At 41.4% G+C, this 288,358-nt stretch overlaps 1 protein-coding gene, 1 long non-coding RNA gene and 1 pseudogene across 6 annotated transcripts; all 3 read left to right on the forward strand.

Annotated features, from left to right (window-relative positions):
• Nucleotides 1–4,956: 4,956 nt before the first annotated feature.
• On the forward strand, nt 4,957–24,735 carry MACIR (macrophage immunometabolism regulator). 3 transcript variants are annotated; one of them, XM_061152111.1, is made up of 3 exons: nt 4,957–5,089; nt 11,677–11,763; nt 22,259–24,735. In XM_061152111.1, the coding sequence occupies exon 3, from the start codon at nt 22,282–22,284 to the stop codon at nt 22,903–22,905; it is 624 nt and encodes a 207-aa protein (XP_061008094.1). In that variant the 5' UTR covers nt 4,957–5,089; nt 11,677–11,763; nt 22,259–22,281; the 3' UTR covers nt 22,906–24,735. The 3 variants fall into 3 exon arrangements, with proteins under 3 accessions (XP_061008094.1, XP_061008097.1, XP_061008096.1); XM_061152114.1 differs by lacking the exon at nt 4,957–5,089 and adding an exon at nt 5,801–6,079; XM_061152113.1 differs by lacking the exon at nt 4,957–5,089 and adding an exon at nt 6,089–6,328.
• A 31,829-nt stretch (nt 24,736–56,564) lies between these two features.
• On the forward strand, nt 56,565–62,148 carry LOC133062920 (mitochondrial import inner membrane translocase subunit Tim17-B-like; annotated as a pseudogene).
• Nucleotides 62,149–69,446: 7,298 nt separating this feature from the next.
• LOC133061507 (uncharacterized) lies at nt 69,447–230,475 on the forward strand. Of its 3 annotated transcripts, none has more exons than XR_009694004.1 (4): nt 69,447–69,812; nt 113,161–113,260; nt 153,462–153,646; nt 230,380–230,475. It is a non-coding gene; the product is annotated as an uncharacterized LOC133061507 (long non-coding RNA). The 3 variants fall into 3 exon arrangements; XR_009694002.1 differs by lacking the exon at nt 230,380–230,475 and adding an exon at nt 184,402–184,581; XR_009694003.1 differs by lacking the exons at nt 69,447–69,812; nt 230,380–230,475 and adding exons at nt 99,002–99,035; nt 184,402–184,581.
• Nucleotides 230,476–288,358: the final 57,883 nt, after the last annotated feature.

The raw sequence follows: 288,358 nt of genomic DNA on the forward strand, positions 1-288,358 counted from the left end.
ACCTGCTACTTCCTTATTGAAGGAGACCCTCACCCCCAATATTGTTCTTGGAGAAGCTGAATATGACAAAGACGTAGATAATGAAGCCTCTGATAGGAAAGACTTCTAAGCTCCTGCTAACTTTTAAGCTTCCACAAGTTTGGCTTACTCTTTGTTTCCTGCCCTTATCTTCTGAGATATGTGTCCATAAAATGTTCCCACCCTTAGCTATCTTGATGGGCCTCTGTTTTTTTTGCAACTAAGCTTTTTGCTTTCAGTAATTGTAGCTCTGAGTCACTAACCTGTATTTAGGTACTGTATATAGGTTATATGAATACTCAAAGCAATCTAGAAAAAATGGATATTATTATGCTTGTTTTCTAGCTGAGGGAACAAATACAGGTTAAATAATTTTAACAAGGTCACATGACTAGAAATCCTGGACTATATGATTTCAAACTCCAGGCTATCTTGATTTTATCACATTTCTTGTAAAGTCATTTGTTGACAAGGTAGCATGTCAACTGACCCATAAATGTAAAAATAGTCCACAGCTGTTGTAACAAATAGGAAAAAAGATTTTTCCATAAACTCTTTTTATTCTGGAAAAGATTGCATATACAAAAGTGAATCTTGGTAATTAAAAAAGAAGGATTTTGGCTATTTTGGAATAATGAGAAATTGCAGTAATATACTAGGCTTTTTTTCTTTTTTTTTTTTACCTTTTTATTTTGCATTGGGATATAACCAGTTTACAATGTTGCAATAGTCCCAGGTGAACAGTGAAGGGACTTAGTCATATATACACATATATCCATCCTCCCCTAAACTCCCCTCCCATCCAGGCTACCACATAACACTGATCAGAGTTCCATGTGTTATATAGTAGGTCCTTGAATGCTATAGTAGGTTAATGATTAGAAAGGTTTAAAAAAAGCCTCTTTATGTAATTTCTGAATAGAAAGTAACAGTGTAATGTCTGTTAACGATTCAAAAGCATCAAGTTTTGACGGAGGAATTTAAAAACTGATATCTAAAATTTCATTTTTTGACTAGGCATTCATTTTGCATGGTTCAAAATTCAAAATATACAAAAAATAAATATAGTAAAAAGCTGACTTCCTACCTCTGTTCCCCAGCCATCAGCTTTTCCTTCCTAGGGGCAACTAACGTTTTTCACTTCCTGGCTATGCTTCTAGAGGTATGTTCTAAATATGCAGATGTGTTGCTTTTAAACTCCTTTAGGTTTTAAAAACATATTCTTTTGAGATGATTATGTGTTCACATGCAGTTATAGGAGAGGATACAGAGAGATCCATATGCCCCTTACCCAGTTTTCCCCATTGGTAATCAATCTATATAGTACTATATAGTACTATACTATGGCTCAACAGCACAACCAGGATATAGAACATTTACTGTCCCCCAGGGTGGCCTCTGGGCTCCAGAAACCCTGCCTTCTCCCTTTGTTTCTCCAGTTAAGCTGTAGTTGCTAATTTCTGGACTACCTCATTAACCACCTTTAGTGTCTTGAGTTCTTCTTGCATCAATGGTCTTTGTTTGTAAAAATCTGAAGTAGTCTCTGTTTTCCAGGCTAGCCTCTGCCTGAAACAAGGTGGTGACGTGGCATTTCTTGCACACCTGGCTTTGTAGTTTCTGCTTTATATCCACTGTGCGGTTATCAAATAGATCACGTAGCTCTCCTGATCTCTCAAACTGACTGTTTGCTAGGCAATGCTATTTACACCAATGTATGCTCCTTCCCAGATAACCATCATTTTTTTTTCCCCTGGTCTCACCCTGCACCTTGTTGAATCTAAGTTCCTGGACCAGGGATCGAACCCTGGGAGTCCTAACCACTGGACAAGGCAGGGAATTCCTGACAACCATCATTTTAAAGTAATTTTTGGGGAAGGAGCATTGAGGCAAAGATACAACTTACAAAAGGGGCATTCGAGATGGAGTGTCTGACCCCGAAGGTTCAGAAGGCCTTTCAGAACACAAGGTCAATCTTCATGTGCACCCAATTTTTTATTAGCATCTCATTTTTCTTTATAGATTGAACAGATCATCACAGAACATAGGAAATCTCTGTTTTGAGCCTTACCCCCCACCCCATACCCCCTTCAGTCACAGCCCTCACAAGCCACTATTGATCTGAATTAAGACAGTACCCAGTCACAGGCTTAGGTGCCCCAGACACATCAACGAGTGCATGCGTGTGTGTCCAGTTCTATCTGACTCTGCGACCCTATGGACTGTAGCCTGCCAGACTCCTTTGTCCGTGGAATTTTCCAGGGAATACTGGAGAGGATCTTCCCAACTCAGGGATCCTGTGTGTCCTGCATTGGCAGGCGGATTCTTTACCACTGCACCACCTGGGACGCCCACATCAACAAGCACCCACACATAAAGCTATGATCAGCCTTTAACTGCCTGGTGAATTGGTTTACTGGGTGTGTGACACTCAAGAGACCACGGAAGTTTCGACTGAGTGGAGTCAGGGCTAGGGTGGGAGAATGAAGTGCCGCCACGGAGGGAGGCAATTTGGACACAACGCCCTCTCAAGCCGGCTAGCCTTGAGCCTAATAAAATTAAGGGCAAATCAGAACTTTACCGCTCTGGCCAAAGAACACTGCCAACCTTCCAGAGCAAAGGGCAAGAACAAGGCATTCTTCTGAAAAGGTTACAAGATTTTCAGACAGAACAAAATGAAAGTAAGTTTCTGAATATAAAATATACTATGTCTTGTAGGTGATTTTATGAGAATGATCATGGGAACAATACACTACTGTGTCAAATATTATAATCTGAGATAGTTTTTGGTGTTCTCCTAAAGTACTGATGAAAGAAATGTCCATCCATTTATTTGTTTATTCAATGCACATTATGTCATGCCAGGTTCTGTATTTGAGAAATTATACATAATTTGTGCCAGAAAGAAAGTAATTTATGTTTTCCTAAAATTGTTCTATGATCTTCCCATAGGTATTTTAGGGCACATAATCTAGTGTAAGGGCTTCCCAGGTGGCGCTAGTGATTAAGACCCTACCTCCCAATGCAGGAGATGAAAGAGGTCAGGGTTCGGTCCCGGGTCCAGAAGATCCCCTGGAGGAGAGCATGGCAACCCTTCCAGTATTCTTGCCTGGAGAATCTCATGGACAGAGGAGCCTGGCAATTCACCGTCCATAGGGTCGCACAGAGTCGGACCCAACTGAAGTGACAGTCTCAGCACAGGCAAGGTAGTATAAAATGTCTTCTAGCTGAGGAGCCAGCTAGAGCTGGCGGGCTCTAGCTGCAGACATCACTGTTGAAATAAGGGTTTTCAGATTTGTCTTTATCATTCCAGGGGCACATATAGATTTTGGAACAAGTTTGAATCAACATTTGTTTAAATTTGTATTAATTTACACCAAGATTATGCTTTTTATGTGCAGATATTTTGTTAAAAAAAAAAAAAGGAAGAAAACAAAAAACAACAACAAGCTCTCTTGGATTGAGACCGAAACGCAAATTAGCAACACTTACAAACAATTCTGGGGTTCCAGGCTTGGGTTCAAACCCGGCTCTGCAACGAGCTCTTGTGTGTGTGACCTTGAGAAAATTACTCACATTTTCTGCATCTTTAAAATGCAGCTCATAATTAATCGGTCACTTCTCTTACAGAATTGTTGTGGACTCTCAGTCAAAAAATGCATGCAAAAAGGCCTGGCACGTAGTGAGAGCCAAATGAATGTCTGCAACTACTCTTATCTCTGAGTCTACTAACCAGTTTGACAGAGGAGATGCACATGCCTTGGGAACAGGGAAGAAAGATCACAGGAGAGCATTTATTACAAGCATGGAGCACATCAAGTCTGAAGATGCGAAGAGCGGCTCATCAAATGAGAATCTGAATTTGCCCCTCGTCCCCACATTCACCAGATAGTCAGCAATTTTCCCAGGTTGACCCTACAGTCTGTCGTTCCACGGCTTTCTCCTAGTTCTTCTCTAGTTCTGCTCAGCGCCGCATCCTCAAAGCGGAGGCTCAGGACGAACACCGCCTAAAGTGGGGCGACTTGCGCCTCGCCAGGCCTGCGAGGGGGGAGCTCTTGCATCCTCGTGCCGGGCCAGGACCGGGCAGGGGGGTGTGAGGACGCCCCCTCAGCCGCCCCCCTCCCCCCTCAGCCCCCCTCGGCCGCCCCAGCCCGCCCCTCCCCCTCTCAGACCCCCTCGGCCGCCCCCCTGAGCCCCCCTCCCCCTCTCAGACCCCCTCGGCCGCCCCCCTGAGCCCCCCTCCCCCTCTCAGACCCCCTCGGCCGCCCCCCTGAGCCCCCCTCCCCCTCTCAGACCCCCTCGGCCGCCCCCCTGAGCCCCCCTCCCCCTCTCAGACCCCCTCGGCCGCCCCCCTGAGCCCCCCTCCCCCTCTCAGACCCCCTCGGCCGCCCCCCTGAGCCCCCCTCCCCCTCTCAGACCCCCTCGGCCGCCCCCCTGAGCCCCCCTCCCCCTCTCAGACCCCCTCGGCCGCCCCCCTGAGCCCCCCTCCCCCTCTCAGACCCCCTCGGCCGCCCCCCTGAGCCCCCCTCCCCCTCTCAGACCCCCTCGGCCGCCCCCCTGAGCCCCCCTCCCCCCTCAGCCGCCCCCCTGAGCCCCCCTCCCCCTCTCAGACCCCGTCAGCCGCCCCCCTCCCCCTGAGCCGCCCCCTCAACCCCCGCCTCAGGCCCCCCAGCCCTCCCCCCTCAGCGCCCCCCGCCCCTCTTAGCCCCCCTCAGCCGCCCCCACTCAGTCCCCAGCGTCCCTCGGCCGCCCCCCCACGAGCGCCTGAGCGCCTTTCCCGCCCGGGTCCGCCCTTCCTCAGGGCGTGTGAGCCGGGCGCGGGAGGCGGGCTCGGCGCTGACGGGGCTGCGCCTCTGCGGCCCGAGGGAGGAGGGCGGGAAGGCGGCGGCGGCGGCGGCGGGGAGGAGGCGGGGACTGCGCCGGGCGGCAGCTGGCGCCGAGCGCGCCGGGAGCGCGGAGAGGCACCGGCAGGCTCGAACCGGCCGCCTCAGCGCCGCAGCCCCGCGCCTCTGCCGCCCGCCTCGCGGTCTCCGCGGCCCCGGGCACAACGGAGACGGCGGAGCTGGGGCCGCTGGTAGGTCGCGCGGGGCCGGCGCCTCCTCCTGCAGCCTTTTGTGCTGCGGCAAAGGGAGCGGTGGGGACGGGCGGGCGGCGGGGCGGGGGACGGCGGGGGAGGCTGCCTCAGCCCTGGCTGCTCAGCGCCCGGCGGCGGCGCCGCCCCCTTCCTTCCGCCTCGTGCCCGGGGCCGGGCGGCCTCCGCGGTGGGCGCCGCCCTGGCCTCGGCGGTCGGGCCCCCACCCCGCTCCCCGGCGCCCGAGCAGGGGGCTGGGGGCTGCTGTGCGGGGCGCGGGGCCCCGGCGGGGTGCCGGGAGCCCGCCGTTCCTGGGCCCCGGGGTGGGGTCGGCGACGCGGCGAGGGGCCGCGCGTGTGAGGAGGGCGCGGCGGCGGCGGCGTGCGCCCGGGTGCGCGCGGCGTGCGCCCGGCGGGGAGGTGCGGGGCGCCGGTGGGCGCCGCCGCCGTGCGGGCCCCGGGGGTCGGCGGGCTCCCGGGCCCCGGGGAGAAGCAGCGCCCTTCCCGGGCCTGCCGCGCCTCTGGCCGCTCGCCCGGGCCGCGCGCCGGGTGCGACTGCCCGGGCCAGATAGCGCCTCGGGGCGAGCCCGGGGCCCTTATCTCGCCTGCCCGCCTCGCCCGCTCGCCCGCTCTGCGGTCTGAGGGGGGCTCGGGGGTGGCGGGGCCGCCCGGGAGCCGGGGCGGCGCGGGGCTCGCGTGGGGACCGGGAGCGCACGCGGCAGACGGCGCTGGGCATCGCTGCCCTCGCCCCACCTGTCGCCTTTGGGCCCGGCGGGAAGCGGAGGGAAGGGTTTCCCGGTCGGGCGGCGGTCAGACCTTGAGGAGGCGGGCCCCATTGTGAAGCTGCCAAACTCTCTAGTGGTGGAATCTGCGCATCTCTGCCAGGGAGGAGATGGGGAGCGCGGCAGGGACGAGGGCCGCGGCCCCGGCCCCTTGCAGGTGTTCACATCCTTAGGGTCTCGGTGCTGCTCCGGCCGCGCCGGTTGGCACGCGGGTAGGTTACCGATTGATTTCTGTCGAGCCGAGATGCTCGAGTTGTGTCTGTGGTCCGACTGGGGCGCTCAGGTAGAACTGGGGCTAGGAACTTTCTCATCATTCGAGGAAAGAGGAAGAATGCAGGCATTTTATCGTGTGCTTGCTACTCCTAGCCGAAAGAGCAGTGTCTTGCACAACGATTCTGACGCTTCTAGACTCTTCATTTTGCATTGTTTTTCTCAGAGAAGCCACACTGCAGTTGAGAGTTGTAAGTTGCTTATTATTACTATTATTTTTTAAAACCCTGTGGAGCAGATTGGACGCTAGGGAGATAGAAATGACCTCTTCCCCAAGTTTATTTTCGCAGTCGTTTCAAAATACAGTGTTGGTTATTATGGTGAAGCTTTTTGGTACTTTCTTAATTCAAGATCGTGATTTATGCTTACGCAATTACACTTCATGAATATTTGACAGATTTCTCAGTGTTTTCATTATGTAACTGTACATGCATTATAGACTTAATAAAATGACCAGGGTGAAATACAAGGATTAACAAGCCCAAAGACCTCTTGATTTGATGAGAACTGTTTAGAATATGCTTCTGCCTTCGTTATTTAAGTGTAAATGAGACTGTTTAGTAGTAACTCTTCCAGGATGCAAGATAGAAGGTGTTTATTGACCTTATATAATGGTCAGTGATTTTGTTTACTTTCTGTGTATCATTTTGTATACTTTGGAGAGCTAGTGGGCACATTAACCCTTAAAAGTATTTAGTGTTGTGGGAGTAACACAACGTTACATACGGGATTTTTTTTTTTTTTCCTGATTTATATTCTCTGGGGGGAAATCAGCTTTTCCTCCAGAGAGAGCTCTGATTTCTTCACATTCCTATCAAAATAAGTTCTTGGTTTTAAGCTTTCATTTGGAACGTTAGGCAATTCCATAGTGTACACCTGTCCCAATTCAGTTATGTTTCCTGAAGGGGAAATTTCTTGTAAAGACTGCATGTAGACCTATAGTTCAGTTACTGTCAGTCATATTTGTAGTGAAACTGAATTCTAAAAGTAGAAGGATGATTTCATATAATGATAACACACTGGTAATCTAGCTTTGATTTCTACTAGTAGAAATAAAATGAAAATGAATGCTGCTTTTTAAGGAATTTGCTATTAAAAGAACTGATATTAGAAAGAGAAACACATATTTTTCTTTCTGAACCAATTATGGGTTGTCTGTCTAGTTTGGTGTGGTTAATGATTTGTTTGTAAGGTCAAGGATGGTTTCAGAAAAGTCACACCCTACTTTAACAACTCTTCTTAAAAATTATTGATGATTTAGTTTTTGTAAGTTGCAAAGAGAAAAGTAAGATTATTTTAAAGTAAGCTTTAAGATGAACATAGCTAACCGTTTTATTTTCATTGTATTGTGCGTAGGCAGTTAAACCATTTTATTTCTGCACAGTGTTTTGTTACTTTTAAAGTTGCTTATTTTATTATTATTATTTTTTTTTTGCCAAGTACTTGTTCATTATTGATCTCTCCTCAAATAGCCACTCTGAGGGAACTGCCTGCTTCCATTTTTTTTTTTTTTTCCCTTCCTGTTTTGGGAGCCAGAATTAGAACCAATGACTTCTTCTGTACCAGTTTTCTTTGCCTATAATTTACCTTGCTTTCATAGTGTAATCTTTAATGATTTGTGAGGTTTATCTACCAAAATTCTTGAAGGCTATATGCTGGCCTTGATATTTACAACCTTATGATGTTTAGAAGTTATATTCTGTTAAATTTTTTCATATTGCTATTTTGTTAATAGATCTATGGTGAAGTCCGAGATTCGTGGCTTTTCTGTGTGTAGGAATTTTGTGTGGCATTGAAAATTTCCATTTGGAGCTTTTATATTTTTGGGAAAATCACTCCCTTCTTTAGGTTCACAATGCCATTCAAGTTTATTTTTACATGTATTAGATTTATATATTTCCATGTTTGTCTGTCCTCCCTCTTGTCTCAGGTTTCACTTTTTATTCTTGCACCCTGTACAATGCTGGGACACAGTAAGACCCAAGAAATATTGTTGAGTGAGTAAATGAATAGTTGAATGGCTGAGTGGATACAACCAAAGAAATACTCTTTGAAACTGTAAGGAAAGCCACTGTGTGAGCAGAAGGGTCTTTCTTTTGTAATTCATTGCCATTCCATTGTTATATATTACTTTTGAGTAGGATAACAATATAGTTACCAAACTGGGACACGGTTGAGAGATAAAGGCGGGGTGCTGTGAATAGTTATGCCAGGGTACCGGCTCTGAACTGAGACATATGGTCAACCCTACTTTTGAAGAACTTGCTTCTTTTTTTCTTGTGATGGTATCTGTCACCTGCCTGAGAAAATTTGACACACTTGCTAGTTTTATATTTGCGAACCTTTCTGTTTGTAGAAGCTTCATTTGCAGTCATATGATGGGTGTCTTTTGCTTAGTCACCCTTGACCTAGAGGCCTATGGGTAGCTCTTGGCCAGGCTTGCTTTTTCCTAATTTCATTGCTTACAGGATAACGTCACAGGACTTTCTGTTTGTAGCAACTGCTTATAGCTTGACGGTTTATATACTCTAACCTTTGCTCTGCTTACTTCCGTTCATTTTTTTTATGCAGTGTTTATTCCATCTTGTAAGAATTTCCCATGAGTTTATTTCCCTCTGTCTGTTTTTGAGAGGGGATCCATTGATAACCTTGCCAAAGCTTCATGTTCAAACCATTGGCCGAAATCAATTGCAAGTGTTGAGATTTATAGATTTTAAGGTATTCTAAAGTGTTATTTTGGAGGTCTGTCTTTTGGGGACTTTTGGATTATAGTTTTTTAGTTGTTTCTAATGGGAGATGATAGTAAAATCCTTATTAAATTTTTACTAGGTTCCTTTATAAGTAATCTCTTCTAATTAAAAAAAAAATTGATTGGAGTGTAGTTGCTTATAGGCAATCTCTTAAAGAAGCTATCTTCTTATACTAGTTTCTGACCTTGTTCTATGTTAGATTCTTTTCCTCTTTTTCATCATCTTCATCATCCTCTTAGCACCTGTGCGTAGATAGCATGCAGTTACACACCAAACAGTAAGTGGAGTCTGAAATGAGTGAAAAATGGAACAGAGTTTCTGCACCTTGGTTTTGCACTGTGTGCTCCCTTGGACTCTGTTTGTATTCTATTTTTAGCTTGGCACTGGCTTAATAGGGATAATCAGTTACTACACTTTGTTTACTATGAAATTACCAACCATTTCCTAGACTTCCACATCAGCTCTAGTGCAAGAGTTGGATAATTACTTTAAAGCTCCTCTGCTTTCAAATCCAGAATTAAGTTTTAGGTTGGTTTTCCTTTTGGTCTTGGAAAAATATTGGAAAATATATTTTCCCAAAGCATTTGAAAGCTTGAAAAGAAGAACCTATCACCAGAAATAAGGTGCACATTATATGAAAGTTTGAGATTTTAGACTGTTTTCTAAAACTATTTTTACTTGAAATTTGAGCAGTTTTTTATTTTTCTAATGTACCTATTTCTGGGCTTTCAGTGAAGATTTCTAAAAGTCTAACTGAAATCTGTCTTGCTTTGTGATAGATGTAGTCCTGAAAAATTAAGTGGAAATATCTTTCTGTATGTGGCATCCAGCCACATAACCAGCAAATATTGACTGATACATTTTTTCACTGCCTTGGAATTTTTGACTTAAAAAAAATCTTATAAGCTCTGAGGAGGAAGGGTTCACAATTTAGAATGGTTTTGTATAAGACTCTCATCTATATGCTTTAGAATTCTAACACTTTTCATGTTGAAAATAACCCTAGAGTTAGTAATTAAAGTTACCTCCCTCTAACTGTGTCACAAATGTGGCAATACAGGTTTTAAATAAAATAACCCTCCACATACTTAAAATAGGATTCCACTTAGAGAAATTAATGTACATTTTTCAGGAACACGAGTATTGTGTAAAAAGCTACATACCTGGTCTTATCACTAAACAGAGCCATTATGTATATAAAGCGATGTCAGTGGGCTTTGGAGCCAGACAAATTGGGGTTTGAATTTTTGCTCTGACTCCTAAATAGTATTACTTGATTAAATATTTTAAAAACAGGGGTAATATTTTCCTGATGGTAGTATATAGTTGTTAAAGTGATATAAATGGCATATGGTTTTGACTTGTAGAAAGTGCTAAAAAATTTAAGTTTTAAGAATTTTTCTTCCCCATTAAAAATCCATTTACTTAAATAAGAAATCAGTTTGAACTTTGTAACACTAGGATTGGGGAGATTCTTTAGGGTAATTGTATTAAATAAAAAATTATCACTAGATAACAATTTTTGTTACATTGTAATTCATTTTATGTTAAAACCAGAGACTTCATTTGTGAAGCAGACTTAATTATCTAGGTTTCTTGGTTACCCAGTTTGAAAATAGTTTATGGCAAAAAATAAATGAAAGAGAAAGTGTCTGTAAATTAAAGAAGTTCCAAAGGTTGGTAACCATGTTGTTTTCTGGGAATGATAGTTCTGGTAAATACTTTGATTAATTCAGTAATAATCCATTTCCTTTGGGTCAAACTCTTCCCTTCTGATAAGGAAGATAATAAAGTAACAAATGTTTGGGGGAACAAGTTGCACTGTTGCCACTTCTTCAGGTTTTGTGCACCTAAGTAGGTAAAATGAATCTCCAGCTGATTTGAGCCACCAGCCTCCTAATAAGTTAAATATCGCAAAAAACCCAACACCCAAAGAAAGTTTTACAGGTGGAAGAAAGTTTTGCGTTTTCTTGATCTCAAGAAATTAACCCAGTTAACTGGGGAGGGAGGAGATAAAGATAGATTTTCTTACACATTTCCTCCCCAGATAAGAGGTGAAAGGCCCAGAAACCATGTTAGAAACTTGTCAGCACAGCAGTAACTCTCCAGAAGTGTTTTTCAGGTTGCTGTCTTTTAAAAAAGTGTTTTCCATGAGTCTTCCAATCATGTTCCTTGGAGCAGTCTTAGGGAGGATTGTTGCTGTTTTATGGCTAAAAGGAGTAGACACCAAAAATTAATTGCATAATAATATCACACATTCCTAAGGGCTCTACTGCATGCAAAACACATTCACCTACCTCTCATTTCATCCACATGACAACTTTATGAGGGAGGAAGGATGGGCTTGTCCTCATTTTAAAAATTGCTACTTATGCAAAGTCGAGGGGCAGAGTTCATAGTAAGGCAAGGCCTAGGAGCTTTTCTTTTGACCTGGTCTCAGCATTATTTTTTTCCATGGTGTAATACTGCATCTGTTGAACACATGCATAGGACTTGGAACTCACTTTTAAACCCCTAATTTTTCTTGGCCCTTTATTTAACCTACTTAACAACTATTAGTCTCCAGGTAGAATTTAAGCAACAGAACAGAGGGGAACAAGCATGATACAGTGTTTGAGGTTTAGCTGAACAAACTTGAAATTAATTAATATTGTATTCTATGTAACTTGTACCTGGTATTGATACCTCCTGCTAGTTTCGTCCTGTTTTGCAATTAGAATTGTTATAATTGCTTTATAAAGTTGTGTTACCTGTTAAATTAAAGGTTTATTTTTATATTTCATGTTTAGTATCTGGAGTAGAGCAGAAAAATTATGCCTGTGTTCCCTTGGGACTCACTGGAAATTGTACAGTGACATCTTCTGGGATTTAGGCTGGTGAGTTATATTTTGCTTTTTCTGTTAACCAGTTGTATGAACATAATATTATACTGTGTTTTAAGGACTGTATAAACCAGATGAATATGAAATGTCAGTATATTGTTATAAATGTATATACTATAGGTATGAAATTTTTAATGGTGAGAACTGAAATTATTATTACAAAATGCTAATGTTATTATATTTGAAATGTCTGACATTTTGATCAAGTAGATTTTCCTTTTTTTTATTCTTATAAGATAAAGGAGGTTTCATAGAGTAATATTTTGAAATATAGTAGTTAAGAGGTAGTTGCTCTGATTTCAGGAAAGCTTTAAAAAATGTTCGTCTCCAAAGACTGGTGAAACAGCTTGCAGAAAGTTTGGTTGTGTATCATCGTGTAAAGAATGGCGAACCGGTGACTGAAGGGAGTGTCATTTTCAGGTAGTTGTTTCGAAGTTCACTGCGAGTGTGACGTTGGTTTTATCACACAGTGGATAAAGACAGGCAGTGCTGTTGTTGTCTTTTACCAGCGTGTCTGTGCATCTGGATGGACATTGTTGTCCTTGTGGCTCCAAGTCCTTGAAGGGGAAAAATTTTAATAATTTTAGCATTTAAAAAATTATATTAGTGTGAGTTCATGCTTTGGTGTGTTATTCTGCTTGGTCAGGATCTTTGTAGGTCTTTGCTTTGAATCACATAGAGTGTTTATAAGCTTTTGAAAAAGCAGTTTCATAATAAGTGATTTCCAGATCAGCAGTTAGTAACAGAATGATTCAAAAGAATGATAGGGAAAAACAAACACCCTGTTTCATTTAATAGATCCAACCTGTCAGATTTATGAAATGTATTTTAAGACATTGAAAAATGGAAGTATAACTAAAATTTTCAGGAGATTTTGAGGGAAAGAGAAAAATTTTGAGGCAAAGAGCAAGAGGTTTGAGAACTATAAGTAGAAAGTACTTTTAGAGATTATTGAGTAAGAAATGATGTGACTGGATCATTAACTTCTTCCCCTGAAGTAAAGCACAAACAAGGAGCAATGAGTAGAAGCTACAGAAATGTGTGTGTGTGTCATCTCTGCCTCTCTCCATACAGTATACATGTATGTGGACATATGTATCTATGCATAGTTATAGATGTACTTATATAGATAAACGGGGCTTCCCTGGTGGCTCAGATGGTAAATAATTTGCCTACAATGTGGGAAATCCAAGTTCAGTTCCTGGGTCGGAAAAATCCCCTGGAGAAGGAACTGACGACCCACTCCAGTATGCTTGCCTGGAGAGCCCCATGGACAGAGGAGCCTGGTGGGCTCCAGTCCATGGGGTCGCAGAGAGTTGCACATGACTGAACCCCTCCCCCCCCCACATATATGTAAATAAAAAGACATACTAACAGAGCTGCCAGAGGGGAAATGAACCAACCAGAGAGACAGTGAGTTACCTGTCATTGAAGATGTTCAAACATAGATTGAACAACTGAGTGCAGCAGACCTGGGTTCCATCCCTGGGTCGGGAAGAGCCCCTGGAGAAGGCAATGGCAACCCACTCCAGTATCCTTGCCTGGAGAATCCCGTGGACAGAGGAGCCTGGTGGGCTGCAGTTCATGGGGTCTCGAAGAGTCAGGCACGACTGAGCACCTAACATTTCGCTTCTCTTCACTAAAACACATCCCTTCAGATTCTGGGATTACATGGTATCAGAAAGAACTTTTTTTTTTTTTTTTTGGCTCTGCTGTATAGCATGTGGGATTATAGTTCCCCAACCAGGGATTAAACCCTGACCCTTTGCATTGGAAGCAAGAAGTCTTAACCACTGGACTTCCAGAGAAGTCCCCAGAGTGATTTTAAAGAATTTTAAAATTTGGAGGGCCATCAGAACCTTGGTGGTGGTGGTGGTGTTCAGTCACTCAGTCATGTCTAACTTTTTGTGACCCCAGGGACTGCAGCACACCAGGCTTCCCTGTCCTTCACCATCTCCTAGAGCTTCTTCAAACTCATGTTCATCAAGTTGGTGATACCATCCAACCATCTCATCCTCTGTCGACCCCTTCTCCTCCCACCTTCAATCTTTCCCAGCATCAGGGTCTTTTCCAGTGAGTTGGCTCTTCACATCAGGTGGCCAAAGTATTGGAGTTTCAGCTTCAGCATCAATCCTTCCAATGACTATTCAAGGTTGATTTCCTTTAGGATTGGCTGTTTGATTTCCTTGCAGTCCAAGAGACTCTCAAGAGTGTTCTCCAACACCACAGTTCAAAAGCATCAATTCTTTGGTGCTCAGCCTTCCTTATGGTCTAACTCTCACAACCATACATGACTCCTGGAAAAACCACAGCCTTGACTGTAGGGACCTTTGCCGGCAAAGTAATGTCTCTGCTGTGGTGTAACAGGCTTTTTTAAAATTCAGGTTTATTGAAGTCTGATGTTTGTACTCACCCATTAAGGGGTGCAGTTTGGTGATGTTGACAAGTGTATCCATTGTGCAGCCTCAGTGCGTATGATACTTTCGTCCCCCCGGATTCTCCTGAGCTCCTCTGCAGTCCGCCCTCTCCTCCCAGCCCCAGCTCTTGGCAGCCATCGATTGATTTTTGTCCCAGTAGTTTCACCTTTTCCGGGATGTCATATAAATGGAATCATGCAGTGTATAAGGTTCTCTGTTTCTTTCACTTAGTGTAATTCTGGTTTGCTCCTTCTCATTGCTGAGTGATATTCCATTTTATACATGGGCCACAGCCTCTTTATCCATTACCCTGTTGATGGATTTTGGGGTTGCTTCCAGTTTTGTGTGTGTGTGTGTGCGGGCTCATGAATGAAACTTAAAAACATTCATGTTCAGGTCTTTGTGTGAACATATATTTTCATTTTTCTTAGGTAAATACCTACAAGTAAGGTGGGTGGGTTGTTTTGTAAGCATTTATTTAACTTTATAGGAAATTGTCAAGCTATGTTCCAAAGCGGCTATACCTGACATAGGCGTCTAAGAGTCTAAAATAACTACAGCAAAGTATGTGCAGATGAAGAAACCCAGTTCCCATTCAGTGCAGATTTATTTATGTTATATCCAGTTTTAACAAGTTTGGTTAGCAGATGTTTTTTTAGCACGCATTGGATTAGAAACAGTAAATTAGAAGCCCTTAGGGATAGGTTGTTAGCAGTTGGAAGCAGCCAAAAATGATATTCACTAATGTGACTATAATTACTGATGAGGAAAAAGAAAGCGGGAACTTACAGGAGAGAAATTCTTCTATCTGATAAGTTCCCAAACAAGTTCCCAAACATGTCTGCATATCAGAATCACTTGAGGGATCTTTTAAAAATTTCAGAGCCCAGGCTACATCCCGGATGGTTTACATCATAGATCTGAGGTGGAGCAGAGTCAGTGTTTATTGGTGCCCTTTGGCTGTGTCGGTGTGTAGACACTTTTGAGAACCATGTGCTAGAGGCACAGTGTGATAACATTGAAGGAGTCGGGGGCTTGGAGCTGGGACACCTGGGCCTGCACTCCAGGCTCTGGGCAGGTCCCTGCCTAACAGCTTACGTGTCCTCTTCGCTGTAATCAGAGGTTCCACGTTGGTGAACTCCTGGATGATTCTGGCACTAAAACTAGATGGCTCTAGATACCACTGGACTGATGGTAGTCATGCTTAGGAAGGACTCTATTTCCCAAGGAATGACTCTGTTCTGAGTGGTTCATTTCAAGTACCTCTTGAAAAGGATTTTCAGTTCAGTTCAGTCACTCAGTCGTGTCTGACTCTTTGTGACCCCATGGACTGCAGCACGCAAGGCCTCCCTGTCCATCACCAATTGCTGGAGTTTACTCAAACTCATGTTGTTGATGCCATCCAACCATCTCATCCTCTGTCATCCCCTTCTCCTCCCGCCTTTAATCATTCCCACCATCAGGGTCTTTTCCAATAACTCAGTTCTTTGCATCAGGCGGCCAAAGGATTGGAGCTTCAGCTTCAGCATCAGTCCCTCTTGATGAATATTCAGGACTGATTTCCTTTATTCACATGGTATTTTTGTTCTGTATATTTAAACAGTTATGTTACATCTGTTTTGTCTTAAATAGTGTTGCTGAAAAACAGTTCAAGCATATTGGAGCAGTTTCTTGATTATTGAGGATGACTTTTTTTTTTATAAGCCTGATTTTATAACACTCCTGGAATGCAGTACTTCTCAAAAAAGAATTCTTCTTCGTATAGTAGTTGTGAAACTTACCAGCTCTTTGGAGAGTGAGTCTAAGGAGCTGAGGCATCTCAGTTATATTTTCAAAATGTTGTTCCTGGTGCCCGATGTATAGGAAGCTCGGTGTCTTGGAGAGTGTTCAGAACTGAGTAGTTGCCACGCAGTCCCAGGCTTTGAAGGGCTGCCTCTGCTGCACCGAGTTCTCCTCCGTGTGTGTCGTGCTTTGGGCCTTTGTTTTAGCTTCAGCTGTATACTTCGCAAATGCATGCTGCACCCAGTGTTTTCAAATGTACAGAATGTGCGCTGTGTACGTTTTCCTAGTAAATAAAGTGTTTCCTTGTCTGACTGACTGACTTAACTGAGAGTCATTCAGTTGTGTCTGACTCCTAGTGACGCCATGGACAGTCCATGGAATTTTCGAGGCCAGAATACTGGAGCGGGTAGCCTTTCCTTTCTCCAAGGGATCTCCCCAACCCAGGTCTCCTGCATTACAGGTGGATTCTTTACCAGCTGAGCCACCAGAGAAGCCCACGAACACTGGAGTGGGTAGCCTATCCCTTCTCCAGTGGATCTGCCTGAGCCAGGAATTGAGCCGGAGTGTCCTGCACTGCAGGCATATTCCTTAGCAACTGAGCCATCAGGGAAGCCCCATTTCCTTGTCTAGCATTGTCTAGTTTTGAATCTCATATATTTCATTTTTAAAAATTAATTTATATTTTTATTGAAGGATAATTGCTTTACAGAATTTTGTTGTTTTCTGTCAAACCTCAACGTGAATCAGCCATATTTCAAAGAAGCAGAGTGGGGCCTGTGCACATTGCCAGGTGTTCTGTATGCTGTATAAATATACTTCAGTGCCTCTGGTGCTGATGGATTGGGAGGGAATTTGCTATTGAAGACCTTAGGTGTCATTTAAAAAATTTGTTGTTGTTCCTAGTACTTCTTTATGAAACTCAGTTTTAAAAGTATTGTTCAACTACATGTTGGCTTTTTTATGCTTGTTGCATTTTCTGTTCGACTCTATTCCACAGAATATTGCTGCTTCTGGTCTCATAACAGTACTTCCTGTTTTCTGTTTGCAGTTTTTATTTCTACTTTAAGCTACATATGAAAGGCATTAATGGAAGCTGTTAAGGGTCTCTGTTGTTGGTCTCTGATTTGTAGTGCTCTGCAGTGCCAAAGTTAGCCTTGGGTCTGGTTTCTGGGTTCACATGTATTCTTACTGATGCAGTGGGCGTGGTGCCTGGTCCACACCCCTGCGGTATTTACAGACAGTGCTTTGTGATTGTTTATCTTGGCAGTATGTTTTTTGGATACAAAGTTTATCTTAGAATATAAAACAGAATGCTTTGTCATGAACATTGTTAACAACAATAAACCCGGAAGCAGAGCTTTCATTGCAGTTTATGAAGAATGTCCTGCTAATACAGATTATGTCCGATGTAGTCAGGGTAGTTGAATTTCCTGATAACTGCCTTTTAAGAAGAGATTTTGCAGTGAAAATTATTGAACATTCCTATATGCTGACTTGGAGACCTTTCAGTCTTCATTGTCCTTCATGTAATCCCTGTTTTTTTTTTTTTTTTTAGAATTGGGGTACTTCTTCCTCTTCAGATGGGACAGTACCTGCACCACTTCTGCCCATTGAAAAGATAATTAACCATTGATTGTGTAACGGCTCTCAGAATCTTGCTCCAATATTTAAATCTCTTCCAGAAATTCTCAGCAGTTTAATAACATAAAAAGTTTTGTTTCTGGTCACATTGGAGGATGAAAGGTTATGCTGCTTAGTCAGCATTCTACCCAGCCAAATATGAAATGTTCACTTGCCGATTGACTAGCCTGTATGTCGCTTTCTTAGTGCCACACAGTAGATGATCTTTAGAAGGGCAATATGTAAGTAAAAAGGATCTTTTTTTTTTTTTTAATCTAAGCAATTTGCAGGGTTCTGATTGTACCATTCATGCTCCTACATGAATGTCGAAGTTTGAAGATGTTCTTGTATATAAGACAGTATGCTGCAGAGACCATGAAACCACCTCAAAAAGCTGTTAGTTTTGAGAATACTCAGTTGTTTGGAGTAGAAGTATTGATGTTTTACAACTAAAAAGTTCAGTTTTCCCGCTCTTAGAATTGTCATCAGAGGTTCAGCAGGCAGCAGGTACTATGCACGTAATCTTTAAAACGAGCACTCTCATGTTTCAGTACAGCAACACTCTGATTCGGAAGTTTTACAGAGTATTGATCCTTGTTGTTCAGTCGTGTCTGACTCTTTGCGACCCCATGGACTGCAGCACGCCAGGCTTCCCTGTCCATCACCAACTCCCGGAGCTTACTCAAACTCATGTCCATTGAGTAATTGATGCCATCCAACTATGTCATCCTCTATGGTCCCCTTCTCCTTCTGCCTTCAATCTTTCCCAATGAGTCAGCTCTTTGCATCAGGTGGCCAAAGTATTGGAGTTTCAGCTTCAGCATCAGTCCTTCCAATGAATATTCAGGACTGATTTCCTTCAGGATGGACTGGTTGGATCTCTTTGCAGTTCAAGGGACTCTCAAGAGTCTTCTCCAACACCACAGTTCAAAAGCATCAGTTCTTCACTCAGCTTTCTTTATAGTCCAACTCTCACATCCATACGTGACTACTGGAAAAACCATAGTTTTGGCTAAATGGACCTTTGTTGACAAAGTTATGTCTCTGCTTTTTAATATGCTGTCTAGGTTGGTCATAGCTTTTCTTCCAAGGAGCAAGCATCTTTTAATTTCATGGCTGCAGTCACCATCTGCAGTGATTTTGAAGTCCCCAAAATAAAATCGGTCACTGTTTCCACTGTTTGCCTATCTATTTGCCATAAAGTGATGGGACCAGATGCCATGATCTTAGTTTTTTAAATATTGAGTTTTAAGCCAGCTTTTTCCTCTCCTCTTTCACCTTCATCAAGAGGCTCTTTAGTTCCTCTTTGCTTTCTGTCATGAGGGTGGTGTCATCTGCATATTTGATCCTTAGTTACTAGGTTAAATATTTTTCTAAGAGGATGTTGTTGTTGTTGTTGTTTAGTCGCTAAGTCATGTCCAACTCCTTTGTGACCCCATGAACTATAGCCTGCCAGGCTTCTCTGTCCATGGCATTTCCCAGGCAAGAATACTGGAGTGGGTTGTCATTCCCTTTTCCAGGGGATCTTACCAATCCAGGGATCAAACCCAGATAGCCTGCATTGGAAGGTGTATTCTTTACCACTGGGCTGCCAGGGAAGCCCAAGAGGATATTGGAAATACATTAAAAAAAAACCTTTTTAGTTAAGTAGTGTTTTCTACAGAGGGTGTGTTGTTTAAAAAGTCTAGTAGATTTTCTTACATAATGTAGGTTTTCTTAAAGTATAGTAGGCTGCTTGGTTGAAATTTCCAGAGTTCTTAAACCACATCTTCTGTTTGACAATCTAGGTTAAATCATTGTCTTATCAGGTTAGATATCTGAAGATCCTGTTGGATAGTTTTGCCCAAGCCAAGTGATATTTTATATGGTGTTTTGGCCAATGGGAACTTAAGCAGTCATAGTTACTCATCTAAAAGTAGTGTATATTTTTTGTCACATCAAATTTTGACCTTTATAGTTTGCCTCACTCACTTTCTTCACTTTTCTGATTTCCTAGGTATTGATTTTCAAGCTCATGTATACTTTCTGACTTTTTCTCTCAAACCTTTGTATCTTGCCGTTCATTATCCTCACCCTCTAAAGACTCAAAGAGATCCCTCTTGTTCTTCCTTGATGCAGCTGCTGCTGCTGCTAAGTCGCTTCAGTCGTGTCCGACTCTGTGCGACCCCATAGATGGCGGCCCACCAGGCTCCCCCGTCCCTGGGATTCTCCAGGCAAGAATACTGGAGTGGGTTGCCAGTTCCTTCTCCAATGAATGAAAGTGGAAAGTGAAAGGGAAGTCGCTCAGTCGTATCCGACTCTTAGCGACCCCATGGACTGCAGCCTACCAGGCTCCTCCGTCCATGGGATTTTCCAGGCAAGAGTCCTGGAGTGGGGTGCCATTGCCTTCTCCACCTTGATGCAGCAGGATTGACCTAATGAGGGAGCAAACTTGTGATATGTGCATTGCTGAGAGAAGCCTGCACTCACTCTTCTTGACTGTAACTTTGTACATTGTCAGCTTGCTTAGCAGTTTTTACACTAAGGGGCTAATAAGATGACTTCCGGCTTCTTAGTCTCTTTTTGAATTATTCTCCAGTTCAGAACGGGTGGGGTGTGAAATCATGGATTTTAGGGAGTTTATAATGTACCAGATGGGAACGTGGTAGGGTGGCTGGTGGGAATGCTTGGGCTGTCGCGGACTGCCAGGTCCGGAAGGAACCTGGAGCAGTGCGTCACTCAGTGTGGACTGACGGCTTGAGCGTCCCCCCTGGGGGCCTCTCCTCTGGCGGGGTGCCTGGCCTCCATCTCCGCCACAGCCCTGATTATTTAAGTCTCACTGAACCCTCCTCTCCTCTTTCAGAATGACCTATCAGACAAGCACTTCTTGCCTGTAGCTGCCGGTCAGGTTAGGGATGTTGGAGGCCTTGCATCTGTCTTCTTGTGCTCTTTCTGGACTGCAAAATCAGTGAGAAAGGAAGGATTAATTTGTCATTCGGCTTAGAATAAAGATTTGTTTGTTCAGCATACTATCTGATGAGGCTTCGTGTGGTTCTCTAAAGTTTATTAGATGAGAAATCTTTAGGCTTTTGCATACAGATCAAACCAGGCGGTAGTCACCTCCTATTTCCATCCTCTCAATAGAGAAATAAATGATACGATTAAATATAAACTTATTTTTACATCAGTAAAACAGAATAAAGCCAATTACTTTAAATCTAGAAGTGTTAAGAGGGACTAAGATAATTTGGTTAAATTAAAATTGGAAATAGTCTAAGATTTAGAGTAAAAAGTAAGTAAGCAAAAGTGTATGGATCCCCTTTGGTGTTTGCTTTATCCCAAGAATCATTCTTGATGTTATTTTTCAGTTGTACTAGAAATGTGTGGGCCATAATGAGACTAGGATGGCATCTGGCAATTCTTCATAATCTTGGTTTATTTACTTTCTAATGAAGGAGAAAGGAAACACAGCATGTAAATGAAGAGATAAGGTTGGCTTTTTTTTTTTTTTTTGGCTTTTTTTTTTTTTTTAGCTTTCTAATTGCTTGGATTTTAAACCAAATTTTAGAAAGTGATTCAATTAGGAAAAGGTTATTTGTTTTACAACGGGATTTGTGAGAATTACTTAATATAATAGCTTTTTTCAATAAATATTTAATCTTAAAATCACATTATTTTTTGACATTATTAGTTGATATCAATTTAATGAGTGATCTGAGACTTAAACCTTCTATCTACTTCTGATTGAAGATCAAGAAGAAATAGTTTATCAGAAGTGACATTGTCAGTTTCCTTTTGTATTTTTCAAAATTTGATTTAATTGAGTTTCTAGGAAGCTGGTCATTGTTTGTGATACTTTTTGTTGCTGAGACTTTCCAAATTATGTAATATGATCATTGTAATGAATAATATTAATATTTATTGTGAATTGTTCTGCCATTTACTAAACTGTTCCAAAGTTCAGTGTCTTAGGTGTTATGGAATAGCTATCAAATCTATGGTATATTTTATGATTAAATAGTCAAATAACATCTGATTTTCATATATGTTTAATATTAAAAATGGCCTGATTTATTGGATTTAGGATTAACTTTTAAACTACAAAATGATTTTCTCTAAATAAGTGGAGATATGGAAGAAGGAACATTGATAAGGTTTGTGGGACCCTTCCCTTAAGACTCGACCATACCTTGAAAAACTTTCTTAGGTCTAAGTTGGATTCTTTGGAGAAATTGATCAACTTTTATCTTTTACTGTATGCCCCTTAAACACAGTTGAAAAATTAAAAGATAACTTTCATGTCGGAAACATTTTGCGGATTCTTGTGAAATTGTGCATGATTATTTTTATTTGCTTCATTTGGGATCCGTATTTAATTTGCTGAATAATCACATCAAGGAATAAACTTTGTGTGACTGAATGGAGTGCTGTATTTAGAGAAGTATTGTTGCTTTCTTTTTGCTCCTCCATGAGATGATGTTAATCTGCCTTTGAGTTCTTGAAGGCAAAGAAGTAGTAATTTCATGCCTGCTGTGGAATGTTTAACAAACATACATAAAAATCTGCCCGTTGTACACTGGCTGTTTTTCAGGCCCATGTGATTTCAAGCTCCCGGAGCCTTCTGAAACGATCCGGCTTGGCCCGAGGTTCTGGGCGTTATACCCTTCTAATCTGAGTCTGTCTGCTTTCAGGAGTGTGCAGACGGGTGCCTAAGATGGAAGTCGATGTTAACGGCGAGTCCAGAAGTGCCCTGGCCACCCTGCCCTTGCCGGTGGCCGAGGCCAGCTCCCCGGGAAAGGCGGAGGCGGAGAAGCCGCGCTGCTCCAGCACGCCGTGCTCGCCCATGCGGCGGACTGTGTCAGGGTACCAGATCCTGCACATGGACTCGAACTATTTGGTGGGCTTCACGACCGGCGAGGAGCTCCTGAAGTTAGCCCAGAAGTGCACAGGGGCCGAGGAGAGCAAGGGAGAAGCCGTGCCTTCCCTGCGCGCCAAACAGCTGGATGTGGGACTTGCTCGTTCCTCTCGTTTGTACAAAACCAGAAGTAGGTACTACCAGCCCTACGAGATTCCAGCTGTCAACGGCAGGAGGCGGAGGCGGATGCCCAGCTCAGGAGACAAGTGCACTAAATCTTTACCGTACGAACCTTACAAAGCCCTCCACGGGCCTCTGCCTCTTTGTCTTCTCAAAGGTAAGAGGGCTCACTCCAAATCTCTGGACTACCTCAATCTAGATAAAATGAACATCAAGGAGCCAGCTGACACAGAAGTGCTACAGTACCAGCTTCAACACCTAACCCTCAGAGGGGACCGTGTGTTTGCTAGGAATAATACATGAGGGACTTGCAAGAGAGTGTAAACCAGTTTAGGTCAGCCTACACTTGGCTAGAAAATTCCACTGTTGTACCCTGTACAGGACTCTTTACATTATAGATGGTTAAATCAGCTAATGTTCCTGGAACATACAAATTGTCTGGATCAAAATTTGAATAGAGGAATGGAATCACAGGTACTTGAGGGGAGATCATTCTGGAGCACGCAACAGCAAGGAAAAGAGAAGGTTGACCATTAGTTTGTATAGCTTTTTAGCTAGGGGGGAAAAAAAAGGCTTTGGTACGGTAATATCATCTTTAAAATTCTGATACTCAAATTGGAAATGTTATCTGCTTGGTTGTTTCTGACTTGGTATGATTCATTAGAAATTTATATCTTAAGTACTCAAGTACTTCTTTAATCTCTGTATTTTACTATAAAATATATGTAATGATTTGTTTTATGAAATTTAGAACTTGAACATTGCTAAATTGGACCACTTTTTATTTTTAAATATTGAGTTTAAATATTTTATAACTGGTTTTGCACTGAAAAAATTAACATTTCAGATTGACAAGAGAATAATCTTTCTTCACTTGCCTCAGTAATATTATTGAGCAATGAATTTTTTATTTCCGCATGGAAAGTTATTGATCTCTATGGCTGTAAAATATTTCTTTATAGCGTTATTAAAGTGTGTCTTAATAAAATTAAATTTGGGATACAAAGTATTTATTTTACAATGGGTGGGGGGAAGCTTTACTGGAAAGTTTCCAATATGAAGTTTTCATAAGTTGAAAAAGTTTCCTTAGTGCTTATTTTCTAATTTAAAATTCATCTGGAACTTTAAAATGGAAAGGATTCTTTAAATTGTGGCTTATAGGCAAATACTGTTTGCATCTGAATGTTCTGTAAGTGACTGGAACTCTAATAGAGAAACTCATGATTTCTACTATCGAATGCTTAAACTAAGTATGAAGTGATACCATTCAGCATGGCCTCGGGTCATTCCAGTTTTAGTTCTGTGCAGCACAGGCACTCGTTGAAATTCTAGTTTCTAGGATTAGTGCAGGAGCCTAAAGTGCTTCTACAGTTTTAATGGGTTAATCCTGGATTACTTAACAATTTATGTCAATTGCACTGGTTTAATTTGTTGCTAAAGAAATAATGCCCTGGCTTTAGTAACAAATACAGCTCAACTATTCTTGAATATATTTTGAAAAAAAATGTATGTAACCTACCTTTTGTAAAAGTTTCTATTGATATTTCTTTTTTTCTTTTTTGACTCTTGAAGGTGCAATTTATTACTGAATTGGCATTTCTGGCAGCATAGACCTGCTTATTTTAAATTTTATTTTTGGGGCTCTTAGTTTCTAAGGTGTTAGCAATCTTGCTTATAAAATCAGAACACCTTTTAATTAAATGAGTGGGTCATTCCTGGTGCAGTTGTGACTTTCTTTAACCAGAATGAATGATACACTCTAGGGCAGAATAAGTATTAGAAAACCCTAGGAACTCTTAATCAACATTTATTAAACTTCCACTGAGGCAGATCATGTGAAAGAACCTTGGGGAAGTTGGCCCATATCTTACAGAGTTGTTCAGATTTCTTGGAAGTTTTCAGCTGTTGTACATTTTAAAGTAAATTGCACCTTTGTAACATATTGTATCAACGGATGATCACTAAGATTAACTATATCTATACAGTCATTAGTTTGACAAGAAATAGAATCCTGTCAGATGCCAAAGAGTTGGGATTTTTACGTTTAATGATTAAACTCCATTATTTATTGATGATTTACCCTGTGGAACTGTATTATTTCTAACTATGAAATAAAAGGGTGATGTAAACACACATCGTGGTGTTGTGCTTTAACGAGGTCCACTTGGATCAACAGGCCAGTTTCCTTTTCAAGGATTCTCTGAAGCACTTATTTTTAGATTCCATTTTTGTTAAAATAAAATAATAATTTTGTCTTTGGTGCTCATTCACATTTCAAGGTAAAGGATGTATTCATGGCAATGATGTATGTTTGGTCACACAGCTGTGTGACTGAGGTCTATCTCTGTCCATGCACCTACATAATTTCTTAAGCTAAATAAAAATATATAGCCGTTTGTTTTGTTTTGTTTCTACTTAAAGACAGGTGTGAAACTCTGCGACAAAAATGAAAGGGGTTAAAAGTTTGAGATGTGATATTTTACTATTATCCGATTAGTAAATATATGTAATTTAAAGTTTGGTGTCCTGGAAAGTTTCAAAACTTAGGGCCAGTGGTTTTCAAACTGTGTTTGCAGAGCGCCCTCACTGGCTCAGTCTTACTTTCCCTGTACTTTAGTGCTTGTGATCCTGTAGTAGGTAGTGCTATCCCATCAAGAAAAAAGGTTTGGCTAGATCTTTTTAAGCTGGGCGGGGTGGGGAATCCCATTTTCCTTAGACTTTTAATATGATTTCTGTTTTTAAATTGTTCTTTCCCTCCTTTTGCATTCAGTTTGCTGTTCTGTACTAAACAGAGCATACTTTTGGCCATCATATACCTGCTGATACTATCTTAAAATACACTGCACTGTCACGTAAGTTTTTTTTAATAATTTTTTTTTTTTAGCAAAAATCCCATTCTTGGAGGCTCAGCTGACGCACAGGCAGTAGTGAGTTTCAGCCTTGCCTCAGTCCCAGCTGAGCGCCTGTGGCTCCTTGGCTTCCGTCTGGCTGCATGTGTACCTCTGATCCCAGGGCTTCCAGAGTCAGCAGTCGAGGAAGAGAAGACCATGGGGGTGGACTGAAACGTCAGCCCGTTCAGAGCCCCGCATCTTCCTGACTCGGGCTCAGCCAGGCTACGGCTGAGACCCACCGAGTCCTGTCCGTTGCCCCTTAGGCCCTTCGATGCCCACACGTGGCTCACCGTGTCTTTTCCCTCCCTGAGATGTCTATTTAAATGATTTCAGTATTGGGGGTGTTGGGAACTTTTAGAAGATTCTAAGTTAACTTTAACAGCAAGTCGACCTTTCACTAAAGAAAGAGTATTACTTGAGATCTTGAGAAAAGCAACCTAGTTTTACTTATTTTCTCATTCTAACAGACTTCTGTCTTGGGAAGGCTTTTATTCCATTGTAAGCATTAAGTTTTTTTAAGGGAACTTTGAAACAACTCTGGCCTAAGTGGTTTGTTCTCAGTTACAGAAAGGAGGAGGTGAGCCTGTCAGCATAAATGTACTAGAAGAGTTGGGGCAGAGAGACAGCCAAGGCATATGCTACTGTAATGGAGAGAGGGCAGCAAGCGTTAAGTGAATTTGCCTTTTTAAACAATGTGATTTGATTAGGGGAGTGGACATTGATGAGGAAGATTGCCTTGGAAATATAATAAATATGATTATAAAGCTAGAAGTGGAGGTCGTCAGCCGTTAAGGACACACCTTCTGTTTTGTAGTGTGCTTTTACAATTATGAAATGGATCTTCTGATACCTTAGAAAAACATTCAGGAATTTTCTAGCTGAGGAACACTCCTAGAAACAAACCAAAAGAAGAAGGGGTTTGGTTTCTTATTTTGAGTTTGCTGGACCCCCTCAGTCACTGCTTTACTCTAGTCGAGGAGTGGGGCTGGATGTTGAATTTGTCTTCTCGCCATCGTAAAAGGACTTCGTGCCAGGTTTTGTTAAATGGTTTCAGAGGAAGAGTCTGAAACCAAGTCTGCCAAATGTCACCCTGATTTGGGGTTGTCTGGGATGTTACAGATTTATGGGTGAGCACAGGATGAGAAAAGGGAACTCTTGAAACAGAAGATCGCAGCATCTACTGGGAGAAAAGAGTTGCTGCACAGACAGTGGCATCTTTAAGTGGCTGGGTCACTTCTGGAACAAAGCGCTTTGATGCTTTTGCTTTTTGGGAAAAGTTTAAAAGTTGCCACAAATACTCTTGCGAAAGGGTTCTTACTGTGTGCTAGTTCAAAGAGGAGGAGAACACTGGGTCTGTGATTGACCTTAAGTCTAATTCACTCGGAAGAATATTCTTCACCAAACTTTTACATAAAAGGATTATACATGGAAATGTATGTTTAGAAGAACCTTGAATTATCTGTCCTTGGTCCAATGCTTCAGTTAGGGAAAGGAACTTGGGCAGTAAGAAATACTTGAACTTAGTGGAATTCAGACCTTGGCTCAGGATTTAGAGTTGAGATGGCAAATACCAAGCACGCATACCACCATGCTTCTCATCTGTTTACGTGGTAGATGTCACTAACCCTTGAGTTTCAGTATTCGTTCTCTTTCTCGGTCCAGATGTGGCCTCCGTATTTTTCTTAGCACTTCAGGCAGCTGCTAGTAAATTTCAACATTATTGTGGAGATGAAACCTGTTTGCACACCACACCCTCTGTGATGGGTTATAGTGTGAATTTAAAAATAATCTGAATGTTTCTGAGGAGACCCATTTGGGACCCAGTCGTCTAACAAGAGCAGAATTCACCCACAAGGTCCCTACTGAGAACATGCAGGCATTCTGGGGACAAAAGGGATTCAAGTGGATTTTTTTCCCTCCAAGGACATATGCCTGTCACTGGGAGAGGAAGGGCAAGGTAGCATAAGATGCATGCCAAGCGAGTGTTTTGTAGAATAAATATTACTTTAAGAGAAGAGCCTAAATCCTGCAAGACTGAAATCTGAGAACTGTCTTGTTCATTTTTCTGTTAGTAACTTGGCCTATATACTGAATGTGCTCATCATTTAACATTGCTCATTTGTGTAGAAAGTGGAAAAAAAGTGCCTTTATGGGGAAGTGTGGGGAGATGAAAAATAAGGGGAAGAAGGCACAATCTTAGAGTACTGGAATCTGAGAATGATCAGGGCATGCCAATAATGTTCAGTTGTTACCTGCACCTTTCTTGTTGGTGGCCTGCTAAGATGGGCTGGCCCACTTTCTGGAAGAAAGCGTTAACGTGGAGGGGTAGTGAAACAACTGAAATACTGGAGTTGGGGGCAGGGGAGGTGAGAGCTATGAGGAAATATGAGGATATTTTAGTGATTGGCTTTCTCTTGCATTGCCCTTTATCCTGGGGTGGGATGGACTGGGGCTGACTGAGAGGTTTGCTTTATTTAGGGTCTGAAGTATATTTTAAAATGTGTATTCTTCACATAGTTTAAGAAATGAAACTAGTGTATGGTGTTCTGCTCAAGAAGTTTCCTAACACAGATTGTCTTTTGAAATGACCACTAACAACCCTGAGTTTGTTGGTAGATATCTGTTTTATTCTAGCATTTGTAAAGTTTGAGTTTTGTTATTACGTATCCCATATATTTTTAGTGACACGCTCATCTGATGAGAAATTAATGCAGTTGTAGGAGAAAATGTTTAAGGGATTGGGTATTTATAGGAGTAAATACTGTTTCTGGTAGGCCACATAATGTAATCTTGCTAAATGTGACAGATAATAACTTTTTTTTTTTAAGGGGAAAAGGGCACATTACCTTTGGTGTAACATTGCCTAACTACTTTTTTTTTTTCCCCCACCAGAAATTCATTTCTTAAAATGCTTGCTGGATCAAGCCCTCAAAGTAAATAGGTGAAGATTACGTTTTTGTCTTTCAGATTTTCTTTAAACTTTTCTTTTCTTTTTTGAGGAACTTTTTGACTAGAATAGACATACCAGAGAACAGGCAATTGAAAACATGACTTTCCCCACTGGCTCCCAGGTTACTCTGTTTAGAAATTATAGAAAATGCTGCAAATGATAGTAATTCCTAATTTGTGAATAGAAAAATTGTAAGAGCTATCTCATTTGTGTTAGGCTACACCTGTGATGTGACTAGTAACAAGAGAAGCTTCCTTTGTATATTGAGAGTCAGATATAGTCATAAGGCTACAACCTGAATGTTCAAAGAACTATGATGGATTTTATATAAGGAATATAGAGGCAAACAAATTGAAAACCATTGAGACCAATCTATTATATCTGTGGGAATTAGTGCTCCTTCAGATTCACGATTCAACCTTCATTTATCTACCAAATATTATTGCGATATGTGCCTAGCACAGCACAGGAATAAGTTGTGGGAATACAAGGCGAGTAAATACAGAAGCCATAGTCAAAAACAAATAGTTGTAGCTGAAACTAAATGTTTCTAATTAAATACAGATTTAAGATTTTTTTTTTTGAGCATGCAGATGAGAATGGTCCTAATTCTACCTTATATATGGGGAAGGCTTCACCAGGGAAGTCATGCTTGGGTGTGGAGGGTGAAAAGGAGTTTGCCAGGTGAGTAGGAGAGGTGCGGCCTTCCCAGGCAGACGAGAATGCCTGTATGGACAAAAGTTATAGATCTTTGAAAAAAATCTCAAGTGAAGGAAATGATGCTGAATTACTACTGTAAGTTTAATCCATGTTTTCTGGTGAAGAATTTAGCAGTGGAGTTTCAAATCATGGTATTTAAACTGGCAAACAGAATTTTACAAGTAGCACTTCTAATTTGACAAACTTTATTGTAAAGTAGCTTCCCCAGCCTAGCGGAGCCTGTCATCTTTTGTGAGACTCTGTTGTCCAGAGGCTTCAGAGCTAGCTACATATGGGTCTGGCCAAGGGATAAGCATTTTGGCACCAAGTAGCTGGTTTCAGGCCCTGTTTGGGAACGTAGCTGGCAACTGAGTGGCAGTCCAAGACTGACCTTGCACGCAGTCAGTCTGCTGACTGAGAAAGCCTCGCTTTCTCTGTCCTGCTGAGGACAGAGTGAACGCCCTGCTCTGCAAGCTCCCAAACTTACCCTTAATACATTGTCTTTTAAGGGAATTCCTGTAGTCCAGTGGTCAGGACTCCATGCAGGGGTCAGCCCCTGGTTGGGGAGCTAAGTTCTCACAAGTGTGGCCATAAATAAAAACAAATTTTTTAAAAGTTCTCTTTTGAGATTAAAGGATATTGTTTTGGGAAACAATAGCTGAAGCTCTGAGGTTTTGGGCAACTCCATCAGAGGAAACTTACCCACTGTAACCACTCCCGGAATTCTCTTCTGCAAGCCTCTTCCTAGGACTTAAAAGTGCTGTTTGCTGGACGAGAAGCAGGTGGAAATGTCTGGGAGCTGTTGTTATTGTTTTATGCTAAAGAGTTTTTAATAGTTAACAGTTTATTTCTCAGTTCCCTTCTCTTTGCTTTAAGGAGTCAGTTGTAAACAAGATACTGAAACAGGTAAAATTCTTGGCCCTTCACATCAGGTCCTATAATTGTCATCATCTTGATTCTGTGGTTTTTAAAGATCCTACCCTGGTTCTACCACTTATTTGTAGGATTTGGTTGATCATGAATCTTAATTTCATTTTTTATATAAAATGGGAAAAATAATTTTACTTTATAGTTCTTGTAAGGATTAGATATATGTAATATAAAATACTTGTGACAAAATTGTTGCTGAATAAAATGCAGCCACTGGCAGGAATAAAACAGTCTTTGAAACCCTGATTTGCTTTATCTTTATTCACCTCACAACTGCTTTAGAAAGCAGTATGTTGTACTAATATTAAAGCACTACATTTAAAATTTAAGTATTTTGGATAAACTAGTACAAAATCTCCAATGTGTATGTGAATGTAAGTTATGAAAATATGTTGCCCTTCACATCCAATTAACTGGTGAATTCTGAACTAATAACATCTAAAGTGGTGCAAACATGGTCTACTTGATTGAGGGAAAAAAATATTAGACTAGACCTGCTTTTAAAATAGTTTAAAGTTTTATCCCCAAAACCTTATTTGTTGTATACATCATGTATATAGTTTGCCAATATAATAGTAAATGCATGAAACGTGAATGAGTATACATTATACTGGAGATAATTCAGTTTTTTTTTTTTTAAACCTTGTTTTTTAAACTCATGACCATGAGTTTGAAAAGCACTGAACTAAACAGCCACATCCATTATATCCTGGAAATTCTTGTTGAGGCCAAAACATTTTCTTAGCATTTTATCTATAATGCTTGAACACAGGCTTGAGATTTAGCAAGGTTGAAAGTAAGGATCATTTAGAAATAATTGTGGACAGTATTATTTTGATTCTCTTACTACTTTTTTTTTTTTTTTTTGCTAGTAATTTTCTCTCCAATGCAGTAAGTTCCTCAATTTCTTCCATTTGCTTTCCACTTTCTAATTTGAGGTCTTGATACAGTTTGGGGAAGAAAAAGATAGTAGAAGAGAACCCACCTGCCTAGATAGGTTTCTGATGTTTTTATCTGTGAACCTTTCCTCATGCACACTAGATGTTTTTGGTTAGGGACTTCTGAACCATGCGGTGAAATATTTGCTGAGTATCCCACTTGCGGAATCCATTATTTGTGCCTCGAATGAGGTTGTGTTCTTGGTAATGGTCGTTAGTCGTGTCTTTTAAGAAGATGGTAACTGCTCGACCCTGCAGAGCGTCTCCTTTTGCATCCCCCAGTTCTTTCAGGCAGCCGTCTAATAATTTGAAGATCTTTTTTTAGAGAAGACTGGCAGAATTCCTAATCTCATTGGTGTGTGACACCCTTACAGAGTATGTCTCCCCAGTGTTCACCTCTCTAGCAGTGACAGCTAAAGTATTCATGTGATTGCAGTCCTATCCTGAGATGAAGAGAGAGTAAAACCGGAGTCTGTTCTGATACACTTTGTTTTCAGGAATTTCGGCAACAAAGACCTAAATAACAGTGACAGCCGGTGTCTAGAAGGTGGCTGCTTCCTCCCATCCTTCTTGCTCTCCAGCTCCTTGTCCTCTCTTCCCTGACGTTGCTCCAACTTCTAAGAGCCGGAGTTGACGCGCACCCTATCTAGCGGCTGCCGCAGCTCAGGGCAATTACGTGTGGTCCCAGGTGGTCTCTTTCTAGGTCATCCAACACTGTCCTGTCCATCTTTACTCCCATCTTGCTCTCCCCACACTCTACAGTGGAATGTACCCCGGAAATACCTGCAGCCGTTCCTCGCTCATCCACGGTTTCGCTTTCCGCAGTTTCACTGCGAGGTCGACTGAGGTACAAAACTACTAAGCGGAAAATTCCGGAAGTAATTCATGCGTTTAAAGTGGCACCCTGAGAGGTCACCTGAGGTACGAAAATATTAAACAGACAATTCCGGGAAGTAGTTCCTGCGTTTAAAGTGGCACAGCTGTCCTGAGTAGCGTGACGAACTCTCGTGTGGTCTCGCCAGTGTCTCGTGCGTTAGTCACACAGCCGCCATCTTGGCTAGTCGCGCGAAAGGGCGGGAGGCGTTTCTGTCCTTCAGTTCAGTCGCTCAGTCGTGTCTGACTCTGCGACGCTATGAACCACAGCACGCCAGGCCTCCCTGTCCATCACCAACTCCCGGAGTCCACCCAAACCCATGTCCACTGAGTCGGTGATGCCGTCCAACCATCTCATCCTCTGTCGTCCCCTTCTTGCTGTCCTTATGTTGACGTAATTTGTTGTACTTCGTAGTGGCCCCAACATACAAGAGTAGTGATGCTGGCGATTCAGTCATGCCAAAGAGAAGCTGTAAAGTGCTGCCTTCAAGTGAAACGGTTAAAGTTCTTGACTTAAAAAAAAATCATACACTGAGGTGAGTTAAGATGTACAGATCTACGGGAAGAGCAAATTGTCTACCGGTGAAATTATAAGGAAAAAGAAACTTTTTGGCTTTGCTGCCACTGCAAACTGCAAAAGTTATGGTCGTGATTGCGTGGTAAGTGCTTAGTTAAAATGGAAAGGCACTGAATTTGCACAGTAAGCTATTTTGAGAGAGACTTCATTCACATAGCTTTTGTTAGGGTATATTGTTATAATTGTTCTTTTTTTATTAGTAGTAGTAGTTATTATTGTTCATCTCTTTCTGTGTCTAATCTGTAAATTAAACTTTCTCGTAGGTAATCATGTATAGGAAAAAACAGAGTACATATAGGGTCTGGTACTATTCAAGGTTTCACGCATTCACAGGGGGGCCTTGAATTATATTCTTGGATAAGTGGGACTTCAGTAATTGCTGCAGTTAACTTTGCTACAGTTAGCTCCAGACAGCCCAATTAACCTGTAAGGCATACATGTTACTTTTACCTAATAAGAAAGGAGATCCATTTTCATTGTTTCTTTACTCTCCTTAGGAGGAAGCAAATATTTGCATGTACCATACCTGCATGTTTATATCTCTCCACTGGACTTGTTTGGCTGTCATTTTAATGCCCGTTCCTGTTTCTAGTGTGTATTTCTCTTCTTTAGGGTTGTTTTTGCTTTGCCTATGACAGGCTGAGAACCTAGAGGGGAAATTTTCAAATATTTCTGCTAGAGTTTGCCTGAGTTGCAAACAACACCCTTATTTGTCATCTAGCCCCTGTGCAAACTGACAAGGACTGTTGAGAATTTAGCTTATCTTCATTTTTCCTATAGAAATATATTAGCCATCTTTTGATATTTTGTCCAAAAATCTATTATGACTGGTGCAGCTTACTTTTTCATACTTCGTGAAGTAAAAGCAAATTTGTCGTTTTTTATGCACAGCTGTAGAATTCTTCATTCTGTGACAAAGCTTCAAAATGATATCGTTGTGCTCAGTCGTGTCTGACTCTTTGCTATTCCATGGACTGTAGCCCGCCGGGCTCCTCTGTCCATGGAATTTTCCAGGCAAGGATGCTGGAGCGGGTTGCCATTTCCTTCTCCAGGGGATCTTCCCGACCCAGGGATCAAGCCTGCGTCTTCTGTGGCTCTAGCAGGTGAATTCTTTACCACTGCACCACCTGGGAAGCCCCCAAAATGATACTAATTCTTACCTTTGAGACTTTGTGATACATTTGAAAAATGGGCAAACTGGCAAAAAAATTTAACAATCAAATTTTACTTGGTTGCAAATGGAAAAGGCAAAATAGCCTGTTTAGCTTAAGTCTGCATTCACTATTCCTCTAGCTGCTAGTTTTAATAAAAACAGCTGAGGCAATGGAAAATTGGCTGTGGAAGAGGGCTCTGCTGAGTGTGTGATTGGACCTTTTAGAATTACAGAAATTCTCAAAACATTTTGTACCTAAAGGCTTTTCAAAGCTGTATTCCATTCATACAAATTTAGATACACAATCAGAGTTTATAAAGACCTTCTGTGCAGTTGATTGCTCAACAAAAATTTGTACTAACAAGCCTCTTTATGTGGGCTGGTTAATGAATAACTCCCCATTCACTGTCTGCATTTAGTGTACCTGGGAAATTTTGTTGCCCTTTCTCAATGTCTGTCTCATACTTGCCATGCTTCATACTCATTCTATCAGTGTTTTGTTTTGAAATCAGTTACTGTTATTGGGTTTTGAAATCAGTACATTTATTTAGTCTGGCCATTTCCTAGATTAGGTTTATGCAAGTTATGTACTGAGAATCTCCTGTGTACACAGTGTTGTGACTCTGAACCAAATCAGGTACTAGGTAGCTCTTAAGGATAACAGTTCATGTTCTGAATTTGAGTTTCCTTTTAGTTAAATAGTTCATTCTCTTTGTTTTGTGTACCTGTAACCAAAGGTATCACAGACTTGGGTTGTCATTGTAGTTTTATCATTGGTACAACAACTTGATAATAGTTAAATGCTGTTATTGATGTGCTATTTTTGTGCTGTTCTTGAATAGCACTATTCAAGTGAAATTATTTTGAAATTATATTGAAATTGAAATTATTTTTCTGAAAAGAAAAAATCTTTGCAAGTAAATAATTTCTCTTAACGTTTGAGGAAATAATGTGAATAAAGTGCCTCAGAATGTTCAAGTGAGCCTTTGTGAGGGTTTCTGAATAATTCCTCTAGATTTGTTCAAACCTGTATGACACTGATAGTGTCAGAAAGGAAAGGAGCAAGGCAAACAGTATGGAAACAGAAAAAAAATCTAAGTTGCTTCAGTTACACTTACTCCCTCCCCCCTTTTTAAAAAATTATCGCCTGGTTTAGATGTAAAAATAACTTTCCAATTGCACAGTTCCAAGTTTATTCCAGTGTCCTCAGTGCTGTGGGCTATATGTGGATGCACAGTGTGTGTTAACAGTACTTTTGTAACCATCTTGGGATTTTTTTTTAAATGACTTGTTATTTCAGCAGTCACACACACACACAAAAAAGCGACTGCTGAAATATGCAAGAATTAGAGCAAGGTGATGGAATCTAGAACGCCTTATAAAAGCCTGACCTTACTGCTGTAATTTATTTAACTCCCACACAAGCTTTTCTTCTCAAAAGTTTGACTGAGCTGTAGTTGGTTTTTGTTGATTAGGATAATTATGCTAGAATGACTTTAAAATCTCTTTGCATGCACTGTTTAGCTTGGCACTCCTTGTAATCACTTAGAGAGGGACCAGAGTGTCCTACCCAGAATTCCACAGTAGGGCAGTGGGAGGAAACCTCCAGGGAAAGAGCAAGGTGAATTTAGGGAAGCAGTTATCTTGGTTCTGCATGCAGTTTAGCTGTACAGTGCTGCTAAGGTCCGTCCTGGCATTGAAAGCTGCCTGACTGTAAGAAGCCAGGTCAGTCTGAAACCAAACAGCAGAATATGCAATGGAAAGAGCATGGGGGTTGAAATAAGATAAAACTTGGATTTGAATTCTGAGCTGAACCCTGGTTCTGACACTTGCAGCTGTATGACCTTGAGGTACTGTCTTCGAGACTCAGTTTTTAAAAATTTATTATGGAGGATATGAACCAGGTTAACATGTAATTGCTTAGCATAGTGTATGGTGCAATAGACTCTTCTTTTCCCCAGCTTACTTATGATAAACAGACAGACCTCTATTTGCCTTTGGAATGTAATTAAGGATGTTTGCGTCATTTATTTTTATTGACTTTTATTAATTTTCTTGTATTTATTTTTTATAATTAAAAAAATGGCCACGACGTGTCACAGACCATGAAAACTAGATTTAAAAGCAGTTTGGGGCATTTTCTTCTGTTATGAAGCAAAAGTTATTCTCTCAAGATATCTTTCATATATGTTATTGTACAATAGAAGTGATATGGCTGATGTCCAATCTGAATCAGTTTCCTAGGAAGTATATCAAGTAGTTGTGCGTTTGATCCTAGCTGATTGCTGAAATGACTTTCTAATTTATGTGCTTTATTTTAATAATGAAGTCAGTTTATAAAAACAATGCATGATCAAATCTTTTTATTAAGATGAAACAGTTTCTAGCTCACTGATTTAAATTTCTTTAAGAAAAAACAGAAAACCCCTGCCCTTCCATGACTAAACCACAAAGCATCTTTTATTAAAATTGCAAAATTAATGGAATAACATAATTTTTAGATAAACTTTAAAAAGGCATATCTAAATTGCTACCTATAGTATAGACCTGTAGGTAAGTTATACTGGGTTAGACTTCTTAAGTATATTCTTAATGTTTCCTGGTATGTAGTGATAATTAAATGAATGTCCTCTTGGAATCAGTTACTGTAGTGTAGATAAACAGATTTAAGTTGAAAATTTATTTAGAGGCTCAGTTTGAGGTAGAAATAAATGTAAGCTTGAGGTAGAAATAAATGTAAACTATCTTGGTTTCAAACAACATTTTAAATAAGGTATAATAAAGCTTTGGTCCTTGGTCTTTTTTTGGTTATTAAATCTGCTTCATTTTTAGTATAATTCTAGGGTAAAACTTTTTAACCTTTTCTCTGTTAGTCCTAAATCATTAATTAGTGTTTTATAGGATCCTAAGAGATTGCAGTATTTCATAATTATATGCCTATGAATTCACTTTTGGAAATGTGAAAGCTGTTGCAAATTTAAAACTGGAGATCATGGTAACTAGCTTTCCTAAGTTACTTTTTATTGACCCTTTTGGGATCAAGGATTTGTTTTCTGTGTGATTTCCTGAACTACTTAATTAATAATTTGATGTCATGGCAGTTTTGTGAGTTTGTACCCTAAAATTGCTTATACTGAGAGGAGCAGGTTTCTCTAGGGAATATTTACTTAATATTTTTTTCTTTTTCCCTGATGGTACAAGGCAGGAACTTTCTAGACCAAAACAGAATCCTTCTAATAAATATAACTTCATTTACACAGTCTAAAAAAATGTTTTGTTAGGTTTAGTTTATCACAAGGGAAAAAAATTTTCCTTTAACAGACAAATAGGAGAGCCAAGTTAAATGTAGCAGATAATCTTAATGCAGTGAATATGCTGAAGGCCCATAAGTATGATCATTTTCCAATTTGAGTTCCCTAAATGGGGGCAGTAAGTGTAGAAGTCTGTGGTCAGCTGAAATGAATGAGAAATAACAGCAGTGACCTTTGCATCCGGGAAAGACATCATTCTGCTTCTGGCTTTTCACAGCTTATGTGTTTGTGTTTTTAATGTATGACTGAACCTGAAAGTTCATCCCTAATCTTAATCCACAGGGAAATGGCAGAAATCCTAGCCAGCCAAATGATACAAATTTAAATTTCCCGTGAAGGAAAGGTCAGTAGCATTCTGTTCGGCTGGGGACCATCTCAACACAGCAATCTTTCTGATTAAAATTCCCGTTGAGAGCTAGTGATTTGTCTGATTGAAAAACTAAATAGGTCCTTAATCACCTAGATGAGATGACATCACAAACTGTTCAGCAGATGAAGAATGACCCCTCTCAAACATCAACTTCATTTTGAAATTGAAAAACAAAAACATTGAGGCTGCGTTTAACAGCAACTATTTATAGTTCTGTGATGTAAGGCCTCCAGTTTCCTCTAATCCCATTGTTCTCTAAAAATAAAGACCCATTTAACCCAGGAGGACTGACAAGTGGTCTTGTGATGGATTTGAGTTATTGTTCAATGTCTAAGACTAGGCCGAGCACCACAGCAGCACTGCTGGAAACCTCGGGCCTGTGTGGTGGCTGCTGACTTGCCCACCGTAGATGCCTGTTTGCACACTGGTACTGTCGGAAAAATGACTCTCTTGGGGTTAGTCTCTGCTTTTCCCGTGGAAGACACAGCCCTTTTTAAAAGATCAGCGCACACCTGTGTATCTAGTTGGTAACAAGTGACCGACCTAATGAGTTAGGTCAGCACAGAGATGATTCAGCTCCCCCTATCCTTAGAGTTTCTGTTTTTTAAATGTAGGAGTTTTGTATCTGCACCACCTACCTCTAAGTAGCATGTCTTGAGGTAGCCATTACCCTGAATTTAAAATAACCTGAGATGCACCATTTTACCTAGAGGTCAACAAAAGATGTTGCATCCTTCTTAATGTCTCCACTGTAGATTTTCTTGACAGTCCCTACTTATAGTTTGCTTCTTTCTTTTCTTTTCCATCCTTTTTTTTTTTTTTAAGTAGAGTTGATTTATAATATTGTGTTAGTTTCAGGTATATAACAGAGTTATTTATTTCTTTGGCAGTATATATTCCATGATAGGTATTGGGTATAATTCCCTGTGCTATACAGTAAATCCTTGTTGCTTATCTATTTTATGTATCAATATAAAAGCCAGAAACAATCTGGCAGACCCAGAAAACAAACTTAAGGCTACCAAAGGGGTTAGGGAGCAGGGGATGGACAGGTCAGAAATATGGAAGTAGTGGACACTCACTACTTTATTTCTTTAAGTAAAGAATTTTTAAATTTCTATGTGCACTGTGGTGTCTGTTGTCTTCCTTTCTTGCAAAACAGAAGAAAGTGATACAAAATAAGTTAAGAAAAGACATACAGGCAGACTAGATGCATTTCCAGGCTCACTCTGAAATCACATAAGGCAGTTCATGTGTTCCATAGCTCTGAGGTAGGCGCTCCGGAGGAGAGCCAGGGACTGTGTCTCCTTTCAGAAAAACCCTGGGAGTCCTCGTTTGAGGCTTCTCATTCTGTCAGGGCTGAAGGAGAATTCAGGCACTTTTCACAATTGGAATACCCTGACATTTCTTCTGTAATCTCTTTTTCAACATGCAGTCTGTCAGATGCTCTGAGAAGGTACCCAATTACAGCCTGAATTGCTATCCAGTCTCTTAAAAATGCTCAAGAAAAGGGCTGTCTTTTCAGGAACAAGATAGCATATGTGTGTCCAGAGCTTTTAGCTTTTCATATAAAATTATAATAAATTGTGCATGAAGGTGAGACACAGAGGATGATGTAGCCTTATTAAATTGAATTTAGTGGATGGTTAATTCTGATGACTCTGAAGTATTGCTCATTCTAAAGTAGGCACACTGGTGCCAGCAAAGTCCTTGATGTAGTTTGGCATGGAACTGTGACATTTAGCTATTAGAAACTGGAGTGAAATATCTTGAGTAGAGCTGAAGTGATGAGGGCTAAGTACTTGAATGGTTTCATTGCTAATGAATTTGGGTAGTTCTCCATGTGCCTAATTATGAATTATTATAAAAACTATAAATTTAGAATTTATAAAATTATAAATTAGGAACTTAGATGTCCTAAGTGGTAAATATACATATTCAAATAGATTTAGAAGGCTTACAGTTCTGATTATTAGGTTTAGGATGTATCTTTAAATATCCAAGTTGCACATTTCCGTTATTAGAGCACAACCATATATTGTGTGTGCAAGTGAGTTTAAAATCAGAGAGATAACAGAAATGTAGACAAAGGGAGAAACTATTAACTAATGCTTGCATGCAGGTGTGCATGCTCAGTCGTGTTTGACTCTTTGTGACCCTGTGTACTGTATGTAGCCTGCCAGGCTCCTCTGCCCATGGGATTTCCCAGGCAAGAATACTGGAGTGGGTTGCCATTTCCTTCTCCAGGGGATCTTCCTGTCCCAGGGATCAAACCCACATCTCTTGTGTCTCCTTTATTGGCAGGCAGATTCTTTATCACTTCACCACCTGGTTTAAAAAACAAAATAATTTCAAATACTTGTTTTTGAAGTAGACACATATTGTAGGAAGCAATGAACAAATGAAGACAAATTCATAGACTGAAAGCTTGATAAAAATTTCTCTGTGGACAAATAAAATAATAATAAAAATGGAAAAAAATAAAGCCTTTTAAGTATGTTTGCCAAGCCCAATGGGAAATTTCATAGTACTAAGTACTGATAAGGCTGGTGAACCCTGAGAAGGCTTTTTCTCACCATTCATATAGAATTAGCTGCAGATAGTTGTATCTTGAATGATAATCACAGCCCCACTTATAACCCAAGTTCCGTAATATCCATTTTCAAGGCCTTGATATTGTGAAATTATTTTGATTTAGTGCTAGTTTTTTTTTTTATTAGTGAGTCTTTATATTAGTGAGTCTCTCATATAGAGAGAGAGATGAAAAAATCAAAAGTGCTTATTCTTCTTGGTGGTCATGAGTGCCTTGCACCATGATTTGCTTTGCTGACACTAGGGAGGGTTGTGTGTGGGTGACAGACGATATTACAGAGTCTGCCTCAAACGCTACTCAGACTCCATAGGGGTCACACAAGGACAGCAAGAATCTGCAAGGGTGGATTATTTTCAAGGAGGCTCCAGATGGCGTTTTACTTATTTATTTAGAGTTGATTTAGAGATACATCCAGTTTTGATGCATCAGACATAGATATAAATAAGCAAAACATAATGAGCTGGACCTGTCTTTAGTGGTTTATAAGTTATCTATCCTATGTTCTATCATGCTTTATAATTTTCCACAATTTATTCTGGAAGAACCTAGAAAAATCACATCTCTCATAAATAGCCTAAAAAATAACCAGCGTTATTAATCGAATATATGATTAGCCTGACTTTATCACACATATAGGGGAACTAAATATTTAACTGTTTAATAGTGAGTTAAAAATACTTACCAAGGTCAACATTTTAAAAGCACTGACTCTTAGTCTCCCAAGGCAATAGAAATAAAAGCAAATATAAACAAATCCTAATCAAACTTACAAGCTTTTGCACAGCAAAGGAAACTGTAAGTAAAACAAAAAGACAAACTACAGACTGGGAGAAAACATTTACAAATGATACGACAAGCAAGGGATTACTTTCCAAAAAATAAAGTTCATATAATTCAATAACCACCACCACCACCAACAACAAAAAACCCAATTAAAAAATGAGCAGAGGAGCTGAATAGACATTTCTCCAATGATGACATATGGATGGCCAATAGACACATGAAAAGATGCTCATCATCACTAATTATTAGAGAAATGCAAATCAAAACTACAGTGACATATCACCTCACACCAGTCAGTGGCGGTCATTAAAAAGTCTACAAGTAACACGGGAAAGGATGTGAAGAAAAAGTAACTCTCCTACACCATTGGTAGGAATGTAAATTGGTGTAGCCACTATGGAAAATAGCATGTACATTTCTTAGAAAACTAAAAATAGAGTTGCTATATGATCCAACAACCCTACTTCTGGGCATATATCTGGAGAAAACTCTAATTCAAAAACATACACACACCCCGATAGTCATAGCAACATTACCTACAATAGCCATGATACGGAAGATACCTAAGTGTCCATAACTAGATGAATGGGTCTAGAAGATGTGGTATATGTATGGAATACTACTCAGCCTTAAAAAAGAATGAATTAATGCCATTTGCAGTAATACGGGTGGACCTAGAGATTTCCACACCCAGTGAAGTAAGTCAGAAAAAAGTACCTATCATATGATAATGCTTTATATGGAATCTAAAGGTATGATACAAATGAACTTGCTTACAAAACAGAAACAGACTCACAGGCATAGAAAACGGATTTATGGCTACCAAAGGGGGTAGGGGAGGGATAAACGAAGAGTTCGGGATTTGCAGATACAAACTACTGTATATAAAAGCAACAAAGTCCTACTATATAGCACAGGGAACTATATTTAGTGTCCTGTACTAAGCCATAACGGAAAAGAATATGAAAATCTATGAAAGAAAGTGTTCGTCGTTCAGTCGTGTCCAACTCTTTGTGACCCCATGGACTGTAGCCCACCAGGCTCCTCTGTCCATGGGATTTTCTAGGCAAGAATACTGGAGTGGGTTACCATTTCCTTCTTCAGGGAATCTTCCTGACCAGGGATTGAACCTGGGTCTCCTGCATTGCAGGCAGATTCTTTACCATCTGAGCCACAAGGGAAGCTCATGAAAAGCTATATGTATATGTGTATATATATATCTATATATATATCTGAATCACTTGGCTATAAACCAGAAGCTAATACAATGTTGTAAATCAACTATATTTCAATTAAAAATTTAAAAAGCACTCATTCTTTATATCAGGGATGCCTTCCCTTGCAAACCTACATAAAACTGCAAAACTACTTTCAACTGTCCCAGTACGCTTTCTTTGCTTTGTGTTTTTTCTCTCAGTTTTTTTTTTTATATTTAACATATTAAATATTTAACATGTTTATTTTCTGTTTCTATCAGAATGTAAACTCCATGAGGGTAAGTATTTGTCTGCTTTGCTTGGTGCTGTATCTCCATTGCCTACAACAGTGCCTGGAACACCACATAAATATTTGTTGAATGAATGAATTAATTAATTTTAAAAGATACAATATTCATTCCTTCATTCATCAGACATTTATTAAGACACTATGCGATTCTGCCTCATATAAATACCTGTCTTGGTTTGTTAGTATATCCATTTAGTTAACAGTTTATTAAACATGCAGTTCTAAGCACCCTCTTGTGATTTCCAGTATCTGTGTTCATTAGGTCCCTACCAATATATGAGAATTAACATAGTAAAAAGATCTCTACAAGTACGGTTTAAGTACTAAGAATATCTGTTTGAATCACTCTAGGTGAATTATGTGCTTTAGGATAATGGGACAGGACCAAAGGAAAGGAAGAATCTTCAAATTCTACAAATCATGATATACCTAGCGAAATGAGACCTTGCTTTCTGTCACTTGACAATTTTGAGCGGCTGTTAAAGAGTTGGGAGCACAGACCTGAGCTTAAAAGCTGGATCCATCACTTACTGACTGCGCCACTTGGAGCAGGCTCTTTAGCCTTTCATAGTGTGCATCTGAACCGTTGGGCCATGGTGAGGGTGAAATGAGATAATACAAGTACAGTGCTTAGAACAGTGTCTGGCACATAGTACGTGCTCACTGCTGGCGCTGGTGTGCGACCTACCTAGCTCGAAGCAGATTTCTATACTTAGCTTACTTTTGCATCTTGTTTGTACTCGGAAATAATGTCTTAATATTTTTCTCACGCTGGAAGCACATGGCAAACTGAGTAGAAAAATATACTCAGTGCACTAGCACTCTTTTTTGGATGCTTGACATTTGTTTGGTTTTTAAGTGCTGCGTCATCCACACCCTCCAATATTTTTGCCTCATTTGGGGAAGGAAAAACATGGGTTATTAAATGTTCTGTGTCTTAGCCCAGTGTTGCTTTCACTCTCAGGGGGAGCCAGGGACTGTGTATGCCATGTTCCAGAAATGAAAACTCAAGGATAGAAGTTTGTGAATCCAAGGAAAATTCTGGAGGACAGTTGTCAAGGGCTTCGTCCTCTGGGGATGGTGCTACCGGGGGAGAGAAAGTAGGACAAGCAGCCAGAGGCCCCGAGGGCTCCCAGCTGTGATGGAATCTCCATTCTACTGTTGCTTTCTGGTAGTGTGGTCTTGAATCAGTTTCCCCTGACATTTTTGAGAAGCAGAACGGTGTGATGAGTGGGTGCTGTGTCGACAGAGACCGCAGTTGGAATCCCACTGCTGAGTAATTACCTGAGGATTTGGAGCCGCATTGCTGGGTCCCTCTCATCTTTTCTCATCTGTAGATTGGCCATAAGAGACTCTCACAGAGCCGGTAAGATAGGATGTAATTTAAATCCCTTTGTACTGTGCTTGGCACATGAGAAACAGTACACAGTCAGTTGTCGCTATAAGCCCAACACACACGGCACTAGGTACATGAAAAACGCACAGTGAGTTAATGCCACTCTAAAGATGGGTGATACCAGCCTCTGCCCTCACAGATGCAGGCACTAAATGAGACAGAGGAAGCACCTGTCACGTGGTATATGTCTTTAAAATGTTCTTACCTGCTTCCTCTTAGGCTTTCCTGGGAACGGGTGTAAGTCTCCTCCTCCCCTGGAGAGGAATCCCACCTCCCGCTCCCTTTTCTCCTCTCCAGCAGCTCCTTCTCACTCTGTCTCCGCGAGTGATGCTGGCACAGCGCGTCTGCCCACGTGTCTTTGCTTCGTGTTCACAAAATGCGAAACTGAGGAGGCTGGCACAGCGGGCCACTCAGCGTATGCTGATCTTCTTGAGCCTTTCCACTGGAAATATACCTACCTACACCCCTCTCTTCTTCCCAAAGATAATCACATCTCCTCAAGTGCTTAAGAGAACCCTGATGCTGGACAGAGTTTAGTCCAGAGGCCGACAAGGAGGGCCCGAGAGCCAGTGTTGCCTAGAGGTATTTTGCTTCATTGTCCAGGGTTGGCTTCTGTGGTGGTTTTAGAATTTTGAATCAGTCCATCATATTTTTGAAAGTCAGACATTTCAAATTAAAACGTGCACACATTTCTGGCTGTGCTGGCAAAGTGGGGACAACGTGGTAACCCCAAGTGCAGGTCCTCCTGGAGGCGATGGTCTAGGATAGACCAGCCGCTGCCCTTTTCCTTATGCTGGGACCCGTCCCCCATCACGCGGTCTTGCTTCATCTCTGTGCCCGCGAGGCTGCTGCTCCCACAGGAGTCCTGTTGTCTCCGTGTACAGACAAGGGACCTGAAGCCAGGCAAGGCTTAGCGCACTGAAGAAGGAATTAGTAACCGAGTGAATAGGCGAATTCTACTTTTTGGATTCTTGGACCCCTGTTCTTTTTAATCACCTTAATTAAAATTCAAGGAAAATCATTGTTCAGCCGAAGACAGGTTTTTCCTTTTTTTTTTTTTTTTTTTTAAGACTAATTTTCAAATGCCTTGACCCATTGTCTGCCTTGGTTAGAAAGTGACCAGGTCCCGATGAATTCACAGATTCTGTCTGGCTCTTCAGACCCATTTCCTCCGTTGTATCTTGCAGCTCCCAGCCGTTCCCCCTGCACTTGTTCCCCAAGTTTTAAGGCACCGGTCTTGCTTGTAGACACTGTTCAGTGAGCATTAGGTGACTTGACTTGATACCACTCACCCGGAGATGGCAGAGTCAGAAGCTCCTTCAGGGCCAGGCACTTAGCTGTGTGTGACCGGTTGGGGTGACCTGGAGACAGCCCTGAAGAAAGCTCATCCAGTCCTGGTTGTCAGTTGCTGGGAGGGAATCCTGATGCTGCTGTATCTCTTTGATGCTTTTATTTTTAAGGAGAAACCCCAGATATTTACATGAAATCTTCTGGCTTTAAAATAGGGCATTCATTCACACTTCTAAATAAAACTGCTTTTTTTCTCCCCCTAAGGAAAAGAAAGCCTCAACACTCTGTGACCCTTACTGAGAAGTAAGGGTCTCAGCAAGGGAGAAAAGGAACTGCTGACTAACGGCACCTCCTGCTTCCGGAGGGGCGAATAGCGATGCCCAGAAAGGCACCGGCTGTGGATTTAGACAGACTTAGGTTTGGGTCTCAGTTCTTCTGTTCCTCCTATGTGGTATCACCCAAATCACTTCATCTCTGGGTTTCAAAACCCTGCATCTGAAAAGACGCCTTTCATCGTATCTTAGGGTGCCTACGTGAGGACCAATGTGAGACCGTGGGTCAAAACAACACACACACGTCAGAACCATCCAGAAATGGTGGCAAATTCAGATGTCCCACTTTATTTTTAGACATATTTCAATACTCATGGCAAGAGACTTACAGGTTGGTTTGTTTTTTTTTTTTTTCCTTCCTGATTGGATCTTTATGAACTCTGAGGGAATCCTAAATGCCTCTTTGAATAATGAGAGCTTCTAGAGGAGGAAAGACAACAGAGATGCCCACCTCTGCTGATGTCACCACTGTCAGCTGTGTGTGAGGCTGGGGCAGGAGTGTAATGAACTAATTATAAACAGAGGTATGGGATTAAAGCCTCTACCTGTTGACTCTGTTATCATCCAGTTAGAAACTCTTTGATTGTTAACAGTTCCTTGGCTAATGAAGGAAATCAGCATAGCTATGGAGAAAAGAATGGAGTCAGAGGTCACCAGACCAACTTACTCCACACTGAGACAGCTGTGGAGCTTATCCCCATCCATTTCCCTGTTTTCACTTCTCCCCGCCTCTCTCTCTGTCTCTCCTGATGATGTAGAAGGGCTTTTCTTCTCTTTGCCCTTAGATTTACCCTTCCCCAAGGAGGGGTGATGCTATATACATCTTTTTTCTTAAATTAGTGCAAAGAAAGTTTTTAAGTTTGCTAGGTATTTCTAAATTTAGGGGAAGTGTTCCCATGGCAAAGATAAAATATATTTGATAAAAAATCTTTTTATATATTTTCCTATAATTTCTCTCATGGCTTAGAAGTGGTCTCAGAGTTTCATGATGTACCCGTTGCTAGGGAAACTTGCTTTTTAGTGAGCAGCGATTTTCCAAAGCAGATGCATTTCCTCTCTTACTAATGAGTGTGTAAATGGTACCTCTATTGCTTTTCGCCTCCATATTTTGAAAACAACTTGCACTATTTGCTTAGGACAGCAGACATCTGCTTTATAAAATTGAAGCAGATAGGCTCCTAGAATGTCTTATTTATATGCAGCTTGTGCTGCATATTTCAAAAGCACATTTGCTGTTTTGCACTTTCTTATTAGAATACATTTTACACCTGTTAATACCAGAAATAATTACGTAGATGAAAAAAATGCCCTTTCTGAAAGGTTTTACTATGTTTAGTCACGTTGTGCGTTTCATTCCCACCAGTCTAACGGTAGGGAGGGGGAACTTCTCCTGAGCTGAGCTGGGAAGTGGGCTGGAAGTTGTGCTGCATAATAGCAAACCGAATATTGTTATGCAAAGTTGAGTGGGAGCAAGGCTATTTCAGAGGCAATAACGTTTCCTTCCAGTTCACTGATCCACTAATTTCTATTCACTTTAAACTGCTCTTGTATTTTTCAGAGGAAAAAAAGCTATTTTCTGCCATTTGCTCAGTTCTCATCTTTGGCTTTGAACAGACTCTGCCGGGATGACGAGGAGGAGCGGTCACTCTGCTGCTTTTATGGGCAGCTGTAATGGTCCAAGCACTTGCAAATAGGAGCATAGATATTTCCATAAAAGGTGGGGCCACATGCCCTCTAATTTGCTCTCTGATTTTAGATGGAGGAGAAAGATAGGTTTAAGGAATTAGAAAGGGAAAAGGCCAGAAAAGGAGGGCAGCAGCTTGGATAACGTAAAGGATTATCCGAGCAAAAGACAATATACTTGCATTTTGTTTTTTGGTAGCTCCCTCCCTGAAAGAGTCCTTGAAAAGTTTCTAAATTTGGTGGCTTTTTCTTGTACCACTGAAATGAAAGAATATTATTCTGCTTATTAGTTTAAATTCATAAGAATTTCTCTTCTTGTATGCTTATACAAGATTATATATGACTTTTTGTTAAATCATTAACTCATTTTTTTCTTAGAAGTTTTGTACCTCTTGACAATCTTCCTTAAAGGGATTAAAACTGTATTAGGATTGGGCATATTATGTAAATAGCTTCAGATTTCCATTAATTCAACTTGAAGTTTTTTTTTAAGTAAATAATCATATTCTCTTCATATGGTTTATAACCGAACTGGCTTTCTGGTTGTGGCATATGTAAGGGAGAATGGAAAGGAATTTATTTTTCTAATATATCTTTACAAGAATCATCAAGAGAGTTCTAATGTGCACAGAATGAGAACCAAATTTTCTATGTTACTTTTTTTTAGTCCCTTTTTAATGAAAATGCAAAACCCCAAGGATGCCTTATTTAGAGATCATCTGAAATGTGCCCTCCAAAATGTGATTTGAATTCACTTCAGAGAAAGCTTTTAACAGGCCAGCTTTTGATGGCTACCATCTTCTCTGAGCCACTGTGTAGCAGTTACGGAAGCAGAGCATCTCCACGCCAGGCTCCTGGGTTGTCCTTCATGTCAGCGCGCCATGGTACAACAGAGAGCCGGCTCAGGGACCAGAGGATCGCTGTGCTGACAATAGCTGCATGACCTCAGGTAGAGCCCTTCGCCCAAGAGAGGGGCTGTTTCCTCCTCTGTGAGATGGAGATAGCAATGCTTTTCTTACCCATCTCAAGGAATTACAAAAGGGCTCTAATAAGATAACAAAATTAGTAGAATCCTCATCTTTCCTGTTTAGAATTACTTACTAGAATATCATGTGTTTAGCTTACTTATATATTTATCTTCCCCACTACAACATTGTACATTCTTCTAATGCCATTTTCCTTTGTATCCTAATTATTGTAGGATCACATGTTAATGGAATGAACTATTGGCTTTGAAATTAAAGCACCACATACATAAAAGGTGCTGGGTGTGATTTTGCATTCATATTGACAACAGGAGTCAGTTTAAAGATGAAAATCCCCCTGTGAGGTAGTCATTTAAGTCCAAAGGGCAATGTGTCCTGAATGGATGGAATCACCCTTTTTCTCTGAGTTCAGTGTTATGACCAAAAGCATCATTTACTAAGCCTGGCCTCCTTATGAACAAATTCTATGAAACAACTGGTCTTTTTAGTTTCTATTTTCCATTTCACATTGAATGAAATGCATTCCATGGTGGAATTATGTGTTAGAAGGAATGAAGATAATCCACATAAAAAATTATTATTAAGCTATAGACCTTATAAATAAGGTTCCCGAATACATCCATAAAATCACTGCATTTAAAGGACACTCTGCACAAACATGGACTCCAACGAGTTGCTTTGAATTGTAATAGTAATAGAGACTTCCTTTGTGGATTTGATGACGTTATTGCCGCATTTGCCATTCCTGTATTGAGAATATGAATTACCTGCTTCTAGGGAGTGAGAATATTTTGCCCCTGAGTTAGATACCAGAATATAGTTTCTATTCTTGACAGTCTTTTCTTATTTTTTTTTCCTTTAAAACCAAACTCTAGACTTTATGTGGATTTACTAGTTTTTCCATTGATGTCATCTTTCTGTACCAGGATACAATACAGAGAACCACATTGTATTTCATAATCCTCCCCCTAGTGTCTCCTGGTCTTGGACTGTTTCTCAGTCTTTACATTTTTCCCCTCAAGACCTTGACAGTCTTGAGTAATACCGGACAGATAGCCTGTAGACTATCTCAAGTCTGGATTTATCTGGTTTTCTCTTTTTCATGTTATACAATGGTTATGGATTTCTGGAAAGAATGTCTTAGAGGCAAAGTACCCTTTGTGTCATATCACATCAGGGAAAATGATATTCACATACCACTGCTGGTGGTGGTGAACTTCAGCGCGTGGTCAAGGTGATGTCTGCCACACTCATCCGCTGTGAAGAAAGGAGTCTCGAAGTCCAGCCAACACTCAAGGGGGCAAGGTGGGAATTAAATGTCACTTCTTGAAGGGGGTGTGTATCTGCATATACTCCTTGGAATTTTGTAGGGAAGGTCTGTCTCTTCTATCTATCTATTATAATTTATATCAGAATGAATTCATGTATATTTATTGTATACAATGGGTTAAATCCATACTGCTTTATATTATTGCTTAAAACATTCTACTTTTGGCAACTGGGAACTCTCTCAGGTGGCTGTTTGTGTGCTTTTGACGTAACCTCAACCTTTTGTTGCTGTGTGTGTTTTTGTTTGTTTGCTTTTTTTTTTTTTTAAGCACCATTCTAATAGGTATGTAGTGGGATCTTGTTTTAATTTGCATTTCTTTGATGACATATAATATGGATCATCTTTTCATAGGCTGATTTCTTTGATGAGATGTCTGTTTAGGTCTTTGGCCTAGGTTTTAACTGAATTGTTTCTTACTGTTGAGTTTTAAGAGTTCTTATCTATTTTGGATAACAATCCTTGGTCAGGTGTGTGCTTGGCAAATATTTCCTCCCAGTCTGTGGCTTGACTTCTCATTCTCTTGACATTGCCTTTTGCAGAGCATAAGTTTTTAATTTTAATAAAGCCCATCATATCAATTACTTCTTTAAAGAACTGTTCCTTTGGTATTATACCTAAAAATTTATTGCTATACCCAAGGTCATCTAGGCTTTCTCTTATGTTGTTTTCTAGGAATTTTATAGTTTTGAATTTTGCAAAATGTCTGTGATAAGTTTCGAGTTAATTTTTGTGAAGAGTTGATAGCCACTGTTAAGAAAGCTGTATTTTCACTTACGTTAAAAAGTCTGTTGTAACCAGTATGAACATGTAATATCATAAAATGACATTCTCAATATCATGGACCATAGCAATCATAGCCTCATTTTATCATTTTTTAGCTCATTATTTTTTTAATTGGGATAGGTATCTAATGATATTATGAGCTGAATTGGTCTTCCTCCAAGTTCATATGTTGAAATCCTAACCCCTAGTACCTAGAATGTGACTGTGATAGCACCTTTAAAGAAGTAGTTAAGGTTAGGTGACAGCATTAGAGTGGTCTTTGGCTGCTATAATGAAATAACATGAACTGGCAGTCTTAAACAATTGACATTTATTTCTCTTATTTCTGGGAAGTCCAAAATCAAGATACCAGTAGGTACTACAGAATAAATCACCCCAAAACTCAGAGCCATAAAATGGAAATAATTGTCTATTATTAGATCAGGGATTCAGGAGTGGCTAGGCAAGGTCTTTTCTGAGGTTGCAGTCAGATGTTGGCTGGGCTGCAGTCATCCGAAAGCTTGACCAGGGATGGAGTATCTCATGCACACGGCTGGTAAATTGGTGCTGGTTGTGGGTGGGAAGGCTTTGTTCTGCTCTGTGTGAGCCTCTCCTCGGGACTGCGGAGTGTCCTCATATGTGGCAGCTGACTTCCACAGAACAAAACATTCCTGATGGGAGCTTTCTTCCTGGCTTATAGATAGCCATCTTCTGAGTACATCCTCACATGGTCATAAGAGGAAGAAAAGTCTCTGGTCTCTGCTTCTTATGAGGACACTGATCCCATCATGAGCCAGACTCTGGCTCAAGGAAACTCACCTATCTCAACCTGAAGCTAAACCTGACAGACTCAGCTTTTATCGAACAAGCTTCTCTTAATTTTTTTTTTTTTCACTTAAACAAGAGGTTCTACCTAGAAATAATTTGAAAACCATTATTTGACAACATGATTATTTACATTATGTAACATGATACATACTCATCCATTATGTTTTTACTTTATTTAGCCAATCTCCCATAGCTGAATGTTTAGGCTGTTCTTAATGTTTCATTAATAAACAACTCAGATGATCTTTTCTATTCAGAATTTTTGTACTTCTAATTTATTTGTGCAATACAACTGATTCATCCCCCAAAATTTTTTCCACATACAACTGATTCCACTCCTAGAAGTGAAATAGTTGGGGTAAATGGTGTATTAATTATAATGCTGCGGAATAATTCACCCCAAAACTTAGAGACATAAAATGAAAACAATCTTTTATTATTAGATCAAGGAGTCAGGAATGGGTAGGCAAGGTCTTTTCTGAGGTTGCAGTCAGATGTTAGCTGGGCTGCAGTCATCTAAAAGCTTGACCAAAGATGGAGTATCTCATGCTCACGGCTGGTAAATTGGTGCTGGTTGTGGGTGGGAAGGCTTTGTTCTGCTCTATGTGAGCCTCTCCTCGGGGCTGCGGAGTGTCCTCATATGTGGCAGCTGACTTCCACAGAACAGAACATTCCAGAAAGCAAGACAGAAGTTGCAGTGCCTTTCATGACCTCATAGAGGGAATAACAGACTGTTTAGTTCTGCCATTTTAAATTGGTCGCTGTGGTAAGCAGAAAAATGACCCCTCAAAGTTGTCTTAAAACAATAGAACCTGTGAATATGTTATCCTTTAATACCAAGAGGAATTTGCAACTATTTTTAAATTAAGTAGATTATCTTGGGTTATCCAGGTGGGTCCAGTGTAATTGTAAGGGTCCTTGTAAGTAAAACAAGTGAAAATGAAAAGTGTTAGTTGCTCAGTTGTGTCTGTCTCTTTGCGACCCAAAGGACTGTAGCCCACCAGGCTCCTCTGTCCATGGAACTCTCCAGGCAAGAACACTGGAATGGGTAGCCATTTCCTTCTCCAGGGGATCTTCCCATCCCAGGGATCGAACCCGGGTCTCCTGCATTGCAGGCAGATTCTTTACTGTCTTAGCCACCAGGGAAGTAAAACAAGAGGTCAGAATTATAGTCAGAGAAGATGTGACTGCAGAAGCAGATATTGGAGTGATGTGATTGCTATCTGGAAAGAAGCCACAAGCCAAGACATGCAGGCTGCCTCTAGATAGTGAAAAGGGCAAGGAAATGGATTTCTCCTTCAAGCCTCCAAAGAAATGCACCCCTGTCAACATCATGATATTAGCCCACTGGGACCCATTTTGACCTTCTGGCGTCCAGAACTCTAACATAATAACTTTGTATTGTTTTCAACTTCTCATAATTTATCACAGCAGTCATAGGATGCTAATGCAGGCTCATACCCACACTTGCTGGTGGCAGGGAACTACACAAAGGGTTGAATACAGGCAGCACAGACCACTGGAGCCATTTTAGATGCTGCAAAGGGTTTACCTGCTTTTAAGGCTTTGATGTCTGTATTGTCAAACCGCCCCCTAGAACGACTGTATGGATATTTACATTTAAAAATTTGGATAAATACAGTGAAATCAAGGGAGGTGTCTTTCCAGTGTCTTCTTGGGGAGGAGAATATAAAGGGGAAATGGGTTCTCTCATTGTCTAGGCATCCTTCCTTCTGAAACAGTGGGAAATCAGGTAGCACAGGGGAGGCCTCTAGCCAAGGACCTGTCTCTGTGCTTCTTAAGGGCATTTGTTCCTACCACACTTTATTCTGACCCCCTTTAAGAAAGCAAATTCCTGGATGCAATTCTACACATGTATTTTCACCTAAAAGAATTTAAGAACCATGTCAGACTTTAAAGCCAAGAGAATCCTAAATATAGCTGAATGTTTTATTTCCTTTAAGCATTCTGAGATTTGTCTCTCAACCAGGTGAACATTTTCATACTGGTCCAAAAAGAGGCGCTTGAAATAAAGACACATATTTAAGAGGAAACAAGTGATTTCCATGGCAGCTAAGGCGAGCTTATTCTCTGCAGAAGGCAGAGTCTCTCAGGGGAAAATTTTCAAATGCATGTCTCTGGCTCCCTTGGTCAGATCTAATATCTGAATGTGCTTTTATGATGCTGATCATACAGACTTGGGCCATAGTGAGTGGGAAAATATTTATTTTTTTCTACAAAGTATGTACTGCCTCACAAGGAAATGCTGAGCAGGAGTCTTTCTCATTTTGGAAGTTTTGTTTTCTTTTCCCCTGGAAGATACAGAATGCTTTAAAAATTAATTAAAGCAAAGCAATGATATGCCAGTAAGCAGATGCTCTTTCCAGCAGGGAAGTCCACATCCCTTATATATTTTCCCAGGCTTTCCCCACTGAACTCACAGAATTTCTCAAAGGGGATTTAGAGACCACTTAGTTCCCTTTTTCTTATAAATGAGGGATCTTTCTCTTTCTTATAAATGAGGGATTTTCTTATAAATGAGCCCTAGAGGCTTGATTTGCCATGAGGACTCAGGGTATATACGTACTAGAGCCAGTACTAGACTGAAAAAGAATATACTTTATCACTCAAGTGAGTTTCTCTTTGCTTTTTATCTTTTCCCTCTTCCATTGTCATCAAACAAAAACTTTCAATCGAGTTACGGAAAAAATGTAGCTGAACCTTAATTAAGCCTACAGGGTGTTTATTGAGTAAAAAAAACTTAAAGATTCACAAGTAGGTTCAACTCCCATGAGGTTTGTCTCAGGTGCTCCAGTGCTTTCTCCAGGACCTGATTTTTGCCTCCATCTCTTTTTCTGTTTCCTCTGTGAAAGACCCATTTTCAAATACATTCTGTCCTTGCAGTGACATGAGCCTCTCATTCTCCAGGTTCAGGTCCAGCTGGAGAAAGTACTTCCTCTCCTGGCTTCCCAGCAAGTTCCCATCATTGCTTTGTTTTTGATTGGGACCTGTGCTCATCACTTAACCAATTTTGTTGGCCAGGAGGTTGCATTTTTCTCCTTCATCAGATCCAAGCCATGGGCCATACCCCTGGAGCTGGGGATGTAGCCAATACTTTTTGAGTCATAGGAGAGTTGAGGCAAATTTTGAGTATTATTACTAATAGAAGGAGAATATATGCTGACTGGCCCCCTAGTTACAAATGGTTTTCTGTATTCTCTTTTAAAATCTCTTCCTTTACGTTTCAGTATCAAGCACCTACCAAATATCAGGTTTATATATGTGTTCAGTTGTTCAATTGTGTTTCACTCTTTGCAACCCCATGGACCTTAGTCTGCCAGGTTCCTCTGTCCATGGGATTCTCCAGGCAAGAATACTGGAGTGGTTGCCACTTCCCTCTCCAGGAGATCTCCCAACCCAGTGATCAAACCCATGTCTGTAGCATTGGCAGGTGGATTCTTTACTACTGCGCTACATGGGTTTATGGTTGGGATACAACGGACAATATATCTGACATTTGTAATCCTAGGGAGGAATTGTGTGTAGAAACAGTCATCAAAATAAATTATTCCAGAAATAGGTTAGGTAAGAAAAAGTAACAGAGATTAGTGTTTATCTCTTAGAAGTATATGCTAGAATATTTACAGATAAAATGATGTGATGTCTGGTATAATTTCTTCAAAGTTGTCTGGGTTTTTAGGGGAGGATGGGGGTGTAGATGAAATTTAGTAGACAACTGATGAAGCTGGTTGATGGTTGTGTGGGGATCTCTACTTCTGTGTATGCTTGAAATGTTCTCTAATAAAATGTTTAAGAAAGTCCTACAGACAAATATGCTATTAAATAAGTTCCATGACAGAAATATATATATAACACAAGAGGACCCAACGAAGTTTCAGAGGTCAAGAAAGAGTTTCCAAGGAAGTGAAATATTATAATCTGAAGTAGGACTCGTGAGTATGAAGATATTAGGTAGACAGTACATCACACCCACTCCTGCTTGAGTTTGGAAACATTTGAGAGAAAGACAAAGGACTCAGGCAGATGGAAATCAAAATGTTAGCTTATTACCGACACAGTTTAGGATATGGTTTACATATGTAATCAGGTAAGCCTGCTAATACGCCTCTGAGTTGAACTGATGCTCAAAGACTGAAAATGAGATTGTAGACCAGTATACAACCTTGTGAAAGCTGGAACAAGGGATAAGACAAGGGCAGGACTGGGTGTACTTATTCCCCTTTCACAAACCCTGCACGTGGCACTCCTCTTCAGGTGGAGGAGTGAGTCAGAGCGGGACCAAAGGCCACGCTGGTCCCTGCGGGAGCTCCTCACAGATGGGTCATTGCGGAGCGGGGTGATGAATGGCTCCCTCTTGAGAAGTAGTCAGAAACTCGGTTCAAGGATGGCTGAGCAGGTCAAGAACAGGGAAATGTCTTCTGGGCAGGTGGGGCCGCCCATGGGAGGGCCTGCATAGGCCTCGCCCTAGTGCTGGGTGTAGTGCTGGGCTGTATAGGAATGAACAGGCTTGGTCCCGCCCTCAAGGCATCTGTGGTTTATGTGGGAGATCAACACGCAAAGACCCCACCACGGTGAACAAGACACACCTAAATACTGCTGACGAGGAGAAGTGCAACACGAGTTGGTATTACTGAGGGAGTCAAGCTGAATTCTCAGCATGTCCTAGTGGAGAAGGGGGAGAAGGAAAAGAAAGAAGAGGAAGATTAGGAAGGCCTTCCTGGAGGGGCAGTTATTTATCCAGTCCTTAAAAAGAAATCGCTAAAAAAAAAAAAAAAAGTCGCTCAGTGTCCGACTCTTTGCAACCCCATGGACTGTAGCCCTCCAGGCTCCTCTATCCATGGAATTCTCCAGGCAAGAATACCGGAGTGGGTCATCATGCCCTCCTCCAGGGGTTCTTCCCAACCCAGAGATTGAATCCGGGTCTCCTGCATTGCAGGGAGATTCTTTACCATCCCAGCCGCCACTGGAAGCCCACCTGGTCCTTCAGGCGAGGTAGAAGTCCCTTGAGGATAGGCTGAGGAGCAGGCTCTCTAGGGAACAGGAACTGTGTGGTGCCTCTCCTGGCCTGTTTTGTCCAGTGTTCCCACCTGTGCCGTTGTCTCCACACCAGTTCCAGCCTTTGAGGGAGCCGAGACTTTGGGGTGTTTTTCTTGCACTCAGATAATTTGTATATAGTTAAAGCACAGGTGAAGTCTTGCCACACTGAATATTTGGAACCTTGTAGCATTTATAGCCCCAGTTCACAAGCAGGTAGTTTATTTTTAATTTATTATTTTTTTTATTGAGGGATAATTGCTGTTTTCTGTCAAACCTCAACATGACTCAGCCATAGGGATACATACAGGGCCTCCCTTTAGAGCCTCCCTCCCAGCTGCCTCCCCACCCCACCCCTCTAGGTTGACACAGAGCCCGTTTGAGTTTCCCGAGCCAGACAGCACATTCCCATTGGCTATCTATTTTACACATTCAGGAGACCTGGGAAGTTGTTCCAGATTGTCTCCTATGGTCAACAGCAGCCTGTTGATAAACCGTCTGGCATTCTGATAAAAGTTTGCCTCTTTTTTCCCTAGTAGATATGGAACCAGAGGGTTTATCGACAGGCTGTTGTTGACCATAGGAGACAATCTGGAACAACTTCCCAGTCTCCTGTTATAACCCTTCGGGTTTTAGCTCCTCAGCAGATGTGGAAAAGGCACCCTTCCCCCAGCCAACACGGTAGGGCTTGGCAGGCAGAGCGCCTGCTGAGCTTCGGTGCCCGCCATGTCGCTCCTCCGAGGCTTTCCTGCTGTGACTCACCCGCAGGCTGGTGGCTGTGATCAGCAACAGACGGAGGAGCGACTAGCCACTCTGGTTTGGGTTGCTGGATTTCCTATTTTTGCCGAAATGACGTCTTTTTAGACTCGAGGGTTATGATGGTTAATTTTATTTGTTAACTTGCCTGGATCATAGGGTGCCCAGATATTTGGCCGAACGTTATTTTTAGGTATGTCTGTGATTGTGTGTCTCGATGAAATGAGCGTTTAAATCAGTAGACGGAATACAGCAGATTTTCCTCCCCAGTGCAGGTGGACATCATCCAGTGAGGGCCTGATCAGAACAAGAAGATGGAGGAGGGGAGAATTCTCTCAGTCTCGATTTCTTTCTCTTTCCCCCTCCCTCCCCCTCACCTTCTCTCCCTAACCACTTGAGCTGGGACATTGACCTTCTCCTGCCCTCAGACGGGACTCACAGCACTAAGGCGCCTGGTTCTCAGGCCTTAAGACTTGGACTGAAACTACCCCATGAGCTCTCCCGTGACCCTGGCTTGCAGATGGCATTGTGAGACTTCTCAGCGTCCACAAACATGTCAGTCAGTTCCTTATTTTACACACACACACACACACACACACTTATTCTATTTCTCTGGAGAACCCTAGTACAAGAGTCAATAATGAATAAAATTTTTTGATTTCTCACAAATACGTTAAGAAGTTTTCTTGACCAAAAGATGTTTATTCTTAGCAGAATCGCTTTTTTTAAATCTGATTTTCCACATCACTTCCCTCTCTTTAAACCACATTGTTGTAATCTTCCCATCCCTTTTGATTCAGGCTGCATTTCTACAGTGCGCCTCAGTGCTCTTAAGGCTCTTCTGGAAATTCCAGTTTATTCATACCCATCCTCAAAGGAATGTTCTCTAGAGAAGGGTCAAGGAATAGAAAGTTTGACTTAGTCACTTTAAAAATGGGTTGCATGTCTGAAACTGTTAACTCAAGAGTTCCTGCACATTTTATTTTTTTAATTAATTAATTTATTTCTTTTTCTTTTTTTTTTTTATTGTAGTGGTTTTTGCCATACATTGACATGAATCAGCCGTGGATTTACATGTGTTCCCCATCCCGATCCCCCCTCTCACCTCCCTCCCCATCCCATCCCTCTGGGTCTTCCCAGTGTACATTTTAAATAAAGAGATTTTTAAGATGATTAAAGATAGGATATAGATTCCATATAAGCATTGTATATTTGATTTATTCATCCATTAGTTGAGTGTCAGATCCTAGCTAGGTGCTTTGGAGAAAACAGAGAAGATTAAATGGTTACACGTGTAATCCAAGTTCTTACAGTTTAATGACATAGACAAATATAAGCATTATGATATATGATGTTGTTGTACAGTTACTGTTGGCCCAATTCTTTGCAACCTCATGGGTTGTAGCCAGGCTCTTGTCCTCCACTATCTTCCAGAGTTTGCTCAGATTCATGACACAAGATACAGTGGGTCTAATAAGCAAGTTATAAAGGAGAGCTGTTTTCTGGTTAGTAGGACTTGGGAAAGCTCAATGGAAGTGACTTTTGAACAAAGGTTGGATTAAGAATCGGATGACAGGGAAGGATTACAGGCCAACGCTGTGGCAAAGCACAGATGGTAGGGTAGGGGGGTTGGTATGTGGTCTGATTTAACCAAAGCATAGGGTATTGTGAGAATTTATTGACAGAGTGGCTACTATGTGCATGCATTGCTTCTAATGTGCAAACACTATAAGACAGGCATCGCTATTCCCTTAGCAGATGAAAAGATCGTCATCTCAGAGAAGTTAAGTAACTGTCCATAGTTATGTAGCTGTAAGCCGTGATGTTAGGAGTCAGATGCAGATCTAGATGACTCAAAAGCCTGTGTTCTTTCTGCTCTACTACTACTGTCCTTAACTTGTGTGTGTAGGGGAGAAAATGCGGAATTGTACTTCATTCATGAGGTAATAGAAGGGAGGCATAGGCAAGGAAAAGAAAACGCTCTGATTGAAGAGGCCTTGTTGATAGCATATTTTTTTCTGGTAAGGCATGCTCATATATAGATGGCATTATAAAAATGATGGTGATGACAACATGTAGGTGTCATTTGCTGAATGCCAAAAATAGGTAAAAAATTATGTCATCAGTGATGCTCACAACTGTAGGTATCACAGTCGTGCAGTTTGTTACCTGATGTAGCGGAAAGAGCAGAGGCACAGAGCCCAAAAGAACTTGGTTCCGATTCTGCTTTTCTAGTTACTGAACTCTAGGCAGTTTATTATTTGTGAACTCTGATATCCTCATCTGTAAAATAGGTATACATACATATGTCATGGAGTTGTAAATGTTAGAAAAAGATTTTTTAAATCTTAGTGCATTTTATAACAAAAGCAGAAGAGTTAGATAATAAAAGTGAAAATTCTGCTGTAGAAGCAAGAGTACCTCTGAGTATGTCTAAATGAAAAACATAATAGTGTGACAAAAATATGAATAGTCATAGTACCAAAATTTAGTCTACCTTAATAAAGGCTGCTCTTTTATTTACAAAAAGAATTATTTATTAGAGTAGGCAGCTGAGGATATGACTATGAATTTAAATATATTCTGAGAATGGAGAGGATTTAAATTCATGTATATAAAGCAAAATACACCTAAACATTATTGTTGTAGAACCTCATAAAAGGTACAACTCATTCTTACTATCCATGAAAAAGCATATGAAATATGCTTTTACATCCATTGTATTAATGCTTCTCTGTCTAGATTTTTTAATGACAGTTTTTAATTCTTTTCGAGAAGAAATTCAGTACATCCAAAATAGGTCATGCTGTGCATGGATTTCTTTTCCTAGCTTGATGTGTGCTTACATAGTAGATTGAGAATTGAATCTTCTCAGAATGAAAAATGGATGCTTCTGACATTCATATAAAGCATCAGAAAATTGTAAATATATTTATTGAAAGTATTGCTGCAATTGTTTTGAATGTAATAATAGTCTTGCAAAGAATGCCCATCTAGAAGGCTTTGTTTTTGTTAATAGACTCTTCTAATTGAGACTCTTGTGTGGAAACCTCCCAAAAGGAAATCCTATAATTGGAGAAAGCAGGGAGGGAGTATACAGCATTCCAGATAATTTCACCTTCTTGAAGCCTTAGCGGTTGGTATTTTAATTGATTTCTTGCCCCAAGTCAGGACACTGGACCTCGATTAATGTATCTAAAGGAATATTTGGAACAACTTTTAAACATATACAATTAGTAGAGTCTTTAGGATGTATTTATGTTCTTTTTGTAAAGTGTAACTATTACTGGAAAATACTGTGAAGGACCCCATTGAACTATCAATAGTCTTATTAGATTTGTAAGCAGAAAAAATAATCCCCAAACTGGGAAAGTATTTTCTCCAGAGGGTTCTTTTCAGGACATTAGGGCAGAGTGCTGAAAAATAAGTCCATCCTGCAAAATACTTTGTCAGTCTTTCCCTAGAGTAAGCTGGGTACAAGGTATAGTTTTAAAAGTTGAGTAAATGCTTGCAATGAACTGATGAGTCTATCCCTGCCTTGCAATCTAAGTCTGAGTAATTTATTTCAACGTAGAAATATACCATTCATTTCTCTTATATTCTTAATATCCAGGTATTCCCAAGTCTTAACAAAATTTATGCATCATAACTTTAGAATTTACCTTATTTTAGGGATGTGTCCTGTGTAAGTGGCCATAAGTTTAGATGCATAAAATGTACAAAAATGGCTGCTATGACATTATTTATAAGAATAATGCTATCGTGAAATCCTAATAATAGCAGAGTGCTCAAAAGTGTTAGGCTAGATTCAGAAGTTAGAATAACATGCAGCCATTAAAAATGGAGTTTTTGAAGACTAGTTAAAGATATTAGAAAATTCTTGGAATTTGATGTAAGAATTATAATTACAATTATGTATATAATATCTATCCAGATGTAAAAATATCAACATATCAAGCATTAAAATTATTAGAAGGAAATACTTCAAATATAACTGATTATTTGGGGGCACTGGGATTTTGAGGGATTTGTTTTCTTCCTTGTTAATTAATTGATTAATGTCACAGGCCTTTATTAAAACCTAACGTGTGGTAGGCACTATACTAGAGAGCTGTTCATTCAATAGTGAGCAAAAATAAAATAGCCCCTGTCATCATTATGCTTCTAATACAGTGGAGAAGACATATTAATTTTTAAAAAACATGAATAAGTATAAAACTACAACTGGGATAAGTGCTAAGAAGGAAGGAGACTGTGAGCACCTATGACAGGGAGCCTAGCTTAATTTGGGGTTTAATTCATTACAGAATTGACAAGTGCATGAAAGCCCGATGTGTGGGTAGGAGATTTTAGCAGGTGCGTGCGGGGGGAGGACTGGGAGCGTTCCTTCGCACAGCAGAAGCCCTGTGGTGGGATGGGGGCTGAGTGTAATGTTACGGGAAGAGGGGTTAGGGAACATAATATAGTATTTGTGTTTTAAAATTTTCCTTCTCTTCTGCAGTGCAGAAAAGAAATTAGAAGGAGGAGAAGCACAGTCAGGGAACCTAAGCCAGGGGATTATGGCAGCAGTATAGGTCAGTGGTGATAGTACTTTGGATTAAGGAGGTGAAGGTGGAGACATAGCATCAAAGGGATGGAATCAAAACATATTTAGGGGCTAACCATGCAGTGGACTTGATGATGGATTATACATGGAGATGAAGGAGCAGGCAAGACTGAAAAGGACTCCTAGGTTTCCAGTCTGAGCAACTATTTGGAAGGTGGTACCAGTCATTTCAGCCAGTGATCCCGAGGTCCTGAGGAATTATGTAGGTTGTCGGGTAGAGGGTGGTTGGGTAGAGCTCATTTCAAGTTGCCGCTATGAATCCATGGTGACGTTGGCCCTGATGGTGGACTTTCTCCAAAAGCCGGGCTCGGTCACTCAGGGAAGGAAGGTTGGGGCTCACCTCCAGAGGTGGGATTTGGCTCCACCAGTGAGGAACAAGTGAGTTTAGCACATGGGCGGGAATTTTTCAGTGATGATGGACCGAGAAACCGATGCTGAATGCATATGTTTTTTTAAAAAAAATAAAATGAGAAGGCTCGGGGAGCCTTGCGCGTGGCGAATTGGGGGTGATCGCGGGGTACCTTCACCGCGGGTGTGATCGACGGCGGTCTTCCCAGCCACTAAGGGCTTCCGCGGCGCCCCTGTGGGAATTGGGCACCGATGGAGAGGCAGTGTCACCGCTGTAAGCATCGCAGCCCTTCGGATTGCAGGGGGGAGCTGATTTCCACTTTCGCCTGCGGTCTGCTGTGGCTGCAGGCCAAGGAAGATTCCTGGGGCTCCGTCACCGGTGGAGCGCTGACCCGGGCGGTGCTGGCGCCCCACAGTGGCCCCTGGGACATGGTGGGCTCGGCGATGATGGGGGGCGTCTTTCTGACCCTCATCCTTCTCACGCGCCACCCCACCCATCGGTTCCGCAATGCACCCCCATTCCTGGAGGACCCCAGCCAGCTGCCCGCTAAGGAGGGTGCCTTGGCCGTAGGCTACCCCGGTTGCCAGCAGTACCTCTGAGGACGTGACCCCGTATTACCGCCACCGCGGGCGCTCCTCCTTCGTCCCCTCCCCGGTGATCGGCCTCGAAGGGAGGGGTCGTCTCCTTCCTCTTAAACCTCCCTCCCCGTCCCCTCCCCAGGTTGTCGCAGAGCACCAGCTTTGGGGTCCCTGTGTAATACAGCAGATTCTCACTGGCTCTCTGCTTTCCGTACGGTAATGCATATGTTTCAGTGCTGCTCTCTCAAATCATGCCACCTTCCCTCTCCCTCACTGTGCCCAAAAGTCTATTCGCTATGTCTGCCTCTCCATTGCTGCTCTATGTAAAGGCTCATCAGTATCATCTTTCTAGATTCCATGTATGTGCATTAATATATGATATTTGTCTTTCTGACTTATTCACTTTGTATAGTAGGCTCTAGGTTCATCCACCTCATTAGAAATAGGCCAAATGCATTCTTTTTTATAGAGGAGTAATAGTCCATTCTTTGACATTGCTTTTCTTTGGGATTGGAATGAAAACTGACCTTTTCCAGTCCTGTGGCCACTGCTGAGTTTTCCAAATTTGCTGGCATATTGAGTACAGCACTTTAACAATATCATCTTTTAGGATTTGAAATAGCTCAGCTGGAATTCCATCACATCCACTAGCTTTGTTCGTCGTGATGCTTCCTAAGGCCCACTTGACTTCGCATTCCAGGACGTCTGGCTCTAGGTGAGTGATCACGCCAAGTGGTTATCTGGGTCACGAAGATCATTTTTGTATAGTTCTTCTGTATATTCTTGCCACCTCTTCTTAGCATGTTCAGCTTCTGTTAGGTTCATACCATTTCTGTCCTTTATTGTGCCTATCATTGTGTGAAATGTTCCCTTGGTATCTCTGATTTTCTTGAAGAGATCTGTAGTCTTTCCCATTCTGTTGTTTTCCTCTATTTCTTTGCATTGATCACTGAGGAAGGCTTTCTTATCTCTCCTTACTATTCTTAGGAACTCTGCATTCAGATGGGTTTATCTCTTCTTTTCTCCTTTGCCTTTAATTTGTCTTCTTTTCTCAGCTATTTGTAAGGCCTCCTCGGACAACCATTTTGCCTTTTTGCATTTCTTTTTCTTGAGGATGATCTTGATCACTGCCTCCTGGAAAATATCACAAACCTCCATCCATAGTTCTTCAGGCACTCTGTCTATTCTGTCTAATCCCTTGAATCTATTTGTCACTTCCACTGTATAATCGTAAGGGATTTGATTTAGGTCATACCTGAATGATCTAGTGGTTTTCCCTAGTTTCTTCAATTTACGTCTGAATTTGGTAATAAGGAGTTCATGATCTGAGCCACAGTCAGCTCCTGGTCTTGTTTTTGCTGGCTGTATAGAGCTTCTCCATCTTTGGCTGCAAAGAATATAATCAATCTTATTTTGGTATTGACCATCTGGTGATGTCCATGTGTAGTGTCTTCTCTTGTGTTGTTGGAAGAGGGTATTTGTTATGACCAGTGTGTTCTCTTGGCAAAACTCTGTTAGCCTTTGCCCTGCTTCATTTTGTACAATGACACAAAGGCAATGCCAAAGAATATTCAAACTACTGCACAATTGCACTCACCTCACATTCTAGCAGTCATGCTCAAAATTCTCCAAGCCAGGCTCCAACAGTACATGAACTGAGAACTTCTAGATGTTCAAGCTGGATTTAGAAAAGGCAAATTGCCTTTGCAGTTTGCAATTGCAAATTGCCAATATCCATTGGATCATAGGAAAAGCAAGAGAGTTCCAGAAAAACATCTTCTTCTGCTTTATTGATTACACCAAAGCCTTTGTGTGGATCATAACAAACTGGAAAATTCTGAAACAGATGGGAATACCAGACCATCTTACCTGTCTCCTGAGAAATCTGTATGCAGGTCAAGAAGCAACAGAACCAGACATGGGAAAATGGACTGGTTCCAAATTGGGAAAGGAGTATGTCAAGGCTGTATATTGTAACCCTGTTTATTTAATGTATATGCAGAGTACATCTTGCAAAATGCTAGTATGGATGAAGCACAGGCTGGAGTCGAGATTGCTGGGAGAAATATCAATAACCTCAGATATGCAGTTGACACCACCCTTATGGCAGAAAGCAAAGAGGAACTAAAGAGCCTCTTTTTGAAAGTGAAAAAGGAGAGTGAAAAAGCTGGCTTAAAACTCAACATTCAAAAAACTAAGATCATGGCATCCAGTCCCATCACTTCATGGCAAATAGATGAAGAAACAATGGAAACAGTGACAGACCTTATTTTTGGGGCTCCAAAAATCACTGCAAATGGTGACTGCAGCCTTGAAATTAAAAGATACTTGTTCCTTGGAAGAAAAGCTATGACCATTATAGACAGTATATTAAAAAGCGAAGCCATTACTTTGCCAACAAAGGTCTGTCTAGTCAAGGCTATGGTTTTTCCAGTGGTCATGTGTGGAAATGAGGGTTGGACTATAAAGAAAGTTGAGCACCAAAGAATTGATGCTTTTGAACTGTGATGTTGAAGACTCTTGAGAGTCCCTTGGACGGCAAGGAGATCCAACCAGTCCATCCTAAAGGAAATCAGTCCTAAATATTCACTGGAAGGACTGGTGCTAAAGCTGAAACTCCAATACTTTGGCTACCTGATGTGAAGAACTGACTGATTGGAAAAACCCTGATGCTGGGAAAGATTGAAAACAGGAGGAGATGGGGACGACAGAGGAGAGATGGGGATGAGAGGATGAGATGGTTGGATGGCATCACCGACTTGATGAACATGAGTCTGAGCAAGCTCTGAGAGTTGGTGATGGACAGGGAGGCCTGGCGTGCGGCAGTCCATGGGGTTGCAAAGAGTCAGACACGACTGAGTGACTGAACTGAACTGATTATACCATTGTGTATATGTAGTACAACTTAGATTGTTTTGATAATAGAGCAGGAACAAACTTTTTGGATTTATTAATGGTAACAGGCATAGAAACAGGCGTGCAGTTTTATAGGGAAATCATCAAAAATGCTTATTGAACTTGCCTCCCCTCTGTCTCAAGACTCTATCAAGTTCTTCTAGGATGGATGCACTGGAACACAGCAGTTGGCCTTGGAGAAATGTGGAAAGGATGGTAAGGCAACATTAAAGCACCCACTGTCACAGCAAGCAGCAGAGTCACAGTTAAAATGGCCACCTATGATGATGACCTAAGGCTTCACCTAATGAATACCATCTCCTAAACTGACTAAAAACCTAGCCATTAGATTTTTATGGATCTCCAAAGCATTGATTCTAAAAGGTCTCTTAAAGATGTAGTTATTTAAAATGGAAGAGGCACTATACTAGAAGGGCAGGTTGATGTGTAAATATGCAAAATGATATTGCAAAATTCCATCATTTCTTTGGCAATCATTTAATGTTTTAGTGACGAATAGGCCTGGTGGCTCAGACAGTAAAGCGTCTGCCTACAGTTGGGAGACCTGGGTTTGATCCCTGGGTCGGGAAGATCCCCTGGAGAAGGAAATGGCTACCCACTCCAGTATTCTTGCCTGGAAAATCCCATGGACAGAGGAGCCTGGTAGGCTACAGTCCATGGGGTCGCAGAGTCAGACACGACTGAGTGACTTCACTTCACTTCAGGCCAAAATCCACACAAAGTGGGTATTTACCTTATTTAAGTTAGATGGAGAGTGTTATAAAGCCTAAATTTTAAAATTGGTTTTGAAAAAATCTTACATGCCATAAAATGCGTACCTCTAAAGTGTATGGTTCAGTGGGTTTTAATGTATTAACAAAGTTATGTAACCATAGCTAAAATCTGATTCCAGACATTTTCATCACTCCCAAAAGAAACTCTATGTCCATTTGCAGTCACTTTCAATTTCCTCTGCTCCCTGGCCCTGGAAACCATTAGTCTTTCTGTTTCTATGAATTTGCCTATTCTGGACATTTCATAGAAATGGAATCATACAATACATGCCCTTACGTGTCTGGCTTCTTTCACTTAGCATAATGTTCTCAAGACCCATCCATGTTATAGCATGTATTTATAATTCATTCCTTTTTATGAGTAAATAATATTCCATTGTATGGATACTCCACATTTTATCTATCCTTCAGCAGTGGATGGGCATTGGGTCATTTACATTTTTGACAGTTATAAATAATGCTGCTGTAAGCACTCCTATATAAGTTTCTGTGTAGTCATATGCTTCTGTTATCTTAGATACATACCTAGGAATGGAATTGCTGGATCAAATGGTAACTCTATGTTTAACTTTTTGACAAACCTCCAAACTGCTTTCCAAAGTGGTTGTACCATTTTGTATTCCCCCCAGCAGTGTAAGAGAGTCCCAGTTTTTCCATATCATTACAAACATTTATTTTTGTCTATCTTTCTCATTCAAGCTATCCTCACAGGTAGGAAATGGCATCTTATTATGGTTTAGATTTGCATTTCCCTAATGGCTAAATTTGGAAAACTCAGCAGTGGCCACAGGACTGGAAAAGGTCAGTTTTCATTCCAATCCCAAAGAAAGGCAATCCCAAAGAATGCTCAAACTACTGCACAATTGCACTCATCTCACACGCTAGTAAAGTAATGCTCAAAATTCTCCAAGCCAGCCTTCAGCAATACATGAACCATGAACGGTTTTAGAAAAGACAGAGGAACCAGAGATCAAGTTCCCGACATCTGCTGGATCATTGAAAAAGCAAGAGAGTTCCAGAAAAACATCTATTTCTGCTTTATTGACTATGTCAAAGCCTTTGACTGTGTGGATCACAATAAACTGTGGAAAATTCTGAAAGAGATGGGAATACCAGACCACCTGACCCACCTCTTGAGAAACCTATATGCAGGTCAGGACGCAACAGTGAGAACTGGACATGGAACAACAGACTGGTTCCAAATAGGAAAAGGAGTACGTCAAGGCTGTATATTGTCACCCTGCTTATTTAACTTAAATGCAGAGTACATCATGAGAAATGCTGGGCTGGAGGAAGCACAAGCTGGAAGAAGTATCAATAACCTCAGATATGCAGATGACACCACCCTTATGGCACAAAGTGAAGAGGAACTAAACAGCCTCTTGATGAAAGTGAGAGAAGAGAGTGAAAAAGGTGGCTTAAAGCTCAACATTCAGAAAACTAGGATCATGGCATCTGGTCCCATCATTTCATGGGAAATAGATGGGGAGACAGTGGAAACAGTGTCAGACTTTATTTATTTGGGCTCCCAAATCACTGCAGATGGTGATTGCAGCCATGAAATTAAAAGATGCTTACTTCTTGGAAGAAAAGCTATGACCAACCTAGACAGCATATTAAAAAGCCCAGACATTACTTTCCCAACAAAGGTCCATCTAGTCAAGGCTGTGGTTTTTCCAGTGGTCATGTATGAATGTGAGAGTTGGACTGTGAAGAAAGCTGAGCACCGAAAAATTGATACTTTTGAACTGTGGTGTTAGAGAAGACTGTTGAGAGTCCCTTGGACTGCAGGGAGATCCAACCAGTCCATCCTAAAGGAGATCAGTCCTGGGTGTTCATTGGAAGGACTGATGCTGAAGCTGAAACTCCAGTACTTTGGCCACCTCATGCAAAGAGTTGACTCATTGGAAAAGACCCTGATGCTGGGAGGGATTGGGGGCAGGAGGAGAAGGGGACAACAGAGGATGAGATGGCTGGATGGCATCACTGACTCGATGGACATGAGTTTAAGTAAACTCCGGGAGTTAGTGATGGACAGGGAGGCCTGGTGTGCTGCGATTCATGGGGTCGCAAAGAGTCAGACACTACTGAGTGACTGAACTGAACTGAACTGAACTGAATGGCTAATGATATTGAGCATTTTTACCTGTGCTAATGGCTATATATATATATTTTTTTGTTTATTTGTTTTGTTTTCTTTTGGCTATATATTTATCTTCTTTGGAGAAATATCTCTTTAGGTTCTTTGCCCATTTTGAATTTGGATTATATGTCTTTTTATTAAGTTGTATGAGTTCTTTATGTATTCTGTATGAAGAATACATCTTCATATATCTTCATATTTGTGAAGATATATATCTATATTCCCTTATCAGATATGATTTCTGAATATCATCTCCCATTTTGTGGATTATGTTTCCACTTTCTTGATAGTGTCTTTTGAATAGTAAATGCATTTATTAATAATTTCTTTCTTATGATTTTTTAAGTGGAAATATAGTTGCTGTATAGTATTATATGTTATAGGTATACAATATAGTGATTCACAATTTTATTCTCCATTTATAGTTATTATACTGGAGGCTTTCTTTGTTTCTCAGATGGTGGAGTCCTCCTGCAATGCAGGAGAGCTGGGTTTGATCCCTGGGTTGGAAAGTTTCCCTGAAGGAGGGCCTGGCAATCCACTCCAGTAGTCTTTCCTGGAGAATCCCATGAACAGAGAAGCCTGGTGGATTACAGCCCATGGAGCTGCATAGAATTGGAACACAACTGAGCAGTTAACACACACATAATTATTATAAAACATTGACTATTTTCTCTTTGTTGTACAATATATCCTTACAGTTTATACCTTAAGGTTTGTACCTCTTCCTCTCCTACCTCCTCTGTCTTGCCCCTGCCTCATTCCCTCTCCTCACTGGTAACCACTACCTTGTTCTCTACATCTGTGAATCAAATGCATTCCTCTTTATATCAGCTATCTTAGAATCGAAAACTTGGAGGCAATGGCTAACAGTGAATGAAAATTTAACAGATACAAAGTAAATGTCCAAGAACATATATTACGGGACTTTTTCACTTCGTTAATAGCTGCCTGGAATTATTTGCTAAATATTTTCCCATTCAAATTTTTGGAATGAAGGATTTGTCTTTTAAAGAAAATTTTTCATTTCACTGTAAAGAACATGCTGTCCTTGCCTTCATGCTTTCTCACAAAATGGCTCTTTATCGTGTCCTTTGCTTAATAAGTAGGAAGAGACATTAGAGCAAGTTTGTTTCATGGTAAGGCGTGAAGATACAATAGATGAGCGACAGTGTGGTTCACATACTCTGTTTCCCAAACATTGCATGTGGAAACTTTTTTAAGTGTTTTTCCTGATTTATCTTCTCAACTCTGTCTCAGTGAGAATGCAAGGGGAGGGTGAACAAAATCTTAAGGTAACAACAGTAGTGTTCCCAAAACAGTATCAGGGAAGCACTTTCAGTTTGGAGAGTACTGTTTCTCCTGGTTACTAGTGGGATATTTTTGTAATAATTATAATGATAGTAGCAAAATACTTGGTTTTTTTTTATGGAATGTGTCAGATACATTAATTTATTTAACCCTGTGAAGTAGATATTTTAATATGTTCTCAGATGAGGAAACTAATTTTAAAGAGGTTAAATAAATTGCCTTAGATTACACAGCTAATGGTCAAATTCCTTTCAAAGAACTGTTTGAAAGGGAGAGCATTGGTTCTATACTGAAAAGGCCAAAGGGAGTCAACTTCTACTACAAGCCTCGGCTGATTATTTGATTTCCAAGGCACCCTTCTTACCCTAAAAGTCTGTACATCTATGACTCTGTTACCATTGTCCGTTCAGGGTTGGGTGATGATGTAGATTTTGATGATGAGGATAATAGCAATAACAGTAATAATAATAGCTTCTTTAACCATCTCCACAGGCCAAGTACATTCCCTTTGTCATCATCAATTTCTGCAATAGTTCGCTAAGGTAAGGCGTTTATATCCAGTTTACAAAGAAGAACTGAAGTATATTGAGAAGAAACGGAGGTGTGCAATGAGCTGTGACTCCTTTGGGGTTATACAGTGGCAGAACTGAGAATGAAACTGGTTTTATTTGACTTTGAAATACTGCCTGTCATTCCATGAAGATTGGGGACCCTATATGATGAATCTGCCACCAACTCTTCATTATCAGGGTTTCCTTAGATGGGCATCACACCGGATTAACATTGTATATGCAAACATAGAAACAACAACATAAATTTAGCTGAATATAATTAATTTTACAGCCAAAGTAAGCCAAGAGGAAGATAAATTCCAGTAGTTAGCCGTTGGTTGCCTGCCAGTTTCTTCCCTTTGCACCAACTAATAGCCCTGATTGCCGTAAGGGAGCAATGTGGATGTAGGGAGGTGACGCTGAGCTGGGGGTATTAACCATGTTTGATTTAATTAGGAAGCTGTTTTTCACAGATTTAGTAACTAATTCACAGGTGCCATGACCCTGTCCAATCAGAATGAATTTAGAACTTTTCCTGGGAATGCTGGGAAAAGATGCTCCTGTCTAGTATGTAGGGGAACAGCCTCAAACGACCACGGCCATTTTTGTTAACACGAGGAAGTCATCCAGGGGACTGGTAGGTAGAACTGGGGAGCTAGGAGCATTATTGAGAATTGCAGCGAGTCTCAATACCATCACCAGCCATCACACTTAAACGCTGGCCAGGGTCTGGGCCTCTGAGGCCTGTGAATTAATAGGTTCCCTTTATTTCTTCCTCCATTTTGAGATGATTTGCTAATACTCACAACCTGTCTGTATTGATGCCATCTTCTGATCCCGCTTGCTGGCTCTAGGGTTCACATTGTCCTTTGTTCATATGGCATCTTACCTGGTCAGTATTTCATGTATCATTGGGTTTTATTGATTTTTTTAACCTATAAGACTATAAGCTTCTTATTGCCTGGCCAAACACTCAAAGACTATTTGTTGCATTAAAAGGAAACATGCCACTTTCCAAATTATATTTCATACAAAAGATACATGCTACCTATTTAAGACTTTTAAAGGGTAGGGCAAATAAAATCAATTTAGAGCCAGAGGTGCTTGATGTCTACATAATTTTTCTTGTTAAATATAATAGACTATCTAAATAGCAAAGAAATTCAATACCTGTCAATGGTATTTTTATTTGTGTTATTATTAAAACTGTCATATTACTGTTCAATTAGGTACTCTGCAAAGCAGACCATTATCACTGAGAAAAGAGCTGCCTAGTGTGAAGGGAAGGTGCATGTGAATGGGTGTTGTTGCTTCACATTCACAAACAAAATCAATGCTGTGATACAGTTAACCCATTTCCAACAAATACAAAAAGTGTATTTTGAAATATTCAACAAATTTAACTCATCAGTCGGCGTGCCTCTTGAAGGTGTTAAACATTTTTTTGTGAACAACTCTTTATACTGACAGAAATTTGAAACCCCCACCCCACTCTAATAATAATATGGTTTTGTAGCTATTACTCAAGAAGGTAATTTTGAATGATATTGGACTAGATGCAAATCCAATAGGAAAGTTAGATAATTTATCACAACCATAATTTTGAAGATATATGACATTTAAAGAGTGTCATCTGTAGGTGGATACAAGTTGGTTAGAAGTTAGGAAAAGTAGCTGTTGAACTCCAACGTCCAGGGTGAAGAATAGTTGAGCTGTAGCTTTTCAGTGATCGATTTTGAAAGGACTTATGGGAGAAATGACACTTTAAGAGATTTTAAATTAACGGCAAAGAGTGGCTTAGTATTTTTGAGGGAGAAGTTTGTTATAGGTCCTTGGTATTTCATTGAAGAAAGATTTAGCAGTGCAGTTGAATGATGAATAGACTGGGATGTGTACAGATATGTCCAAGATTGAGGTGACATGAGTCATTGGAGGGGAAAAACACAACTCCTTGACTCCATTTTCCTTTTCATTTCCTTGGCCGAGGCAGAATTTCTTAACTTTACTTCTCAAGTTGATTTGGCTTCTATGAGGTGATTGTTTTGCACCATGATTCTATGTACTCTCATATATGCTATTGTTCTCCAATTAATGTTGGTTAATTAAAAAGAATCTCTAATTGTGAGAAGACAGGAAATTCAGAAGATGACTGCATATCACCTGTGCTTTTTGGGTGTTTGAGGGTGGGAGGGAAATAAAACTGTTTAATGGCATAAGAATTTGTTCTTTCGGAGCTAATCCAAAACAGTTTCAGTAGCAGTGTGATTTACAATTCAGTTTAGCGGCTATAAAACCTAGGTTAATGTAGGCTATCTGAACTAAGTACATTTCAGTTTAGAGCCAGTCTCTGCCCCTAAAAAATGGTGTGACCTTGAACTTGCTACTCAAACTTTCTATGTCTCAATTTTGCAACATGGAGCTTTTTGAGGATTCAGTGAGATAATTCATATAAAGCACTTGGAATAGTGTCTGGGACTTGAAAAGTTTTAACTATTTTTAAAAAAAATTTTCTCATTAATGAGATATTACCAGTGTTATTCTATGTGGCAAGATATAAATGGCAGCTTCTGTATTTGCATAAAACTGCCCGGGAGTTGGTGATGGACAAGGAGGCCTGGTGTGCTGTGGTTCATGGGGTCACAAAGAGTCGGACACGACTGAGCAACTGAACTGAACTGAACTGTTCACTGGTTCATTAGCATTAATTCTCAATAAGCCTAACCATTGGCTGTTAATACATATTAAATCATAGTGAGTGGATAAAGATCTGACTTCAGACATTGACCTAGTGCATGAAGTAAATCTATTCATTTAAAGCTGTCAAACTTTCCTGACCCAATTTTTAGCTAGAATCGTCAGAATTGGAACATATTCTTAGAAAAAGCACAGAATAGCAAGCTGCCTTCCACATATCTCCTTCCACACACCTCTAAATCCTGAACTCCCAGCCATTATGCATTTTGACTCTGAGATCTCTGACGACAGAAAAAAAATTTAGCTGTTTTTTCCATGCTGTTTAGAATGAAGTCATTATACCACAAACAACAACTATTACTCACAAATGAGTGGCAGTGTAGTGGGCTTACAAAATTAAGGAAATGATAAGTTGTTTTTTTTAAACTGTGGATGAAATAGGATCAATAATCTTGGTCAAGCTTAAGATAATTTTTAAAGTGTTACAATATAGAGAAGGCAAATATTGACAGAAACGTGGAACATAGCCTCAGAAAATTCTTCAGTGGTTAATCTAAAAGTTTTATATTTGAACAGTGGAATAAGTATCATTGAAGTTAATTGGCAGTCAATACATTCTATGAAGTATAACCCAATTGATTATTCACCTAACAATGAAATGTCTAATTGCATAAATGCACAGTATCCTTGATTAACATTAATACCCTTTCAAACCATTTGTACTATATACAATGTGTAATATTGTATTAATCAATGTATTAATATTGTATATATTAAAGAGTCAGCCATGTCTGACTCTTTGCAACCCCATGGACTGCAGCATGCCAGGCCCCCCATCCCTCACCATCTCCAGGAGGTTGCCCAAATTCATGGCCTTTGCATCAGTGATGCCATCCAACCATCTCATCCTCTGTCACTCTCTTCTCCTCCTGCCTTTAGTCTTTCTAACCATCAGGGTCTTTTCCAATGAGTTGACTCTTTGCCTCAGGTGGCCAAAAGATTGGAACTTCAGTTTTAGCATCAGTCCGTCCAATGAGTATTCAGGGTGGATTTCCTTTACTGGTTTGATCTCCTTGCTGTCCAAGGGACTCTTATGAGTCTTCTCCAACACCACAGTTCGAAGGAGTCAATTCTTTGGTGCTCTGCCGCCTTTACAATGGCAAAGACTCTCTCACAATGGTACGTGACTACTGGAAAAACCATAGCTTTGACTAGACACACTCTTGTTGGAAAAGTGATGTTTTTGCTTTTCAACACACTGTCTAGGTTTCTCATGCTTTCCTGCCAAGAAGCAATCGTCTTCTAATTTCATGGCTGCAGTCACCAACTGCAGTGATTTTAGAGCCCAGAAAGGAAATCTATTATTGCTGCTACCTTTTACCCTTCTCTTTACCATGAAGTAGTGGGGCCAGATGCTGTAATCTTAGTTTTTTTTAATATTTAGCTTTAAGCTGGCTTTTTCACTTTGCTTCTTCAGCCTCATCAAGAGGCTCTTTAGTTCCTCTTCACTTTCTGCCATAAGGGTGGTATTATCTGCATATCTGAAGTTGCTGATGTTTCTCCCACCAACCTTGATTCCATTAATCACTCTCAAAAATATAATTTTTAAATTCTTCTTGAACTATTTGAGAAAGCCGTATGTTCACCTCACAGTCATGTCTCTATGAAGTTGAGCAGTGAATCTATTGCAGATGCTTCTACTGAAGTTCATAAAATTTAGGTGACTTTCTTTAAAGTTGAATAGAGTTTATCAGTGGCCAGAGATGACAACAGTTTCTGTGCAGTTATGGCATCACAGAATCATACATCCAGTTCAAATTCAGTTCTCTGTTATGTCAAATCTTCTCAGAGATACTGAGTTTTGAGAACTTTGGTGTGCATGACCTACAACTTGGCAGGAGAATATATACAGATCATGTTTGATTTAGCAAGTCTTTTCTAGTAGCTCTTGTTGATCATTTCATTTGCCAAGTTAGCTGTTGGAGCATTTCTTGCACTGACCCCAAAATGGAGAAATAAACACATATTTATCTCATTGAAAGGTTTATATAACCAACCCTAATAATTACAAGTTGGTGGGTGGGGGGGTGGCAAAGAGCACAGAGATAATTAAAATTCTCAGGTGATCCTTAGGTGTCATATATGTTTTGGCTTATTTCTTTTCCAAATTTTTCCCAAGTTACAAAGGTAAAGCAAAAAGAATTGAATGAGTATCACTATGACCTTTCTCTCTACACATTGATAAGGAAGATAGTGAGCAGTGAAACCGAGTAGTCAGCAGCAGGGAAAAAAGGGCTCAAGGTCATCTGCTTGTACATTAGGTTTAGTATAATCATGAGTTTACTGCTTTTGGATAATCTCTTTCCAAATTAGATGAAGACAATGGGTCCAATTTTTATTTCTGAAAAAGCTGAACACCCCTCTCACTCCCCATAATGCGCATAATACATGCTCTTCCAAAATGACTTGATTACCTAACACCGAATTGTTCCATTAGCACAGAGGCTTTTGTTGCTTGGGCCTGAAGGCAGACACGATGGGAGCATGTGGGCTGGTGCTTAGTTATCAAGTGCAGCTGTGCCTTGAGTTACACCCTGAGCAAAGAAGATCGCAACAGACTGTCTCCCCTACACTGACTTCAGCTGAGGAGACACCAGGCCAAACAAAGAGGGAAAAGATAGAAGAAATGGTTGCTAGCAGATGTACTAGCCATTTCTGCACAAAAATCAGTATCAGAATCTGGGCTAGTGAAAATCAGAGGTGAGGATTCTGAGAGAACAAAGGGAATAATAGGGAATAGAGGTGATTTTGTTGATTTTTTTTGTTCTTCACATTTCTTTCGACTTGTTTGTAAGGGCTGGATTTTTGTAATGGCTTTTTGTAATACTGCTGTTGTGACACATGTGTGTGTGTGGGGGGGGGGGCTTTGGCTGGTGATCCGTGCGTGTGTGGTACTTGACAATGTGTATGCTTCTTGTGACCTCTGTGTGGCTCCAGTATCCCTAGGACAATCTTGGTTTTTTCCCTATGGGGATTCTCCTTGACCATGGGAGTAGTCTGGCTTCCAGGACTTAACAGAATATCTCTAGAAGCACCGCTTGGATTATTTGCAACTTCCACAAATTAGTCTTGGACTGACTGATGTGGTGCTGGGTGGCATCAAAAACTAGCAAAGAACAACCTTTTAATGAACCTTATTTGGGCCAAAGTTAATCTTTTTAACCATCAACTAAGAAGCCCTACAACAACTCAAACCCCTAATTCATACTAAAGCACAATATCCCCCTTTGGACACATAAAAGTATTCCTTCCTTAGATTGTATTTTTACACAGGTAAGTGCAAAGGGGAGGATAACCCCACATTTTGTTATCTGGTATGTATGCAAGGTGACTCTGCTTCAGTAATCACAATAGCCAGAGAAGAATTATTGCTTCTTTGATTCTGTAGTTGCGTTTTTGTCCTCTGGAAGTGTATCCCCAAAAAATCAATGTCAGCTGGCTTTAGAGGAAATGTTTTTAATGGACCTGCTGCTGCCAAGTCTCCCCGGGATGCTTAATCACTGTGTCTGCACCAGGGATAGAAGCACTGTGACTCCAGGAGCCTGGGTCTGGGCAGAGCATCTCAGGGGCTCCAATGCTTATAGAGGTCAGACAGGCATTATAAACGGGTGGAGCAATCAGGTACCCAGCACCAGGGAGTACGGGGGACTGTGAACCTGGGGAGTCTATCTCAGAGACGGCAGACAGTCCCTACCCGTTCCATCCACTGGTCACCCTGAGGGATATGGGCCCCCTGTGTCAAGGGAACGTCTCTCGCAGTTTCTCTCTATATCTGAAAGAGACTAAATTGGGGTCACACACAGTTAGACCTGTGAACGCGTCACCCTGAGGAAAAGGATTAGAGAATCCTCTGATATTAAAACCTCTCAAGGAGGACCAAATTAGTTTCCTAAGCTATCATAACAAAACGCCACAAATTGGGTGGCTTAACCAGCAGAAGTTAATTTTTTTTTTTTGCAGTCCTGTGGACTGGAAGTTCAAGATCAAGGGGTTTACGATTTGGTTCCTTTTGAGGCCTCTTTGCTTAAGTTGCACATGGCTGCCACGTCTCACTGTGTCCTGACATTATCTTTTTCTCTGTGCTCAAGCATTCCTGGAGTTCAAACTTCCATCTGCATGTCCCCAGATTTCCTCTTCTTGTAAGGACGCCAGTCAGGTTGGATTAGGACCCATCCATCCTAGTGATCTTCTTTTAACTTGATTAGCTTTTTAAAGGCCCTGCCTTCAAACACCATCAGCCTCGATGGTGCAGGGGTTAGGACTTCAGTATAGAAATGTGGAGGGGACACAGTTTGCCCACAACAGAGCAGCACCCAGCAGTCTGGGTTCTGCAGAGGCAGGCAGCTTGGGCATCTGCAACCCATTTTCCACGTTCAGACCAGCAGACAAGTACATATTATAAACAAGGAGCGAACAACGATAGCATCATATGCAGTGACTTAATTAATGGTTTAAGCTTATCCCTAGACAAGAATTCCTAAAGAAACTTGTGATTAGTACAGATTATAAAGGCTTGCTAGAGAGAGAGCATGGATCTACTCGACTCCTCACAGCAGAATCAACTTTTTCATGATTGTGAGCTTTATTCCATTCTGGAGAGGGCATTGTCCTTAAATAGTGAGTAATTGGTACTTCAGTGTGCCTTCCGGCATTTGTTAGCATGAGCAGCTCCAATTCTTTAAAACAAAGCATCTGGGGTAAGAAATGGTGGTTTATGCTGTCTGCGTGTTGCCACAGTCTTAGCAGTCAATAAATGCTGAGCCTTCCAGATAAAGACTCCCACATTGATGATGAGAACAGTTGCACAGACTGATTTTTCCAGTAAGTAAAGATGAGTTTACCTCTTGTGGAAAAAAAAGAGTACAAACTGAATATCCTAAAAATGTGCTTGAAACTCTTCACTTAAAAAAGAAGTGCATGTGCTTCTTGTTGGATGGGATGAAACGCAACAGTATTGGTTTGGTAATTTAAGAATTTGGAACTGAGTATTCTCACATCATATTTCTATAAATTCACTTGGCTACTGGATGAATCAAAATGCTATGTAGGTACTGAAGCATTTTTGCAGTCGTATGCATTTGTTTTGCATGCATGATCAGTCGTGTCTGACTCTTTGTGACCCCATGGACTATACTTGCCAGGCTCCTCTGTCCATGGAACTTTCCAGGCAAGAATACTGGAGCAGGTTGCCATTTCCCTCTCCAGGGGATCTTCCTGACTCAGGGATCGAACTCACATCTTTTGCACCTCCTACCTTGGCAGGTGAATTCTTTACCACTGTGTGACCTGGTAGAAGATCAAAATACAGTATCATATCTGGGAGTCCTAGAAGTTAGTCTTTTGGAAAAGTCAAAGGTAACAGATGTCTGGGACACTTGACCTAAGCTGTCATTAGTTTTTCCACTTAAAATTTTGAAATTGGGTCTCAGAGGCTTTAGTTCATCCTTATTGGATGTGAGGGGATAGAAAAATAGGGTTTTCAGGTGTGACATATGTGGGTCATGTGCATCCCAAGGCAGAGAAAGCCTGCCTGCAAAGAAACAGACAAACCAAGGGATGGGAACATCTCACCTTTCAGGGCAATGGTGAATGTAACCGCAGCTCCTAACCCCCTAATTTTCGTTTCCTTCCTCAGTGTGGATCAGGGAGTATTTTCTGGAGTCCCAGATAAAGAAAAACAGTAATTAATTGTGAAAATCCGCATCTAATTCTGAACAGCCATCCCTAATCTTTTCGTTTCTTTCTATGACTTTGCCTGTGTAGTCAATTGTAGTTTTTTCCTGTCAGTTTATACTCTTTCCAAGTTTTGAAGAAGTAAATATAATCATTTTACCTCCTGGTTTCCATTACTTATAGTCAGATTTTTTTTTTTTATAGTTTGAAAGTTTTATTTCTGAAATACGTGAGTCAGTATGCTAATTTTAATGCTATAGTATAAATATTTGGGCTTCCCTGATAGCTCAGTTGGTAAAGAATCCAACTGCAATGCAGGAGACCCCAGTTTGACTCCTGGGTCGGGAAGATTCACTGGAGAAGGGATAGGCTACCACTCCAATATTCTGGCCTGGAGAATTCATGGACAGTCCATGGGGTCCCGAAGAGTCAGACATGACTGAGTGACTTTCAGTTTCTTTTCATTAATATTTAACACACTGATGGCTCATATTACAGTCTGAATAAATAACTGTGGACTGATTCATTTTGACTTCTTTTCTAAGTCCTTCATATGGTGCAGAGCCTCTTGGTGGGTACTAACGTGCTCTGTGCTATGATATGACTATGTTGGAATTGGTGCAGCAAATCTATCAACTGCCTGAATACAGATACTGTCAATATATTAAATATTTCAAACTTCTTAACTTCTTTCTTACCTGCTGTGGAGGACTGCCAAGTAATCCAGTCCATAGAAATTTATAACTAGATGAGGATTCATTTTCTTGGATAAGATGTGAGATGGTGTGCTGTTTAATTAATGGTATAATTTGGATCTTTTGTGTTTCTCTAAAATTACCAGATATATAATAAGTTGGATAATCAGGACCAAGCCTAAAGTATACTGGATATTGCTGTCAAGTGTAAAGCCCATGGGATTTTTTAACACCAGAAAGGAAGTCTGATGCACTTATTCTTTAGAAGAAAACATCATCTGATTGCTGTGATTTGATAGTTTTGTCTTCAGCTCTAGAGGGCTTTCCTGGTAGTTCAGATGGTAAAGAATCTACCTGTAATGCAGGAGACCCAGGTTCGATCCCTGGGTTGGGAAGATCCCCTGGAGGAGGGCATGGCAACCCACTCCAGTGTTGTTGCTTGGAGAATTCAGTGGGCAGAGGAGCCTGGTGGGCTGCAGATCACGGGGTCACACGCTCAGAGCTGGCCATGGCTGAGTGACTCACACTTTCACTTTCAGCTCTAGAAGCTGCTGCCAGATCATTAGTGGTGCATCCTTCGAGCAGTCCCTGCATGTGCTAAGTCATCTTAGTCACTCTTTGTGACCCCATGGACTGTAGCCCGCCAGGCGTCCCTGTCCATGGGATTTTCCAGGCAAGAATACTGGAGTGGGTTGCCATTTCCTCCTCCAGGGGATGTTCCTGGCCCAGGGATCAAACCGGCATCTCTTGTCTGCTGCATTGGCAGGCAGATTCTTTACCACCAGTGCCACCTGGGAAACCCTAATAGCTAAGTCCCTGCATGGCTACTCCTTATACTTTAGTCAAGAATCTAGCCTCCTTAATTCATAGCTTTCTTAATGCCTTTGTTTTTCCATTTTACAAAAGGAAATATAACCTTGTTATTTATATAATTAAAAGTGTGCATACACTAATGTGAATATAATTAACTTTCATACTGCCAAAGCATGAAAGTGAAAGTGTTAGTCGCTCTAATTCTTTGTGACCCTATGGACTGTAGCCCACCAGGCTCCTCTGTCCCTGAAAATCTCCAGGCAAGAATACTGGAGTGGGTTGCCATTCCTTTCTTCAGGGGATCTTCCCAATACAGGGATTGAACCTGCATCTCCTGCATTACAGGCAGATTCTTTACCATCTAAGCCACCAGGGAAGCCCCTAACACTACCAAACTGTACATTTAAAAATGGATAAGATGGTAAATTTCATGCTATATGTACCACAATTAAAAATAAAAAAATCAAAAAGTGGTGTGTGATCTTATTTATGGTTTTCCTGAGGCCACAGGTAAGTGCCTGTGTAGACTAAAATGGCCCCTTTGGTTTTAATTTTATAGTAAATGTTTTCTTGAATTAATGCTATCCAGCCATTTACCTTGAATGTTACACATTCTCAGGCATCTCTTAATACCCCTGCCTTCCTTCTGTTGGCTTTCCTTCCAGAAACATTTACTGAACATTTATGTATCTGGGATCAGAGAGCTGAGAAGCAGGGTTTGTTCTCTGCCCCCAAGAAGCTTCAGACTGGTTGGGATGACTGACAAAGGCAAAAATTCCAAGACAAATAGGTGTACGTGGTGTTTAGGAATCCTAGGAGGGGCATCCACCTATGTCTGCAGTGCAGTAGAGGGTGGACATGCAAGACCTACAGAGGAGGCAGTATCTGAACCGAGTAAGGAAGAGTGAGTAGAGAGTGGCTAGGTGAAATGAAATGGAGAGCAGGGCATTGCAGACAGAGGAACAGCATCTAAGAAGGTGAGGAGCACGCAGGCCCATGAAGTGTTACAAAGAACCTCAGATCGTTGGTGACTCATGCTTATGTGAGAAGGGGTTGAGAAGAAATCAGAGAAGCAGGACGGTGGCAGGAAATGAGGCTGGAGAAATAAGGTCAGATCCTTCTGTACCATGCCCAAGAAATTACGCTTTCCTTAAATGTTTGGGGGTAGAACTAGAGAAGGAATTTAGATGGGAAATGACATCAGATATGTGGTTTAAAAAAATCACTTTGACAGAGTTGTCGAAAGATTAGAATGGAAGAAACTGGATGATTTTCCAGTAATTTAGATGAGAAATAACAGAAGTGTGAACCAAAGCTGTGGGGCTGGAAGAGAGGGAAGGGAGTTAAGCAACAAAGAAGGTGATTGAACATGAGAGGAGTGGGAGGAAGAAGAAGCCAAGAATGAGTTGCTCTTTGGATGATATACTCAAGATCTGTACCTTTCAGGAGATGAAATTCCTCTTAATAATAGGCATGGTCAAGTGTTTAGAGGTGAAGTATCTGATGTCTATAAGCTACTGTGAAATACGATGGATTGATCGATGTCTAGATGGTTTAATGTGTGATAAAGCAAATATTGCCCAGATAGAGTAGGATCTGGTTTTATAAATATATGCTTTTTAAAAGAAGACACAATTATCAGAATAAAATATAGGGAGAAGATGTTGCTTCTAAGTTACTTCATGCAGTGTAGAGAAGTTATAATATACTTTATTAGGTAAAAAAAAATGCAGTATAATTCAAGTTATCAAGACCACACCCAATAACCCAAAGCCCCATCCCATACACTACTTCTATAATATCAATAGGCAACATTTCTACACTGTGATCATATTAATAAGCTAATGGATATTTTCCTTCAGTCTGTTTTCTTTGGTGTATGTGCGAGCCATATATCTCCCCACCCCATGCCAATAGCTAGTACAGTGACAGGCAAATAACCGGAAAAATAATACATTGCTCTAGACAGCAAGAAATAACATTGTAAAATATTGCTTACCCCAGGATATGTTATTCCTCTTAGAAACCAGTGTAATTGACTTTGGGTACTGTGTGTGAAATGAGAATAAAGTGTTTTTGAAAAACACACACACACAAAGAACTTCTGATTCATTGTGTGCCAAGGGCAATGATTGCTCCCATAAGCAAGGTTGAAACTCTGGGGAAGAGGGCAGATTTTGAGTCAGGGGACATAGGCAGAGAGGATTATTTTAGGTTTAGCAATACTGAGTCTGAGGTGTCACTGACAGCTGGACATGATGGTTTTGGAACTCAGAGGAAGGTTCTGTGCTGGAAGGGCAGAGTTTCTGGAATAGGGCCAGAGGCCACATAGATGAGGTCGTGGGTAGAGTGTAAGAAAAGATGACCAAGACTAGAATTCTGAGGCACATTTGAAGGGACAGAGAAGCTGAATGTTCCTTGGAGACTTGGAAAGCATATACAGATAGGAAGGAGGAAAGTGCAGGAGAAAAAGAGCTTGTGGGAAGGGAGAAGGGAGAAGAGATGGAAGAGGGGAGAAGGGGTCGGTTGGGGAAGAGAGAGGGAGAGAGTGTGCGCTAATACAGAGGTCTTAGCGGAAAGAGTGAATCAGAAGGGAGGAAAACACCATGTCAAGTGTTTCTGCGAGGTCAAGGCTAAGGAGGAAACTCTTAATACTAGGTATGGTGATTCTGAGGGCTTCCCGGGTGGCTCAGCGGTGAAGAACCCGCCTCCCAATGCAGGAGATGCAAGAGACACAGGCTCAATCCCTGGGTCAGGAAGATTCCCCTGGAGGAGGACATGGCAACCCACTGCAGTATTCTTGCCTGGAGAATTCCATGGACAGAGGAGCCTGTTGGGCTATAGTCCATACAGTCGTACAGAGTTGGACACAACTGAAGCAACTTAGCACACATGCACACGTGGTGATTCTAAGTGATTAGAAACCATGGTGAGAGCAGTTCCAATGAAGAAGATTCAGAGGCTGGATTATAGTACAAGAAGGAGTGAAGGGGCGAATAGGAGGCTAGCATTTGGACAGAGCCAGTGAAGATTGTTCTTTAAATAAATCTGACTAGGAAACACAGAGGTAATTTACAAAGAGGTAACACCAAAACTCATTATATTTAAGGTGGGGGAAGAATCCTTGGAAATTGATTAAACACACAGAAGAGGAACTGGTAATAATTGAGGCCAGTTGCTTGAATGGCTGGGAGGGGAAGGAACCCTGAGGCCAGATGGAGAGAATAGACCGGTATATGGGTAGGGGGACCTCCCTGTCCTTCCACCGAGATGAAGGAAAGAGGTGATGGTGAGTGTGGATAAGTTCCTTTTCTGGGTTGGGGATGAGGGCAAGCAGGAAAGTGAAGAAGCTCTTGTTACTGGTATCTTATTTTCTCTGTGAAGTATATGAGGTCACCAGGTAAAAGTGATAGGGAGAGAAGTGGGTCAGTGTCTACTAAGATGGTTGGAAGAATTTTATAGAATTGTGAGCAGGAGCAGAATGAAGACAGAGAAAGGAATGTCAGGCCACCAGAAGGCGAGGGTGGCAACTTTTCTCCAGGGGCCGTTAGCTTCTTAGATGTAAAGGACATATCACTAGCTATTTCTATTTTCCGAACTATTCATCAGCCCCCAGCTGTCTTCTGCTGTCGATTTAAGCCTCAACACAGACTGTATCTGAAGATGGTACTGTTTCTTTTCTAAAGGGCTAAACAACTTCTTCCTGTACAACTTACAAACAAATAACAAAAAATGAGATTAAGTGTGTTTTCTCCCCAAACCTAATGTAAAATATAGTTCTTTTTAATAAAGTTGGTAAATAGATGAGGAAACAGTGGAAACAGTGGCTGACTTTATTTTTTTGGGCTCCAAAATCACTGCAGCTGGTGATTGCAGCCATGAAATTAAAAGACGCTTACTCCTTGGAAGGAAAGTTATGACCCACCTAGACAGCATATTCAAAAGCAGAGACATTACTTTGTCCACAAAGGTCCATCTAGTCAAGGCTATGGTTTTTCCAGTAGTCATGTATGGATGTGAGAGTTGGACTATAAAGAAGGCTGAGCACCACAGAATTGATGCTTTTGAAGTGTGGTGTTGGAGAAGACTCTTGAGAGTCCCTTGGACTGCAAGGAGATCCAACCAGTCCATCCTAAAGGAGATCAGTCCTGGGTGTTCATTGGAAGGACTGATGATGAAGCTGAAACTCCAATACTTTGGCCACCTGATGAGAAGAGCTGACTCATTGGAAAAGACCCTGATGCTGGGAAAGATTGAAGGTGGGAGGAGAAGGGGACAACAGAGGATGAGATGTCTGGATGGCATTACTGACTCACTGGACATGGGTTTGGGTGGACTCCGGGAGTTGGTGATGGACAGGGAGGCCTGGCGTGCTGCAGTCCATGGGGTTGCAAAGAGTCGGATATGACTGAGTGGCTGAACCGAACTGAACTGAACTGAATAAAGTTGGTATCATAATGATATCGACCTATACATGAACCTGACCATGAAACCTGGACATGGCCTAGTATTAGATTGTTCAGCTTGCCTCCTTGGGAAGGCAGCATATTCTGCTTCTGCAAGCCTGAGTGTTCTTTTATGGCAAGATAGAAGATGCCAAGTCTTATCACTATTCCCTGGACTCTACCTTTTCAGGTGGTAGGCAAGACTTCATAGCTTTAAATCAAGGTCTCATTATTCACATTTTCATTTGCCAAGTACCAACCAGCCTCCCAGTGTTCTTTCTGGAAAAATCACCGCCAGCCCTTATCTCTGCTTTCTCAAACAGGATTGCAGGGTGGGAATAGGCTCAGCGTTGGGGTCATCCTCTAGCATGTGGCTTCCTGTGTGAGTCCTAGAGGCTTCATTTTGAAACCTTGCTTCTCATGCGGTTTTCATCTCAACCTCAGTTTCAGCTGCAAACCCTTCCTAGGAAGTGAGGAACTTCCTAAGCATGTTTGGTGGCCATCTCCCTGACTACTTCTGGTGACATTCTTAAGTATCACTGCTGTGTCTCTCCTGAGTCACTGCTCTCCAAGGACCAAGCTCCTTGGAGCCTCCATTAAGTCTGGTTTCCCATGGAGTATGATTAGTAAATGTTTCAGAAATGGTTTGTGAAATATTGAGTCAATTCTGTATTAGAACTCAAAATAATTTTGTACTCATTTCACCTTGAAGATTTAATGCCACTTAGATCCTCTTGTGGTTAGTCATTTGACGAGTTCAAGTTCCCTGCCTTCTGCTTACTCAGAGGTGCTCCCCAGGGTCCCAGTCAACATGTATTTATTGAGAACCTACTTGAGCTTATCACTGGGGATAAAGAGGTGGGTAAATCATAGTGCCTGTTATCAGAGGCACCCAAAGTTTAGAGACAGGCTAATAGTTAATATATAGCAGCAATTCTTTGAATGTAGTATACAGAGTAGTCAGTTGAAAGCCTAGAAAAAAATGCAGATTCCTAAGCCCATCCTTGGGGAAATATTTTCTGTAGAAGTGCCAAAGAATCTACATTTTTAATAAGCATGTTGGGTGAAGTAATTAGCCTCCAACTAATAAAAATAAATGAAAAAAAAAAAAAAAAACACTGACCAATGGGGGGGGAAAATAAAATTATGCCTTTATTTACCTAACAAAAAAAAAATAAGCATGTTGGTGTGAGAGGTCTGGGGAATGATGGAGGTGAGTCTAATGCAGAGAGTGTGAGACTCACATTTGGAAAAATTGCTGCAAGACGACAGTACAAGACTTACAATAAAGGTGTTTACTCTGGATACTGTGGGAGCCGAGGAGGAGCTCACTGACTCTGCCAAGGGAAGTTGAGGGTAGAGAGGCTGAGGAAAGGAGGTGTTTTTGGATCACTACACTCTCTCCTCTCAGAGTAAATATGAGATCTGTGAATCAGATCAATTTCCTTGTCCTTGGTCCTTTATCTCTAAAACTTCTACTAAAGGATTTTCTACTTGATTTATAGTGTGTACTCTTGTCTCTTACATATTTTTTTATGTTTCCTTTAAGCTAAATAAGTTGCACTATCTGCAACATCATGGGTTTCGTGTGTCTCTTCCCACTTCTAGACATATTGTAATTTAAGTACAGTTCAGTTCAGTTCAGTCGCTCAGTTGTGTGCAACTATTTGTGACCCCATGGACCGCAGCACGCCAGGCCTCCCTGTCCATCACCAACTCCTGGAGTTTACCCAAACTCATGTCCATTGAGTCGGTGATGCCATCCAACCATCTCATCCTCTGTCGTCCCCTTCTCCTCCTGCCTTCAATCTTTCTCAACATCAGGGCCTTTTCCAACAAGTCATCTCTTGGCATCAGGAGGCCAAAGTATTGGAATTTCAACTTCAGCATCAAACCTTCCAATAAACACCCAGGACTGATCTCCTTTAGGATGGACTGGTTGGATCTCCTTGCAGTCCAAGGGACTCTCAAGAGTCTTCTCCAACACCATAGTTCAAAAACATCAGTTCTTCAGCGCTCAGCTTTCTTTATAGTCCCAGTTTCTTCTAAAAGTGAGTTTCCCATTCTCAGCTCCTTATTTCTGAATTTCACTGACTGCATATGCATCTTTGCCTTTAGCAAACAAGCTCTTTTCCTAAACACCAAGCTGAAAGTATCAGCCTTACCTCACTTAGACATTGAATGTATTGTTTTATTTTGTCATTTTAAAAGGAAGGTGTGGGCTATTGTTTTGTGAAAATTATCACAGAATAGCTTAGCATCATTATGTTCGTGTTGATGGATTTGCACTTTTACGTGGAAAAAGTGAGAGATGTGTCACATGCAAATCTTTATGCAGTTGGTCTTAAAACAAGTCATCATTGACAAATGGGGAACAGTGTAAAGCTGTAGTATATTTTCCTTTTTTTATATCCCGATAGTATTTCCCTCATATGGAAGCGTTGAAATATAGAAACAGGAGTTGTGTTTTGTTGGCAGGGAGAAGGGATGTGGAAAAGTTGTGCCATCCATTTTTTGAAAGACATTCCTATGGACCGAACTGTGTTTCTCCAGATTCATATGTTGAAGCTCTAACCCCCTGTGTGACTGACTCCATTTGGAGAAAGGGCTTTTAGGAAGTGATTAAGGTTAAATGACATCACGGGGTGAGGGGGACAGTCCTAATATGCTAAAATTGGTGGCTTTGTAAGAGGAGGAAAGGAAAAAGAGTCTCTCTATATGTATGCCTGTGGATGGCCCTGTGAGCACACAGTGAGAAGGCTGCCATCTACAAGCCAAGGAACAACCTCTCACTAGAACCCAACGTGGCTGACACCCTCATTTCAAATTTCCAGCTTCCAGAACCACGAGAAATAAACTTCCATTGTTTGAGCCACCCAGTCTTTGGTATTTTGTTATGGCTGCCCGAGTTGCCTAATACACGCTTGGCAGCATGAAAGCCTGTGGTTCTGGTTCCTAGTGCTGAATCTATTACCCTTAGTTCTTGTGGCTCTGGAAGTTTCATAAGACCTCACCTACCTCTTTGCAAAATAAGGAGTAAAACTGTCTCTCAAGATAAGCTTCAGTTTTGAAATCTTTGAGTCTGATTACATGAAATGAACTGCTTTGTTGAAGAATGTGTAACATTGAGTCTGAAGCAACTTTCAAGGCCTTTTTGCCCAAGTCTCATTTGGTGGAAAAGGAAAGTCAGGCCCCAGTGGATTAAGTGACATGTCTTTCTCAGTGTCCCAGTGATACCCCTGGCAGTGCCTGGAAATGTAGTCTCTTTTTTGTTCCTCTTCCTTTTACCCTCCTGAGTGAGTCCTCATCTATTAAATTGAAATATAGGGTTTTCTTTCCTGGACCTGTTTCATTGGGAAAATGTTAATAAGCTGGAAAACACTAAGCTTTTCAGAAAAAAGTTTTCTTAAATTATTTTATGGTGATTTATGATGAAAATACTCTGTGTTTTAAAGTTATCTATTATTGCATTTAAGTATTTCTCTCTAAATGTTTATTAAGTAATGCCAATATGCATATGTAGTGATAATTTATTTAAAATTTGTTTTTTCAAAGTAACACATGATATGTGTAAAATTATACAGGTGCATTTATGATGAAAAGTAACGCTTTCTCAACCAAAATTCTCTATTTCCAACTATTCTCTGCAAAGGCAAACTCATGCTGTTAACTTTTTAGATTTCTAGATTTCTCTTGAAGACTAGATTGACAATGTTAGAAAAGGTGTTTATTCCTGTACTCTTCCATAAATCAATAAACCACTTTCATAGACTTCCTTTCATACTGTTCATACTGTTCATGGGGAAGCTGAAACCCCAATACTTTGGCCACCTGATGTAAAGAACTGAGTCATTTGAAAAGACCCTGTTGCTGGGGAAGATTGAAGGTGGGAGGAGAAGGGGACGACAGAAGATGAGATGGTTGGATGGCATCACTGACTCGATGGATATGAGTTTGAGCAAGCTCCTGGAGTTGGTGATGGATGGGGAGGCCTGGCATGCTGCGGTTCATTGGGTCGCAGAGTCGGACACGACTGAGCAATTGTACTGAACTGAACTGAACTGATAGACTTCCTATTAAGAAACCTGAGGTAATAACTCACTCACATTCCTCTCCCATCCCCATCTCCTTTGTTAAAATTTGATATTAATACTATTTTTAGTTTTTTTAAACCTTTGTAATTTTTAAATAATATCGTAGAACATTGGCAGGATATTTTGATTCCTTGCTTTGTAACACGAGTAAATCTAAGTAGCTGGACCCCTACTTTTTTTTTACTTTTCCTTTTCTGTTTCTGCATCCTCATATCAGTTACACTTTGGCTTTTACATGGTCAAGGTTAACATTTGCATTCCATTCTGCAGCCACAAATATGTCATCTTTGCTTATCCAGACCTTGAGTCTACTGTTGAAAACCAATAAAACAATATTTTGAAGAATGTTTTGGGACCCTCGATATTCTGTACAAATGGATTTTCTGCAAAAGTGAAAATTGGAAACTGGCTTCCTAGGCAATTTTGGACTAGAAATTACATTTATTTGAATTATGATGGGAGATACATATTCCATTATACTCTACTGTGCTTTTAAAATTACTTAGCATAAATAGAATGTCAGAAAGGATGTCATGAATATCACTTAAATAAGTTTTCAAACTGTGTTAATTTTTATAAAATTTGAATTTCTGCTTGGGTTCAAAAGGTCTGATCAGACACTACATTAAACTGTACTCCTTTAGAAGTCTTGATAGTGACTCTTTGATAACAGGTTTCCTCACTGAAGTCAGTAAAATTCTATCTTTAATGTATTTCTATCATGTGATGCTTAAAATTATTCTGTGTAACTAAGTCAGAACCTCACTGTGAATCATCCTTAGAGTCACACCAAGAAGATTTCATTATTGTTAAAAGTGAAATTATGGTAGTTGGTTTGAGATGACAGGAATGTCTTAACCTTAATAATCTCCTATGTACTGATTTCTGCTGTGTCCAGTGAAGCTTGTAGGAAGTTTTGATGGGCTTTGGGTCAAGTATGTCTACATTTTTAATGATATTAACAACTGTAATACGTTGCCTCTATTTTGTGGTCCTGTTTCCAGAATGGTTGCTAGAGAGTTATTTGAACAGCAGGGATTACAAGTCTCTATGCTTTTTTGATGAAAGCATGTTCTCAAGCTTCCTTGCCTATTTAGCATTTTGTATCTTGCAGACATAAATCCCAGAGCTAAGCCTAGCTTGAAGAGCTCTGTATATTTTCATTTCCCCAAGGGTAGTTATGTCATTTCTGAGGTAAGAGGATCAATATGGAATAGAGTTCTCTAAGTAAGGGCTAAACCAGTACCAAATATAGCACTGATGGAGCATTTTGTGGCTTCCTGTTTGGGAAGTTCATCAAAGTTATAAAGCTGACTAATACCAGGATGTGAGTTCTACAGAAGGCTAGATGGTCACCAAATATCCACAACAGTCTTTGTACTTGTAGTTGTGCCTGGAGACTTTTTTTTTTTTCACAATAGATCATGATGGAATGCCCTTTTATGACCTTTAACTTCTGATTAAATTGTGTATCTCATTATGACAAAATTTATTATGAACTAATATCAATATATTTCTATACTTTAACTAATACTAATATATTTCCATACTTTCTACTAGATTATGAACAAATAGGGAGTATTCATTATTCTTTATCTTCTTTATATCTTCCAGAGTGTACTAGAGGGTGCTTCTCATACATAAGACAGTTGGCAAGAGCTAGTTTTCTGCCTGGCACTGTGCTAATCAATTTATATGCATTTTCCCCCTTTAATTTAAATAGCAAGACCATGAGGGAGGGACTTTTCAGTTCTGTTTCATGGATGATTAACTCAAGGGAAAAAGAAATTGTCACTTGACTAGAGGTGAACAGCTAGTTAAATATTAGAGACAAAATTAGTTTATGTGACTGAACTCTTCCAAAATGTCTGTTTTTTTCTCTCCTATAATATCTTTTTCTGGTTTTGGTATTAGAGTAATGCTGGCTGTATAGAATGAGTTAGAAATTATTACCTCTTCTTCTATTTTCTGGAAGAGATTATGGAGAACTATCATAATTTCTTCCTTAAAGGAACCACCACAGTTCACCTCTAGTCAAGTGACTTAATTTCTCTTTCCCTTAAGTTACTTGACTGCAGCCATGAAAATAAAGGACATTTACTCCTTGGGAGAAAAGTTTTGACAAACCTAGACAGAATATTAAAAAGCAGAAACATTACTTTGCCAACAAAAGTCTGTATAGTCAAAGCTATGGTTTTTCCAGTAGTCAGGTATGGATGTAAGAGTTGGACTATAAAGAAAGCTGAGTACTGAAGAATTGATGCTTTTGAACTGTGGTGTTGGAGAAGACTCTTGAGAGTCCCTGGGACTGCAAAGAGATCCAACCAGTCCATCCTAAAGGAGATCAGTCCTGGGTATTCATCGGAAGGATTGATGCTGAAGCTGAAACTCCAATACTTTGGCCATCTGTTACGAAGAGCTGACTCATTGGAAAAGACCCCAATTCTGGGAAAGATTGAGGGCAGGAGGAGAAGGGGATGACAGAGGATGAGATGGTTGGATGGCATCACTGACTCAATAGACATGAATTTTAGCAAACTCCAGGATTTGGTGATGGACAGGGAGGCCTGGTGTGCTGCAGTCCATGGGGTTGCAAAGAGTTGGTCGTGGCTAAGCTACTGAACTGAGTGGTAGAATCATCTGGGCCTGTGCTTTCTGTTTTGAAAGGTGATTTTATTTCTTTAATAGACATAGGCCTCTTCAAGTTCTCTATCTCGAGTTTTGACAAGTTGTATTTTTTAAGAAATTTGTTTCATCTTTCAAGAAATTCATTTGTTATCAAATTTGTGGTTATAAAGTTATTAATACTGTTCCTTTCTTATCCTTTTAATGTATACAGAATAGTAATGTTCCCTATTTAATTTCTGATATTGGGAGTTTGTGTTTTCTCTTTGTTTTTAAAAGTTAACCTGTCCACGTACCTATGGACACCTTCTCTTCGACAAAGGAGGCAAGAATATACAATGGAAAAAAGACAACCTCTTTAACAAGTGGTGCTGGGAAAACTGGTCAACCACTTGTAAATGAATGAAACTAGAACACTTTCTAACACCATACACAAAAATAAACTCAAAATGGATTGAAGATCTAAATGTAAGCCCAGAAACTATAAAACTCCTAGAGGAGAACATGGGAAAACACTCTTCGACATAAATCACAGCAAGAGCCTCTATGACCCACCTCCCAGAATATTGGAAATAAAAGCAAAAATAAACAAATGGGACCTAATGAAACTTAAAAGCTTTTGCACAGCAAAGGAAACTATAAGCAAGGTGAAAAGACAGCCTTCAGAATGGGAGGAAATAATAGCAAATGAAGCAACAAAGGATTAATCTCAAAAATATACAGGCAACTCCTGCAGCTCAATTCCAGAAAAATAAATGACCCAATCAAAAAATGGGCCAAAGACCTAAACAGACATTTCTCCAAAGAAGACGTACAGATGGCTAACAAACACATGAAAAGATGCTCAACATCACTCATTATCAGAGAAATGCAAATCAAAACCACAATGAGGTACCATTACACGCCAGTGAGGATGGCTGCTATCCAAAAGTCTACAAGCAATAAATGCTGGAGAGGGCGTGGAGAAAAGGGAACCCTCTTACACTGTTGGTGGGAATGCAAACTAGTACAGCCACTATGGAGAACAGTGTGGAGATTTCTTAAAAAACTGGAAATAGAACTGCCATATGACCCAGCAACCCCACTGCTGGGCATACACACTGAGGAAACTAGATCTGAAAGAGACACATGCACCCCAATGTTCATCACAGCACTGTTTATAATAGCCAGGACATGGAAGCAACCTAGATGCCCATCAGCAGACGAATGGATAAGGAAGCTGTGGTACATATACACCATGGAATATTACTCAGCCGTTAAAAAGAATTCATTTGAATCAGTTTTAATGAGATGGATGAAACTTGAGTCCATTATACAGAGTGAAGTAAGCCAGAAAGATAAAGACCAATACAGTATACTAATGCATATATATGGAATTTAGAAAGATGGTAATGATAACCCTATATGCAAGACAGAAAAAGAGACACAGATGTGTAGAATAGACTTTTGGACTCTGTGGGAGAAGGCGAGGGTGGGATGATCTGAGAGAATAGCATCAAAACATATATACTATCAAGTGTGAAACAGATCGCCAATCCAGGTTGGATGCATGAGACAAGTGCTCAGGGCTGGTGCACTGATGACCCAGAGGGATGGGATGGGGAGGGACGTGGGAGGGGGGTTCAGGATGGGGAATACATGTAAATCCATGGCTGATTCATGTCAATGTGTGGCAAAAACCACTCCAATATTGTAAAGTAATTAACTTCCAACTAATAAAAATAAATGAAAAAAAAAAAAAATAAAAGTTAACTTGGCCAGAGGCTTATCAAAGGACCAACTTTGGGTTTTGTTGATTGTCTCTATTAATTTCTGTTCTTTTTTTCCCCTAAATATATACCTTCAATTCTATGAACTTCTATTTAAGAACTGCTTTCACTGCATCTCATAAAGTTGTATTAGATTTCTTCTTTTATCCATATGTTATTTAGAATCTCAACCTCTCTCTATTTATTAAATTGGGGGTTTCCCATTATCTCCCTTTTACTGATTTCCTGTTTAATTCCATTTTGATCTGAAAGTATGCATCACATGATGCATTCTATTCTTTTATATTTTAAGGTGTGTTTTATGATCCAGAGTGTGGTCTGTCATGGGAAATCTTGAGAAAAATGTAGATTCTGTATTGTTGGATGAAACAGTTTATAGATGTCAGGATAACCAGTTGATTCATAGTGTGGTTGAGTTCAACCTTGTTATGACTGATTTTTGGACGCTGGATTCTTCCATTTCTGATAGAGGGGCATTGTTGCAATTATAATAATGGAATTCATCTGTTTCTCCTTGAAGATCTACCAGTTTTCCTATCATGAATTTTGATGCTCTATTGTTAGACACATACACGTAATTAAAGATTGTTTTGTATTCTAAGAGTATTAACTCCTTGTCATTTCGTATTGCTTCTCTTTATTCATGATAAATTTCCTGTTTTGAAGTATTCTAGTCTGAAATTATTATTGTTACTCCTGTTCTATTTTGATATGTGTTCAGTTCAATTCAGTCGTGTCCGACTATTTGTGACCCGTGGTCTGCAGCATGCTGGGCTTCCCTGTCCATCACCAACTCCCAGAGCTTGCTCAAACTCATGTCCATTGAGTCATGATGCCATTCAAACATCTCATCGTCTGTCGTCCCCTTCTCTTCCTGCCTTCAGTTTTTCCCAGCATCAGAGTCTTCTCCAGTGAGTCAGTTCTTCATATCAGGTGGCCAAAGTATTGGAGTTTCAGCTTCAGCATCAGTCCTTCCAATGAACACCCAGGACTGATCTCCTTTAGGATGGACTGGTTGGATCTCCTTGCAGTCCCAGGGACTCTCAAGAGTCTTCTCCAATACCACAGTTCAAAAGCATCAATTCTTCGGTGCTCAGCTTTCTTTATAGTCCAACTCTCACATCCATACATGACTACTGGAAAAACCATAGCTTTGACTAGGCAGACTTCGTCGGCATAGTAATGTCTGTGCTTTTTAATATGCTGTCTTTAAGTTTGTTGTAGCTTTTCTTCCAAGGAGCAACTGTCTTTTAATTTCATGGCTGCAGCCACCATCTGCAGTGATTTTGGAGCCCAAGAAAATAGTCTCTCACTGTTTCCATTGTTTCCCCATATATTTGCCATGGAGTGATGGGACCGGATGACATGATCTTAGTTTTTTGAATGTTCAGTTTTACTCAGTTTTACAATTTTTTCAGTCTCCTCTTTCACTTTCACCAAGAGGCTCTTTAATTCCTTTTAGCTTTCTGTCATAAGGGTGGTGTCATCTGCATATCTGAAGTTATTGATATTTCTCCCTGCAATTTTTGATTCCAGCTTGTGCTTCATCCAGCCCAGCAATTTCTCATGATGTACTCTGCATATAAGTTAAATAAGGCTGTGACAATATACAGCCTTGATGTACTCTTTCCCAATTTGGAACCAGTCTGTTGTTCCATGTCTGGTTCTAGCTGTTGCTTCCTGACCTGCATACAGATTTCTCAGGAGGCAGGTCAGGTGGTCTGGTATTCCCATCTCTTGAAGAATTTTCCACAGTATGTTGTGATAGACACAGTCAAAGGCTTTGGCGTAGGCAATGAGGCAGAAATAGATGTTTTTCTGCAACTCTCTTGCTTTTGCTTTAGTTTTAATCTGTATGTGTGTTTGTATTTAAACTGGGTATGTTTGGGAAAGCATATAGTTGTGTCTTAGTTGTGATTCATTCTGTCAATCTCTGTCTTTTAAGTGACATGCTTAGACCATTGGTATTTAAAGTAATTATTCATATGGTTCGATTAATATTTACCATATTTCTTACTGTGTTCCATTTGTGGCTTTTGTTCTTCACTCCTGTTTTTGTCTTCCATGCTTTTCCTGCCTTTTGTTGCTTTAATTGAACATGGTATACAATTCCATCTTCTTGCCTTTCTTACTACACTTTTTCTTTGTCAGAGTTGCCCTAGAGTTTGCAATATGCATTTGTAACTAATTCAAGTCCACTGTCAAATAACATTTCACAGGTAGTATGAGTACCTTATAATACCAAAACATTCCTAATTCCTAATTCCTTGTATCACTACTGTCCTTCATTTCACTTATACATAAACACTCATAAACATATGCATGCATATGCATATATATATGCATACATTAGCATATGTAATAGAATACCTTGCTGCTGTCATTTGGAACAAACTGTCTTCTGTTAGAACAATTAGGAACGAGAAAAATAAAAGCTTTTATTTTACTTCCACTTATTCCTTCTTCAATATGCTCTTCTACTCTTTATGTAGATTAAAGTTTCTGACCTATCTTATTTTTCTTCTCTCTAAAAAACTCTTTTAATAGGTTACTGGCAACAGATTTTTTCAGTTTTCGTTAGTCTGAAAAATTTTTTATTTCTACTTCATTTTTGAAGAATAGTTTCACAGGATACAGGATTCTATTCTGTTGGTAGGCTTTTTCTGTAAACACTTTAAATATTTCACTTCACTCTTCTTTCTTTGAGGAGAAGTCAGATTAATTCTTATTTTTAATCCTCTGTGAGTAAGGTGTTTTTTTCCCTTCTACTTCTTTCAAGGTTTTTTCTTTATCTTTGATGCTTGAATGTGATATGCCTAGATGTAGTTTTTTGGCATTTGTCTTGCTTGATGTTCTGTAAGCTTCCTGCATCTGTGGGTTGGTGTCTAACATTAATTTGGGGAAATTCTTAGTCATTATTGCCTCAAGCATTTCTTCTTTTCCTTTCTCTTTCTTCTCCTTCTGGTATTTCCATTACAACATATAATACAACTTTTGTAGTTGTCCTACAGTTCTTAGATATTCTATTCTGTGTTGTTTTTTTTTTTCCAGTCATTTTTCTCTTCGTCATTCAGTTTTGGAAGTTCTGTTGTCACATCCTCAAGCTCAGTGATTCTTTCCTCAGCTGAATCCAGCCTACTAAGGAGCCCATCACAGTTCAGTTCAGTTGCTCAGTCGTGTCCAACTCTCTATGACCCCTTGGGCTGCAGCACGCCAGGCCTCCCTGTCTATCACCAACTCCTGGGGTTTACTCAAACTCATGTTCATTGAGTCGGTGATGCCATCCAACCATCTCACCCTCTGTTGTCTCCTTCTCCTCCTGCCTTCAATATTTCCCAGCATCAGGGTCTTTTCAAATGAGTCAGCTCTTCACATCAGGTGGCCAAAGTATTGGAGTTTCAGTTTCAGCACCAGTGCTTCCAATGAACACCCAGGATTGATCTCCTTTAGGATGGACTGGTTGGATCTTGCAGTCCAAGGGACTCTCAAGAGTCTTCTCCAACACCACAGTTCAAAAACATAATTCTTCTGCACTCAGCTTTCTTTATAGTCCAACTCTCACATCCATACATGACTACTGGAAACACCATCACAAGAATTCTTTATTTGTTTTACAGTGTTTTTGATGATACCTAGCATTTCCTTCTGATTTTTCTTAGAATTTCCATCTGTTCATTTACATTATCCTCTGTTCTGGCATGTGTCTACTTCTCCCATTAAAACCTTTAGCATACTAGTCATAGACTTTTAAATCCCTGGTCTGATAATTCCAACATTTTTGCCATATCTGACTCTAATTCTGATGTTTGTTTCATTTCTTTAAATTGTATTTTTTACCTTTTAGTATGTCTTGTAATTTTTTGTTAAAGGGTGAACATGGTCTGGTGGGTAAAAGGGACTTTAGTAATGTATTGGTAAGTTGAGGGGGGAAATGACGCATGCTGCAGTCCTATGATTAGGGCTCAGTCTTTTGGTGATTCTGTTCTCCTGAGCTATGAACTTCACCAGTTCATCTCAATCCCTCCCTAGCGCCCCCGCCCTCTGCTGGCCTTGACTCCAGCTGGACGGCTAAGAGGGGGTTCGAGTTGAGTGTTTCTCTTCCTCCAGGTAGGACAGGTTCTGATGAAACCCCGTCAGATTAAGCGGTGATAAAATAGTTTCTCCTGAGGGCAAGCCTTGTAGTAAGAACAGTATGCTCTGATGTATTTCAAGATGGTTCCTTCTCCCCTCCCTCTGCTGGAATTCACTGATATTCTCTGATTTTCCCTGTGACGACCTGGTAGAGTTCTTGGAAGTAAAACTCACAGAAGTGTGGGTACCCTGCTATGACTGGGTCCCCGTGGAGTTTTGTTTTGTTTTGTTTTTTTAACTATTGGAGTTTTCCACACTGAACCTCCAGCAATTTGTCAATTGAAGTTCAAGTCTTCCTAAGCCAGCACTTGGTTCTCTCTGAGGTTTTGCTCTAGTAAGTTGTAATTCTCTGATATTACTTATCTATCGCTCTAACTTAGGGGGCAGCAGTTTGTCCTGTGACCTCATATCTCTGAGGGATCTTAGAAAATTTGTTGATTTTTCAGTTTGCTTAGCTTTTTACTTAGTAGGATGGGCTTGTGACTTCTCAGCTTCTGACATGCTGGACCAGAAACTAGAAGTCTGGCTGAATTCTTAATAACCACCAGGCCCCATGTTTTTTCACTATTAGTTGAGTTGAATTCTCTGTGTGTAATATCTTAGTTTGGGCTATATGGGAAGCAATGTCTGTGTTAAAGGCTAATGTGCTATTTTTTTAATAAGGATTTCAGTCACAGGGAACAGGAGGAAGAGGAAAAGGGAATGAGATAAAGAAGGAGAACCAATCTGAAGATACGTTATCAAACTGGCCACTGCCTGGTTTTGAGCCTAATTGTTCAGTTTCAAGGGGCTCTCGAAGAGGCCATTTAAAGAATTACTTTTCAGAAGCATCTGTAGGGTAGAGGTGGCAGCAGGTATTCCTCTGCTGACTGATTCTCTTTCATCACAGTTTTCCTCCATGATATGACTCATTTCTTCCACACTTTTGGGTTGTACATGTGTTGGCAATTAAAAAAAAAAACGGAATCCCATGGTATCTTAGCTTTTGTTCCTCTGAAAGCAAAGCCTGAATAAGGGCTTAGGGTTTATGTAGCTTATTTGGACAGGGATCCCAAGAAGCAGGAGTGAGGAAGTTGGGAGCAAGAGGGAAGGATAAAAAGACAATACAGGAGTGCATCATTGCAGTCCTCGTGGTAAGCAATAGGAGCTCCGTTCTACCAGGAATTCTGAGAAATGTATAGAATGTCTCTCTAATTATCTGCCCATAAGATGGGAAGCTGGAGCATTTATTCACTTTCTTTTAACCCCCATTAATTGAAAGTTGCCCCCTAGGGGCTATAACTCTCTTTCATTTCTGGGCAGTGCTTACATGTGAACTGAAAGCGCGTCTGGGACTTTGGAAAAGTCTCCTGACTTAAAAGGCGGTGATTCACTAAGTCAGTGTGAGTTTGATCTTGAGAATAACTCCCCATCACAAAGTTGTGCCAAAGAGATGCTCCATGGATTCTTAACCGCCTCAGGGAACAGAGAGACGTTAGGGCAGATGGTCAGAAGAGTACTTCTTTTGTAGGATAGTGTGAGGTTGGGCTTCTAGAACGGTGCTGCCGTGCTCATTTTGACTGGCTGTCACTGTTTATACAGTCAGGTGGTGGTGGTTGGTGGTTTAGTCGCTAAGTCGTGTCCAACTCTTGCGATCTCATGGACTGTAGCCCGCCAGGCTCCTCTGTCCATGGGATTCTCCAGGCAAGAATACTGGAGTGGGGTGCCATTTCTTTCTCCAGGGGAATCTTCCCGACCCAGGGATCAAACCCAGGTCTCCTGCATTGCAGGCAGATTCTTTACCAACTGAACTATGAGGCAAGCCCTATATAGTCGGGGACTCTGCTAAAAATATTTGCCCAAGACTGCCCTCCGAGCGGGAGTCCAGCCTTTGTAAAGCAAGTTGGAGTCTTGCAAGTTGGTGGCAGTGGCTGCAGCTCAAACAAAAGTACAAGTGAGAGGACTTAACAGTTGTCACTTAGGAGGTAACCGACGTCTTTGGGTAGGTGCTTATTCAGAAGAGGTTTTTTTTTTTTTTTTAACCGAGGATTTTTAGAATCTGTGTCCTTCTATTACATATCAAATGACTGTGTAACATTTTTATGAGTGAGTCAACATGTGGGGTGGATTGCAAAATGTTTTCAAATGATTGCAAATTCTTTTCACCCTGGTATATATATTCCTCCCATTCAAAGTTAGAGTCTGTTTCTCTGCTGATTTGAATCTGGACAAACAGGTAACTTTTTTCTTTTAGTTTATAAAGTCTCTTGACCAAGAGGAGCTATACCACTAGAGGTGGTCTTGTGACTCACTTTGGTGAATAAAATGAAGTGGATGTGAAACTTTGCCAACTCTGGTCTTGAAGCATCTGCTTTTATCCTCTCTACTGAGAGTGGCATGAAAGGAGTCTAGCCAGTCTTGCCTGCTGGAGCAGAAGAGGTCATGTTGGGGAGGATCTAGACCCCCTTGATGGTCAGCAACCACTCCCAGACATGTAGGGCCATGTGCATCCTCCAGCCTGGCTACCTTTAGGGTGTGACAAAGTCACATGAGTAAGGCCAGGCAAACCAGACCAGGACCGCTCAGCCACCCAGAGGATCATGGGAAATGCTAAGTTATTGTTGTTTTATGATATTAAGCTTTGGGTAGTTTGTTATACGGCAACAGACACCTAATATAATGTCACCAAAATACCAAAAGCCTTTGGAAGCATTTTGTGCTTCAACAAAATATATGACTAAATTAAATGATGTGTGAATAAAGTTTGCAAATACTAATGAGGGTTTCATGGTGAGTTTTGGAGAGTTCCTTTTCTGTATTTAACCAGTGAAGAAAACACAAATGAGGAGTCACCATTCCATGCTAGAAAGTAAGCTTATGAAAATTACAGCTCAGTGAAATAAAAGGGCAAATAGTACCTCGAATGGTCTGTGTAACTACAAAGAACAATTTGTATGTATAGGAACTCTTGGCTTCTGGGAAAAGACTGGTTTAGTGACTGTCAAGATGTGCTTGGAAAGATGATGCAATTTTGTACTCTGGTCTGATTTGAAATGATTCTGTGGGCCATAGCAGCTGTTAACGTTTACTGAAAGGGCTTGATGGAATGGAGCTCTGTTGGCTGAGTAGGGGCTGTCTTGTGCTTGTGGTGCTCCAAAAGGTTTGAAAAGTGGCAATGGTTGGAAAAGGGAGGAGAAGCCCATGAAAACAGATTCTGTGTATTTATGGCTTTGCTTGAATATATCATATCCAAAGAGCTAGGGATACCTTCCTTCAACAATAGAGAAGAACTTTCACATCCTGCCTTTATCATTTTTAGCATCAGAAATTTTGAGTTTTGTTACAAAATGGAAAAAAAAAAAGAGCTTATGGATTTTCACAAATCACCGATTATTTGCAGAAATCTTTTCTGCAAAGTATCAGTTCAGTTCAGTTCAGTTCAGTCACTCAGTTGTGTCTGACTCTTTGCAACCCCATGGATTGCAGCACACTAGGCCTCCCTGTCCATCACCAACTCCTGGAGCTTTCTCAAACTCATGTCCATTGAGTCAGTGATGCCATCCAACCAGCTCATTCTCTGTCATCCCCTTCTCTTCCTGCCTTCAGTCTTTCCCAGCATCAAGGTCTTTTCCAAGGAGTCAGTTCTTCATATCAGGTTGCCAAAGTATTGGAGTTTCAGCTTCAGCATCAGCCCTTCCAATGAATATTCAGGACTGATTTCCTTTAGCATGGACTGGTTGGATCTCTTTGCAGTCCAAGAGACTCTCAAGAGTCTTCTCCAACACCACACTTCAAAAGCATCAATTCTTTGGCGCTCAGCTTTCTTTATAGTCCAACTCTCACATCCATACATGACTACTGGAAAAACCATAGCTTTTGATCTGATGGGCCTTTGTTGGCAAAGTAATATCTCTGCTTTTTATTATGCTGTCTATGTTTGTCATAGCTTTTCTTCCAAGGAGCAAGCGTCTTTTAATTTTATGGCTGCAGTCACCATCTGCAGTGATTTTGGATCCAGGGTTCAGTAGCACTGGTTCTTTATCCAAGTGACATATCTAGATTGTGCAAATTATAGCTCATGGATCAGGTCTATCTACCCTTGGGTGTTTTTTGTTTAACCTGCGTGTGTATAAATATAGTGTTTAAACAGTTGAGATGCCTTTTAAAAATCCAAGAGCTTTCACACAAAATTTCATACTTTCAGCATCTCTTGAAAACTGGATGACCTAACCACAGGTCTAAAGTGAGGAATAGCACTCACTTCAGATCCCATATTCTCCTGCCAGCAGGCTACACAGATTATTTTTCTGGTGTGGTTGCTGTAGGCATGTGCCAGCCTTGATAGACTCATTTCAAAGGGATGAGCATCCTGGTCATCTGGATTTAATTGACTATTTAAACAACAATAAGTGGTTTGATTTCCCGCAAGTGGAAAATGATAGTGAAAAGTCATCTCACACGTGACATGTCCATTGTAAGTAGTTTCCACTACTAAAAAAGCCTCAGTTCAGAGCTCATAGGTTTAGACAAAATACTTTTAGGGAATGCTTCACAGCTGATAAAGATGTGCTTCCAGTCTGCTGAGAGGAAGAGGGGAAAGTCCAGAGTTATTGGGATTGAAAGAGGACTTTTAGTTTTACTTTTGGTATCCCCTGTGAAGAAAAGCTTCTTGTGGAGTCTGGACAGAGAGAACCATAGACAGCTCCCCCTCTGAAGCACCAAAGACCCACAGACCAAGAGGGGACTGTTCCAATGATATCACATACCTCACAGGCAACCAGTGTGAATGGTGATTAAGGACAGGATACACTACTCTCCACATTTTCCCAATTTTCTTGGCTTTGCAGAAGATCCTACAACTTTGACAGAACACTATGAAAAGGATCAGGAAACTCCCAAAGAGCTAATATTAAGTTTCCCACAACCTCAGTGAAATGGCGCTTTGAGTCAGAAATTATTATAGAAAATAAAGGGTTCATTTACTTATTGGAAGATTAGTTGATTTTCAGTGTTGCATCAATTTCTGTCGTACAGCAAAGTGATTCAGTTTTGCATATACATGTATTCTTTCTCCTTTTCCATTATGGTTTATTATAGGCTATTGAGTATAGTTTCCTGTTCTATACAATAGGACCTCGTTGTTTATCCATCCTATAGATAATACTTGGCATTTTTAAGCCCCAGACTCCCAATACAACCTTTCCCCACTCCAACTCCCCCTTGGCAATGACAAGTCTGTTCTCTAGGTTTGTGAGTCTCTTTCTGTTTCATTGATAAGTTCATTTGTGTCATATTTTAGGAAGTGATATGATATGCTTGTCTTTTTCTTGCTTTGCTTAGTATTATAACCTCCAGGTCCATCCATGTAACTGCAAGTGTCATTGTTTCATTCTTAATTTAACGTCTGAGTAATAGTCTGTATATATACACGCACACACGCACATATCTTTGTCTTATTCATCTGTCAGTTGACATTCAGGTTGTTCCCATGTCATGGCTATTGTAAATAGTGCTGCTGTCAACACAGGTGCATGTGTCTTTTAGAATTATAGTTTTGTTTGGATATATGCCCAGGAGTGGGATTGCTGGATCATATGGCAACTCTATTTTTAGTTTTCTGAGGAACCTCCATACTGTTCTCCATAATGGTTGCACCAATTTATATTCCCACCAACAGTGTAAGAGGGTTCCTTTTTCTCCACACTAGAGGCTTTTTTTTTTTTTTAATACACCTAGAATTGTGGACTGAGATCCATGCCCATCATGTTGTCAAAGAATATACTCATTTTAGGAAGGAAAAATATATTCCATTAAGTACACTTTGTGTTTTCAAGGTATTGTTTTGTTTTTGTCCCTTAATATTAAATTTGCAAAATACATCCTGTGGTTCGGCACTGTATTATTACACTGAAGATTAGAATCATGACCTCCAGATCATAATTGCCTTCACATGTGTTTGGTCCTTTGCTGCTAGCTCTTAGCATCTTTGTTTTAAGAGCATCTTTATGTTTCTCCTTCGGACTAGCCAGAAATATTTTCAGTGCTGTGCACAGCTAATGGCTCTTTAAATTACCATTATCCAAGCATTTTCCAGACAGGTTTTCTTCAAGAGTCAGCAAGTGAGCAGCACTTTCAAGGACTGCTCTCCAAGTGAGAGGCTCTTCTGCTTTACATGGGACAGAGTTCCCACTGGGGAGTGCTTCCTGTGGTTCCAGCTTTTTATATCAGAGCACCGAGACCCATTGCTGTTCATTGTTACACCTTAGTTGAGAGTTCCAATGGAAGTTTTATCAATATGACAATTGCATTCACTCATTTATTTAGAAAATATATGTTGAATAGCAACTATCCTATGGGCTCAGGATACCAAGTAAAATTCAATAGCTGCTCTTTAGGAGCTAACAACCTCCTGGATGAGAGAGGAATATATGCATGATTATAAAAGGCCATGAAAATGCTATGGTGAAAGTAAGCCTAAGGCAACAAAGGACAAACATTGGGAGTGGGTGGGAAGCTGGCTTTTTAAAGTAAGGAGTTGAATTAGTTAAGCAAACAAACAGGAACCAAAACCTTGAATGCCATAGTAGGAAACTGGGACTTTTACCCAGAGCCAAATGTGGTTCCATGTGGCACCATTACAGAATTCTAACCAAGAGAGGGCTTGCTCTGATTTCCTTTTAGAATGAGCACTTTGGTGACAGTGTGGAGGATGAATTAGGAGCTTGGTAAAGCCGGAAGGAAAGGACATGTCTTAGGGGGCAGTTAAAATGACTTAGATAATAAATTATGAGAACCAGAACCCAGGAACTAGAAGTAAGAATATATATGTGTATGCGTGTGTGTGTATATATAGAATAGATTTAACAAACATTAAGAAGGAAGAGGACTTGTGCTCTGAGGACTAATTGGGGTGAAAGCTAACAGATAGAGTAGTGTACTCGTAACTTCAATATATAGAACTGTCTAGGAATATCATGCTCATCCTGCTCTGTCACTCAGTCAAGTCTGACTCTTTGTGACCCCATGGACTGTAGCCAACCAGGCTCCTCTGTCCTTGGGATTTTCCAGGCAAGAACACTGGAGTGGGTTGCCATTTCCTACTCAAGGGGCTCTCCCTGACCCAGGGATCAAACCCGCGTTTCTTGTGTCTCCTGCATCGGCAGGTGCACCACCTGGGAAGCCCCATCTGGGAATATAACTGTACTCATATATGAAAATGCTGTGTGCAGAACTACAAACTAGATCTCACTTTGGTTGTCATAGTTGTTATGGAATAATCTTGTGTCTGCGCCCAAGGCCAAAGATTCTCTTTTATAGTTTCTGTCATTCTATCAGAAAAGAAGAAAGTGAGCCCTTGGCACCCACTGACGCAGAAGAGCCACCAAATGCCTTAAGTTGGGACCAAGATGTTTAGAGAGCTTCACATTTAACAGCCAATAATAATTGGCAACCAATTGTTGCAATTATGACTCCTATGATTAGAGCTTGTACCCTCTCCTGGTGCCACACGCGTGTTGGTGTTGATGATTTATATGGGCAGCAGGAGAATGCCACTGGGGTAGGTCACATGCTTTGCTTCCTTTGACAAGGTGGTGAGAAGCAAATTGGCGGGACGGATGTTTTGCCCTGAATTTTGTGGATGGAAAAGAGAAGTAGAAATAGAAATGCATGAAAAATGTGTGGAGGAGACAATAAATAAGGAGCAAACTCAAGTTTAAAAGTGGGGATTTCAGTTTTTATCTGGTAAATTTTTTCTATTTCTTTATTTTTTCAAGGATTTTTCTCCTGCTTTTTCAACTGAGAGTCGTTCTTCTGCCTTGTCATTTTGCTTAACTTTCTCTGCTTTTCTGAATTTAGATGGAATAGTTATCTATTACAGTCATGAAGGGGTGTTCTCACGTGGGAGCATCCTTATACAGACAGTGTGTGCCAATGCCATTGCTGAGAGAGCTGAATTTGATGTGGACATAAGTCATGTCTTTCTTTAGGGTATGCTGGCAGCTACCACTTTGGTAATGGAGAGGGCAGAGTGGGCTGGTGATGGAGGAGCTGGAACTGGGGTCGGATGGGAGGTGGGATTTCCCTTCTGCTCCACGACTATCACTGCCCTACCAGGGGTGGGGTCTGATCCCTAGCTGCTGGAGCAGAAGCCTCGAGGGTTTGGGCCCAGGCTGACTCGTTCCCTTTAAGCACGTGTTTTTCCCTCTCCTTGCAACAGAGGGGAGCGTGCTAAAGCAAGGGGGCCCATGCACAGCAGAGGTCCGATGTGCTGCCTGTCCAGGCGTCTACAGCTCTGCTCAAACACAGTTTGGGGAGTAAGTCCCTTTATCCTTCACAGTTGGTCACGGCCCCCACCACTCTTGCTCTACCGTGGAACCACTCTGCAGGGCGGGCGGGGCCCACGTGGACTTTGAGCGCGTTTCAGGAGGTGAGCCATGGTGCAGCAGGTATCTGGGCTGCTTCTGGTCCACCGCTTCAGTAAATGCCAGTGGTGGCCACTGCCCCCCACCCACTAGTCCCAGCCTGGGACGAGGCAGCCTCTGCGTCAAACAGCTGAGTTTTTTCACATTGGTAATAAAACTGTTCACTACGTTAGAGAAAAGAATTGATGTAAACAGTGAACGTGTAAACAAGGAACTAGAAAATATAAAAAAAAGATAATCAGAAATGAAGAATTTGATAGCTGAAATAAAAAGCACACCTGAAGGAATGAATAGCAGACCAAGTGATCCAGAAGAGTATGTAAGTGCGCTGGAAGATGGAATGATGGAAATCACACCATTAGAAGAGCAAAAAGAAAAACACATTTTAAAAATTGAAAGCACTTTACGAGATCTCTAGGCTAACCTTAAGCATTCCAACATTTGCATTACAGGGGTCTCAGAAGAAGAAGAAAGAAAGAAAAGGGAAGAAAAAAATGTATTTGAGGGGGTTTCCCTGGTGGCCCTGTGGTAAAGAATCCGCCTGCCAATGCAGGAGACATGCGTTTGATCTCTGATCTGAGAAGATGCCACAGGGCAGCTGAGCCCACGTGCCGCAACTGTTGAGTCTGTGCTCTAGAGCCTGGGAGCTGCGGCTGCTGGGTCCGTGGGCCTGTACTGTTGAAGTCTGCATGCTCTAGTGCCCGTGGCGTGCAACAAGAGAAGCCTCTGCAGTGAGACGCCTGCACACCACAGCTAGGGAGTAACACACGCTCACCGCAGCTGGAGCAGAGCCCGGGCAGCAATGAAGACCCAGAAGGGCCACCAATCAATGACTAAATAAAGTTAAATAAAAAAACATTAAATGCATTTGAGGGAATCATGGCTAAAAAATTCCAGACCTGAAGAAGGAAACAGATATCCAGGCACAGGAAGCACACAGGTTCCCAAACAAGATGAACTCAGACCCATACCAAGACATACAATTAAAAAGGAAACGTTAGAGAATTCTAAAGGCAGCGAGGATAAAACAGCCTTATACAAGGGAATCCCCATAAGGCGATCAGCTGATTTCTCTGCACAGACTTTGCAGTCAGAAAGTAGAGGCATGGTATTTTCAAAGTTCTGAAAGGGAAAACCCTGAAATACTCTCCCCATCAAGGTGTCATTTAGAATAGCAGGAGGGATAGAGAACTTCCCAGACAAGCAAAAACTGAAAGAGTTCATCAGTACTAAACCTACACTAAAAGAAATGTGAAGGGTTTTCTCTGAGTGGAAAAGAGGAATCTACAAGAAAGAGGAAATCCCACTAGGAAACACAAATACATAGCAGGGATTGAGGATCAATCACTTAAACAAGCCAGTATGAAGATTATAAGACAAAAAATTACAAAAGCAACAATAACTGCAATAAACAGTTAAGGGATTAACATGAAGATGTAAAACACAACATCAAAAACACAAAATGTGGGGTAGGGGAGTCAAAATATGTAGATTTTTTAGAGTGTGTTTTAACTTAAATGACCACCAGTTTAAAACAAGTAGATATAGTTACAGGTCAGCATATACTAACCCTATGATAACCCAAATCAAACATTTACAATAGGCACACACAAAATAAAAAGGAACACAAGCGTGCAACTAAAGAGAAGTATCAAAGCACAAGAGAAGAAACGAAGAGCGAAGAACTACAAAGTCAATGGAAACACAAGTAACAGAATGGCTATAAGTACGTACTCATTAGTCATTACTTTAAATGTGAGTGGACCAAATGCTCCAATCAAAAGACACAGGGAGCTGATGGGATAAAAAAAAGAACAACACACCACCAACAAAACTCAAGACTCTTCTACATGCTGCCTACAATAGACTCACAGACTGAAAGTGAGGGAGTAGGAAAAGAGATTTAATGGAAATGGAAACAAGAAAGAAGGGCAGCAGTCCTCAAATCAGAAAAAATAGAGGTTCAAGCAAAAACTGTAACAAAAGGCAAATGATATAATGATAAAGGCACCAGTACAAGAAGATAATACACTCAGTAACATATGTGCACCCAATACAGGAACAGCTAAATACATAAAGCAAATACTAAGAGACATAAAAGGAGAATTTGATAATAATATAATAATAGTAGCGGGCTTTAACACCCCACTTGCATCAGTGGACAGATCATTCAGACAGAAAATCAGTAAGGCAACAGTGATCTTAAGTGATAAAATAGGCCAGTTGGACTTAATATCTAAAGGACCTTACATCCCCAAATAACATAATATAAATTCTTATCAAGTGCACATGGAATATTCTCTTAGGCCATAAAACAAGCCTCAAGAAAATTAAGAAGATAGAAATTATAGCAAGCATTTTTTCCAACCACAACATAATGAAACTGAAAATCAATTACAGAAAGAAAAATGAAAAAGAACAAACATATGGAGACTGAATAACATGCTACTAAAAAAACCAATGGGTCAATGAAGAAATCAAAGAGGAAATTAGAAAATATGCCAGACAAGTGAAAATGGAAACACAACACTCTAAGATGGATGGGAGGCAGTTTATAGTGATACAGGCCTTTCTCCAGGAACGAGAAAAATCTCAAATAAATAGCCAAATCTACCACCTAAAGGAGTTAGAAAAAGAACAAACTAAGCCTAAAGCCAATAGACAGAAGGAAATAATAAAGCTCAGAGAGAAAATAAATAAAATAAAGATTAAGAACAGAAAAGATTATTGAAACCAAGGGATGGTTTTCTGAAAAGATAAATGAAATTGATAAACCTTTAGCCAGGCTCACCAAAAAGAAAAGAGGGAGGACCCAAGTAAACAAAATAACAAGAAATGAAAGGAGAAATAATAGCCCAAACCAGGAGGGTCCAGGCTGGCCCTCGGAGGATATTCACTTGTATCGATAAGAACTGGAGCTCTGTGATTTCTACTGACACTTCCCGAGTAAAATGGCAATTTCTCCCTTTCCTATACACATGCCTTGGGCTACTAATTTACCAATCCTTGATAGATTAATGGCTGAATTGCATGGCGATATTAGTAGTAACACATTCCAGAAGTAACATAATTCCACTGTTTGTGGACTCACTTTCACTATCATTTCATAAAATAATGAATTCCCAAAAAGATCAAATCAGGATAATGTGACATTTATTTTAAATAAATAAAAAACAACAGTTAATATTAACAGTTCAGTTTAGTCACTCAGTCGTGTCCGACTCTTTTTGACCCCATGGACTGCAGCATGCCAGGCCACCCTGTCCATCACCAACTCCATGAACAAGCATTTACTAAATGTTTAGTGCTGGTGTAAACACTCTATGTATTAGTTAATTTAATTTTTATGGTAGTTACCAAAATGTGTGTTAACAGTACGTTCGTAATAGAGATTAAACCAGTTAGACCAAGAGAGGAAAATACTTTGCTTCTTGTCTCACAGCTAGAAAGCAGAGGCGATGGGGTAAAAACCCCACAATCAGACTACTTTCCATCACACTGCTGACTTTATAGAATAGCCTTTTATGTGTTCAAGACTTTGATGGGATAGCATCAATTGAGAAAATTTTTGTATATAATGGAAATTTTTGAGGGTGGTACTCTACATTTTTTAGGGCCAAAAAGAATCTTCAACTTGCCCTTGAGCATTCAAAAGAAAATAAGGATATAATTTTTTACAGAAAAACAACACTGAGGAAAATGAGTTATATGCAAGCAATACTCTGTGTAAACAACTAATAAATCAGAAAAAAAAAAAAAAAAAGAAAAATGTTAACAGTAATTTAGCAGCAAATGGGGCATTTGATCTGCAGCTCCCAGATGAATTCCCAAACGACATGAATAATTTATTTTAGGCAGATGAAATGATATGGGTTATGTAATGCTTGATGAGAAATTGCAGTTGTAATCGGGGAAATTGCTTCTACTTAGCAGGGTCACCGGCGAGGAAGGAGCAGTCCCAGGATATCATTTTCCACCTTGAGAATCTTGGCCGAAGTAGTGCCCAAGTGCTTTCTGCCCAGCTGTGATCCAACTCGTGGAGCTGAATTTAGTTTCCTCTCCAGAGGCCTCAAAAGACATTGGAATATTCTAGCGCCCAAATGGCTTCTGTGCTATTCTGTGAGAGGCTGAGCCCCGGTCGGGCTCCTAGGTGGCACAGCGGTAAGGAATCCGCCTGCTGATGCAGGAGACGCAGCAGGCCTGTGTTCGATCACTGGGTGGAGAAGACCCCCTAGAGTAGGAAGTGGCGACCCACTCCAGTATTCTCGCCTGGAAAATTCCATGGACAGGCGATCCATGGGGTCGCAAAGAGTCCTGACAGAGCGCAGAGGCACATACGTGCCCCAATCGCAGCTCCTTAAAAAAAAAAAAGCTGCAGTCACTGGACTTGCACAGATGCAAGGCTCTCCCAGGACTAGGATAGGCTGTCAGGCTGTGAGGAAGCTCAGTTGCTGCTTGGAATTTATGCCCTATGGGACCATAGAGCATTTTGAAAGCCACAGTTTAGTACTGGCAGCTGAATTTTGACATTTCAGGCTATTATCAAGTCTTCTTCAAACAGATGAAACTGTAGGTATCTGACAGTTAAGCTTTCTGTGAGGCATGTTCATCTGGCAGGAAGGGTGCTATCACCTGCTTTATTATTCTGTTATCTGGTGCCTTTCAGTTGCTGTTTGTTAATCACCTAAAACTCCTGCATTGTTAAAGATATCTCCAATGACAAGGCAGATAAAGAGCCAGGGTTCATATTTTAGCCTCAAGGCTGTGCAGAATTTAAAGATATGAAAAAGTTTACCACTGAGTTTCTGAGAAATGTGAAAAGCAGTATAAGAATCCACGTATTTAGTTGTTTCTGTAAAAGCTCACACTCAGTCCTTCTCCTATAGACTTAGAAAGAGGGAATGAAAAAACCATATTTCTTCCCAAGCTGGAGCTCACCCAATTGGATATGTTGGTGTTTGAGAGCATATTTTATCAAAATAAGGAGACAAAAAGTGATTTTAATTTTATGCAATGTGAGCCACTTAATTTTCATTCCATTAAATGCTGAAAAAAATTAATGTCTGATAGATGAAAAAGGGAGGAGATAGAAGAGCTATTTGGAAAAGAATAAGTACAGGTATGTTCTGAAAAGAAGAATTGGAATTTTTTCTTTATTTAGCATAAGGAAGAGTAATAATCCTATAGCTATGTATACTTTCCTATTTTTTTGTCAATATATATTTTTGTTGTGGTGAAGACAAAACTATGTTTTTTTGTTAGTGAAGACAAAAATGAAATTGCATTACTCATGGTGAAAGACTATGGCTCTTTAGTTTTTCGAAAGATTTGTTGAAAATATAATCTCTTTATCTCCTTTGGAAAACCACACTTCACGCTCCCATGCTAACAATCAACTCAATTCAGAGACTTAAGGAAATTAGTTCCAGCCCTCAAAACAACCCTCATCAAAGAATGCAGAAAAGAATGCTACCTTCTGCTTAAGTACTGGATAAGCACCCACTGAAATGTCATTAAAGTAATTAGCTCAACCAAATCCCCTGGTTGCCACAAACTGACTGTGAAATTGTAGAAATCTTTGATGTCCTCTGACTCATGACAGAGAAGTGAATTTGATAAAACAGCTTCGAGATGAGTCATGGTCACATTCTCCCTGCGTGTACACAGCACCAGTCAGTCAGTCCATTCAGTAAATTTAACTTCCTCACAACAGTGCTCAGTGAAAAAAAAAGTATATATATATATATATATATATTTAGCTGGAGTTTTTTCATGAGTTAACGTTTACAGAGACACAGATTCTAAATTAATCAATGCCCCAGTCTGATCTGTAGGCTAAGTTGTATGGTAGTTTTGTAATGATGATAATAATAAATAACATACAATAAATAATAAATAACAACAATAGCATCTGACCCCTAAAAAATGCGTATGATGTACTAGTTACGACTTTAAGCCATGCACACACATGTGTACATGCACACACATACGTATACCCCCCATATACATATGTATATACTGTTGTTTAGCCGCTGTGTCCAGCTCTTTAGAGACCCCATTGGCTGTAGTCCGCCATGCTGCTCTGTCTATGGGATTTCCCAGTCAAGAATTCTACAGGGGGTTGCCATTTCCTTCTTCAGGGTTTCTTCCTGACCCAGGGATAGAACCCACATTTGCTGCATTGGCAAGCAGATTTTTTACCACTGAACCACTAGGGAAAACCACATACATATATATGTGTATACTATTTAATCCTTAAGACATCCTTGATATCAGTTCAGTTCAGTTCAGTTCAGTCACTCAGTCATGTCCGACTCTTTGCGACCCCATGGACCGCAGCACGCCAGGCCTCCCTGTCCATCACCAACTCTCAGAGTTTTCCCAGACTCATGTCCATTGAGTCGGTGATGCCATCCAACCATCTCATCCCCTGTTGTTCCCTTCTTCTGCCGCCTTCGATCTTTCCTGGCAACAGGGTCTTTTCAAATGAGCCAGCTGTTCGCATCAGGTGGCCAAAATGTTGGAGTTTCAGCTTTAGCATCAGTCCTTCCAATGAATATTCAGGACTGATCTCCTTTAGCATGGACTGGTTGGATCTCCTTGCGTCCAAGAGACTCTCAAGAGTCTTTTCCAACACCACTGTTCCAAAGCATCAGTTCTTTGGCACTAAACTTTCTTTACAGTCCAACTCTCACATCTATACATGACTACTTGATATCGGTAGATACTATTATTATCCCATTTTGCAAAGAAGAAAATAGAGGCTCAAAGAGCTTAAAAAATTCATCCAGCATCACAAAATGGTGAGGGTGGTATTGAAATCTGGACCATCTGACTGTAAAGCCTGTGCTGCTTCTTTATCACTACATATAGAGCCCTTTGTTTGAGTCGCTAGAACATTTGCTTGTTGAGATATATTCATTTGAAGTTTACCTGCAATACAAGAATTTCAAGATTCTATATGATCTCCTTCAAAAATGTGGTTAATAGAGTGAAGAGGAATAACCACAACAGAAGTGATATTTTCAAGGCCTCCATATAAAAGTGTATGGAGGCAGAGCTGGTAATGGAAAATTATTGATTGTGAGTTTAAAAGGTGAGGAACTTCAGTACTGAGAACAGACAAATTTATATTCCTAAAGTTTTTCCTCCCTATTTGCAAATTCTCCTTTCTACATTTGAAAAGCTGGTTTTTAGAAGTGATGACAAAAGTATTAAAGAGTCAGCCTTAATAACAGCTGTTAGCTCAGATTAGCACAAGAAAAATTTTCCTTCAATTTCTGCTGCACATCTGTTATAGTTCTGTGTGTGTATGTGAATAGTGAGTTATAGGATGGTGCATGGGATTTTTTTCCCCATATTTAAAATGTTTTTCTGCATTTTTTATTACTTTGCCTTATTTCCTAAAAGCTCCTTGGTTAATGTATTGTAGCCACTTAGCTTCAAGCAGACACCTAGGAGTAAATAAAAATAGGAATACTTCTTCCCTCTATTAAAATAAAGATTTATTTGGAATTTAAATTATATTGGCATTATCATTTTCCTATATGAAAATAATTTTTTCCTATATGATCATGTACTTCTGAATTTTACAGTGCTTAATTATAGCTGTTAATCACAATATTAAGATAAACTAGGTTTGAGAGGTAAGTTCTCTCTTTTTATTAAGGCTTCTGTGTACTTTGGTCAGTAAATTGTGTGATACTTTCTCATCTGTTTTATTGCTAGCTTAAAAACAAAACAAAGAACACTTGGGTGGCAAAAGTGTAAGTCCTTTGGATAGCTTAATTTTGTCTTTGCTGATGGGCTTTCAGTAAATACATGTATATATTCATATATATTCAGCTTCTTATTTACATTTCTCTTTGTAAGGTAGAATGGAATTTCCACAGGACTTCAAGAATTATCACCATCAGTCTTCTCTGCATCTCTTAACAGGGCAACTCTCTTAGGGACAGCCCCAGCCTCCATTCCACCTCCCACAAAGTTGCCTTGGGTCACGTGGTCAATTCGGAGGAGAGAAATAACTACAATAGAGGTAATATTTTCTATGTTTCAAATACAATACAAAAAATGTCTGGAGGCAGAACCGGTAATGGAAAAATATTGATTTGTGAATTGAAGTTCATCAGGACTGATAATAGCTGCCTTTACACCTCAAGAGCAGCTGCAGAATCTGGCTTCTGGCCAATTCTGGCTCCATCTAGGAGGCAGCCATGAGAAATGGCAAGGCCGTGGGTTTGCACTCAGGCTCCAGAAGTTCTCAAATTCCATTCCAGACAGCACCAGGGATTTGAAATTTGTTTCTACAGCATCTAAGCCTCAGTTTCCTTATCATTAAATTGGGAGAAAATGTATATTTTTCATTTTTTTTCCCAAGGACTAAAATGAAATGAAAAGACTAAAATGAGATTAAATTTTCTGGGTATCTCAGTAAATATTTCTGGGTTTCTCAGTAAATACATGTTTCCAGTTTACTAAGTCTGACAACAGTTTCTGTTTTTGTAATAATAACAAAAATGTGAAAGATATTGCTGAAGTCAAGTAATAGTTACATTGGATTTTTCTACAGAAGGACTCTTCCTTCTGGAATTTATGATACTTTTGTTGTTGTTTAGTCAATAAGTCATGGTGTGACTCTTGTGACCGCATGGGCTGTAGCCCACCAAGCTCCTGTGTCCATGGGATTTCCCAGGCAAGAATTCTGGAGTGGGATGCCATTTCCTCCTCAGGAGCATCTTCCTGACCCAGGGATCGAACCCATATCTCCTGCATTGGCAGGCAGATTCTTTACCACCAAGCCATCAGGAAAGCCCTTATGATACTTTGCATCAGTGTTTCTTGAAGTGTGGTCCATGGACTACCTACATCAGAATCACGTGGAGTGCTTAGCAAAAAGTCAATTTCCTGTCTCTAGGTTGGACTTACTGAATCAAGGTTCTTGGGGAAGGTGCTTAGATGAATATGTATTTAACAGCATCCGCAGAGGACTTTTTTCCCTACACTAAAGTTTTAGAAGCATTACCTATATGTGTATCTTTATATTTTATAAATGATAACTCGTAACACTTATAATGTTATTTGGCTCAACCTTGAACAAGTAACATCTCCTTTGTATTTATGGGGAAACTGAGATCTAGAGAAGTTAAGTTTCTTATCCAAGATTCCAAAGATGTAGGAGGCAGAATTAGATCTATATTCAGGGTTTCTAGTCCAGTTCTATTTAGACTATATTTCTCTCATTCTCCTACATGAGAGGCTACGAGGTGCAGATAGTTTAGGGTTGCAGGCAAGTCTTGGTACTCTACAATATTTTATTCTATATGCAATCAATGGAGATGTATTAAGGATTTTTAAGTAGAATAATTTTAATCAGATCCCTGTTCTAAGAGTCAAACGAGACAATTTGGAGAGAGGGAAACTGAATCCAGAAAGTACATTGGGATATTGATGCTGGCATCTCAAAGAGTTGGACACAACTGAGCAACTAAACTGACTGACTGATATAGGCTAGGTTATTTGTGCCAGAATGCTCAAGTTGCATTCCAGAAGGCACTGGAAATGAAATATTTTTGGAAAAAGGTATGTTTCTGAAGCCCAGAACGTGGTTCTGTATGTTGTCACTAATCACATTAGTATGGCCTCTACGTTGTGAGTTCTGTGAAAATAGAGCCGCATTTCATTCATCTTTGTGTGCTCAGAGTCTAGTTTAGCGTTGGCTGTATGGTGTCATTAGATATGTTTGTAGTTTGGTAAACTTGAGTGAATGATAGTAAAAGCTTTATGTTGACAAATTCAAATTATTCTTCACATACATAACCCATTTTGTATATATATATATATATATATATATATATTTACACACACACAATATATATATATATATATATATATACCAATATACAGATTTAGTTACATTACTCATTTGATCATCACCACTGTCCTATTTTGCACATGAGAAGCTCAGAGTGGTTGAGGAATGCATCCAAGGTCAGCCATGTGTCTAAGCTCTAATGCTAGTAGAGCTGGTATTTGAATTAGGTAGCAGGGTCCAATGCCTTGTTGTGGTACATTATGTATATAAATTTATCATTGTTTCAGTTGCTTATTGTTTTTGACATTATTTCATATTGGTGTAAACTGGAATTTCATAGGTGTACCATAGGCTATATGTATAACAAACATGTAAAATATTAGTAGCTTGACACAAAGAAAGTTTATTTCACACTCACTCAAAGTCTGATGTGGCTTAGCTGACATTCCCGTGTGGCTGTCACCCAGAAGATGGCTCAGCGGCGTGGACTGACTTCATCTTGTGACCATGCCAGCTGGACTGGAGTTGAGCAGGCAGCGGAAGAGAAAAGGAGACGCATCAGCTCTTGGTTGTCTTGGCCTGTTACGTCCGCGCATATTCCACTGGGTAGCACTATTCACACAGCCCAAGTTAACTGAAAGAAAGGCTGGAAAGCGCAAAGGAGCAGATGAATTTTGGTGAACACTAATGATTTCTGCCGCAATAACAAATAGAATAGCAGTTATACATAAAAATCAAATTTAGGAGCTTCTGTGTCTTGGGGTGTGGTCGTGTATCACACTCCTGGCATGTGGGTATGCTCACCAACCCAGGAACTCTAAATCCCATTTTTTAGAGGTTTTTAGTGGCTTCATTCTATAGTCATTATTGATTAAATTATTGGCCATTGGTGATCAAATCAATCTTTAGCCTTTTCCCCCATCCAGAGGTTGGCAGGTGGGGCTGAAAGTTCCAATCCTCTAATCATGCCTTGGTTTTTCTGGTGTTCAACCTGAAGCTTCCTGGGGACCCCAGCTCCCAGTTACCTCATTAGCATACAAAAAGACACTCTGGTCACTCCAGGGACTCCACCAATCTTAATAAAAGTTCTGTGTCTGGAACTGGGGTGACGGAAAAATGCAAAATAAATGATGCTTCTATTACCCCTATCATTCAGGAAATTACAAAAGTTTTAGAAACTCTGTACCAGGAAGTTGGCATGGAGACTGAATTCACATTTCTCATTATGTCATACGAAGTGACTTAATATCCTTGGTTTAATATAGGTCAGGGAAGAAGGTGGGCAGTAGTGTGCTGGAAATTTTTAACAACCAGCTTGCTGAAAAAAAGTATGCCAGTTTGTACATCCATTAGCTTATTACCCATTTTTCTGATATAAGGATGGGTAGCACACTATTTACAGGTAATAAAACACACAACCCTCTTCATTATGCAGAATGCTTTTATTGGTTTTTGTGAAACATTTGAGTCCCTAATCAGCTATGACGGGAGTTGATGAGCAGGTACAGTTATGACATGCATGTCATGTTATGACATGAATACAGTGACAAAACAAAGATGTATTTTGAAACTGCATTTCTCAATGATGTAAGTTACATTTTGCTGACCCGGGTAACAGTTTTCAAATACTAGAACATTTCAAGTTTTCACAATGTGACAGCTATGAACATGACTCACTTTCAATTCTAATCAACATTACTAACAGTTCCTCCACGGCTTTAAGTCCTGACAGTCATCAAAACAATAAATTAAGCCCTGGCTTTTAGCAATTTGCCAATTTCCATGGTGTAAATACTTTCACCATGACAGATTCCAGGCCTCCAATATGGTATCGTGGAATGTGAAGTTGGGGAGAGGTACTCAGTAGCTTGCCATTATATAGTGTTACTGCGATGATAATAATAGATGTAAAAACCCTGAGAGCATGAAGTGATAATAATGTGTAATAAAATCCCAGAAAGGGATGACTTTACTTATTTTTACTACCTTTGTTTTTAATTTATTTAAGTGCAGCTTAAGTAATTTAATTTTAAATAGTGGTTGTGTTTAACAACTGTCCTTAAAAAAATCCTGAAAAATCAATTGGCTTTCATGAGCTGCTTAAGCCAGCTCTAGCCTACCACTGAGAGGGGTGGATAAGACTTCTTACTCCCAGATATAAGCCTCACCACTTCTGATGTGACCATAGTTGCAGTTGTTTGAGTTTTGAAGACTGTTAGATCTCCAATAGCCCTTTTTGGACATTGTAAATGAGATCATAGCTTCATCAGGAATCCTCTCCACTATTCTAATATCTGTAGCTCCAGCGGCTCCTCGCCTAACACTATAGTTAATGCATATCCTAGGCACTAAGGAAATCCTTACTGAACACAGTAGAACTTGTGCAGACATCTAAAATAAATTTTACCTTCAATCTATCAGTGAACAACCTTTATTATTTTAGCAGGGGTTCAGTGGTAGTCAAAGGTTAGTCACGGAACTGGTAGGAGGAAGCGGAGCCTGGCTCCCTGAGGGAGGCCAGCGTCCACTTCAGTCTCATGAAGTGGTGACCATAATCGAGACCCTCACACCGACCTAGGACTCAGTGCCCCGATTATGGCTGCCAAGTCTTGGCTCCTTCCTCCCCGCTTCTCTTCCTGCCTTCCTTCCACAGCATTCTGTTGAGCACATACTGTGATCTCGACTGTTCTAGGTATCAGGGACATAGCAGCAAAAAACACAAGCCTGCGTCCTCACACTCCTTACTTTCTATTAAGGAAAGTCAGTTAACAAATGAACAGTACACGTGGAGTGTGTCAGATAGTATTAGGCACTATGAAGAAAGGGAAAACAGGAAAGGAGCTTAGAATGAATCAGGTTGGTGGTGGAGTTTTGCCATTTCGGATAGACTGATCCAGAAAGACCTGTCTAATATGCTGATGTCTGAGCAGAGGCCTGCAGGAAATGAAGCAACAGACATGCAGATATCTGGGGAAAGAGCCTCCAGGGAACGCGAAACAAGGGCAGTGGTCCCCAGGGGAGCGCGTGTTTGATGCACTTGGAGGACCCATGAGGTGGCCACTATGGCCGGAATGGAGTCGGCAAGGAGAGAATGGTAGGACCAGTAATCAGAGGGTTAACAAAGGGGGGAAGGCAGAGGGCAGGCGTGTTTGCTGGTCTGTGAGTCACCTTGGTGTCAGTCAGGTCTGAGCCTGAGGACCTCCTTGGCTGTCCTTGGGGCACCTTGTGGGTTCCGAGTCCCTGCCCTCTTATTTGCCTCCTACGCTCCTCTGAACATCAGGTTTGGCAGGATCTTCATACCTGTTTTTCTATCCGAGTACTCAATGTGGTCACACTGAGTCCTGACAATCTTGGTCTACTACCTTTTAGAAGTCTGCCCTGTTACATGTAGATACCTTTCATCACAACTCTCCACAGAAACACTTATTATCTCCCACACTATGCCATATAGCTTGTTCTGCTTTGTCTATTCACTTGGTTGCTAAATTGTCATGATATCTCCCTCCGTTTTTAAAATTGCAAATGATGAAGCCCAAAGGAAATAGGGATTTCATTGGTTCACAGGGCAATACAAGTTTCGGTGTGTTTGATCCAGGGCTGAAAGGACCGCCCTGAGATCTGTTTTCCAGCTCTTGCCTCACCTCAAAACTGACTTCATTTTTCAGCTCTATATGGTGGTACAGTGGCCACTCCAGACCTAAGCTTTTCCAGGTCCAAATTTAACAGAAAAAGAGCGCCCCCTCCCCCGCTCCTGCTTTCTCTTCTCAAGTGTCTCAGAAAAAGATCTCCTTAAATCTTAATAAATGATCGCACATCCCTGAAGTAATCACAGTTAGTTCAGTCAGTTCAGTCGCTCAGTCGTGTCCAACTCTGCAACCCCATGGACTGCAGCATGCCAGGCCTCCCTGTCCATCACCAACTCCGGAGTCTACCCGAACCCATGTCCATCGAGTCAGTGATGACATCCAACCTTCTCATCCTCTGTCGTCCCCTTCTCCTCCTGCCCTCAATCTTTCCCAGCATCAGGGACTTTTCCAATGAGTCAACTCTTTGTATCAGGTGGCCAAAGTACTGAAGTTTCAGATTCAACATCAGTCCTTCCAAAGAATACTCAGGATTGATTTCCTTTAGGATGGACTGGTTGGATCTCCTTGCAGTCCAAGGGACTCTCAAGAGTCTTTTCCAATACCACAGTTCAAAAGCATCAATTCTTCAGCGCTCAGCTTTCTTTATAGTCCAACTCTCACATCCATACATGACTACTAGAAAAACCATAGCCTTGACTAGATGGATCTTTGTTGGCAAAGTTATGTGTCTGCTTTTTAATATTCTGTCCAGGTTGGTCATAACTTTTATTCCAAGGAGCAAGCGTCTTTTAATTTCATGGCTGCACTCACCATCTGCAGTGATTTTGGAGCCCCCCAAAATAGTCTGTCACTGTTTCCACTGTTTCCCCATCTATTTGCCATGAAGTGATGGGACCAGATACCATGATCTTATTTTTCTCAATGTTGAGTTTTAAGCCAGCTTTTTCACTCTCTTCTTTCACTTTCATTAAGAGGCTCTTTAGTTCCTCTTCACTTGCTGCCATAAGGGTTGTGTCATTTGCATATCTGAGGTGATTGATATTTCTCCCGGCAGTCTTGATTTCAGCTTGTGCTTCATCCAGCCCAGCGTTTCTCATGATGTACTCTGCATATAAGTTAAATAAGCAGGGTGACAATATACAGCCTTGACATACTGCTTTCCTGATTTGGAACCAGTCTGTTGTTCCATGTCTGGTTCTAACTGTTGCTTCCTGACCTGCATACAGATTTCTCAAGAGACAGGTAAGGTGGTCTGGTATTCCCATCTCTTTAAGAGTTTTCCACAGTTTGTTGTGGTCCACAAAATCAAAGGATTTGGCGTAGTCAATAAAGCAGAAGTGTATTTCCTTCCCACAGTAATAGGTCTCTGATGTTGCCCCTCAGGAAGGCGCAGCTTTGGGTATTCCCCAGTCACCCTGGGATGACAGTGGTATTGGTAGGGGTATCTAGAAAGAGACCCACACTCACCCAGCTGTGTAACTCCACTAATTGCCTGCTGATTGCACTACTCTTTTCAAAAATAATGTGGGGGGCGGTCTAGATTGTTCTACAAATGAGTCCAATCAAATTGTGGCTCCTTTGATGGAATGGTTTCTGAGGTACATATTCTGACCCCCTGTGGTCAGCAAAAAACACAAGCCGGGAGCTGGGGGAAGGGGAGCTCTGTGTGCCCCAGGCTGCAGCTGTCTGGGATGGAATTTCCATCTTACTGAGCTGAGAGTCAGGAGGGAGGGCGAGGGCTTGGTTCAGAATCCACAGACCCTCACCTTCCTTACCAAGTCTTCACAGATATCTTCCTAAATAGATATTCCATTTGCTCTTTGCTTCTAGGACCGTTTCCAGAGACTTGAAAGTGTTTTTTAAAGGCAATTTCGTCTTATTTATTGTTACTTTCGGCCGTGCTGGGTCTTCGCTGCGTGCTCAGGCTCCCGCTGCTGTGCCTGGGCTTTCCCTGGCTGTGGCCCGCAGTGGCGGCTCCTGCTGCAGAGCGCTGGCTCTGGAGCACGTGGACCCAGCAGTTGGGGCACACGCGCTTAGCTGCTCTACGGCACGTAGAGTCTGGTTTCCTGACCAGGGATTGAACCTATGTCCTCTGCGTTGGCAGGTGAATTCCCAACCACTAGACCACAAGCAAAGTCTCTAAATTGTTTTTGTTTTTTTCATTTTCGTCTGTTTCACCGGAAGTGGGTCATCAGCGCTCCTCACTCTGCCATAACCAGAAGTTAGCCTCCTGCACACTAGATTTTAGTTGATACTAATTGTTGTTTAAATCCTGCTTAAAGTTAATAATGCTCCCAAATCACTGCAGATGGTGACTGCAGCCATGACAGTAAAAGATGCTTGCTCTTTGGAATACAAGTTATGACCAACCTAGACAGCACATTAAAAAGCAGAGACATTACTTTGCCAACAAAGGTCCATCTAGTCAAGACTATGGCTTTTCCAATAGTCATGTATGGATGTGAGAGTTGGACTATAAACAAAGCTGAACGCCAAAGAATTGACACTTTTGAATTGTGGTGTTGGAGAAGACTCTTGAGAGTCCCCTGGACTGCAAGAACATCCAACCAGTCCATCCTCAAGGAAATCAGTCCTGGGTGTTCATTGGAAGGACTGATGCTGAAGCCAAAGCGCCAATACTTTGGCCACGTGATGTGAAGAGCTGACTCATTAGAAAAGACCCTGATGCTGGGAGGGATAGGGGGCAGGAGGAGAAGGGGATGACAGAGGATGAGCTGGTTGGATGGCATCACCGACTCGATGGACATGAGTTTGAGTAAGCTCCGGGAGTTGGTGATGGACAGGGAGGCCTGGCGTGCTGCAGCCCAAGGGGTTGCAAAGAGCTGGACATGACTGAGCGACTGAGCTGACTGACCGACACCGGGGTCTATCGGGCGAGTCCCCGTAGCTCCCGGTGCAGAGGCTGAGCCTCATCCCCGGCCTGACGTGACGTGACAGTCGGTTTTGCCACAAGTCCCATACAGCTCTGAGTGTTTCCCAGTGTCCTGGCTCCATGGCAGCCACTGTGGTGGGAAAGGGTCCCCACAGGAAGAAGAGAGGACATCAGACCTTGTCCAGCATCAGCCCTCGTCTTGTCACCTAAAGTCACCACCTCTCCAGGACGTACACTGACTTCTTATTCATGGTGCCTGTTTCCTAGTGCTCACTCCTGAGCAGCTGTGCAGAATTTTCTCTTCTTTTGATTAGCTTTTAAACACCTGCTATTCAAGAACACCTGCTTAGGGTCATGACTGTCTTGGATGGAAAAAAATATTGACCTCAAAATCATGCAAAGAACGGCCTGTAGGACGGGAATGTCCCAGAGGTGTGACCCTCAGAATACCTTGGAGTGTGTGTTGTAGGCCCAACTGAATGGTCATTTGCTTGTGCAAGTGGAGGTGGGCCCTGTGCATTTATTTGGTCAACATAAATTGCACAACCATGGAACCCCAGACACTGCTAGGTTGGAGGGTGATGAGGAAACAGTCTCAGGTTCTTCAAGGAGTGTATAGTCTCGGGGAAGAGAAAAAAAGAAAGCTGCAGTTATACTGTCATATGACACTGTGACCAGGGGGAACGCACAGGTTGCCTGTTCCAGCCTCTACTCCATCAAGCTTGCTTCCAAAAAGTAATGCTGAGGCTCCCTAGTGGGGAGTAGGAAGGAGGCGAGTGATAGATCCTTGTTTTCTTGGCGTTTTTTTTTAGGGTTGAGAAGGGAGAAGAGAACCAAAAGTGTACAAGAACGTGCCAGACATGCTTTCTTTCTCTTTACTTTTTCAGTGAAAGCAGAAAAGAAGCAGCAAAGTTTTCATCACCACCAGGGGCTGTAGCAGGCTGGGGGCAGGACAGGAACTGTCACTTAGCGAGGGAGAGTCTGCAGCCCAGGAAGACCTCTGCTCAGCCAGTCTAGGCGAGAAGCCAAGAGCCTCAACACGGGCTCTGCCGCCGGGGGATGACAGAAGGCTGAGGAGCGCGGGCTGTTTGACAAGTTTGAATGACAGTACCCCTTAAAGTGTGAAGAGAGAGTGATTTCTTATCTCGGATGCCCTAAAAAGGAGACAGGACTGGCCGTTCAGTGATTAAGATTGAAAGACATTCTCCCCGTGAGACTGCAATGCCTGCTGTTATCTTACCAGGAGGAAGGGAACTGGACACATCCCTCTGTAACACACTGGGATTTACTCTTCACCCTCATCAGGCATTATATCACATGGAATTTGAACAACCACCAAGATGAGCTGTCAAGGAGGGGCCAACTCTGTAGGTCGATTGATGAGGGGGCAGACATGACAATGACCATAAAACAGATGAGAAGCAAGTCCTTAGACGTTGGTGGAGGCATGGAAAATGAGCAGAGGTCATGGATGTGGCCACTACATCCACGTGGATGTTCTCAGCTACATCCCGAGAACCAAGCCAGGTACCGTCAGGCAGGGGTTGGTCTGGGCCCTCATGGAATGGGGTCAGAAGCAGGCCTGGGCAGCTGGGGAAGTGAATCGAATTTCTCAACCTTTTCTGTCCTTACTTCCATCTGCTTTAGGAAGAATTCCAACTTTAGGTACACTTCACACAGTAGATTTTTTGCGGTGGGTTCAAGGTTGGTTGTACACTGTGTATATATGGGGATGCCTGGGGTTTCCAGACTTGGTCGTCCACTATGGGAGTCAAGACCTCACCACTGTTTATCCCGGCTTCTGAAATAAGTTCCTTACTGTCCTCCTCTTCTTCATTCTTGTCCCCTGAGTGCTCTCCTCTACGATGCTGCCAGAGTGATGTTTCAGGAGTGCATATTGACCGTGTTCCTCCCTGCTCAAAGCCTTTAGTGGCTTGGCTTCTCTGTTCCTGTGGAATGAATTTCCTTCCATGGGACACTAATATTTCCTTACCCTGACCTCTACCCGGGTTCCTAACTCCTGACCAGAGTTAGGTCAGGAGTTAGGACACTTCATCCCTGTAGTGCACACGCCTGACATATTCTGGCAGCAGCCAGCTGCAGGCAGTAGCCATCTGCTTCAAGCTCTTTCCCCTGTGCTTGTATTTGGTTTTGCTTGCAACACACACCCTTTCATCCCTCATCGCTCCTTTCCTGGGCATACTTTCCTAAGAAGGGCTTCTCATCCGTTTCAGAGCGGGGTGGACGCTGATCTCCTGAGGTGCCTGCAGATACCTCTGACTTGTGCTCACTGCATTGCATTGCACGTGTGCGCTTCTCTTACTCACCTGCCAACTCCTCCGGCTGTGTCTTATCTGTATTTGTATCAGCCAGGGCTGAGCGTATGCCGCAGACATAGTTGGTGCTCTGAAATATTTTGCTGCATAAATGACTCAAATGATCCTTAACTGTCTCCTGAGTAACTCATTTGAGAGATCTGTTGGCTGCTGACTGGAGTCTGGAAGCAATCGGTACCTTCATTTATTCAGCCCTGACTTGGAAACGCAGCAAGCCACAGCCTGCCAGGCCGAGTGCCCCGGAAAGCCTCAGGAAATCTTGTCGCTGTGCATTTTGTTGTGTGACTACAACTTGAGCTGAATAGAGAGAAGCCAATCCTGGCCAGCACGAGCATCGTGCTGGGAGTAGAAGAGCGGGGCCACTGAAGTCGGCGAAGCGGAAGGTTACCGTGGTGTCGCCGCAGTGGTTGAAATGTAGCTGGACCTTATACCTCTTGGCCCCCTGCCCACTGCTCCGTGCCGCCGAGTGGAGGGGCTGCGGGCTCTCTGTGTCCGCAGAGGAGAGCTGTGTGGCCCTTATCTCCTAAGCCCGTCCCGGCGGAAGCTGCCAAGCCCTGAGTGACGGTGTCCAGGACTGGGGACACCATCTCAGCCCCTCCTGGGTGCCCAGTTAATGTCATCTGATCTGGACTGCCCCAGCCAGTGATCCAAGGAGAACCGAAGGAACCTCAGGTGGTCTTTACCATCACACTCATTAGGCGCAGAAAAGCCTCCTTGTCCCGCTGGCAACATCTCTAGGTACGGCTTCCTCCTTCCTCTAAACTGAGGCTGACCCTTCTCAGTGATCGGTCAAAGGCGTCAACCAGATAATAAACCGTGTGCCTGTTTAGGCGTGTGATGTTAGATTCGCCACTTGAGGGGAGGGTGAAGGTCAACTACGATGATCAGGGATGTGGGAGAACGCAGCTTGCCACCCATATCTGACCGCCTGTCCTGCTGCTGCTGGTAGAGGGTTTGCAATCTCCTTTCCTGCTCAGTGTGAGACATTTTGTTTTTTTACCTTCGTACAAATGAGAATTTGTGTGGAATTTCCAAATCCTGCAAAAACGAAATGCTTGTTTGGAATGTAAACCTATGGGAATGAAAATGATCTCACAGTCTGCAATAAAAAGGTCATTTCTTGATCTTGGATGTTTCCCAGCTCAGCACATTGAGGATGGCAGTGGAAAACCCAGAGCGCCAGCAGCCTCCACACTGTGATTTAGGGAGGAGAGTGACTGAGAGTGTTTTTGTCAGAGGCACTGGTTCTCTGCTTAGCCTCAATATTTCATAAAAAGCTCATTGCAGCAAATTTTTTATTTGGCAGCATCTGCTGTGCTATCATCTTGATATCTTCACTTTAAGTAACACTGGCATGAGGTCAAACGAAAGTCAAGTTGACATGATGACTATTCAATTATCAACTTCTATTAGTGCTACACATGATAGATATATGTGTATATATATATACATACATATATAAATATAGTCAGCAATGTTTGTGGGAAAAGGAAGTTAGCAATCTTGGAATCAGCGCCAATGAAAAGCTCAGATTTTAAGATAAGCATCAGATGGCAGGAAATGAATCATTAGAATGAAATTGTACTTGATTCTGACACTGTTTGCTCTTTGACAAGTCATTTAGACTGCAGGTCTCGGTTTCTCCACCTTTCAGGAGAATAAACTACAGAGCTATCATAGTCTATACTGCTATTCATATTTTAAGTGATAGGTTTTCTGGATATCATTAGGAAGAGCTTCCCAAATGTTGCAAAGTATTGAAACTTACTAGGGGGAAAAGGATGCAAGGTTTTTGTTTGCTTGTTTGATTTCTGAGCACTTAAATAATAGAATAGGCAGCAGTTTCTTAAGTGAATGGATTTAATGGAATGGAAATCACAATGAGATTTATAAGGCTGGGAAAGGAGTCTGCAGTGTACAGGAGTAGACTAAAAGAAGCTTGGTCTGTTTGCATCTCCAGTGGCAAACATCAGATACTATGGCAACAAAGGGCCTTTACTGGAAACGTTTTAGAGGTTATGAGATTACCTGCAGCCTATGTAACATAGCAGACAGAGAGTAGGATGTCAAATACACTGCACCTTTTATCAGTGGCTAAGCTGGAAATGCCTGAGAGACATTTACTTCTGTGCAGTCTTAAAAAGTTAGGTATTCTATTTGAGGATAATGTAGGCATTTGTTTCTGGAATTCTGCCCAGTAACCCAGAACACACCAAAATGTCTTCAGGTAATTCGATCAGTGTTCTTGTAAAAGAACCCCAAAGCCACAGATTCTGTTACTGGCAAGACTGAAAGTGCATTATAAGGGAAGACGACGTGTTTCATGGGACGGTGGCTTGGCTGGGAGAGGACTCGAGGAGAGTTAACTGACAGCAATTAGGAGCGATGATTAATGCTAACCGAGCTTCTGGGAACCTTGCAGAAATGTGCTCTTCAGGGTGTGTTGGTGTTTACAGCCTTACTTTTTGTTTTGCCTCCGCCGCCTGATGCAGTTTTGGTCAAGGTCCTTGTTAGTCCCCACTGACCCTGTCTTTGAGCATTGAGATAAAAGGACATCCTTAGAATGCTTTTTCCCCAACTTGGTCATCTCACACAGTGTCCACAGTACTACTTCCAGAGGAATATTCAGCTTGCTGGCATTGCTGTTGTGGGATAGTCACAGAAAGTGCGGCCGTAATCCTTTTTCCATAAACTGGTCTGTTATTTAGCTTCTTGGATGTGATGTTGGTACCCACTGTGGAAAAGATGGGCAATGCCTATGTGTCCATGGGCCTTACCCTCTTTGACCTGGGGATGGGGTGAGCATAAGGACTGAGGGATACTAAAAGCAGATTCTAAATAACCTTCTGTGAGCTCCTTTTGCCTACACTGGTCATATTGGGGCACATTGGGGAAGTGTCGCTGGAGATGTGGGGAGCAGTTTTCTGCTTGGCCGATTCCAATCGAGTAGACAGGGTCACTCTTAGTTCTAACTTCTCATGTTAAGCAGAATTAATTAGGCTGGGTGGGCAATGAGGCTTTGGGGAGGGAACAAGAGACACCTATTGGATATCCAAAGTCAGGGTGACATTCTGTAGTTCAGGACCTGGCAGATGATGACTCATGAACCAAGTATGTCCTGCTGCCTGTTTTTATAAATAAAGTTGACTGGAACACAGTCATGGTCATTTATTTACATGTTGCCTGTGGGTGTTTTTGCACAAAAATGGCAGAGTTGAATAGTTGCAGTAAAGACTGTGAAACTTGTAAAGCCTAAAATACTTGCTATTTGGTTCAATTCAGAAAAAATACTTGCTCAAGTCTGCTATAGTTCTTTGTAGGTTATCTGCTCTTTGGTGTTCTATAATTGCTAAAATGAGTTTAGGTGTGAGGTTTTTTTGTGTGTGTGTGTGCTTTGGGTTTGCTCTACTTTAAGCAATTCTTAGCCATAAACTCTTTGGAAATTGTCTCTCCCCATCTCTGGTCTCAAAAATCTAATTAGATTTATGTTAGGATCTCTCATTATTTTTTTCATTTATCTTAACTCTTTCATATTTTCCATCTCTTAGGGTCTTCATGGTGTATTCTGGGTAATTCTCCATATCTCTGATTCACTAACTCCTCAGTTGTGTCTAATCAGCTCTTAAACCCATCATTGGATTTTTAATTTCATTATTCCATTTTTTTTTGAAGATTTAGAAATCCTGTTTGCGTCTTTTTCAAAGATGCCTGGATATCTTATTCATATTTTATATCTCCTTTTTTACTTCTTTAAACATATCAAGCATACTTAGTTTAAATTCTCTGCTGCTAATTCAAGTGTATGAAGATGCTATAGGTCTGATTCTGCTGCTCTCTCATTGGCCTATCAGGTACTTGTCTACTTGTGAGTTTTGTGATTACTTCTAATGTTGAGCTCAGGTATCTTGGATCTTTTCTGTGGAAATTCTTCAAGCATTTTTATTTGTTGTTCAGAGTATAAAGCATGCCATACTGCCAGAGAGTTTTCCTAAGCCATGTAATCCATTCCAGATATACTAGAGATTTCCAAATGCTGCAGGTTGTGAAGCACTTGCCTGGACCATTAGTAAAACTAATTCTTTGGATGCTAAACTGTCTACCATTTCCTGGCCTCTCTTCTTGCTTTGATTTGATTCCCCGAAGAGAGGAAAGTGAATCTTCATTTCTCGCTGGAATCCACAGTGAAATGATAAAAGCTAAGAAACATTTCACATCTTGAAGTCCCATTTGGTTGTTTTCCAGATCTGCCTTGTCATAATTCTCCTTCTGTGAAAATTATCCTGCTCTGCAAAGCAAGTGGCACGTGGTACACCGCCTTCAGGTTCACCTTGTCGATCAAATCTACAACTTACCAAGTGGTTCCTAACATGTCAGTTCTTTGACCTCAATGAAATGTCTACTCTGTTTACCAGTCTACTTTCAAATATTTCCTATTTTTCTCATCCAGATCATATTTTATAATTTAAGACTTCAAACATTAATTCCCTAAGCTGACTTGCCACATCCTCTTTCTAATCTTATTTGGCAAAACCCCAGTCCTGAATGAAATAAAATGCCCATTTTCCCTGTGTCTGTACTTGAACTGATGAGTATTCTTGAAGAAATATCATGATTTTCACTTTGGTAATGATTGACTAGATTATTTGGACTATTTTCTCCTGCTGAAAATATTTTAAAATGTGGGTATAATATTTAAAGTACCTCATTTAAAACATTGAAGAATTTTTAAAATATTAAGGAATTACCAGGCTGAAATTTAGGAACAACTGGAAACTCAAAGAAGTAACTTGAATACTGAAGCCACTTGGCCCAGAAGTGGTTTCTAACATTGGAAAAGTTGCACTTGTTTTTGGCAGCGTCATAGGGTAAGGGGTCATGATTTCAGACCCAGGGCCAATGTAAGTGGGGGATCTAATAACAGATACTCCTCACATTAAGCCATAATTACAAAAGGCTAGACTCTCAGGGTAAATCAGAAAGAAACTGCTGGAAAAGTTGTTTTGGAACTATGCATAGAAGAGGAAAAAAGGAAAAAAAGGAAGTGGAAAAAGGAAAAGAGGATAAAAGTTGTGGCCACAGGCCAAACTGTATGTAGATTTCCAGGCTAAGTTTGTTTATCCTGAAGGGGGTCTAGGGAAACCTCAAGTTAAAAATGTGATTTAAGGCGGTTCTAGACTGTAACGCCCTTGGTTTCCAGGCAGAAGTAAATTCAGATCTCTTTGGAGGTAGGTAACTTGATTCTGAGCTTCAAATAATCCCCACAAATATTTTTTTTTTCAGGAAAAATTAAAAGTATATAGTCAAAAATAAAATCAGTCACATTAAGCAACATCATTGGAGAAGGAAATGGCAAGAAATAGTATTCTTGCCTGGAGAATTCCATGGACTGAGGAGCCTGGTAGGCTACAGTCCATGGGGTCAGAAAGAATTGGACACGACTGAGCGACTTAACAAAAGCAACAGAATATTATGAAGAGGGAAAATTAGGAATAGCATCTTGAAGAAATAGATCTACAAATACTTCATAGTTTGGATTCGTTGGACACAAATCGTAAACACTTTTGTGTATTCTGTAAAATAAGTGGCAAACACAGGAAATTCTAAAATTTAACCTAACAGATGAGGAAGAGCTAAGTAAAACTTCTGGAAATGAAAACCAAAATGTAACCCCAATTAAACTCAGTGTGTGGATTTAACAGTAAGTTATCTGCAGAATTAATCAGAAGGTGAATGGAAATATAGATGAGAAAAAATATGCAGAATAAATGATAAAGAGACAAGAGTATAAAAGTAAGGTTAAAAGTCATATTGGGAAGTATATCATTGAATTGAGGAGAGAGGATAGAGGCAGAGGCAATACTTGAAAAACTGATGACTGAGAATTTTGTAGAACTGATGAAGTATACCAATCCAAAGATCCAAAAAAAAAGCTAATAAAAATCTTAAGCAGAGTAAATATGACTTCATACCTAGACATTTTACAATAAAACTGCCTAGCATCAAAAAAGGAAATATTCAAAGCAGCCAGAGAGAAATGTCAGGATACTTTAAAAGGAGCAACAGTTGACTGTTGACTTCTCAATCCTAGCAATGAAAGCCAGAAGTCAGTGGAATGATGTCTCCAAAGTGATGAAAGAAAATACATGTTAAATTAGAGTTCTATACCCTGAGAAAATCTTTAAAAAAATAAAGGTTAAATAAGATTATTTAAAGGCAAATAAAAGAAAGGAGTGTTTGTGCCAGTGTACTGTCACTAAAGGAAATTCTAATGGAAGGTAAGCCCAAATGAAAGGCCTAAAATGAAAGAAGGAATGGAGAGGAAAGAAAATGATAAATACATAGGTAAATATCAATCAACAGTTACTGTACAAAATGATAATAATGTATTATAGAGGAAAATACAGTGTTAAAATACATGATAATAATGACATAATAGTGGGGGAGTAAACTCAGTGAAAACCTTTCTATCTGGTAGGGTAAAGGTATTGATTAACTTTAGAAATGTTTGTGTAATTTAAAAGTGTATTTAATGCACTTTTCTGTATGTATATTTCACAGCAAAGTAAAACAAAATTAATCCACTGATTTGGTCCACTATAAACTGATGGTCTTTAACTTCAGCCAGCAATATGCCAATGCCTCCTGGCCAGTCCTACATGGCTTCCAGCCGTGTCCGTCACATCCTCCGTGGGAATGCTCTGACATTCTCCAGTCTCTCCTGTCTCCTGCTCTTCCCTGGCTCCCAACCTGTCTCCTCTTCTTCAGCACAAAACCACACCTCCTAATTCACAGATTATATAGCAACCATCAGATGAGAGTGCCCTCCACTTTCTGCTACCAACACTGGTTTCTTCAGCATCAGAATCAATCCTTCACTAATGTTCTCCTGTTAAAAGGAGAAATTTCACAGATTTTCCAACCTAAGACTAATTCTTTATTTCTTCTCAGGGATTGTGTTCTCTACCCCATCTCCCATCTATATACAGCGTCTCTCTCTTTAATGGACCCTTACTGTTCATCTTTAAACATGCTCAAATTTAAATACTATCTATTTTAAAACACACACTTTGATTCCAAAGTTCTCTTCTAAATAATCCTATTTTTTTTTTCCCTCATAGCCAGAGTTCCTGAAAGCATTGCCTCTACTCTCTGCCCCTGTTTCCTCACTTTCTACTCAATCTGATTAGAATAGCAACTTCCAAACATTTTGATCTCAGGATGTTTTTAGACTCTTGAAAATCATTGAATTATTGAGAGGAGGTCAAACAGCTCTTATTTAGGTAGTGAGCAACAAGGTATTGCCTATTTTAGACACTTAACTTTTCTCTGTAGATGGGCAAATACTCTGTCCTCTTTATTTTTGCCCAAATATCACCAGAGCAGAATGTATGTCCTGCTAATCTTGGAATCTGTTAACTGACTCAGGACTTCGTACTCTTTTTGGTTATTATTAAGTCTGTCTGCTTATGTCCCTGATTTCTCTAATTCTTTGTTGGTGAATGTGAAAGAGTTAGTATTTCAGCTGCATTTCTTTTTAAGTCTTTTTTTTTGTTGTTTTTTTAGATGCTTTGCATAGATTTTAAACAAAATGGAAAAAAAAACAACAACCCAACAGTTTATGAAACAGGAGTGTTAAACCAATTCACCCCACTCCTTGGAATACATGAGAGAGACCGAAAACAAAAAAAGATGCAATTTCACACTCCAGCTGAAGTCTGTCCTATATCTGAGAAAATTGCCCCAGGTGTCCACAATGGAACTTCTGCTTGAGATTCTATAATGCTAAAGATGACTTCTCAGGAGATGGTATTTCTCTGAAAAGTGACTGAGAAAAAGCTTTGTCAACAGCAGATTAAAATAGAGCTGAGATAAAATATTATTTTTCCAGTTAAATGTAGTGGTTCTATTCCATCTTCAGGAAAAGAAAGAGGTATATATCAGGATGCCCAGAAATTAAGTAGAGTTGATTAGGTAACCACACTAACTAAAAGCTAAACATGGTGTGCTGTAAGATAATTTGCCCCCCTTGCCTCTACCGAAGAGAGGTTTTTCTTTCTTTCTTTCTTTTTTTTTTTTTGGTAACTGTAATATCTCAAAGCCCTTAAAAGGATTTATAAGACAAAAATGACTTTCAGTAAATTCCATTACATGTGTGGATAGTGCTGTAGCCAGATTCTTGCATCATTTCACACATTATATTTGGGCTATAGCTGGGTAAGCTGCTACCAGCCCTGAGACATGTGTGGTGTGTGTCTGTGTGTGGTCTTTTACAGGGTGAAAGGCAGTTGGGGTTGGGGAGCAGGTAGGAACAGAGTTGGGAAGAAGTATATCTGAATGGTCCTTGCACATTAAGTGTCCAGGACATCCTGGGGACAATGAGCCACACTGAATTTTAGATGCTATAAATGGGATGGTATAAAACGGGATGGAATGTAGATGGTGTTAGTTGTTTTGATAAATGAAATTTGGTGCTTAATAGCAGCCAAGAACTTGCCTGCTTTGAAAAAATAAAAGGATGATTTCATTCTTCATGAGTGTTCCTAGTGCACAAAAACCCCCCAAAATAGAATTTGTTTCCTGTCTGAAATCCAGTGTTAAGTCTGAAATATGGTCTGAGGCGAAGAGAGCCAGTCTCCCTGCAAAGCCTTAAGCAAGCCCCTTTGTGCTCGCCAGCTCTCATTGAGCACACGGGTTGCCCTAGTGATGAATGCCCTGCTTTGTGTGGGCTCAGCACTTTTTTTCTGGAGAGGCTGCTTTAATGAGAAGGTGAATGGAGGGGCTTCTTTTGAAAGCAGGATGAGAGGAGGGCCACTTCTGAAACTGCAGGCACAATGGTGCCATTCCTTATCGCAGATCTGACCGTCCCCGGGGCCTGCCCACCCTCCTCTCACTCACTTGTTCCCTGCTCCTCGCTGACTACTGTTTCGGGTTGGCCTCTGGCCTCCTGGAATCTTCTTTTGGAAGTCAAGGGCAACCGACCAACCAGATCACATGGTGTCGTCACTCTGGCCTCATCTTTCTTTTCTCCAAAAAAGGGACTGTTCTTGGTGTTTCGGGGAGGGACACAGCCGAGCTCCTTTCTCCCACCTATTTTAAAACCCTGCGCTTTTTTCCAGGTTTACCCACGCACTCAGAACGATGCTCCAGCCTGTTTGAACACCCCTTCCCCCTCAGCATCCATTCTGCAGGCCAAGAGCGGGAGGAAACGGTGTAATTGCGGTATTTCAGGACCTGCTTGGGGCTAGCTGGAGCTGAACACGCACGGTGGACTCTTCATTATTCATGCTAATAGAGGGCATGCTAACTCAGACCATACACATTGTTTCTGGACTTTGAAATGGGTTACGTGATTTCTTTTTCTTTTTTTTCCTTTTTGAACGTGGTAGCAGGTGGTTTATTTAGAATGATAGCGAAGTTAGTTTCGTATCGCCTGTGTTTGGGGTAGGCAAAACTGTGAGAGGTTACCATTCCCTTCTTTCCTCCTCTGCCCCCAGCCTCACCGGGCACGGACTTCTCCTGACTTCATATCATACGTTCCTTTTCATTTCCCCCTTCTCTTATCAGACTGAACTCTCTGGCAGCTGTGGAAGAGGTAAGGTTCACTGGACACAGAATTAATTGAAGGAGTGTACTGTTAGGTACTTACCCTGAAATAGGAGTCAGCCTCAAAGCTAAGGAGATAAAAATGATGAATATTTGTATGATCAGTATTGACACCAGTAGAGTAAGTTCCAGGATGCTAGGTATTTACTGTGATGATTTTGGTGGTATGTCTTTTTATTTGTTTTGTTTACTGCTTGCTGAATCCCCAGGATTTAGAACAGTGCTGAGTATATTTCTTCAGTTCAGTCGCTCAGTCTTGTCTGACTCTTGGTGACCCCATGGACTGCAGCACGCCAGGCCTCCCTGTCCATCACCAACTCGCGGAGTTTACTCAAACTCATGTCCATTGAGTCAGTGATGCCATCCAACCATCTCATATTTAATATGCTCTTAATAAATTTTGTGCACCAAATGAATGAAAAACCATACATTTCCACATGCTTTCTTTTTATATTCTTGCTACTTTCCTACAATATACATAGCATAGTCATTATTAAAATAGCTAATTCTTGGTTTCTTACCCCTTTTATTTTTATGTAGTCGACTGCCTAATTCCTTGTAAATTCTCAATAGAATATAGAGTGATGGGAGGATGTTTTTCATGGACAGTCTTGTTGAACTTGAGCTATATTTTACTCTGTTGATTTTTCAGACCAAGTTTTTATCAACCTTACAGAGACAGCTTTTCTTTGGTGATAGTGGCAAAGCAGTAGGCTGCTCAAGGGCCGTTTCTATCACTGGACCTCATCTGTCACGGTATGTTTGTGTGATAAACCGTCCCCTGCACAGAGCAATAGGAATCTCACCCCAGCTACGCCCACTCCGGCCTATTTCCTTCATAAACAGAAGTTAGCCAAAGAGCTTCCAGCCTTGTGCCGTTTTAGCTGAGAAGACACCGGAAAGAGAAGGTCAGGACGGAATGGAACTCCCTTTCCTTTGTGACCTCCTCAAAGGAAGATGAGAGAGCAGTGTGATTTCTGATTCCACCTGAAGAGGTGCGACTCGGCTTAGACTTAAAACTCCCCAGATGCCTATGATGTGCTAGGGAAGTGAGTTAAATGTTTGGCCTGGGAGCCGATCCCGGGTGGAGTACCAGTTCCCCTGCTGACCAGCTTTACCAGTGGAGCAGTTTATTCTTAGGTCCTCTAGACTGCGGTTTCTTCCTGTTTAAGATGGTGATAACGACAGCATCTGTTTCATTGGGAGAATTGCACTTTTAAAAGCCTGCAAAGGGCTGACCTTCACGTCTGGAGCAGGCACAGTTATAGACTCTAATGAACGTTCTTGGAGCACCTACTATGCGCCAAGAACCATGCCGAGAACTGCGGCGTGCTCTGTAATTTAATCCCCGTGTCCACCCGTCCTTCCCAATCAGAAAACCGAGGCCCGTAGACCTTAAAGAGCATGCTTCAAGTTGCACAGTCATCGGAGTGCTGGGAATTTGGACCCGTATCTCTCTCTCTGTATATCATGTGGCCTTCTCAAAGCTTCAGCGCCCAAATAACTGAATCCGTTACACAGCCATGTCCCCAGTAGTAAACCCTCCCCGCCCTGGGTTACTGGGGGGATAAAATGCAGGCGCAGTTATCAAAGCAGAGATGTGTTTAACCCTTTGGACACCTTGCCTCCTCCATGTTCTTTGGAGGACGTGCTCGGGCCTCCACCCTGGGGCTTGGCAGGGCTCAGGGGACGCGATGCCTCCTGAGAGATGCTTCCCCTGACTACACTGTCTGAGATTGTTATTCGACCACTCCACAGCCGCCCCCAAGGCAGTATCAGAATCAGAAAACCATAGGTGTATTTGTTTGAGTCCTTGCTGGCTACTCCCACTGCTGGAGAGGAGTCCATGACAGAGACTTTGGCTTTGTTCAAGCTGTATCTGCAGCACGTGGCCTAGCGCTCAGATGTGGGAGGGTCATGGGGGATACACGACCCCTTTGCAAATGAAGACCCCTGACTCTTGTGAAAAGCCTGTAGTCCTGTCAGGCCAGTGTTGTGTTGGAGGAACCATGCAGCCAGGCTTCCAGTAATAGGGAAAGGGAGTTTGTGAGGAGTGAAAGTTGCCTGGATTCTCTGCCTACACATCCCCTTCATGCCCTTTTGATCTCAGGAGGGAGGTGTCCTCATTCTTTTGCAGAGAGGCAGGCCTCGGGGTGCAGCCCATGGCTAAATATGTCCTAGCTCAGCGTCTGCTCCATCCTCATTAACTCCACTTCGTAGCTGGCCATGGGGCAAGATTCATTTGGTGACCGAGCTTAATAAATAGATGCTTCTGGGCTTACATTTCAGGCATCACTCTCAGAGGCTAAGAGCTCATTGAAGTGCTCCTTTCAAGATGTCAAGGACAAGCAGCTGGGCTTGGGGGAAGTGCAGAGATAATTCTGCTGAGCCTTTGTTTCCCAGCCCGTCTGGCAATCACCAGCACTGTGGCAGCGACAGGAAAAGCCTTCTACGCCTACTTCCCTTGCCACACAAGAGCCGCATTTCTGAACTGGATCAGCCGGGTGAGGCGTGGCCACCTGTATGGACCTCCAGGCACGTGAAGCCACTCTTGCCAAAGACGTTTGGTTGCAGAATTTTGGTTTTGTGGCCGTGTACACGTTCTGTCATTGCGTGGCCTGTGATGCAGAGAGCTTATCTCTTCCCTCTGAAAAGCCTTGGCAGAGAGCTTTCATTTTGGAGGAAGCTTATTTCCGGGCAACCATCTCCAGGGACAAATGTGAGTGTGAGGCAGTATGCAGTAAACGACATTGTATCCCGTAGGGACGGAGGTGACCCCAATGAGTTCCGGAGCGAGTCTGTGATAGCGGCATAATCATTACAAGTGTGTGTGTGTGCCCAAGTCTATGTGTGATTGTAATGTATAATTAATACAGGGCTAAAATTAAACTCCTGGGTGAAAGAGACGGGCAGGCTGAGGAGGCTGAGGAATATCAACCTCTAAGATGCAGCTTGTTTAGGACAAATGCAGTGTTGAATTGCTCTTCATTTCAGTGGGCGTGTGCCTGTGTTTTGGGTTGCTTTTTGTTAGTATTTCAGCCTTGAGGAATAAGGATTCCACAGCTATCCTCTTCCCGTTCCTCCCAACCCCAGGAAGAAACTCTGTTTCATTTAACCTTGTCCTCGGGCCACTGAAGTGCTTCGGTTTTTCCAGATAATTTTTCTCCAGTGAGGAGACTCACAAAGCAGACATGAACAGGACACACTCTCCCTTTCCTGGTGCCGTTCCTCGGCGCTCTCTTGACCCTGACTTTGCCGTGGGTCTCTGAAGCTGTGTCACCTCAGAAGACTTCCAGCTCTCGCTCGTGAATACAGCTCATAGCACCCTTCGCCATTCTTTGGACCTTGAAGAGAGGTGACCACTGGTTGCAGTTGTTGCCCTTGATGGTTAATGAAAGTTTGATTCTGGGAGCAGCTGTTTTTTGAAACAACTCTCAAGGTAGCTAAGCTTATTTCTACTTTTCAAATCCAGACTTCACATTAGCCTCTGCATTAGATTTGTGCTAAATGTGCATTACTGAAGAATTTAGAGAGAGATGGTTTTCACTTCCCTTCTTTCCTAATTGATTGTTTGAAACTCACTGACAGGCTTGAGATGAACCATCATCTGGTTCTGAGTTCCCATTTCAGTGTTGTCCACACGCAGACCCTCTGTTCCTGCTTTTAGCTGGATGCTCTACCATATTCTGCCAAAGGTTATAGTGTTACAAATTCTGCATGCCTGTTTTTCCTCCTAGATCTTGTTATCCCTTGTTTGGGCAAAATTTAATGATTTCTCACTCCTGGTTTCAAAGAAGTTTTCTATTGAAGCCCCAGAGTATTTTTTAACTTGATACAGTACATACTAGACAGTGTCGTAGCATCTTATTCCTAAAATTCCAATGAGATGAGAAAGAGAGAAAGAGATGGGGATATATCATTTGATCCAAAGTAACTGTCTTCTGTAACATCAGCAGCAAGCATTAGCCAGTGATTTTCAGCCTCTCTTGTCTGTGCTCTGCCTTTGTCACTGTGATACTGAGCAAGATATTAAACAACTCTGACCCTAAGCCTCCTGATTTGTAAATAGGATGACAGAAGCAAAGTTTAGTCCTCACTGGGTATTGAGTTAGCACAGAACCCAACACAGATGAATATCTTCAATTTACTTTGTCTTTTATTCTCTTCATTGAGTAGGAAAACCAACACTGAACATGTGAAAAAAAAAAAAAACATCCTGAAATTGATCAGAGCGTGTATTTAACTGGCTGGAAAATCCATTTGATAAAATTGCTTTGAATCTCTCATCAAATTTGATGGTGTCAAATTATTAATTTTGACAATAGAATTCTTCCTGCATTTTAATTAAAACAAATGTTCTACAAAGGGTCAAAGAGCTTTTTGGAGACGTTCACATAATGATAATAAAAAACAAAGTACCAAGAGTAGTATCACCAAGCCTATCACTGGCTAAGCATTGTTATTTTACTTCTCAGCTTACTTATTAAGTTTAGAAAATTAAGTGATAAATCATGGGCCCAGAGTATCTATATAAGTAGGCTTAGGACAACAATCAGATTGGAAGGAAAAACTGGAGTTCCTTTTGATGTTGTGTTTGGATGACATGCCCACTGTTTTTATCTAGATTGCATACTTATTGGAGATAACTTTGAATCTCATGAAGATTTAGGGCACTCTTGAAGCTGCAAACTCAATTTTACTGCTTAACCAGTGCGTTTATTGGGATAAACAGTTTGAGTGTATTGGTAGAGACAGAGATGGGACTGCAATTCATTTTAGCCACCACTTAGATAAATTCTGTCCACGATATATTTAGGGTTTCTGTTTTAAGTTGAATTTGTTTAAAATATAGTGTGAAGATTAGACATGTGAAGAATTCAGATGTTGCCAACTTCACTCGCCACTAATTCCTAGACTTGGAATGATTTTTCTCTTTGCAGAAACAAGGTGCTTGAAGAAGTGGTTGAGAATTGCAAATGTGAGATCAGAGTTATGCACGTGCTGTGATTTCTTTCCTAAGATACAGTGTGTTTGCAGGAACTGTGATGTTGCTCACTTTAAGTTTGGATGCTTGAGTAATCCAAGGGTGGTAAAGAGACAGGAATACTACAGTCTCTTTTTTATGAAATGTACTTTTGTCATTTCAAAGGGTCAGAGAATAAGGTTAGATCCTGCATTTAGGTGGGATGCTAGTAAAATTTGTCTTAAGGTCACTTTGTCTCCCAAACTTCTTCGTCCGGTTATCCTCAGTGACTGAAACTCTAAGATATCTCACATCTTTGGGTAAAAATCACTAAAATGAAAATGTAAACTGGGAGAAGTTGTGATGTCTACAGTCATTTTGCAAATCCAGATTTATGCTACCTGTCTATATGTGACCCTCCTGGGAGCTACATCCGTGTTTAATTTTATGGAATGAGCAATGAAGCTTTGTATAGGCAAGGATGACTAAATGCAGGGGCTCTACTCCAGCACCTGTAATATTGTTATTGGTTTTGCTCATTTAGTCAACTGATAGTATTAATTAATCAATTAATGCTTTCTATAAAAGTAGAAGATCTAAATACCAACACTAGAGTATAATTTGTACTTCTTACACTAAACATCAACTTTTATAACTTTTATTGGTCAATACTTCTTTTTGATTTATAAGCTAAGATGGTTATTCACCATTAGCCTTAGATTTTAGAATAAGAAGCCTCCTGAGACATTTATACAGAAAGCTGTCACAATTTAGAATTTATCAAAATCTATTAGCAGATCTCAAAAGCAACTTAGTAATTTGTTGGTCCTTTTTAGCTGTAGGAGCTATAATGCTTCTAAGAATACGCTATATCAAGACTTTTGAGTTCTCATACCTATTTTTCCTTGTGGTAAGCAAAGAACAGAGGAAGAAATGAAATATTATGACCATAACATGCTAACAATCACAAAACAAGTATATTAACTTACAGTTGGAGATTATCCTCCACATGTAATGGTCAGATCCCTAACCATTGAATTTAGGGTCAGTATGTGAACATATTAAGTATACTTTTCAGCCCATCACTATTAACTTCTGAAGTTTTCCACTCATTCCCAAAACCCTTTGAGATGTTAGCTTTCTGTTTGGGTTTGATGAGGCCTAGTAAACAGTGCTGCTCCTTACCATCTAAGTCAGAACCAAAAGAGAGACAGATAGAGACAGAGAGACAGAAATCAGACAGATAGGGAGACAGAGAAATGAAAATCAAAGAATCGGGTTTGTTTGCAGATACCGGGAAGACAGCAGCCACACGTGCTTGCTGATACTGAGTTAGAGAGATTATGAAACAGTCAGTGGTGGAGTGGGGCAAACCCAGTTCTCCATCAAATAGGATTTGCTGTAGGTTGTCTGGCTGACGGAAAGAGGCGCAAAGAAGGTCTGAACTGGGCGTGCATATTTCCTTCTTAAAGGGTCACCAATCAGGTGAGTTATTCTAGGAGGATGATCTAGCAGGAGGTTGCTGCTTTAGGGAATTCCCGGCACTTTTGTTGGAACGAGGACATGATTTACAGTAATAAAATTTTATCATTTAGCAATTTTTATTTGTAAGAAAATGAAAACTGACTCGGTAGCTTAAGCCAATAAAAGAGAGAAATTAAAGAGATGAGTTCTGGATAGATGACTCATGTTACTAAGAGGATGAGCACTCAGGTGCTGAGACGTGCAGAAACCGGGGCAGCTCAGAGAGTGTTGGCAGGAGGACACGGGTAGCCTCTTTAACTCCAGCAGGGCCATCTGAATGATTCGGCTAGGACTTCCTTTACATCTGCGCATTTCTGTTCAGAATTCAAATTCTTGAGAGTTTTTGAGCCTCCGTGGCTTTGTTGTTGTTGTTGTTTAGTCTCTAAGTTGTGTCCATCTCCTTTGTTACCTCATGGACTGTAGCCCACCAGGCTCTTCTGTCCATGGGATTTCCCAGGCAAGAAGACTGGACTGGGTTGCCGTTTGCTTCTGCAGGGGATCTTTCCGACACAGGGATTGGCTCTGCATCTTCTGCATTGGCACTTGATTCTTTACCATCAAATCACCAGGAAAGCCCATTTCAATGGCTTAGTTCAGTTCAGTTAAGTCGCTCAGTCGTGTCCAACTCTTTGCGACCCCATGAATCGCAGCATGCCAGGCCTCCCAGTCCATCACCAACTCCCGGAGTGCATCCAAACCCACGTGCATCGAGTCAGTGATACCATCCAGCCATCTCATCCTCTGTCATCCCCTTCTCCTCCTGCCCCGAGTCCCTCCCAGCATCAGGGTCTTTTCCAATGAATCAGCTCTTCGCATCAGGTGGCCAAGGTATTGGAGTTTCAGCTTCAACATCAGTCCTTCCAGTGAACACCCAGGACTGATCTCCTTTAGGATGGACTGGTTGGATCTCCTTGCAGTCCAAGGGACTCTCTAGAGTCTTCTCCAACAAGACAGTTCAATTCTTCAGTGCTCAGCTTTCTTCACAGTCCAACTCTCATATCCATACATGACCATTGGAAAAACCATAGCCTTGACTAGACGGACCTTTGTTGGCAAAGTAATGTCTCTGCTTTTTAATATGCTGTCTAGATTGGTCATAACTTTCCTTCCAAGGAGTAAGCGTCTTTTAATTTCATGACTGCGATCACCATCTACAGTGATTTGGGAGCCCAGAAAAATAAAGTCAGCCACTGTTTCCCCATCTATTTGCCATGAAGTGATGGGACCAGATACCGTAATCTTAGTTTTCTGAATGTTGAGCTTCAAGCCAACTTTTTCACTCTCCTCTTTCACTTTCATCAAGAGGCCTTTCAGTTCCTCTTCACTTTCTGCCATAAGGGTGGTGTCATCTGCATATCTGAGGTTATTGATATCTCTCCCAGCAATCTTGGTTCCAGCTTGTGCTTCCTCATGTTTCTCATGATGTACTCTGCATAGAAGTTAACTAAGTACACAGTCCCCTCTGATTCTAGGACAGCTGCAGTGGACAATATGTGAAAGCTCAGACTAAACCATCTCACTGCATTCCACTTCAATCTGCACATCTTTCTGCTCTGCCCAGGGTCTAACACTGCATGGACCTACCGTTTCAGCCCACACACAGGCAGTCTGGTCCACAAGGACAGTGGAACGAACATTCTTAGGGAAATCCTCACCAGTGAGGTGCAAGAGTCAGTGGATGAATGTCCCAGCCCCCAACCCTTCAGGCAGACCAGCCTCAGAGACATTCTGCACAGGTCTCATCAAGTCCCAGCAGAATCAAGCCTCATGACGTGATCCTCATCTTTAAAGAGCTTACATTTTATTGAAGAAACAAGAGTTCATAAAAATTAGCAGGAGTCAATAAAAGATTCCATAACAAACAGCATTGACACATAATCCTGAAAGAATCAGAGAAGATTCTTTTTCGTGGAAGAAGCAAAATTTAAGGTGGTTTGGAAAGCCCGGGGTGTAGCCAGTTAGATCTCACTAGGATTGGTGTTACGGTACTCAATAAAAAGTAGCTGAACTGGTTGCCATTCTGACAGTTTTATCTGTTAAAATTTAGTTTTTAGCAATTTCTGTCAAATTTACTTATTAACTGCTAGAATTGGTTCTCTGCTATGGTGTGAATATTTGGCAGGGAAATTGTTGGTTTACTAATATAACATTTCCATTCTACGGCCATTTTTTCCCTAGCTGACATTTTATTTTTTGGCTCTACACACAACTTTGCAAAAAAAAAAAAAAAGTGACTATGATCTGAGTGTTCCCAATTGTTGAACTTTTAGACAACTTCGAAGCAAGCAAATGCCAAAGAGAAAAACTTTCCTGGAGGCAGGGATTAATTATGGACCCCAAACTCCTCACGATTAACAAGGTTCAATAGGTTCTTGTGGTGCGAGTGGATGTCCTAGGTCTGCCTGGGTTGCGGTTTAAACAAGATGCAGTTTTGGCTGCTGCTCTCATGTTCCGGAATGCCCAGGTGTGCTCTCCCACAGGGCAGCCTCAAATGGAGCCTGTTTAGCATCACTTACTGCTGAGAGGCATTTAAGCTTGCAACTGTGGTGTCATTTTCTGCCTACTGTGGGATATTCTTCCCAAATGGTCCTTGGCTGGCATCTTGCCCCAGCTAAAATCAATGTAGTACAATCCTTTGAATCTGGGAGTGGGGCCAGCATAGCAGGAGCATAATTCTCACGCAGCAGAGAGAGACGGACTTGAGGGGGCTGGACAACGTTATCTCTGGAGTTGCTTACAAACTCTGAAATGACAGCATCATGCTGAAAGAATGGATGTTGGTGCTAATGTTCCTCCCTCTTGCCTTTATTCGGAGAGAAGAGTCCCTGGATATATATGGAAAAATTCACTCATTACTTGATTCATCTTTTAAAGTATTTATTAAGTTCCCACAATGTGCTAGGCCCTGCTGGCAACTAGTATGAGGTGGTGAGCAAGATGAAGATTCTTGTTTCATGCAGAGGACATTCTGACAGTGGTGGTGGTGGTGATGGTGGGGAGACGCGAAAGAAGCAATCAAATAAAGAAACAAGGAAACGATCAGGTGCTAAGTACTGGCCTCCCCTGATGGCTTTATTGCAGGCATAAAGCGTCTGCCTGCAACGCGGGAGACCCAGGCTTGATCCCTGGGTCAGGAAGATCCCCTGGAGAAGGAAATGGCAACCCACTCCAGTACTCTTAGCTGGAAAATCCCATGGACAGAGGAGCCTGGTAGACTACAGTCCATGGGGTTGAAAAGAGCTGGACATCACTGAGCAACTTCACTTTCACTTTCAAGTACTCTCTGGAGGAGTAGAGTGATTTGACTCATCAAGGGAGTTCCTTGATGGCTTTTCGGAAGCCTGGTGGGTATGGAAAGTTGGATCCAACCATTGGAGTTACGGAATAGTGGGAAGTGAGAGAGTCTCATGATGGATAACCCTCACTGGCGGCAGTGATGTGACTGTGATGAGGGAGTCTTCTGCTGTGAGAACATCAGCAATCACCTTCATCTGGATGAGGTGATCAGCAGAGTATGAAGGGAAACGAGGATAAGTAAAAGGAACGTTCAGATGGGAAGCACACGCCTCCAGCGGCATTGCTGAGCCGTGGTGTTACAAGTAGTCTCAACTGCTGGTAGGACGCCAGGGTACAGAAAGTGCAGCGTTGTGTGGCTGGGCGGCAAGGTGAAAATGCTGACTTCCACGGGGGCAACTGGGTGACAAAACTGGGAGACTATCCAATTTTTAGGAGTATAAATTTCCTTCATATATTCTGTCATCATCCTCTCCCCAAGGATCCATCTCACAGCACTGGCTGCATCTCTTGCTTTATCCCTGAGGGACGATTTGTGAGCCCAGAGACGCATGATTTTTTCCACTCTATATATACACCTGCTACGAACTGCAGATTGGGAAGCCAATTTTCTGTCTTTATTCATGGCAGACGAGAAAGGAAAATGTGCATATTGTTATTTTCAAAAAGTACGTTATTGATATTTTAAATCTTCACTTTGCATATTTCTGTTCACATTCCTGTCTTTAGAGAGACCAATTCTTCCCATCTTGTATATAATAAATACCTCCTCCCCTTGTCCTCATTTATTAGGTTTTCTCAATTATTTACCTTTGGTTTATTCAGGATTACTTTTTATATTTTACACTGACATTTTAAGTTGGATGCTTAACTGATTGTTTTAACTCATCAATTTAAGGTGGGTTATGTTAATTATTCTCAAGTATGATAGCAGCTATATACCACTAAGTTCTGATACATAGTTTTTACCTTTTTTGAATTGCTGCTCAATTCTAATTTTTTTTTCAAATTTTCATGATGATTTAATTTTTGGACTACAAATTACTTAGCATGTTTTAAAAATTCTTTTCCATTATAGTTGATTACAAGATATTGAATATACTTCCCTATGCTATAGAGTAGGAACTTGTTTATTTATACAAGTAGCTTATATCTGCTCATCTCACACTCCTAATTTATCCCTTCTATCCCCTTTTCCATTTGGTAAGCATATGTTTGTTTTCTATGTCTGTGAGTCTCTGTTTCGTAAATAAATTAGTTTGTATTATATTTTAGATTCCACGTATAAGCCATATCATACACTTGTCTTTCTGTGACTCACTTCACTTAGTATGATAATTTCTAGGTCCATCCATGTTCCTGCAGATGACATTATTTCTTTCTTTTTCATGGCTGAGTCACATTCCCTTGTGGACTTTCCGGGTGGCTCAGTGAGAAAGAATCTGCCTGTCAATGCAGGAGATATGGGTTCAATTCTTGGGTTGGGAAGATCCCCTGGAGTAGGAAATGGCAACCCCTCCAATATTCTTGCCTGGAAAGGTCCATGGACAGAGGAACCTGGTGGACTATGTCCATGGGGTCTCAAAGAGTCAGACATGACTAAGCGACTGAGCACAATAGTCTATTATATATATGGACCACATCTTGTTTATCCATTCATCTGTTAATGAACATTTGGGTTGCTTCCAAGACTTGGCTATTGTGAATAGTGCTGCTATGATCACGGGGGGTATATGTATCTTTTCAAATTAGAGCTTTCTCCAGATACATGCCCAGAAGTGGGATTGCTGGATCATGTGGTAGCTCTATATTTAGTTATTTAAGGAACCTCTTTACTGTTCTCCATAGTGGCTGCACCAATTTACATTCCTGCCAACAGAGTAGAAGAGTTCTCTTTTCTCCATACTTTTGCCATCATTTATAATTTGTAGACTTTTTGATGATGGCCATTCTGATCAGTGTGAGGTGATACCTCATTATAGTTTTAACTTGCATTTCTCTAATAATAACTAGCAATGTTGAGAATCCTTTTTCATGCCTGTTGGCCATCTGGATGTCTTTGAGGAAATGCCTATTTAGGTCTTCTGCCCATTTTTTAAAATGGGGTTGTATGTTTTATTTTCATTATTGAGTCTTATGAGCTATTTGTGTATTTTGGAAATTAAGCCCTTTTTGGTCACATTGTTTGCATAACAGGTTTTAAAAGGATTTTCAAATGTATGGAATTTGGGATTTATTTTGTTGCTGATTTCTAGTTTTATTGCATTATTATACAGTTAAAAAGAATGGACTGGAGCACACCAGACTTCCCTGTCCTTCATCATCTCCTGGAGTTTGCTCAAACTCATGTCCATTGAGTCGGTCATGCCATCCAACCATCTTGTCCTCTGTCGTCCTCTTCTCCTCCTGCCCTCAATCTTTCCCAGCATCAGGATCTTTTCCAATGAGTTGGCTCTTTGCATCAGGTAGCCAAAGTATTGGAGTTTCAGCATCAGTCCTTCCAAGGAATATTCAGGACTGATTTCCTTTAGGATGGACTGGTTGGATCTCCTTGCAGTGTAAGGGACTCTCAAGAGTCTTCTCCAACACCACAGTTCAAAAGTGTAAATTCTTTGGTGCTCAGCTTTCTTTATAGTCCAACTCTCGCATCTATATGTGACTACTGGAAAATCCATAGCTTTGACTAGACAGATCTTTGTTGGCAATATAATGTCTCTGCTTTTTAATACACTGTCTAGATTGGTCATAGCTTTTCTTCCAAGGAGCAAGCATCTTTTAATTTCATGGCTGCCGTCACCATCTAGAGTGATTTTGGAGCCCCCCAAAATAAAGTCTGTCACTGTTTCCATTATTTCTCCATCTGTTTTCCATGAAGTAATGGACCAGATGCCATGATCTTTGTTTCTTAAATGTTGAGTTTTAAGCCGGCTTTTTCACTCTCCTCTTTCACTTTCATCAAGAGGCTCTTTATCCTCGTCTCTTTCTGCCATAAGCATGGTGTCATGTGCATATTTGAGGTTATTGTTATTTCTCCAGGCAATCTTGATTCCAGCTTGTGCTTCATGCAGCCCAGCATTTCTCATGATGTACTCTGCATCTAAGTTAAATAAGCAGGGTAACAATATACAGCCTTGACGTACTCCTTTCCCGATTTGGAACCAATCTGTTCCATGTCCAGTTCTAACTGTTGCTTCCTGACCTGCATACAGATTTCTCAGGAGGCAGGACAGGTGGTTTGGTATTTCCATCTCTTTAAGAATTTTCCAGTTTGTTGTAATCCACACAGTCAAAGACTTTGGCATAGTCAATAAAGCAGAAGTAGATGTTTTTCAGGCACTCTCTTGCTTTTTCAATGATCCGGAGGATGTTGGCAATTTGATCTCTTGTTCCTCTGCCTTTTCTAAATCCAGCTTGAACATCTGGAAGTTCATGCTTCACATACTGTTGAAACCTGGCTTGGAGAATTTTGAGCATTTAGCGTGTGATATAAGTGCAGTTGTGCAGTAATTGTACCTTTTAGTTATCCTATTTTTTTCTTGCTTTGATGTTTCTTCTTTTATACTTCTATTAGATTGATAAAGTTTTCTTAACTCATCTGCATTTGCAACAATGCACTCTATTTGCAGTCGTTAAAGTTTGAATGGGGTGAGGGGAGGGAGGCTCAAGAGGGACCATCATGTGTATAATTATGGCTGATTCGCATTGCTGTAAGGCACAAACCAACACAACATTGTAAAGCAATTTTCCTCGAATAAAGAAAAGAAAAAAGAGTTTGTCTTCACATTTTAAACATTTATTCTCAAAACATACAAATCTTATCAAACACTTTGGCAAACTCTTTGCCTTCATACAATAAAAAGACCATTTAATGTCCTAATGTTGATTATGTCCTCCTATATTCAGTGCTAATGTTGCTTGTTCTTTGTTTATGTCAGTTTGGATTCTCTAAGAAAGGGAAGCCGAGACAGGAATATACATGCAAGAGATTTTTTTGAAAGTCATTAAAGATAGAGAAGGAGCAGGAATTGACAAGGAGAGTCTGCAGACTGTGTTGCATGGCTGACAGTTGTGAAAAGAGAGAAAGGAGGATTTAGTAGGTAGAACTTTAGACTGGAGTGTAGATCTAGAGAGATTTAGGTCAGGATGATGGGAAGTTTCTGGAAAAAAAAAAAGACATTAAAAAAAAAGATACCCACTTCGTCTTGAGTAGGAAGGCTTGGTTCTAGGACCCCTGAGACTAGATCTCATAGTGAACAAAGTGGAGAATCCAAAGGTTTTAGTAGGCTATTGGTCAACTATGCTCTCTTCAACAGAATATCTTAAAGGGAAATCTACGTGGCACACCTCCATGGCCTCTACAGCCTTGGACAAATGTTCCCAGATCCATTTTCTACTTTGCTAATTCTCTCTTCAGTTCTTTTTGATCTTCTGTTTAATCTAATCATTGAATTTTTACTTTCAACTTATAAAACTTTTCACTACTAGGGGTTCTTTTTTTTTTTTTCTCAATTTATCTAGTTTTCCTTTTTTATTTTTAGTGTCTTACTCTTTTCCTGTTGTTTCTATACCTTTTTATCCCTTGCATTATTTTGTTTATACTTATAATCTCTTCTGTCTGCCTCCCACTCACACAGGGGGATATTTCTTTTTCCTACTCATGGCAGAGAGAATTTTCATTGGCAGGTAGGTTGAGGCTTTTCGGTCCTTCTTCTACAGAGGGTGCAGCTCTTTCAGTGTCCTATGATTATGCAGAGTCTCCGCTCCAATTTCTGTTTCACATGGACCTGAACTCTGCTTTCCTCCCACTGTGTGAATTGCAACCAAAGCTTCTGTTGAGTGGTTTGTATCTGTTAATCACATACTCCTAATTTGTCCCCCCCCACCAACTTTCCTTTGGTAAGAAGTTTGTTTTCTAGGTCTTTATGTCTGTTCCTGTTTTGTACATAGATTCATCTGCATTATTTTTTTTAATGTCCCATGGATTTACTGTATAGCACTGGGAATTATACCCAATTTCTCGTAATAACCTATAATGGAATATACTTGAGGAAAAAAATCACTGTTCAGTACAGCTGAAGCTAAGACAATATTGCAAATCAGCTATGTGTATATTAAAAAAAGCTTCTAGCCATCAAGTTCTATTTCCAGGTACAGTTATTTCCCATATCCCATTCCATGTCAGCTTACACTTTTATTATTCTGATTTTCGGTTTAGCTTTTGTTTCTTGCAATCTGGGGTATCTCTTACTTTCACATAAGCTTAGGCATAATTTGTAGAAGCTTTTCTTTCTTTTTTTTTTTTTTTTTGGTATCACTTTTCTGAGTCTTTGTAGCATGATTATTTTATGCTACCTTATTCCTCTGGGTTGTTATCCCAGACACTGTCTTTTTAACCTGTCTTATTTTCTTATTCGTACTCATCATTCTGTCACAGAAGATGCTGAGATGGAGTGTGGGGTTTGAATTGTTTATTAGGAATGAATCTGTGAAGAAAGTGGGGAGCAGGTTTGGGCACAGGAAAAAGTCAAACCACTATGTGGGCCAGAAAGAGCCTCAGCCAGGCTCATGAAGAATGTCTTAGAGTGGCCCCTGTTGGGCCTGAGCCTCTCCATTCCCAGGCTTCCCTGGTGGTTCAGCTGGTAAAGAATCCACCTGTAATGTGGGAGACCTGGGTTCGATCCCTGGGTAGGGAAGATCCCCTGGAGAAGGGAAAGTCTACCCACTCCAGTGAATTCCATGGACTGTATAGTCCATCATGTCGCAACGAGTTGGACACGACTGAGCGACTTTCACTCTCCTCTATCCCCACTTCTCCACTTAGTCACAGATACAAACTTCCTTGGGAAGAGTGTGGCCTTGAAGCAGATGGCTGCCTGCAGCTCAAGTGAACCCTCAGAGAAGTGGTGGCTGGGGCTGCTGCTGACCGTACACTGCAGCCGGACAGAAAGTCCTCCCTTGAGGGAGGCCGCGACAGCGTGGTTCTGCATCTACCAGGCACTCTCTGAATTCATACTGTTCAGGTATTTCTCTACTCCAAAAAATAAAAGCTCTGTGTGCAAAGCTTATCCTGACCTTGGGGAAATCAAAACAAGTGTTTGTGAGCAGAAGGCAATCAGTTGGGCTTAGTCAAGGAGGCCTAGACTTTGATGACTCTTGGAGTAGAAGAGTTTGGATTGATTATCTGGTGCAATATTTTTCTCTTGCTGTCATAATGAATGATCCTATACTGAGTGGCCTTAAACAGTACACATGTTCTATATCATGGTTCTGTGGGTCAGAAATCTGGTTCCTCTGCTCTGGATCTCCCAGAGCTGAAGTCAAGGTGTTGGATGTGCTGGGCTATTAGTCAGACACCTTGGGGGAGAATCTGTTCCCCAGCAATTCACATTGTTGGCAGAATTCAGTTTCTCGTGGGCATCCTTGCTGGCTGTTAGCTGGACTCCTCTCTTATCTCCTTCAGGCCACTTACAGTCCTTGTTATCTTTCCTTTCAGCTTTGAACCAGCAATGATGAGTTGAGTCTTCATGTTTTGAATCTCTCTGACTTTCCCTTCTGTTGCATTTCTTCAGCTTCCAGCCTAAGAATGTTCTGTTTTCAAGAGCTCACATGATTAAATCGGGCCTACCATGGTTGACTCCTTAGCAAAGTGTAAAGTGTATCTGGGAACATTTGTCCAAGGCTGTAGAGGCCATGGAGGTGTGCCACGTAGATTTCCCTCTAAGATATTCTGTTGAAGAGAGCATAGTTGACCAATAGCCTACTCCACTATTTACCATAGTGGGTGCAGAGTATCTTTTGTCATATAACATGACATGTCAGGGACATCTGACATGCAACAGCCTTGGGAGACATTGTATTGCCTACACTTCTGAGGAGCAGAGGTTTCAGGAATGGGTGCTGGCATGATAAAAGGGGCATTTTAGGAAGATCTTTCAGTCAGATGGTAAAGAATCTGCCTGCCAAGGCAGGAGACACAAGACACGTGAGTTTGATTCCTGAGTTGAGAAGATCCCCTGGAGGAGGAAATGGCAACCCACTCCAGTATTCTTGCCTGATAAACCCCATGGGTAGAGGAACCTGGAGGACTATAGTTCATGGGGTCGCAAAGAATTGGACACAACTGAGCAACTTTCGCTTTCTTTCTCAGCAGTCAGGTAGAGTGTGGATAGGGCCAGGGAGACAGTGAAGGAAGATTCTAATCTAACAGAAAATAAAATCATAGTGATGGAGATGAGGGCAATGATAATAAGAACAAGAAAGATGGGGACTTCAGTTAAAGAGTTAAGGAATATCTGATCAGATTTGATGGCAGATTTATGGGACATAGGACAGGGTAGTGGGTTGCGTGAGATATTGTGTTTGAAAGGTGATGAGCAGATTGGGTTCAGTGTTCTCACCCTAGTGTGAAGCTGCATAATTGGGACCAGCGGAGACTTACCACAACTTACTCTCTGACACAGAGGCAGGATTACACGGAGCAGGACTCTACAACGTACATCTGTTTCCATTTTTGATACGAAAAACAGTTATTCTAGAAACTGTCTGTGACAAGCAACAAAATAGGGCTATTACCTACCCAGATAGGATGGGATGGTAAGTGCAAATCATCCAAAGTAAATTTTTAAGTTCTAAGTTACATACCTTTGTGAAAGAATACATTTAGAATTCTAGGTGAAATACACATCTTCTACAGTGTGTTTTAGTTAGGCAGATGTCAAAATAGGTTCTCTCAGTATGAGTCAGTTGGTGACTGGGGTATTTCCTTCAGAAGCATGTTGCAGGGAAATCAGATTAAATACGAATTTTACAGAAGAATAGCAAAAGAAAGTGAAAGTGAAGTCACTCAGTTGTGTCTGACTCTTTGCAACCCCATGGACTGTAGCTCCTCTGTCCGTGGAATTTTCCAGATGAGAATACTGGAGTGGGCTGCCATTTCCTTCTCCAGGGAATCTTTCCGACCTAGCGATTGAACCCGGGTCTCCCGCATTGCAGGCAGATGCTGTCTGAGCCACCAGGGAAGCCCGAAGAATAACACAAGGAGATAATTAAGCAACCACTATTTTTGTATTCCTCTTGTACATATGGTAGAAACAAAGATGAGTCACTGATGGGCTTAAGGTGTATCTGTCTGGGTATTACCTCAGTTGTCTCCAGCTTTCACAATGAATTCCTGGCAAAACTGGAAAAAATACACAGAAGAAGTGATGTCCCAGAGCCAAGAGCGCATGTTTCTTTGTTTTCAGTTTTGAATTCTCCAGAGTATCTGGAGTGAGCTGGTTTTTGGCAGCTTACATGACCAGCAATTCCTCTTTGAACACCTCTACACCTTAACCTTTAGGTCATTCAAGTTCATATTGTGGCAGGAATGGAAAAAATATTTTGGAGTAGAGAGTGAATATAGCAGAAGGGCAGAAAACATCTGGGGTGCAGTGGGTCAACCAGTGTCTGACTGTATAGAGATGGTGTGCTTTTCCACAGCTGGTGCACTTACTCTGTTTTCATTCACTGTGCTGCTGTTCCTCATCAACAAATGCCACTTTTTATCCTACTGATCACTGAAGGCAGCACTAATTTCCATTCGGGCACACAGGACAGGTCTGATGGTTCCTAAAATGATACCGTCAAGCAACCTTGTGTGCGTTTATGAGCAGGAATGGTTTTTCTGTGATTGAGAACACGAGAGCCTGGGGAAGTAGGAGTTAAGAGAGAAGAGGCAGTGTTACCTGTGCCAGGTAAGAGGTCTCAGACACAGCAGCAGATAGGCAAGGGTTGATTGGCAAAGGCTGGGGTCTAGGTGGGTATCTAAAGAGCCCCCATCCTTCTGATACATGTGTGCACAATGTTGGAGTCGCTGTGCATATGTGTGCCTTTCTTGGGCACTTTTATCAAAATTCTAAAGGATAAGGACCAGTGGGGTCTAGAAAGAGAGTTTGAAGAAGCGAAGTAAATGAAAAAACCAGGTATATACTGAGAACAGTTCCTAAAGCAGTCACTAGTAGGACAAGACCAACGAATGAAAAGGAAGAACTTCTCAAAAGCATCTTCTCTTCTCTGAGAGCATCAAAATAAAGAGACAGTTAAGCCTTCAGGGCAGTGAAGGGAAGGAATGTTACATATTGAACATCAGTAGAGCAAAAGACTTTAGAAGAATTTGCATATTTTCTGGAAATGTGTCAAGAAGAGCGAATGCATCTCTATATGCAAAACTTCAACCAAAATAGATCATCTGAGTAAAGGAAATATTATTAAGGGAGCTGGCTTGCCTTTTGACATTTATTTAACTCTTTTAGAGGAAAGTATACATTGGCAAGAGCTTTAAGGGAAAAAAAAAATGTATCTGATTTCCAGCCATAAGAAAAGGCAATAGATTCAAAGCCAAGGAATATTCTTGGTTTGAACTTTAGTAGTGCCTTAATTTAGCCAGCTGGAGAAATGCTTTTTTTTTTTTTTTTTTGAGTATAAAATTATTTAAACTTTCCAGCAGAAAGTTTTCATTTTGGTTTTAAATCTGGACTTTACTGTAAATTTGTCTTTCTATGAATTTGCCAAAGTGGCTTCCACTTTTCAGTGATGGTGAATATACTTATGAGAGGGCTTGATGTGGGCAGAGGCTGAGCATATCTCTATATACTTAGCAAATGACACTACTTCCTTAGCAAGTAGTGAGGGGACTTTTGACAAAGCTATAAATGACAGTGCCCTAGATCTATATAAATCATCAGGGATGGAGCTCAAAAACTTAATGCTGAGTGAAAAAGCAAGTGACAGAAGATATGCATAGTGTGTTATTTCTGGATACATATATAAGCATGAAAAAAAATTTAAATTATGTATGTGGTGCTACTGGTTGCCTGGTGTGGGCGAGCTCCCTGTGGGGCAGAGAATAAGGAGGAGAAATGAGAAAGGAGTTTGCTCGTTGTCAAAGAGCACTTTAGTTCCTCCTTCCCCTCCCAGCTTCCCTTTACCCCTTCATTCCCTAAAGAAAGCAAGCATAAATTGCTTGTGCAGCTTTATTTTAAATTATCCACACAGAAGCCATATTAGAGCAATTAACTCAGTATTAAAAGTTAATAATTTTGGAAATGGATAGTAGGAATACATGTGTTAATTTTTGTATGTTTTAGGGAAATAAAGCATTTACTGAAGGTCACCATATCACATTCAGTGTATTAAAATGCCAATATTAACACCAGTCTTCTGTTTTCCTACCACATACTCCTTACAGCAACCAGGAGAAGAAAAGAGTGAGAGAAAGAATTCCTATTTCATATTCCATAATCAGGACAAGCCTGGCAGGCCACAGTCCAGGGGGTCACAAAGATTCGAACACAACTCAGTGCCTAAACGCAGCAGCAGCAGCAATCAGAACAAGAATAAGAAGATGGAAACACTCGAGGCAGATGATTGAAGGTGAGTGGAGACACACAAGGGACAATGGTGGACGAGAAGATGAAGCGGGCAAGAAAATAAACAAAGAGTATTGTGGTACAGTCCTATATATATATGTTACATACATATATTATATTACATATATATTATATTACACACACACACACATATATTTATATTACATAGCAAATCAATTACTTTATAGAGTCAATCATGCCAGTTGGTCAATATCTTGTGAAACAAATAATGTGAAGCTTGTGAAGTTCAAATTTTTATTTTGAACCGTGTCCTAAAGATCCACGAGGCTAAAGTGTGGGGAAAATGAGTCTGTGGCATTGGGAGGGCCTGAAGCATTTATGACAAATGTGGTGAAAACGATTCTTTTGTGGGTCTGTGTTCTCTGTTAAAAGAGGGGCCTGAGAAGATGCTTGTCCTAAGAGAGTGTGGGAACATGACCCACCCACAGAGGCTTTGATCTGTGAACACAGAAGTCAGCATTTCAGGGACAGCTATTCTCTTCTAGTTAAAAGGCATCTTTTTGTCTGCAAAGTTGCCCTCTAGCAGTACACAGACCAAAGGAAAAATACTAATAAGATGGCATAGGCATGGGGATGAGGCCCCTGTCTCATTGATCTATAGTCTCACACCATCCTAGGTCTTATAAGTGAAGATGTGTAAGGGAAGTCCTATAAGGTAACGGGGTGGCAGGGAATGCATAAATGTTGTGTCACAGTTTATTCTTTGGCTTTGCATTTCCACTCCCTTTCTCTCTGCCAGAATTGTTCCCATCTGATCTCAATGCTTCAGATGAAATAGATGGGTTCGCATTTGTAAATAATCCTAGAGGCCTCTTCTTACCTATTTTCCTCTCTCCTTAACTGGCTATTTACCATCAGTAATTTATGTTGGATATAGAAATGGGGGAGTTAGAGATAAATAAAGACATACTCCAAAGCAATGGGGAGGACGAACAGGTTCTATTGAGAAAACTCTCTCTGGTGCTTCAGTCCTTCTTGCTGAGTACACCAGCCTCAGGTGGGTTTTGCTCTGGTGACCTTGAGTCCCTCCTTTGCTGTAAGAGCTGAACAGATACTCTGCTGAATAGAGCAGAAATAAAGCTCCTCATGGTGAGTAGTAAACCAGGCTGAATAAATCCTGCCTTCAGAACCTGACCTATTTTTTTTTCCAGTAGGATTTTGTGATCCCCTAATGGAAAGGTTTTATAAGATAAAGGTATATATGATTTCCCAAAAACAGTTAGAGGCTCTATAATACAGGCACCTCTAATGAAAATTATGAATTCTTTGGCAAAAACAAATATGAGGTTTTATTGATAAGCTGATGGTTGCACAGAAACACCAGGCCGTATTGACTTTAATAAAACATTAAGTGGTTTAATTAAATCATTAATTCTACCCTCAGTTTCATTTTTCAAAAGACAGTCAATGTAAAAATAAAATGGTTTCTTTTTTTAGCTGCTTCTCTTTCCTCTATAATTCATTAAGATGAGTATAGATTGACTTATTGCTACTCTGCCATAAAGCACTTGCTGTCATTTCAAGAATATAGCACTTTAAGCAGGATACAAGAAAGTATTGATCTTAAGGTGACATCTTCCTTCGTTTTTCATAAAAGGGTTTTTTTTTTTTTTAGAAAAATCTATAATATGTGTATGACTACAAAGATTTAAGTTACAACATTATTATACTACTAAAATAATTGTTAGCTTGTTTCTTTGGTCTATGGGGAAAACTTACAAAAGCAATATAAACTTTTGCAAACAATTTTAAATGAATGTGATGGTAATCATCACACATTTTCTTCCTAAATTAATTTTTATTTATAAAAGTAATATATGGAGATAGCTTTTAAAGTTAGTAATATCAGACAATATATAAAATAAGTTAATAATCTCATTCTTGCTATACTATAATCATATAATCATATTCCCCAGCAACAGTACACATCTCTATATTTAAAAATAATATGTTGTCTTGGCCTAGATTCTCTAAAAACAGATTAAACTCAGGGATTAATGTTTTGATACTTTATTCAGATGGTATAAGCCCAAGTAGATGAAGGTAAGAAAAGAGGGAGGTGAGGCAAGGAAAGCTACAAAGCAGTGGCACGTAATACATTACATGATGGATACTTAGCAAGCATGTCAACGCGGCATGTGGTTTTGTCCCCATGGAATGTGATAAGTGGCCCTGCCTACAAATACTTCTTGGACAGAAGTTCCTCTGCTTGGCTTGCTCGGATCTACTTTTTCTCTTCAGTCAGAGCTCACTTGTGGGGAGCTAACTCTTCCGTGGTTCAGAGTCATGCCATCCGGGGGTGGCTTCCTAGAAGCTTATCCCACACCCTGTGGGGAGCTAACTCTTCCGTGGTTCAGAGTCATGCCATCTGGGGGTGGCCTCCTGGAAGCTTATCCCACACCCTGTGGGGAGCTAACTCTTCCGTGGTTCAGAATCATGCCATCTGGGGGTGGCCTCCTGGAAGCTTATCCCACTCCCTGTGGGGAGCTAACTCTTCCGTGGTTCAGAGTCATGCCATCTGGGGGTGGCCTCCTGGAAGCTTATCCCACACCCTGTGGGGAGCTAACTCTTCCGTGGTTCAGAGTCATGCCATCGGGGGGTGGCCTCCTAGAAGCTTATCCCACTCCCTGTGGGGAGCTAACTCTTCCGTGGTTCAGAATCATGCCATCTGGGGGTGGCCTCCTGGAAGCTTATCCCACACCCTGTGGGGAGCTAACTCTTCCGTGGTTCAGAGTCATGCCATCTGGGGGTGGCCTCCTGGAAGCTTATCCCACACCCTGTGGGGAGCTAACTCTTCCGTGGTTCAGAGTCATGCCATCTGGGGGTGGCCTCCTGGAAGCTTATCCCACACCCTGTGGGGAGCTAACTCTTCCGTGGTTCAGAGTCATGCCATCTGGGGGTGGCCTCCTGGAAGCTTATCCCACACCCTGTGAGGAGCTAACTCTTCCGTGGTTCAGAGTCATGCCATCGGGGGGTGGCCTCCTGGAAGCTTATCCCACACCCTGTGGGGAGCTAACTCTTCCGTGGTTCAGAGTCATGCCATCTGGGGGTGGCCTCCTGGAAGCTTATCCCACACCCTGTGGGGAGCTAACTCTTCCGTGGTTCAGAGTCATGCCATCTGGGGGTGGCCTCCTGGAAGCTTATCCCACTCCCTGTGGGGAGCTAACTCTTCCGTGGTTCAGAGTCATGCCATCGGGGGGTGGCCTCCTAGAAGCTTATCCCACTCCCTGTGGTGGTGCATTGCATCGCATGGACAGGCTCAGTATGGGGAGAGGGCTCGTGTGGGCCGTCCAAGTTCTAGACTTCACCTTCACTCGGGCCAGCTGGGGAGCTTGGCAAAAGTGATGGAGGTGGGGTGGTGGATCAGCCCAGGGTATAGACAGCACCTTCAGAAAGGAGACAGTGGGGGCAATGTGTGTGGTTGTATAATACATATGCTGTGTTTAGTCCTTGAGATGCCAACTTTGGACATTAAGTATTGACTTCTTGATTCGGGCTGATGAGCATTTAATTATCTCTTACACCCTCTTTCTTTTCATTCTCACTCCAGTATAGTTATGTAATAATTTTTGTTTCATTAACGCATATATATGGAATTTAGAAAGACAGTAATGACCATCCTACATGCAAGGCAGCAAAAGAAACACATGTAAAGAACAGACTTTTGGACTCTGTGGGAGAAGGTGAGGCTGGGATGATTTGAGAGACTAGCATTGAGACATGTATATTACCAGGCTCCCGCATAGCTCAGTCAATAAGTCATCTGCCTGCAATGCAGGAGACCCAGGTTTGATTCCTGAGTCAGGAAGATCCCCTGGAGAAGGGGTATGGCAACCCACTCCAGTATTCTTGCCTGGAGAAGCCCATGGACAGAAGCCTGGCAGGCTGCAGTCCACGGGGTCACAAGAGTCGGACACGACTGAGCGACTAAACCACCACCACCGTGTATACTGCTGCTGCTAAGTCACTTCAGTTGTGTCCGACTCTGTGTGACCCCACAGATGGCAGCCCACCAGGCTCCCCCGTCCCTGGGATTCTCCAGGCAAGAACACTGGAGTGGGTTGCCATTGCCTTCTCCGACCATGTATGCTACCATATGTGAGACAGATGACCAGCGCAAGTTTGACGCATGAAGCAGGGCACCCAAGGCCTGTGCTCTGGGAAAACCCAGGAGGGGGCTCAGGATGAGGGGACACTTGTGCACCGTGACTGATTCCTGTCGATTTATGGCAAAAACCACCACAATGTTGTAAAGTAATTAGCCTCCAATTAAAATAAATAAGTAAATAATAATAATAATTGTTTCAAAGTAATGTTTGCATTATTTTGTTAAATTATGTTATTGCTAAGCCAAGTAGTGAATATAATTACATTTTATTTCTTATATAATTTTAATTTTCCCTAATTAACTCATGTTTTTATTTCCATTGTTTTCTAAGAACTTTTCTAATATACTCTATTATAGATGACTATGATCATTTTTTATAAATCCTCACACATGCAAGATAGTCCATCAATTCCATTTGTTCCCCTCCTTTCATGACTTCTTTCCCAGAGTCCTGAATTCTCCTGCTTTAATTTGGACTGTTTGCTTTCCAGACCTAATGACGTGGAATCCTTATTTTCTGGATCTCATATTTTTCCTTTTCTTGAATAATTCCTTGCTTGGGCTGAGCACATTCAACAGTGGCTCTTAAAAAAATCAGACACTTATAGTACTTCTCTAAGACCTTCCTGGACAAAGGCGAGAGAGCCACTTCACTGTCTCCTTGCATTATTTAAGTCATTATCTAGTTCTGGCCAGTGGTCTGTGAGCGGAAGTGACACACACCAGTTCAGCCAAAAGCATACTCTTTACGTGTGAAAGAAGATACCGGGCCGAATAGAGGTGGTCATGAGACCAAGGCTAAGCCTGGATTGCCAAGTTGCCGTGTGGGATGCTTGACCTGGAGAGTCCTCTGTGTATGTGTGCGTGCTCAGTCACTTCAGTCATGTCTGACTCTTGGCAAGCCTATGGACAGTAGCCCGCCAGGCTCCTCTGTCCATGGGGGTTCTCCAGGCAAGAATACTGGAGTGGGTTGCCATGCCCTCCTCCAGGGGATCTTCCCAACCCAGGGATGGAAACCATGTTTCTTATGTCTCCTGCATTGGCAGGTGGGTTCTTTACCCCTAGCGCCACCTGGGAATCCCAGATAATCTCCTGTGCTCACATAAATTCCAAGTACACAAGAAACCTTTGCTGTATTATGATTCAGATTTTGATATTGCTTGTAACCTGCCTCACCTGAGTGATTCAAAAGTTTTCATAGGAAATAGATTTTTGAGCCATTCTGATCTGAAAACGTTGTTATACCACCCTCTCATTTGACTAACAGAGTAATTGAATACAGAATTCTAGATGATAGAGAAATTTGATTATATTCTAATCCAATCCCTTTGTTGGAGTAGGAAATGGCAACCCATTCCAATATTCTTGCCTGGAAAATTCCATGGACAAAAGAAGCCTGGTGGGCAACAGTCCATGGAGTGGCAAACAGTCAGACATGACTGAACATGCATGCATGCACGCCCCTTTTTATGTGACCTAGATTTTTCTGGAAGCTTTTAGGGTCTTCTACTTACCCTGGTGCTTAGAAATTGCACTATGATGAGTCTTGATGTGAGCATTTTTTGCTTTTATATATTGAGGTTTATGCCATTATTGAGATTTATGCCATTCATCTCTGATGAATTTTGTATTATGGCTTTGATAATTTTCCATATTTTTCTTTCTATAATTCCTATTAGTTGGATGTTATATAGGCTAGAATGGTACTCTTTTTCCTTATTTTTTTCTAAGTTTTTATTTCCTTTGTCTTTTTGTCCTATTTTGTGAAGGGAAAAAAAAGCCTCAGTCTTAACTTTCAACCCTTCTACTGAATTTATTTAAAATGTTTTCTCCAGCATTTACTGAGGCATAATTGACAAACTTATATATATTTAAAGTGCACAACATGTTGATTTGGTATATGCATCCTTTAAGAAATAATTACCACAATCAGTTTAATTAACTCATCTGTAATTTTTCATAGTTACCATTTTTCCTGAGTTTAAAAACGGAGTCAATTTTATTTTAATTTCTAAGAGTTCTTTCTTGTTGTCTGTTTGTCTTTTATGTAATTCTATTTTTCCTGTTATCCTTCTGAGAATACATTTTAAATTTTATTTTGCTATTTCCTGCACTGTTTTTTTTTTTTTTTTTTCTGAGTTCTTTTGTCGTCTTGATTTTTTAAGAGAACTTTCATTTTGGATTTTCCTGAATAATCTGATGATATTTTGCTGTCCAAAAAATCAAGTGTTGTATATGAAGACCCTTATCAGAACCTGTTTGCCTGAGTGGAACTTGCCAACTTATAAACAGTGGAATAGTCTGTTTGTTGGGAGAGTTCCTTCAAATACACATATCTGTAGGTCTCCTCTTTGAGGCTATTCACTTTCTCCTGGGTGCTCAGCTGCTAAAGAATCTGCCTGCAATGCAGGAGTCAGTTCAGTCAGTTCAGTTGCTCAGTTGTGTCTGACATTTTGTGACCCCATGAACTGCAGCACGCCAGGCCTCCCTGTCCATCACCAACTTCTGGAGTTTACCCAAACCCATGTCCATCGAGTCGGTGATGCCATCCAGCCATCTCATCCTCTGTCGTCCCCTTCTCCTCCTGCCCCGAGTCCCTCCCAGCATCAGGGTCTTTTCCAATGAGTCAACTCTTCGCATCAGGTGGCCAAAGTATTGGAGTTTCAGCTTCAACATCAGTCCTTCCAATGAACACCCAGGACTGATCTCCTTTAGGATGGACTGGTTGGATCTCCTTGCAGTCCAAGGGACTCTCAGGAGTCTTCTCCAACACCACAGTTCAAAAGCATCAATTCTTCGGTGCTCAGCCTTCTTCACAGTCTAACTCTCACATCCATACATGACTACTGGAAAAACCATAGCCTTGTCTAGACGGACCTTTGTTGGCAAAGTAATGTCTCTGCTTTTTAATATGCCATCTAGGTTGGTCATAACTTTCCTTCCAAGGAGTAAGTGTCTTTTAATTTCATGGCTGCAGTCACCATCTGCAGTGATTTTGGAGGCCCCAAAAATAGTCTGACTTTGTTCCCACTGTTTCCCCATCTATTTGCCATGAAGTGATGGGACCAGATGCCATGATCTTAGTTTTCTGAATGTTGAGAGACGCGGGTTCAATTCCTGGGTCAGGAAGGTTGGCTGGAGAAGGGATAGGCTACCCACTCCAGTATTCTTGGGCTTCCCTTGAGGCTCAGCTGGCAAAGAATCCACCTGTAATGTGAGAGACCTGGGTTCGATCCCTGTGTTGGGAAGATCCCCTGGAGAAGGGAAAGGCTACCCGCTCCAGTATTCTGGCCTGGAGAATTCCATGGACTGTATAGTCCATGGGGTCGCAAAGAGTCGGACACGACTGAGCGACTTTCACTTTCACTTTCTCCAGAGACGATTCCCCTAATCTCTGCCCTGACTGAGTGTAATTTCTCTTGACAGGCTTTTTGGAGAAAGGCCGAAGAGATCCTGTTAATCCCCCAGAGGCCTGGTATTCTCCAGTCTGGAGATGCTCTGGTTTAATTTCTCAGAGCGTAGAAGTCTGAACTCCTATGGTGGGAAGAGAGAAGACAGTTACTTCATTGCCAACAGTGGGAAAAAGATATACCCATGGAGGGGCAGATTGAAGTGCTTATACGGGTGCAAGACAGGGAGGAGGGCAGAAGCCCAGAAAGGCAGTGTGGGGCGGGGCCTGCGGCGTGGGAAACTCGGTGAGACGCAGAGCGTCTGCACAGAGCGTGGCCCAGCGTGGCTGAGGTCCCCGCGTCTGAGCAGGGTGAGACGGTCACTCTCCTGGGAGGCTCTGTGCCACATCATGAAGTGCAGGGCGGGGAGGAGGATGGTTGCCTGAGCTGGTGAGGAAGGCTTCCATGTTGTGATGGATTTGGGGTTAATTTTCTATGACTACTATTGAAAAATCACCAAAAACTTGGTGGCTTAAAACACCAGAAATTAATTTTCTCACAGTTCTGGAGGCCAGAAATCCAACATCAGTTTTACTGGGTTGAAATCAACATTTTGGCAGAGTTAATATTCCTCCTGGAGACTATAAGGGAGAAGCCATTTTCTTGCTTTTTCTAGATTCTACAAGCTGCCAGCATTCCTTGTATGGTGGCCCTATATCACACCGGCCTTTGCTTCCATCATTGTATGTCCTTGTCTGATTCTGATGCTCATGCCTGTCTCTTAGAAGAACCCATATGGTTACATTGAGCCCAGTTACCCAGGATAACTTACTCATCTCAAGGTTTTTAATTTAATTCTATCTACAAAGGCTGTACTTTGGCCACCTCATGCAAAGAGTTGACTCATTGGAAAAGACCCTGATGCTGGGAGAGATTGGGGGCAGGAGGAGAAAAGGACGACAGAGGATGAGATGGCTGGATGGCATCACTCACTCGATGGGCATGAGTTTGAGTAAACTCCGGGAGTTGGTGATGGACAGGGAGGCTTGGCATGCTGCGATTCATGGGGTCGCAAAGAGTCAGACACGACTGAGCGACTGAACTGAATTGAACTGAACAAAGGCTTTAGATTTAGAAAAGGCACAGGAACCAGAGATCAAATTGCCAATATCTACTGGATCACAGAAAAAGCTAGAGAATTCCAGAAAAAAAATCTACTTCTGCTTAATTGACTACACTAAAGCCTTTGACAGCATAGATCATGACAAATTGTGGAAAATTCTTAAAGAGATGGGAATACCAGACCACTTTACCTGGCTCCTGAGAAATCTGTATGCAGGTCAAGAAGCAACAGTTAGAACCAGACATGAAGCAATGGACTGGTTCTAAATTGGGAAAGGAGTACGTCAAGGCTGTATATTATCACCCTGCTTATTTAACTTATATGCAGAGTGCATCATGAGAAATGCTGGGCTGGAGGAAGCACAAGCTGGAATCAAGATTGCTGGGAGAAATATCAATAACCTCAGATATGCAGATTACACCACCCTCATGACAGAAAGTGAAGAGGAATTAAAAAGCTTCTTGATGAAAGTGAAAGAGGAGAGTGAAAAAGTTGGCTTAAAGCTCAACATTCAAAAAATCACAAAGATCATGGCATTCGGTTCCATCACTTCACATCAAATAGATGGGGAAACAGTGGAAACAGTGACAGACTTTATTTTCTTGGGCTCCAAAATCACTATGGACGATGAATGCAGCCATGAAATTAAAAGACACTTGCTTCTTGAAAGAAAAGCTTTGACAAACCTAGACAGCATATTGAAAAGTGGAGATGTTACTTTTCCTGCAAAGGTGCATATAGTCAAAGTCATAGTTTTTCCAGTAGTCGTGTACAGATGTGAGTTGGACAATAAAAAAGGGTGAGCACTGGAGAATTGATGCCTTCAAACTGTGGTGTTAGAGAAGACTCTTGAGAGTCCTTGGACTGCAAGGAGATCAAACCAGTCCATTCTAAAGGAAATCAACCCTGAATATTCATTGGAAGGGCTGATGCTGAAGTGATTCTCTAATACTTTGGCCACCTGATGAGAAGAACTGACTCATTGGGAAAGATCCTGATGCTGGGAAAGGTTGAAGGCAGGAGGAGAAGGGGACGACAGAGGATGAAATGGCTGGATGGCATCACTGACTTGATGGACATGAGCAAGCTCTGGGAGTTGGTGAAGGACAGGGAGGCCTGGAGTGCTGAAGTCTGTGGGGTGGCAAAGAGTCAGACACGACTGTGTGACTGAACAATGAAGTCGCTCCTTCTTCTTTTATTCCCCCCTTGCAACTTATGAGGTAGCACTCACAGCTTGCAGAATTAGGGTGTGAATATCTTTTGTGGTGCCATTTTTAAGCCTATTGCAGATGTGTGAATAGTTACTCTTGTAAATGTGTTCATGTTCACACCCACACACAATACCTCTGCCCTCTCGAGAGGGCCCAGGGAAGGCAGCATCTCAATGTCAGTGAACACAGATAGTGACTAGATCTGGGTTGCAGGTGCAGGTTGGGTTTTCCAGACTTTCATTCCCGCCGGGCCTGGCTGCCCGGATAGAGTGTGACCTTGGGATAGAGTGTGACCTTGGGCAAGGTGGCTTTCTGGAACCAAGGCACTCCCTGAAGTGGCTGACTGCTGATATTACTCCTACTTTCAACCAAGAGGAATCAGGGCTTCCTGGAGAAATGGTTCATTCCAGGCTGGGGCAGGGAAAGTCCCATATGTATCTGGAGCATCTTTTTGTGTTAGAGAGTACAAAAGTGATTTAAGGACGATGTGGACACTAACAACCTGACTCAGAGGCAGGCTGATGGAACTTGCACTGACTGGATCTGAGGCCATCTGAACATCAAAATCAGTAATGCGAATAATGGATTATAACCTATTGCATAAAATCAGAAACCATGAATCCATACTGATATAAAGAGATAAGTGAATAAATTAGAATTTTGATAAGAGAAGGACTATTTACATAGTTTAAAATGCTTTTCCACTACTTCCTATGTGCATGCTCAGTTGCTCAGTCGTCTCCAACTGTTTGTGACCCTGGGGACTCTAGCCTGCCAGGCTCCTCTATCCATGGGATTTTCCAGGCAAGAATACTGCAGTGGGTCACCATTTCCTTCTGCAGGGGATCTTCTTGACCCTGGGATCGAACCTATGTCTCTTGCATCTCTTGTATTGGTAGGTGGGTTCTTTACCACTGAGCCGTGGAAAATGGCTTATTAAGTTCGTGGGAAACACTTTTTAAGTACAGAGCGTTAAAGAATAAGATTTCAGTAGAGAGACCTGGCAGATACCACCTCAGCCATATGATCAAAGTGAAATTAGTAGCAATGGTGGGAATAGATTGCTTGCCACTTGATAGGATGAAATGAGAAGCATACAGCTTCTTTTCTGTGTTGTTTTGATCTGATTGTGAAAAAAATATCAGAGTAACCTAAACTGAAGATAATGCCACAAAATAAATGACTTATAAACCTCAAAAATGCCTCTTTCATGAAAGTCAAGGAACTATTCCAAATGGGAGGAGGATAAAGAAAACTAGTGAAAAACCAGTGACAACTAGATGCAGTGCATGATTCTAAAGTGGATCCTATACAGGACATTATTGAAATAATTAGTGAGACTCCAGTGAGGCCTGAGGATTAGCTGGTGGTAACATATTAGTGTTAACTTTTGTCATGATTGTGTCGTGGCTGTATAGCAGAATGTCCTTGTTACTAGGAAATGAACATCAGCTTTGTGAGTGTGATGGCACATCATATCAGTAACTTATTCTCCGATGATTTGAGATACAACCGAACTCACATCTAGAAGCTAAGCTGTTATAGAGTCTAGGAAGGTTCTCTGCTTTCTGTCTCTCTGTTATAGGAAGGAATACCAGAAGGGCATAAGCATAGATGTAGGACAAGCTAATCCTCAGTGTCTCACAGCAAAATTCTCACTGTTGGGAGTGGTTTATGTGGGAGCATGCCTACAACAAGATTACCTATGCACTCTGGAGTGTGTCTCACTTTGGTTTCTATATCTGAATTCACACAGTTCTCACACTGATTATCTTGAGTACATCTGTGTGAGTGATGTGTATGCCCACGACTCTTTGAGCCCTTTTTCTCTTGTTCTTTTAAAAACCCTTACAGTTTCCAACATGAATAGTTTATTTCATAGCTCTGCAGTTTAATTTTTTCAGACTCACAGATTTCCTAGTTTCTTGGTCACCTTGGAAAAGTACAGCCTTCCCCATCAGCTTCTTAGTGATACAAAGACTATGTGCTAGGGCTCAGTTTCCAGCCAAGACTTCCTGGAAGAGGAAATTCCGGTCTCCATGGCTGTTTCATCTTTTTCAATCAGGACCATATGGCAGCTGTTACTCAGTGCTATCTAATAGAAAAATATTGTGAGACACATACATAACTTAAAATTTTCTAGTAACATTAAACATTAAAAAGAAGTAAAATTGTTTTAATAATACATTTTATTTAACCCAGTATCTCTAATAGATTATAATTTTGACATGTAGTAAATGTAAAGGTTATTAATGAATTATTGTACATTTTTGGGTACTAGGTCTTATAAATCTAGTTTATATTTTGTACTAAAAACACATTACCAGCCACATGTAGCTAGAGGCTACCTACTGGACAATGCTAGTATGACTAGAGACAAAACTGCTTACTTTGGTTCAGAATGTGATGGTCTTATTTCTTTTGTCACTCATTGCTTAGCATCACTGTAACTCAGGGACACCTTAAGGGGAATTAATACCTTTCACATCACTTCTTTCAGTGGTGTGAACATTTAGCATGGAGCTGGTAACACCATCATGCCATCTGTTCTGACCTAAGTATCTTCAGCTTCTTTAACCACATATGGCTGATAAGTTCTAGTTAAAGATAACTTTGTGACTGGTGGAGTTAGTCTAGACTTCTCGGAGAAGGCAATGGCACCCCACTCCAGTACTCTTGCCTGGAAAATAACATGGACGGAGGAGCCTGGTAGGCTGCAGTTCATGGCGTCGCTAAGAGTTGGACACAAGTGAGCGACTTCACTTTCACTTTTTCCTTTCATGCATTGGAGAAGGAAAATGGCAACCCACTCCAGTGTTCTTGCCTGGAGAATCCCAGGGACGGGGGAGCCTGGTGGGCCGCCGTCTATGGGGTTGTACAGAGTCGGACACGACTGAAGCGTCTTAGCAGCAGCAGCAGCAGTCTAGACTTCTTAGTACACACCGCCCTGGGGACCTTATTTGTTTCAAGGACATTCTTAGTTGGACTGGAGTTTGACACGAAAAGTGTAACATGGAAAATACTTCTTTTCTATTACTCTTGTAATGAAATGGTGAGACTTTTAGATCCTTGATGCAGTGGGCCTGGATTTGTACTTTCTTCCCAACCAAAAAATTGATTGACAATCTTTTGCTATCCCTTCATGGACCAGAAGGTCACTGTTCTCTAGAACTACACATTTACTACTTATTATATTTTGTACCTCTGTAGCCTGAACTTGCAATATTTCCTGTCAATCATGTCCTATGGAAGCAAAACAAGCTTGTCATTTGGGGCCAGGGGAGTGTATTCTACTCCAAATTCAGAGTGTTTTGGTATGATTATGGAACGTTTCCAAAATTCATTGGCCTTTGGGTTTTGAGGGAACCATTTGGATACCTTGTCATATGCAATAATACGGCCATTGCTTCTGGTGACCAAGTCACAATGCCCTTGGGGTTATATCCTCTTTAGACACATCAAGAACTCACTATGTTATGACTGTGCTCTCAGAATAAAAGGTAACCTAATGTATTTCTCTAGAGATCACCCTTTTAAAAAAGCTTTTCTACAGTTTACCGGAGTTCCTTGCTCTGTTACTGGGTTCTCTAAGTAAATCTCTGCCTCTCAGACGACTACTACTATGTTCATAGGAGCTCATGTCTTGAATTCTGTTATTCTTAGGTAACCTCCAGACACCTAGATTTTCCAGCTTCTAACAGACTTTTGTTTCTTTGTCTTGACAGTAAAGATAAAAAAACTCATTCTTTTCACTCTTATTTTTTTAAGGAAGATGGAAGCTTCAAATGAATTGGTTAATGTGATCCTTTCTCCTCCTGTTCTCCCACATTTGCCTGTAAATGGCCAGGCAGTTCTTTCTGGGTCATGTTAGTGATCGTATATATGAGAGGGCTACTTTTAACATAATTGAAGCCTCATTATTCTCTACTGTCAAGGCTGGGTATTCATTTCTCTTTTTCATCATAGTTGTTCTTTATGATTTCAGCAAGTCACACACATTTTTTAATGTCTGTGTTTCAGTATGATACAAAAATTTTACCACATGACAAAAGAATACTAAATGTCTTTTGAGTATGATACGTTTGACCTGTGATTATAGGAATTGTGCTTTGAGTTGTTTTGTAATGGCAGATAATTTAACAACAACAACAGGCATGATCTTTTGTGAAACTGGCTGTTTTAGGAGTATCACTTGAGGACTTGGAAGAGGGCAAATCTAACTCAGTTACTAACCATCAGCATTGGCAACAATCAACTGAGCCAACTTTGCGATAACCAGCTTTGCATAAAGAAAAAGTGGTTTAGCGCACAATACTTTGTTATCCTAAAACCATCGTCTGACGGTGAGTTTATCAGGGGTAAAAGTTCCAGGAGTGGTTGTCACTGTTCAGTCGCTTAGTCACGTCTGCCTCTTTGCGACTCTGCGGACTGTGGTCCCCCAGGCTTCTCTCCCACGGGGATTTTCCAGACAGGAATACCATTTCCTTCTCCAGGGAATCTTCCCAACCCAGGGAACAAACCCATGTCCCCTGCATTGGCATGTGGATTCTTTACCACAGAGCCGCCAGGGAAGCCTCCAGGAGTGCTAGGGAGTCAAAATACATTAGTACCCAGTTCTACTCTTACTGAATGTTCAGCCCAACGAGAGGTACTAGGTAATGTCAAAAAAATGTCATGCAAATTTATCATGTTTTATTTTTAATTGTTATAATTAGTTGAAAATAATGATGAAAAAATTTTGTCATTGAAAATTTAAGCAGTGGTGCTTTATTAACTAGTCAGTTGGCTTAGTATTCCATTTTTTTTGTTGTTGTTCAGTCACTCAGTCGTGTCTGACTCTTTGCGACTCCATGGACTGCAGCACGCCAGGCCTTCCTGTCCATCACCAACTCCCAGAGACTACTCAAACTCATGTCCATTGAGTTATGATGCTTTCCAACCATCTCATCCTCTGTCGTCCCCTTCTCCTCCTGCCTTCAATCTTTCCCAGCTTCGGGGTCTTTTCTAATGAGTCGGATCTTTGCATCAGGTGGCCAAAGTATTGGAGCTTAAGCTTCAGCATCAGTCCTTCCAATGAATATTCAGAATTGCCTTTAGGATTGACTGGTTTGATTTCCCTGCAGTTCAAGGGACTCTCAAGAGTCTTTTCCAACACCACAGTTCAAAAGCATCAATTCTTCAGTGCTCAGCTTTCTTTATGGTCCAACTCTCACATCCATTCATGAGTATTGGAAAAACCATAGCTTGGATTAAATGGACCTTTGTTGGCAAAGTAATGTCTCTGCTTTTAAATATGCTGCCTAGGTTGGTCATAGCTTTCCTCCCAAGGAGCAAGCATCTTTTAATTTCATGACTGCAGTCACCATCTGCAGTGATTTTCAAGCCCAGGTAAATAAAGTCTGTTACTGTTTCCACTGTTTCTCCATCTATTTGCCATGAAGTGATGGACCAGATGCCATGATCTTTGTTTTTTGAATGTTGTGTTTTAAGCCAGTTTTTTCACTCTCCTCTTTCACTTTCATCAAGAGGCCGTTTAGTTCTTCTTCACTTTCTGCCATGGTGGTGACATTTGCATATCTGAGGTTACTTTGATATGTCTTCTGGCAGTCTTGATTCCAGGTTGTGCTTCATCCAGTCCAGCATTTTTCATGATGTACTCTGCATATAAGTTAAATAAGCAAGGTGACAGCCTTGACGTACTCCTTTCCCAATTTGGAACCAGTCCATTGTTCCATATCTGGTTCTAGCTGTTGCTTCTTGACCTTCAAGGAGGCAGGTAATGTGGTCTGGTATTCCCATCTCTTTAAGAATTTTCCACAGTTTGTTGTGACCCACACAGTCAAAGGCTTTAGCATAGTCAATGAAGCAGAAGTAGATAGTTTTTGGAAATTCTCTAGCTTTTTCTGTGACCTAGTGGATGTTGGCAACTTCATCTCTCGTTCCTCTGCCTTTTCTAAATCCAGCTTGAACATTTGCAAGTTCTTGGTACTGTTGAAGCTTAAATTGGAGAATTCTGAGCATTACTTTGCTAGTGTGTGAGATGAGTACAATTGTGCAATAGTTTGAGCATTCTTTGGCATTGCCTTTCTATGGGATTGGAATGTAAACTGACCTTCTCCAGTCCTGTGGCCACTGCTGAGTTTTCCAAATTTGCTGGCATATTGAGTGTAGCACTTTCACAGCATCATCTTTTAGGATTTGAAATAGCTCAAGTGGAATTCCATCACCTCCACTAGCTTTGTTCGTAGTGATGTTTCCTAAGGCCCACCTGACTTCGCACTCAGGATGTCTGTCTCTAGGTGAGTGATCACACCATCGTGGTTATCTGGGTCATTAAGCTCTTTTTTGTATAGTTCTTCTGTGCATTCTTGCCAGCTCTTTGGTGGTAGGATGCCATACCACTAAACAAAATATTTGAGACTGCAGTGCTGGAACAACGCTTGCTTTTAATTAAGAATATATTGCAGTTAATTATGCCTGTCTTCCCAGTTCATTTCCATGGTGACATGAAGCCTGAGCCCCCCCAGGCCACACTGTGACCTCGTCTCTGTTCCGAACTCTCTGTACTTTGGCTGGTCTAACTCACTCTCCCTTGGCCACCACTTGTGTCCTGGAGCTCCTACTCCATGATCAGCAAACTGTTTTAATCAACAGTCCATTTTCGGATCGTTCACTTGTTTCCCTTGCTCCAGCAGAACTACATGACCTGCAAGTGTTTCCAAAGAGGCTTTCTCATCTTCTGGGTCCCAGTTTAATGTGTGTGCTGCCAAAGCAAGCACTGAGTCTTAGTTTCACAGAAAGATCTTTCATGCCTAACATCACTATTTTTATTCTCTCTCAGAATAAGCTGGTCATTTTTTCCCTTGTATTCATCACCTTTTATACTTATTTAATTCACTGAATTATTTTATTGCTAGCTTACTGCTAGGCTGCTACAGCAGAAGATCAGCTCTTCAATGTGGCCGGAGACTTCGTATACCAGGTAAATGTTCCCCAGGGTCTAACACGTATTGTGAATGAATGAATGAATGAATGAATATTATCATTTGGTCATGATAAATGAATCATCACAGAGGCTAAAAATTTGCAGACACTTAAAAACTAATTCTATCTTTTGAATAAATATGTTGATGCTATGGTTACAACTTTTTTTACCTCATAAATTGAATATTTATATATTGGATCATGACATTGCTTCTTTTACAAATGTGCATGAGCAAATAAACAGATTCCATACAGGTTTGTTAGGTGGCCATATTTAATTTAGTTGGTTTTTAAGCATTTAGACTTTGTAGCAGGATATGATGGAACAATGAGTTGACGTGGCATGTTTATACATTCTTAGTAAAATTTTGGAAATTTTACCTTGCTGGTAATGCATGTGTGAACACCTAAAATTTCTATAGCTGAAACTGATGCATACAACTTTAAGCTACTACTGCATTTGGAACCAGGTGTAAGCTGTTCCTGATGTAAAAACATCACTGTTATGAACAGAAAAATGGGTGTCATAGAAGAAAGAGAAACACCCAGTTTTTCATACTTCGCTTTTCACGACTATAGTGGAAAGAGAACCTCCTTTTTTGCTACTGCATTTTAAGGGATATTTTGTTCAATTGAACCTCTGTCACAAAATTTAATGTCTGTGTCACCTCATGTCTTAGGAATTACTAAGAAAAAAATTTTAAAAAAAGATGATAAACACACACATGCACACATAGACACACACAAATTCCTTTCAAAAGTTCAGGAAGATGTTCTGATGAGAATAAGGAGGGGGAAACATGGAAAACAACATCATTAGTATATTTTTGTGGAAATCTGTAGTTAAATAATTCACAGTAAATATCATAATTCTGAAATAAGTACAGCTGTATGTAACTATTGATCCAATTAGTATCAGATTTCACATGTAATTAACACTCCAGAGGACGGTGAGAGAAGATAGAGTGAAAAGTCTGTTTGAAAGTGGAGCAAAGCTGTTACCTTATGCTGCTACAAAGAATAGAGTGAAATTCCCCAAAACAAAATTTTAATTTATTATACAGCATAAAAAATGCCACATGGATCATTTAAAAATAAAGCCATAATTACAGTGACTACAATTGAACAGATTCACTGAGCAAAACATTTTATTTTTATCTACAAGTTGAGAAACTGATGAAGCATAAAGGACAAATACGTATAATCAGTTGGAAAGTCTGAGGGGGGATTTTAGCAAAAGAAAGGATTTGGTGTGGTTCAAAGGCATTCACCCAGGAGAGTTCCTGTTGCAAACTCACATTCACAACATAACACTTCATTGCTTTCTTGCTAAATCAAAACAGTAGTAGAGCTCTATAAGTGGGTCAAGTTTGATTCCCGCATTATATGATTTCAGTTCGGTTCAGTGGCTCAGTCGTGTCTGACTCTTTGCGACCCCATGGACTACAGCACACCAGGCTTCCCTGTCCATCACCAACTCCCAGAGTTTACTCAAACTCATGTCCGTGGAGTCAGTAATGCCATCCAACCATCTTTTCCCCTATTGTCCCCTTCTCTTCCCATCTTCAGTCTTTCCCAGCATCAGGGACTTTTCCAATGAGTCAGCTCTTCGCATCAGGTGGCCAAAGTATTGGAGTTTCAGCTTCAGCATCAGTCCTTCCAGTGAACACCCAGGACTGATCTCCTTTAGGATGGACTGGTTGGATCTCCTTGCAAGTCCAAGGGACTCTCAAGAGTCTTCTCCAACACCACAGTTCAAAAGCATCAATTCTTTGGTGCTCAGCTTTGTTTATAGTCCAACTCTCACACACATGCATGATCACTGGAAAAACCATAGCTTTGACTAGATGGACCTTTGTCAGCAAAGTAATATCTCTGCTTTTTAACATGCTGTCTAGGTTGGTAATAGCGTTTCTTCCAAGGAGCAAGTGTCTTATAATTTCATAGCTGCAGTCACTGTCTGCAGTGATTTTGGAGCCCTCAAAAATAAAGTCTGTCTCATCTATTTCCCATGAAGTGATGGGACCAGATGCCATGATCTTAGTTTTCTGAATGTTGAGTTTTAAGCCAACTTTTTCACTCTGCTCTTTCACTTTCATCAATAGGCTCTTTAGTTCCTTTTCTCTTTCTGCCATAAGGGTGGTGTCATCTGCATAGCTGAGGTTCTTGATATTTCTCCCGGCGGTCTTGATTCCAGCTTGTGCTTCATCCAGCCCAGCATTTCGCATGATGTACTCTGCATAGACGTTAAATAGGCAGGGTGACAATATACAGCCTTGACGTACTCCTTTCCCAATTTGGCACCAGTCTGTTGTTCCATGTCCTGTTCTAACTGTTGCTTCTCGACCTGCATGCAGGTTTCTCAGGAGGCAGGTCAGGTGGTCTCTTTCAGAATTTTCCAGTTTGTTGTGATCCACACAGTCAAAGACTTTTGTGTAGTCAATAAAGCAGACAATTTTCTGGAGCTCCTTTGCTTTTTCAATGATCCAGTGGATGTTGGCAATTTGATCTCTGATTCCTCTGCCTTTTCTAAATCCAGCTTGAACATCTGGAAGTCACGATTCACGTACTGTTGAAATCTGGCTTGGAGAATTTTGCCCATTAGTTTGCTAGTGTGTAAGATGAGTGCAATTATGCAGTAGTTTGGAACTACTTGGAACATTCTTTGGCATTGCTTTTCTTTGGGATTGGAATGAAAACTGATCTCTAGTCCTGTGGCCAGTGCTGAGTTTTCCAAATTTGCTGGCATATTGAGTGCAGCACTTTCACAGCATCATCCTTTAAGATTTGAAATAGCTCAATTGGAATTCCATCATCTTTACTAACTTTGTTCATAGTGATGCTTCCTGAGGCCTACTTGACTTCATATTCCAGGATGTCTGGCTCTAGGTGAGTGATCACAACGCCATCGTGGTTATCTGGGTCATCAAGATCTTTTCTGTATAGTTCTTCTGTTTATTCTTGCCATCTCTTCTTAATATCTTCTACTTCTGTTGGGTCCATACCATTTCTGTCCTTTATTGAGCCCATTTTTGCATGAAATGGTCCCTTGGTATCTCCAGTTTTCTTGAAGAGATTTCTAGTCTTTCCCATTCTATTGTTTTCCTCAATTTCTTTGCACTGATCACCAAGGAAGGCTTTCTTATCTCTCCTTGCTATTCTTTGGAACTCTGCATTCAAATGGGTATATCTTTCTTTTTCTCCTTTGCTTTTCACTTCTCTTCTCTTCTTTTCTCAGCTACTTGTAAGGCCTCCTCAGACAACCACTTTGCCTTTTTGCATTTCTTTTTCTTGGGGATGGTCTTGATCACTGCCTCCTGTACAATGTCACCAAACTCCATCCATAGTTCATCAGGCACTCTGTCTATCAGATCTAACCCCTTAAATCTATTTTTCACTTCCACTGTATAATCGTATGGGATTTGATTTAGGTCACACCTGAATGGTCTAGTGGTTTTCCCTACATTCTTCAATTTAAGTCTGAAATGGCAATAAGGAGTTCATGATCTGGGCCCCAGTCAACTCCCAGTCTTGTTTTTGTTGACTGTATAGAGCTTCTCCATCTTTGGCTGCAAAGAATATAATCAATCTGATTTCGGTATTGACCATCTGGTGATGTCCATTTTTATTGTGGGAAGAAGGTGTTTGCTATGACCAGTGCGTTCTCTTGGCAAAACTCTATTAGCCTTTCCCTGCTTCATTCTGTACTTGAAGGCCAAACTTGCCTTTTACTCCAGGTGTTTTTTTTTTTTTTCCATTTATTTTTATTAGTTGGAGGCTAATTACTTTACACTCCAGGTGTTTCTTGACTTCCTACTGTTGCATTCCAGTCCCCTATAATGAAAAGGACATCTTTTTTGGGTATTAGTTCTAGAAGGTCTTGTGGGTTTTGGTAGAACCATTCAACTTCAGCTTCTTCAGCATTCCTGGTTCGGGCATAGACTTGGATTACCGTGATATTGAATGGTTTTGCCTTGGAAACAAACAGGGATCATTCTGTCATTTTTGAGATTGCACCCAAGTACTGCACTTTGGAGTCTTTTGTTGACTACGAGGGCTACTCCATTTCTTCTAAGCGATTCCTGCCCACAGTAGATATAAATAGTGTCCACCAAAAGGAGGCTTTCCAGGTGACTTAGTGGTAAAGAATCCCCCTACAAATGCAAGGAGACATAGGAGACACGAGTTTAATCCCTGGGTTGGGAAGATGCCCTGGAGGAGGAAAGAAAATGGTAACCCACTTCGGTATTCTTGTTGAGAGAATCCCATGGAGAGAGGAAACTGGCTGGTTACAGTCCATAGTGTTACAAAGTCAGACATTACTGAGCGACTGAGCACGTACACCACCAAAAGGAGTCTCTGGCTTTATATTTATAATTTTAATTGTAGATAACTACCATCCTTGGGCTTCCCTTGTGGCTCAGATGGTAAAGAATTCTCCTGCAGTGCAGGAGACCCATGTTTGATGCCTGGGTTAGGAAGATGCCCAAGAGAAGGGAATGGCTACCCACTCTAGTAATCTTGCCTGGAGAATTCCATGGACAGAGGAGCCTGATAGGCTATAGTCCATGGGGTCACAAAGAGTTGGACATGCCTGAGCAGCTAACACTTTCAGTTTTCATTACATCCTCAAAATCGCAAACTATATAGTGATTTGCTGTATAACGTAGTAACCTTTTAAAAGTATAGAATAATTGATTCCCCTATTTCTTATAAGCTCAGGAAAAACAGTAATTTCTCAACTGCTGCCTAAGTCAACTAGTTTAAACCATTTTAGGCTTCACATAGCACAAAAATAAAAATGAGGAGACTAAATTTCTGAAAAACCAAATGACTTACTGCAGGCAGTATGGCCAGTTGGTGATGCTGGGACCAGTGCAACAGGCTCCAGCCTAATAGTGGTGGGCGACGGCTGCTTTTGCTGTGAGTAGTAAAGTCCTTCGTCTCTGACACAGGAATCTCGTGTCCTTTGTAAGCATCCATGGCACTACAGCAGGTGAACTCATTGTATAGTCATTTTGATGGGGATTTTTTTCATTTCTAGAACTCTTATATATCATTAAACTTTTAAAGTAGGATAAAATCCCAACATTTGGCTTTCTGAAGTCTCCATTTTTCTGGAAATACAATGCTTCCTCCCCCTACTCCATTTCAAACAGAAACAGGGTTAGGATTGCAGAGTTACCAGTAGATAAGAAATTACTTTCTTATCATGTGACCTCACCTTCTTGGTCATGAGTAATCGGTCTCTTTCAATTTGTTGGAATTGGTATTGAAAAATAGAAATTATTCTCTCACAGGGAGAACATACAAACTTGAATACAAACTTTGAATCTGTCAGCTAAAATCACATTCCTCTATGTGGGTGAGGAAGTGGAGAATACCAGTTTGTACATTATTCATAAGGTGACATATGTCTCACTTTGCCTGAGACATTTCCTGCTTACATCCATTGTCTCAGCATAATTATGAATAGTATCTCCTCTCAAAATGTCCTGACTTGGAAGCTAAATTCTATGGTCACCCTAATCACTCAAGGTTCTGATAGACATTCAACTTGAATAGCAAATACCTAGATATCAATCCGGGTCCCATCATTCAAGGTAAGAAACACAACTTTGCCCACCAGGCTCCTCTGTCCATGGAATTCTCCAGGCAAGAATACTGGAGTGGGTTGCCATGCCCTCCTCCAGGGCATTTTCCCAACCCAAGGATTAAACCCAGGTCTCCTGCATTGCAGTCAGATTCTTTACTATGTGCCACCAGGGAAGCCCCCAAATATCACTTCTGGGTCCCATTATTCAAGGTGAGGAATACAACTTTAAAGCATCTGAGAGTGAAGTCACAGCATTTACTTCTGTGTCATAGCAACTGCCTTTAAACTAGGCTGGCTCCTTCCTATATCTCATCTTGGATAAGAGGGAAGATCCCCTTTTTAGTTTTGCTCTTCTGCAAGTGCTGCTGTGTAAGCCCTTACTGTTAACTAGCAATATGTAGGTACCTCACCCTAACGTCGGAGAAGGCAACAGCACCCCACTCCAGTCCTCTTGCCTGGAAAATCCCATGGACGGAGGAGCCTGGTGGGCTGCAGTCCATGGGGTCGCTAAGAGTCAGACACAACTGAGCGACTTCAGTTTCACTTTTCACTTTTCACTCTCTTTCATTGGAGAGGGAAATGGCAACCCACTCCAGTGTTCTTGCCTGGAGAATCCCAGGGATGGGGGAGCCTGGTGGGCTGCCATCTATGGGGTCACACAGAGCTGGACACAACTGAAGCGACTTAGCAGCAGCAGCAGCAGCAGCAGCCTTACATGCTCGTGCTAGCTATGATTGCTATAAAGCCTTTTCTACCCCATCCTCTAGCCACAGACTTTATGAATATGAAGGTTAGGCAATTTCCATGTGTGCATCTTGTCAAAAGGCTATGATTCTCCTTTGGATTTTGACTTAAAATTCACACATTCATTCTCTGTATCAATCAAAGTCAAGCTTCAGAGAGAAGTAAGAATGAAGTGACGCAGTAGGCAGGAGAGCAGAGAAAGAAGATAGCGTGCGTTTCTTCTTATGGTTCAGTTCCCACTGAAACTGCCTCTTAGGCGCGTTCTTGTCTTTTGGTTCTATAACATGTCACAGTTTCTTCATAACTACAATATTTAGGGCTTCCCAGGTGGCTCAGATGTTAAAGAATTCGCCTGCAATGCGGGAGACCTGGGTTCGATCCCGGGGTTGGGAAGACTCCCTGGAGGAGGACATGGCAACCCACTCCAGTATTCTGGCCTGGAGAATCCCTATGGACAGAGGAGCCTGGTGGGCTACAGTCCACGGGGTTGGGAAGAGTTGGACATGACTGAGTGACTAAGAGCACACGTAGTACCTTAATCTTAATATAATATATTAATATCTTATCTTTCCGTAAAGTCCTCATGCAACTGAGAATTAAATTAGCAGATTCAGTGCTCATCTGTAACAAGACTATTAAAGGGACTTCATTTGTTTATGCTTTTACTGTTTGAATAGTGAGTGGTTAAGGTATGCTGGACACTTTGCTAGCTTCAGGGAAGACAGTAACTAAAAGAGGTGTATTCCTACCTCCCTGAGTCATTATATGAATAATTGCAGACGTGAGACCCTTCCCATTGTGCTTCAAATGACTGATCAAATAATCTAGTAGTATATTCAGAACCTTGTTGACACATTCAACAAGGTGTTCATAGCATGTCAAGAGTTGCTGAATGAAAATCCTCTGGGCAGGAGTGGGTTCCGTTCTAAAGAGACAGATCTGGAAACAATGTGAAGGGATATTTTTTAACCAACAAAATACATATATAATTTAGGGCCAAGGACTTCATGGAGAAGTCCCTGGGCTGATTTGGCTTCCACTCTCACGCAATAGATGGACTCCTCAAGTCATTGTGTGGTCCTTGATATAATGAAAAAAGTAGTAGTTGGATGGAGAGATGGGTTGTGGTGGTTTAGTCTCTAAGTTGTGTCTGACTCTTGCGACCCCGTGGACAGTAGCCCACCAGGCTCCTCTGTCCTCAGGATTTCCCAGGCAAGAATACTGGAATGGGTTGCCATTCCCTTCTCCAGGGGATCTTCCTGACCCGGGGATCAAATCCATGTCTCCTGCACTGCAGGCAGATTCTTTACCACTGAGCCACCAGGGAAGTTCCTGGTGTGCGGATCACAACAAACTGGAAAATTCTTAAAGAGATGGGAATACCAACCACCTTACCTGCCTCCTGAGAAACCTGTATGTAGGTCAAGAAGCAACAGTTTGAACTGAACATGGAACAACTGACTGGTTTAAAATTGGCAAAGGAGTATGACAAGGCTGTGTGTTATATTTAAAGTCAGTGCAGAGTACATCATGCAGAATGCCAGGCTGGATGAATGACAAGCTGGAATGAAGATTGCGGGGAGAAATATCAACAACATCTCATATTTTCAGATGATACCACCCTAATGGCAGAAAGCAAAGAGGAACTAAAGAGCCTCTTGATGAGGGTGAAAGAGGAGAATGAAAAAAACTGGCCTAAAGCTCAACATTAAAAAAACTAAGATCATAGCATCCAGTCCCATCACTTCTTGGCAAACAGAAGGGGAAAAATGGAAGCAGTGATGAATTTTATTTTCTTGCGTTCCAAAATCACTGCAGATTGTGACTGCAATCATGAAATTAAAAGACACTTGCTCCTTGGAAGGAAAGCTATGACAAACCTAGATGGTGTATTAAAAAGCAGAAACATCACTCTGTCTACAAAGGTCTGTATAGTCAAAGCTGTGATTTTTCCAGTAGTCATGTATGGATGTGAGAGTTGGACCATAAAGAATGCTGAGCACCAAAGAACTGATGCTTTTGCATTGTGGTGCTGATGAAGATTCCTCAGAGTCCCTTGGACTGCAAGGAGATCCATCCAGTTGATCCTAAAGGAAATCAACCCTGAATATTCATTGGAGGAACTGATGCTGAAGTGAAACTCCAGCACTTTGGCTACCTGCTGTGATGAGCTGACTCAATGGAAAAGACCCTGATGCTGGGAAAGATAGAAGGCAGAAGGAGAAGAGGGCAGCAGAGATTGAGATGGTTAGATAGTGTCACCAGCTTAAAGGACATGAATTTGAGCAAACTCCAGGAGATACTGAAGAGAGCATGGCAAGAATCTTTTATTAATTTATCTTCATCAAATGTAACTCCCAAGTACAGAACAGCCCAGGGGTTTTCCTTATAGTATGCACATTGTCAACAGATGAGGTGGAATAAGAATTGGAGTTAGATCAGCCCAACTTAGCCCCTCAGGGATCTTCTGAGAATAACTTGGGCCTAATTTAGGACTTCTAAGATTGCTGATGGGAAACCTTTCAAGTTTACTAAGGAGTTGGGCTAGCAGAGTTTTGACAACTGCAGGCCAATCCTAGAGGTTCTAAGTAGGCAATATTATGCTGCTCTGAAAGTCTGAAACTATATTTGGCCATCTCTATTAAAGCCGTGTAAGAAGGAGACATTATAGATCAACTATACTCCAATAAAAATTTTTTTAAAAAAAGAAGATGGAACTCACCGCCATCCTCTCCACCTTCAGGTAATGAAGTGAAAGAGATACCATGTATTTTTTTCTGAAGGTGTCGACAGAGATGGGAGATCTGTATGTAACTAGCTGACCATCTCCTGCTAACAATATTGATAATCGTATTGAAGATTCCCTGGGGCTGCTCACTGTTACAGTGCTTTTCATACATTGTTCACTTAATTCTCATGAGCACATGTGACAGGCACTGTGTCTCCATTCATTGATAAGGAAACTCAAACAGGGAGAGTTAAAGTAATCTGCCTAAGGTCGCAGCTGGGACGTGGCCGAGTAAAAGCTGAACTCAGGCCCTCTGGCTGCAGAGTGCATGCTTTGAACAATTTGTTCTGCCTCTCCTGAATGGTACCACGCTGGTGGCAACTGACACTTCACCCATAGTAGGTGCTCAATGAACCCTTATTGACTAACTGACCCTTGGGCCAATGGGGAACTCTCCTTGATTTGCTAAAAGGTGGACTAACCCTAAAATGTGCAATCAGATAGTGCTTATGTAGATGGCTGATCTGTGCTTTTCCTATCGGAGATGGAAATCTTGTGGATCTTGGGAAATGTTCTTAATCTTAGAACTAAAAAGTCCTTTGGGGGGGGGTCACATATCCCTTAATAACCACATAAAATCCTCTCCACGTGAAAATGCTCACAGAAAACTTTTTACTTAATATGTCTTGGATTGTTTAGATCTCTAGAACCTTCCAGGAATAACTGCAGTAGATTTTGAAGAGTAGCTCCGAATTTTGAATGTTGCTATACCTTTCACTTTCAAGTGATTTACACGATTGCTTAATTCTGAGAAAACGGTATTCACTTTTTACTGAGGTAGTTGCTTTTATGTTGCTCCTCCAGGGGAAAGCTTCGTGCCAGTGTTACAGTTGGCTGTGGCCACTAGCTGGATGCCTGGTAACGACACAGTTTGTGCATTCCTTGGCGGGGCTCCAGAAAGGCGGAGGGCTCCGCTGGGGAGAGGATGTGTGAGCTCCAGGTTTCAGACAGGAACATTACTGATGATGCCCCTGCTGAAAGTCCCCATTATTATCATGACAACTGCTGGAGAACAAAGGGACCACTGTCAGAACAGAGGGCTATCTGTTATTGCTAATTGAATATTTCAGATTATGGTATTAAGTTGGTCAGAGTACTACAGCATGCCTGTTAGGGCATGAGTTCATTCAGGCGACTTCTCGTAGGATGGGAACCATGTTGGATATGTTCACACACTCATAAGCCTCCTTTATCGGAGTTATGTTGAACGACAGCTGCAAACTGTAGCCATTGATTTGAAGAGTTTGGTCTTCTGGGTGGAGGGATAGAGGTGAAGCGTGTAGGGAAAATGGCATGAATTTTAAATCTTTTTTACATTTAAGATTCTCTGAAAGAGGATGTAATTTGAATTAACGTGAAGGCCTTCCATGAGACTAGAAGCGTAAACATGGTTTGTTGTTGGAATCAGTGTTTTTCAGACTAGACATATTCCACAAGTTTGAGGAATGAGTGGTTGCATCATTTCTGTGAAACCCCACCACATTTTTGCGCACAAAGAGGGGCTGTAGGATGAGTGGAGACAGTGCTGGATGGAGGGGTTAAGACCTGGTCTCAGGTCCAGGGCTCAGCACCCATTGTGCCGTCACTGATGTTTGAGATCTTCAGGAGGAAATGACCTCCTTGAGCCTCAGCCACAAGGAAGAAAGGTTGAGCTGTTGGGTCCTTGTCAGTTCCAAAATGCAATTATTTTATGAAGAGGCAAGTTTTCAAGTTTTTGTTATGGTCGTGAAGCATCTGGTCCCATCACTTCATGGCAAATAGATGGGGAAACAGTGGAAACAGTGTCAGACTTTATTTTTCTGGGCTTCAAAATCACTGCAGATGGTGATTGCAGTCATGAAATTAAAAGACACTTACTCCTTGGAAGGAAAGTTATGACCAACCTAGACAGCATATTGAAAAGCAGAGACATTACTTTGTCAACAAAGGTCTGCCTAGTCAAGGCTATTGTTTTTCCAGTAGTCATGTATGGATGTGAGAGTTGGACTATAAAGAAAACTGAGCACCAAAGAATTGATGCTTTTGAACTGTGGTGTTGGAGAAGACTCCTGAGAGTCCCTTGGACTGCAAGGAGATCCAACCAGTCCATCCTAAAGGAGATCCGTCCTGGGTGTTCATTGGATGGACTGATGTTGAAGATGAAATTCCAATACTTTGGCCACCTGATGAGAAGAGCTGACTCATTTGAGAAGACCCTGATGCTGGGAAAGATTGAGGGCAGGAGGAGAAGGGGACGACAGAGGATGAGATGGTTGGATGGTATCACTGACTCGATGGACATGGGTTTGTGTGGACTCCGGGAGTTGGTGATGGACAGGGAGGCCTGGCGTGCTGCAGTTCATGGGGTTGCAAAGAGTCAGACATGGCTGAGTGGCTGAACTGAACTGAACTGAGTTGCTCCAGAGAGCTGGACTCTGACGGGTGGACTCCCTGAAAGCTGTGTTCCGTGCTGCATTAGTGAGGGTGTAGGGCTTCTGAGTGAACCACAGTATCTGGGACACACACCGGGATTGTTCCACCGAGAAATGAACTCAGTGCTTGGAATGCACTCTTGAATTTCTCTGAATTTCACATTCAGGAGCAAGAATACAACATTCTTGATTTATTTTGTGCTTTCCCTTTGCTGTGTGATAGATATTCAGATGATAATTCAGGTAATATGACCCATGCCTCTGAGTTTTCTCCCCAAAAGTCAGTCTTAATTATTTCCTTGTTTTATTTTTATAACAATAATTATTTTCTTTTATACAGGAAATTTTGAGAGGCAGTTGGGTCAATTGATTTTAAGATAACCTAACAGAAAGGTCCTTGTTTAGCTGAAATATTTGCTTATTTAAGCCACTTCACTTTCATGAGCCTAAATGTCCCAAATTTCAACTTCCTGCGTCATGACTTGCAGACATTCTAGGAAGCCTACAGCCAAAGCATAGGGTAGGATATTTAGCAAAGAATATAGAAGAAAAAGTAAAATAAATCAGCTTTTATTGTACTTATGCTTTCAAAAAGCCAGAGATATGCAGCATACTATATTTTGATGCTAACATGTGCTGCTTTGAGGGGGAAAACATGAAATTATTAATGATGTTAATACAAGTTATCTGAATATCATATTAGATTTTGGTGTTTTGGTTCAAAATCAAAATTATAGCCATCACAAAATTTAAATATATCGGAGGAACATTCATTTGCAAAGCTACATAATGATAAATGTTTTTATTTCTTTTCGTAACTGGCTAGTGGTGATTTTGTGGATCCTTTCTCTTAAGATTAGGATTTCGATCACATTCTGGTCTCCTCTAGAGGTCGGTTCATGAAGTCTTGAATAGCCTGGTGCAAAGGAAGCCATTTCTGGATGGACATTCTCAGAGCTGTAATCCAGCTGCGGAGGTGACCATACAGGACAGGTCATTAAAAAATGTTCTCTGGGAGATGAAATGTTACAAAGTCTTTTGATTTATTTTACAGCTGTTTCTTTTGGATATTTACTTTGAAATTCATATAGTAAACCATGATCCTCACGTTTTGAACTGAACAAAAAGATAAAACACCAGAAGAGCAATGCACAGTGGTAACTATGAAGTAAAGTTAATATAAATAATAGGACCAGAAGACAGTATAACAAAACTACAGGACTTCTAAAATTATTACTAGTATTTTACTGTTTCTCTCTAAAGTTTAGTTAATCAAATGTACAGTAGTCAAACACTGCTGTTAGGGCCTAATATTCCTTTGCCACATTGTGGAAGCCAATGCAAACTCTCTAGTTAAATCTTCCCTCTCATCTTCTCCATTCGTTTCATTTTCTTGGATAATGTATTATAAAATTTGCCTATATAATGTTGATTCTAAGAGTGCTTAGTAGGCATTGTTTTTGTAAAAATGGTTTGAGTCAGATAGCTTGCGCAGTGGGAGTTAAGGGAAGTCCCCCAGGACACCTTCCAGCAGTGTGTCTCGGAAACACTGAATTAATATACTTTGTGATTCTCTGAGAGGAGAATATGATTTCTATCATTTCTTAGATGTATTTTACTACTTTTTGCGAGGGGGCTATATTTTGGAACCAGAGTCCCAAAAACCACACTTTGAAACTCTTGCCCTTCTACTTTGAAATATTTCTTTAATGACTTAATATTGCTTCCTTTTGATAATATGCACTCATGGATTTGGCGGTGAGATCTAACTATTTAACTTTCTCTCTTCGAGAAGCCATAAATTTTATCAGCTAGGAGTTAACTCTGTTTCACTGGCCCTTTTTCTAATATGCCTGCTGGAGCTCGCCTTCAAAGGACGATCTTAATCTGCCACCTGATTATACAGCACAAGTCTGAGGAAGATCTTGGGAAATATCTAGCAATTCTCTAGTCATTGTTCTCCTATCTAGCCCTTGCTTAGGGGTTAGTGGGACAGGAAGGTTACATAATGGGGGAAGGCCTAGGGAGATCCTTTTTCCCTTTTCCAAATGGTCACTTGCTAGAGATTCCTAAAACTCTACTTTGGGCGTTTGATCTCTTGGGTTGAATCTCATTCTTACAAATGGCCCTGAAAGTTTTCCCCTTTCCTTTTTTTTAATAAGTCACTGTAAATTTCTTGATTAGATCCCTTTTATGCAGACAGCTGGAAGAAAGTGTCTGGATGGTCACCAGCAGTTGAGGGTAGGAATGGGAGATGGTGAACACTGAGTGTCTTGGGGATTGCAGTTAGGTCAGGGAGACTTGGGTGATGAAGGAAGATCCTCTAAGTACCTCCTCTGCTTCTTGGTTTTGTCTCCATTAGCTTTCCTGCTGTTTTTTTTCAGAATCATTATGAAACAAGTGCCCATTTGTGCATACCAAGTTGGACACTGAACATATCAGTTTAGATGGATAAGTCCTACGCCCTTCAACGGCTTATAACAAAACCAAGCATCTGACCAGATGGATATATCAGTAAGAGTTAAGCAAAATGTGGTAAAACAGCCAAACTGTGAATAAATTAACATTTTATTTAATAATAAATTAATATTTACAGGTTATAGTGTTAGTGAATTTTTTATATTGAAGCCTGACTTAGCTACTGCCTTGGGGAGAACTGTGGACTCCTTTTTCATTTAAAAAAAAAACAACAAACTTCTAGAAAAATCATTTTCTGTGTATTGAAAGAAAAAAATCCTGAGGAATATTAACTATAGGGACTATGCAAAGAAAGGGGAATATTTAGTGGAAGATGTAGAGCTGAGGTTGGAAAATGAATATAAGGGCTTGCTTATAAAGCTCTTCTCAGGACCGAGAAATACATAGACCTTGACTTACCGTTGATTTTCTGTCTCATTTTCTGCACAGAAATAGAAAGTCTTAAATTCTTCAGATGGAGGCTTGAGTTCAATTACTGATTGCTTGACACTAAGGGTCTGCTCATTCACCCGGTATCCTTGTAGATAAAGGCCACCTACAGAGGGTGAAAGGACAAAGCAAGTGAGGAGAATAAGGTGGAGAAAAAGTCTGACAAGGTGTCAAGAAAACTTTGTCTCCAAATGAACCTCTAGTCCAGGTGTCTCATTTTATGGATGAAGAAATGAGACTCCAAAAAATATATAATATAATATATAATTTAAGGTTATCCACTAATTATTAATGGCAAGACGGGAACAAAGTTTGGATTTCCTGTTCTTTTCATTTTTACAGTCTTTTCATTACATGTTCAATATTTAGCTTCGTGTTACTGTGGGCCTAAAGCAGCTTTTATTTTTCTTTTTTTTAGTGTGTTCCTGGAGGACACATTTTGAAATATATGTCTTGGTATCAAAGATTGACAGCTACAAAATTACATTAGAGGAAAAATTAAATAGTATCTGCTTGGACAGAACCATTAAGACATCCTGAGGAGTAACAAAGATTGCCAGAGGTTTCTACGATCAACATAGATTCTCACCTTTGTGCAAATGCAAAGCACTTTTACAATATGAACCCACAGGGTGATATGAGGGAGCCGACTTGAATTAAAATGAAAATAAATGACCAGTTTTTCAAGATAATTTCTTTCCCATGGTCTTTTGATGCTATCTTATAGTTATATATTGCTTGGCCAGAATTTTGTTTACATTATTCAGGAGTTGGGGTTGGAGGGGGAAGACATCAGTGTAGGAGAAGGTGCTGAACAGTCAAAACACTTGTGCATTGTTTATGGTGTCTTGATGTTCTGAGGTATCCTGATGCAGATACTCTAGGTCATATCATTAATAGCGATGATTAGATTTTAATTCTCTTTCTCGTAATTGCTAACTCTTGTTCTCCCCAAACCCACTGCCCCAGAAGCCACTTTAGTGAGCCATGTTCTGTGCTTGCTCAGTTGTGTCCGATTCTTTGCAACTTCATGGGCTGTAGCCCACCTGGCTCCTCTCTTGCCCATGTAATTTACCAGGTAAGAATACCGGAGTGGGTTGCCCTTTCCTTCTCCAAAGGATCTTTCTGACCCAGGGATCCAGCCAGTGTCTCCTGCATTGGCAGGCAGATTCTTTACCACTGAGCCACCTGAGAAACCTGCTTCGTGTACCATACTAACAAAGAAAATGCCAAAATGCAACTTGGATTTTTGCTACACTACGGGATAAGCATTCTACGCTGGTATGATAATAAGGAACTGTGAAAGGAAGATTTGACTCATTTTTGTTTTTCTTTTGGCTATACGTGATACCAACATACACTCTCAGAAAGTCTCAAGTTTTTCTTTTTTAAGCAGAATGAGTGGCTTTTGGACTTTGAAATTGTTTACTTTATAGAGGGGGTTTAGATGTAATATTAAAGTCTTTTAAAATTTTTATTTAAAGAGTCCATTTTAGAACTAATCTCTAGGAAAGCGTTCATTTTAGAAATGGCTAGAGGTTTTTCTTTTAGTAGGACCCAGTCTATTGGCGTTTATCAAACTCAGAGAATGCCTTCTATCTTTGATAGACATAAAACAACTTTACTGACATATTATTTACACACCACAATATTTGTCTATTTACAGTATACAATCACTGACTTTTAGTGTGTTTATGAAGTTGTGCAACCATCACCATAACTTAATCTTGGAACATTGAGTTACAACCCCAAAAAGAAACTCCACACCCATACTCACTCCCCATCTGTTTCCCCCCTCTAACCCTAGGCAATCCTAACTGACTTTCTGTCTCTATAGATTTTTTTTTTCCTGAGACACTTAATATAAATGGAGTTATACAGCCTGTGATCTTTTGTGACTGGCTTATTTCACTTGGCCAGTTTTCAAGGCTCACTCGTGTTGTATCATGTATTGTACTTCATTTCTTTTTGTTGCTAAATGATATTATATCATTGTGTGGATGAACAGCATTTTATTTATCCATTTGTTAGTTTGGACATTTGAGTTTTCCTCCATTTTTTGGCTATTATGAATAACATTGTTATGAATATTCATGTGCACATTTTTCCATAGATGTATGTTTTGGGGATATATACTGGATGTAGAATAAGCAATCTGCTAGATATTTCAGGACTATAGGATACCTAAGGAGATATCTGAGGGTATTTTGCTGTTTTAATTCCCTGCTCCAAATAGTAGCACATGGCATTTTTATTATGTACTGGTTTTTACCTTCTTCATGCTTATATTTCCTTTTCTCATATGTCTGAGCAGATAAGAATACCTTCCTCCATCCCTACCCATTCTGAGAATAGACAAGACAGCCATGTCCAAAGCTGTCTACAGCAAACAGGAAAGTTTCTGACCCCTTTGCTAAACCAGTTATAGGGTAAGAATGATCAGCATAAAAGCCATCCAGTTATAACCCCATTACCCCATTTCAGGTGACCTCATTGGGCTGGTCGCTATCTTTAATTGGGTGGCAGCAATAAATAATAAGCTAACACAATGTTTGCACAGAGATTTCTCATAAGAACTATATATTTGTTGCAATAATGTAAAATATATCTGGGAAGTGCGTACAGACCTTGATGTGATTCATTTAACAATAATGGGATTGGGAGGGAGGGTCAGGATGGGGAACACATGTACACCCATGGCTGATTCATGTGGATGTATGGCCAAAACCACCACAATATTGTAAAGTAATTAGCCTCCAATTAAATAAAAAAAAAAAACAATAATAGTTAACAGTCACAATTCCAGCTCTTGCTAGAGAGAGATAAAAAGAAAAAAAAAATCAAGTGTACAGTGAATGGCAAAGGGCTTCAGGTCTAGGAAGAGGCATTTGACTGAAAGGCTTCTGGAATTATCACAGTGGTTTTCCAACATTAGCAGGCATAGGCCAGCCGGTTGTACATATTGTTAAAGTACTAGCAGTTTCCTGAAGGGTGAGAAAAGACCTCAAGGATCTAACTGACTGGGGCTATTTTTCTAACTCCCAAGGTATACATTTGAGGCATCTTCAGCTGAAAGTAAAATGTGGGACTAGGGCATCCCAGGTGGGTTCAGTAATAAAGAATCCATACGCCGATTCAGGAAACATGAGTTCGATCCCTGGGTCAGGAAGATCCCCTGGAGCAGGAAATGGCAACCCACTCCAGTATTCTTACCTGGGAAATAAGAAGACAGAGGAGCCTGGCGGGTAACAGTCCATGGGGTCGCAAAAGAATTGGGCACGACTTAGCGACTAAACAACAAAAAATGTGAGACGAGCATCTAACAGGGTTTCTACAGGAAACCCTAGCACGGCTAGCATGGCTCTCAAGGCTTCTCTTTCCCCTCACTTCACTGTTATCTCCTCCCTGTCTCCTCTTTTTTGTCTTCTGTATTCTCTCAGCATCTCAAGTGACTGTCACAAGGACTGAGTCAAGCCCCCAGGACTACTTGCCTGCATGTTGTCACTTCATCATGTCTGACTCTGAGACCCCATGGACTGTAGCCCGCCAGTTTCCTCTGTCCATGGGGTTCTCCAGGCAAGAATTCTGGAATGGATTGCCATGCCCTCCTGCAGGGGACCTTCTCCACCCAGGGATCAAACTCACATGTCCTGCATCGGAGGTGGATTCTTTACCACCAAGTCACCAGGGAAGCCCCCTGGCCCCAACACTATGGATACCTTCAGAAAGAAGAAATATCATATGAAGTCTCCCAGATTAGCTAATGAAGAACATAAGTCAATGGGATAAAGTAAATAATAAAATAAGTGAAATAAAACAGTAAAGCAACTGAGGTGCTCCAGCCAGGGGACAATGCTAGAGCCAGGGGACAATGTTATTAAGACTTAGCCTTCTTACAAAGAAGGCATGTTACAAAGATGATAGAAAGTAAAGAACCTTCCTTAAATACTCTGTTTCTAAGATTCTGAACACAGAAGTCGACCATTTAAGCAAGCATGTATGCAGAGAGTTTATGTACATTAGTATTTTTCCAACTTTTTGGGCTGTGATCAAAAGATGTAATAAATATAGACCTCTACATGTTTTAAAGCAATTAAACCAAAAGTTTGTGAAACATTGAGATGTACTATGATATTTTCTACTATATTAAATTCTATTGTTTTTCAGAATTTTTTAGGGCTTCCCTGGTGACTCAGACAGAAAAGAGTCTGCCTGCAATGCAGGAGACCCAGGTTAGATCACTGGGTTGGGAAGATTCCCTGGAGAAGGGAATGGCAACCCACTCCAGGATTCTTGCCTGGGGAATTTTCATGGACAGAGGAGCCTGGTGGGCTACAGTCCATGGAGTTGCAAAGAGTCTGACACGACCAAGCAACTTTCACTTTCACTTTCATTGTGTTTTAAATACCTGGTCCACAACTTGCTACATTGATTGCGTGACTCAGTAATCACATATGCAGGATCAAAGCCTGCATTTTGATAAATACTGCTATAAATGGTAATCAAGGCCTACTTCAAGGTTATGACCTTCAGAGGGCGGAGAACTAGGAACCAAACCAGGGTAGGATGTGCAAGAAGAGCCAAGCAGAACTTGAAAAATGTAAGTAAAGAAGGCATCATCGATCAGACCAGCACAAAGGTCGTTTCTTTAGTGTCATCTAGAGGAAAACGAGCCTTAGAACTCTGTGTAATCTTTATCAATATAATAATAATTTATACTCCATGCTTATAAAATGATTAAGCCAAACTAACCATTTTAGTGCCTGTGCTGTTCATGGTACCATATGGTTTCAGTCATTTTCAATAAATTGCTTTGCTGTCCTCATAGGTCCTCTGGTTATTGTGCTAATCAGTTGGACTGGGTGGACCTTGTCTATCATGGTCAGTGTGCTGACGTTCAGAGTGCAGTATTATACTGATGGAGTGCGAGCACTACTTTCAGAAGCCTAGCTTCCATCAGGGAGTGCTACGCAGAACATTCAAGCACAGGGGTCAGATGGCATCTGTTCGCAGTTTGTCTCTGTCACTCAATAGCTGGCTGACCAAAGGCATGTTAACTTCTCTCAGCTCTAGTTTCTCACTTGCGATGGGACAGCAGCAGTGGATGTCTTGCAAATATTCATTTTAGATAATAGACATAGAAAGCTTATCCAAGTTCTGGACACATAGGAAACATTCAAAAATAAAATACACTTGAGCAGTATGATCCAGTCCTCTGGAAAAAAAAAAAGTAAAAATGTGGTTTGCCAGGGCAGTGACTCTTAGTGGACAGTGGAGAGGGGCATATTTATTTTGGGAATCTCCCACTGGAAATTTGGATTCACCTGAATCCTATTTCGAGTTTCAATGGGTGGAACCACTGGCTGTGAGCCTCAGGTCATGATCGGAGTCAGGATGTACAGGAAGATGGAAAAGGACTCTTAGAAACAGGATATAAACTTCAATTTAAAATTCAAGTCTGAAAGTGAAACTGAAGTCTCTTAGTCGTGTCTGACTCTTTGCAACCCCATAGAGTAGCCTACCAGGCTCCTCCATCCATGGGATTTTCCAGGCAAGAGTACTGGAGTGGGTTGCCATTGCCTTCTCCAGGGGATCTTCCCAACCAAGAGATCAAACCCCGGGTCTCCCACATTGCAGGCAGACACTTTACCGTCTGAGCCACCAGGGAAACTCAAGTCTAGGGAAAATTCAAGTTTAGGGAAGGGTAAACAACTTCAGAAAAACAAGGGTAAGCAGTGGATTAACCTTGGGAGAGCTTCCAGCTGGACCCAGCTGCTGTCAGAGTGGGAGTGGAGGGGTGGGGGGAGTCGGTGGCCGTAAAGTACTCCTCCTGGAACGAGGTGCATGCTCAGGCATTTTTTATTCCAGGAAGAATAGAGTTATTAAAGACCCGAAATCACAGGCCTCTGTTTTATAACCTGGCCGAGATATAAAATTTCTGTTGGAATTTCTGTAAGGAGCAGGTTCTTTTAATTCATATGTGAAATAATTTTTGCTAGAAACTAAGGACCTGTGAAGATGGGATATTCAAGAAGTAAGGCTGGGAAAGAATGAATGGCTTTGGATTAAATATTTTTATTAGCCACACATGAAATATTTTCCAGAGAAAAAATTAAAAATAGGTAGAAATTGGTCGTTTTCTTCCAGCTGAAAAGAATATGATATGGCCCAAAGCCCAGGCATCTGGTGGCTTGAGTTCTGGTTTTTGCCTTTGAATCATCTTTACAATCTTCTCGTCTGTCCTGCTATTAAATGAGGGGATGATTCTTCATGGGAATAATGGCCAACCGAGTCCCTTTGGTGGTTTATGCATTTATTCATTAAGCATATGTAAAATAGAGTCATCTCTGAGTGCATAATCCCTTAGAAGAGATAAAATGGCCAATTAGAGATAAAACACAAAGTAGAGGGTGACAAGTGTCACAAGACAGATGAGCACAGAAGCCCAGGAAACAGAGATGCTTTGTTTACTTAGAACCATCTGGGGTTGTTGTCTAGCAGAGATGGCCAGCATTTGAATACACGTTCGGAAGACAGGTAGTGTCTGGACAATGTATGTTGGGGAATTGGTAGGTAGACTGTTTCAGGGGAAGGAACTAACACAAATGAAGACATGAGGTCAGAAAAATGTCCAAGAGGTGGGGTACGCTCAGCAGGCAGAAGGTGACTGTGTCTGGGGAGAATGCAGGGTGTTTTAAGACAGGAATGGAAGAGAAAGCCAGAAAGAAGGGGTTGGGGACAAAGCGTAAGGCCATAGAGGGCTCTGGCTGCAACAAAGGACCCTGGAAGGCTCTGGAGAGATGTGGGAAACAATAAGAGCTAGATATAAAGAAACTTCTCACATTTCACTCTCTGTTTTTCCTTTTGTTGCTGTAACTTAGGCTCCCTGTGCTCACGCTTAGTCGTGTCTGACTCTTTGTGACCCCACGGACCTTAACCCACCAGGCTCCTCTGTCCATGGGGTTTTTCAGGCAAGAGTACTGGAGTGGGGTGCGATTTCCTTCTCCAGGGTATCTTCCCCACCCAGGGATCAAACCCGCATCTCTTGTGCTTCTCCTGCATTGGCAGGCAGATTCTTTACCACTGCCCCTCCTGGGAAGCCTGTAACTTAGGCTACCTGGGTTCAAATTCTGTTTTCACCATTTACTAGCTGAGGGAACATGGGCAAATGATTTAACGTTGCTAAGTATCAGTTTCCAAACTTGTAGATGGGATAATAACTTATTTACAGGATTGTCGTAGAAATTAAATGAAATAATAATTAAAAACAGAGTGATGAATACAAAACCTGTACTCACTTTTACTGTTATTATTTTTAGGCCATTTATTAGCAGCTGTTTTCCAGCTGTCCAACTAGGCTTCTTCTGAATAGGGCCTCCTTTGACCTTTCAGAATAAGGGCTGTCATTCCCATTTCAGACTCTTGGAATCAGTAACAATCTCTGGACCCCAGGGGTTTGGAAACCCTTGGTTAATACGAAGTAATATGAGCGATCAAACCTAAACATTCACTTTGTATCTATGGAAACGTTCTCTTGAAAGTGAACTTCATTGATTTGCTAATTAAAATGGTTCAGACTTTTGCAGTGATATTTTATAATGAAAGCTCCAGTTGATGACTACTTTAGAGGTTCGTTTTGTTTATCTTCATTCTCATCCTGGTACCAGGCTTTAAAGCTATGAATTTGGGTCACATAGGAACAGCCTGTCTTGTAAATGCTTAGGCATGCCGGCTACTTCCTAACAGTTGGTTAATATTCTGGGTCATGTTTTAATACTGTCAAAGTGAAAGAGTATGTTAGTAAAGGAGATTTATTGTTCATCCTGAGTGATGAGAAAAGGACCTCAGAGTGATGTCAGTTTGTACCTCTTTTGTATCCTTCCGAGAAGGGGAAATCGTCACCCACTTGGCATGACTTTCTAGCTTAATTAAACAAAGGCATTCACGCTAAAAATGGGGGTGGGGGGAAGGAAATTAAATGATTAAGATTCTGGATCTTCACTACTCATCATTATTTAGGGATTATTCATTTGGGAGAAAAGTCCAACTGCAAATAAAACACCAATAATCTTTTTTTGTCAAAAATTTTAAGAAGATAAGTAATCTTTCTTATCATGAATAATTATTTTACTGCTAAATTGTATTGTTTACATACTCATTTTGTATATATGACGTGTAATATATTAAAAGTGAAAGTTGCTCAGTCGTGTCTGACTCTTTGTGACCCCGTAGACTGTAGTCCATGGAATTCTCCAGGCCAGAATACTGGAGTGGGTAACCTTTCCCTTCTCCAGGGGATCTTCCCAACCAGGGGTCGAACCCAGGTCTCCCACATTGCAGGTGGATTCTTTACCAGCAGAGCCACAAGGGAAGCCCAATATATTAAAATGTATATTAATATATATATAATTTAATAAATATATATACAGTTTATATAGAAAGAGCTTTTTGCGTAGAGTACTTTGCACACAGTGCTTAAGTAACTCGAATGGCAATTACTTCATTTAATCTTCACAATGTGTGCCGTGTACTGTGCTAAGTCGTCTCAGCCGTGTCTGACTCTGTGTGACCCCATGGGCTGAAGCCCGTCAGGCTCCTCCGTCCACGGGATTCTCCAGGCAAGAATACTGGAGTCGGTTGCCATTTCCTTCTCCAGAGGATCTTCCTGACCCAGGGATTGAACTCGTCTCTTGAGTCTCCTGCATTGGCAGGTGGGTTCTTTACCTCTAGCGCCATCTGGGAAGCTCAGTCATCACAACAGTCCCGTGAAATAGATTGCTGTTTCCATTTTATAAATGAGGAAACTAAGTTTTAGGAACTTGAGTAACTTGTTGAGGGAAAATTGACAATCAATGCTCTTTTCGTTACTCACTTGTCTGAGATTAGGGATACTTTCAGAAAAGGGTAGAGTCACTACCCAAGAAAACTACTGGCATTGATTCTGAATGTCATCAAAAAATGAAGGGGCTTATTTTTCACTTTTCCAGGCAGTAAAAGCATGAGGTTAGGGGCTCAGGGGGCTTCCCTGGTAGCTCAGCTGGTAAAGAACCCGCCTGCAATGCAGGAGAACCTGGTTTGATTCCTGGGTCGGGAAGATCCCCTGGAGAAGGGGTAGGCTACCCACTCCAGTGTTCTTGGGCTGCCCTGGTGGTTCAGCTGGTAAAGAATCTGCCTGCAATGCGGGAGACCTGGGTTTAATCCTTGGGTTGGGAAAATGCCCTGAAGGAGGGCATGGCAACCCACTCCAGTATTCTTGCCCTGAGGATCCCCATGGATATAGGAGCCTGGCGGGCTATAGTCCGTGGGGTCACAAAGAGTCAGACACAACTGAGTGACTAAGCCCAGCGCAGCACAGGGGTTCCGGCTCTGGAGTTACACTGCCTGTGTTCAGATCTCAGCTTTTTTGCTTACTACATGTGATCTTGTCGAGTTGTGTAGACTTTCCAGCCAGTCGAGAATAATAATAGTACCCGTTCTCCAGAAGATGACGTGAACTAACGTATACAGCATGAAGTTAGGTAGAAGCTCTGTAAGGCTGAGGTGGCTTCACTGTTAGGACTGTAAAGCTGACGCCGTACCTGAGGCCTGGCTGGAGCGAATGCTGGCGTAGAAGTACAAGCAGCCATCCTTCAGGATGCAGTAGTGCTGGGTCCACACATCCGAGCTTCCGTCCAGCTGGTGCAGGAGGCCCAGGCACTCCGGGTTCTTGATAGCCAGGGGCGGGAGGCTGCTGTTGTGCAGGGTAACATCTTCCCAGACATGGCTCTGCAGGGGCGGCACCGAAGAATCACCTGAGGGGCCGTCCTGCACCAGCAATCACTGCCCCCTGGAGCCAGTGATGTCAGCACCAGGACTGACTTCAGAGAAGCCCCTGTCCTGAGTGATCCGATGGCTAAGGCAATCTGCACATTGGAGAAATAAGCCAGGCAGTCTGAACCTATCCAGTGGCCACAGAGAACTTTCCCTTTTCATGTCCACAGGTATCCCTTCTCTTTGGCTTCTATTCTATTGTGAGGAGATCAAAAGAATATCAGTGCGGTATGGAAAGAAAAATGGGAATCTCAGCAAAGACTATTGTTTGAAGGTCCATCTCTAAGTGCTGGCCCCAACGAGCTATTTTACTTACCATTGGGATTGTCCTGGCCCTGTTCCTGGTATGTCCACCGTGACTAATTCCAGGCCCTGGTTCATGATTTACTTTACCTAGCACTCCTATTTGTGCCAAGGAATAAGGGAAATGCCCCAGGCCAGATCAGACCTGAGGTTCACATGGTCAGTGGTGTGGAAGGCCCACGATCAATCAAGATCCTCTACCTTGGAGAGGTAGAGGTCCACAGTCCTCGGTCCACAGTCCTGACCGAGTGGCAGGCTCTTCCTGGGAACTTGACCTGAGGCAGGGGCTGTGATGCTTCATCCCTTTATCAGAACACCTTGCTGGGTGCTAGCCGGTTTCTTTCATTTGGTTTTCATTTTTTTGTTCTTTAGTTTTAACCAGGCAGTGCAAAAGATTTCAGAATGCAGAGCTGGCAGAATTGTTTGCTGTGAACTGGGAGCCTGCTGGGAGTTTGGGTGTTTCTTTTTCACTCTGCTGCAGACACTGAGTGCATTAGCAGAATAGATCCCCCTTAAAAGTATCGAGACTCATTATAGTGATGCACCGGAGAGATGGGTGAGTGTATTGAGTGTTGTGTTTCAGGTAAAATGAAACACAAGCCCTGCTGTTTGTCAGATGATGATAATGCTGGTAATTATTTTGAAAGGACAGATACAGGGCACAGGGTAGTACCTTTAAGCTCAAACAACCCAAATTTTCTGGAATGTACAAAAGCCAAAATATGCAGAGAAGATAATTGATAGTAAATACCTTTTTCTTATGTTTCCTTTTGTGAGGAAATGAGCATATTTAAATGAAATGTGTGACCTTATTAGAAATTATATCTACAGCATTAAAATGAAACAATTGAATATTGAAGCAATTTCTCTGCTCTTGACGAGGTCGTAGCTCAGAAAGAAGAGTATCAAATGCCTTAGGGGCTGCAGTGATGACTCATGTTGGTGTTACGAAGTTATCTATCAGTTTGTGTGTCAAGCCTAAATTTAAAATTCTGTTACTTCAAGGCTAGGAATCATGAATAGGCAGGAACAGTGAAAGCTGACCTAATACATCTTCAGAACAAGGAAATGGACATAAAGCACTACATTTCTGAACGTACGACCATTTCCCAGTAAGCTGCTTGGCCAAGAGCACCGTGCCAAGCTATCCCTGAGCCCTTGTGCTCAGGGCCTGAGAAGGAAACAGTACGAGTGGTTCAGCCTCATGGGAACCCGCGCAACTGCTTGGTGTCCAGCAGAAATTCCACCTGGCTGGGACTACCCACCGAGCTCCCCGAGAGGAATCGCGTCCAAACCCCCGAGGACAAGAGGAACAAGCACCTCCACAAAGTCTGAGCGGGAAATCCTATTGACTGGGAATCCCCTTTCCCAGCGTGTAAGGCAGGATCTGAGAAGTCCCAGGGTGGGCTGCGTGATGTCCAGCTGGATCCTCTCCCCCTTGGAGAAGAGGGGCGTGAAGGCACAGATGAACAGCAAGGACTCCTTACCTGGTGGACGGGGTGGGCTGCTCTGTCCATTGCTTCCAGCCACCTGAAAGAGAGATGAGAGCTGCTGTTCTCGGGGAACGCGCCACGTGTCCTCCAGAGGGCCGCATTTTTCTCCCTGGCCCCCGTCATTCACACAGAAGAGTCCCGAGACTCGGATATGTTTCGTGGCTCTAAATTCATGGTTGAAGAGCAGCATATTCTTATAAAACTGGCGTTACTAGGTGCCAAAATCCCACACCTACCGGGCGTATTTAAGATAAATTATTCTCATCCTTCTCCTTTACTATAATTAGTGCTTAAGGGAAAATGTATTCACTATTTTACTACGGTACCTGAATTTCACACCAGCAGGCCTGATAACAACTGTAAAGCCCTGACCATTAGTCAATGGTAAGACTGGTAAAGAGCCACTGCCTCACCCACCTGCCGAGTGATCTGTAGACCGGGGGACCACTTTTAGTGCACTGGTGTCTCTGCTTGAGGACTGAACTTTCTTCATCTTGTCTCCTTAGCCAGGTACCAGCCTATCTATCCCACCCTATCTTGCCAATCTTCTTCAAGCTTCTTTTAAACCCTGTAACTTCCAGTCACACCGTACTGCAAGCTTGATACAACCCCTCTGCCCGTCTCTGTTCCATTTCCTCTTGTGTGTATCTGATGCTGTACCATACCATGCATAAGCTCCTTGCTCATCCCCACGTCCAGAGATTTTCCTTCCCCACTCTAGATTCCTGTGCCACTTTGTCTTCCCCTATCTCACGACTCAAGTTCTATTTTGCATTAAAAATACTAGAATAAATGTCTTCTCTTCTTGGTTCAGAGCTTTTTTGAAGGCAAAAATTGACGCGTCATCATACTAACAGTTCTTAGAGATTTTAAAGCAGTATCTTGGACATATTTGCTATCCAATAAATATTTTCCCCATGAATTGAGATACAATTATGTCACTGTCCTCATGTTTCCCTGCTTGTCCTTTAAAGAACATTATGCATTTCAGCACACAGTGTTCCACAAACAGAGACAGTATCTTCTTTGCCTAAAAGGTTTCAGACCTAAGGCTGTCTTTACAAATGGAGTTTAAATTCTCTTAAAGAGATATGACATCCTTCTAAACACTGCTGACCCATTTTTGGGCCATTGTCTCCCTCGGCCCATTCCATCCCACCCCTCACCATAAAGCAGTAGGGCGTACACAACAGTTCTGAGCTGACTCGCTGGATTGGCCCATGATCTCCACTTCCATAGGAACACACTGAATAATGATCTTAAGTTGTTGAATGCTTAGAGTTCGTGGGCCACCCTCGTAGAAGGCCTTCACACCTCGACCCTCAGCCTGGGTGGTATGCTTACAAACTGTCAACTGTGTTGATTCCCCCAGGAACCTACATCATGATGATGATGATAATGAATTTTGCTCATTTCACTGTTAAATTGTAACCCTACTTTTAATACATTATTTTTATTCCTCCTACTATCCATCCAAATAGCTTAAATATATGAATCTTGCAACTTCTGGGGAAGCCAGATGTGACCTGTGGCAGTAGTGAGCTCTTTTAGAAAACTTAGAGAACTAAAGTAATTAAGTTAGATGATGTATCTATATTTTTGGAGATTCTGTTAGGAAAAAAAAAACTGGCAGAAATATGAAAAACTCAATTTGTCATACATAAGAAAAAGATAGTTTATTGACTTGTGCTGTGAGTTTGCTGTCCCCTTTCCTATTTCCAACCCCAAAACTCTGTCAGATTGCTGTTGAAGATGCATTCCCCCACTCCGAGTGAAGCTAGTAAGATAAAAGAATAATCAATTACCTTGTGAATTCTTGGTTTGAAGTTGCGCAGAGGCAAAAAGTTCTATTTCCAGACTGAGGCACACAGTTAAACACAAATGGTTTCCCCAAGCTGCTATCAATGCCAACTTCTGCACCTTCTAATTTTATTACCTCTAGAGGCGAGCATTTTCCTTCATCCTGTAATGGATAAGGAAGAGGTTCAGCATGGGCACTGCAGCTAAGCAGATAAGGGAGAAATGAGAGAGGAAAGGAGGACTAAAGTTATTTTTCTGAATTGATTGTTCTGAAATGAAAATAAAACCAAAATGAGCTTTTGTAGATTATGCTGTCGGTGATATATTACATCAAACTCCAAATTTCCCACATCCCTTTTGAATCGCCTCTATTAATATGCATTTTATTTATGCCAACTTGGGAGAGTATCATTAATCATTCATATCTATTTTTTTCCCATCATAAAAAAGAAATTGATATTACAAAATATATGTGTTTGGTAGTATCTAGCTAGTGTCTATACTTAACCTATATTCCATGCTTATTTTGTTTTATGCCCTCTTCTAATTTCTTTACATTTATTAATTGATTTATTGTCACAAATGCTCATCAGGTAGTTACTTTTATTATCTTTTTCCTTTTTTTTTAGCAAGTCAGGAAACTTGCAAAATTTAGAGAGAACTTGCAGCATAGAGTGAATAAAGAATACTTTTCTTAAAATGACAGTAGTTTGAAACTTGTATGAAAAACTAAAATCAGTTTATAGGTAAATATTTTGCTATTTGTATTTATTTTACATTATATATCAAATTATTGTCTGTGTCAAATTTCCTTTGAGTCTGTTTGCAATCGTCACCCTTACCCCTCCAATTACAGGCAATCACAGATCTGTTTTCTGTCTGTCCAAACTTGCCATTTCTAGACATTTTATACAAGTAGAATCATATCCTATATGGTTTTCTTTCTCTTAGTGTGATGTCCTCAAGTTTCATCCAGGTTGCAGTTCTCATTAGTATGTCATTCGTTTTTATTGCTGAGCTATATTCTACTTTATGGATATGCCTCATTTAGTTTACCCATTCACGAGGTGATGGGGAGTTTTCTTTCCAGTTTTGGGCTAATTCAAATAATGCTGCTATGAAAATTTGTGTACAGGTCTTTGTGTGGGCATATGTTTTCACTCTCTTTGGTAGATTACTAAGAGTGACATTGCTGAGCCATATGGTAATTTTATCTTTAACTTTGTAAAAAACTGCCAAACAGCTATACCATTTTACACTCCTACCAGAAGTGTATGAATGTTCCCGATTTTCCATACCCTCACCAATACTCTGCATTGCTTGTCTTTTTGATAACAGCCATCCTACCGAGTGTATCGTGGTATGTCCTAGTGGTTTTAACTCGCATATTGCTAATGACTGTTGATGCAGAACACCGACTAGCCCAAAGGTTCTTAACCAATTTTAGGTGACGACTTCCTTTTGAGATGCTGATGAAAACTCGACACCTCTCCACACACCAAAATACATAAATGTGTAGATGTGAATTTATACACACATGCAAAAATTTTCTTGTGACTCACAGTGGGGTAGATGCAAAGATATTCTTCAACTAAAAGTAGTATCTCTTATTTGTATGGCATTTTAGTTTATAAAACATTTTCATTTAGCCTGTCTTTTTTACTCTTCACAACTACTCTGTAAAGCAGGAAGCTAATGTTATCCCCATTTTCTAGAAGAAGAAATGGAGTTTCAATGAGGCGTCCCAAGGTTATATAGAAACAGAATTTAAGCACTGGTTTTCTGGCTATGTCTTCCACACTCTGTCTCTCACACATTTGGCTTCTTGGGCCATGGCTCTTAGAGTCAGCAATTGAAAGCTGCAATATTTATGTTTTAGGAGACAGAATATTTCCTGAAGCCATGAGCTTTCCTGGAATATACACAGGGATCTAAAATTTTGCTCTGTTTTAGTAAACAGAAAGAAAGTAACACCTCTTATAACAATGGTATATGGCCAATAATATGACATCAGAAACCAGGAGAATATATTTTCATTTGCTTTAATCAGGGTAAAGAATTTGCATGCCTATAAAGAGCAGCTAATTATTTATATTATTTTCCCAGGGGCATCTTAAACTACAAAAAGAAATGGGGAAACATAAATAAAGCCTGGAGATTTTATTCTGTTAGTAAGTGACAGATGTGCTCGTTTGCTAAGAGCAAACACTCAGTGGGGCTGTTTCCCTTTGGCCCCATTAGGCAGATAAGATGATATAACATGTTTGGCTCTTGGAATCAGCACTCTTGGTTAACTCTGACACTACCAGTATTCTCCTCCATGCTTTGCTGTGGGACAAGGCGAAGGAATACACCCCTGGGGCATATGACACGCAACCAAGAATAGATCTGAAGTCACTTTGCCTCTGCTCAGGTCGCATCTGTGTCAGGAGAATGAAGTAGAGTAGATAGATAGTAAGAGATAGCAGCCCTCATTTAAAACAATTTTTAAAACAAAATTTTAATTGGAGGATAATTGCTATACAATGTTGTGTTGCTTTCTGCCGTACAACAATGCAAATCAGCCACAACCATACATATATCCACAACCATACATATACCCGAATGGAGTAGATTTAAAATAAGGGCTAGTCTCTTGCACTGATGGTGGGAACATAAATTGACACAGCCACTATGGAGAACAATGTGAAAATTCCTTTAAAAAAGCGAGGAATAAAACTACCACATGGCCCAGCAGTTCCACTACGGGGGATATATATACCCTGAGAAAACCACAGCTGAAAAAGGCACATGTACCGCAATGTTAATTTCAGAACTATTTATGATAGCCAGGACATGGAAGCAACCTAGATGTCCACCGACAGATGAATGGATAAAGAAGTTGTGGTACATATATACAATGGAGTATTACTCAGCCATAAAGAGGAACGCATTCGAGTCAATGCTAATGAGGTAGATGAACCTACAGCCTATATACAGAGTGAAGTAATTCAGAAAAACAAATATTGCCCATTAACACGTATATATGGAATCTAGAAAAAATGGCACTGCTCCATGCACAGCGCAGGAATAGAGACACAGACGTGGCGAATGGACGGGGACACAGCAGGGGAGGGAGTGGGGGGGGAACTGAGAGAGTAGCATTTAGATGTCTGCGTTGCCACACGTGGGGTTTGCTGGAGGCACACTCACAGCTGAGCAAGTGAGTGCACACACACGGCGGGGAGGCTCAAAGAGGAGGGGATGTATGCATGCTTGTGGGCGACTCGTGTTCTTGTACGGCAGAAAGCAACACAACATTGTATAGCAATTATCCTCCAATTAGAAATGATTTTTTTTTTAAATGAGACTGTCTGTTACTACCCCTCATGGCCCAGATCCCATTTTCACTAATCTAAGCTGCCCCCTTGTTGCCCATGAGTGTGAGCCTGCTGTTGCCTTGGGAGCAGCTGCCGGAGAACCGTGGGCATGGAGCCGGGATAGCAGGCGTGGGTGCCCTTGCAGCTGTGCATACTCATCTTACTCTTCCCTCTCGATTTCCCCAGGCCAACACCTTTTAGTTCCACTCTCATGGAGGTCCAAGGGTTGGCAAGGATTCTTCATTCAGTCTAATCCTAATTCTGCTTAGACTGTGGTTCCCCAATCCAGTGTTTTCTAGAGATAAAGAACAACTGAAATCTCTTTTCTGTCTTACTGCCATGCCCTGGGGTTTTTAACTCCTCCCTTAAGCAAAACTCAATCCTTCGGTTTGGCAATAATTCTTAAATAGGTTCAGTCTGATTCCTTCCTTCTGGCTCTGCCAAAAAGTTTCCCTTAAGCTGGGACTAGAAACAATGAAGATCTCTTAAAGACTTTGGCTTTCCCACAACTTTATATTCTCCTTTCCAAGACATGGAAAGGCTCTAGCTCCGTTTTTCTGTTCCTGAGCCAAAGCATGAAGCAGAGATCCAGCTACTTCCTGTGTGCAGGATTGATTAAAATAGCAGGGATGCTGAAGGGATTTTCCAAGGAATTGTTTAGCAGGTCCAGAAGCTATGACTGAGAAGAAGAGAACTTGGACTGTTTATGCCATATGGCCTTAGATAAGGCTGACATTATCTATCTTGGAAATAAGATTTCTACAGCAATAATCCCAAAGGTCAGACTGCTCAAAGAAGGGAAATAGTAAAAAATAATAATGACAAAAACCCAACCCAGAATGAATCCTCTTCTAAATTCAATTATTTCTGTAAAGAAAAATACAGACAAGGACATTTGTGTCTGTCTGCAACTTGGGCTCTCTGGTAAAATTGCCTGTAGATGTTTTGGGTTATTTGTGTTCCTCAAAATTTTGGTTTGAACACATTAGAAACTTTTTATTCTTGTTGCTAGGCCTCTTTATCTTAGAGGAGAGAAAAGGCTGGGATGTTATACCAACGTGGCTCGTTTTATCTGAAGGCACAGCCATGAAAATCCACAAACTAAGCAGGAGGAAAAAGGCATCTTTAACCATGAAAAAGAGTTGATCCTCAGTGGGTAAAACAGACCCAAGATGAATTTAGAGGGAAAGAAAGCATGTCCTAAAGCAACATACCACATGAAAGGGTGCATGAAATACACACTTCAAGTACTGTATTTAAAGCTAGCAAATTGAAGCAAAATTGAACAAGGAGTGTCTCTCCTTATTAATGATTCTGAGAGCACTTTATCTCTAGGCAGCAGTTTGGAGGCAACCCTGCCCACTGGTGACTGAAAACCATCACTCTGTGATAGCTATGTGATGATCTCTGTTCATATACTACCTAATCGGATGGGGAGAGCAGCAAAGCCTGCCAAGGCAAGAAGGAAAGATCCGAGTGCTTTCGCTTTAGTGATCTTTGCTGTCTTTGTCCTGTGATTAAATAGAGGTCTTCACTCTATTTAATCTAAGGACTCAAGCCCCTCACCACGCAACTCAAGATTGTTATAAACACGAAAGTGTTAACTGCTCAGTCATGTCCGACTCTTTGTGACCCCATACACTGTATGGGGCTACTCTGTCCATGGAGTTCTCCAGGCAAGAATACTGGAGGGGGTTTCCGTTTCCTCCTTCAGAGGATCTTCCCAACGCAGGGACTGAACGACATTTCCTGCATTGCAGGCCGATTCTCCACCACTGAGCCACAGAGGAAGCCTATTATACAGATACACGTATGCATGTATTGTTGTTGTTGACGTGTCGCTGAGTCATGTCTGACTCTTTGTGACCCCATGGACTGACTGCAGCACGCCAGGCCTCCCTGTCCATCACCAGCTCCCAGAGTTTGCTCAAACTCACGTCCATTGAGTCGATGATGCCAACCAACCATCTCATCCTCTGTTATCCGCTTCTCCTTCTGCCCTCAATCTTTCCCAGAATCAGGGTCTTTTCCAGAGAGTTGGCTCCTCAGATCAGGTGGCCAAAGCATTGGAGTTTCAGCTTCTGCATCAGTTCTTCCAATGAATATTCAAGGTTGATTTCCTATAGGATTGGGTGGTTTGATCTCCTTGACGTCCAAGGGACTCTCAAAAGTACTGTCTTGCACCACAATTCAAAAGCATCAGTTCTTTGGTGCCCAGCCTTTTTTATGGTCCAACTCACATCTGCACATGACTACCAGAAAAACCAAAGGCTTGACAATATGGACCTTTGTCTCCAAAGTCTCTGATTTTTAATACACTATCTAGGTTTGTCGTGGCTTTTTTTCCAAGTAGTAAGCCTGTTTTAATGTCATGGCTGCAGTCACCACCTGCAGTGATTCTGAAGATGGAGAAAATAAAATCTGTCACTGTTTCCACTTTTGTCTCCATCTCTTTGCCATGAAGTGATGTGATTGGATGCCATGATCTTAGTTTTTTGAATCTTGAGCTTTAAGCCAGCATTTTCACTGTCCTCTTTCGCCCTCATCAAGAGGCTTTTTGTTCCTCTTCAATTTCTGCCATTAGAGTGGTATCATCTGCATGTCTGAGGTTATTGATATTTCTCCCAGAAATCTGGATTCCAGCTTGTGATTCATCCAGCCTGGCATTTCATATGATGTACTCTGCATAGAAGTGAAATAAGCAAGGTGACAATATACAGCCTTGTCATATTCCTTTCGCATCTTTGAACCAGTCCATTTTTCCATGTCCGGCTCTAACTGTTGCTTCCTGACCTGCATACAGGTTTCTGAGGAGACAGGTAAGGTGGTCTGGTATTCCCATCTCTTGAAGAATTTTCCACAGTTTGTTGTGATCCACACAATCAAAGGCTTTAGTATAGTCAGTGAAGCAGAAGTTGATGTTTTTCTGGAATTCTCTTGCTTTTTCTATGATCCAGTATATGTTGGCAATTTGATCTTTGGTTCCTCTGCCTTTTCTAAAACCAGCTTGAACATCTGGAAGTTCTCAGTTCACATACTGCTGAAACCTAGCTTGAAGGATTTTGAGCATTACCTTGCTAGCTTGTGAAATGAGAGCAATTGTATGGTAGTTTGAACATTCTTTGGCACTGCCTTTCCTTGGGATTGGGATGAAAACTGATCTTTTCCAGTCCTGTGGCCACTGCTGAATTTTCCTACTTTGCTGACATATTGAATACACCACTTTAACAGCATCATCTTTTGGGATTTTAAAAAGCTCAGCTGAAATTCCATCACCTCCATTAGCTTTGTTCATGGTAATGCCTCCTAGTAATGCTTCCTATGGCCTTCTTGACTTCATACTCCAGGATATCTGGCTCTAGGTGATTGATCACACTACTATTGTGATTATCTGGGTCATGAAGATCTTTTTTGAATAGTTCTTCTGTGTATTCTTGCCACTTCTTCTTAGTCTCTTCTGCTCTGTTAGGTCCTTGCCATTTGGTCCTGTATTTTGCCCACCGTTGCATCAACTGTTCCTTTGGTATTTCTAATTCTCTCAAAGAGAGAGATCTAGTGTTTTTTCATTCTATTGTTCTCCTCTATTTCTATGCATTGTTCACTTCAGAAGGCTTTCTTATCTTTCCTTCTTATTCTCTGGAACTCAGCATTCAGTTGGGTATACCTTTCCCTTTCTCCTTTGCCTTTCACTTCTCTTTTTCTCTCAAGTCCTCCTCAGTCAACACATTTGCCTTCTTGAATTTCTTTTTTTTTTTTTGGTATAGTTTTGGTCACTGCCTCCTGTACAATGTCACAAACCTCTGCACATAGTTCTTCAGGCACTCTATCTACCAAATCTCATCCCTTGAATCTATTTGTCACTTCCACTGTATAATCATAAGGGATTTGATTTAGGTCATACCTGAATGGTCTAGTGGTTTCCCCTACTTTCTTCAATGTAAGCCTGAATTTTGCAATAATGAGCTCATAATCTGAGCCATAGTCAGCTCCAGGTCTCGTTTTTGCTGACTGTATAGAGCTTCTCCATCTTTGGCTGCAAAGTATGTAATCAATCTGATTTCGTTGTTGACCATCTGGTGATGTCCATGTGTAGAGTCTTCTCTTGTGTTGTTGGAAGATGGTGTTTGTTATGACCAATATCATCTCTTGGCAAAAGTCTACTAGCCTTTGCCCTACTTCATTTTGTACTCCAAGGTCAATGTTGTCTGTTATTCCGGCAATCTCATGACTTCCTACTTTGCATTCCAGTCCCCTATGATTAAAAGGATAGCTTTCCCAGGTGTTAGTTCTAGAAGGCCTTTTAGGTCTTCATAGAACCATTCAGCTTCAGGCTTGGATTACTGTGATGTTGAATGGTTTGTCTTGGAAATGACTCGAGATCATTCTGTAATTTTTGAGATTGCAACCAAGTATTGCATTTTAGACTCTTCTTGACTATGAAGGCCACTCCATTTCTTCTAAGGGTTTCTTGCCTACAGTAGTAGATATAATGGTCATCTGAATTAAATTCACCAATTCCTGTTCATTTTAGTTCTCTGATTCCTGAACTGTTAATGTTCACTCTTCCCATCTCCTGCTTGACCACGTTCAATTTACCTTGATTCATGAACCAACATTCCAGGTTCCTATGCAATATTGTTCTTTACAGCATCAGACTTTACTTTCACCCCCAGACACACCCACAGCTGGGTGGTGTTTCTGATTTGTCTCAGCCTCTTCATTCTTTCTGGGGCTATTCCTCTGCTTTTCCCCAGTAGCAAATTGGATACCTACCAACCTGGAGGACTCATCTTCCTGTGTCACCTTTTTTGGCCTTTCATGGGGTTCTTGAGGCAAGAAACTGGAGTGGGTTGCCATTCCCTTCTCCAGCAGATCATGTTTTGTCAGATGTATGTATGTGTGTGTTTATTTATTTGACTTCCTCTTTCTTTCTGGGCAGGCAAGGAGGGATGGATGAAGTACAGAGCAGAAAGTTAAGCAAGCATGTAGGTCAGGCCCTTGTTTTTAAGAGGTACTGGGAGCCTTGTCAAAGCTTTGTGAATCTGCTATTTCTCCTTTTGATTTTATCAAGACATCGAGATGATAACAGTGCCCCCCCACCCCCACCCCAAGGCAGAAGCTCTGCAGTCTGGGTTAATGTATGGTAACTGTTCTCTCTCTGCTTCTATAATGCAGTCTAGCTTATTTGAGACATCAGCAGAGGTAACTGGCTGCAAACTCAGAATTTTGTGCTTTTCTTTTCAGTTTGCTTGGAAGGATGAACCATTTTCTCGGAGTGATAAATACATGCTGGCAACACCACACTGTTTCCTGGCAGTAGGGAGACCCTGGACTCCAGAGAACACGGGCGGCGCTGGGGGCTGAGGGAGTTCATCACCACCAACACATTACGCAGCGCTCAGACAGACAGGCTTCCTGCTGGAAGACTAGCCAAATGGAAGGATGCTAATGATGTTGGGGTCCTGGCTGCCTGGGCTCGACAGATTTGAATACACTTCTGGCCTCAGTCACATCTCATTTGTCAGCATTTTCCTTGGCTCCTGAATGATCCCTTAGAATATAACAACTACCGTGCAATAGTTTCATTACAACAGAAAAACTGTGAAGTCATGAATCTGAGTCATAGTCATGACCCTGTTCAAAATTGTCTAGGAGTCCCCAGGCTAACTGTAAAATCAAGACATTCTACGCCTTAAAGTCTACAGTTGCATGTTTGTCCTACAAGGTTTCTCTCTGAACCCAGCGTGTCGCTAGTTTGTAGATGGATCCTAGAGCCAGACCAGCTGGATTTGAATCCTCACTGCACCACTTATTAGGTCACTTTATGACCTTGGGCAAGTTACGTCACCTCTGTGTGCCTCAGTTTCCTTCTGTATAAAAACAGGGTTGCTCTAAGGATTGTGATAATATCTGTGTAGTGTTAGGAACACTGCTAGGCACTTTACAAGTGACCTGTACCTGTTAACTTTCATTATTCTGTAGAATTTGATGAAAGTGAAGAGTAAGAAACTAAAAAAAGAATCAAGAGGCTTTAATTTAATATGGGTGACAGGATAATTTTATTTAAAGTAAGTTCCTATACATGTCTTTTTTTTTTTTTTTTTTTCTCCTCCAAGACTTAATCTCTCAGAACCTGGGTCCTCATTTGTAAAATGGGGGAAACAGCACCTTTCTCTGTGAGGTGCATAACTGTTGTTCAAGAAGTTTCTCTCTCACAGCGGGGGTCAACTTGCAGTTTAAGCATGAATGAACCATCCCTGCTACATCCCCAGGACCCAGGGAGGCCGTGCAAGTGAAGCCCCTGCTCCGGAAGCGCTGGGGGCATATTACTGGAGAAGCAGGCTGGGCAGGGTGGGGTTGGGGTGGAGGGGGCAGGCCGCAATGCGAAAACCTGGGCACCTTCACCGTCGTGTCTTGGAAGGGAGGTGTGATGACCTCAGGGCAGGCTCCTGTGCCTGGGTTCTGGTCACTTGGGTGACGAAGCTCGTTCCAGGCTCTCTGCCCCTTTACTCAGGGATTTGGAGGATTTAGTCCTTGCCTTTGGTCACACTTGGACTGGGACTCAGGACTACTCTTCTACTAATCCTGTAAAGGATTTCTCTCTTTACCACCCACCCACCTTCCCTCCTTTCCACTAATGCTTACTGAAGTGTGTCTGTACCTACTGCCAGACGTGCTAGGCACTAAGGGCCTACAAAAGCTCCAACCTTCGGTGGATTTCCTGGTCTTCAGCCTCTCAGAGTGAGTTCTCGATAGTTCCTTAGCCCCCGTTCTGGACAGGTCCCGAGACTCTCGAATTTTCCCAAGTCAGCACATTCGTTATTCCTCATGATCCTGTTCCCTTGAACTGTCTTACCCGACCTCTCTACTTCATCCCAACTGACATCCCTTTGATCCGAGGCCTTGGCCTGTCATGACTGTGTCGCTGCAGCAGCCTCCTGGCCGAGCTCTGACGCCAGTACAGTCTTGACAAGGTAATCCACATTGCCTGATACTGCGATGGAAGGTCTGCCCATGGGGACAGTTGCCAATTTATTGCCTCTTAATTCCTGACTTACCCTTCATTCCCCGACTGCTGAAAATGGAGCTTGAACCTTCAAATATTTTGCCTTTGCCAGATGGCTTGATGTAGCTCAGCTTTGCCAGGACAGAGCACTGGAGAGAGAACACATGAAGGGTTCTTCTTCCTGGATGCTGTGGATAGTTCCAGAGGAACCAGAGAGTGCTTTATTTTCCTCCACTCCTCAGCCCTGGAGGTTTCTGCCCGTGCTAAGAGCTTGCAGGATGCAGCTTCCCCAGGGCACTTCAGCGCTCAGTCTGGACTGCAGTGAAACCTGTGCTTTAGGCAAAGTTCCTGCCTGCACACCTTCTGCTTGGTCCTTGAGAGTGGACTTCTAGGGAACTCTGGACCACTTGGCTGATATACACGAAAGCCCATTAGGTTCCTACAAAGGGAGGCCTTGTCAGGACCCTTCAGCAGCATACATGGTGGTACCCCGGCTCCCTCTATGTGCACAGCCCCCTCCGTGTGCCCGGGCATCAGCCTCAGCTCCCCAGCACTATGGACATTTGTTTCTGTGGATGCTGCAATGCAACACCGGGGAGTAGTAACTTTACTGTGTGACTTTTGTCTCCTGAATGGATCCAGACTGATAAGACTCATGGAAACATCAAAATATGCAAACAAGGTTCTCCTGCTGATTGCCAGTCCCCTCTACAAACTGGCCTCATCGTTTCTGTCAGATTCTATGACTAGTCTTCAAGGTCCCGGGAACATACCACTCATTCCTTCTCTGTGTGCGCTCAGGTTTCCCTCACCGTTCATGCCATCCCATCTCCCGTCCCCTAAATCATATTCTAGCCGTCCTTTGAGGTCTAGCTCAAATTCTTCTTCATTTATGAAGTAGTTTTTGCTTTTTAGGGCTTTCCTGGTGGCTTAGCTGGTAAAGAATCCACCTGCAATGCAGGAGACCTGGGTTCAACCCCTGGGTTGGGAAGATTCCCTGGAGAAGGGAAAGGCTACCCACTCCAGTACTCTGGCCTGGAGAATTCCATGGACTGTATAGTCCATGGGGTCACAAAGGGTTAGACACAACTGAGCGACTTTCACACACACACTTTTACTTTCTATAGCCATAACCATTCTTCCTCTTCTTACAAAGCATGCCTGTGCTGTATAATTGAGTGTGGAATTATATAGTGCCCCTTGTGGTTCTTTTCTTTCATTTTTGGCTAATAATTTATTGAGATTGAGTTCTTATCACACACGAGGCTGTGTACTTTCAGTCATTTGATGGCTCATCTTGGAGATTCTCCATCAGATACTCTGTGTATAGGTCTATGTTCTCTCCTAACAGTTATAATATAATTAAATTTTTTTCTTCTTTCTTTGGGGAACCAAATCAGGGCTATGCTCCATTGTTCTTTCAAATTTTTGGTGCATAGTATGTGGGACTTTAGTTCCCTGACCAGGGATTGAACCTGTACCCCCTGCATTGGAAGTTAGAGTGTTAACCACAGGAGAAGATCACCATAAGCAAGTTTATAAACAGGGAGAGAGAACATGTAACATATGCCAAATTCCTGTGAGAATTTTCTCTGTGCATTTGGAAATTATGGTGGCCTGCTGGTTTAATATATTTAGTAAATAATGGCAGCCTTCTCATTGAACCTGCTTCTATCACCCATTCACTGTGAAACCCCAGGGAGGTGGTAAAAAGAGTCAGAATTCCACCTGCTCTTTGCAGTAGTTGCTTTGTTATGTCCATAGCCTTGACTGGCAGTTTATAGCCAACCCCTTTCTGTTCAACCTCAGGAAATCTTCTGAATGGCTTAGACTTTTGAGAAAGGGAAAAGAAAATTTGAGCATACTGCTAAAAATAGTGTGCATGATTTCTTAATGCCATTTGGCCTTGTCTGGAGTGAAAACTGTGAAAGTCAAAGTGAAAGTGTTAGTTGCTCAGTTGTGTCTGATGGTGTAGCCCTGGACTGCAGCCCGCCAGGCTCCTCTGTCCTTTGGATTCACCAGGAAAGAATACTGGAGTGGGTTGCCATTCCCTTCTCCAGGGGATCTTCCTGACCCAGGAATCAAACCCAGGTTTCCTGCATTGTAAGCAGATTTTTCACCATCTGAGCTACCAGGGAGTGAAAACTGAATGGTGAAAAACTGATCCTGATTCTTTGCATTCAGAAAGACCGGTCTTAATTTTGTTGAGTTGAGTGAGGTTGGAAAATCATCTCACTATGACAGTTATCTGTATTCTACAAACAAAGAAATGGGAGCAAGTGAGGTTAAGTAATTTGACCAAGGAAATGTAGCTACTATGTGGTAAAGCCAGGTGTGAACCATGGCTTACCTAACCACAGCATGAAATTGTCTCCATGAAATGAAATTTATTTCATAAAGGCAAGATTTCCTACCTGCCAGGCTCACATTCACCTTAGGAGGTCAGAGATATTATTATCCCCCTCTTGCAGTTCAGGAGGAAGGCTTGGGGAAGCTCACTGAGTTGCCCAATTCTGCTCAGGCAGGAAGTTAGCAATACTGAGGCCTGGATCCAAAGCTGGTCCTCCTCATCTGTCATTAGATGAACTGTTTCATGTGGGTGCTATGGACCAAGGTAGATACCAGCTCCATTTGAGCAGACAGTCTGTGTTTTTTCACAGATAGTAGGTAACATGGTGCTTACCTACTTCTGGTAAACTTGCGGTGCTTACCGGAAGGATCCAGAGGAAGTAATTGACTAAAACACCAAACGATCCAGCTGGCCAGCTGTTGAGGAGCTTGTGGACCTGGTATCTAGCATGACAGTTTCTTCTGGAACAAGTTTCTGGTATTCTATTCTGTTTCTTCATAGCTATAACATAAACTCTCTAGGGGTAAGTCTCCCTAGTTCTGTTTTCAGGAACATTTCTCTCTCTCTGGAATAGTGTGCACTTATATGGCAGCTTTAGCCTTCTTTGAACCCTTGAGGCCCCAGCACAGTATAAGAGCGGCTTTGGAGGACATGCTGCTCGGGACAGATGATGATGGTGACAACGGTCAGACCCAAGGGCAGGCCTGTCTTTAGACCACGTGACGATGGTGCTGGGCGCTCTGAATGCTGGTGCCCTGGCGCTGTGCTGTTGCTCAAATGTCCTTCAACTATGAGCTGTTCCCCAGGAGTCGAAGAGCAGGAGGGGCCACTTATGTCCATTCAGGGAAGGACGGTGCAGAGTGCCTCTACACTGTTCGCTTTTAATTCAGAGATCTCACTGATTATTAGTCCTTCTCCCATGATATGAGCAAAGAAAAAAAAAAACATAATGGAAGAGAGATTCTAATCACTGACCAGAACAAAGCTTTGAGAGGACGTGTAGGTTTGTTTTCTGTTCCACATTTGCACAGAAGCAGAAGAATTGACTGGGCATTGATTTTTCTTTCATTGGAAAAATACTTAAAACTTCAGTGCTTAATGTTATTTTCTTCTAAAATGTTTTAACTCTGTGAGCTCTATTTGATTCTGTTCACACAGATTATTATTATTTTTTAAATGGAACTCTTGCAAGGAGAGTCAGACATGACTTAGCAACTAAACAACCCATCTTATAGTTTAAAGATACTATTCTTTGGATTGGAAAAATGTGACTTTATTGGAAGTATTATTGAATATAATAACACTACCTTATTGCTAAAGGTAGCAATAAGAATGGCTATCTTTAATTTCCTGCCTGTTTTGTTTCAAGAATTATGCTAGATGCTTTATATATGTTTATTTAACTCCAACATTATCCCTCTAACATCTGCGTAGATTCTTTCATGCCAATTCAAACTGTGCAAATTTGGAATAGTATTATGTAAACACCAGGCATGAAGTCAGAAATAAGGTGAATATTGTTAAATTAAATAAGAAATTGAGAATTTCGATACACATGGGCCAAGCCAACTGTGTTCACACCATTGCTATGAAGTAGTACTGCTTTTAGCTGGCAACTCGAAGTTTTTTGTCTTCAATACCATCAATTCTGGGAATGCATTCCTGACATAAAATGCACTTGTATTGTAATCCCAGACGGCATACGACAGTACAGTGTATTTGTATATAGTGAATGATCAGAAAATGATCATTTAATGGACCTGAACAGGCTAAAAGAGAGTATGGTCAGAAATAAGCTGATCAATCCCTCACCTGTGGAATGTGAGCCTGATCACTCTCCTTTTGCATTTCTAGCTGGGGTTGCAAGTTAACTTGTGATGTCCAGCTGAATACCACTAAGTATTTTAACTTCATCCTCCCAATCTTGCTCTTGGTTTTCTTTCCACTGCCCCACCCCTCCCTGTCTTCAGAAAAATAGCATATGTGTGAGGGCTTTTGACTCAATGGGCTTGAGTGTGAGCGAACTCTGGGAGACAGTGAAGGACAGGGAAGCCTGTTGTGCTGCAGTACATGGGTGGGCCGAGTCAGACACAACTGAGCGACTGAACAGCAACAACATTTTCCAATAACTTTAGATTCACAGGAAGTTGAAAAATAATAAAGACAGGTCCTATGTGCCCTGCCCTCAGTTCTCCCCAGTGGTAACATCTTATAAGACAGTAGGAGTACACGTGGTTTTGAAGGGCAGTAGCTCACCAAGTTTGAGTTCTGGGGAAAAGCTCTCCATGGAAGCCCTCACCTCACACCCCAACCAGAGCAGCTTCAGGGGCATTCCACCTGTGCCTTTGCATCAAGCCCCACAGCAGAAGGGTCAGCAATCAGCATCTTGAGATTCATCAATGATTTTATCTTTGAATTTGCATTTTGTAAGTGAAGTTGAAGAAACAGTGGAGCATGCCCCAGGGGCTTGGAGCCTTGGCTCATCGTGGTTCCACCTCCTTGACTCTGAGGGATGCGGTGTTGACCTCCATGTCTTCTGCCTCTGCCCCGCGACCACTGCTGCCTTCCCCACTGAGCGATCCTGGGTGTGGATGCCTGAGTGTTGGGTCAGTGGGGAAGTCATGTGGGAGCTATGAGGGTCTGCGCATGTCTGGCAAGTATCCTTATGCTTGAGGAGTTATTTTGTACTAAAGAGCAAATACAAACCACCACAACAAGTCAAGACAGAGACAGCCAAAGGAAGGAAGATGCTTTTACTCTGCATTTTGAACAAAGGGCCTGGCATTTCCATTTTGCACTGGGCCCCACAAATCACATTGCTAGTCCTTCTGAAAACTGTTTTATAGCCCAGCCTCTTACAAAAAATCTTAGGCATGAAGATGAATATTTATCAGGAAGTAGGAAGCTTTGACTAAAGCACAGAGGCGTATTTGTGTGCCGAAGGTATAAATGGTTCCCACTAATGCCAGAGAAATCTTCCTAGTCTCGACATTCTTATCAAGTCAGAGACTGCGCTAAACCCCACGGGGCTTCCTATTCACAGGCCAGAATCCACAGCTATAGCACGGCCCAGGGTTCTCCATAAATAACCTACCTCATTTTAACTTCTGAATTTCAGGTTTCACTAGACCTTGATTCAAATTCATGCTTGCTTCCAACTCAGTGCAGTTCATGCTTGTGCCATTTTGTCTTTCAGAAATGCCATTTTACTCAGTCTCTGAAACTCAGCTATCACTTCTCTCCTAAAGCTCCCAGCCTGTGCCCACCTCACAGCCTTTGCACTTGTTTTCTCTGCTCCTATTGTTCTTTCTTTAGGCCTTGACAGTTATAGAGCCATTTAGTTGTTCAGAGAGGGCACCTGTTTGGAGGGGTCTACCTGAATGCCTGCTCCAAGCTGCTAATCTTCACCCCATCCCATCCCACTTAATTGCATTGACCACTTTTAAAATTAACTTTGTATATTTAATACTTTACTAGTGTAATGATCATCTCTCCCCATGAAAGTGGGTACCTTTGCCTTTTTCACTCTGTATCTTCAGGCCTCAAACTTTGCCCAGCAGATAACTAGTAGTTCCCATGTGGCGCTAGTGGTAAAGAACCAGTCTGCCAATGTAGGAAACATAAAAGACATGGATTTGATCCCTGGGTTGGGAAGATACCCTGGATTAGGGCAGGGCAACCCACTCCAGTATTCTTGCCTGGAGAATCCCATGGACAGAGGAGCCTGGTGAGCTACAGTCATAGCGACGCAGAAAGTCAGACACGACTGAAGCGCTGAATAACAGAAGGTTCTTCTTCTTCCAAACAGTGGAGCACATTGTACATTGTATTTTGCTCACACGTTTTATCTCCTCTATGCTATTTCCTTCTTGGAGCCGGTGGGGGGAACGATTCGTTCTTATCACTCACGATGCCTAGCAGAGACCCAGGCTTCAGCAAGTCTTCACTGAACGCAGACATAAAAAACAAATGGTGCAGAGGCAGAGCGTTTCTTTCTCTCTCAGAACAACCGGACACAGCATTAAAGCAGAGAGATCAAAACTAATTGCTGGAACGAGAGGTAGGTGCCATTTAGCATTCACGGCATCTGTACCAAGGGCGGCCTTGGGAAAGTGTGTAATCAGCTCATAACACATGGTATCCAGAGTGACCTCTGTGCTCATCACAGCGCCATTCTCTTCAGCCCGTTGGTTGCCTCTGTGGCCTGTGGGATGGAATGCTTCCCAAAATAGAGAGCGGGGATGAGGTCGAACTCCGACGGGAGGGAATCAGAGCTAGAGGGCACCTTGTCGCCCCGCATCAGGCTGTTCTTTCAGCAAAGCACTTTGTTTCCCATCCTTGATAAAAGTGGAGGTACTCACCCAGAGCTGAGGTGAGGCCTCTGGAGAGCGTGAGGGAGGTGAGATGCGGCATTCATCTCCAGAGTGGCAGGTTTGGGGCGGAAATAGGACCATGAAACAAAATGGCGTTCATAGAAAAGCCGCCGTGTGATCAGTGCCAGGTGTTCCGGGCCAGGAGGACGTGAGGTTCTGCCCAGCTCGGCTAGGAGAAGGCTGCTTAAGCTCTGCGAGAAAAGTCTGGAGCCACAAGTGACCCGCGGGCAGTGGGGAACAGAGCGAACAGTGAGCGAGGCCAAAGGGTTCGGAGGTCCGGCATGAAGGGAGGAGGCACGCCATGTTTGGAAACTCATGCGGACGACTTCCTCTTCCGGTCCCACTTAGGAGAGCTCCTTGCGAAGCCTCAGCGCCCCGCGTGGACACTCCCGCGGCTCGTGGGGAAGATGACAAGGACTCCCGGTGCTGCTCCCGTGTGCAGCACCACTGACAGGAGCCTCTCTGCTGAGAGGACGGAGCTAGGCCCCCTGGTGCTGACGGAGGGAGGTGTAGCCGCGCGGGGAGGTGGAGCTGGGGTTGGTGAGGTCCTTGCTAGGAAGTCCTGCAGGCCAGCTCTTGGGAGGGCCAAGGGTTGATTATTTCAGTCTTCTCTCTGGGAAGGAAAGGCCTGTTGTGTGACAGGGAAGCCCTGTTGGTCTCCTGTGGGATTTTTCCCCTTCTCTGGGTCCGCAGTTCCCAAGCTGGCGTTTCAGACAGCTCTGCAGTGAGAGGGCTGTGGGCGGAGACCACAACCTGAAATCTGGTATATAGGACTCACACTCTCATTGCAAACAGCCAAGGGGGGGCCTGGCCTGCAGACTGGAGGAGAAGAGTACTCAGAGGGGTTTGGCAAACGGTGCTGGGGGTTCAAGAACTGTCACGTTCCTCCTCTTTTCCACTCTGGAGAAAATCCTTCTTCTTAATTCTTGGAAGGAGGAAGTTCTGTGGAGCCTCAAATTAGACCACAAGTGCACATTTATCCTCTCAAAGGCATCCACTTCAGTGCCCACTTCTATCTTTGACCTTGGCTTTTCCATTCTTTATGACAGTACAGAACCAAAGAGTGTGCCTTTAGACTTATTCAGTCTGGGCTCTGAGCTGTTTTTCCCACTGGCTAGATGTTCTGATTCGTAAGTAAACTATGTGTGTGTCAAATCAGTACCTAGTAGGGCAGTACTTGCTTTCTAAGGCTGATGACTCTACTGTGCCAATGGTACCCAGGGGTTCCAGCGCCTGCCAAAACAAAGGATGGTTTAGGAGCAGAGTTTGGCAAGTCCTACCATCCCTGTCTTCAAAATTTATCTCCAGGACGCCTCCTTATCTCAGGTCTGCACGGCTTTCGTGATTTTTGTACAGACCTTCCTGTCTGGATCCCCGTAACAGTGTCTCAGCCGGCCTCCAGTCTTACCCTTCATCCCCTCCACGTCATTCTCCACTCAGAAGCTGTGTAGGGATTGCATTTATTTCCTATTTCTGCTGTAGCAAATTGCTGCAAATGTAGTGGCTTAACACGATATACATTGATTCTCTTTTAGTCTGCAAGTCAGAAGTCAGAGATCACATTCCTGGGCCAAAATCGGGGTGTCAGTAGGGCTGCCTCCCTTATAGATTCTCTGGGGGAGAGTCTGTTTCTTTCCCTTTTCCAGCTTGCATTCCTAGGCTCATGGTCCAACAGCACTCAACCTTTGCTTCTTTTGTCATGTGTTCTTTTCTGAGTCTGGCTCTGCCGCCTCCCTCTTACAGGGATCCTTGTGATAACAATGGATAATCCAGGATACTCTCCCCACCTCCGTATCTTTAATTACCCTCCCACCTCCTTATCTTTGATTACCCTCCCACCTCCATGTCTTTAATTACCCTCCCACCTCCATATCTATTGCCATGTAAGGTAATAAATTCACAGGTTCTGGGAATTCAGATGTGGAGGGCAGCATTATTCTACCCTGTGCACCATGCCTCTCAGCTGGCTGAGATCCATCCATGACTTCCTGTGACAAATAAAACCCACATTCCAGTACAAGGCTTGCAAGGCTCTGCCCGCTTCGCCAACCATTTCTCCAACCAGCCTTTTCCTGGCCCTCTGCTCCTGTCACCCTGGCCTGTGCCTGCTCCTCTTAAAACCTTGGGCCATTTTGTTTTGAGGGTCTTAGTGGTGGTTGCTCTCTCTGGTTCAGTTTCAGTTCAGTCACTCAGTCGTGTCCGATTCTCTGCAACCCCATGGACTGCAGCCCGCCAGGTCTCCCTGTCCATCACCAATTCCCGGAGCTTATTCAGACACATATGTCCATTGAGTCGGTGATGCCATCCAACCGTCTCATCCTCTGTTGTTCCCTTCTCCTCCTGCCTTCAATCTTTCCCAGCATCAGGGTCTTTTCCAATGAGTCAGCACTTCTAGATCGTTCTTGTTTCAGATTCTCACAAAACTGTATGTTCTTTTATTCTGGATCTCATCCTCTGGGAGACCACTCCTGGGAAAGCTTTTTGAAAGGAGCCTTCACCCTGGTCACTAATACCCCAGAACTTAATTTTACGTATCACACTCAGTAGTAAGACCATTTATGTATTTGTCATCTCTCTCGCCACAGTGTAAGCTCAATGGGAGCAGGTACCATTCTGTTTTGTTTATCAATAGGATCACCAGTGTCTACCATGACACCTGGCAAACAGCTGGTGTTCGACAACTCTCTTTTTACTGAAACAGAAGCATGACAATCCTAGGGGCAAGGTCAGCGTGAAGCATCTCTCCCCCCTTTGTGTATGCTGTTGCCTTTTCCATTCGTATGTGATTTACAAACATCATAATTGTCAAATATTTGCAGGAGACCTGGGTTCGATCTCTGGGTTGGGAAGATCTTCTGGAGAAGGGAACAGCTACCCACTCCAGTATTATGGCCTGGAGAATTCCATGGACTGTATAGTCCATGGGGTTGCAAAGAGTCAGACACGACTGAATGACTTTCACTTTACAGGTATATAGCAGAAGAGTTTCCAGTTATGGAATCTACTTTTTATTTTAAGGAAGAAATCTAACATTAATTATGCAGCTGTTGGTATTTGAGCTAAGACCTTTTGTTACTTAATACTCAAATATGCCCTGAGTGTCAAGCATTGTGGGTCCCACTTAACAGAAGAAGAAACTGAAGCTCATGTTAAATAACTTGTCTAAATTTACAAGGCTCGTAAGTAGTGGAGTGGAACCTGAATACAGCTTGTCTGACACCGTTACCAAACTCAGTACTATTGCTGCTGTACATACCTGCATATTACAAATAGTGTAGCCAATACAAAAGACCTTTGACTGGGGGCCTAAACTTACATTCTGATGGTGGTGGTTGTTTAGTCACTAAGTTGTGTCCGACTCTTGTGACCCCATGGATTGTAGCTTGCCAGACTCCTCTGTCCATGGGATTTCCCAGGCAAGAATCCTGGAGTGGGTTTCCATTTCCTTCTCCAGGGGATCTTCCTGACCCAGGGATTGAACCCAGGTCTCTGCATTGCAGGCAGACTCTGCACTGACTGAGCTGCAAGTTCAGTTCAGTCGCTCAGTCGTGTCTGACTCTTTGCAACCCCAGGGAAGATTACAGTCTGATGCCACTTAGTAATTGTGTATGTATCCTTGAGTAAGTGCCTTAGTCTTGGTGAAATTTAACTTCCATATCTCATATCATTGTTATAAGAGTAAATGGCATAAGATGTGCCAGGTATCTAATACAGTGCCTGAAAGTAAAGTGAATGTTGACCACACGGGAGATCTAAAGTAGTATTAGTAGAAACCTTCTACTCTAACTTCTTCTTTGAGGTGTTTTTGCTTCCTTGTTTCCCTCTAATTTAAGGGAAACTTGAGAAAGAAGCTTGAAAGAAATGCCCCTGGTCAATAGGGACATTGGGTCATTAGGGTCAATAGGGTCCCTGGCCTATATTTTCATCATCATTTCTTCCTGTCACAAATGTTCTCAAGCTTAGCTTCACTGAAACAGGTTTTTTTCCCCATCAATACTGAATATTTTGTAACTCAGAGTTTTCAGGGGATAATAAACACTTGTCAGTGGTGAGATGCAGTTCTTGGGGACAGCATCTCATCTAGGATGCAGAATGCTGAAGAACGAAATGGTCTCCCAAGTGGATTAGAGAAAGTGCCCCCAGACCCAGCAGTGTACCTCTTCATAAACTGCCCCCCTAGTGGAATGTTTTTGGAAAGCTATGCTTTTCCTATCCACCAGGAAGGTTAATGAAGTTTAATAACGTAAGCTCTCCTGCTAACAATTTCTTTTCCAGATACCGCTTCATGTTGCCATATTTAAAAGTAAGTCTGTTAAAAAATGTTAATATGAATACGTCATACCCTTGCTTAAAGTCTCCAGTGAGTCTTTTCAGAAAGAAGCCCAAACACCTTTCATTGTTCAATAAATCTACCATCTCATCCCAACCTACCTGGAGAGCTCCATTTCTTGATACTATTTCCCATTCCTTTAACTGCTGCCTCAGTACACCCTCCACTTCATGGAGAAGCTGCCGTTAGTCATCCTTCACTCTCAGACTGGGAGGTAAGCATGAGGACATGGGCATGTTTTTGTTCACAAGAGCACTGTGAGTGACATCCGCATACTTTATGGATCAGAAGGTATTTCCTAATGTGATTTAAATCTCACCAGTCCAAGATTTGGATTGACCAAACCCATGGGAAGTAAAATATCTTTATAGGCAGCTAGGGTGGTTGAGAGTCCCTTGGACAGCAAGGAGATCCAACCAGTCCTTCGTAAAGGAAATCAGTCCTGAATATTCATTGGAAGGACTGATGCTGAAGCCGAAACTCCAATATTTCGGCCACCTGATGGGAAGAACTGACTCATTGGAAAAGACCCTTATGCTCGGAAAGATTGAGGGCAGGAGGAGAAGGAGACGACAGAGGATGAGACGGTTGGATGCCTTCACTGACTCAATGGACATGAGTTTGAGTCAACTCTGGGAGTTGGTGATGGACAGGGAGGCCTGGCATGCTGCAGTCCATGGGGTCACAGAGTCAGACACGACTGAGCGACTGAACTGAACTGAACTGGCAACCCTGCAGTGAGCAGATCTGTCGGCAGCATTTTCCAGCAGCATTTGCTCACTTTCTGTCTCTGTTTCACATTTTGGTAATTCTCAAAATATTTCCACCGTTTTCATTATTACTGTATTTGTTGTGGTGATCTATGATCAGAGACCCTTGATGTTACTATTGTAAATTTTTAGGACTCCATGAACTGTGCTGATACAAGATGGCAGACTTAACGGAGAAATATTGTGTGTGCTGTGACTGCTCCACAAACAGCTGTTTTCCCCATTCCCCCTTCTCTCTCCCTCTCTTTGGTCCTATTTCTTGAGACACAACAATTTTGAAATTAGGCCAATTAACAATCCAACAATGGCTTCTAAGTATTCAAGAATAAGGAGGATCACACATCTCTCGCTTTAAGTCCAAAGCTAGAAATGATTAAGCTTAATGAGGAAGGCATATTGAAAGCCAAGACAGGCCAAGAACTAGGCTTCTTGTGCCAGTTAGCCAAGGTGTGGGTACAAAGGAAAAGTTCTTAAAGGAAATAAAAAATGCTACTGCAGTGAATACATAAATGATAAGAAAGCAAAATAGCCATATGCCAATAGAGAGAACGTTTTAGTGGTCTCAATAGAAGTCCAAACAAGACACAAGATTTCCTTAAGCCAAAGACTAGTCTAGAGCAAGGCCCTACCTCTTTAATTATCTGAAGGCTGAGAGAGGTGAGGAAGCTGCTGAAGAAAAGTCTGGAGCTAGGAGAGGTCAGTTCACTGGGTTGGGTTCAGGAGGTTGAAGGAAAGAAGCCATCTCCAAAACATAAAAGTGTAAGGTAAAGTAATAAGTGGTGATGTAGAAGCTGCAGCAAGTCATCTAGAATATCTACCTAAGATCATTAAAGAGGGGCTTCCCAGGTGTTGTCTTATTTTAAGAAATTGCCAGAGCCACTCCAACCTTCAGGAATCACCACCCCGATCAATCAGCAGCCATCATCAGGCAAAACCCTTCACCAGCAAAAAGATTATGACTCACTAAAGGTTTAGGTGATGTTTAGCAATTTTTAGCAACAAAGTAATCTAATTAAGGTATGCAGTTATTTTAGACATGATGCTATTGGACACTTAATAGACTACATGAAAGTGTAAATATAACTTTTATATGCTCTGAAATACCAAAAAATTCTTGTGACTCACTTTATCGGGATGCTCACTTTATTGTAGTAGTTGGGAAACAAATCTATAATATCTCTGAGGCATGCCCGTGTCTGTATTAGTTAAGTTTCTTTCAAGCATAAGCTATAGGGCTGTAGGCTGTGAATTCGATATTTAATGAATCAACAACATGTATTAAATAAGAATATTTAAACAGAAACCCATATAAAACAAGGTTATGTATTTTTTTAATTTTTTTTTAAGTTATGTATTGAATGATTGATGAAAACATGACCAGAGGCCGTGTGATTTCCCTGTAGTATTCAGTAATTCAGTGCTTGCAGTGACTTCACAGAACATAAGTACTGAGACTAATAAGAATGGACTGTATTGTTTACATTTGACCACTTAACAATGAATATATTACATGTATGTTAGTTGTTTAATCAACACAAACTATTAGAATAGGTATCTTTGCAAACATATAAACATTTTAAAAAAATTCTGGCAATTTGTTATTTCCTGGTAATTTTATACGGCCCAATTGTGGTAATTTCATTTGCTTTTGCTTTTATAGCTCTTTATTATAATCTTCTAATTTTATGCATCAATTTTGTGAAAAACAACTAAAAAACAAATTGTCAAAAACTAGGGTTTTCAGTATTTTATTCCTTGGGTACTTGTGTCAGACTATAAGTCTCAGGAATCTTCAATTACATTTTTGTTTGTATTTAACTTCAGTTGGTTGAGCTTTTTGGGTAATGATCACAAGATAACATGATTGTTGTGGTACTGATGGAAATCACATACATCTTTTGATTGTAGAGAGAATGACATTCTTAGTGAACTAGAAAAGGCTGTGCCTAGGTGCCTCTTGTGAAAACTCAGGCATAAGAGCCCAAGGGCTGTGTGTTCATGGACGAGCCGGAAAGCCTGGCTCCAGCTCCATGCTGTAATATAGCGTTCCTTACATCTCGGGCAGTTTAATATTTTAGAAAACATCTGTAGAGAAAAGTCATTTTTTCCAGAACTTATTTTTAATAATATTCCTTAAAAATAAAATTCTTTGTTTTAATTTATGCTTAGTTACTTTCTAGGCTGTATGTCTTTTTTTACTTTTAATTTGTTCTTTGGAAAATTTCAAGAATTTGTGGACACCACCCTGTGTATAGGGTCGCAGAGTCGAACACCACTGATGCGACTTTGCACGCGCGCGCACAGTGTATGATAGCCCACTGTGTTCAGAAAGACGACTGAAATGTTACGTAGTAAATTTTGCCATTTAAACTATTGGCCTTTCACAGTCAATTAGAAAACTAGAGAAACGCATTATCCACGTCGATTAAGACCTTGGTCTCTATGGTATGTACAGCTCAGCGATTGAGATGCAAGAAGGATGTAACAGAACTTCTGTTTTTAGACCTTTAGCTAAACATAAAATAAACGAAGGTTCATGAATATTGAATACATAGCTGGTCGCTGGCATCATCATGTAGCCTGTATTTCAGGTGCTTATAGGTGAGGAACCTCCACCCAGGCTTCACTTCCCCAGGGGAAACTGAGAGTTCCATGCGCATGCACTCTCAGCAGACTGCAGTGTAAAGATTCAGAAACTGTATCACCTTCTATTGGAAAAACTCCTACAATATTTCCTAATGCTGTGGGCCAGTAATCTTAAAAATCTTCTGTGCCACACAGAGGTCTGTTGGTTGTGTTACAGAAAGGTAACATGTCAAATTTAAGATTAATTGTACATTGTCTTCTTTCTTAAAATAAAAACCCCAGACCCCCTCACTTGCCAGGTTTGCTGACCTTTCTTGTGATGACAAGGAGCTACCAGTAGTGTGTTATCTAGCAGATATTTGAAATAATAAGCAAACTTAGCTTGCCCCTTCAAGGTAAAGGTCACTTTTTAATAATGGATGAGAAAGGAAATGCTTTTGAAAGACACTCATGCTATGAAAAAAGCATTTTAGGAATGTTTTTCTCATTAATGATTTAGTTGCCATAAAGTGGGTTTCACCTGTAAAAACTCATATCTCCATATTTAAGGAAGTTGGAATTTTAAAATCTTCCAAATAAGATGTGAATTCATTTGTTAAAACTAGTAAAAAGCAATACTGCCCAGTTAGTTTGCATGGATGAGTGACTGACACCATGGAAGACGGAAATTTACTAGCCAAATTTAAAGGAAAACTTTTTGCATAATTGGTGGATGGGGTTGAAAAATGAGCACATGATTTAGGAAGTACAGACAATAAGGCACTTCTTCCATTTGAATCTCTTCTATCTTTGTAAAGTGTACATAAAAGTTATGACAGTGACTAAAATTATGAATGAAAATAAACGGAATTCTGAGCTAGGCCTTCAGATTCCTGTCTCACCAAATGTTAAACCAAGACTTAAAAATAATAAGGTATATTAAATAAGGTGGCCTCAATATTTTAAGATGAGAGACACATAATGGGTCTTTTGAACCTTTAACAAGTAAAATAAATTTTACTGTTTATTTTTCATCTTTTAAATTTATATTTTTGTGTAAGTTTAATAATATGAATATATTATCAGAGCAGCATATGAATGTGACTTATAAAAAAGATCCCATACACTGAGAATGTGTGTTAAAATTTTTCTGAAAGGTTTATGTAATAAACAAGTTCATGGATCACTAATCTGAACTGACTATTCAGAGTAGAAAATTAAATTAGGGAGATTGGATAGACTTTTCACTTCTTTTAAAACAAAATTTCCCGAAGAGGAGTGTTTAGGAAAAATCTTTCATTTATTATTTGTATTTTAAAAAGTGAAAGGCAATTTAATACTAGAAAACTAAAAGGGATGTAATTGCAGAAGAAAGGATAAAGCATTAAATTATAAAATAACTTTCTTATGAACAACTTAATACATTGTCCTTTAAGGGGGTTCCCTGATGGCCTGGTGGTTAGGATTCTGGGCCTTTGCTGCCGTGGCCGGGCTCAGTCTCCGTCAGGGAACCGAGAGCCTGCAAACCGTGGGCTCTGAATCCACCTTGGAGCAGTATTGGTCTGCATACCCTAATGCTCACCGTCTTCTTTTTTCCACTTGTAACATGTCAGGTCCTTTGTACTTTTTAAAAATTCTTTTTTAAAAATGCTATATGCATGTTGACCTTTCCTGTGATAGTTCTCTTCTTTATTCACGTCTTCCTGGGCATAGGACTCAGGTGAGGTAACCCTGGTCCTATCCTCACTAAAACAAAGACTTCACAGTGGTCAGGGAGTGAGCGCTTTTGCCTTTTCCATTTTAGTTTTACTTTCTGAATGTGTAAGGCCCACTCTAACCCCCTGACATCTGTAGTTTCACACAAACATATCTCTGGTTCCTCTTCTCTTAGTACGTACTAGTTCCTACCCACCAACTACTTCTTCACATTATAAAAGTCATTTTAACTCTACACCTACATTTTGTGATATTGGACATCTTTGCATGTGTAGGTCCAATCTTATTGGCCAAACTTCCTACTCCTAGTTTTCTCGATTTTTATTCAGTTTCCAAACAACCACTGAAATCTCAGTATTTACTTGCAATACTGGGAGAGAAGATGATGAAAATTCTGTGTATAATTTTCACTGAATTGTTTTCCTTAGTCATTTGGTGTGTATATCAAAGGAGAAAAGGACCCAGGCAAAGAAAACCATACTAAAGGACCCGCAGAATTCTCTAGAATGGGTGGCATTTTCCATCACCAGAGCCATCTCTCAGTCTCAGGAAATGAGGTAAATGGAAACTTTCTATGAAAACTAAATCTGTTGAAGTTATTCTGGTTTAATCACAATGTCAACAAAGAAAGTAGTTATTGTGGTTTCATTTCTGTTGTGTGCCTAAGCCTGTGCCCTTGAGAAGTCACACAGCAGAGGTTATCAATTTATGCACACGTACCAAGACTCCCAACACACGAGATCATTCAGTGGGAGCAGTCAGGCTTGACCCCAGACAAAATGCACATTTGATGCACTCCCTGTCCCCTAAAAATACCCCTCTCCATTTCTTTGTTAGTCGCCAGTCTCTTTCCTGCCCTCCCCACACCACTGTATGGTCCCCAGGCTGCTGAGGGGCCTCACACGCGTTTATTCCCAGCGGGAAATCCCTCTCTCACCCGCTGCTCTCTCTTCTTAAGAAGTGAGTCAGTGGAAGCTTGGCATTCACTTTGGAAAGCTGTTGGCTTCTGGGATGCACCAACAGCAAACTGACTAGATCCAGCAGAGTGCAGCATGTTATTTAGTGTAGAAAGAATTTTCCAGGGGGACAAATAGGACGAAAGGGAGACAGAGTATGCTTGGTTATGAAAGCACTGGCTTTCTGAAGGCATATAAAAGAAGGTTCATAGCATACAAGAAAAACTGAAAATAGAATGGTGGTGGGGGGCAAGAACTGAAACCAGCAATGAGGGGGCAGGCAAGGGGACGTCTCCGCTTCCCTTTTCTGCAGGTACTGAACTAACGCACGGCTACGTTTGGAAGGAGTGAGAGATGGAATGTTTCCTCTCAAGGGTACAGAGCAAGACCTTGAAGATGGTCAGGAAATTGTGTCAGGCCAGGACCTCAAATGATGACCTAGATCTCTGCAAAGCTTTTTTATATTTGGCAGTCTGGATAAGCTTGTGTATTTTTTTTTTTTTATAATAACATTTTTATGTGTGTAATCAAAACACTTAGGATTACAAAGAAAACTAATTACACTGAAATACCATTATCAAAATATTAAAGATATGATATGATATATATGATATGATAGCATCTGCTTTTTTAATAACATGTTAAACAATAGGATCTGGTAATTGGACTAATTGCTACCTAATTTTGAAATAGTGATGAATATAAGTTATATATTAGTATATGAACCATAACTATGACACAAAATATCTGTAATTTCTGTCATTAAAATGTTGACAGGACAAAAAGTTGACAGAATAGCTAATTTCATGGTGGCTTGTTCCCTATTTTATAATTGAGGAAAGAAAGAAACATTTAAGTTTCAGTTGGAGAAAAAAACAGTGAAATAATTAGTGAACATAAAGATGTAACATTTTTTTCATCCAAGTTCAAGAACCTTTTAATGTTATTATTCTTGGGAGTCCTTGAACTCCAGGTTAAGAACTTCCATAGCTAAGGGCTGGAGAGGTTGGTCAAGGAACTGTCAAGGAGGGTGTCCTTGGTGGGCCAGAGGATATAACACTGGTGAAAACAGTCTAGGGTAACAGTTTGGAATAGCAGTTGGATATCTAAAATACCTTTGAAATCCATTTTCTTTCTCTGATTCTCAGTGCCATCAGCCAAAGGCAGCCTCCTATCTCTTGCCTTTGTCTGTGCAGAGCTTCCTAGCTCACCCTGCAACCCACTCTCCCGGCACCTCTCCACAGTCCTGAGGAGTAGCTTCGTTTATCTTTCAGTTATGCTTCTGGGGTCAGAGCCACTCTGGTTCTTCATTGCCGCCCACATGGGTATGTAGCTCTTTATTGTGAATTTAAAGTTTCTTCGTGTCGGCTTTGGTCTGTCTTTACAGTCTAAGTCTCCATTAGTCTTCTCCGCATACCCCACGATGCAAAGTCAAAGTGAAGCTGCTCAGTCGTGTCCGACTCTTTGAGGCCCCATGGACTGTACCCCACCGGGGTCCTCCATCCATGGAGTTTTCTAGGCAAGAGTACTGGAGTGGGTTGCCATTCTGCAGGCAAACCCCACTATGGTTCCTTGGTTGGATCTCAGTGTATCCCTGTATAGCCTTTTCTCAGGCGGTTGCTTCCATCTCAGAGTTTCTTTCCCACATTATATGGGCAGAAATCTTAGTCATGCTAAAAGCCTAAGTTCAATCACCTCCCATTGTGAGATTAGGAACTTAGTCTTACTCAACTTGGTTTCTAGATGAATGATTATCTATAGCCTTTGCTCACAAAAAGATGATTAATAAGATCATTTGAAATGAAAGAACAAGACTAAACATGTGATATTGGGGAAGTCCAAGATCATAGATTTTAAAATTTATGATGAGATTCAAGGTAGAGCGATTCAGCAGCAGGTCTAAGGAGTGAGCGAAAGAATTCTAATATCTCAGTGTAAGAAATAGGGAATTGATCAGTTATCAACAGGACATGAACCGTGAACTCCCAGATGTTCAAGCTGGGTTCAGAAAAGGCAGAGGAATCACAGATCAAATTGCCAACATCCGTTGGATCACTGAAAAAGAGAGTTCCAAAAAAACATCTGTTTCTACTTTATTGATGATGCCAAAGCCTTTGACTGTGTGGATTACAATAAACTGTGGAAAATTCTGAACGAGATGGGAATACCTGCCTCTTGCCTTACCTGCCTCTTGAGAGATCTGTATGCAGGTCAGGAAGCAACAGTTAGAACCGGACATGGACCAACAGACTGGTTCCAAATTGTGAAAGGAGGACGTCAAGGCTGTATATCGTCACCCTGCTTATTTAACTTATATGCAGAGTACATCATGAGAAACGCTGGGCTGGATGAAGCACAAGCTGGAATCAAGATTGCCGGGAGAAATATCAATAACCTCAGCTATGCAGATGACACCACCCTTATGGCAGAAAGTGAAGAGGAACTAAAGAGCCTCTTGATGAAAGTGAAAAAGGAGAGTGAAAAAGTTGGCTTAAAGCTCAACATTCAGAAAACTAAGATTATGGCATCTGGTCCCATCACTTCATGGCAAATAGATGGGGAAACAGTGGAAACAGTGGCTGACTTTATTTTTCTGGGCTCCAAAATCACTGCAGATGGTGATTGCAGTCATGAAATTAAAAGACGCTTACTCCTTGGAAGGAAAGTTATGACCAATCTAGACAGCATATTACAAAGCAGAGACATTACTTTGCCAACAAAGGTCGATCTAGTCAAATCTATGGTTTTTCCAGCAGTCATGTATGGATGTGAGACTTGGACTATAAGGAAAGCTGAGCACCAAAGTATTGATGCTTTTGAACTGTGGTGTTGGAGAAGACTCTTGAGAGTCCTTTGGACTGCAAGGAGATCCAACTAGTCCATCCTAAGGGAAATCAGGCCTGAATATTCATTGGAAGGACTGATGTTGAAGCTGAAACTCCAATACTTTGGCCATCTGATACAAAGAACTGACTCATTTGAAAAGATCCTGATGCTGGGAAAGATTGAAGGCGGGAGGAGAAGGGGACAACAGAGGGTGAGATGGTTGGATGGCATCACCGACTCGATGGACATGAGTTTGAGTAAACTCCGGGAGTTGGTGATGGACAGGGAGGCCTGGTGGTCACAGAGTTGGACATGATTGAGCGACTGAACTGACTGAACTGAACAGTTATCAATTGAAGGTCTTATCTCACTTTGTTTGGAGAAATCTGTTTTCATTTTATTTGGCTTTACTACTTGATCTTGCTCCTGTTATCATGTCCGCACCAATGAAAAAGAGGAGAGGATGGTGATAGGAGATGAGGTTTTGCTTATTGACTGTCAACTATGGTGGAATCAATATCAGCATTGGGTCAGGGTGGGGGGTGTCTAGAGAGTATCATTCACAGTAAGGCTATTTTCTTCAAAGGTTCCTTTTACATAGTTTTGACTCCAGCTTTCCGTTTCTTAAATGTTGCCTGCCTTTAACCTGTATGAGGTTCCACATAGGAATTCTCATGCTAACCAACTGCAGCTTTCCAGCTCCCATCACACCCATTATAGAACAAGGCAATCTCACGGCTGCTGATATCAGACCTGATGAATTCTCTGTTCCCTATAAATTATTCAAAAGCAATTTCGACTTACCAGAAACAAATTTCCCTTTCTATGAAAAAGGCAAGCTTTGGTCACTTTCACTTTACAATAACCTAATGATACTCAAAACTAAATAGATGCATACAGAATATTTCTCAAGAAATTTGTCCTTTGAAGGCTAAACTGACCTAAATTCATATCTCTTTACCAGATTCAAATGCAACTTGATATCTCTCAGATGAAAGAGCTGGGAGAGAATTAATATTAAACTGACCTTGAGTTCTCTCAATTTCTGATGAAAAGTTTCAAGTTGCAAATGTTCCTTCCGTGCTTTTGGAACACATTTTTCATAGCTGGAGCAGGCACTCCATTTGCAAGTTCTTTATTTTAGAATTTCTTGGGTAGAATTTTGTGCAACTCATCCACTATGGTAATTCCTTGCAATATAACAAACACATCTGACCACCACACACAATGGCAGTGAGTGCAGAGACTTGGGCACTGCCGCCTACTCTGCTTTGTCATCCTGTCTGGCCCAAGGAAACAGGAGATGGCAGACCTGTGTGACTATGCAATATTTAGGACAAAGATGACTCAGTTTAAAAGGAAGCACTATCTTAGCTCTGAGGTGACAGGACAGGTCTGCAAACAAATACCCTCCATGGAAATGATGATGACAAGTATATGCCCAAAGGAAAGATGCACGTGGCATGTGGACCTCATGAATAATTTGCCTTAATTGTCCATTCTTAAACTTGTGCTTGCAATGCAGGAGACCAGGGTTCGATCCTGGGTTGGGAAGGGCCCCTGGAGAAGAGAATGGCAACCCACTCTGGTATTCTTGCCTGGAGAATTCCATGGACAGAGGAGCCTGGTGGGCTACAGTCTCTGAGGTCGTAAAGTGTCAGACATGACTAAGCGACTAACATGTATGCCTTCCTGAATAATTTGTCTTAACTGTCCATTCTTAAACTTGTGCCCCAACAATTCCCATGAAGATCAAATACACATACTTTGGCTGATTCTCCTTTTGTGATTTTAGCAGGCATTTTACTGAAATAAGGAGACAAGTGTAAGCCAAGGAAATACAACGCATCCTGATGAAGCCTCTGACATTTTGGTTGAAACAGGTGAAGAGTGTCGAACCGCCTTTCAGCAAGGGTTGCCTGGCTTCTCAACCATCTTCTCAAAGGCTGCGGTAAGTCCTGCAGCTGCTGCTGCTGTTGGCATTACAGCCTGCTAGAAAAATCTGTGGGAGACAGAACTCATGTGCTTTCGCTTACATTTTTTGATGATTAAAACTAGAAAAGAAACCAAGCATTAAGTGTACTGGTCTACATTGGGCAACCACACAATCCTGCTTTTTCTGCTTGTTTATTTCCACCGGGGTTTGCTTGTCCGTGGAGGGACGAGTTAAAAAACGAAGCAAACTCAGTCTCTAATGGTAGATAGGGGACAGGTGGGTATGAAGTCCCAAGTTACCCTTGCTCTTTTGGCCATGGTTTTCTGAATCAAATGCAAAGATACCAGCGGATGTGAGGCACACGGCCGCTCTCTTCACCACCCCACGTGCATTCGTGGGGTCCTCACTGCTGTGCTACAGGATCTGAAGTTGCATCCCCTGAGCCCACATCTCACTAAGGCAGCTTTCTTCCCACTGTGTCCCTGAGAACAGGATGAGGTGAGAACTCGATGCTCTTGAGGTGTAGAAAGTGAAAGTGAAGTCCCTCAGTCATGTCCAACTCCTTGCAGTCCCATGGACTGTAGCCCACCAGGCTCCTCCGTCCGTGCGATTTTCCAGGCAAGAATACTGGAGTAGATTGCCATTTCCTTCTCCAGGGGATCTTCCCTGCCCAGAGATCCAACCCAGGTCTCCTGCATTGCAGGCAGACGCTTTACCCTCCGAGCCACCAGGGAAGCCCATGAGATCCTGTGAGATGTAGAAAGAGCTCACTGTTGCCCACAAAATTACACCATCCACAGGAAAGCTAATACTACACCTGTGAAGAAAGCCTAACGTCCTTTGTTTATTCAAGTCCAGAGAGAAAAGTGCTCCTTCATATATTATAGATTTTTTAAAAAAAAATCACAAATTATCAAAGACTATTAAAGATCTCTTTAAACCCCCCTAATGTTCCACAGGGTTTTGGCCATGCATTAATCTTCCCTTTTTCTCTCAGAGGCATTGTAACCTCTTCCTGCTTTAAAGAAAGGACGGAGCCTGTGCTAGGAAAAAGTTGAAGGCCATACCGTTTGAAGAGCTGAAACACTGGGGAAATGCAAATTCTACAGAGCATCAGTTCTCAGTGTTAGCGTGGACAGCATTCACTGTGTGTGTGTACACTTAGTATAATCCATATTCCTGACCCCCAGTCCCTACAGTCAGATTTGGAAGACCCAATCTGATGTCCAGGGGTATCTGACAAGTGCCGAGGTGATTCTAATTTGTGGTTTTCAGACCACATTTTGAGAAACAATGAGATGGAGATCAGCAGGCTCTTATAAAAGCTCTTTTAAGTACGTGCAGCTTGTATTTGGTGATTTAGTGAGTCTTTTCTGCTCCTGGTGATCCCTGCCTCCCCACAGAGCAGGGCCCGCCTGCAGGACTCAAGCATCCTTACAATGTCCACGTGAGGGAAAAGAGACACACCCGGCATGTTCCAGCGGGACGCCTCTTCTTTCCCTTGTTTCAACTTCAGTGCCTTCCGGATGTTTCTTTATACCAGCTAGCAAGTGCTTAAGAACCAACAAGATGAACTGCCTGATGCTTAGATTATAATGACTGAAAATAGCTTACTGTTCCCTCCTCAGGTCCTTTGTACTAACAGTTCCTCTACTGAAGTCGTTCCTCCAGATCTTTATTTCATCTGAAATACCATTTTCTCAGACAAGTTTCCTTGACTATTCCTTGAAACTAGGCTCCCAACCCCACCACTCCTCTCAGTTCAGTTCTGTCGCTCAGTCGTCTGACTCTCTGCAACCCCAGGGACCGCAGCACGCCACGCCTCCCTGTCCATCACCAAACTCCCAGAGTCTACCCAAACCCATGTCCATTCAGCTGGTGATGCCATCCAGCCATCTCACCCTCTGTCGTCCCCTTCTCCTCCTGCCCCCAATCTTTCCCAGCATCAGGGTCGTTTCCAATGAGTCAGCTCTTCGCATCAGGTGGCCAAAGTATTGGAGTTTCAGCTTCAACGTCAGTCCCTCCAATGAACATCCAGGACTGATTTCCTTTAGGATGGACTGGTTGGATCTCCTTCAGTCCAAGGGATTCTCAAGAGTCTTCTCCAACACCGCAGTTCAAAAGCATCAGTTCTTTGGTATTTGGCCTTCACTTTCACATCCGTACATGACTACTGGAAAAACCATAGCTTTGACTAGATCGACCTTTGTTGGCAAAGTAATGTCAGCCACTCTTAAACTCAGATACTTATCAGTGTCAGAAATTATCCACTTTACTTCCTATCTCTTCCCACAGGAAAGCAAAACTCTATGAGAGCTATTGGCCTTCTATTGTTTTTACGGCTTGTCTCCGACACATAGTAAGATTTCAGTAACTATTTTGCCAGTAACAGGATGGTCATGAATTTCTCCCAAGAATATGTTTTACAAGTGGACATGGCATGATGGCCTTGCCTTTGTCCTTGGGAATTTCCATACTGGGGCAGGCTGGAAAGGAAGCTGCCTTGGGAGGCTGGCTCCCTTTTAGTTCACAGTCTGAAAGTCTCCCTACCAAGGGGACTCTGTCACAGGAGAAAAAGCACAAGGGGTGGGAGGAAGTCAGGGAGGCGAAAGCAATTTGGATTTTTCCCATTTTAAATGTCCTTCCCCTCCCCCCCATTTATTTTTATTAGTTGGAGGCTATAAATGTCCTTTTTTAAACTGAGACTTCTTAATACTGGATAAATAGCCCCAACAGAATATCATCTTAAGAAAATGGTCATCTCATGGCAGACAACTCTCCCTATGTATCTGACACTTTCCTAACCCAGAGCTAGAGCTAGCTGCTTTATCTTTGCATGACCTTCTTAGCGGATACTACCCAAAGTTTGAGGCTGGTAGCCTGTATAAAGAGGTGGATTCCAGGTGAATATCAACAACCTGGTTTAAATGCTGGGCCTTCTCTAATAAATTATGTAATCTTTAATCCTCATTTTCATATTTGAGAAAAGGAGGAAGTTGGTCTAAATTAGGTCTCAGTCTCTTCCTGCATTCACAAGAATTTTATGTCAATTTACAGTCCCAGGTGGGCGGGCGCTGGGAAACCATTTGTGAGTAAGATGCGCCACCTACTGGTCAATCTCTTAAATTACAAAGTAAGGTTCCAATGAGGTGCAGTATTGAAACGTCGAGCGGAACTTAGTCCAGATTTTACTGGAAACTTGGAAGTCCTCTATTATATCAATTGCACATATTGACTCATTCCCTGCCTTCTGAATGCCGTGAGGATTTTTCCATTGATGAGGTATTCATTTTTTCCATTCCTGTGAAATCAGCAAATGACACAAATCTTACTTAATATTTCTTATGTTCACCTCTCTGTTCCAGGCAGTTTGCGAGCCGTGGAAGGATAGAAATATCCTTTTTGGCCAAGAAGACATGAGTTTGAATCTATACTCACTTATCAGCTACATGACCACAGGCAACTTTCTCAGGTGAAGGTAACATGGGTCAAGGGGGGGAAATCTAGTGGTTGACACTCTGCGCCAGACCCTGTAATTGTTGGTCTATATACTTAATTTAATCCACATAAGAGTCTTAACAGGTAGACATTATCATGTCCCGTTAAATGTTGGTAGCCCACTGCCTTTCTCATCCTATTCTCTTTCCGTGGATTGCCTTGGCATGATCATGATTTCAGCGTGTACACGTATGGCAGAGACAGACCCCTGATTGCAGGGGGTTAGGAAAGTGAATGAAGGAATGTGTTGCTAGACAACTCTTCCCGAGAATCTGCCTTACAAAAGGAGATGAGAGATAGAAAGTTTGTCACAAGAAATGTACGTTCAAGAGAGCCTTCTCTACCTCCCTCAGGATATTATAGACAAGCATGCCTTTAGACTGGGAAAAAGTGAGTTTAAAGATAGCAGCAAGGCCAGACCTAGCAAGGGAGACCCAGCCTCCCTCTAAGAGGCCTGTGTCTAGCAGGCGATTACTTCATGGCAGCGTCAGCTCCAGGGACTGCTCCCGGCGTCTTGAAACACGCTTTTGTCTGGGCTCTGCAAGCACAAAACTCCATTTGGTTTCCTTTTGGTCCTGTTGGCTGTTTGCGTTCGGCCTCTGAGGCCAGACCCGCCTCCCTGTGCCAGACTTCTGACTGGCTCTGCCCTTGTTCCCGCGGCTTTCGCCACAGCTCTCTTCTCTTGGAATTTACAGTCTTCCTGGGTGACCTCAATATACAGTGCCAACTCCACATGCAAATGATTTCATATAGAACACAGCGGAATCTCTTGGTCCGACCTCTGCTCAGAGCTCCAGGGTTCCATCCCCCCCACAGGATCACCTGGATAGCTACGTGCACAGAACCATTATGCTAACAAGCGAGAGCATAAAATACCATCAGAAGCCAACTGCACTGTTTACTCCTGCGGTCCGTTCAGGCCCATTCAGTGGGGCTGGCTTTCCCCTGCATCTTGAGACAGTTGAGTTCAGTTCAGTCGCTCAGTCATGTCCGACCCCATGAACCACAGCACGCCAGGCCTCCCTCTCCATCACCAACTCCCGGAGTTTACTCAAACCCATGTCCATTGAGTTGGTGATGCCATCCAACCATCTCACCCTCTGTCGTCCCCTTCTCCTCCTGCCTTCAATCTTTTCCAGCATCAGGGTCTTTTCCAATGAGTCAATTCTTTGCATCAGGTGGCCAAAGGATTGGAGTTTCAGCTTCAGCATCAGTCCTTCCAATGAACACCCAGGACTGATCTCCTTCAGGATGGACTGGTTGGATCTCCTTGCGGTCCAAGGGACTTGGACTTGTCTTGAGACAATTCTAGGGCAATTCTTTTATTTTTCCTGATGACCGTTAGCATACTTTAGCATACCGTGAAAGTCACAGGATACAGTTACTCTGACACTGGGCGCTGTGGAGCCGACTGCCCTTTGGAGCCTGGGCGCCAGTCTGCCTCACCTTGCTTGCACTTAGGGTTAGAGCCTTTGACAGGGCACCGTGACCATCATGGCAACCGCGGAAGGGAGTCTCATCTGCCTTCTTTTCATAGAAGGACATCAAAGATCAGCAGGTCACATTTACAATAGAACTCAAGACACATGGCTAAAATGACTGATGTTATTTCATGCACCAAGGTTTACACTTTGTTCAAAATGGAGTCTCTCACGCTTTGTGCCTCTCAGTCCCTTGGCGTCATCCTCCATCACAGCCAAGTAAATATGCTGCGACAATCAGAATTCCCGAGTAGAGGCAAGTGTTTAAAGCACAGCCACTTTCTTTTTTTTATTTATTTATTTTTTCAGTGGGTTTTGTCATACATTGATATGAATCAGCAATAGATTTACACGTATTCCCCATCCCGATCCCCCCTCCCACCTCCCTCTCCACCCGATTCCTCTGGGTCTTCTCAGTGCACCAGGCCCGAGCACTTGTCTCATGCATCCCACCTGGGCTGGTGACCTGTTTCACCATAGATAATATACATGCTGTTCTTTTGCAACATCCCACCCTCACCTTCTCCTACAGAGTTCAAAAGTCTGTTCTGTATTTCTGTGTCTCTTTTTCTGTTTTGCATATAGGGTTGTCGTTACCATCTTTCTAAATTCCATATATATGTGTTAGTATGCTGTAATGTTCTTTATCTTTCTGGCTTACTTCACTCTGTATAATGGGCTCCAGTTTCATCCATCTCATTAGAACTGGTTCAAATGAATTCTTTTTAACGGCTGAGTAATATTCCATGGTGTATATGTACCACAGCTTCCTTATCCATTCATCTGCTGATGGGCATCTAGGTTGCTTCCATGTCCTGGCTATTATAAACAGTGCTGCGATGAACATTGGGGTGCACGTGTCTCTTTCAGATCTGGTTTTCTCAGTGTGTATGCCCAGGAGTGGGATTGCTGGGTCATATGGCAGTTCTATTTCCAGTTTTTTAAGAAATCTCCACACTGTTCTCCATAGCGGCTGTACTAGTTTGCATTCCCACCAACAGTGTAAGAGGGTTCCCTTTTCTCCACACCCTCTCCAGCATTTATTGCTTGTAGACTTTTGGATAGCAGCCATCCTGACTGGCGTGTAATGGTACCTCATTGTGGTTTTGATTTGCATTTCTCTGATAATGAGTGATGTTGAGCATCTTTTCATGTGTTTGTTAGCCATCTGTATGTCTTCTTTGGAGAAATGTCTGTTTAGTTCTTTGGCCCATTTTTTGATTGGGTCATTTATTTTTCTGGAATTGAGCTTCAAGAGTTGCTTATATATTTTTGAGATTAATCCTTTGTCTGTTTCTTCATTTGCTATTATTTTCTCCCAATCTGAGGGCTGTCTTTTCACCTTACTTATAGTTTCCTTTGTTGTGCAAAAGCTTTTAAGTTTCATTAGGTCCCATTTGTTTAGTTTTGCTTTTATTTCCAATATTCTAGGAGGTGGGTCATAGAGGATCTTGCTGTGATTTATGTCGGAGAGTGTTTTGCCTATGTTCTCCTCTAGGAGTTTTATAGTTTCTGGTCTTACATTTAGATCTTTAATCCATTTTTAGTTTATTTTTGTGTATGGTGTTAGAAAGTGTTCTAGTTTAATTCTTTTACAAGTGGTTGACCAGCTTTCCCAGCACCACTTGTTAAAGAGGTTGTCTTTTTTCCATTGTGTATCCTTGCCTCCTTTGTCAAAGATAAGGTGTCCATAAGTTCGTGGATTTATCTCTGGGCTTTCTATTCTGTTCCATTGATCTATATTTCTGTCTTTGTGCCAGTACCATACTGTCTTGATGACTGTGGCTTTGTAGTAGAGTCTGAAGTCAGGCAGGTTGATTCCTCCAGTTCCATTCTTCTTTCTCAAGATTACTTTGGCTATTCGAGGTTTTTTGTATTTCCATACAAATTGTGAAATTATTTGGTCTAGTTCTGTGAAAAATACCGTTGGTAGCTTGATAGGGATTGCATTGAATCTATAGATTGCTTTGGGTAGAATAGCCATTTTGACAATATTGATTCTTCCAATCCATGAGCATGGTATGTTTCTCCATCTGTTTGTGTCCTCTTTGATTTCTTTCATCAGTGTTTTATAGTTTTCTATGTATAGGTCTTTTGTTTCTTTAGGTAGATATATTCCTAAGTATTTTATTCTTTTTGTTGCAATGGTGAATGGTATTGTTTCCTTAATTTCTCTTTCTGTTTTTTCATTGTTAGTATATAGGAATGCAAGGGATTTCTGTGTGTTAATTTTATATCCTGCAACTTTACTATATTCATTGATTAGCTCTAGTAATTTTCTGGAAGAGTCTTTAGGGTTTTCTATGTAGAGGATCATGTCCACAGCCACTTTCTTCTCTGAGATCTGTGAGGCCCAGTGTGTCCACTGTCTCCCAGCCCCCCCCCCCCCACACACACACCCACATGTGGATTCTTGCGGACGTGGATTCATAGAACAGAACAAAAACTGGCTTGTTCCGCTCCGATGGGCAGAGAATGTTTCCATTCTCTTAAGAACCTAGTCAAGCATTCTGTCTTATCCTTCATAAAGTTCATCTTCTCTGCTGGTACCAATGAGCTATATTTACCCAACTTTTAGGATAGATGGCATATAAGGTAAAAGGATCCACCAGCTGCTCCTCTTTTTCTGTATCTCCAGCCTTTTTCTCCTTGCATGACTCCACTTTCAGAATCACGCACACTTAAACTGGTACCTTACTCAGGCCTTAAGAAGAATAACAAAACAATTCTCCCCTCATGTCTCCTTCGTGTTCAGCTGTCACCGGAATTGTCCTTTCTTTAATGTCAGACTGGTTCATTAGGACCAACTAAGAAACTTAGAAAAGCTGGAGTGTACATAAATGCCTCTTTGCAAACATTAGACAGCCTATAAGATAGTGAAGAATAATGGGGCTGGGTTTTAACCCAGTAGAAGATGAGCCCAATATTGGGGTCATGTCTATCTGAAGGGGCAAAGATGTTGAGCAGAGATTTCAACACACTCATGGAGTTCAGACCCATCAAGGAGATCTTGATAAATCAGATTCTGGGTTAGAATCGTGAAGACCAATCTTGGGAATCAGAATGAATGACAAAAAGACCACCCTTCACAATGTCTGAAGGTTGCTTAAAATTCTGAGACAAAATTGCAAAAATGGCAGATGATAGAAACAGGGCATCTATAGGGGATCCTGATAAAGGATGGACTTCAGCATGACTATGATTAATATGTCAAAATATGAAACACAGGTGTAAGCATTTCAGCATGAACAGGAAACTATAAACAAATAATTAAATGGGCACTAGAACTGGAAAAATAATTGTGGAAAGTAAGACCTTTTGGAGATTATTTGCTATTAAACTAGACAGAAGAATTTCAGGAGAATGTATGCAGAATAAAGCACAAAGAAACAGTTTACACCGAGAAGTGGAATATTGATTGTATGACATCATATTAGTAATATCTCAGAGGATTTACAATCTGCACAGAATTTAAGCATATGAGAACACAAACATATTACTTAAAACATGGTTAAATCAGATTCTGCGATGTCCACAAAATAGTTTACATACTAATCTGTATTTGATTCTAGAAAGCCTCAATGCATGGTGTGATATTTTTGGTAATCACTAAAAGAACAGTAAAGACTTAGTAACTTCCAAGTTAAGTGGGATCCTGTGTGTGTGTGTGTGTGTGTGCGCTAAGTCACTTCAGCCGACTCTTTGCAACCCTGTGGACTGTAACCTGTCAGGCTCCTCTGTCCATGGGCTTCTCCAGGCAAGAATACCGGAGGGGGTTGCCATTCCCTTTTCCAGGGGATCTTCCTGACCCAGGAATCAAACCTGGGTCTCCTGCATCGCAGGCAGATTCTTTACCACTGAGCCACCGGGCAAGCCCAAGTGGGCTATTTTTTTTTAATTAATTATTTTTTTTTAATTGAAGGATGATTCCTTTACAGAATTTTGCTGTTTTCTGTCAAACCTCAACATGACTCAGCCATAGGGATACATATATCCCCTCACTCTTGAACCTCCCTCCCCTCTCCCTCCCCACCCCACCCCTCTAGGCTGATACAGAGCCCCTGTTCCAGTTTCCTGAGCCAGACAGCAAATTCCCGTTGCTGTCTATTTTACACATGGTGATGTAAGTTTCCATGTCACTCTCTCCATATGTCTCACCCCTCCTCCCCTCTCCCCATGTCCATAAGTCTGTTCTCTATGTCTGTTTCTCCATTGCTGCCCTGTAAATAAGTTCTTCAGTACTACTTTTCTAGATTCCGTACATATGCGTTAGAATATGATATTTATCTTTCTCTTTCTGACTTACTTTACTCTGTATAATAGGTTCTAGGTTCCAAGTGGGCTATTTTGAGAGGAGGCAAGAAAGGTGAGGAATATAAGCAGAATAGAGAGACAGACTGGAAGCAAAAATGACAATACTACAGGTAAACCCAATTATACCAGTGATTAAATTAACTGTAAATGGACTGAACACCCTTCACTTATCACACTATTTCCCTAGTGTCTTTCATAGGCCAGATTTTCAAAAGACGGGTCTGCAGATGCTGTTTACACTTACCCAACTCGCACAATGAATTGTTTCTTTCTTAACTCACTCTGTATATCCGACTGCTCTTGACCAAGTTTCCAAGGATTTGCACAATGCCACACTCAGTGGAGGCTTCCTAATAGCCATCACGATATGGCCTTGCAGCAGTACCAGGAAACACTATCACCCTCCCTCTTGAAATCATTTTTTTTTTTTTTTTTGGCTCCATGACACCGTATTTTCTGGGTTTCATTCTCTCTCTCTGGCCACCCCTCTCAGTCACTCTCCCTGTTTCTCCCTGCCCTGTCTACTCCCTGGGTTTGAGCATTCTCTCTATATCTCACTTTATATTCTCTCCCTTAACAGTCTCGTCGATTTCCATGGCTTGAAATACTATACGTATGTATATTTGCTATACTCTAAGTATAAAGTATGTACAATACTCTAACTGTAGTCCAAAATGAACTTCTCATCTCACCTTGCTCTACACCCTGGTAACCTGCTCCTTTTTCAGTAAATGATGCCTTTCCGAACAGTTACCGAACAGTTACTTTGGTCATCCTTGATTGTCCATTTTCCCCATTTCCCTACCGCATTCAGTCCATCATCAAATCCTTCTGATTTCAGCTTTTAAATAGCTCTCGAGATCTGTCCACTTAGCTTCCTTATTCCCACCCTGGTCAAGACTACTTAACCTACTGCCTCCCGTTGCCTAGACTGTGGCACGAGTGTTCTAACCGGTGCTTCCCTTCCACTCTAGTCTCCTTCAAATTTATTCTTCATGCGGCAGTCAGAATGATCTTTTGAAACTGCCTTGCCCACTAGAATGTTGCTGGCTTTCTCCTGTAGCTAGGAGAACACCCAGGAAGCCCTGTCACCGACTCGGGCCCTGCGTTGGCGGCCTCAGGCCCACCTCTTCAGGTGGCCGCCTGCCTTCCCTGCCCTCCTCCTGCTCATGGTGCAGCTGCCCTGGGCTTTCTCAGACTCCACAAACCCACCAAGCTTTCATCCAGTTCAAGGACTTCATACGTGTTGTTTCTCCTGCCTAGAGAACCCTCATCCCAATGCTTTCTCTTGCTAACATTATTTCAGCCCTTGGTGGTGGTTGGTGGTTTAGTCACTAAGTCGTGTCCAACTCTTGTGATCCCATGGACTGTAGCCCGCCAGGCTCCTCTGTCCTTGGGATTCTTCAGGCGAGAATACTGGAGTGGGTTGCCATTCCCTTCTCCAGAGGATCTTCCCCACCCAGGAATCGAACCCAGGTCTCCTGCATTGCCGGCAGGTTCTTTACCGACTGAGCTAGGAGGGAAGCCCCTCATTCAGCCCTTAGGCCTAAGCTAAAATGTTACATCCTCAAGCAGGAATTCATTATATATTCCTGTGTCTTCTAATCTATACTAAACCCTCCATTTTAATCTTGTGTCAGTTCTGAACTTGTAGCTTTCAGCTCCAAATTCACCCCTTAGTACATGCTCTGCAATAATGGATGCAATTCCTACCCCAGGTTGGTGTTCTTGTTTTTTAAACAATAAGCGCATTGTTTTCTCAGTAGAGGGCGACAGAGGAACATTGCAAGGGGAAGGGGTCTCCTGCTTTTTGCAGCTGCTGAGGGTGGGTCTGCAGTTTGCGTGCGTGGACCTCTGGGGATGCTCCGTCTGAGCTCATCACCCAGGACACGCTATCCCCGGGAACCCTGCAGCCCCAGTGTGATGTGATGCAAACCTTCCCGTGACCCTGCCCATGGGGACCCCTCCTGCCCACCCGGGGGCCCTGATGACCTCTGCTCGCTCATTTCCCCCGCTCCTGGGGTCCTCCCTACACCACCACCCTCCCGTCCTCCCCACAGGGATCTCTCGTGCTCCGGCTCCCTGCTTTAGAGGCATCCCCAGCTCCTGTGACTCACCCAGGTACTAGCCGCCAGCTTCAGTTTGCCCGCCCCGTCTTGGGCTCCACAGGGTTACTTCTGTTTGCCCTCTGACTGCAGACTACCTCCCTCTGTCTCAACAAACTGGCGAGCTGCTCTTATAGCCAGGAGCTTCAGCTACATTTCCCACGGAGAGCCTTGGAGAGGGCTGCCCTTTCTAGGTCTGCCTTTCTGTGGGTACTCTCCCTTGGTGACACAGAGTTTTCTTAGAGCCTGTGTACGCATGTGGGCTAGTCGCTCAGTCATGTCCTACTCTTTACGACCCCATGGACTGTAGCCCATCAGGCTCCTTCGTCCATGGAATTCTCCAGGCCAGAATACTGGAGTGGGTTGCCATTCCCTTCTTCAGGGGATCTTCCCGACACAAAGATCGAACCTGAGTCTTCTGCATTGCAGACGGATTCTCTACCATCTGAGACATCATGGAAGCCATATTTATATGAAACTTCACTTTTTAAATCTCTGTATGATTGCACCTCTTGTTTGGATTCGGACTGCTACAGTTCTCTTCTCCCACCCCATAATTTTTCTTATTGCACCAATCACAATTGCATCTTTATCTGTGGGTCTGTTTCTTCGTATCTGTCTCTTCCACTGATATAAGCAGAAACAGAGCTATAACAGGAACTGTAAGTATAAGCAGAGCAGCCACTGTGTCTTTTTTTTTTTTTTTTTTAATTCCTAGGGCTTAGCATAATGCCTGGCTCTTAAAAAACACTCAATAAATACTTGTTGCATGAATGAATACTGTATAGCTGAGTTGATTTTCTGCTCATTTAATCTGCTGTGTTCTTATGAGGCCCCCTTAACTCTTCTCAGTCACTGCAATCTACACTGAAGATTATGCATGATGTATTCTGGAATTTGTCGCATTACAAGAGATCTGATTTTGGCCCTTTGTAAACAAAATAAAGCCATATTTTTATATTCTACCATTTCCGTGGTAAACCTGTTGTGGTGGTGATGCTTCCAACTGCAGTTACTCAGGATGCTGCTTTTCTTAGCTGTGTCCAAATTCACTATAAGATGCACATTTCTTTTCCAAAGAAGACTAGAAGTGTTTTTTTTTTTTTTAATCTATTTTAACTCTAACCACTCTACCACCACCCTTTTAGTTTTTCACATAAATTCTACCCCAAGACTCACACAGGCACATCCCTACAGGGCCTAGTGAGTAATTTAGATGACTGGACTCAGCGTGAGGAAATGAGCAGGAGGAGGGATTATGGCAGGGTGGAGAGCACATGCTTCACCTGAAGCATTTCATTAAAAAATTTATGAAAACACTGTGCGAGCCAAACACAACATCTGCAGGCACCACTAGCTCCGTGACTGCCCCCTGGCAAGCTCAGACGCCGCGGCAGGAACCATTCTAAATCTCAGGAACTAGGAATCTTAAAAGTGTGAGATGCTTGACATAGGGTTGCTTTGCGCATTTGTTTTGCTGAGGAAGGCCATTAAAGAAAAGCCGGCATCTATTAATACTACTGTCACTATTTCACAAAAGGAAACAGAAATTATCATCACTGGGAGGTGGGAAGCACACACTATCAGGATGACAAACCATCTACTCCATGAAAGAACCATTGGCAAGCTTGCATCATTGCTTCTATTTTTGTCCCCTGACTATAGATGGGAATGAACTTTGCTCCTTCAGAATGACCTTGACTGTTTACATAATAACATACAGTTTCCAGGGCCCCACTCAGGAGGTAAGAGGGTGGGAGATAGTTTGCATGTGTACTTTGGCAAACTCGTCAGGGGCTTCTGAAGCATGCCCAGGCTGGAACCTTCTGGTCTGTTCCCCTTTCATACTCAGAATACAGAAAGCAAGGCTTCTCACCCTGATTACAGAGAATCTTATTTGGAGGGAGACAGGGTTTTTGCAAAGCAGCTGATGGGCTCACATGGCCATGAAAGGCAGACACCTCCTGGTCTGTGTCACAAATAAATGATCCATAGTCTAGAAATAGGACGTATTCACAATGATTCAACATGCAAAGTCACTCCTCATTTTTTAAAAAAGTGTACTGATTTATTTATATACATATAGATAGATATACTGGAGAAGGAAATGGCAACGTACTCCAGTATTCTTGCCTGGGAAAATCCCATGGACAGAGGAGCCTGGTGGGCTACAGTCTGTGGGGTCGCAAAGAGTCAGACACGACCAAGTGACTAAGCACACAGATAGATATATAGATATTCCTTGTTACGGAGAGGAATTAATGTCTTTGTTAAAATATATAAAATACCCCCAAAGCCCTTAAAATTAAGAAACTAGGGCAATATAATTTTTGGAGAGAAGCCAATAGGGCAGAGTACCTAGGAAGGAGTGGGCCGTCTCTTGGACTGGGCAGCTGTCTGCCTCCCTAGAGGAGGCAGCCACTACTCAGCTGGAGACTTTTTCAAGAGAAATTGGACATCGGGATTTCTGTGCAAAATCTCTGAAATGTATGATGCTTACATGTGATTAAAAAAAATTGAACATCGCATTACCTGTTGCTGTTGTTTAGTCACTAAGTCATGTCCAACTCTTGCGATCCCGTGGATGGTAGCCCACCAGGCTCCTCAAGTCTGTGGGATTTCCCAGGCAACAATGCTGGAGTGGGTTGCCATTTCTTCTCTAGGGGATCTTCCCAACCCAGGGATCCAACCAGCATTTTCCACGTCTCCTGCACTGGCAGGCGAATTTTTTACCACTGAGCCACCAGGGAATCCCGTCGTGTTGCACGGCGGCGGTGGTGGTCCAGTCGCTCAGTCGTGTCCAACTCTTGTGACCCGGTGGACTGCAGCCCACCAGGCTCCTCTGTCCATGGGATTCTCCAGGCAGAGTACTGCAGTGGGCTGCTATGCCCTTCTCCAGGGGATCTCCCCAGCCCAGAGATCGAACCTGATTTTCCTGCACCGCAGGCAGATTCTCTACCGACTGAGCTCCCAGCGAAGCCCTGGTGTTGTATTACACAGGGCAGAGAAAACCCTTTTGCCCGCAGGACAGGGCCTGCTGGTTGGTTGGTTGCACTCTGGGCTAAAATCACCCCAGGTCCCTTCCCCAGACCCACAGGCCCAGGCCTCACCTCAGACTTGGCTGAAACACGGGGAGAAACACTGGGGAGGAGGACTGGAGCTCATATTCTGAGAACATTCCCCAGAAGCTTTCAACCTTCACCTTAGAAATCGCTGCTCTAAGGGGCCCTGGGAGAGGAGATGAAGTATATTCCTAGGTCCTCTGCTTCAGAAGCCTGGCTGCCACCAGCCCCGGTAACATAGGAAAGTGCCCGGCACAGAGGGCCGGCGAGGCCTTAGCTGTGCTTTGCCTTAGTCGGCCTTGATTTCTCTAGGGCACTAGGTATATGGTTTGGCTCTTATTTTCTTGACTTTGATAAGAGAGTTTTCACAGAGCGTCTGAAAATAGGAATAAATGAGATAGAAACTCATGCCAGCCTTGATTTATGCAGCCGCAGAGAAAATAAATTACACTGCTCTGAACCTCTGAAGAAGGAAAAGTTCTTTAGAAGTCACAGGAGAGAGCTGTTTCTAGAATCCTGCACCACGCGCAGGCCCTGACGAGACAATCCTTGGCTGATGGACTCACCGCACACCCCAGCGTTGCGTGTTCTTACCGCGCTCCAACCCTCCGCCGTCCCCTTAATTTACCTTCTTGTGTCTGTAGTACTGGAGGCAGCCGTCATTCTTCAGCACGAACCACCGCTTCCTCCAGCCCTTCAGGAATCCCGAGTGCGTCCTCTTATGCAGGTAGCCGCGGCAGGCGGGCCGGGGGGTATTGGGACAGCGGCTGATGTCGGATCCCACCACCAGGGTCAAGAGGTCTGGACCTGGAGAGGTGAGTGTGAGATAGGTAAGTGATAGACAGATGACTCTGCTGCAAATCTTAAACCAACGGCAAGGACTCTTGCTTTCCAGAAGGAATGGATGGAAAAGAGATTGTAGTTTCCATAAATGGAATCAATGAAATAGAGTTCTACCACTGGAATGGATCCGAGAGTTCTCCAGTAATGAAACTCTCAGGTCAAATAGGAAAATGAAAACTGGGGAAGTAAAGTGACTTCTCTGAGGACCTAGAGTTTATAAGTTCAGTTCAGTTCAGTTGCTCAGTCGTGTCCGACTCTTGGCAACCCCATGGCACACCAGGCCTCCCTGGCATCACCAACTCCCAGAGTTCACCCAAACCCATGTCCATTGATTTGGTGATGCCATCCCACCATCTCATCCTCTGTCATCCCCTTCTCCTCCTGCTTTCAGTCTTTCCCAGCATCAGGGTCTTTTCCAACAAGTCAGCTCTTTGCATGAGGTGGCCAAAGTATTGGAGTTTTAGCTTCAGCATCAGTCCTTCCAATGAACACTCAGGGCCAATTTCCTTTAAGAGTTGAATCAAATGTGAGATCCAGGTATCCTGGTTCTAAGACAGAATTCTTTCTCTTCAACCACATGGCCTAGTTAGGTCTCATTATGGATGACTGGGGTCTGCTCATTCTGTCTGTAACAACAGCAAGCTAAGTATTGAACATATTTTGATTTACATCCAAAGAAGGATGATGGGTGATGTTTGGCTTTTCCATCTCACTTTTATTCAGGATAATTAGCTTCTTTGATCTGCGTTAGCTAAAGGGAGGGTCTGAACCACTGCCATTGTATGTTGCCAATGTCGTCTCTGATCAAAATCAATTAGTCACCTTTGAACTTCACTGAAAGTCTAGGAGGCTTGAAGCATACATGTCTTTTACCCTATTTTCTTGCCAACCCAAATTAGTACCGAGGATTGGACCCAGAGCTTTCAGTGCCTGACTTTCTTAGAGTGTCCTTCTTAGACTGTCTTTCTTACTCCTTCCTTCTTAGAGTGCCTGGACTTCAAGTCCCCTTTTCTATAGAACTGGTTTGGTGAAGAGCTTGAGAAAAATTGTCCCTGTCCCTGATAACACGAGGTCACTGTCTACCAACTGTGCTTCGATGCTGCCAGCATGAACACAGACTTGCATCATACGCCTACCTCTTGATGCCTTAAGAAAATTCTCTGAATGTCACTCAGACAGACAGTAACCCTGACATGCTTTGAAGACTGCAAATGGGGTATGACTTCATTTACAATTCCTCCGAGATGGAGGCCACCTCCCCGAAGGGGGACATTTGGCCTTGGCAGCGCTGACTTCATCATGATGTCTGACATTGAGATTACTGATCTGTTTAGAGCTGTCTATGGAAATGGGGGTCAGTGAGGAGACTCCTCTTATATAAATGACAAGCTCCAACCCAGGGGATCATTCCTGGCTGAGCCACATGGCCCTGAAAATAAAGATTTGTCCCAGAAAGGCTGACACAGTCTTAACTTTAGCAGCACGCAAAGCACCTTGGTAATTAAATAACTGCGTGTCAAGAAAATTCTTCATTGCCATGTAAATACATTTTAATTTATTGAACTGCCCTTAAGCTCCTGTCAAAAACACATCCAGAAAAATTAGAAGGAATGCTCCAGATTGACCAGCAACCCACAAATGTCTTTGTCTTTGGACTCCAGTCCCCAAAGAGCTGTACTCCTGGACTAATATGCATAGCTGATACATCTGCCAACTTATTTATGTGCTGCCGCAGCGGGCTGCCCCTCGAGGTCATCTTCCTCTTGCTTACAAAGACTGCATATGGGTTTCTCTGATACTGATCAAGCTAAGCTTGAGTTTCAGCTGGCCAAAAACATAACTTGGTGCACTAGAAAATTCTCTCCGGGGCAGGGATACAGATGGTCCTGCTGCACCATGGTGTCATTATATTAGAAGGAGAGTATTTCACGTTCAGAGTTAGGACATGAGTCTGATGTTTGGGGAGTTACTGAGTTCCAAACAGCTGTTAGGTGGTGGTGATGTTATACTCTTTGCAGGACCATGCTGGGCTGGGAGGACCTGGACCTGACATTTACAGAGACTTTGGACTTTTGACATTATCTTCACATTTGATTATTTATACACAGTCATTTTAATGTGTGTGTTGAAATAATTAAATATTAGATTTGTTGTTCAGTCGCTAAGTTGTGTCCAACGCTGTGTGACTACATGGGCTGCAGCGCGCCAGGCCTCCCTGTCCATCACCATCTCCCAGAGCTTGTTCAAACCCATGTCCATTGAGTCGTGATGCCATCCAACCATCTCATCCTCTGTCATTCCTTTCTCCTCTCACCTTCAATCTTTCCCAGCATCAGGGTCTTTTCAAATGAGTCAGTTCTTCGCATCAGGTGGCCAGAGTATTGGAGTTTCAGCTTCAGCATCAGTCCTTCCAATGAATATTCAGGACTGATTTCCTTTAGGATGGACTGGTTGGATCTCCTTGAAGGGCATTTCTGGAGGAGGGAATGGCAACCCATTCCAGTATTCTTGCCTGGAGAATCCCATGAACAGTACATAAAAGCCAAAAAATGTTCAGTATGAACAATTAAACACTTCTGGTTCTGCTGTTATTTCTTTATTAATTTACTGGGCACCTGAAACATGCCAGTGTCCTAGTTCAGAGCTTCTGAAGCTAAGTGTAGATACAAATCACCCAGTGGGTTTGTTACGTGCACATCCTTATTCGGTAGGTCTGGGATGAGGCTTGGGATTCCGTATTTGTAAAGAGCCCTCAGGTAAAGCTGGACCACAGTTGAAGTGGCAAGTCCTGAGAAAGTCTCAGCTGCTGAGAGGCTCTGTTCATGAACACAGTCTTTGTCAGCAACCAGCAGGCTTCTGCCTTTCCTTGACGCTGATTTCATTTCCCCTGGATGCGTCCATTTTCACCCCCAATATTTTGCAACAACAGAATCATGAGTTCCATACACCTTCTTAGCCCCGCCACTACTGCTTGAGAACTTGTTTGGAGGTTCTAGCAGGGGCCGCGCTGGAGAAGGACATGGCAACCCACTCCAGTATTCTTGGGCTTCCCTGCTGGCTCAGATGGTAAAGAATCCATCTGGGTTCAATCCCTGGATTGGGAAGATTCCCTCAAGAGTCAGACACGACTGAGCGACTTCACTTTCACTTTTCACTTTCATGCATCGGGGAAGGAAATGGCAACCCACTCCAGTGTTCTTGCCTGGAGAATCCCAGGGACGGGGGAGCCTGGTGGGCTGCCGTCTATGGGGTCGCACAGAGTCGGACACGACTGACGCGACTTAGCAGCAGCAGCAGCAGGGGCGCGCAGCCACTCATAGACCCTTGATGCTGAGACCGGTTCTCCCCTATCAGGGACGGTCCTTCTCTTCGACAAGCACGCTGCTCCAGGAGGGACAAACACGTGAGTGGGGAGGGGACACTGGCCCGATCAGCCCCGGCCATCAATGCAGGGACGGATGCCACAATCAACCCCCCACCGCCGTTACTTCTTTCCTTAGGCCCCTCCCCACCCTGGTGAGATGAGAGACCTCGCCTTCCTCCACTGCACACCCCAGAAATCTTTCCTGCTGTTTGGGTGTGAGTGGGAGGAAGAGTGTAGGTAGGGAGGTGAAAGAGTGAAGAGAACTCTTTGTTTCCTGAGATGAGAGAGTTTGAAAACCCACGCCTTTCGCACATTCAGCTCTTTGATGAAAAAGAAAGAGCTCTCCAGAAAACCCTCCTTCCCTAGCGCTTTGGCCTAGAGGGTTTTGGAAGTAAGGAGTCCTGGGTGAGGTTATTTGCAGCTACAGGAGAGAGAAAAAGGGTTTCTTTTTCTAATTCACACTTCCTCCTCGGATCACTGTCTTCTCCTTATGCCGCCAATCTTAGACGGTGTCAGAGTCACACCTCTGCTGCGTGGTGCAGCGACGTGCAAGACAAGGGGTGTCCCCCAGGCCGGGAGCAGGGGGTTGGCACTGCCTCCAACCCCCAGGTCCCAGCTCCAGGCTCTTCCGTGCCCGCTTTGAGTCCAGCCTGCTGTCAGGAGTCAGGACACAAAGGCGCCCTCAAGCATCCAAGGGACTTCCAGGTTGACTAAGTGTCGGTGTTTTTCCCTTCCTCTCTTTCTTTTCAGCACTTTTCACTTTTCAATTTGATGATTAAATTCTCTATTTGACTAAGGAAGCAAGCCCTATAAAAGCCCAAACCAGGAAGTGAGAGGGACCTGATGTGAGAAGAATGCGCATGGAGCATTCTGTCACTCCCAGTGTGACACTGAATGCCTTCTTGAATCTCCTGCTTTGGTATGCCCCTCGGTCAAACTGCGGTAATTTTTCTAGGTGTGTGTGATTAGTATTTCTGAATAGAATTGCTATTTGATTACTTTTATTATTCCCTATTCTATATAACATATACTAACATGTTAGTCTATTCTTACTGAATGGAATTATTATTTCAACAGAACTATTGAAAACTTGACCTTGTAACATACAGTGGATCCTCTTTCTAATGCTGGTCTAGGAAGATATGATAACACCTGTGCCAGAAGCTAACACAATAGGTATTTAATCTTATGTCTGTAAGATTTTGGCCATGCTTCCAAGATGCTGGGATGTGTACTGATGCTGGCCTGGCTGTGAAGGAAACGCCAGGGAGACCTGATTAAAATTACAAACACGCAGGCCGCCACCATGAAGTCTGCATTTAAGAGTCTCAGGTGACTCTGACATACAATTAGATTTAAGATTTAAGGTTCTGAGAAAAGTTACTTGATGTTTCTATATCTAAATCAGCAATGTAGCAATCAGTAATATGATAGGATTTTACCAAAGTTTCACATACTTGGGAGTGAAACTGTGCAGAGATATATGGCAATCAACAAGATATCAGATAGACTTTTAAGAAGCTTATACAGACAGACACAAGAGTCAAGTGTAAACATTTAGGTTTTTAAACACGCTCTTAATAGGCAGCTGGTAAATATATATTTCAAGACCTCTATGTTTCATATGAACGTAACAAGAAGCTCAATCATTTGTTTCACGATTCTTACTTTCTTTAGACAAGTTGGTGACTTCCTCTCCCAAAGAGAACCTCCAAAAGCTTGTTTCAGATTCTATATACTCCAAAAATACCTTGACCAATTTATAGGCTTGCTAAGAAAATCGAACTTATAAAGCACTCTGTGAAAGTTAAATTATTCCTGTTATTTCTTCCCCGTTGTCTTGTTCCTTTTTTAGTTTCATGGTCACGTGCATCCGTCTCATAGACCCACTGCCTCTCAGCAATGCTGTCTCTCCCCTTCCTTTACCATCACCACCTGGAGTATTCTTGGCTGGAGAATTCCATGGCTGGAGGAGCATAGCAGGCTATGGTCCATGGGGTTGCCAAGAGTCGGACAGGACTGAGTGACTAAGACACATGCACATATTTTATGTGTGCATATATATGCATATATATATAACGATGCATGATTTTTTCTTTTTTATATAGTTATTCAGTTTTTTCTTTAATTCACTGATGTGATGAATTGTGTTAAAATATTTTCTTATAAACCATCTTTATTTAGGAACAAACCCTAGTTGATTATGATGTATTATGTATAATTTTAAGAGATAGTTTGATTCAGGTATTTGCTATTTTTTTCCCTTAGGATCTGTGTATCTATACACTCATAAATAAAATTAACATATGATTTTGTTTTTCATACTATACTATTCTGGTTCTGGAATCAAAGTTGTAGTAGATTCATAAAATGAGCTGACATGCATTCACTCTTACTTATTTCCCGGAAAAAAACTCTAGAATAGGGATTATTTGTTCTTTGAAAGTTGGATAGTTATAAAACTGGTATCCTGGGCTTCTAAGTGGGGAATGGAGTGGGGATGGCAATGGGGGAAAAGAGAGGTGGTCTCTTATCTTATTCTATAAATATTTTATTATAGTCTACACAGATTTTCTGTCTATTCTTGCTCTAACGTTGGCTCTTTAAATGCTTTTGAGCAATGTTGTTTATCTAGTTTTCAAATTTATTATTATCCAGTGTTCATAGTAGTCTTTTATTATTTTTAAAGCTTTGTTTTTTCCTTTTTATTTTATTTGCCTCTTTTTAATTTCTATATTTCTCTGTTAAACGCTGGTAGCCTTAGAGATGTGCAGAAGGTTACGCCCGAGGATGGAATGATCAGCTTCCTAATCAAGCTAGGTCTCAAGGGCTGCTCTGATGTTCCACACTGCCTGTCCACACGGGTGCTCCATCCACCAGGCTGTCAGTGGAGCGGGGCGGGGAAGTGGCCCGCGGGGGCCTCCGTGGGGAGAAAACACTAAGAGGCGGTCCCTCAGCTGTTCCCTACGTGTCCTCAGGCCTCTTCTCCTATTGGCTATGATTCCTACCCCTCTGCACACACACAGGTCCCAAATGACCCCCTTTCCCTAAAAGTCTCTTACTGTTCTCCCTTTAGCATCTCAGATCTGGAATTCACCTCTCTGCTTCCGAGGCATGTCCACTGTTGGATCTGAGAAGGACTGGCAAAGACACATGGAGGTTCCCTAGGGCCAGGGTCTTAGGATAGAAGTCCACGCTGGCAAGCAAGGAGTGGTGGAACTCAGATCATAAGAGCGGGTAAAGCCATCCTACCGCTAACTGCCAAGGACAGCGCGATGCTCTTTCCCCCGTATCTGTGTTAGTTCACCATCTTTCCAGTTCAGTTCAGTTCAGTTGAGTGGCTCAGTCGTGTCCGACTCTTTGCGACCCCATGAACCGCAGCACGCCAGGCCTCCCTGTCCATCACCAACTCCCGGAGTCCACACAAACCCATGTCCATCGAGTCGGTGAGGCCATCCAGCCATCTCATCCTCTGTCATCCCCTTCTCCTCCTGCCCCCAATCCCTCCCAGCATCAGGGTCTTTTCCAGTGAGTCAGCTCTTTGTATCAGGTGGCCAAAGTATTGGAGTTTCAGCTTCAACATCAGTCTTTCCAATGAACACCCAGGACTGATCTCCTTTAGGATGGACTGGTTGGATCTCCTTGCAGTCCAAGGGACTCTCAAGATTCTTCTCCAACACCACACTTCAAAAGCATCAATTCTTCGGCACTCAGCTTTCTTCACAGTCCAACTCTCACATCCATACATGACCACTGGAAAAACTGTAGCTTTGACTAGATGGACCTTTGTTGACAAAGTAATGTCTGCTTTTTAATATGCTGTTTAGGTTAGTCATAACTTTCCTTCCAAGGAGTAAGCATCTTTTAATTTCATGGCTGCAGTCACCATCTGCAGTGATCTTGGAGCCCAAGAAAATAAAGTCAGCCATCATCTTTTAGAAAGCCCCCCAAACCCCATTCAAGTTTTAGAAATGTTTTCTGTCTTCCATTAACTGAGGCTGATGGCTTCAGAGGTATAAAGAACATCAAGCTTCTTGGGGGAAAATAGAAGAAGTACCAAGAGCGGAAATATTACTAAAATTTGGTTTTATTCAACTCAAAAGTTGGAACATTAATTTGTGAGAAAGAGCCGTGGGAACAACTAAATCCAGCTGTGAGGGTTAGTACCCCTCGTCACTAAGTGAGATCCCACTGATTCATGGGTATACTCACTGCCATATTGTCTCAGGTTCCATGCGTACTGCGCAGGGATAGAGATTTGCGTAGGACTTGTAAGGAGTTGCTGCACATGTTGACAGTGTCCCTTGGATTCCTGGTGCAGCAAGTCCTCGACAGACAGCCACACACTAAGCTAAATTCTACCCCAAAAGCTTCGGCGTGCTTCTCAGGACACGGCATTTGTTAGCGATTTTCTGGTGCTGGGCTGCACTAGTGAAGTCCCTTGCTGTTGCTTACCCCTAAGCGTGATGGCATCATGAGAAATGCCAAGAGATAGTTATTGCTCAGCAATAAAGTATACTTCTAGCACATGTGTCCTGCCCCACATGCACGCGTGTTAATGCCTCATGGCCTGATAATAAACTTTGGGGCCACAGAGGGACACATGCCGCCTTTGGGAAGCTGGAAATAGGAAACCTCATCAAATAATCCCATGATGGAACACAGCAATTTTCAGCTGTGTATTTTTAGGTCTCTGGGGAGACGAGGGTTTGTAAAACGGTGCTAAAGAAAGTAACTTGTTTTGCAGAGACAAAGATGGTATTAACCTTTCCCAAAAGTTTAACGTGAGTGGATACAGCGGTAAAGGGCATGTGTCACTATTTCTCTCTTGGTGGGTCCGTCTGCGTCAGATTGCTTTAAAGGTAGGCCTCAAGTAGAACCTGTAGGTTTAGGTTTGTAATTTCTTTATTTCCTTCTCTCTCTTTTATAACATGAAAACCCTGAGGCTTTTAATTCTGAAAACTGATGGAATTAAAGAAAAGAAGGAAAGAAAGAAAAAAAAAAAAGGAAGGAAGGAAGAAGAAAGGAAGGGGAGAAGGAAAAAAGAGACCCAGTAAATGAATTATTGTTATGGTATTTTTCGTGGCAAGGAGTTTAAGGAGATGTGTCGGTGGTAAACAGAGCACATTTTTCTCACTCCCGTTTGCTCATTTCACTTTTGTGGCTGGCCATCCATACGGAAGGAACATGGGACAGACACGTGATTCAGTTTCTATGAGAGATCACGTTGATGACAAGGCAGTAACGGTAGTCTCAGGCGAGAAGTGACATTGTACCCATTCTGCGGGTTTCCACCTCCTCATGTTTGTATTCCCTGCTGTATTTCAGACCTCTGCCTCGTCAGAGTCACGCTGGACTCTGCAGACCACCTACCTCTCCTTGCAAGGTGCACGGCTTCTGCGTGCTCCACGCCAGTGACCTCCGTCCCGTTGACGGCCAGCACCACGTCCCCGACCTGGAGCCCGGCTTCCTCGGCGGCACTGTCTGCAAATAAGACAACGAGGGTCTCACTGAGGAGGGTCCCAAGCTGAGTGCCCCGCGTCCTGTCCTCCTTTTGAAAGGCTCTTTCTCTAACGGGCCTTTCTTTCCAACTTTGGACAATCGCCGATGTCATTAATAAGGAGGAAAAGGCTCTCCTCGCAGCCTCCTTTTATTTCTAGTGCGTGGTGTCTTTACACGTCCACCCAGGCGTCTGCGTGGCCTCTTTGCAATATAATAGCCAGGCTGCTCAGAACCTCAATCTATTCATCCCCCGGCAGGTTGAACTGCTACTTCTCATCCCTTCATTGCTGCTAGGTCTCTTTGTAACCCTGAGAAAATCACTTAACCTCAATATCTTCATCTGTAAAAGGGGGGATGGGGGCAGAGCTTCTCTGCAGGATTGTCGAGGGAACAAGTAATTGAAATACTTATGAAGTGGTGGCAAAAACAGATCTTGAGGTAGTCAGAGAAAAAAGAAATAAGAGCTGCTTTTCCTTTTCATGGTGTAGGCTCCTTTCCGAGCCATCTCAGAAAGGAAGCCAAAAATAGCCTCAAACATTAAGATTTAAGTTTTGGAAGGTGGGGAGGATCTCTCCAGAGGCTATTTATTTTATCCCTTGGTTTTTAGGCATCCACATTTACTGTAACATACCTAATATTCTCTAGGAGTCAAAAAGGATGTAATAACTCATTTCAGAGTTAATTCATTTTAAATAAGATCTCCCATGTATTTGAAAAAGATTCTTTCTGCAGCAGTTTAAATCTGTTTTTTCTTTTTCATTTCAGTTTAAACCCATTTTCTGTTCCTTAGATCCTAGTGCTGGGTGCATGTTTATGGACTTGCAGAATAATTATACAGCAATATTAGGCTGTTTTATATATATATATATATGATATATAGGTTGTCATAAACCTCCTCAAATACTTTTAATCTTAAAGCATGACTCAGTTAGTGAGCTTACATGACTTTGGATATTTTTAATAATGACTGTAGTTTGTCTAAGTCTGTTTATTATAGTAGGGAAGATCTTTTCTGCATGAGCAGGCAATGGTCAATCAATGTAGGAAGGTTAAGTGAAGAGTAATATTTCATATATCTATTTATTTACATAATATCATCCTTGTGATGAATTGACATCTCATGGTATGGTTGATCATTTGAAAAGATTTCTTCCACTGTCTTAAAGGACTTGATTAAGGCAATGCCTTCTGAATAAAATTCCAGAATGATGATATAGATCCAGAAACAATTTCTTATCAATTTTCGTACTTCATATGCTACTAAATATGTCTTTATACAGTACTTATCCAATAAATACCCATTGAATGAATGAAAAACCTAAACATTATACCTTCAAGGAGCTTAGAATTCCATTGGAGAAGAAAAGACATGTGTAATCAGAAAGAAATACTATAATATTTGAATGGCAAGTATAAAAAACATGAAGATAATAGGCATTGTAAAACTTCAGAAAAGAGAATTCTCACTCCCATTTGGAGTGGTTAAGAAATGCTTTTCAGAGAGGTGGAATTTGGTCTGACCTTGATGAATAGATTCTCCATAGTGGGGAGTAACGGGGAAGGCAGGGTGACAAAGACTGCTTGGTGTTCACAGACCCAATTCCTTTTCCATCTGGGTTCATATATGGAAAGTTTTTCTCTGACTGTTTTGCAGTTTGGGAGGCAATAAATTGAGTTTCAGACACTGGAGTTGGATAGAAGTGATGTGTACGACTTTTAGGTGTGGCTCATAAAAACATCCCAAAGACCACGCTCCACATTCTTTACCCATCTTCCTGACTTCAAGGTCCTATGGCATGAGACACCAAAGAAAAAATAAACCTGGATCTCAAAACATTATGTGGGACAAAAGCCATCTTCCAACCAGGAACATCCACATGAGACTATCAGCCTGAGTGACTAATGATCTTTTATTGTCTTAAACCATTAATACATATTCTGTTACTGAAGTTAGCATAACTTCAATCAGCAAGCCAGCCAAGAAAGAAAATCTTCTGGGCAAAGGTACACAAGCAAAATGTCTTAAAGACGTGCCAAAAGGTGGTAATTCAGATCCACTGGAGCAGATGTTGTGGGTGGAGACAGTGAGCCTGGAAGATAAGGATGAAAAGACAGCCAGTATATAAAGGGTCTTGAATGTGAAGATGATGAATCTGTGCTTGGTCCTTAAACAAGAGAGCCATTAGAAGTTTGTGAGCAGAAAAATAGATACACGATGGTTTTCAGAAGATTAATTTAGAACAGGGAGGGATTAATTTAAGCTATTCAGCAAAGATATTATTAAAAGAATCAATACAAAATCTGGAAACAGGAACTAGAAATGAATAGAAGGTATAAAATGCCGCCATAGGACCTAAAATACCTCAAGGCACTCATTTGCATGAGTAGGGCCAGATGCCTTTCTACCCCTCTTAGACGATAAGCATCTCATGAGCAAGTAAAATTTCTTATTTATTGATGTAGGCATTTCCATGGCTAGTATAATCTCTTGCACATGGTTGGGGCATTAAAAACATTGACTAAATATACTGAGATAACCAAGGAAGAGAAGACATTGAAAATGTTCACTGGGCCAGGTATAAAAACTTCTCCGAAATCTAGCATAGGAAGTTGGCCTGAGAAATGGATTCAGAACTTAGAATGAAAGGGACAAATGTAAGGAGAGAAGTACAGAGCACTGAGAATAAGATCTTGAAAAATAATCATAATTCTCTGTAAGGAGAGAGAGGAAATGGGCCGCTAAAGAGGAACATAAAGAAAGGGCAGAGAGGTCCTAGGGAGCGTGGAGGCAAGAGTATAAGATCAGGGAAGGTGCAGAGAACAAGCGTATGGATACCACCGGGGGAGAGGAGGGGGAGGACGAATTGGGAAATTGGGATCGGCATATACACACTCTTGGTACTGAGTATAAAGTAGGGGACTAATGGGAACCCACAGAACAGCACAGGGAACTCTACTCAACACTTGGTGGAGACCTCCAGGGGAAGGAAGTGAAAAAAAGGGGGGATGAATGTACATGTACCACTGGTTCCCTCCGCTGTATATCAGGGACTGACACAACTTTGCAAAGCAACTATACTCCAACAAAAATCTGTTGGGAAAGATGGGTGAAGGCATTCCAAGATGGAGAAAACGGTCAACAGTGGTCTGGTGACACCACACAAGTAACCACAACAATAGCTGGATTTAAATCCTCGTCTGGTCACAAGGTTAAGGCAACAAGGATGGAAGAAATGTGACTAAAGCTGGATTAGTGAGGTCACAAGTGTCAGTCGCTCAGTCACGCCTGACTCTTTGCGACCCCATGGACTGCGGCCCACCAGGCTCCTCTGCCCATGGGATTCTTCAGGCAAGAATACTGCAGTGGGGTGCCATTTCCTTCTCCAGGGGATCTTCCCAAACCAGGGATCGAACCCCGGTCTCCTGCACTGCAGGCAGACTCCAGATTAGGAAAAGCAAATTATAGCTAAAGAATTTTAAAGAGTGTGATAGACATGAAAGACCAATGTTTGGGCTATTTGTGCTGAATCATATGCTAAATGATTGATTAGAATCAAAAGTATGAGTGTTTGGTAACAGTTCTTCTCTTCCAAGTAAACTTAGCTTTGAAAACAATATTGGACCTAAAGAATCCACCAATATGCAAATAACTTACTTTTTTTAACACCTTGATTGAATCAAAATTCACAGACCATATCATTTTACCCATTTAAAGTGTATAATTAAATGCTTTTTAGTATATTCACAGAGTTGTGAAGCTATCATCACAATATAATTTTAGAATATTTTTGTTGCCCTAGAAAAAAAACAAGTAAGCAAGAGCAGTCACTCTCCATCCCCCGTAGCCGCTCAGCTCTAGGCAATGACTAATCTGTTTTCTGTCTCTGTGGACTTGCCTGCTGTGAACATTTTATATAAATGAAGTAAAGTAATATGTGGTCTTCTGTGTTTGGTGTCACTCACCCAGCAAGCCATCTTCCAGACCCATCCACGTGGTAGCATGCAGTACATTCTTTTCAACTGCTGAATAAGTATTTTGTTGTAAGGATATAGCACATTTTGTTTATCCATTCATCAATGGATGATAATTTGCATTGTTTTCCATTTTTACGATGAATAATACTGCTATGAAAATTTGAGTACAAATCTTTTTTGTGAACATGTGTTTTCATCACCTTAGGTATACACCTAGGAGTGAAATTCCTGGGTGAAGTAGTAACTCTATGTTTCTTTAACGTAGGAGGAATGAGCAAACTGTTTTTCAAAGTGGCTATACCATTTTACACTCTTATCACCATTGTATAAGTGTTCTCAGTTTCTCTTCTTGCCAATATTGGCTATTTTTTACGTATAGCCATCCTAATGGGTATGGGATGGTATTTTGTTGTGGTTTTCATTTGTTTTCCTTGATGACTACTGATGTGGAGTATGTTTTTATGTGCTTATTTGGCTATTTGTTTATCTTCTTTGGAGAAAGATCTACTCAAATCCTTTGTTCATTTAAAAACTGTGTTATTTATCTTTGCATTATGAGTGAAAATTATTCTTGTTTGTAGAGGAATTACTTCTGTAGTGTTACTCTTCCCGATGGTTTATGTGATAGCTTTTAGCTTTAATTATAGGGGGTATTGACTGTGTTCCTCTAATTTGAATGCAATTTACAAATTTTCCCTTTATCTACTAATTATGGTGACAGTTTGAGGCATGATGATCTCTCGGAGGAGGGAGGTGTTTCAAGGTGACTCTAATATATGACACAGACAGTTGCCCTATGAGGCTGCTCTTGGGAGCAGAATGGGAGTATACATCCTACATTGGACAGGAAGGATCAAAGTGGTAAGAAAACAAGCCCACGCTTTTCTAAGTTGGCTTCCCCAATAGGATACTTGATGACATAGTTCTGTATTTATTATAAAGAGTTAAATGCTGAGCTACTTCATCCTTTTATGTGTATTTACATATAATGTAGAATCTGAAAGCTTATAATTAAAAAGGGGGCTTGTCCTTTTCATTTAAAAATTTTTCCTATAACGGTAGCATTTTAAATTCTAGAGCTTCCAGAAGGACGGGCCTGTTCATAATTTCATCTGTGGTCTGCCCATCCTAAATGTGTTGTTTCCTTTTCAAGTTTGCTTGGTATCAGAGTTGGAACATCTGTTTCTTTTGTTTATGCCAACAGATCTCACAAGCATTTGGGCCTTCATAGAAAATGTTCATGCAAGTGCCAGCTGGGTGTGGGCAATTCGTTATGTAAGCTCAAGCAAGCTCCCTTTCTGTGTACTTATGGATAATCATTTCTATCCCACCTACAGGTCTTCATGCTGTATCTTTCTTATCGTCACTGTGTAATTAAGTCTCTCTATTGCATGCAGAACAATGTTTTGTGGTGTGAATGAGATTCTCTGAAATGCTGGAAATATGTGTAATTTTAAAGTCCCTCAACCCTTCATTTAGTAGATTTGACTAGACAATGGATTTCAGAGGTTGCGATTCAGCACCGAGTAATACATTTTAAAAAAGAGAGAAATAGACTCAGCATACATGAATCCCTGCCAGGGCAGCACTTTCTGATGTTGAATAAAATCCTAGGTTAACTGTGTATTATTTGAGCATTTTTGCTACAGTAGAGATGCTTCAGTTTTCCTTTTTCAAAAGCTCAGGTCCTCCTGAATATCACATCACTTACAGTGCAAATATTTTGATATGTTTCACCTCTGAATGGATCGGATATGGTTAACTGTCTCAGCTGGACAGTTATAAAGGTATCAGACATTAGAGAAATCATAACCTTTTATTAAACAGCATTTACTTATTTTATCTAGAAAGGCAGGCATGAAAAGTGTGTCGAAGTTTTTGATAGTTTGCAAAAATTTGCTAAACGTATAAAGTCAGACCTATTTAAGTTTTAAAGGGAAGTCATTTTTATCTTCCTTATGAATTATTTCTTTGTTTAAGGCTATTCTTGCAAGGTCACAGCTAGAAAGAGGCGAGAAGGGAGAGGGGAAAGAGAACAGAAGAGAAAGGATGCGGGGCAAGGAAGAAGCGGGAAGGAAATAAGTGAAGCAGGAAGGGACCAACATCGTGAATGCCTTCCCCGTGAACGATCCTGTATTTTCTTAAAGCCAGATGTCCATTAAAAATACCGAAGCCTCTTGATGATAAAAAGTGAACTGTCTTTGTCTATACAGAGACAGTTAAAGCCACAACTGTTTCTCGTTCTTGCTAACTTGAAGAGCGCTAAGAGGTAGAGTAAGGGTGTCCTTGGACAAAATTTGCAGTGTTTATGTTTTGTCATCTGAGTTCTGTCGTCACAGCCATATTCCCCTTCTACTGTCTCCTCACTTGTCTGGGATCCACCCGTACATCCCCAACTCCCACCAACATCTGGGCAAACTCCCTACCTTATCCAATCATTCTGAGAATGATCTATGTGATAGTAAGACATATTTGATTAGCTGATTAAACTTTAATTGAAATTTTGTCACATCAAAGTTAATAACCTGGCCTTTTGCTTTTCTATAAATATTTTAGGACCTAATTGAAACATCTTTATGAAGAAAAACAAAAGCAAAAACGAAGAGAGCTACTCTTCTAGAATTTTAATTGGGATTACATCTCTGGATGAATTTAAGGAAGAACTGACATCTTTAAAATTTACAAACTGCTCACATTTTTCCTGCTGTTAATTTAGGTGTTCTTTAATTTCTTTCTGTATTTTGTTATTTTCAAAGTGATATTCAGCACACCTTTATGAGAATTATGTCATTCAACTTGCCTTGTTTTTCCTTCCTGAAAGCTTTATATTTCATGCTCTGCATAGAGGTCTTAGATCCACACTACCTAGACACAGCTTCAAGAGAAACTGCTGTGAGGATTGTGACCGAGTGAAAGCCAGGGCTCCCCGTGTGGCGCTGGTGGTGAAGAATGAAGAACCCGCCTGCCAATGCAGGAGACGTAAGAGACACAGGTTCCCCCCCTGGGAAAGACCCCCTGGAGGAGGGCCTGGCACCCCACTCCAGTGCTCTTGCCTGGAGAATCCCCATGGACAGAGGAGCCTGGCGGGCTACAGTCCATAAGGTTGCAAAGAGTTGGACATGACTGAAGCGACTTAGTGGGCAGGCAAGGCAGGCTTCAACTGCCACACTTTGTAGGCATCCTGCCTTCTACTAAGGCTACATTCTCACCAGAAAGTCATTACCTCCAGCCTGTGACTGAATCTGGAGCGGGTACTGGAGTCAGCCTGTTTCCGGTGAAAAAGAGACTGTTGTAGTGGATGGTTTTCCTGGGCCATCTCAGAATTTCTCAGAGCTGCAGTGCAGTTTGACTTCTTCCCACACAATTCTGCTTCCTTCTCCCCATCCTTTTGTAGGTGCCAGACCTGCATCGTGGTCTAAAGACCCTACTTACACTTGTCTGTCTCAGAGCTTTCCTCCAATCTTCTGCACATCTACATCTGCATTGGTGTCTACCTCTCAGACTATAGGAACTGAGAAAAAGGAATTTCCCTTATTACCTTAAAGAGTTCTACGTCTGTTCCTATACTTACGGTACTTTTGTTAAGTCACGAGAAGGTAAAAGGATTATCTTTTTAGAGAAGGAGGAAAGGAGGAAAAGGTAAAAATTCAAGTGCATTTGAATCAGGTATGGAGGTGGGATTTTAACGATATCAGAGATGGGATTGGGGTGCAGGGCAGAGCAGGAAGGGCTGCAGTCCTCGTGGCCGCTATGCATCCCTCACTGACTGTCCACCCCGCCCCGGCAGGCACACACCTAGGGAGCTAGTGCTCCCTCCACAGGCATTTTGGGAGCATCCGCTCTGTAACCTTTGGGACACTGCACCAAGTATTGTGGATTAAAATAATGGATATGATACAGTTTCTGATCTTGGAAAACTCCCAGTCCAGATGAGGACTATAATGTAATTCAGAAAACCCTAGTAGCCCTGGGCCCCCTTCTGTGATGATTTCATTAGGCCTCCCTTAATGCAGCACTTTGCCGACAAAGGTCTAGCCAGTCAAGGCTATGGTTTTTCCAGTGGTCATGTATGGATGTGAGAGCTGGATCATAAAGAAGGCTGAGCACCGAAGAATTGATGCTTTTGAACTGTGGTGTTGGAGAAGACTCTCGAGAATCCCTTGGCCTGCAAGGAGATCCAACCAGTCCATCCTAAAGGAAATCAGTCCTGAATATTCATTGGAAGGACTGATGCTGAAGCTGAAACTCCGATACTTGGGCCACCTGATGCAAAGAACTGACTTATTAGAAAAGGCCCTGATGCTGGGAAAGATTGAAGATGGGAGGAGAAGGGGATGACAGAGGATGAGATGGTTGGATGGCATCACTGACTCAATGGATGTAAGTTTGAGCAAACTCCGGGAGTTGGTGATGGGCAGGGAGGCCTGGTGTGCTGCAGTCCACGGGGTCGCAAAGAGTCGGACACGACTGAGCAGCTGAGTAACAGCAACAATGCAGCATGCTGGGCATGGGTTTATTTATCTTATCTTTATATCTTAAATTATTCTCATGTTTTAGATCAGGGAGAAAAAGATCTATCTTTCATTAGGTATCTACTCATTCCTAATTCGTTTGTTAGGAAATAAATCTGAGAAGCCATAAAGGAAATAATCTATGGGGAATGGAAATCCTCGTAGAAACTGTTAAACAGTAATAAATTGGCAGCTGCCTACTCAAGACCCTTTTTGTCTGCAGAGCTTGAGCCCTCTTTTTCTAGGTACAGACAGGGCTCTTCTTTGATGGGGAGGCCCTATATTTACCAGAGGTGTCCATTCCAGCAGGGAAGGATGGTATTTAAAAAAAAACAATTGATGATGTCAGCACTTGCCAATCCTTATGAGTTTTTGATAGACTTGAGATTTAGAAACTAACTTCTGTTGTATATGTGTGTTTTAGAAGACCTCAATATTAGAGGCTATTAGTACATTGCATGAGGCTGAGATAGTTGTCCTGGTCTGAATTACAACTGCCATAGTGAAACAACTTACTAGCATCCACTTCAGTTACCACGATCGGTTTGGAGTACTGAATACGGAATCCCCAGGGGTAATCGCCGGTCCCTTTGATGAGCTTCACGGTGCGCTCACGGACTAAAGAGGAAGCGAGAAGGACATTGAGTTAATCTTTAGATACTACAAGTGCAATGAAAATATAGCTGGTATTTATTGCTTGTTAAGTATGAAGAAGTGAAGTGAAGTCGCTCAGTCGTGTCCGACTCTTTGCGACCCCATGGACTGTAGCCTACCAGGCTCCTCCGTCCATGGGATTTTCCAGGCAAGAATATTGGCCTGGGTTGCCATTTCTTTCTCCAGGAGATCTTCCTGACCCAGGGACTGAACCCGGGTCTCCTGCATGATAGGCAGACGCTTAACCATCTGAGCCAAGTATATACTGGGCTTAATAAAAGTCAAAGTACTTTACAAGTAGTATCTAATTTAATCTTCACATTGACCTAAGATTAATGTTTTTTGGAGAGGAGAAAACTGGGGCACAAAGATGCTAAACAAGTCAGCTGAGTCACGTGGTGAGGAAGGGGCAGGGTTTAGTCCCTCAGTAGCTGACCCCTGCAGGTTTCAGGCACACAGACCTGTGAACAATGGGACGGTTATGACAAGGTTTTAATACACATGGAAATAAGGAGACCGAATCTTCATCCATAATAGTTAGGTCTTACAGGACCCCAGGAAAGCCTGAAGAACTGAGCTTCTCAGAAACAAGGGAAGCAGCTGGGCCCTGCAGAAAAGGGAAGGTTATGCTGCATTGAAAGTGAAGAGTTCCAGAAGCTTGACAGTAAAAATTCAGAAAGATTTTACATTAGTCTAATCATCTTAAATTAATGTGGTCCAGCTGTTTATGTCTGCTTTTCGGTGCGTCTTCTCCTGTTTCCTCCTGCTATCTTTATACTGTCTTTTCTGTAGGTGTAAATATAGGGGTGTGTGTGTGGGGGTGGGTGTGTTTCTTCCTCAAGACTTCTGCTTGTTGATAAGTTCATAACCATAACTCACTTCTGGACCCTCTTGACCTTCCTCTACCTCAAGACATTTTAAATTTCTACCTCAAGTCTATCCAAGGGCATTTTCCCAGGCTGAATTCCTAAAAGATAAAATCCACCAGGTAAGAACTCTTTGGGCTATTACTCTTGAGAGACAAGGGAAGAGCAGGATTCCAAGGCAGAAAGCATATCTCAGGAAGACTTCCTTTTGAGGAAGGGCAATGGGGTCGCAAAGAGTCGGACACGACTGAGCTGAACTGAACTGAATTTCCATAAAGGAGATGTGGCCGTGGTAGGTGTGTTATCTTTATAATATATTTACACCTTGCTTTTTATTTAGAAAAAAAATACATGCCTGAATCATGCTAGAGTACAAAACTGAAATAAAAATCTGAAGGGCTTATGTGATCTCAGAAGAATCCCTTTTTAAATGCTGACAAAGTTATCCAAGGAAGAATCACAATGAAAGACTTCAAAATATTATTTGGTTGTATTTGAGACCAACTTCATCGGAGAGAAGTATTAATGCAATACTGGGAGAATTACTCTTTCCCCAGCAATAAGATTGAAATACTTTATTAGTTGAGCTTTTTTTTTCTGTATGTTAATGAATATCTTAAAATGATAAAGACTAAATCATAATAAAGTACAATGATAAACTTCCTGAGTTCCAGAAGTGAATTAATAGTAATATGCCTCTGGAAAAAAAAGGTGTTATTAGGTCTCTAGGAATAATGCAATTAATTATAAAATAAGAATGCTCATCTATTAATAAAGGCAGGGTAAATTAACACCTTAAGATATAATTTAATAGCATTTCTTTCAATTAAAAATAGGAATACATTAAAAATTTATGGGTAATATATTTTGTAGCTTCTTTTCAGCCATTCGTTTGTATTTTTGTGTATCATTTTTCATTCCTCACAAATATTTACATCTTCCTCCATACTGGAGATCAGGGACATTTCTTCTATGAAGAGTTGCATCGTCTAGGTTCATATAAAAGGTTCATGCTAAGGAAAAGTGTCTGCTGTAGGCAACATATGGATAAAGTTAGAAGCAATCAAGCATTCAAAGGAATTCTTAACAATTGTATTTTGAGTGGCTAAGGACCTTTGTTCAGCTCCCCCTTTGATGAGAAATCTCTTCTTTGCCATTGCTGACAGGTGCCTGGGTGGGTGATTCCCTAATCTTTGGAGAGATATTGTCATTATAAATTTACCTTATATTTCGCAGAGCTTGTACACAGATTTGCCATTGTTTTATTCCATTTCCTCCCAGGTATTATTGAGGTAAATCTTTTTAAAAATTAAGTTTCTTATAAAAAGATGACAAAGATAGTAAAGGATTAGGCAGTTTTTCCAAATGTTCTTAGCTGACCATCTCCTTGGTCAGCTAGGGAATGAAAATATCTAATAAAAGCAAGGAAATAAGCATCTTTGTCTTTAATAATCCATTGTAGCCTAATATCAGAGGTAATTCATTTATAAACATTTACTAAGTATCTACTATGTGCCTGATTGCTTTCTTGTGTATCAATACGAGGACTGCAGTGTTAAGGACAGAGAAGAGACTTTTTCTCATGGAGTTTACATCCTAGATGTTGGCTACCCAAATTGGCAAACATTCAAAGAAAGAATAGTCTCTTCATATGGATTCCTGAAGGAATGCTTGTTATCCCAATATGTCTGAACAAAATACACTGTTTCTCTGTTGGTTAAAACAGTATCAGGAAAAGCATACCAAAGGTTCTGTGTAAGTATTGAGTGTATTCCAGTGCTAAAATTCTGTGCTCCGCTCTATTCTATGCTCCTGGGAAGACTTCTTACCGTTTGTTAATACGACTCCCTTTTGGCAGTTATTTTACATGACTATTTGGACTGCCACTTACTGGATCTCAGCATAATTTAAGGGACAGAACTGGGAAATTCAAGGACCCCAAAATGACTATTTTAGCAGTCTGCAGCAAGCTGGTAGCTAATCAGGGCAAAAAAGAAAATCAGAAATCCAATCCTACTTCTGACCTCGGTAGAAATCATTTCTAACAATCCTACTTGTCAAAACTTCTTGCTCCCTATAGGTTACCCTCTTGATACTAGTTTCTGCTTTTGACAAATTGTTTATCCAATTGATGTTTGTTTAATGGAGTATTTTTACTGTGTTGATTCAAATCAAATCATGTTTGCTTTTTGTCTTACATGAGATGATAAGATAGCTATTGCTTTCAAGGCTGTAGCGGTGGTTTTTTTTTTTTTCAATCAGGTAAATCGAATGTCAACAATGTGTGAAAGTATAAACTCAATAAATTCTTTAAATGGTAAACTCAACTATAGTGTGCTCCTGTGGGAGAAGATACACTCAAAATGTTTTGCAACATGTTCGCCTCCCATTCTGAAGACAGTTTTCTCACATTTTGAGATTTATAGTCCTGGAGCCCCTTGCTGCTGTGTGGAGGGTAATCTGTGAGGGCCACACAGCTGCTGAAAAGCCATGAATAAATGTCATTGTCTTTTCAGAGACTGTGTGGTCACATCGTCAAGAAATTTATCCCCCCAAATAGCATTTCCTTGGAATCATCTTGTTAGATGTAAAAGTTCAAATGAAGGGTACATAGTTCCATAAATACAACACCACTTACATATTGAAAATACCCTAAAATTTTCTTGTAGCTCCAGCAATATACTTCTTTAGTGATGAAAAACTTTAAAAAATCTATTTCTCCAAATAATAGAAGGGCATTTTCTAGAGTATTAAAGATTGAATTTTGTAAGTTTAAAATTTACTCTCACAATCCATGTTGGTAGATATAAATTAGCATTGCAATATCTTCAAAATGTCATTAGGCTAATAAAGACATCTTTCAGTTTTAAAATTACTCTTTTGCTTCCAATTCATGTTTCCTCCCAATCTCCAGCTTCTTCTATTGATGTCTCAAAATCACATCGTTAAAAACATGTATCTGGTATGTGAAATACTTCAAGCATTAATAACAGGAAGCAAGAACAATTAGCACATTCTTGGACTGAGGTTCAATGAAATAAATATTAATAGTTAAAACTTACTACATTTAAACATAATTTGTTTAGTTGTGTGGATGTGTGTGGGCACATATGTGTGTGTATACGCACACATGCATGAATTTTTTGGCAAAATTAGGCAAATTTTCTTTTTTTTTTAACTAAAGAAAATAATAGTGAATCAACTAAATGCTTGTTCTTTGATGACCATACACAGTTGTAGAAGTGGTGATAATTGTACTTTATTACATCAGGTGTTAGCCAAGATATTGTGAGGGAAGAAGGAATTCTATCCAATGCATCTTTTTACCTGCCTGCCACAGTCAATACATATTGGTCAATTTAGTTAGTATATTATGAAACAGCAGTTGTTTGCAATTTATATAATATACATATAAATATTAACAGATATGTGTGAATATGTATTTAATATTTAGTTAAAATTCTCATAAAATTAATAAAAATAAGGATAGGTGATAGAAATAGTCAAGACAGATAAAAATAGCCCAGTATAATTTTCACATATATTGTGTCATTTCACATTTTATAACACTGTAAGATAGGCAGAGAGATAATAACAGTAAATAAGTGAATTTTCTAAGGTCACATAGCTAGTAAATTACTTTTTATACATTCATGCAACAAATATATATTGGCTTTCTATAATGAAATAGGCACTGTCCTAGGTGTGGGGAATACATCAATGAACAAATAGAGAGCCTAACCCTGAAAATCCTATTTTCAGCCTAGTGTATTTTTTTCCTGTGCCATTCTATTACTCAAATAAAAGTTAACTATAGAAGATTTTGTTTCTTTTTTAAAAAGTTCATTCCTCAATTCTCAGCATCTTTTTTTTTTTTTATAGTAGATTTACAAAGCTGTGTGAGTTTCTGGCATACAGCAAAGTGACTCAGTTACATATATATATATGCACACACACACACACACACATATATATATATGCATATTGTTTTTAAGATTCTTTTCCATGATAGTTCATTACAGCATGTTGAATATATCAGTGTTCCCTGTGCTATACAGAAGGATCTTGTTGTTTACCTATTTTATATATAGTAGTTTGTGTCCGCTACTCCCAAACACCCAGCTTATCTCCCCTCTTTTCTCCCGTGTTAACCGTAAGTTTGTTTCCTATGTCTGTGAGTCAGTTTCTGTTTTGTAAATACGCTCATTTGTATCATTCTTTCAGATCCCACATATAAGCAGTATGGGATATTTCTCTGTCTCTGACTCACTGCACTCAGTAGGACAATCTCCATCCATGTTGCTGCAAATGGCATTATTTCATTTTCTTTTTGTGACTGAGTGATATCTCACTCTGTGTGTATCACATCTCCTTCATGCATTCATCTGTTGAGGGACTAGGTTGCTTTCTTGTCCTGGCTATTGTAAACAGTGCTGCAATGAACATTGGGGAGCATATATTTTTTCAGATTAGAATTTTCTCCGGATATATGCCAAAGAGTGGGATTCTTGGACCGTATGGTAGCTCTTATGTTTAGTTTTTTAAGGAAACTCCGTAATGTTCTCCATAGTAGGTACATCATTCTACATTCCCACCAACAGTGTGGGAGGGTTCCCTTTTCTCCACATACCCTCCAGCATCTATTGTTTGCAGTCTTTTTGATGATGGCCATTATGACTGGTGTGATATAGTACCTCACTGTAGTTTTGATTTGCATATCTCTAATAATTAGTGATGATGAGCATTTTTTCATCTGCCTATTGGCCATCTTCATGTCTTCTCTGGAGGAATGTCTGTTTAGGTCTTCTGCTCATTTTCTGATTGGGTTATCTGGTTTTTGGTTATTGAGCTGAATGAGCTGTTTTTGTATATTTTGAAAATTAATTCCTTGACAGTTGCATTGTTCGCAAATATTTTCTTCCTGTCTGTAAGTTGTCTTTTTGTTTTATTTATGGTTTCCTTCCCTGTGCAAAAGCTTATAAGTTTGATTAGGTCCTATTTATTTGTTTTTGCTTTTATTTCTTTTGCCTTTGGAGACTGACTGACCTAAGAAGACATTGCTACAATTTATGTCAGAGAATGTTTTGCCTGTCTTCTCTTCTAGGAGTTCGATGGTGTCGTGTCTTCTAGTCAAGTCTTTAAGCCATTCTGGGTTTACTTTTGTGTGTGATATGAGGAAGTATTTTAATTTCATTGACTTACAAGCAGCTCCTCAGCATCCATTTTAATTTTCAAAAATTCCACTCTAAATCCTTTAAGTTTTAGAATCAAAGTTTCATACTGCTTACTTATCAATGAATGGTTAATCTCAATTAATTCATATTATGAGATGAGTATAAATAAGTATTCTTAATGTGCGATGTACAAACCTTGCATTGTCTTACACATGTGCATGGGAATTCACTTAGAGTTACAACTTCTCCTCATTAAAACTCTTCAATGCTGACTTTCATATTTATAAGAAAAAATTAAGGAAGGCTCTATTTTACTCTACAGATAAAACAAATGATGATCTTATAGGTAACAACAATTACTCATGTCTCCATAAATGGGATTAGATGAAACTAACCACATTTTGATGCCTGTACTGAAAATTTAAGTACCTCTTTATAGAAATCCATCATACTCACTCCTGTTACTTCTGTGTCTCTTTAGTAGCTTCCCCCAGTGCCTGGACCATAGTAGGAATGGTGTTTGTTGAATGCATGATTGTAAAATTAACTTAAAACATTATTTTTAATCTGAATCTTTGCTTGCTTGAGTTACATTGTTTGCTATTCATCAAAGTAATTTATTTATACCAATAAAGCAGAAGTTTATAAAAGCTCTATAGCTTAAATTTTACAGCAAAGATTAGATTGAAATAGTAATTTCCCATTCTTAAATTTGTTATTCAGGTATAATTTTTTTAAAAAAATCACTGTGCTGTTATTCCATCAAGGAAATACAGTTTTAGTAAACTGAATTTTAATCTCTTAAAAAACATCATGAAACTACTGAATATTAATGACATTTCAAAAGCACATGCAAATATTTATTTTTGAAATGAAAGTATAATTATTAAATAATTATATTTTAAATATGTCAGGCTATAGAATTTAATTTAATAATTGTAGAGTCCTTATCAGCTACTGGTTGGGGATTTTTCTTTTATATCAAACTGTATACATGAAAATATGAGATGCATATTTTGTGTGCATTTGAAAACAGGACTAGACCTATGTATATTAAAAAGATAAGGCAGAAACAATGAAGTGGTCCATAGTCCACAAAGCAATAAATGATTTGTTGCTTGTCTGTATTCTCCAGCATATTTTTTAAAACAGTAATTTTTACTCGTAGAATGAAAAAGACTCTTGACTCTTCCTACATTCATCTTTATTCCAATTTTGGAATTATAAGTCTATTTTGGAATGAGTTCCTAAGACGGTTATTGTTTTAATAGCTTCAGATTCTTTCACAACATTAAGAAGGTTCTCTATGTACACAACACACACATATGTACACACATGTACACACATACATGTACACACATATGTACACACACACACTTCTTTCCAAATGCTCCACCCAGTGTGCAAGTTTGCCGACGTTAGAGATTCGCCTGGTCACAGGTTCTCTAAGACATGCATTTTAACGTAGTTGTAAGGTCCTTACCAGCCACTGGTCGGGGTTTTTTGCTAAGACATCTGGGGCTGTCCTCAGGATTCCCATCATCCCCTCGGAAAACCCATGCAGCTGAATGGAAGTTCTCTGTGTAGAATCCTTTTTCTTCAATACTGACTCGAAAGCCGAGGTCCACAGAGCAGCCATCTTCCGAGGTGACTGAGGAGCAGAAAAGGTGGTGACATGAATTAGGATCTGGGAAGAAAGCCGTGCACGTGCTGATGGCTGGGTGAGGAAGCCCTGAATATACATGCAGGGGAACAGTCTATACTAAAGTGGTGTGGTCCCTGAAAACAAGTGGCTAAGTTTGTTAGTTCTCTTGGGAAGAACTTGTATAGTCCTAAAATGTCGTAAATAAAACAGGCGTTGCTTGAGGGTGTCTGCGGTGGGAGTCAGTATACTAATCCTTTCGTGGAGAAGTATGTTTTTGAGACTTACATATTAGTATTCAGGTATCAAGAGGAAGCCACATAAGACTGAGAATTAGATTTAGAATCCCTTTCAAAATACGGAGCATGGGGGAAAAAAAATCCTTATTTTCTCTCGGTGCTTCAAAGAAGGTGCTGCAATAACATACATTCCGAGAAAACTCCATGCTCTTACATGTAGAATGAAGCATGGAGGGAGGCAAGTAAAGTCTCCTCTGACAGTTTCATTCATAGCAGTTGACCGTTTTCTGTGTATTTGGGAGCTTATTGGATTCTCTGGGAGGCTGTGCCAGTTAAGGGAAGCAGAGTGCATTTCTATTTTAGCTTCTAAGTGTTTCTTTGTGGTCCTGTTTGGGTAATTAAAACCTTAATAAAGTCATGCCCCACGTCTTTCTGTCTTTCAAGGATACAAAATTGAGAAGCACTATTTTGTAACTAAAACATACGTTCAAGAAAAGCATAGCTCGTTTACTTACATTTCTTCACTATCATGAAGAGAGTGGGGCTTGAAGATCCCAGAATGATTCCTCAGCAATAACAACAACAAACTCCTCTTTTTATCTCTTCTCACATACTATATTTGCTTCCGTATGTTTATCTTAAACATCACAGGCGAAGCCTTTCCCTTCCCCCGCTCACTGTGTCCACCTGCCATCTGCACCGTGCTTCTGCGGAAGGTCAGTTATGTAAAGCCACTAGGAAGAAAGGTTCTTTCGTACTCACTGATTTTCTCTGGACACTCACTCCTAATGGTTCTTGCCACTCACCTTACATTTCTCCTTCTGCTGTCCTAATACCAGACTGAAGGGTGCAGGTGGTAGTTTTCCTGATGCATAGATCCGAGCAACAGTGAGTTTCTAGTTAAGTGTTTGTTTAACTCGTGTAGAAACGGTCGGGGGTGGCATACTGACAAAGCATGAAATAGCATACAGGCTCTCACAGACAGTCAAGAACAAATCCCCAATATCTTTAATGCTTGTTCGTTCTTACAGTTTTTATTTTATATACCAAACAATATTGTATCAGTCACTTTATATCAATCCACAATGGTTTAAGTGGTTTTAGATGCATTTAAATTACTTACTTAATTAAATTAATAAATTACTTGCATTAATTAAACAAAATTAAATTACATTTAAATGACAATTTATCGAGTTGAAGTAATTTAAAATAATTATTCCTCTGTCATGAGCAAGGTACAATTTTAGGCATAATGGGGATAGAAAGATGAGTCAGATATGGTACTTAGGATGGGATAAGAGGGTTCAGAGGAAGGAGAGTAGTCATGACCGAAGGGAAAAGCAGAAGGAAGGGTATCATTAGACCGGACCTTGAGACTGGGTGAGCTTCCCAGGTGGCTCAGTGGTAAAGAACCCACCTGTCAATGCAGGAGACGCAGGAGACGCGGGTTTGATCCCTGGGTTGGGAAGACCCCCTGAAGGAGGAAATGGCACCCCACTCCAGAATTCTTGCCTTGAGAAGTCCATGGACATAGGAGCCTGGAAGGCTGTGGTCCCTGGGGTCACAAAGAGTCGGACGTGACTGGGCATACACATGTGAGGAGTGGGCAAAATTTCTACAAGATGTTGGGGTTATGGGTTTGTAGATAAACATGTGGACAAGTAGGGAAGAAGGTACTGGAAAGATAGACCATGTTGATTGAATAAATCCAGTTTTGGTGGGTGAAAATAAAGGGGATGATGTATGGTAATATAATGTAATAATAAAGTTAAAATGTAAATGATATGAGAATGTTATGGGACATCTTATCTTGTCTGTTGAATTAAAAATGATGAAAGCTTTAGAATAGAATACTTCAACTCTGGATATAGAATATCATCTTCCACATATCATATTCCAACATCCCTCAAGTATGTTTGCACTCATTTTTTAATAAATCTGAGGGTAACATTGTAACATTTGACATTAAATGGTAGGAAAAGTAAATAAAAAAATTATAATAATTCATTGACCTATCTGAACTTTAAGCCTACATCAAAACTGCTTCTTACATACTTGCTAAAGTTACAGAAGCCCTAACGTGTCTTCCATGATTTGATTTGTCTATATCCTTAGCCTTAAATATTCAGTTATATTTTAATATTTATGAATATAACATATGTAGATTCCTGGGTAAGGATTTATCTTCATTATTTTTCTGAATAGGAGCTGTCCATGTTGGATAGGTAATCATCCCCCTATCATTTAAAAGTCTGAGGGTGGGCCTTTAAATGATAGATGTCTTTGTTTTTGTCGACCTGCATGAGACTGTTAAAATAGCTCACTTATTTATAAACAGATTTGATTATGTGGATGAGCAGTTCTCTGTTCATTCAGTTACCGAGACAGAGCTGATCAACATATTCTTACGTAAACTGAGACATAAAATTTGTGTTAAAATCCAGTGAAGCAGCACGTCACACACCTGCTGCAGCTTTGAGCTGCTGAATTTCCCAACAACTGCCCTTTTGGAACTTTGAGCCAAAGAGAAAACAAACCAAATGTTTCTGTCACCAAAATTTGGTCATCTAAATTTGGCTGGTAAGATGAATCTTTTAATAAATGAAACTTTAAAATAGAATGAGCTCTTTTTTGAAAAATTGAAATTCTTTACAGTAGTTCTTGTTGTTATCTATTTTATACATAGCAGTTTGTACATAACGTACACAGAATGAGCTCTTAAATATTCTCGGTATGACAGAAATTGCATGTTCACTTCTTTTTGCTCTTGAAAAATTTAAATACTTCATTTTTTTGGACTTGAGAATCAAAAAGAAAAAAAAAAACAACTCAGCTCAGTTTCAGGTGTTTTTAGACATTCTCATATCTCTCTCATTCTGTATTATTTTTTATTCTGTATTTTTTCAATTATTCTCTATTATTTGAAGGTAACAAAAAAGTGGTATCTTATGAAGTAAGACTCTGTTTGGACATTTCCAGTGAGAGACCAGGTCAGATACAAATGGTCCAGTCAGTTCCGCCACTAATTATAGCTGAGTGACATTGGCTGTTCTCTCCATGATTTATTCTCTTATTCTCTCCATGACTCAGATTCCTCATTGGGTAAAGTCAGGAAGAAAATATCATGCTTAACTCATTTATATCATAAAGCCTGGCATAGTAAGCACAATGTAATTATTAGCTCTTACTATTGGAAATTGAAATTCCTTTATCATGTAAATACAGTTCTTTAATAATTTTTATTGTGGAATGAAATAAGGGAAATGCTATCAAGAGTCCTCACACAATTAGACCCAAATTCTTGCCACATATGTTTGTACTACACGAACCAATCGAGATTATGAAAATCAGAACTCCATGCTGCAGACCCTTCTGACTTCAGTATACAGCCTTCAAGTTATTTACCTGGTGTGCCTTAGTCAGCATCCCCCACAGCCTAGATGGATTGATCAACTGTGTCCACAGACATAAATATGCCATTCCTAATGTGTTTTCCAGTTATTGTGTAGGAAGTCAGAGCTGAGTGAGATTAACAGACTGAAAAACACCAGCTCTAATGATGCTCGATAAAGCTGTCAGATTTTAAGTCATGGATTAGGAGCATATCCTGACTCTGTAAATGAGATAAAATTTAAAGCACACATTAAGCAATGCTAGCTCCAGCAGCTCCTAGTGAATTGCAGCCTCTGCTGAAAAGTTTCTGAGGAAATACAACATACCTACTGACTGTCTGTGCCTTGGATAAACTGAAGAATAAAATGGCGGTTCATTCCCCCATGTCTAATCTGAAACAAATTGTTAGTATACATTTCCATTCAAATCAGAATTCATCCCAAAGGAAACAATAATTGCTTTAATTAGAATGATTGTGGTATTTCAGCTTGAATTTGAATTGAAGTCATACAACTGATTCCTGTGTTGTTTCTAGTGGATACCGGTAAATGTTTAACAAGTGATTGTCCAAAAGGAAAAGAAAAAAAAAAAAAGCCCTGATTTGTAGTGTTTGCGTTTCCACTGAATAAATACTCCATGGCCAGTTTCACGCCACCAACCTGACGTTAATGAATTACAGTGCTGGGGGGTAAAAGTGCTCTACCCTCTAAGCCACCAGGGAAGCCAACAGAAGTGAACAATTGGCTAAAATAAGCCGCTGTGAGCTGATTCCAGCACGCCTATTATTTGGTTACTTGGTGTGTGCTCAGGTGTGTCCAACTCTTTGCAGCCCCATGGACTGTAGCCTGTTAGGCTCCTCTGTCCATGGAATTTTCCAGGCAAGAATCCCGGAGTGAGGTGCACTTCCTCTTCTGGGGGCTCTTCCTGACACAGGGGTCCATGCAGGGATGGAACCTGCATCTCCGGCGTCTCCTGCATTGGCAGGCGGGTTCTTTACCACTAGTGCCACCTGGATGAGCGGACTCCAGCACAGCTCTAGTTGTTCCTTTTTCTGCAGGGCAGACGTGATTGTGAAAGAGACTAGTGGTAGCGGATTTGTCCATAAAACTAAGGATTTCGGGTTGCTGGCTGTGGAGTATGTCAGAGAAGCCCTTTTATCTTAGGGGCTTGAGCATCCAGGGGTTTGGTGACCATGGAGGTGGGTCCTGGAAACAATCACTTGTGGATCCAGAGTACCAACTATATTGCTTTTGTGTGAGATATTCTTTGGGGGGCCAGGAAGAATAGGACCAATAAAAATTGTATCTAATTTATGTGAATAAAACAAGATTTATTTTCTTCAGTCCAGTTCAGTTCCTCAGTCATGTCCAACTTTTTGCGACCCCGTGAATTGCAGCACACCAGGCTTCCCTGTCCTTCACTATCTCCCAGAGCTTGCTCAAACTCATGTCCATTGGGTCAGTGATGCCATTCAACCATCTCATCCTCTGTTGTCCCCTTCTCCTCCCACCTTCAATCTTTCCCAGCATCAGGGTCTTTTCCAATGAGTCAGCTCTTCACATCAGGTGGCCAAAGTATTGGAATTTCAGCTTCAGCATTAGTCCTTCCAGTGAATATTCAGGACTGATTTCCTTTAGGATGGGCTGGTTGGATCTCCTTGCAGTCCAAGGGACTCTCGAGAGTCTTCTCCAACACCACAGTTCAAAAGCATCAGTTCTTTGGTGCTCAGCTTCCTTTATAGTCCAGCTCTCACATCCACACATGACTAATGGAAAAACCATAGCTTTGACTAGATGGACCTTTGTTGGTAAAGTCAAGTCTCTGCTTTTTAATATTCTGTCTAGCTTGGTCATAGCTTTCCTTCCAAGGAGCAGGCGAATTCTAATTTCATGGCTGCAGTCACCATCTGCAGTGAAGAAAATAAAGTCTCTCACTTTTTCCATTGTTTCCTCATCTATTTGCCGCCATGAAGTGATGGGACCAGATGCCATGATCTTAGTTTTCTGAATGTTGAGCTTTAAGCCAACTTTTTCACTCTCTGCTTTCACTTTCATCAAGAGGCGGTTTAATTCTTCTTCACTTTCTGCCATCAGGGTAGTGTCATCTGCGTTTCTGTGGGTATTGATATTTTTCCTGGCAGTCTTGATTTCAGCTTGCCCTTCATCCAGCCTGGCATTTCGCATGATGTACTCTGCATATAAGTTAAATAAGCAGGGTGACAATATACAGCCTTGATGTACTCCTTTTCCAAATTGGAACCAGTCTGTTGTTCCATGTCCGATTTTAACTGTTGCTTCTTGACCTGCATACAGATTTTATCAGGAGGCAAGTGAGGTATTCTGGTATTCCCATCTCTTTAAGTTTGTCGTGATCCACACAGTCAAAGGCTTTGGCATAGTCAATAAAACAGAAGTAGATGTTTTTCTGGAACTCTCTTGCTTTTTCTATGATCCAACAGATGTTGGCAATTTGATCTCTGGTTCCTTTGCCTTTTCTAAATACAGCTTGAACATCTGGAAGTTCACAGTACACATACTGTTGAAGCCTGCCTTGGAGAATTTTGAGCACTACTTTGCTAGCGTGTGAGATGAATGCAATTGTATGGTAGTTTGAACATTCTTTTCCATTGCCTTTCTTTGAGACTGGAATGAAAACTGACTTTTTCCAGTCCTGTGGCCATTGCTGAGTTTTCCAAAATTTGCTGGCATACTGAGTGCAGCACTTTCACAGCATCATCTTTTAGGATTTGAAATAGGTGAACTGGAATTCCATCACCTCCACTAGCTTTGTTCATAGTGATGCTTCCTAAGGCTCACTTGACTTTGCATTCTAGGATGCCTGGTTCTAGGTGAGTGATCACACCATTGTGGTTATCTGGGTCATTAAGATCTTTTTCTTGTATAGTTTTTCTGTGTATGTTTGCCACCTCTTCTTAATATCTTCTGCTTCTGTTAGGTCCATACCATTTCTGTCCTTTATTGTGCCCATCTTTGCATGCAATTTTTCCTTGGTATCACTGATTTTCCTGAAGAGATCTCTAGTCTTCCCCATTCAGTTGTTTTCTTCTATTTCTTTGCATTGATCACTGAGGAAGGCGTTCTTATCTTTCCTTGCTATTCTTTAGAACTCTGCATTCTGATGGGTATATCTTTCCTTTTCTCCTTTGCCTTTTGCTTCTCTTTTTTTCTCAGCTATTTTTAAGTCCTCCTCAGACAACCATTTTGCCTTTTTACATTTCTTTTTCTTGGGGATGTCCTTGATCACTGCCTCCTGTATGATGTCACAAACCTCCATCCATAGTTCTTCAGGCTCTCTGTCTATCATATGTAATCCTTTGAATCTATTTGTCACTTCTACTGTATAATCATAAGGGATTTGATTTAGGTCATCCCTGAATGGTCTAGTGCTTTCCCCCACTTTCTTCAATTTAAGTCTGAATTTGGTAATAAGGAGTTCATGATCTGAGCCAGTCAGCTCCCGGTCTTATTTTTGCTGAGTCTATAGAGCTTCTCCATCTTTGGCTGAAAAGAATATAATGAGTCTGATTTTGGTATTGAGCATCTGGAGATGTCTATGTGTAGAGCTGTCTCTTGTGTTGGAGGAGGTTGTTTGCTATGACCAGTACATTCTCTTGGCAGAACTCTATTAGCCTTTACCCTGCTTCATTTTGTACTCCAAGGCCAAATTTGCCTGTTACTCCAGGTGTCTCTTGACTTCCTACTTTTGCATTCCAGTCCCCTATGATGGAAAGGATATCTTTTTGGGGTGTTAGTTCTAGAAGGTCTTGTATGTCTTCATAGAATCATTCACTGCAGCTTCTTTGGCATTAGTGGTTGGGGCATAGGCTTGCATTACTGTGATATTGAATGGTTTGCCTTGGAAACAAGTTTTCTCAGGTAAAAAGAAAGAAAATTTTCAATGACTGCAAGTTAATCAAATAAAAGGCCAAGAAAAAACATGAATGGCAGTTCAAGAATAATGCTCTTTAGGAAATCCAGTTTGGAGTAATTCATCTTAGTGAAATTTTGTCTATTTATTTACCCCAAGACTAGGGAAGATTTGAGTATATTGAGAACAAAATGTCCATGCTCTTTTACAGCTTGGAAACTGAAAACCAAAACCACTTACTTCCACACATCTTATTGTCTAAATTACACACCTTGTTTCACATTATCAACACATTTTATAGTCTAGAAGGCCCTTGACTGGGCAAATACCTTTATTGTTCGTTACAGGTACTTCTTTCCCCACGATCAACTCTTCAACAAAATGCATCAACAGCTCATTTCCTCAGTCTCTTTGAAATTCTCAAAATCCTCACCTTGCCATTTCCTTAAGTCCTGATCTTTTAAATCATGATCCTTACCAAGTTTTAATCAAGCTCTCATGCTGAAACATCTGCCTTAAATCACATTTCTAATTGTCAAAAAAATAAGACTTTGCCTTTCCCCACTCTGAAGCACTAGCAAACCTCTGTTGAGGGGTGTCCTTTCTTATCTCTGTAAGCAATGGGAAGCTGTGTCTTATCAGTTTGTAATGTAGGTGATATTTGATCCTTGCTATAAAATGAGGATTCAGTTCAGTTCAGTTCAGTTACTCAGTCGTGTCCGACTCTTTGCAACCCCATGGACCGCAGCACGCCAGGCTTCCCTGTCCGTCACCAACTCCCGGAGTTTACCCAAACTCATGTCCATGGAGTTGGTGATGCCATCCAACCATTTCACCCTCTGTCATCCCATTCTCCTCCTGCCTTCAATCTTTCCCAGCATCAGGGTCTTTTCCAGTGAGTCAGTTCTTCACATCAGGTGGCCAGAGTATCGGAGTTTCAGCTCATATTATCCTCACAATATGAGGATAGAGCACTGGTATGTCTTAAGGTTGGGGATACACTCAGGGAGTAATCTGAAGAGAGTTACCAGACCCCAGAGCCATGGAAGGAAGGCAGTGTGGACAGGCCCACTTTACAGGACTGTGACTTTAGGGACACAAGCAGCCTTTGGTACACCACGGGCAGAGATCTGAGGTAGTAACACCAGAATCTCAGTCTCCTTACTACCTCCTCAACGTTTCCAGAGTCAGGGTCTTTTGCAGTGAGTCAGCTCTTCATGTCAGGTGGCCAAAGTATTGGAGCTTCATCTTCAGCATTGAGGGCAGGAGTAGAAAAGGGGCGAGAGGGGAATGAGATGGATGGATGGCATCATCAACACAACGGACATGCTCCTGAGCAAACTCCAGGAGCTGGTGAAGGACAGGGAAGCCTGACGTGTTGCAGTCCCTGGGGTCTCAGAGTTAGACACAACTTAGCAGCTGAACAACGAACAACACTCCCTCCAGGTGTCTGTGGATCTTCCCTAGTGGCCAAACCCATAGGAGGCCAGCGGGTGAGACTCCTGGGGCAGATAGTGAGGTGGAGAAGGGCTGAAAAAGAAGCTGGAGGGACAGATGGAAGCTATCTGCAGACGTGGGTTCTAGGCAGTGGAGGAAGCATTGGCCCAGTATCCCATTTTAATAGGAATGCTAGAAAACCTGTTTTTGGATGGGTTCTACTTCCTACAAGGTCTTTTACCTTATGAACACTGTGGTAAGTTTACTTATACACATGTGCAAGCGGGGACTGCAGCTAAATTTTCCTGTGTAGTAAAGGAGAGAGGCATTTCAAAGTCCAGAAGAAAAACAGGAAGGAAATAGAGAATGTGTGTGTGTATGTGTTGTTGTTCAGTCGCTGAGTGTGTCCGAGTCGGTGTGACCCCCATGGACTGCAGCCCACGCCAGTCTTCCCTGTCCATGGGGATTCTCCAGGCAGGAATACTGGAGTGGGTCTCCATGCCCTCCTCCTGGGGATCTTCCCAACCCAGGGATCGAACCCAAGTCTCCCTCATTGCAGGTGGATTCTTTACCATCTGAGATACCAGGGAGGCCCCAAAATACTGGAGTGGGTAGCCTATCCCTTCTCTAGGGGATCTTCCCAACCCAGGAATCAAACCAGAATCTCCTGCTTTGCAGGCTTATTCTTTACCACCTGAGCTACCAGCAAAGCCCATTTGACATATAACACTGAGTAAATTTCAGGAGTGCACATGTTCATTTGATGCATTCATACATTATAATACGATTGCCATTGTAGTGACACTTAGCACCTCTATCATAGTAACATCGTTATTCTTTCTTTTTAGTGGTTGGAATAATTGAGTTTTAGTCTTCTAGTAAGTCTGATAACTGTAAGACAATATTATTGGCTACGTTCACTGTACTTATACTTAGAGGTGCATTTTACCTCTAAGATTTATTTAGTGCCCTTTGCATGTTGTATCCCTAACAACATCTATCCTATCACCCCATGTAATCACCATTTTACTGTTTTTACGAGTATGGCTTTTTTAGATTCCACATATAAATCATATCATACAGTATTTGTCTTTCTTTGACTTGTCTGTGAGGAAGTTTTGATGCAGAATGGTGGAAGCGTGACCAAGAGTGAAGAGCTAGAGAGGCCCCAGGTGCAGTCAGCAGGGCGATGAATTGGAGCACCGTGACAGAAACAGCCCGTAGCCTGATGTCTGCACATCCCTCACATAGAAACTCCACCATGAGTCAAGTAGCAGCAATGATTGTACTTGCCTTTAGCCGAGAAAAAAAATGAGTGCTTAAAAAGTTAAAGATTGAGGACAGAGGACCCCCAGATGACATATAAAATATTCTGTGCAGGGTTATGTCTTTTTTGTAACTTGCAGCTTTCTACTGGAGCCTTTGCTTCCTGCCCGGGGGCTCAGTTAGAGGTGTTAGGTGAGTAGGAAGTTTGAACCAAACAATAAGCACCCAATCAGAAATCACAAAGCATTTGGGAAAAGCCAACACTATGAAATATAGATAACAAACTTGGCAAATATGAAATAAGTACTGAGAAAATAGTTGATAGAGCAACTAGATTAAAACTTTATATAATACTTTAATGTTCTCAGAGGTAAAATAAAAAAAAAAATAGATCAACAAAAAAGAACCACCTAAATATCCTTTGAACTTAAGAAATAAAAACCATTTTTAAACGTTGAATGTTGCTGAAGTAAAAATGTTGTTGAAATAAAAATCATTTAAGAAAAAAAGGCTAAAGAGAAAGAACGATTTGGATGCAGGGTGACTTCTTAAGCTGAAAGATAGGGTTAAGGAATTCTCTCAGAATGTAGTGGAAATTAATGAAGAGATGGGAAGTATGAAAGGTCAGTTAAGACATCTGGAGGATGGATCTAAAAGTTTAAATGACTCTCTAAAAGGGGTCACAACAGGAGAAAATAAAGAGGGGAGAACTCGTATCTGGGAATTTATGGGACTTGAAGGAAGGCATGAGTCATCAGCATGTGATAACTTGTGGGATGCCAAACATGGAAATATATGCCATACTGACATACATACTAGAACATTTTAGAATACCAAGGATGAAGAGAAAACCCTAAGAGGTAAAATAGACAAATTTTGGACTAATGACCTAAGTTGTGAGAATGAGATTGCAGTCAGACTGCTCATCAACACCATTAGTTACTGAAGCTGGTGAGCCAGTTTCTAAAACAATGTGAACCTAGAATTGTCTACCAAACTATGTTAAACTGTCATTCAGAATTAAGAAGGTAGTGAATACACTTTCAGATTTATAAGGATTCAGTTTACCTCCCAAAGAAACTCTCCTAAAAAACTATTAGAGAATAACTATAGTAAGAAGAAAAAGAAAACAAATCCTGTTGGAAGTCATTGGTGTAAAAAGCAGTGATAAACATTAATGAACTCTAATAAGTGCTGATTATGAAAAGTGTTGATTTTTAAAAATCTAAATCAAATTCTAGAATATATCAGTCCAGAAATTGACAAGGGGAAGTAGGTGTGGAATAAAATGAACATTATGCAGCAGAAATATTTTATTGGAAGTTCAATAAAAGAAAAGTATTCCCCAGGGAGGTATTTCAAGAGTCCATGAACAGTAGAGTGATGATAAAACAACCCTATACAGTAGTTTACATGCAAATAAAAATTTAAGAAATAAGTCATGTGGAATAAGAAGTATAAAGCTTTAGTTATAAGTAAGTTAGAGGGATGTAATATATGGTATAGGGAATATGGTCATAATACTGCAATGACTTTATAGGGGGACAAATAGTTAATGTTGGTGAATATCAAATAATTATTTAGTACACCTGAAGCCAACATAATATAGCACATCAACGACATTTCAATAAAAAGCAAAGAAATGCCATTGGGGGAAACTGGGCTCTCTCTATTCTTTCTTTTACATGCCTGTGAATCTAGAATTATGACAGTAAAATTTCAAGTAAAAAAAATATTCCAGCTCTTGAGTCCTTATTGCCACATGGGAAGAAGCAACTGGAGGGATTAGACATGATCAAGAGACAAGAACAAGAACTATCAGGACAGAATAGAACATTTACATTTCGCTCTTCACTGTTCCCATGAATGTGAGAGCTCTGTGGCCGGATAACACAGTATCGTGTTTCATTTAAATAAATTACTTAAAAGGTTGCCCCACATTTATAGCTACATTCAATCTCTAACCTGTGCCAGCTCTCTAAGTCACTCTGGATAAGGTACACCATTGTCTTTCTGAACTGTACTCGGGTCATTCCACCAGCTTGTCCGTAGGACATAACCCAGGACGTTCACACAATCTCTACTGTCTCTCTAGTAGGGACACCATTCTCTGTATCACAACTCCTGGGCTTAATATCACAACTCTTTTGTGTGTGTTGGGAAGCAGTTCTCCAGAAACCTCATGGGTGTATATTACAGTTCAACTCAATTTTGACACTACCTACCAGGTACAGAGTTTAAGGGTTCAATCTCACAAGAGTGCCTCCCCCAGCCCCCACCCCCACTTTAGCTGCCAGTCACAAGTCCAGGTCAGCTGTACTTTTGACCCACCAACTAGATTCCAAAAACCCCACGTGAATTAATTTTTTAGAGCAGCTCACATAACTCAGAGAAGCATTTTGCTTACTAGATCACTAGTTTATTACTAAAAGAATCAACTTGGGAAGAGCCAGATGGGAGAGGTGCATAGGGCAAGGTGTGGGGAATGATACAGAGCTTTTCCACTTCCCCTCCAGCTGTGTTGTTCAGTTGCTCAGTTATGTCTAACTCTTTATTTCTCCATGAACCGCAGCACGCCAGGCCTCCCTGTCCATCACCAGCTCCTGAAGCTTGCTCAAACTCATGTCCATTGAGTCAGTGATGCCATCCAACCATCTCATCCTCTGTCATCCCCTTCTCCTCCCGCCTTCAATCTTTCCCAGCATCAGGGTCCTCCAATGAGTCAGCTCTTCCCATCAGGTGGCCAAAGTATTGGAGTTTCAGCTTCAGCATCAGTCCTTCCAATGAAAATTCATGACTGGTTTCCTTTAGGATGGACTGGCTGGATCTCCTTGCAGTCCAAGGGACTCTCAAGAGTCTTCTCCAACACCACAGTTCAGAAGCATCAATTCTTTGGTGTTTAGCCTTCTTTATGGTCCAACTCTCACATGCATACATGACCACTGGAAAAACCATAGCCTTGACCAGACGGACCTTCGTCGGCAAAGTAATGTCTCTGCTTTTTAATATGCTGTCTAGGTTGGTCATAGCTTTCCTTCCAAGGAGAAAGCGTCTTTTCATTTCATGGCTGCAATCACCATCCACAGTGATTTTGGAACCCAAGAAAATAAAGTCTGTCTGTCACTGTTTCCATTGTTTCCCCATCTATTTGCCATGAAGTGATGGGACCGGATGCCATGGTCTTAGTTTTCTGAATGTTGAGCTTTATGCCAGCTTTTTCACTGTCTACTCTCACCTTCATCAAAAGGCTCTTTATTCCTCTTCACTCTCTGCCATAAGGGTGGTGTCATCTGCATATCTGAGGTTATTGATATTTCTCCCGGCAATCTTGATTCCAGCTTGTGCTTCATCCAGCCTGGCATTTAGCATGATGTACTCTGCATATAAGTTAAAAAGTAGGGTGACAATATACAGCCTTGATGTACTCCTTTTCCTATTTAGAACCAGTCCATTGTTCCATGTCCAGTTCTAACTGTTGCTTCTTGACCTGCAAAGAGGTTTCTCAGGAGGTAGGTAAGGTGGTCTGGTATTCCCATCTCTTTAGTCTTCTGGGCTACAGTCCTCAGTAAATTTCCCAAATAACACTGAAACTCACAGCCGTGACTTTGTGCACTTTAGAAATTGCAGTTGACGTACTAATTGTGGTGGATATTAATACCCCCTCCCTTTTTAATCCTTATTTCCCTGAAGGGGAGTTAGATTTCCTCACTGACGACTTACTTTCCATCCTCAGTTTGCCATAGGTTGTGGGACCAAGATACAGGGATTCAGAAGAGTCCTCCCCAAGATGTGCACTTTGGCATGCTGATTTCTTTCAGCTAAAGGCAGGGGAACTCTCTGAGCTGAAAAGAATACTGCTCCTCCCATAAGTGCCTATAAAAACTTAAACTGGGGATTTTTCCCAGAGAAAGAGTTATTGCCAGAGATAAGTCTTATCTAAGTGGCCCTTTTTTTATGGCAGTGCAAATATCTAGACCAAATCTCCATTCTTATCATCCCATGAATGACCCTCCTGTCTTTGAAACCACCAAAAACCTATTCCATTTTTTATCTTAAGATGGCATATATACCTCATTTTACATTTCTGGCTTTTTTTTTTTTTAAGTATTTATTTTAATTGGAGGATAATTACTTTACAATATTGTGAAGGCCTCTGCCGTACATCAGTTAAGTTGGCCATAGGCATACATGTGTCCCCAGCCTGCTGAACCCCCCTTCCCACCCCATCCTTCCAGGTTGTCACAGAGCACCAGTTTCGGGTTCCCTGTGTTATACACCCAGAGCCTATCATACAGAGTGAAGCAAGTCAGAAAGAGGAAGACAAATATTATACGTTAACACATGTATATGGAATCTAGAAAGATAGAACCGACGATTCTGTGTGCAGGGCAGCCAAGGAGACACAGACTTAAAGAAGAGACTTCGGGACACAGTGGGGGAAGGGCAGGGTAGGATGATTCGAGAGAATAGCATTAAAACAAATATATTACTATACGTAACACAGAGAGCCAGTGGGAGTCTGATGCATTTCTGTCTTTGAATCTTTCACGTATGTGTAGTCTCTGACCCTCTCATGGGTGTGGGGTTCCCGCTCCTCTGAAATTAAGTTCTATCTTCTCTTGTTAATTTGTCTCATGTCAGTTTAATTCTTAAGGCAGCCAAAAGAACACAGATAGGTTGAGGAAGGTCTTCTTGACAGAAGTATGATACTAATTTAACAGCATCTTTTCAATAGCAAGAGAAACAGCACTCTCTCACTAAAGTACACATCTACTTCCTCACTTCTGAAATGTTAAAACAAGAAGAAAGTGACTTCTTACGATAAAACAGATTACTCTTACCTCTTTGCACTATAGGTATTTTTGTAAGCCAACTCAAATTCTTGGAAATAAGATCCATTGCAAAACTATAGAACCCTATAATGAGTTATTTCAGTTTCTGAAGAGAACAGTTGTCTTAGTAGGCAGTTTGGTCTTCAAGGAGGTAATTTGCCAAGTTGGGATTCCTTAGTGGGTCATAAAGAGCTGATGATTCTAACAATATCTTTTCTATAAAAGCATATAGTGACCACATTGCCATGGTCAAACGACAGGGTTTATATCCTGAAAATAAGGAGAGGACAGGGTTCAGCTTCAGCAAGCTGTGGCCTTTGCTCTGGTTCTGGAGAAGAAGGCACCGGTCTACTCACCGGATCCTTCGGTGATGTTACTGGCAAACGAACTTCCTCCCGCAGAGCTGGACCTTTTGCCGTCTCGGAACTGCTGCCTCCTCCTGGCCCACTGCTCCACTCCTTCCTCCTGGGAGCCATCACTGCCCCTTTTACCTTTTGGAGCCAGTTCCTGGGATAACTTTCGAAGGCTGCTGATTTCCAAATTCCCATCTAGATTAAACCACATGAAGTTTGAATGTGAGACCACATTTCAAAATAGAATTTCAAATGTTCCAGTCTTTGAAACAGAACCCCTGAAGACTGGAACCAGAATGGTTTCATTCACTTCCTTCCTGATTCACTTTCTCAACTTGCATTACTAATAAAGAGAGGGGGAGTGAGGAAGAGGAGGAGGAGGAAATAGACTAAGAAGGAGATAAAAGAGTGGTATAGACCGAAGAGAGATTTATGTAGGAAACGGGGGAATCACCATGCATTTCCTCAGTAGGATTCAATTCAGTAGATATTCCTTGGGCACCAGCAGTATGCCTGATACATTGTATTAGTTTGTGTTAGTTTACTAGCTGCTTTGGAGGAGCACAATGTAAATCAACTGTTAATTATGTCCACTGAAATTACTATACAAGATATTATTATTATCTGAATTAGTTCAGGTACAGTCTTTGAAAACAAGTGTACTCTTGAACTCAGTTCAGTTCAGAAGGATACAGATTTCATACTTTTCTTGCTGTACCTGTTGGTTCAAAATGAGAAGAAGGATAAAAGCCAAATCACATGAAGGCTTTGATATTTTTATATTTGAATAAATAACAACTTGAAATACTTTATTTACTTCCAAACTGCTGCTTTCTGTCAGCACAAGCTATGAGACTATATGTTAACTAGAAGTAAGAAAATCACAGTTAAACTTATTGCAATACAAGCAAACTTTAAGAAAATAACTGTCAAAGTGGAAAACAAAACTCATATAGCAGAGTACATAATACATTGCAAGTGATTTGAAAGGCTAGAATTGGTTAGGATTTTTCTTTCACTTATTGATGCTATGCAAAAAGAAACCAAATTTTAAACTTTATTCCCAGCAGTAAATGAGTCTTTAGAATTTAATCTTTTTTAATTTAAAATCTAATTTATCAGCACCAAAGTTTGTTCTCAGAACTATTTAAATAATAAATGTGGTATATCCATGAATACATTATCTTCTTTATGTTTATGTATAGTCACTACTCATCCATTTATGTAACAATTTTCACTTCACTTGGCAGCGGGAGGGAAGAGTCATTATTCAATTCCTCTTATTTTCCATAATTTTCCTGTTGAGTCCTACCTCTTCCCTAGGGCTTAAGAAGTTGACCAAAAAATGGCATTCACTCTCTAATATCTACTGTTCCTTTCTAAACTAATTTCTACCATGCTAGTTACTAGGACTACAGCTATGAACAAGATGACTCTTTTGC

The sequence above is a fragment of the Dama dama genome, chromosome 9, assembly GCF_033118175.1.
Source record: "Dama dama isolate Ldn47 chromosome 9, ASM3311817v1, whole genome shotgun sequence".
NCBI lineage: Eukaryota > Metazoa > Chordata > Mammalia > Artiodactyla > Cervidae > Dama > Dama dama.

Coding starts and splice junctions, on each gene's coding strand:
- MACIR (XM_061152111.1), top strand. CDS start 22,282: ATGGAAGTCGATGTTAACGGCGAGTCCAGAAGTGCCCTGGCCACCCTG.